At 34.7% G+C, this 229045-nt stretch overlaps 19 protein-coding genes and 1 non-coding gene across 48 annotated transcripts; 12 read left to right on the plus strand and 8 right to left on the minus strand.

Moving 5' to 3' along the window:
• The first annotated feature begins 39598 nt into the window (after positions 1-39598).
• Positions 39599-41629, plus strand: LOC105213008 (vanin-like protein 1). The gene is made up of 4 exons (XM_011185491.3): positions 39599-39759; positions 39882-40536; positions 40592-41306; positions 41366-41629. Exons 1-4 carry the CDS (start codon positions 39688-39690, stop codon positions 41556-41558), a joined length of 1635 nt encoding a protein of 544 aa, XP_011183793.2. The 5' UTR covers positions 39599-39687; the 3' UTR covers positions 41559-41629.
• Positions 41630-44098: 2469 nt separating this feature from the next.
• On the plus strand, positions 44099-45466 carry LOC105214952 (elongation of very long chain fatty acids protein 4). The gene is made up of 5 exons (XM_011188666.3): positions 44099-44388; positions 44462-44624; positions 44702-44873; positions 45005-45132; positions 45291-45466. Exons 1-5 carry the CDS (start codon positions 44222-44224, stop codon positions 45456-45458), a joined length of 798 nt encoding a protein of 265 aa, XP_011186968.3. The 5' UTR covers positions 44099-44221; the 3' UTR covers positions 45459-45466.
• A 2665-nt stretch (positions 45467-48131) lies between these two features.
• LOC105213013 (splicing factor C9orf78) lies at positions 48132-49491 on the minus strand. The gene is made up of 4 exons (XM_011185506.3): positions 49222-49491; positions 49052-49166; positions 48490-48988; positions 48132-48391 (listed from the first exon to the last, which is right to left on the minus strand). Exons 1-4 carry the CDS (start codon positions 49377-49379, stop codon positions 48225-48227), a joined length of 939 nt encoding a protein of 312 aa, XP_011183808.2. The 5' UTR covers positions 49380-49491; the 3' UTR covers positions 48132-48224.
• On the plus strand, positions 49479-50370 carry LOC105213017 (39S ribosomal protein L12, mitochondrial). Its single transcript, XM_054230271.1, has 2 exons — positions 49479-49629; positions 49692-50370. Exon 2 carries the CDS (start codon positions 49702-49704, stop codon positions 50251-50253), a length of 552 nt encoding a protein of 183 aa, XP_054086246.1. The 5' UTR covers positions 49479-49629; positions 49692-49701; the 3' UTR covers positions 50254-50370.
• A 123-nt stretch (positions 50371-50493) lies between these two features.
• On the plus strand, positions 50494-53876 carry LOC105213028 (uncharacterized). The gene is made up of 4 exons (XM_029039807.2): positions 50494-51581; positions 52605-52763; positions 52828-52915; positions 52986-53876. The coding sequence occupies exons 1-4, from the start codon at positions 51398-51400 to the stop codon at positions 53770-53772; spliced, it is 1218 nt and encodes a 405-aa protein (XP_028895640.2). The 5' UTR covers positions 50494-51397; the 3' UTR covers positions 53773-53876.
• Positions 53877-53908: 32 nt separating this feature from the next.
• Positions 53909-57459, minus strand: LOC105213001 (valine--tRNA ligase). Its single transcript, XM_011185478.3, has 7 exons — positions 57286-57459; positions 56788-57227; positions 55458-56723; positions 54948-55397; positions 54418-54874; positions 54173-54351; positions 53909-54117 (listed from the first exon to the last, which is right to left on the minus strand). Exons 1-7 carry the CDS (start codon positions 57389-57391, stop codon positions 54067-54069), a joined length of 2949 nt encoding a protein of 982 aa, XP_011183780.2. The 5' UTR covers positions 57392-57459; the 3' UTR covers positions 53909-54066.
• A 319-nt stretch (positions 57460-57778) lies between these two features.
• On the plus strand, positions 57779-91099 carry LOC105212972 (protein boule). Of its 17 annotated transcripts, none has more exons than XM_011185428.3 (9): positions 62141-62253; positions 63415-63552; positions 70452-71034; positions 71249-71402; positions 74945-75004; positions 75434-75536; positions 75619-75719; positions 75846-75879; positions 76366-81960. In XM_011185428.3, exons 3-9 carry the CDS (start codon positions 70919-70921, stop codon positions 76380-76382), a joined length of 585 nt encoding a protein of 194 aa, XP_011183730.1. In that variant the 5' UTR covers positions 62141-62253; positions 63415-63552; positions 70452-70918; the 3' UTR covers positions 76383-81960. The 17 variants fall into 17 exon arrangements, with proteins under 17 accessions (XP_011183740.1, XP_054086245.1, XP_011183730.1 ...); XM_011185418.3 differs by having other exon boundaries at positions 62158-62290; XM_029041418.2 differs by lacking the exon at positions 76366-81960 and adding an exon at positions 83622-91099 and having other exon boundaries at positions 62202-62357; positions 75637-75719.
• A 4703-nt stretch (positions 91100-95802) lies between these two features.
• Positions 95803-96288, minus strand: LOC105212965 (uncharacterized). The gene has a single exon (XM_011185387.3). The coding sequence runs from the start codon at positions 96160-96162 to the stop codon at positions 95938-95940; it is 225 nt and encodes a 74-aa protein (XP_011183689.1). The 5' UTR covers positions 96163-96288; the 3' UTR covers positions 95803-95937.
• A 5612-nt stretch (positions 96289-101900) lies between these two features.
• On the minus strand, positions 101901-106682 carry LOC105212958 (uncharacterized). The gene is made up of 4 exons (XM_011185371.3): positions 106354-106682; positions 103646-103756; positions 102287-102670; positions 101901-102203 (listed from the first exon to the last, which is right to left on the minus strand). The coding sequence occupies exons 1-4, from the start codon at positions 106528-106530 to the stop codon at positions 102048-102050; spliced, it is 828 nt and encodes a 275-aa protein (XP_011183673.2). The 5' UTR covers positions 106531-106682; the 3' UTR covers positions 101901-102047.
• A 2100-nt stretch (positions 106683-108782) lies between these two features.
• On the minus strand, positions 108783-120001 carry LOC105212916 (uncharacterized). 6 transcript variants are annotated; one of them, XM_054230321.1, is made up of 19 exons: positions 119478-120001; positions 117545-118475; positions 117103-117297; positions 116526-116807; positions 116228-116455; positions 115902-116165; positions 115173-115427; positions 114862-115113; positions 114811-114822; positions 114305-114751; positions 113717-114244; positions 113471-113656; positions 111166-113150; positions 110985-111105; positions 110488-110879; positions 110252-110407; positions 109400-110195; positions 109136-109312; positions 108783-109067 (listed from the first exon to the last, which is right to left on the minus strand). In XM_054230321.1, the coding sequence occupies exons 1-19, from the start codon at positions 119532-119534 to the stop codon at positions 108922-108924; spliced, it is 7410 nt and encodes a 2469-aa protein (XP_054086296.1). In that variant the 5' UTR covers positions 119535-120001; the 3' UTR covers positions 108783-108921. The 6 variants fall into 6 exon arrangements, with proteins under 6 accessions (XP_054086296.1, XP_011183617.1, XP_054086295.1 ...); XM_011185315.3 differs by having other exon boundaries at positions 111166-111605; positions 112743-113150; positions 114811-115113; XM_054230320.1 differs by having other exon boundaries at positions 114811-115113; positions 117133-117297.
• A 710-nt stretch (positions 120002-120711) lies between these two features.
• On the minus strand, positions 120712-122133 carry LOC105212936 (cytochrome c oxidase assembly protein COX18, mitochondrial). The gene is made up of 4 exons (XM_011185330.3): positions 121521-122133; positions 121191-121466; positions 121022-121132; positions 120712-120962 (listed from the first exon to the last, which is right to left on the minus strand). The coding sequence occupies exons 1-4, from the start codon at positions 122055-122057 to the stop codon at positions 120735-120737; spliced, it is 1152 nt and encodes a 383-aa protein (XP_011183632.1). The 5' UTR covers positions 122058-122133; the 3' UTR covers positions 120712-120734.
• A 279-nt stretch (positions 122134-122412) lies between these two features.
• On the plus strand, positions 122413-130677 carry LOC105212944 (F-box only protein 33). Of its 3 annotated transcripts, none has more exons than XM_029040185.2 (10): positions 122413-122516; positions 122906-123153; positions 123408-123563; positions 123636-123740; positions 123800-124031; positions 124107-124379; positions 124450-124524; positions 124595-124831; positions 124898-125078; positions 125146-130677. In XM_029040185.2, the coding sequence occupies exons 2-9, from the start codon at positions 123014-123016 to the stop codon at positions 125036-125038; spliced, it is 1359 nt and encodes a 452-aa protein (XP_028896018.1). In that variant the 5' UTR covers positions 122413-122516; positions 122906-123013; the 3' UTR covers positions 125039-125078; positions 125146-130677. The 3 variants fall into 3 exon arrangements, with proteins under 3 accessions (XP_028896018.1, XP_011183660.1, XP_011183645.1); XM_011185358.3 differs by having other exon boundaries at positions 122436-122592; XM_011185343.3 differs by having other exon boundaries at positions 122446-122607.
• A 2485-nt stretch (positions 130678-133162) lies between these two features.
• Positions 133163-159220, plus strand: LOC105212889 (arginine kinase 1). 3 transcript variants are annotated; one of them, XM_011185233.3, is made up of 4 exons: positions 133163-133298; positions 135528-135576; positions 140578-141042; positions 157766-159220. In XM_011185233.3, the coding sequence occupies exons 2-4, from the start codon at positions 135533-135535 to the stop codon at positions 158847-158849; spliced, it is 1593 nt and encodes a 530-aa protein (XP_011183535.1). In that variant the 5' UTR covers positions 133163-133298; positions 135528-135532; the 3' UTR covers positions 158850-159220. The 3 variants fall into 3 exon arrangements, with proteins under 3 accessions (XP_011183535.1, XP_011183553.1, XP_054086342.1); XM_011185251.3 differs by lacking the exons at positions 133163-133298; positions 135528-135576; positions 140578-141042 and adding an exon at positions 156110-156637; XM_054230367.1 differs by lacking the exons at positions 133163-133298; positions 135528-135576; positions 140578-141042 and adding an exon at positions 157593-157683.
• A 778-nt stretch (positions 159221-159998) lies between these two features.
• LOC105212874 (uncharacterized) lies at positions 159999-163667 on the plus strand. 2 transcript variants are annotated; one of them, XM_011185221.3, is made up of 5 exons: positions 159999-160207; positions 160281-160664; positions 160728-161825; positions 162060-162209; positions 163253-163667. In XM_011185221.3, exons 1-5 carry the CDS (start codon positions 160109-160111, stop codon positions 163403-163405), a joined length of 1884 nt encoding a protein of 627 aa, XP_011183523.2. In that variant the 5' UTR covers positions 159999-160108; the 3' UTR covers positions 163406-163667. The 2 variants fall into 2 exon arrangements, with proteins under 2 accessions (XP_011183523.2, XP_011183516.2); XM_011185214.3 differs by lacking the exon at positions 162060-162209 and having other exon boundaries at positions 162681-163327.
• A 4364-nt stretch (positions 163668-168031) lies between these two features.
• Positions 168032-183246, plus strand: LOC105212870 (uncharacterized). 2 transcript variants are annotated; one of them, XM_011185200.3, is made up of 5 exons: positions 168032-168562; positions 180815-180996; positions 181143-181300; positions 181372-181549; positions 181866-183246. In XM_011185200.3, the coding sequence occupies exons 1-5, from the start codon at positions 168527-168529 to the stop codon at positions 182047-182049; spliced, it is 738 nt and encodes a 245-aa protein (XP_011183502.2). In that variant the 5' UTR covers positions 168032-168526; the 3' UTR covers positions 182050-183246. The 2 variants fall into 2 exon arrangements, with proteins under 2 accessions (XP_011183502.2, XP_054085498.1); XM_054229523.1 differs by lacking the exon at positions 168032-168562 and adding an exon at positions 176256-176274.
• A 1840-nt stretch (positions 183247-185086) lies between these two features.
• LOC105212857 (serine/arginine repetitive matrix protein 1) lies at positions 185087-191222 on the plus strand. Its single transcript, XM_011185182.3, has 5 exons — positions 185087-185583; positions 186288-187669; positions 188115-188621; positions 188723-189360; positions 189422-191222. Exons 1-5 carry the CDS (start codon positions 185572-185574, stop codon positions 190654-190656), a joined length of 3774 nt encoding a protein of 1257 aa, XP_011183484.2. The 5' UTR covers positions 185087-185571; the 3' UTR covers positions 190657-191222.
• Positions 191223-192086: 864 nt separating this feature from the next.
• LOC105212850 (40S ribosomal protein S4) lies at positions 192087-193833 on the plus strand. The gene is made up of 5 exons (XM_011185171.3): positions 192087-192265; positions 192574-192832; positions 192903-193000; positions 193263-193434; positions 193496-193833. Exons 1-5 carry the CDS (start codon positions 192095-192097, stop codon positions 193747-193749), a joined length of 954 nt encoding a protein of 317 aa, XP_011183473.2. The 5' UTR covers positions 192087-192094; the 3' UTR covers positions 193750-193833.
• On the plus strand, positions 193038-193182 carry LOC114804324 (small nucleolar RNA psi28S-3327). The gene has a single exon (XR_003752542.2). It is a non-coding gene; the product is annotated as a small nucleolar RNA psi28S-3327 (small nucleolar RNA).
• Positions 193834-195108: 1275 nt separating the features above from the next.
• On the minus strand, positions 195109-203140 carry LOC105214942 (uncharacterized). Of its 2 annotated transcripts, none has more exons than XM_054229027.1 (4): positions 202860-203140; positions 197037-200964; positions 195664-196052; positions 195109-195593 (listed from the first exon to the last, which is right to left on the minus strand). In XM_054229027.1, exons 1-4 carry the CDS (start codon positions 202863-202865, stop codon positions 195351-195353), a joined length of 4566 nt encoding a protein of 1521 aa, XP_054085002.1. In that variant the 5' UTR covers positions 202866-203140; the 3' UTR covers positions 195109-195350. The 2 variants fall into 2 exon arrangements, with proteins under 2 accessions (XP_054085002.1, XP_054085001.1); XM_054229026.1 differs by having other exon boundaries at positions 196866-200964.
• Positions 203141-212821: 9681 nt separating this feature from the next.
• On the minus strand, positions 212822-216846 carry LOC105212841 (uncharacterized). The gene is made up of 3 exons (XM_011185157.2): positions 216602-216846; positions 215146-215271; positions 212822-214165 (listed from the first exon to the last, which is right to left on the minus strand). Exons 1-3 carry the CDS (start codon positions 216611-216613, stop codon positions 213035-213037), a joined length of 1269 nt encoding a protein of 422 aa, XP_011183459.2. The 5' UTR covers positions 216614-216846; the 3' UTR covers positions 212822-213034.
• Positions 216847-229045: the final 12199 nt, after the last annotated feature.

Here is a 229045-nt window from a genome sequence, read left to right on the forward strand (position 1 = left end):
CTAGCACTGCCAATGCAGGTAACCCTTTGACCGAGCTGAATTAATGTAGTGCATAACGAAGTCATTAGTGATAAAAAACAATGAATCATAAAGAATACAATAATCAAAGCATTGAGTTAAAGTAAAATCTGATGCATGCAGTAAAGAAAAAATTACACGAATTTAGTTGAAGAATTTCTATTATATTCATCCTTTCGAAGTTAAACAAGTAACTACATTGTTATAATATTATACAGTTGTTTGTTCGATTCGTTTCGTCCGAATAAATGTGTTATACACAAACAACGACCTTATCTTAAGCTCTTACCTACACATCTGCTTAAAAATTCATTATTAACGGAAGAAAGTAAATAATGTTCCAACTTAGCAGAGGTCAACGACCGACAAATGCTTGAAAAAAAGAAATTTACTCGTCAAGTAAGTGTGATTAAATGTTCCTCGACTATGAAAACGATAAACAAAATGGAAATATTCACAATCAACCACAACTGAAAGAGATATGAAAACAAACAAACAAAGCCATCACACCAAAAACAAAAGCTAAAAATGCATGACATACTTTTTGGATCCTTAAGACGTTATGTTGGCACATGTTGAGAACAATAGCCCGTATTTAGTATATATTGTTCATTACAAAGCAATACTCTAGGAATAAACGTATGCAGAATCATTTTGAAAAAATTGTTCTAACCCTCCCCTATATGTACGTCGTCGGAGTTTCCTTCAGAAAGACACAAGCCTTCATCTGGAAGAAATTTCAGAAGATAATGAGATAATATTTTGTAAATTAATTCCATTGTTCACTGAGTCGGTCCCAACACGGTAATATTCCCATTATCCAAAGGTTTGAGATATAGTTTCAATAGTGTGGAAGATTCAGGCTAACATCGAAGCTCTCAGACCTCAGCTCTACGAATCGACATCCTCCAGCAAATGCTTAAACAACTTTTTTCCTAACTGGGTACTCTTAAGTGCATTAAGTCTTCTTCGCAAATTTGTTGTATTTGTATACTTTTGACTCAATTGTCTCTACTTGTAAGCGAGTTGCAAGCATTTATTACACGCCTTGCACTCGCTTCTGTGTATTGTGCCACAACCAACGAATGTGCCGAGCAAAATGTAAAGGAGAATAAGTAGTATTTTACACACATAATAAAATGAAGAGGCTTTGCATTGTAAGCATGGAATTTCTTTACACGCAAACAACAAGCGTACAGCGTGTAGTATAGGCATGTAGTGAGTACACTTGCAACATATGGAAAAACTTTCAAAGTCAGTTTGTTTGAATTGCTTAGCTGGTGGAAGAGTATTGCTTTTGTTTTCTATTTTCGCTTTTATACTTGTTTTGTGGGCGGCAAAGTATCAAACAGCTCAAGCAGCTACGACAAGCTAAAAGCTAGAAGACTACTATCACAGCCTGCTAACAACCATATACAACTGATAACGGCACAAATTTGTTTTACTTGTGTTCCTTTGATTCCTTTTCTTTTTGCAAAAAACTTTATTCATTTTGCATTTCTTACCAAATTTCTATTTCTTCTATTCTTCTTGTTTAAGTAGCAGTTGCTCTAGTGGAAGAAGAAGAAGAAGAAGCCGATTGCGAGCCAAAACTTACACCTGTTACTAAAGAATACTACGGAAGAACAGTAAACAAAGCAGCATTGTGAGTTGAGTTTGTGCTTAAAGCAGATTATTGTGCAAACAGCAAACAATATAACGGGATTAAAGACAGCTCTAGTTGAAAGGAAAATCTAATATAACTATGTAATAGACTCTCTTGTTTGAAAGTTGTGTTTAAATTTCGAATTCAATTCGTAATACATATATATGTACTCCTCACACACACTTTTATTTAAACTTTATTGATCTCACTTGAAGGTAAACAAATATTACATTACTTTTTCTGACAACACATTAATCCAGAAAATGTAATTAAACCACACCTCTTTAAATGCAAATAAACCTTACCTCACAAGTCCCTCAAAAATCCATCAAACCTAAAATTAAACTACTCCTCAAAATATAAGACTGACTCCACACAACTCTTCAAAATGAAAACCAACCTAATCTCAGGTGACTCCCCAGAATATAAACAAACCTGACCTTACGTAATCGCATAAATGGTCAACAAACTTTATGTCAAAATGTTCAAAAGCTTGTTTCTTATGAGCCCATGAATTGTAGTTAAACCTTACCTCACGTAACCCTTCAGAATATAATCCAACCTGACATCACATTACCAAATGTGAACAAAATGTCAACAATCTCCGGTCAATGATCACTGTCAATGATCTCGACCAAAATGTAAACAAACCCCTGTCAGAGATCATTGACCTTGGCCAAAATGTAAACAAAACACTGTCAGAGGTCACTGACCTCGGTCAAAATGTTAACAAACCCCAGCCAAAGGTCACTGACCTCGTCTAAAATGTAAGCAAACCCCTATCAGAGGTTAGTGACCTTCACCGAAACGTAAACAGACCCCGACCAAAGGTCATTAAGGTCAGGAGTCAAATTTATTTATACTTAAAGACACCATCTTAGGTCGGTTTTGTATTTTAAGATCTATATAAATTGGTTGGGTTTGTTTATATTTCAAAAGTTCAGGTCCAAAAGGAAATCTCTTAAAGATTTGGTTGATTTACGCTGAAAGTCTATGGTTTGAAAACAAAAGTCAAAATTACAAAATGGAGTCAGTGTTTTAAAGTACAAAGAAACGGTTGGCAACGCCTGCTGTGGAACCTGTTTCTCCTCGGTTTCATATATAAACTATAAATTTTTTGAATTCCCTCACACCTGAAGGTCTAAACTACGCACTCAGAACTCACCACGCATTCCGCCGCTCCGAACTTTATAATGCTTTGCTAAGCAAATTTAAATGTTGCATTAACTGTAATTGCTGGTTGCAACTTATTTGCGTGCGCGAATTTTCTTACCAATTGCAATTTATCAGCGCAAAACTTTTCAAATGTTTGCACAACTGGCAGTGGCATGGCAGCGCCACTGGGCGTATGAGTAACTGCTAATTGCGTTAGTTAGCGGAATGCATGCCGAGGCATTGCACTCCTTGACACACATGCATAGACTTGCAACAAAGCTTAGTACATGTCTTGCAGCAAAAGTAACATCTTTGCTATGCGCAACGGACTGTTCTGCGTTGAAGTTTAAGAAAACGAACCTTTCGTAGCATACAATGCGCATCGTTGGCCGCCAATAACATATAGAAGTGTGCATTTGATGTGCAGAAGCAACCGGTGCCGCGAGCCTTTCACAAAACTGGTGTCATGGAACTAGTTAACCGCACATCCTCCCTGCGTAGAGCAATTGCAACATTCAATGTGGAAAAACATTTGCATTTAAAATCGCACGAGACTGCAGCAGTAATAAAATGAAGTTTAACTTAAGCAGCGCAGATATTGGTATGCAACATGTGTGAGTCTGTGTATGTGTGTCTGTGTGCAGTGTAAACTTTGATTATCGCCATGTGGCTAGACGCCTTAACTGGCAGAAAAGAGAATAAAAACAATACCCGACAGTGGCGATATTATAAAATTGCGAGTAAAATTGAAGATGCAACGCTTTATAAAATTTATATATTTACATGTATACATAGTAATACTTACATATATACATATGTATATATGTATATAGAACCAAGAATGCGCATATATTGGTATTTGCATTTAAAACTGAACTGAGCTTCGCTTGTATATGGTAAAAAGGTTGCTTTCAACTTTAAATATGTAGAAAAAAAAACACTTTGTATGCAAACGAGTGCATGCGTATACGAAGTGTTCAAAATAATGGGACTATTCGTTATTTGAAAAAAATATTTATTCATTCATCTTTAATATTGTCGTCTTCAAAATAGCCCCCATTCGATTTAAGGGGTTATATACAGTTAGGATTTTCAAAAAATCGATTTTTACGTTTTCTTAATATACATATATATATCTGAGTATATACACACAAAATTTCAAGTCGATCCGATTTTTTTCGAAGTTATAGACACATTAGTGAAGGCGCGTCGACTACATGTAAAGCGCTTTCAAAACTTTAAACTCGTTTATCGCGAAAATGTGTTTTCAAAGTCGATAAGCAAGATTTCTCAGAAACGGCTGAACCGATAGGTCTGAAATTTTTACACAGGATTTCCCCATCCGATGAAAATTTATTTTTTTTATAAACAATTAGAGACCCGAATTTTGGTCGAAAATCTAACCTTTTGCTTTGAGTAGCCGCCAATTTGTCAAAAAATTTTTTTTTTGCTAATTCCTTCGATCAATCACTAGATTATTTATTATATTAATGAAATTTATTTGGTTTTTGCATTTAAAAAAAAAAAGAAAATTCTTGAAAAATGCCTTTTTTCGACCTCCTAACTGTATATTACCCCTTAATATACTTAAGCCGGAGCTTTTTCTTATGGTCTAAACACTTCTCAATTTTTGAGATAGCTTTTGACTCTTTCAACGATTTCTCTTATGCTTGTAAAACGGTGACCCTTTCAGGTTCTCACTATTTTTGGAAATAGGAAAAAGTCACACAGAGTCTTGTCTGGCTTGAAGGCTGTGGCATTACTACAAATTCCCGTTATTATTTGAACACAACTGCTATAATTTATAATCGATTAAAAAGTCGGAGAGATCAACCCCATTCCTTCAAATATTATATATATGTATACCCACAACTAGGATTTTTTTTCATATACACCAGTGTGTATATACCTGAAACACATATTAAAATACATATTAAACACATCTACATATATGTATGTTGTACAAGAAATTTAAAAAACGATATACATATATACCCACACATATAAGGAAGTGTGTGCGTGGAAAAGGTGCGCCTTTTTCAAATTTAAATGCAAATTTGTAATCTTCTACCAAACGCCACACTCAATTTGCACTTCGTTATTGTTCTTTAGTTTTTTTTTTTTTGCTTTGCTTTGCGAGATGGTGAATGGTGAATAGTGGTGTGGAAAAGAACGAAATTTTGCTAAAAGTCAATGTCTCTTGCATAACGAAAATCCACTGCACCTGAGAATATTTATCGCCGCATAAGCAAACGATCAACGTATAATACATACATTCAAAGCTACAAAAGTGGTTGTGTGCAGTATATGTGCGTATGTATGTTCGTAAATGCAGCTAAGCAACCCCGAAGCCAGAGTCTTTCGCTTTGGTTGCCATGAAAGGCGCGCATAGCGTTTTTTGTTCGTGTAATGAGGCTTTTGTACCCACTGACGTTATACAATAGCTTTCACACACTGCACTGTTGCCTAAATACAAAAGGCACTAAGTTAATTTTATGCCGAGCACACACACACCTGCCAACCTACACCTACATAAATACTGTTAGTTAAGCTTGGTACCCTTTCGTAATGCCGTTGGAGGACTATACATATATGTCTATATATACATATTTTGACGTACGTGTGTGGGGTGGCCAACAATATTTTTTATTTAATATATAAAATATAAGATATTTATCAGTCTTCCCGTATTCGGTATATCTAACTTCGATAGCTTTTGGCAGGTTTGGTACCCAATAACATGGCAGCAATCGAAACCTTAGCCATCTTAGATTCGTAATTTCTCTGCACGCTTCTCTTGCCGAAAAAAATGTATAACTTAATATTTGACTTAAGGGGTTACATGGGTTTTGTTGCGTAAAAAATGTCATATTTTCATTTTTTTTATGTAAAAAATCATTTATTTAATTCAAACCTTTTTCTGTCTTATGGATACATATTTAAAGAATAATTTCAGAAATTTTCAAAAAAAAACATCAAATCAACCTCCTCCATTGTGACGTAATTTTCGGTGACCCCTCGAACAATGAAAAAAACAAAAATAAAAACAAAAATATAAGAATTTCGGTGAAATTTTCGAAATTTTTTTTTTTTAATACGAGGGCTGCTTTATATATTTCTGGCCTAATAATGAAAATAATAATATTTATCATCGAAAATGGTTTTATTGTTTTAAAAAATATTCTCCATCAAGATTTATACACTTTTGCATGCGCTCAAACCAATTTTCGAAGCACTTTTTTGAGCCTTTTTTTGAGCGATTGTCAAATTGTGCGGGATTCAACGAGAACAAACCTTTTTTACGGCCAGGTGTTCATGCAATATCGAATGTATGTTGGTGGGAGAAATGCATAGGCATGCCTCTATCTGAAGGTATGTTACATGACGGTCTTGCATTATCAGTTCACGTACGGCATCGATGTTTTCTGGCACAACGGCTGTTTTTGGACGACCTTCACGGAATTCGTCTTTGAGCGAGCGTCGGCCACGATTGAATTCGTTGTACCACTTTTTCACAGTGCTATAGGATGGTGCTTCACAGCCATACAAAGATTTTAGTTCATCGATGCACTCTTATCGCGATAATCCACGTCGAATGTTGTGAAAAATGATCGATGAGATGAATTTTTTAATTCCCTGTAAATAAAACAATTCACGATTAAATGACAAAACGTTCTGACTGATGTTATGCTAAAAAATGTCAAACTTTCCAATGGAAATGTCAGAATGCACCTGGCAACACTTAGTGTTGCCTAGGCCAGAAATATATATAGCAGCCCTCGTAGTTGTAATCGAAAAAAATCCTTCGTTCATGCACGAGTAAATTGTATCTCGAACACCTGTGCAGAATTTTATCAAGATCGGTTGAGTACTTTTCGAGAAAATTTGACAACAGACTTTGAAAACACGGTTCCGAGAAAAACGCGTTTAAAGTTTCGAATAACAATAGTACTTGACTGGGAGAGCACACCTTCCAAAGGCTGTTTCTCCGAAACTATTATTCGGATTGATATTTAGGATAATATTCTTGAGATGTTCTAGAAATTAATAAGCCAAAAAACAAAAAATCGATTTTTTAAACCCACGAAACCCATGGAGAATGTTTGAGTAGCTTTTCCGACTTTCGACGTTTGGTGAATCGAAGAAATATTTTCTATTACTACAATCTATTTAAACAACTCGCATCTTAACCAAAGCGCACGAGATACTGTTTACAAGAGTCCAACTTTTGAACCAGTCCATATAATTTTTCGTCTTCTCAAAACAATTAACGTTCCCAGAGAGCTATAGAATGTTTTACAAATGAGAAAAGTATCGTTCTATTATCTGCTATAACTATGAATCTTAATAACGCCAGGCTTCAACTGATTAAAGAAATTCAACTGGCTTTCCCTACTTTTAGACATTTTTTTCAACCGTTACTCATGCAACCGTACTTTTTGACCTCCCTTTCATGTTAGACACATATAAGATATTTGTTTCCAAAATTTCTTCCTTCCTGCACTTTCCCGTGTAGTACAAAGTTCTCTTCGTTCTTATGTACTTTAATCACGCGATAATATCGTCATACCTGACTCGTGTTCGTGCATTTATACGCTCATTCGTTTATGCTTGGCATGTGCACGTAAATCAAACTCATAATTCCGAAAATTCGCTCAAGTTGACTAAACTTTAGTGGTAAGTCTTTTCAGTTGAAGGTGTTTAATGCCAACTAATTTGCGTGTAAATCGATATACATATGCATTCGAAATTACAACAACACGAAAGCAACAACATGCATAAATATGTTGCGAGATTATGGAAATTTATTTGCATTTAAATAAAGTTTTAGTGTAGGTGTTTATTTATGGTAATAGTAAGGGGAAGGAAGGTATGTGATGGGCTGAAATGTTCCTCATTAAAATGAAATATGATTTAGGCAACCTACCAACAACTTTAATTTGACACATTCGAGAGTTTTTCTAATTGCGCCAAAATGTAGGCAACACTTTATTTTATGGCGTTTATCTCGCTTACGAAAGTAAGAAAAAATATAATATATATGGGCAAAGTAAAATAAAACTCTGCTTCATTAAATCAAAATAAATATTTAATAATTTTTTTTATAGCGGAACTTATTATTAAAATGCATTTGCTTATTTAAATAAATATAAAGTTTAGTGCATTAAAAGCCTTTTGAAAAGTATTTGGCAAGGATTTATGCCTTTTAACGAGTCTCACATAGTCCTTGGGTCAAAAGTGATCACTTATGTATGCAGTTATGTACAACCTTGGCCGCTTTGGCAAATAACTGTAAAAGTTTTTCGAATGGAATTTTTTGCGCCAATTACACTCGAAAAGTTGAACAAACCAAATCGAGATACGGATTTTCGGTAACAAACTGTTTGCTTTTACTGCGCGGAGAAGAGTATAGACAGGGTAAATATCATGCCAACTGCCATTTTTCGATAATGCCGGTATTTACTTATAAATATGTATGTATGTATGTAGACATGCATATTCAAATTGTGATTTTGTGCAAAACTATTAAAATATTATCATTACAATTTAACCTTCGAACCCCATTCCAGCGGCACAAAAGCCAAATGAACTTTTAAATAGCAACAAAAATGCCGCAAATTGCAAGACAACAACAAAATAACAGATCGTTACGAGCAAACGGGCACCAATAAATGTGAGCGCAGAACATCGTAGACCAACTGCTCACACAGATATTGCGAAGAGTAAAAAATAAATGGCACAAAATATAGAAAATGAATTGAAAGCAAATGTCGACAGTCGAAAAAACTTCCAAAAAAAGCAGTTCAATACTCCAACGCAGTGAGAAAGAGAGAGAGGGAGACACACCACATCGTGGGATAACACTGTCACATTTCACTTTGCATTCCGCTTGTTATGGACATAACGGCGCAAATTTGCACAAATATTGGCTCCTGCTGCGCGCTGCCACACATTTACACACGTGTGTACACATCTACTTGCCTGTAAATGGCGAAATTAGTTCATTTGTATGTACGTGTTGGTGCCGAATTTGCTTGTAATGTGCGGCATTTTGAGCAAAAAAGCCGATTGAAAATCACATAAAATGCATAACAACAACAACAGCAGCACCAGCAGTATGACATTAAAGTAGCCAGATGGTGTGAAGCAGCGGAGGCATTGAAAGAATTTGAATTCGTGCAATTTATGAAAGATGCTGGCAAATTGCGAATAACAGCAAGAAAGTAGCGCAAGCTTCGTGGTGGCAACAATAGAAGTATTATACGCCAAATTGGCTGCATACAAATATGCTACCTCTCTCTCTCAGGAACGAGTTTATTTGGAAGAGCGCGACGGGTGAAGAAGCATTCAATAATAGACTTAACGGTTTCGGCATGAAAGCGTGCAAATACAAATACAATCCAAATTTTCAGCGCGAGTGAGTGTGATTTTCGTAGACTGCAAAATGGCGGTCGGCAATTATTCGCGATTCAAACTGATTTTTGCGCTGAAAAAATATAATTTTTTTTTTTCAAAAGACGCCACAATAGGATCAGAATTTCTAGTATAGTTGATATTGGTCAGCATCATTTTAGATAGTCAAAAGTGTATTTCACTGTAGTAACGAATAATATTCAGAAATAAGAAAGAAGATACGACAGTCTTTATTACAACTTTAGTTGAGTTTAAAGTGATCAATTCCCTAAAAAACCTCGAACAGAAGATATTGAAGAAAAGTAAAAATGTTTGGAAGTTTGTTGCCACCTGTTTAAAAGATATAATTACATAATATTAATTAAATAAACGAATCATTTTAATAGGTTTATCAAACTGTGCATCACAAGGTTTACACTTTGAACTATTTACGAGTAGAGTTGCCATATGTTTATGATTTATGATATCTTCGTGAATTAAGAAACTGGAAGACATTTAATGTAATAAATAGTAATAAATAGCCATCAAACTAAAAAGGTTTAGGAGATATTTCTCCAAAGAAATTGCAAAAAGTTTTGCCACCTGCTAAATTAAAAAAAATCAAATTAATTATTTAATAAATTGATCAAGCTAAGGAAATTCTACAATATGAGTATCAAAGGAAGGAAGGTTAAAACAACGAGCAAATTGCTAAAAGGTGTTGCCACTTGCTAAAACTTCAACGTTAATTAAATTATTTAATAAATTGATCATGTTCATCTAAAGAGTTGACGATATTTATGAAACAGAGTTGCCAGTTAAAATACAATATTGATATTGAATAAAAGATATTTAAAACAAGTAAGGAAGGGCTAAGTTCGGGTGTAACCGAACATTTTATACTGTCGCAATTTATTTAATTAACTTTATTTATATTATATAATACACAATTTGACCCACATATTCGTCATATATATTGTATAAAGTCCACTGAAAGTTGGAAACCCTAATATTAGGTTTGAAGCACCGAGGTCCTCATGTTCGATATATGGGGCTTTGACAACCTATGGTTCGATTTCGGAGATCTTTAGAATGGGGCTGCCACACTATTAACATAGAATTTGTGCAAAGTTCTGCACCGACATCTTCACTAGTGCTTACTTTATATATTGTAAAGTAAACGATTCAGATCGTCTTCAAAGTTCTGGTATATAGGAAGTAGGCGTGGTTGAGAAGCAATTTGGCCTATTTTCACAACATATCATTTGGATGTAAGGAAACTATTACAAACCAAGTTTCATTGAAATCGGTCGAGTAGTTCCTGAGATATGGTTTTTGACCCATAAGTGGGCGACGTCACGCCCATTTTCCATTTTGTAAAAAAATCTGAGTGCAGCTTCCATCTGCATTTATTAAGTAAAATTTAGTGTTTTTGACGTTTTTCGTTAGTGAGTTAACCCACTTTTAGTAATTTTCAACCTTACCTTTGTATGGGAGGTGGGCGTGGTTATAATCCGATTTCTTTCATTTTTAGACTATATTAAGAAGTGGCTAAAAAAACGACTGCAGAAAGTTTGGTTTATATAGCTCTATTGGTTTGACAGATATGTACAAAAAACGTATTTGGGGGCGGGGCCACGCCCACTTCCCCAAAAGAATTACATCCAAATATGCCCCTTCATAGAGCGATCCTTCATACCATAGCTTTATTTATGGCGTAGTTATGGCACTTTATGTGTTTTCGGTTTTCGCCAAGAATTAAGTGTGCCAAGTTTCATCAAGATATCTTAATTTTTACTCAAGTTACAGCTTGCACAGACGGACGGACGGACGGACGGACAGACAGACATTCGGATTTTAACTCCACTCTTCACCCTTTGGTATATATAACCCTATATCTAACTCGTTTAGTTTTGGGTGTTACAAACAACCGTTATGTGTACAAAACTGTAATACTCTCTTTAGCAACTTTGTTGCGAGAGTATAAAAAAACGTTGAATTTAAATAGTTTTATACTCATCCACTAAAATTGAGATTTTCTTTTCAAATATTTATTGTATTCATAGTGCTTACTTATGTGTCACACAGCCGTACTTGTATATAAATGAATACCCTCAAGTAAATGAATGCGAATGAGGACATTTGAGGGCAACAGCTGCGAAATAGCATACCGTTTTGAATAACTTGTTTGTCACAACAAGACGACAAATACATGTAAGCCGCTTAAAATTGTAAGTGCTCGCATTTTGACACACACCCACACAGACACATACAACCGCATTTTGCCCGTTAACATTGATATTTGGTATTTTCTTGTAAACAAATTGTCGCCACAAAGTGTAACGGTTAATGCAACGAAAATATACAACTCATGGCATCAACATCTCATAAATCCTTAAATGCAACAACAAGAGGAAATGCAACAGGAAATTTGTGAATGCAAAACAGCGACGCAACATCTTCAAGTAGCGGTGCATCAAGTGGGTATACTGCCAGCAGCAGGAAGGAATGAAGAAAGCGGTGTAGGAAACTCATGTTGTTGCAAACACTGCACTGTAAGATCTTCATGCTGCACTTTGCTTTGGCTGTCATTTTGCGCTCCTTCTCGTTTTTCGGTTAGAAATTTGCATAGCACCACACCTACTGCCGTACATAAACATCACTAATGCTGATGATTTTGCGTAAATACACGAAAGATTGCGCGCCGCAGTGGCAAATGAGCGTGGGTTTCCGTGATTTGCATGCTCTCACAAGCAAACCCTGCTAAGCCACTCACATTTTTTGTTGTATTGTCAACATGACTCATTCTCATTGGAGCTCACATGCTGTGAGAACTATATATGTATATACATATAATATGTTCTGTATTATAATCGCGCACTTAATATGTCGTTTGCTCCTGCGCCAATAAATATGCTAAATATCAGTGTGACAAGAATTGTAATTAGGCGATGTTCTTCCACTTGATATTATATCATATCTACATATTTTGATTATACCTATGAGTATATGACGGAATACATCATAATGGTTGGGTTCTAATGCTCGCTTTACGGAAAATCTGTACTATTCGTTTGGGAAAATAGAGGGTGTTTTTTTTTGACGAGTGGTTTTCAATGTTTTCCATTCTTCGAATCATTTCGATACTGTACACTTTATTAGCTAAAAACTTATAGTAAATCGGTCTTCATCTATATAAAGATGTCAAGCCGAATTTTACCAGATTGTAAAACCCTTGAAGGAGCATAAGAACACACAGTGATGCATATTTCAGCCACCTTACCACAATTTCTTACATCTTGCACACACTCACAGTCATTCATGCATAAAACTGCTCATTGACAGAGTGCAAAAATATAGGCATCACATGTGACCGAAAAGGAGCACACATAAAAGTTTTTGCAATCTTCTGCTACACGCACGCATACACTCACGCACAAAGCGATTAAAGAAAGTTGCAGCGTGAATTCGCCAAGTGCAGCAATGAATATGAAAAACGCACTTCAATTTCATGGCATGCAAAACGCCAACGCGTCGAAGATAGCTGCTGCCTGCAGCTGCGACTTGTGACCCATGCTCACTGCACTCTGCGCTCGCACGCAAATGTGGCAATGACGCATGTACGGCATATGAGTTGCACGCTTGAGGAGATCGCCGTAAGCTACCGCTAATGGCAGCTGCAGCGGCTTGAAGACACTAATTAGCGCATGAAACTTCAACACAAAACACACACAAAAAGTCTTTGCCGTAAACTTCTCCACTTTTTGCACGTCTTTTGTACAACTTCTGTTGAGTTTTTAATTTCACTCAACCGCACACTGACTGGCTGTCGCCATAATTTGTTGGCAAATATGAAAATTGCAAATTTTTCAAACAACAGGAAGGTTGTTTTTTCGTGTTGAATTTTTGAAACTACAAAAAAGTTGTTAAAAACAAAAATTGTGTGAATAAGACAAACTGCGCTCATAACTCACTGCACCCACGCCCCCTGTACCTCCTCTACAATTCGCTCTCCTGACTTTTCCAACTCGTGACTTCTTTTTTTGTCGCATATTTGTTTGCGAATTTGTCATTCGCTGCTGCAGAGAGTTTTCAGCAATCTTTCACTCGCCTCCCCGTCCACCCACGCGCTTTCGCCAGCTTTAGCTACTTTCTGCGCTTGCAACATTTTGCGGTTCACATGCTGCCACTTCCCCCTCAGCTACTACTGGCACCCCCCGATCGCACTTCCCTCAACTCGTTCACTCGCAAGCGACGCTTTGGCTTCTGTCGCGCATGCGCATGACTGCTTTCATGCTTTTCACTGCACACATTCTCAGTAATAAGCAAATTACGCCTTGTATGTGTGTATGGCTGTGGGAGTATGTGCATATGTGGCGATGTATGTGGGTAGGTGTGCGTTGGCTTGTGCAGTTGCACATTCATCACTCGTGCTGCAACTGGTTGTTTTCCCATCTGTTTGCCGTTGTGCGCCACAACTTTGATCCTTTAAGTTGATGTGGTCCCGCGACCCCATCGCTCCGCCCGCCGAAAATTGCTGTGCTACTTAATGCGCTCATTTTGTAAGCATTTTTCTCCCGGATTTTTGTGGCGTTAGAAATTTATATTTGTAAATTTCACATTTGCCATTTGTAAAATTACAAAACTATTTCATTCTGTTTTTTGCTTTTTTTCATTTTTTCTTGTGTATTATTTGGGAACCACAGATGTGTAATGTGCACGATTCTATTTATTTCTCCTTTTTTTACGAAACTAAATTTGGTTTTAAAATTTTGCTAAAGTGATCACTTTGTGCAGCAAACCCTCGTAGTTTTCCCCACATACAAAATAAATAATGGTCTGAGTATAATTATGTATTGCTTGAAAATGTTGACTGGCGAGGTCAAGTTACATGTTGAATGCATTACGTGTCATGTGGATCAATGGGCAGAAAATCGGAGATGAAGGAACACAACTTGGATAAGGAAAATACTTTTCTTAGCTCATGATTATACTGTTAGAAAGAATTTCACCCCTCCTGGTCTCTCCAACGAAGTGGAGGACTTCCTGTTCCTATGATACCCCGGTGGGTACTACATCGTATACTCTCGGAACTGAAGTGTTCTCAACCATCAGAACAACATGATCTTGGCAGCATAGCCGCTGTTCCTAGATTCGCTTACTATGTCGATGTCGCTGTATATCTCGTACAGCCCCTCGTTTCATCGACTACGCTATACGTCGTCGTCGGTTGGCAAAGGACCATAACTCATCTGGAAAACCTTCCTCTTGAAAACTCCCAACGCGGACTCATGTGATGTCGTCATTATCCATATCACCCACTGCATAGCAGTACAGAAATCATGAGGGACTCGTAGAGTTTGGCCGTTGTTCGTCGAGAGAAGACTTTAATTAATGAATCCAAGATAGAAGAAATTATCTACAACTTCAAAGTTATAACTCTCAACAGGGAAGTGGGAGTCAAGTCTCGAATACACTGCTTGTTTGAATGACGAGATATTTCGCCCCGTCCTCGTTATCTTCTCCAGTTACGGACTGAAAGCAGAACTAACGTCGCCGGAGTCCAATGATGTCGGCGTACGCCAGCTGCTGTACACTCTTATAGAATATTGTACCTTCTTTATTTAGCTCTGCAGCTCGTCTTATTTTTTCCAGCATCATGTTAAAATCACACGATAGTGAGCCACCCTGTCTGAAACATCATTTGGTATCGAACAGCTCGGAAGAGCCCTTCCCAAACGATTACGCCTATATATGCAAATGATAAAAATCTATGGAAACCATTACGTAGCCCCATAACTACCCGCAGTTCCATGCCACACAAATTGTAAACCAACTCTTCAAAGGAATTCCACTTAAGTTCCTTGAATTAACGGTATTTTGAGAGAGGTTGTGAGTCCTTTGCATTAACCAAGTTTTCACAATCCGCTTCCCCTAAAGAGTTTATTTCATTGCAATTCATATCCTTTTGCATTTGTACACCAGCTCCTATTCATAATTTACTTTTGCAAAATATGGAAGTGGCAATAATACAATTAACTCATTTGCCCCAATGCGATGCTACAAACAAATTAAAACACAAATTACACAAGTGTGAAGCCAAAGTTTCGAGGCACATTGCTTGCTGAGCTCATTTTGTGGCATGCGGCATGGCTGCAAGCCATAGAAATAAAAACCTTTGTAGCTTTGTAAGGCGAGAAAAAAAGCAACACATTTGTTATGAAAATTTCAAAGGAGAATGTCTTTGCGACGACAAAGGCAGCTAAAGATGACAGAGCCAGTGGCAAACGCGCGGCGGCAAATGACGCGAACTTAATACGTACCATACTCGTATTTGTTAAGAGTGCTTTTGTTGTTGTTGTCGTTTTTCACGTTGTATCCTTACATAGATGTGGTGGATAATGGTGGTACTCACGCATAATACTCGAACACTCGCGTGCAAAGTTAATGCATAAGTGTATGTATTTTGTCATCAAATAAGGCTGGGGTCTAATAGTACTTTTAGAGCGGCTAAGGGAAGCATTTTTAACTTTAAAAATTAAATAAAAAAAAAATGATTTTTTTTTTTTGAGAAAATGAAGAAGAATAAGTTTGAAATCTCTGAGTTCTGAAAGTAAATGGTTTTGCTTTCAAATTTCTTTCAAATTGGCCATAAGAGAGTAGACAATTAAAAGAAGAGAATATGAGGTTTGAAAGGCCCTCAAAAATACCTCCAGAGATTTGTAGTCTTCAAAAGCAGTGTCTAAAAATATGTTTCTTTTTTCTCACTGGATGAATGGCATTTCAGAAATAATTGTATTCTTATCAATGCTACTATTTTGCACATGAGTGTATATGTATACAAGCACAAATTTACATAGTATGACTGCTTTGTTTGGAATTACTTTTTCGCGTGAATATTGCACACGACAGCAGACAAATATTTTTCTTGCTAAACCCCTGAAGATAAACACTTTCGCAAATGAATTTCGAATTAACTGCGGTGCGGATAGATGTGGTGAGAGCGAAGTACCGTTAAAGTGAATCTAAGAGAAAAAAACGCGTTTTAATACAGTTAAAAGGGCTGTGGGTTTTAATTATTGCATGTGTGCTTATGAAGCATACCTTAGAAAATATATACACACACACATTTATGAAAGTACAAAAATCGAAATTTCACTTTATTAACGGTATTTTCTACAGTTCACACCAGCAAAGCAATATTTTCAACTCGCACACCTTTATTGCCTGCGTGTAATTAAGAAGTATTGCCGCCCCATAAGTCTAATAACGGCACACAGTGTTCGTTGCCACTAATTTCCAAGCCGTGCCCCCACCGCACCCCTCGACAAAACGAAAAGCTACAAATCAAATTTATTACACAATCGTTATGAAAATATTAACTCGGGGAACTGAACTCAATGCAGAGACCATTGTTTTCGGCAGGCAAGTGTACAACAACAATCGACACAAGTACAACAATTGCTTTAACAAGAATAACGAGTAAATAGAAATGCGGCGGCAAGTTACTTAGCCGAGCAGGAAAAGCTTTGGTAGGCAAAAGTTTTGCGCTGCATTATACTTGTTATTGCATTGTCGGCGAATACGTGGGCTAAGTATTTGAGTTCTTACGTAAACACGACAACCGCCTGTAGCTGTGGCATTGTGGAAAGTACAGTGGTGGGCAAAAAAATGTGCGGAGGGATTCGAAAATATTGTGACAAAACAGAAACTTCATTTCAAACTTTTAGGTGACGAATATAAAAAAAATATGTTTTATATTATTATAAATTTTATGAAACGCTTCTCTTCTTTATTAAAATATTTTTAAAATATTATTTATAAAAAATATATAAAAAATTATATTTTTGAAACTACAAAAAATAAAATATTTAGTGGCGGAATATTAAAAATATATAATAATAATAGCAATTAAAAAAAAATATACAATATTTGCCTCATTACTGTACTTTCGAACGAAATTCTTACATTGCCTGTATGAGTACTCCCCTATCCAATTAGATTCAATATGTAGTTTGTGTGTACTTGCCACCACAGCAGATACAAAAGCGGCCACGGCAACCAAATGCGAACAGTAACAACAACAACAACAACAACAACAGCAACATAACAATAACAGTAACAATATCGCAAAAATAAATAGGCATTGCGTAGCAAAACTTTTCATTCAGAGAACAAAATACACCCGAACACTCGCAGGCAGCACCAGCACGAACAACAACAACAACAAATCACCGGCAGTGAAAAGCAACTCGGCAAAAATGAACTTTATTAAAAAGTACTCAAAGCGTCAAGTAATAAAGTGCATTGCTGTTGGCAGCAACAACAACAACAAATAACAGTCGTGTAAAAACAATAGCAACAGCAAGTCAGGGTGCGAGTATCGTAAGTAAGCAAAGTTTTATAAATTATAACACGGCAAATAATTTTGGAAAATAAATCGGAAATAAGTAAGTGTGGATGGCCATTGGTAGGCTGTGAGAGGACGCTTGGTTGTGAAATTTTTATTACATGGCTATAAGTGTTAATGAATATATATTTGTATCATGTGTAGGTATGCAAATAAGTAGTTGTTTTATATTTTCCTTAGACATATGGCAGCAACCACTAAATCTGAAAAGTTCTTGAAATAATACTTCCTGGTACTAAGCCTGTTTTAATATAGAAAATTAGTGTTTTGATATACGAAATCTGTTAGCTTTTAAATTAAAATTAATTTCTTTTCCCTATTCTAATCCAATACTAAAATTCGAACTCAATAAACATTAATTATATTTAATTAATTAAATATTAATTAATGTAAATTTCCTTTGATATTATGTTACTCATACGCCATGTACACCTCCATAGGTCATGCTATTACTGGGAATAATATTTTTAATATACGCCTATAACTTGTGAAATTAACTGTTTTTTTATATTCCTTGGTATTTCTGAATGATTTATATTACATAATCAGAACGTCTGAATGACTTTGATATCAAAATTTTTTTTGAAAAATCACGGTTTGAAAATTTTAGCATCACAACTCGTTCACTGTAGTAAAATATATGTATGTATTGATATCATATGTAGTCTTAATAGCTATGATTTTAAGAATACGCATTCCACTAAGTGAAATGCTAGTTGCAAGCATTTTACCTCAGCCTCTTACTTAGCACCAAGGAAAAGCATTAACAGCAGCAATGTTGAACTAACCTCAAGGACGAATCATGCAGTACGAGTATAAAAACGCATTACACAAATGACAAGTTCTAGTATTTCATTTAATTTCCTTTGAATAAGAAGTGAAAATGAAAGTTTAATGTAAGCTTTCAAGGAAAATATTTAACAAAAATGTACATACAAGCTTACATAGTACAGTGCTAAGAAAAGTACTTCATAAACGGAGTTAAGGTTAAAAATTTTAAAATTTACATTCCTTCAGATGTATGGTCCAATCGAGTCAAAAATTGTTATTAAACAGTCACTACCACTAATTGTACTCATATAACCGCATCTGAAGTACCCACTAAGGAACGCGCTCTGCCATTAAAAGTGCTATTAATTAATTAAAATGAAATAATAATAAAATAACACATAATGAAGTTATCTCATTTCACATTTAGAAACACTAAAATTAAGTGTAATTTTTCCATGAACAATTTAACCCATTTAAATGCCGCAGCACGTCTCCTTGGCTTCCTCAGACATAGCGCCACTTCTCTACGTTCTCTTGGGGAAACCCACTGCTAAGTATAAAAGTTAAATTGACACCGTTAATAGTCAATTAAAATATTTTGTCTTTTTAATTAAAACCGTTAAGTTTATTAAAAATTTTCATTTAATCTGAAATGACAGCGACGATAAAAATGCAGAAAAGTACTTAAGCAATCGCATTAAGAAAATCAATGTGTATGAACACGTTTAGCATACCAAGGCAGTGAGTATGTGCGCGGGGGTAAGCGGGCAACACCAACACATTTGCATAATTATACATAGATATTCACCTACTTGTGTGTGTGTGTGCGCATGCAGAAGCCTTGGAAGTGAACGTAGAACGTCATGTGTATAAACTTGGTATTCATACTATTATGGCGCACTGTGCATTACGTAAGCACTTTACTGGCGATATTGCAATAAACAACACGCGAAGATTAAAACACCGTTATAAGCGTAAAGCGTATTCGCTTACCTATACAGTATCATGTGTATGCACGTACACACAAACAGGTACTTATAGTTGTATACATCTGGTGTAGCTCTGCAGCCAGCCACATTGGTATTGGCATGTTTATCTAGTAGAAAAGCAAGTAACATGCGCCAACCAAAGCAACGTGGGTTGAGACAACTGCCCCGGCACATAATCCCATTAAAACCCAATTCAGCATGAAAATTTACTTAGCGCTTCAGTTTATGCGCCAACCGTGGATGAGAGCGGAATTTATTTTCGGACGTTGCAGAAATTGGTTTACTTTTTATTTTAAAAATTTTCTTTGGTTAAAAATTGTTCATATAACGGTGTTTATTCAATTTATTATTTATGCAAAAAAAATATATATATTTTGTGTGCATAAAGACGAGGCATGGCATGCCAAAATAGAGAAGCTCAGTTGCACTTGTTAAAAGCGATTTGAAAGAAACTGTTTTTTATAAGATTTTCAAATTTGCATTTTTTTTATGACCACATACATCAGAGTGTGGATTAAGGAAAGTTTTAGTAAAGGGTGTGCTTTTTTGAGCTATATAGCATTTATTTTGAGTATAATCAATGATTTATTGGACCAACTACCAGGTCCATTTCTTAATATGAATCGATTATTATTAAGAGTGCGGAGAATTTAAGGTAAAGGGTGAATTTTTAGAGCCACAGAAATCTTTCAAGATTATTGTCACTCAAATCGTGACTTAAATTTTCGTATTTACGCACCCGTTAAGAAAGAATGTGAGATTGGAAAATAAATTTTCATATTATTTTAAAAAAATTCTGGTGTAAGTTCTTCCACGAATAAATGTATGTTTATTTTGAAAGCTAGTTTGATATTAACATAAATTCTATACCACTAACTACACACCCTATATCGGAGCGTTACACAAATTTTTATGAGAATTCAACTGTTTAGTTGGAGAAATTACATTTACCGACTCATAGGAAGGGGATTAATTTTTCCAGTCAGAAATAATAAATTAATAAGAGTTACCTAATACAAAGCCGAAATAATTACGAAAGTGAAACTATTAATTTATTTGATTCATGAGCTCGCTAAAATTAGCACATTATAACTGCAGTAATTAATATGATTTATGTTGCATTTTCATATATTCGTGGCATAAATAGAAGCGATGTAGTGTTAAAGTCTATAAATACAATTTTCTAAGGAAAACCACGGCGTATACGTAACATAAATGGCAATGCAATTTATGAAAAAAATATTGAATATATATGTGAGCAGGTATGTGTAATATTAAATTCCTTTGATTAATTTTCATCAACTTGCAATGAGATTTAACAACACTGGTTAACATGCATGTATATCAAACAAATTTAAATGTCCGTATGTATGTACATATGTGTAACGGTTGCTTGTTGTTAATGCATTTTCAGCACTTGCAACTTTACACATGTCTCTGATCATTTATTAAAATATAAAAACACACACATGCACACGTGTAAGCTGTGAGAATTTAATAAATACCTGTGGTTATAAAGCTTGTAAGCTCTTTACCGCGTAGCACTGTATTTACAGGTGACGCAAATGCCATAAAATACATTGAATGCACATGCACACAAACGAAATTGCCAAATACGAATACATATGAGTGTGCGTGTGTGTGTTGTCGCATAAAATATACATTTCTATATTTGCATTTAAGCTGAAGAATATGTGTATTCATATGCATTTACGCCGCCGGCATGGACATGGAGTAGCAGCAACAAAGGCAGCAGCAGCAGCTATAAATTTTTGCATATAAAATATACGAAAATGCACGCACAAGCAAACACACATACATACATAAATACAAATGCATATATGTGTGAATAGCGCATGCATGCAAGCATATATATTGGCGTACGCAAAATGGTCGAGTCAGCCAATGGCAAAATATTTATTTCAATGTATTCCGAAAAATGCAAATAATAGTACCAGAATATGCGCAATGTCAAATGGCGCCGTTGGAAATACACACAATACAAACAACAGCAACAACAAAACACAACGGAGTCAGTCTACGAATTGCACAAATATATTTTCACATATATATGTATGTACGCTTGTATGCTTGTTGAGCTGCAAATGAATTCCATAAAAGCGCCAGAGTAAATGATTGAGTGACCAATAAGCATATTCATATTCTATATCCAGCTATGCAATAATGAAATTGTCAATATGCCAACATAATATTTAAATGGAAATAATTAAAATATCGATAACGCAAACACATGGCCCCACAGCGCGCAGCTAAATAACTAACATGAAGTCATGAAATTATGTTGGCATCTTTATTAGCTCAGCATGGATGCACACAGCATAATTTAATGGAAATTATTTTAATTTTATTGGAATTCATATATGAATGAGCAACATGGGTTCTAAATAAATTGAAATGTAGGAATCTTCAATAATTGAGTTGGGTTGAATTGACAAAGTACTTTTGACCTCTTTACCTACTAGTTTAGGTTATTCAGATTTATTTTAGTTATGTGCGTTGTCTAATCGACTTATAGCAAGGAAGAATGACTATTTTTTTGAGATCTCAACCTTAATTCTTAATTCACGGCTACAGTGTAGACACTATAGTTCGAACAGTTGCAAAACGATATTTGAACTTAACTTAGCCAATACCGGACTACCATCAGTGATCACAATAGCGACCTTTCTCGTATTGGAGAAGTTATAGGGTGCTTCTTGGTTTATCAATTGCGATAGGGGTTCTCACTGGTTTATGTTTAATCGATATCAACGCTAAGGACTCTCTGAATAGATGTTTCGGTCGTCCTACCTTTGCAAGTTTATGTCGTAGTTCTTACTTTTTCAAGCGACCAATTGGATGAACCGGTCTTAAATGAGTTGCCGTGAAAATAGGAATATTTATCAACGAAAATGGTTTTATTGTTTTTCAAAATATTCTCCATCAAGATTTATACACTTTTGCATGCGCCCAAACCAATTTTCGAAGCACTTTTTTTGAGCTTTTTTTGAGCGATTGTCAAATTGTGCGGGAGAACAACGAGAACAAACCTTTTTTACGGCCAGGTGTTCATGCAATACCGAATGTATGCTGGTGGGAGAAATGCATAGGCATGCCTCTATTTGAAGGTATGTTACATGACGGTCTTGCATTACCAGTTCACGTACGGCATCGATGTTTTCTGGCTCAACGGCTGTTTTTGGACGACCTTCACGGAATTCGTCTTTGAGCGAGCGTCGGCCACGATTGAATTCGTTGTACCAGTTTTTCACAGTGCTATAGGATGGTGCTTCACAGCCATACAAAGATTTTAGTTCATCGATGCACTCTTGTCGCGATAATCCACGTCGAAAGTTGTGAAAAATGATCGCACGAAAATGCTCACGAGTTAATTCCATTTTTTGGCCGAGATGAATTTTTTAATTCCTTGTAAATAGAACAATTCACGATTAAATGACAAAACGTTCTGAGTGATGTTATGCTAAAAAATGTCAAACTTTCCAATGGAAATGTCAGATTGCACCTGGCTACACTTAGTGTTGCCTAGGCCAGATATATATATAGCAGCCCTCATATAGTGGCTTCTTTCGATTTAGTCATAAGAGGTGTGTTCAAAAAATAACGGGAAATAAGCTACGTTGGAGAGTCGAGTTGTCATTTTTTGTAAGTACCGTAAAATTTTCAGATATATTCATTGTTTACTTTGTCTGTAGCAGCCGTAAAAGTTTGACATGTCTTTATCAGCTTCGCGATTTTCGGTTGTTTTAAGTGTGATCTTGTTCATGAATTCTTGGCCAAAAAGAAAACGATGTTATTCACCAGACATGACTCCGTGTGTCTTTTTCATATTTCCAAAAATAAAGAGAATCTTAAAGAGCCGTCGTTTACAAGCACACGAGAAATCGCTGAAAGAACCAAAGGGTGGCCCAAAAATCGAATTTGAAAAGAGTTTAGACGATTGGAAGAAGAGCATAACATCTAAAGCGGACTATTTTGAAGGCGACAGCATTATTGTAGATGAAATAATAAGTATTTTTCTTCTTTTTAAAATGAAAATTTCCGTTATATTGTTCGAACATTTCTCGTAATGCATCACATGGGTAAGTATTGGAACAGGCCAAATATGTTCCCCAATTGTTGGTCAGCTAGTCTTGGCTGAAGATAGTGATAAAATTAACCAAAATAAATTGACTAGGCTACGAGGTGCACTCAATAGTAATTGACGCTCTACTCTCTTTCGACGAGTTTAATCATTGATAAATCTCAGGATGGGCTGTCATCTGCCTGTCAGTTTTCCTAACTTTAATTGCGAATTTTCTGAGTGACCTGATATACGAATAAATAATAAATACCAAACAAGTTTACTTATTGTTTCTAAAATTTGGAACAAGACAATGACAACAACAAACAAGAGCTTGTGTCACAACAATTACCAAATACGCTTTCACCTTATCTACCATAGTTTTACAAAGATTTCAGCCGCAGATATGCTGGTGCACTCGCCACATGATCGCAGGCAACAAACTGACACGATGTCCTTTTAGCCCATAATACACACAAGACATAAGACACAAAGTAATAATGTGTCAAAGCTGCAATTCACCAAACGCTGGCATTGTGTACAAGGACCTCTGGCCTCGATTCAGTTGATGTGAACGGCAGCAGCGCCGCAAAACGGTGCTCAATTACATTGTACTCGGCTTGTTATCGCCGATTTGCGAACCTTACTGCTTATATTCGCACTTGACGCACACACACCAACTACTTGTCGTTGCTGCACTTTAGATGACAATGATGAAGATGTTATCCTCGGCGTGTCTAACAAAAGAGAGTGCAATGAAAAATTACACTTTAACAGCAAACAGCTTTCTTCTTAGCATGATGCATACTTTATTTATTTCACTATCCTTTCTCCTGTTTTTTTTTTCTACAGTAGATGAACTTAAGCATACAGGTGCTTGCTCTTTAGCCCCACAAGATGGCAACCGATGCGGGCAGAGCTTTGTGGCAGCTATTGGCACACCTGCATCATGTTGCAGTTTTTGTTATCTTCCATATTTTGCTTTGTTTCTGTGCTGTCTTATCTGCGCCAGTTGTTGTTGTTGTTGTTGTGGTTACTTGACTACACTACTTTATAAGCAAGTCATTGGGTCCGCTCGCTGCTGACATGTCCTTTTAGTGCAACATATTGACAGCTTTGTGCGATATTTGCTACAGCAGATGCTCTATTGCTACTTGGCCATGGGAGAGGGAGGGTGTAAGCATTTTTCAATCTGCATAAATTTATCACAGTCAGCACCTTTGATTTTTCGTTTTCCTTTTCGATGTGAAATAAAGAGATTTAGCGCAGCTAAGTCGATAGCTTCAGTTCGAAGCAGCATTCAATAAGTTATTTATTAGAGAAGTGAGACAGAAGGAGCACTAATTTAATTAGTTTGGAAGTTAATCTGATGAATAAAAGAAATGTGTTCTTATTAGTCAGAGGTACATGACTTAATGGCATTTGCAAACGCGAAACGAGAAATAATGGATGTCGAACTCAATCATTCGTGAGAACTAAGAGCATGCTATTACAAATATTATATAAGTAGGATAAAGATCTCCACGTTTATAACACACTGACAACATTTGAAAATTAAAAAAAAAAATACTGAAAATCACATGCAACCCAGTTTAGTTACTTTTCCAGTTCCATATATTCTGTATGTATGTATAAGCTTTTGCGCTAAATCTCTGAAACATGACATATGCATATGCATACGTTCTACTTGCTGCCTTTGAGTTAACAACTTGATTAATGATTGTGCGTTCAACATCATTAGTGAGCAACCATTAGACATGAAATGCTCCTTTTGTGAATTTCTCACTGCTCCGTAACATTTGTAACTAAACGTTTACATTCAAAAGTCAAAGCGAGATTTTTCACTTTGAAATGCCAACTGACATATAGTTGTGGTAGGTCGTTACGTGTAAGTGTAACATATATTTCCAACGCATATCAACAAAACTCGAAGAGCTTGGAGCATTATGCATTTTTATAATATAATATATTTGCATATAATCTGTATAAGGCATTTACGTATAGCTAAGTAGTTGGTGAGAGTCTCCGCAATAAATCACCTGCAATTGTTAAATCAATTTCCAGGAGAGAAATGGCGAAAGTAGCTGAAACCGTATACAAATTTTGTGCTTTTGAAAATGATAGTGAGGAAATGCAGTTAAGAGTACCGAAAGCATTTTTCTCTGGTGCCAAAAGGTATGCTTCATTTTCCTATCATCTATCAATTTAAAATTCCAGGTGAGAAATAATGAAAGTAGCTAAAACCGGGTAAAGACTGAGAGATTTTGAAAGGCATATTGTGGAAATGCAAGTAAAAGTAACCTTTGCGGAGCTCCTAAAGGTATGCTACATTGTTCAGCCATCTTCAGCACCATACTCAATTTATATATGTCTACTATCGGATCAAATCTGAGACTTCCAGGTAGAACATAGCACTTGAAAATTCCATAACCTTAATAATTTTGTGATACCGATCTAAGTTTTATCAATTTACCAGTAAATTCAAGGCTTCTATAATTACTTAATACAAAAATTAACTTTTCAGGAATACATTTAGTACAGAAAGAGAGTGAGATGCGTAAATAGAACGAATTAACTTATCAAGAGAGCACGTTAAATTGCGCAGCAGGTGAGCGAGTGAGTGGCTGCGATGCACCGCATGTACACTTAATAAAAAAGCGAGTTGAAAGTTGAAAGGTAAATATAAACTAATTTTAACTTTAGCAAACAATTTGTCGGCAAAAATCTACTTACTTACATACTTAATGCTGAGAATAAACTCAATGAATGTAATAAAAGTAAACTTGACAACGAATGCCGAACTGGCGACTGACGGAGGTGGCACTGGCGTTCGCGGTGTTGGAGGCTGATGGTGCAATTTGACATTTCCTACAAATAAGCACTCCCAGAGCTGCTTTGTTATATTCGTTAACTTTTAAGCTGTCAAGCAAACACGATAGCAGGCATACACTCGCAGGCAACAGAAAATTTAATATACACATTCATATATGCCTACATATTATATTTATACAAGTGTGACTGTGTGTGTAGCGCTACACATACCAAGGACTTGCACATTGTCAGCATATTTCTGTGTCAAAGTGTTTGCAAATTTTTCACCAAAATACCACTCACCAAATTGCCAACATTCCCCAGCGTCAACACTAAGCCATTCACCCCAGCCCCAACGAACCACTCAACTCGCTCATGCTGCTGGCCAAGTTCAAATGCAGACAATACCCGAAAAAAATACGGCAAGTAAACTTTGCTTCAAGTAAATTGCAGCTGGTAGCTTTAGGAAAGAAAATACTTACATTGCATTGAGACGCAAGTAGAAGACACTGAATGAATGAAGTTAACTAGCAAAGCGGACGGTCCACTGGTGAGTTGCATACCAGCTGGCAGCCGCACGGAGTCCGTCTGTATGTTGTTCGCAACTTTTAAGAATTTTCCGCTTACTTTACTTTCAGCTATTCGACAAAACTAACAATCTTTCTTCGTTTAAAGTGTCTGCTTGTTTAGCCGTCTCTGTCTTCGCAAGCCTTGCCGTCGAGCTGAGCGCGGTACCGCCGACGGTGTCGCATTCATGTCATACTTACTGTGTGTAGCTAGGCACCGCTTGACAAGCTTTCAACACTTTCACACCCCAGGGGTTCATACTTGCTGCTCCATCACTTGCCCGTTGTTGCTGTGGTCTGGGTCTCGGCTTCCCATCGTCGTTTGTCTTTTGTGGCCAAACAATGCTTGTTGAAAATGACACGCCAACATCTTACTTCCATTTCACTCCAAGTGATTTTGTGCGCTTCTTGCTTTTTCATGTCACAACTTTCATAAACTGTCTCCATTTCGTCTTCGTCATGAGGCGCGCGCATAGCTTCCGAAGCAACGTAATACTTCCCCCAACGGTGATATTTCTAAGAGAGCCAACGAAATGGCACATCAAGATATGATATCAGCGGGGCGCTCGCAACGAAGTTGAGTGCATGAAATGGAGTAGGAAGCCGGAAATATAAAGCGTGGATTGAAAGCTGCATTGCACATAAAGCATTTGCAGATTTTCTTATAGAAACATGGCGCGCTAGTGCACTCCTGGGGATTACTTCATTTCCAATACTAATAAAATAGAATGCAATCTAGAAATTCTAAACTAAAAACTAAATTTATTCAAAATCAATTTTTTATTGAAGCCATAAAAGTGACCATATATTATAGTTACAATCAGTTACAATTTTTATACTCTCGCAACAAAAGTTGCTAAAGACAGTATTATAGTTTTGTTCACATAACGGTTGTTTGTAACACCCAAAACTAAACGAGTTAGATATAGGGTTATATATACCAAAGGGTGAAGAGTGGAGTTAAAATCCGAATGTCTGTCTGTCCGTCCGTCCGTCCGTCGGTGCAAGCTGTAACTTGAGTAAAAATTAAGATATCTTGATGAAACTTGGCACACTTAATTCTTGGCGAAAACCGAAAACACATAAAGTGCCATAACTACGCCATAAATAAAGCTATGGTATGAAGGATCGCACTATGAAGGGGCATATTTGGATGTAATTCTTTTGGGAAAGTGGGCGTGGCCCCGCCCCTTACTAAGATTTTTGTACATATCTCGCAAACCAATAGAGCTATATAAACTAAACTTTCTGCAGTCGTTTTTTTTAGCCACTTCCTAATACAGTCCAAAAATGAAAGAAATCAGATCATAACCACGCCCACCTCCCATACAAAAGTTAGGTTGAAAATTACTAAAAGTGGGTTAACTCCCTAACGAAAAACGTCAGAAACACTAAATTTCACATAAGAAATGGCAGATGAAAGCTACACTCAGATTTTTTTACAAAATGGAAAATGGGCGTGGCGTCGTCCACTTATGGGTCAAAAACCATATCTCAGGAACTACTCGACCGATTTCAATGAAACTTGGTTTGTAATAGTTTCCTTACATCCCAATGATATGTTGTGAAAATAGCTTCACAACCACGCCTACTTCCTATATACCAGAACTTTGAAGACAATCTGAATCGTTTATATTACAATATATAAAGTAAGCACTAGTGACGATATGGGTGCAGAACTTTGCACAAATACTATGTTAATAGTGTGACAGCACCATTCTAAAAATCGCCGAAATCGGACCATAGGTTTTTAAGGTCCCATATATCGAACCTCGGTGCTTCTAACCTAATATTATGGTTTCCAACTTTCAATGGACTTTATACAATATATATGACGAATATGTGGGTCAAATTGTGTATTATATAATATTAATTAAGTTAAATAAATAAATTGCGAGAGTATAAAATGTTCGGTTACACCCGAACTTAGCCCTTCCTACTTGTTTACTCATAGTTTGTGTGGTCTGCTGTCATCAACACTATGGACCAGAAAAGATTTTTGAAGGCTATCAAGTTTCAATAAACCTCGCGGTGTTCCTAAGAGAGCTACACCCTGTGAGGAACTCGAGAAAAAGAGTAGTTTATAAAATGAGGTATATTGATGAAGATATTTGAGCCTTCTTTGTATAGTATACAAGGAATGATTTCATAATTTCAAAAACGTCTTACTACCTTGTATATCCGACACCTTGAGTATTGAATGAAGTTCTCAGAAATCTCAATGTAGTTTAGAGAAAAGTCACTGTTTTCTCATCCCATCCCATTACCCCATCCTTGTTTCTTCAACAGAATTTTAATTACATAGATGTTTATCCCAAGCCTTGGGAGCACCAATAGTTAATGACGTCACGTCAACATTAGTCCGCATTTAATCCACAATTAAATGCGATTTTTAGATTGAAAACCTCAAATTAAGAAAGAACATTTTGAAATGAAATCCGCAAAAGGTTCAAAATGCAACAAATAAATTCGGTACGCTCTCCCAGCCGAAGGCATGTCAAATTGTGTTTTGTAATTAAGTGCGTGTGGGTTTAAAGGAAACCGTAGCACACAGACACATAGTACAACGCTCCCCATTTGATAGGTGACAGTCAAAAATGATGACGGCAGCATTGAACGCCCACAATCAGCGCGAAGCTGTGGTCTTCGGCTAGATTACACTGCTGCAAAATATTAGCATAACTGTAGCATGCCACACGATGATGTGGCAGCCACAAATGGACTACCAAAAACGCACAAGTGCTAGTAAACTACACGAACACTAACAACAACAACATCATGCAGATTTAAGTAAATAGAACGATGGTAAACAAAGTGATATTGCGCCATATACTAGTTTAACAACTACAACTACAACAAAGTGCACATGATATGATACTCATTTGTTGTATAAAGTCTACGGCATCCACAAACACAAATAAACTGGAGCAAACACTCACATACACACACACACGCTAGTATTCGTTGTAGTAAAAAAGGTCAAAACTGCCTTATTATTGTTGGCATATGTACGAGTATGTATGTATGTCTGTGTCGAGTGTGTAAATAAATGGTGGAACATAGTTAAAACACAAATATATGCATATGGATAACCAAACATTCGAACAAGATGATGCAGCAAACACATATGTTGAGTGTAGCCGAACCGCAAATTCATTTAATTTGCAGTCCCGCCGTGTAGGCAATCTCCCACCCTACCAACATATACCATTCACCAATACAACAAGAGCCGAGCTCAACTGCTGAAGCTGATTATTATTATTATTACAAGCAGACCACTTTGTATTAAATGCCGTTACATGTGTACGAGTATATTTGTATATGTCTGTGTGTGTGAGTGCGCGTAGTTAGTCGTATCATCGTATCATCACGAGCTTAATGCCATCCCCACCGTGCACTTCTCGCGCCAATGCGCCGTCTATGCGTTGAGGCATGCCACATTGCCTGCTGCTATTTTACGCTTGATGATAAGCAAATCCATGCGGTTAACCACTAGCACGATGAGGCGACCGAACTATGAATACACACATACATACATATATTCTAACAGATATACAACTGTACAACTATACAAACGGAGAGCGTTGCTGGAGAGCTTATCAGCCAGTAAGCCAAACACTTCAATGATCGATATAATGTCCCTAAAATCTACTTATTGAGCGGGGTTATGGAAAAATACCGAAAAATTCCAGATATACTGCGAGCTTTCTTTAGAAAATGTACTAGGGAAAAATAGACTCGGGGAAAGCTTTCAAGAATAATAGGTAGTAAAGAAGAAAGTAATTAGAGTATTCAAGAGATCACGAAATTATAGATTACATTCTTAGAAAATATAACTTTCACTTAATAGGCACCGCATTTTTAATATTTGCCTTAGAACTTTGGAGCTTTCTAAAACCGTCCGTGCTTTAAGACACCGATGAGCTTTAGTAACGACAGCTCACAAAGATCTTCATCTATACTAAGACAAATCACAATTTCACTCAACTCAACCGTTTTGAGTAACACTCAGAAAACCGTTTTGAGTACGTTGAGGAATACCTATAGAGAAATCATTAATAAATATACTGTATTCTATAGGGTATTTCAGACACCTTAAACTTGAACGTTAACAACATTGTTTGTGGTTAGATTAAAGCTGGCAGGTTGTTTTCAATTCAATCATTGACAGCGAAAGCTTTAAAAGCTCTGATCGGACTGGGAGCTTTCAAAGCACTAGGAGTCATTGAATAATGTGGAACATATCCATACCCTTTTTACAAGAAATCTCGTCAGTAAAATTCAATTTTGACAGTTTCGGGAGTTTCACCTCATTCCCAGAAGAACTAGCAATTCTAATCAATCATAAGTTTTTCTACTCTTTTTAGCTGATATACGAAGTGAATTATTGGAATGGTTTATTGGGTAATCAAAATAGCAGTAACACCATCAGCATTAGTGAAAGGTTTGTCTACTAGTGCTTAGATACTCATATATATTTGTAATTGAGTAAAAGCGTATTTACATATTCCCTTTAATAATTGTAAGGAAGCATATTTGCTTTTACTGCATTCTAATGTCACCAACGCACAAACACACACACACACACCTATACACTGAGAAAGAAGCTCCATTAAAAGCAGACAAACTCAATTAGAGAAGGTTACGTTTTTAATTTTCAGTATGTAATTTGAATTTAATTTTATGTCACGGTCACACCAAAGAAATTGCGACATACAAATGCATACCAATGTACTTATGTAAATATGTTTTCATAAAAGACACCGACACATACACACACCTGTAACTATGTAAAGCGGTTAGCCACCCAATTCTAAAGGACCACAATGTATCCCCGCACCTAATGCCACACTTTCCTTAAGCTCTGGCAATCAGAATGCCTTTTTGACTTTCATTGTGGTTGGGAACTCATTTTATTTGCCATTCTTGGGTCTCTTTGGACGAGTGTGTTAAATCTGAGTTTTTATGAATTCGCCAGCTTGAATCGAGGAATTCGTTATGTAAAGCATATTTGAATGCGTGTGTGCAAATTGAGGTAGTAGCAATGAATGTTCATCTAAAGTCTATCGGAAGTCGCACGCAATGTTAATTCGTTGAAATTTTGTGGAAAGTTTCTTCGAAACTGGGTAACTGGTGTACGAACGCTTTTCGGTAATTTGTTTAATTATACAAAGTTTGCATACAAATGTCTGGCTTTCGGTAAAATATTTGAGTTGAAATGTGTTGTAGTGATTTTTATTGCTTCACTGTTGCTTGATTGATGCTGGACGTGGAGCTGAGGATTTTTAGGAAATAATTCTATTTTCAAAAATTCAATTGTAATATGTATAGATCGAACTAAATAAGCTTATCAATTTTACATTGAGGTTGCGTAACGATAGACAACTGCCTTTATACCAGTCCTGAACGGGACCACAGTTTATCGCGTAATGGTGTAAAGTTCCTGGACCTGAGTTTTTCGAACAATGTTAACCACCCCATCTGGAATCAATACCCACAATTTCGACCGACCATCCCGGTTTTAAAATAAAAGATTGAACTAAAAGTTTAGAAATTTGCTCTACGGGTTCTCATATTGGTTAAACCTACCGAGCTGTGATATTCGTTCCTTATTCTTCCCCCGCAGGAACATCGAAAGGTGTAAGCTATATGATAATTCTAACTTCCATTCCGAGATATTGAGAACTTCAAATCTACGGTCAGACAGTTTGGATCTTAGAAAGATTGCCCAAGTTTCTCGAGACAATTCAACATACTCTGGTACCTTAAATCTTCGAACATTTATGTCCTTCTTAGCCGGAACCCCAATAAAAATTTGGATGCTTTCATAGTTTTGTCCCGAAGCAGCCCTTCACGTCTATTTTCTGCGTCAGTGTCAGTCACTCAACGCTTAGTGAGTTTCTCCATTACATAACACACTCTGCCACAATAATCCGTATTAAGTGTAGTCGATGTAAAACAACGGGAAAACAAACCGAACTATTGCATATTTAATCCGTTATACGATTTTCCAACTCACCGACTCCAACTAAACTTACCGACCGCCAACTTTTGTCCTTTCGCGCTACCATATTGAAGCTATACTTGAAGCAACACCCTCAGACACGCACACATACAAACAAACACATGTATGTAGATTAGTGATTGTGTCAGTGAACGCTCTGTGGAATTACTAATGCATTGAATTAATTTGTATGCGGACAAAAACTTACTTACTTACCAAGAACTTTTCAACTGAATATTAAATAAAATAATTACAAAGTAAAATCTGCCACTAAACGATTTAAATGCGACAAAGCAAACAACAACAAGAGACAAGGAAGTGAGTTGTAGAAAGGGAGAAAAAAATAAATATGAAATGTGAAATCACTAGTTAAGAGCGCATGAAAGCTCACGAAAGCTTTAGTTTTCGGAGTGAAGAGCGTAAATGGAAAGAGAGAGAGCCTGTGGGAGCATAGCTTGTGTCTGGCCAATTTGCACAACTACCAAGAAAGGAAATGTGCTAATGGAAAAAGTTGTAGCTACGCATGCAAACAATAAAAGAATCAACAGTCAGACAGAGTTGGCGTACGCAAAGACTGGCGGAAGCCGCATACAAAGGCGGTAACAACGAATTACAAAGCACGGCAGCAAAAACAACAACAAACCGCATACATTGAAACAAACCAGCGAAAGGACGTGAAGGCAAACGCCCGGCTATAAGGCTATAAAGGGCAAAAGCCGAAAAATCCCTACATTTAGACAGGCTAATACCGGCTGACAACGTTTCTGATTGTTGCACGCTGTCGCTGTTGTCGCCGCCACTAAACCGTTGCACGCCGCTTGAATGGACGCCAATCGGCTTTGGCTTTTTGCTTTTCGCCCGCCAAGTGTTTCGTAGCTGCGTGTCGCTGCTTGGCCTGCACCTCAAACTCGATTCCCTCGCAAGGGTTTTGGCAGCGTGATGGCGGTTAACAGGGAGCCAGACGCGTTTGTTGGTCACACACACGCGCCGCCATTGTTTGGGCACACGCTTGTACTCACCACGCTGGTGTGTTTGAGTGCTGGCATTCGAGCGATTTGTAAACGTACACGATATTTGTTCCTTTGAGTGGCCATAGCGTACAATAAATAAATAAATTAACTGCAGCTACGTGATATGTTCTCCATCAGCTAACTGGAAGGCTTCGAAATGTGTAACAATGCACATATCTTCATACCTACATATGTAATTATAAATACAAATGGCAGCAAAAGGAAAAGGATATCTGTTCCAAACTTATAGCTGATGACAAGTGTCTAAACCCACATCCAGACACGGTTTCCATAGCAGATCGTAGTTTGAGATGTTGCCTATAAATAGGCTGAATCTTAAGTGGAATGGATTTTATGATTACATACATACACTACTCTACATTCTATTTTCAACACGTTTTCTACTTACAGAACGTTGAAGAGTTGCAACAGTCAGAGAGAGGCTCGTTATAGTTACATCCTTACGAATGTACTTATCTTGAGTATAAGCAATTTCTTTGAAGAGCCCACCTACTTTACTTCTTCAACGTTTCTGGAAAAACATTGTATTGCAGATTTTATCCCTCAATATCTTGCTCACAAAGGTTATTGTAAATTCTAATCGGTCTGGGGCTCCGCTAAAGTACTGTTTTGTTTAATGTGCCTAAATGTAGGCAACATTTTTCTTTTTTTAAACAATTAAATCAATAATTAAATAAATAGTAGTATTATTATTTATATTATAACTAAACATTAATTAGAGTGAAAACTCAGCCAAAATATAAGAAAATATATTTGATATCATTAAAAATATGTCTATCAATTACCCAAACCGACAACACTTTTAGAAATGTTCATCCTTAGAAAATAAAATAAATCAAATTGCTATTCTTAGAAGAGAATTTTCCTTGAATATACGGTCAACTGAGCGTCAGTCACAATTTATGCTATACTACTAGGCGTGTAAAAACACACTCACATACGCCTGCCCTCGCACATAAATTAAAAATTAAATCCCAATTCCATTACAATCACTCGCTCCGAAATTGTTTTGTTTACACAAAACTGGCCGACTTAATAGCTCTATGTGTTTTCAATTAAATTTTCTACATTTTCAGCCTTGATTTTGCTACACATTTTGGTACGAGCACAAAATAGCAGCCCATTTTTGTTTTTGTCTTTGCACGCATTAATATTTCGGCACTAAAAATTCAATTCAATTAACGCAATTAAGCCCAAAGTGAATTTGTGGGTTTGAATTTTTGGTATTCAGCAGTTTTTGTTGTTATTTTTAATTAAATGAATTTTAATTGACTTTGTTCACATTGAGGCTGTTTGGTGGTCATTTGCTGTGTTTACTTTTAGCATATCCTTGGCTACTTAGAGGATAATTATGTTAAATATATATGAGTATATAGGAATGTGTGTGTATTTAACGGAGTTGGAGAGTTTCTTGGAACATTAAAGCTAGTGTCCGACCGATACCAAAATTTTGTCCGATGCCGATGGCGATTAATCGGCCAGTTGACAAAGAATCGGCCGATGCCGATGCCGATTCTTTCATCAACAACATTATTTAGTAAATTAGTATAGTAACAAAATAAAAACAAAGACAAATAACATCACAAAATAGGTAAACAACTCAATTCATAAGTAAATATGAAGTTGTTTAGTGATTTAATTAATATTAAAAACTAAATAAATTATTATTATAAGATATGTGTTGATAGAACAAATAAGTTATTCGCGTTTTCTCAAAGCGAATCTGCAATCAGCAATATATATAGCTTTTTTCCTTTAAGGGGGTATACCGGGGTGACATTTTCAAAAAATCGATTTTTTATTTTTTGCTAATTCGATAGTTTATAATTTCAAAAATATCCTGTGAAAGCGGTAAGGTCGTATTTTGAATAGGTTTTGAATGGCAGCGTTCTAAAGAGCAATCCCTCACAGGTATAAGCCCCTATATTTGAAACTTTAAACGCGTTTTTCCCGAAACGACTTTTCACAAAATTACTGACATCATAACTCAACGAGATATTGACCGACCAACTTCAAATTTAAACTGAATGTTCTTGAATATACTTACTATACAATGACCTACGATCTTTTTTATTTGTTGAAAATTGTCAATTTGGCATTTAAAAAACGACCATTTTTTACATAAAAAATCGAAATTTTTTTCAGAACTACGCCATTTGGTTAATGTTTGATATCTTTCAATAATCGTAGGTCATTGTATAGGGATTATATTCAACTTTAATAACCTTTTTTTAACTTTTTGTGTTTCAGTTACTCATTCGGCCGGAATCATGTCAGCAGTTGGGTAACTTTTTTTTTTGGCACCTCCCAAGACAACCCATAACTCCTTTATTTTTCAAAATTTTTGTAAAATAAAAATTTTAAAATATAGTTGAAAGTTCACCTTAATATGTCCAAAAAACTTCGAAACATTCGACCGAGTACTTTCTTTAAAAAAATTCAATAAAATCGCCAAATTTTTCCTGGGTTACACTGGGTTACCCCTTAGGGACAAATATGAGTATTAAGGCCAATATTCGAAAATAGTAGGTCTAATAAAAAAAATCCGTTATTTTCAAAGAGATGACTTTTGTCATTTATATCTCACATTGTGAAAGACGGCAAATCGTGATAGTGACTCAATAGAAACTTCGGAAGCTTGTTTGGGAGGTTCTTTTCCATGCACGTTATTATAGTCCTGGCCAGCACCAAGTGATTATTAGGTGACCCTGTCTATGGCAAACTTTAAAAATAAATTAGCCTAGTTACGAATGCTTATATAATAGTGACTTTATGACATTATCTTCAAAATCTCAACAACTTTAAACAAAACTGTACATATTTGACATAAATCGAATGTTTCTAGCAGTGCTAAATAAAACCTTTCATTAATGCAAAATTGTTGAACTTCTTTATACCAGACTTAAATTATCACCATGATGAATTGTTAGTTTAGTCAACTGTGATTCAATGTATTTTATATGGTAAACAGAAGAATTCAAATTTTATGCTCTAAAGAAATCAAAAAAGAAAAAAAATGTATTTTAGTATAATCCGAAAAAAGTAGAAAGAATCGGCTAAGAATCGGCCAAATATGGCCGACGCCGATACCGATGCCGATGCTTAATTTTGTGGCCAATACTGGCCGATGCCGATACCAAAGCCAATCGGTCGGTCTCTAATTAAAGCCATTCATCGATGCTTCGATAAGAAATTTACTACTTTCTACTACTTCTTATTTATTTATTAAAGGCCACCTCCAAATTCACCAAATTAGGAAGTTATAGATTTCAAAATATCTATAAGCCCTGCGATCTGCTATGGTTCTTCAGTACGGAACTTCATCAACGACATCACGTAACAGGAGCGATAGTTATCGTCTATGGTTGACTGATAGGTAGTAGGTAGAAGTGGTTGTCGCACCTAGGCCTTTCTAGGTTGACTCATAAGGAGTGCAAATTATTGATTATTAGGTTTGTAGTTCTCTGGGGTCTTCTATTTTCGAAACACTTTCAAGAAGGCTTTTGATAGACAGAGCCCATCAGATATTACTTAAAAAAAAAATCAATATTTGAATTATAATTTTTATGGGAGAAGTCCGTAAGTTCTTGTAGATATTGAAATCTTAAATGGATTGGTGGTTTCGAAGGCAAATTGTATTTTTAAATAATTTTTCACTTTTAAAGAAAATCTGTAGAGTAGCAGTGCATACAATATTTCTCAACAAAATTCACAAAAATATATAGAAATATGATTAATAATGAAAGAGAGACTTCCACTACTATTTCCGCAAGGACTTTGATCAATTTTGTCACTCCTTCTTAAATCAGCGCCCTTTCTTTACACACGCACTTCAGATTTCCAATCTACATGCCATAACTATTGTGTAAATTTTTAACAACTACCAGCTACAACAATAACAACAGCTATCCGTGCCGCTGTTTCGTACATTTTTAAGACTTCTTCTTTACTGTTTTTGCTATTTCTTTTTCTTATTGCGAATTTCGCGTCTGACAGCTTTGCCAAATTGGCAAATATTTTTCTAATTTTCCAAAGGCGCATTCGTTTCCTACCATCCACCAGTCGGTACTTGCTGCTCGCACAAATACACGTCTTCAAATAGCACTCGGTATATAAAAGAGTTTATGGAAACATTGGTACTCGATGCCACGACGAGTACATCTTTTCGTCTGCATTTTTATTTTTACTTTATGGCGAATGGCAGACGCAGCTGTGCTTGCTGCAAAAGTAAATACTGCCTCGAAATGTAGCAATTTTGTATGGTGTTTCATGATTGCCTTTGGCAAACGTTGGAGCTGCACTCGCACACAGCTGACAGCCAGCAATGAAGATTTGGGCGAAAAAATCGGCAAATAAAAAAATTGTTGAAGGAACTCTTAAAGTCAAATGACAAAAAGCGAGGGAAAAATTGCTGAGAAGGTATTTCATGCAATAGCAGACATGCAATGTTGCCTTGGCAGTGTAACAGTAATTAGTGTCTATGAAAAAGCTTTTTCAGAGCTTTCAACAGTTAAAGGCAAATAATTGAAAATTCCAAACACTAAATAAGTTGGGTGCTACTCAGAAAGCCACTTCATAAAGTCACCATGTTCATACATTTTTGTTGGCAACTCTGCTGCAAGTAATAGTTGCTCAAATCCCAAGTGATCCTGCCTTCTTTCGGCGCGCTTTCCAATACTTTGTTTGCACTTTTAACTACTCAATACACGCTTGCCAAATTATCCTACAGGAATTGAGTTGCTCAACTCTGGCGTAGCTGTTGCTATTTATATTCCATTCGCCGATTTCGCAGCCTCTCTTCCCGCCTTCCTTCCCTCCTGGTTTATATACAGTTTATGTGTAAATGTATAGGTGTTCGCTTCATTTTTTGCCTGGTTTACTGATAGTTTCGAATTTCTTTTCAAGCGTAAAAACATTTTAACCGCATCATTGATTTACGAGCCACAAACAAAGTTACAAAAAATTCCGAAGCTGCGGTATGCATAAAAAATTATGTAAACTGCTGGCTATATGTACAGAAGAGTATGTGTTTAAGGTTACTAAATTAAACAAAAAGGCATATATAAACGACGAATTCTGAAATTGTATGAAAAGTTGTCCGATCACAAGCTTGTATGAAGAAATTTCTATGTCTATACCAGTCAAAAGATCATTGAGTACGCGTAATTAGGTTAGGTTAGTCTGGTAGGTCAGCAGGCCACTCATAGACCAGTTATGGTCCTTAGCGATACCAGATGGAGTGCCTTCACGTAGTCTCTGAGTAGTAGTCATCGTTTAGCATGCCAGCGCTTAACCAGAATTTTAAGAGATTATGAGGCCTCACTAACTATATCTCTTCCAACTTAGATATGTTCATCGATTTTCGTTTAATGTAGAGTGAAGAATACTCCTTGGCCACTTCGAGATGTCCTCATAAAGTAAAAATAAGCTAAATTCGGTGAAATGATCTCGACGGTTCTCAAACTGTTAAACGAAATTAATCGAATTTAAAATTAACTCTATACCGTTAGACTTAAATTTTTAAATAGTTAATATGTATGTGTATGTACTATCAGTTTAGCAATCAAGTACATCTGATTAAGCGCCTAATCACTATAATATCAATTACTATCGCATTGTAGTGAGTTGATAATTCAAGAGTAAAAGAGCACGAAAGAGAGTGGAAGAGAAAATAAATAAATAAAACGAATTAAATCAAGAAACTTCGCAGAGCAAACTAATGCTACGTAAGTAATGTGATGGGATTAGTAGTTTGACAGCCGGCATCGAGGCAATTGACTGTAAATTTCCACGAATTACTCAATTCAGTTAAAATGAAGCAAATTTACGTAAATATTTTCAACAGTATTTTGCTTGGCATTACGCTGCAAGCAGTTGGTAACCAGGTAATAAGAATGGCTTTCATCAATTTGTCTGACGGCGCTGTATCAAGCCATAAAGATAAGATTATTGCAAAGTCATATGCATAAATATTGAGCTTAACAAACAACTCTCTTCTGACCACCAGGCCTCTGACAGCAAATATTCGCACTTTGTTGCTGGTGTAGTTGAATTTCGACCCGACTTTATAGGTCTAACGACCGAGCAGCTGATTGCCAAACACACAGATGCATACATAGAGATATTGTCATCACCTGAGGCGCTGGAGACAGATATTGTAGTCTTTCCAGAGGGCACACTCAACAACGAGTTCAAGACGAGCTATGTACCAGCGCCTGAAGCAGCTATCATACCATGTTTGGAGGCAAATCAAAGCAGTCGATATGAGCACTTTTTGATCGCGCTTTCCTGTGCCGCACGTGACAATCGCAAATATGTGATCATCAATTTGACCGAGAAGGAAGATTGCGTGGCTAACGCAGCATTCGATCCACGGCCTTGTGCCACAAACGGATTGAATATATACAATACGAATGTGGTATTCGATCGGGAGGGACGCGTCATATCGCGCTATCGCAAGGTGAATATCTATATAGAGCGGAAAAATACAACTTATCAGCCCGAGTTCGCAATATTCGATACGGATTTCGACGTGCGCTTTGCGCACTTCATTTGCTTCGATTTGCTCTTTTACACGCCAGCCGAGGAGTTGGTGGTTAAGTATGGCATTAGGAATATCATATTCACCAGTATGTTCTACTCCGAAACGCCATTTCTAACAGGTGAGTACTGCTTACTATCTGCTATATAAAATTATTTATAACCGTTTGATTTTAGCCGTTCAGCTGCAGCAATCATGGGCTTGGGGCAACAATGTCACATTACTCGCCGCTGGCGCCAGTTATCCGCAATCAGGTGCCACCGGCTCAGGCATTTACGCCGGTAGTAGTGGCAGCTTAGTGTCTGCAATGATCGGCACCAAAGGTGAGCGTCAGATCTATGTGGCGAAAGTGCCGAAGTTTGTAGGAAAAAGCAGCCTACATGCCACCGCATCTGAGTCACCTGCGATAACATCCACGCAACCTCAAACCGGCCTCAAATTGCTGCGTGATCCACAGTTGGATAACTTCAACTCACAGCCCTTGCTGTTGAACTCTTCCGCCGCAATTTCAGTGCAACTCTGTGCCGAAGCGCTCTGCTGCAGTCTAACGGCCGAAACAATAACTACAGAAAACTCCTACGGCAATGGCACCATCACTGATGCCTATCAATACCGCTTTGGCGTCTTCACTGGTTGCCGTTCGTATGAGAAGGAGCAGTACAGCGATGTAGCCATTTGTGCCATTTATGCTTGTACCGATGACACAGTCTCGAGTTGTGGTCTCTTATTCCCTGCGAATACAACGATCAAACCAAAGTTTGCTTTTAAAAGCTTGACCATTGCGGGGAACTTTCAAAAGGCCGAACGTTTGCTGCTTATGCCAAATACACTTGACTTGAGTTTTTATTCCCTGCAGCCAGCGCAGGTCTCTTGGCACCTCGATGATAAAGGGTATATATCTCCATTTATTATTAAGCATTACTTTCTAAGAGACTCAATTAATTTTTCAGCAAATCATATGAGGCGACAATAGATTTAACAGTTAAAATGGATAATCTTTTAGCGTTTGGCATTTACGCTAATTACTATGACAGTTCATCGGCTGCACCTAAATATGGCAGTTCTGTGCTAATGCTGATATCAAGTATACTACTCGGGATTGGAAGCTATGTCATAGATCTTTTATATATACGATTTCTTTAATTATATTTAAAATTTTAAAATAAATGCGAGAATGCTGATAATAAAATAAAGTTGTCTATATTTATACTTAATACCTTTTGAAAGCTTCGAAGTTGAAGATAATTTCGTATACCTGGGAACCAGTATCAACAACACCAACAATGTCAGCCTCGAAATCCAGCGCAGAATCACTCTTGCCAACAGGTGCTACTTTGGACTAAGTAGATAATTGAACAGTAAAGTCCTCTCTCGACGAACCAAAATCACAATCTACAAGTCGTTTATCATTCCCGTCCTGCTTTATGGTGCAGAAGATTGGACGATGTCAACATCAGATGAGACGACACTAGGAGTTTTCGAGAGGAAAATTTTGCGCAAGATTTATGGTCCTCAGAACATTGGCAACGGCGAATACCGCAGACGATGGAACGATGAGCTGTACGAGTTATACGACGGCATTGACATAGTTCAGCGAATAAAAAGACAGCGGTTACGCTGGCTAGGTCATGTTGTCCGAATGGACGAAAACACTCCAGCCCTGAAAGTGTTCGATGCAGTTACCGCCGGAGGAAGCCGAGGAAGGGGAAGGCCTCCACTCCGTTGGAGGCACCAGGTGGAGAGCGACCTGGTTACACTTGGAATCTCCAACTGGCGCCGAACTGCGAAGGAAGAGTGGCGCGCTCTCATCAATTCGGCTATAAGCGGTTGAACGCCAATCACATACATACCTTTTGAAAGCTGTTTTTGTATCTGTTAAGCTTGGGAGTGTTTTCTTTTTAATTTCGTTTGCGGGTTATAGTCTTATGCTATAAAAATAGTTCTGGGACTTTGAAAATCAGGCAGAAGCTTCTGTACAACCAACCACAAAAGTAAGAGCCAGCGGTTTTCCGAAACATGTTCACACTCTTAAAAAAATATTCTTGTCTTTTGGTTTGAAAAATCCACCCGGTGTTGACAACTTATATTTTCTTTGGATCAACCTAAATTCTAAAGTTTCGAAAATGTTTTCCAATATTATCTACCATATAGAAGAACCCAACTCCCTCATATTTCGAAGAAGGGTTTGTGATTTCAAGAAATATTTGATGAAATATCATCTTGTAGACTCCGAATCACGTTAGATAAAGTCAGGAGCTGTTAGTAACACATCAGTAAAGTTTACTAAAGGTATCACGTAGCTTAAAGTTTGCCGTTCAGTTTAATATTACGTCACGTTTTCGAGTTATCGCATATATTAAGAAGCTGTCTAAAGAGTTGACTAACCGTCAATGTTTGTAAATATTACAATGGCCCTTATATCTTTAATTTACTTAAACTTTATAGGACTTATTGTAACGGGTGATTTTTTTGAGGTTAGGATTTTCATGCATTAGTATTTGACAGATCACGTGGGATCACGTGCTCAGTATGCTTTGACATTTCATCATGAATAGACTTACTAACGAGCAACGCTTGCAAATCATTGAATTTTATTACCAAAATCAGTGTTCGGTTCGAAATGTGTTTATCGACAAATTTTGTTCAGCGATGAGGCTCATTTCTGGTTGAATGGCTACGTAAATAAGCAAAATTGCCGCATTTGGGGTGAAGAGCAACCAGAAGCCGTTCAAGAACTGCCCATGCATCCCGAAAAATGCACTGTTTGGTGTGGTTTGTACGCTGGTGGAATCATTGGACCGTATTTTTTCAAAGATGCTGTTGGACGCAACGTTACGGTGAATGGCGATCGCTATCGTTCGATGCTAACAAACTTTTTGTTGCCAAAAATGGAAGAACTGAACTTGGTTGACATGTGGTTTCAACAAGATGGCGCTACATGCCACACAGCTCGCGATTCTATGGCCATTTTGAGGGAAAACTTCGGAGAACAATTAATCTCAAGAAATGGACCCGTAAGTTGGCCACCAAGATCATGCGATTTAACGCCTTTAGACTATTTTTTGTGGGGCTACGTCAAGTCTAAAGTCTACAGAAATAAGCCAGCAACTATTCCAGCTTTGGAAGACAACATTTCCGAAGAAATTCGGGCTATTCCGGCCGAAATGCTCGAAAAAGTTGCCCAAAATTGGACTTTCCGAATGGACCACCTAAGACGCAGCCGCGGTCAACATTTAAATGAAATTATCTTCAAAAAGTAAATGTCATGAACCAATCTAACGTTTCAAATAAAGAACCGATGAGATTTTGCAAATTTTATGCGTTTTTTTTTTTAAAAAAGTTATCAAGCTCTTAAAAAATCACCCTTTATGTAAACCTCAGTTTTGTGGTATTTTCATAATTTACGCATCGTTGCGCACACATACTGACCAAATGGAGTTTGGGTATCGACTATTGTATTTTCTTTTTATTATGGCAGTAATCACTTTATATTTGGGTGACGTTTTGGTCAAGGTCAAGGGCGTCGTTGTAACTTAAATGCTTTGTGATTTCGAAACCAAAGACGAACCAAGTATGACAATTTCATCCGAAATTGTTCAAAACGATACACAAGACTAAATGCGAGAGAGAAGAAATTGTTGACATTAGAGAAACGTGAGCGGTATAAAAGCACTTTGCAAATATTTACGGATAGTTAATACAAAACAGTTTCTCAACGCGTACGCTTCAAGTTAGAGTGGCAGCAAGGAACTAGAAAAATATATATTTTATAAATAATAAGACAAAAATAACATCAACTAAGCGAAATGCTATCACTCCAGCTCCTCCATTTGAATAACACCAATCTCCCGTACGCCCACTTGGCGGACAAGCGCACCCAAAAGTGGCTGTTGGTGGACTCCTACGCTGACGTCTTTGCGTTGGTGGCCTTGTACCTGTTGTTGGTGCGCTATCTGCCGCAATGGATGCAAAGGTGGCACAAATATTATCTTGAAACAACTACATATAACCAGTACACTACAACAACACTTTAATCATTTTCGCAGACGCAAACCCCTTCAACTCCGACCGCTGCTCTTGCTCTACAATTTTCTGTTGGCTCTGCTGAATGTGCACATTTTCAAGGAGCTGCTCATCAATGGCGTGCGCTTGAAATATAACTTCTGGTGTCAGCCGTGTCGCGAGCTATACTCCAAGGAGGAGTTGAGGGTTTGTTAAATGTGTTTGCGCGAAATTATTTTTGTTATTCTACTGTTCTTTCTTCGCCGCCATTGCGCCTGGCACAGATTGCTGCTGCTGTTTGGTGGTTCTATGTATCCAAGCTGCTGGAGTTCTGCGACACTATTTTCTTTATTCTACGCAAGAAGCATACGCAATTGACATTTCTTCATGTTTATCATCACTGCACCATGTTTCCACTCTGGTGGATCGCTATCAAGTGGGTGCCCACCGGTTCGAGTAAGTGCAAGTGTTTTCTGGTTGTCTGTAGTGGCGATGTGTTCTCATTAATGCAAATGTGCAAATGTTATAGTAATTGAATCTCAAGCAACAACAAATTTATATACATATTTTTGTGCAATTCCCCGCAGCAATCGTGCCGTCGATGATAAATTCCTTTATACATGTGATAATGTATAGTTATTATGGCTTAAGTGCGCTCGGTGCCAGCGTGCAAAAATTCTTATGGTGGAAAAAATATCTGACAACATTGCAATTGGTAAGTCCAAGAATTGTTTAATAGCTTTTATTCGTGAAATTAGGTCTAGCCCTATGTGTCGGTATCGGTATCTATAACCTCTAACATCCACACCGGAAAAGGCTTTCCTGTTCTAAAATAAAATTAAAATAATAAGCAAAGGACTTTTAACTTTCCAGGTGCAATTTGTTTTCGGTGCCGCTTGGTCCACACAAGCCATAGCCAGAGGTTGCGACTTTCCCGCATGGATTAATTACACAACCATCCTGTATATGGCCACCTTACTTTTCCTATTCGGACAATTTTATGTGAAAACATATCAAACAAAAAGAAATAAACATAATTAAATATCCAATGCATCACTTGTTCTCAATTTCCTTCAAGACAACAACACAACAAACGCACTTCCATACAAACATACTCACACACACACACAGACTGACGACTAACTTCGACACCGAAAAGTGTGAACGTGTTTTATTGCCAACGCGACGCCCCACAAGCGTGCACAATGTCCAGCATTGAATATATTGTCCGACATTGTTAAGGAGCCATCGAGGCAAGGAGCTGCGCAGCCAGCAGTGGAGGCGTTGAAAAATAATGGTGATGACGTTGGCGCAAATGAAGTTACAACAATGATTGCAGCTTAACAAAAATCTAATTAGCTGCGCTTTGACCTTCGTTGGCGCACGAAGAACTACAACGGCACAATCAAACATACATATACACAAGCTAAGGAGCTTGTCCGCTTCCATGTTGGCAAGCTAAGTAAGAAGAATTATAAGAAAATCAAATCAGCACAAATCAGCAGAAATTCGTACGCCACGCGCAGAGTTTTGCCAGCAGTGAAATGTGTAGTCGACTGTCTAGCCGCGTACTACATCGACAGACGATCGTTTAATTTTCTCGAGAAGCAATTTATTTTCATATTTCGACGCTGGTAATGTTCATTTTTATGTAGTAAGAAGTATAATTGGATGTTGATGGGTCTATGCATATCTAAGTTTATTTGTATATATGTAAGGAGTTCGAAAATTCAAAGCCGTTAGTCTTCGTAAGAACCACTTGAAGATTTCACTATCCAACTTCCGATGTCAAACGTTTTGTGATCTTTGAATGGTTGAGAAATATTGTTTGTACCAAAAGTAGACCAGTTCGTCATTGCAGAAACTCCACTTCGTTTGAACACACATTACTATATATGTGTATCACCTCAATTTACTGGTCGCCAAGAATTATGAGTAACCGAAAAGCCTCATTAAAGAGCGACTTAATTATAAGGATTGGAGAAATAACGGAATCTCGATCAGTTGATCACAATAGGTGGACTCAGAATAGAAATGTCGAACTCAGACTCGAACCAGTTGAGAGGGCTTATAGGACAAATTGATTCACGAATGGTTAAACTCCACTTTTTACTTAAGTTCTTATAACAAAAAAAAACTTTTCAACCCTACAACATTCTTCAGCTTTAGTTCAGAAAGGTAAATCATTGTGTAGTTTAGGTAGCAAGGTTCTTAATTGTAGTTTCTGTGGAACCTATACCAATTATAATATTATAATGTCTACTTCGAACTTAGACATATCAAAGGTGTTCGATATGTATTCATCAAAGAAAAGTCTATTCTAACGTTATTCTCCAAAAAAATCGATCTATCTAATTAAACGAAACAGACTACATTGATATCCATGTACAATGCTTTATCTTTTCATTAAAAAATACATTAAATTTTATAGATGATCCATTCCATCTTACTAAATTGATTCCAGTACTATTCCAGTAGAACTCGATTCCAGTAACTATTACTTATTACAAAGATGGCAAAAGATTTTTTTTATTTTTTGAAGATATTTATGTAAATGATCTGAATTTATTCAAGAATTGATAGAGAAAATTAATTTTTATTTTTATTTTCAAATCTTCCCATCTATTCTTGAGCTTAAAAACTCGTTCGTAGACTTTTTAGTCCAGTTACGAAAGGAGCCAAACCGAAATAAGCGGTGTCTTACTTAATAATATAACTGTTGTGGTCGGTACGTGCAAATATTCAGGCATCAAGTGCCTAATTTTGTGCCTGCTAAAATGGAACTGAAAGAAACATCGCGACCTCAAATGCATGATGTGGGGTATATAAGCTCCTGGATCCTTTTCTAAACCATAAATTAAAAATGTAATTTATTGGCAGCAAATTACATGCAAAAGCAGACAGGAAAGGCGCCACCACTACTAAATACAGCATGAGTGTGTATATGTATGTATGGCTGTATACAAGTACACAAGCAATTCGAATTTGAAATTCCAGCAAACCTTCGTTAATTAGTTGCCAAACTGTTACGAAATGTTGATGAGCGACGAGCAGCGCAATGACGGCCGTTTATTTGTGTGCCAAAGCAAGGACCTCAGTCGCGCCTTCTGCCATTTTCACTGAACATTAACGTTGATTTTATTCCTGTTTTTTTTATTTTTACTTCCTTCTTGTAGTTGTTGTTGTTTTATTTGTATTTACATTAGTTGGTGTTTATTGGCTGTGGCGAGCGTTGCATTTGAGTCACGTACTTAATTCGATTTGTGGCACGAATTGGTAATGCTTGAATAACTTATTAAGCCGCATCGTTTGAACACAATGAACTGGGTAAATGCACTGCAAGTGGCGGAGGTGTGGGAAGCGGACGAAATTGCGTACACTAAAGTGTTTGTTTGTGTGTGTGTGACAGTGACTGTTGTGAGATATATTTAAATATAAAGCAAATTATATTGCCCAAACGTCGCGAGTGTTTTGATGGTCCGACAATGATTTGTCGTTAACATAAAATTATATGTGTGTTTGGAAGTATATGTGTGTGTAGAGGTACTTAGTTTGTAAATAGATGGATTGCAGAGTACATCTATAAAAATTTTGGTTGGATTAAAAAGTGTAAATATTTGAAAGTACTTGAGGAAATAAATCGCATCGAAATTAGCTTTGGTCATCTTTACTTTAAAATAATATTGCGAACGAAATTAATATCCAAACTGTATGTCAATAGCAATAATTATATATTTTATTTCTTATATTTAAGAATTATATATTATTTTATTAATTCTCGTTTAATATTTTTCCCTACAATTAAATCTAATAACGACGAAATTGTTTCTTAAATTTATCATAATGATAATCATCTGTGGCACGTTTGACACCGTTCGCAGTGCCGGCCTGAGGATGTGATTGCTGTTGTTGTTGTGCATTTTGGGCTATGTAATCACGTTTGCGACGTTTTTGTTCATTGTCGTCTATGTTAACTGCAAGAAATATAATAATTAGATGATAAATTAAACATTTCAGCATTATATAATACTAAACATTTGTAAAAAATAATAAGAATAAATAATACACTTACATCGATTATGTTGCATAAAGTTAACTGCCATATTTGTCGGTACGAACTGCGAAGGGCCATCTTTTTTATTCTTTTGATCTTGCAGTAGTTTTTGTTTGGCCTCCTCAGTCGCTTCAATGTTTTTAATTTTCGCATCAATGCCCAAATCTACTTCAGGTATACCATTTAGCATTTGATTGGATAACATCTCCTCGGAGCGATTGGAGGAGGAGTGACGCAAGTGATCGGGTAATGCGAGTAGGGCTGCCTCTTCGGGTGTTAAATATTTATTTGGATCACCGTCTTCGTTTTCAGCATTTGTTTTGGCTAAACCTTTTCTTTTTTGCAATTCTTGTTCAATGTATTTCATCATTTCTTCGTCTTCATCACGTTTATTTGTTTCTGCCGAAAATTGTGTTCCAATGCCTACATCATAGGCATCTTCAGGTTCTTTCAGCTTTCCAGATTTCAGAGCCTGCATATTCACCAACCCACCAGTTTTTACACTAAACGGGTCTTTCTGCAAAATATAGAAATAGTTGTTGTTTAATAACATTTTTACAAAATTACAGAGAAAACTTACTATGGTGATTTCTTCTTCGGGTGCTAATTTTTTGCCCAACGCCAAGCCAATGACACTTACACCGTGGGGACGTTGTCGCAACTTTTGACGCTCCTTTATTTCTTCCAAGACAGCGCTATAAATAAAAGTATTCATTATTTTAGATTCGTACTACTGAATTTTCTACATACATATCTTCATCAGGTTTATCTTCCTCGTCAGAATGTGAAGGCTTCCTCTGTCGTAGATTCTTCCGTGGTTTCTTTTTAAAAACAATCTTCCCACTCTCTGCTTCAACATCCGATTTTTGTTCCACATTTTCTAACTTTACCGCAACCTCTTCGGACATGTTTTATTTACAATTGTAATTTTTAATACCAATTTACGAAATATTTACTTGATTATTTTTGTTATTGTACTTTCCACGATAATTTATGTTAAAATCTTCAGCTTTTGTTTTGTTACTTCGTTCGTATCATGCCCAATTCACAATTGCAAAGTTATATCTATTGTGAACAATTAGTACGAAACAGGTATATATTTGACAGCTGAAACACCGACGATCATATAACAGGCACGTTGTGATAACAAAAATTTGTGTGAGCTCCAAAAATCATTTAATTAAAAACATAACTTAATTACAAATATTTACGTTTTTCAGAATTAGCAATATGAACTTCACACGCCTCGCTTTGCGTCAATTCACTCGTCACAGCAGCCGTGTACGTATGTACTCGGCAGAAGCAGCGCCTGCTGCCGCTGGTGCCCCCGACAAATTGGTACCCCCACCTCCAGAGGGTGCTGCCAAACCACCAAACCCTAAATTGGACAGTCTAGTCAACAGTATTGCGGCACTCAACTTACTTGAGGTTTCTGAGCTTAGCGCGTTGCTTAAAAAGAAATTAAATTTGCCTGAGACATCATTCGTACCACAATTTGCTGCCGGGCCAGCGCGTTCAGCTTCTGCTGAAGAAGAAGAGGAAGAAGCCGCTCCAAAGAAGGTGCAGACTGCATTCAAAGTCAAGTTACTGAAATTCGATGAAAAGCAAAAGGTTGCGCTAATCAAGGAGGTAAAGAATCTCTTGGAAGGCATGAATTTGGTGCAAGCTAAGAAATTCGTTGAAAGTGCACCAACAATTGTTAAAGAAGACATACCCAAAGATGAAGCCGAAAAGCTCAAAGAAGCTCTTAGCAAAGCTGGCGCTGTTATTGAAATTGAATAGAATGGATGCATTGCTTGAGTTTTAAATGTGCTGTTAGAGCTGCTGTATTATATGTAGCGCTCGTTATTCTTAAATACAAACATAGTTTTACACACATTGATTTGTGCTTACCAAAAATCAGCAATTGTTTTATTTTCAACTAAATACGGTAATTAATTGTAACAAAACGCTCAACGAGGAATACACGTATGTATGAATATTCATTACTTCGATTTATAAATTCAGTAATCAGAAAGTTAAGAAACAGAAGTACGATTTGTTTATAAATAGAAGCTAAACAAGCCTCTAAAGCAATCTAATCACATACTCGATTTCAATAGGTGGTTTCTTCCAAATTTCTTTCCACGTGCCTTGCGATTAACGGTTCATATTTCCTTCATTTATTTAATTTAACTTTCTTTTTTAAGCAAGATGTCTTCCAATGCCTCAGTAAAAGAATATTTACTTTCTCGTTACTGAAGAGTAAATGTTATAATAAGCTTGTCATACCTTTCTGATAAAGCAAGTGAATTTAAAACCGTTACGCAAATAACAGTTTAGCATAGCATACATTGTAGCGAACACCATTCTAGACATAACCTAACAGATAAATGATTATAATTGCTTTAAAGCGTTTTGAGGCAACAACAAAGTAAGTGAATATTTCGTCACGATCGTGTTAAAAGCAAAATATCAACAAACATTCGTGTTGAACTATATTCATATGTTGACCGATCAATCGCGGTCATTTCTACTAGCAACCAAGCAATGGAGTAACTGATCTTCCCATAACCACACTCATGCACACAAACACCCAGGCTATCGAGCGTGATCAATTGTAATTAGCACCTTTGCAACAGCAACAAAAGAAGTTTGGATGCTATTACTCAGTGCAGCGCCAAATTCTTGCAGACACTTCATTACGGCTACATCAATGCTAGCGTGGACATTTGCTTTTGAGAACTCTTGCAGAACACACATTTGGTTTAAATGTTTGCGCGGTGAATTCGTGATTGAGAAAGAACAAGTGCGCAGGAGAATAAGTCATTGAAAAAAATTGTATCTGTGGAAAGTGTGTGTTTGCATATATTTAAGAGAAATAAATATTAAAACGAGAAGAATTAACGTTTATTTATAATAAGTAATTGAAAATATATTTGCGAAAATGACATTCCTCTCCATAATCGCCGGAGTGATAACGCTGAGCATTATCGGTTATGTTACGTGTAAGGATATTGATGAGTATCCTAGAGTATTATCATTGCAAAATTCATTAGAGACACCTGTTGAAACATTGATAACCACCAATGAAATGCTCCAAAGTCATTCACATTCGAGATCTCCTAGATGTGAGTATGTGTACGCGAGTGCTAACAAAAACTATTCGATTTCAATTCAGCTCACCTAAATACATTCCATTCACAAATTCATTTGTATAAATGTATAATCTATATATTATATAATTTATAAATCATTTATCATCATCAAGTGTACCATTAAAAAAAGACATTTACATTATTAATCTACAAGAAAACTACTTTTTGTGTAATTTTAAAAATTTCCTATAAAAACTGTTGTTGTCATTAGCTTTTTTTTTCATTTCCGGTCTTTGCATGTGTCGTGTGTGAGTTATAAGTACATATAAGTGTGTGTGTGTCAATTGTGCGCAATCCATCCAGAAGTGCTAACTGCATACCATAAGTTTGACCCAATTTACATTTTTCATAGATCAAGTTGTATTTGTGCCAATTATCATCTCATGAAATTACGTTTTCTACTTAAATAAACAAACAAATGCATAAGCACTTGTGCGTGTAAAGATAACAGTTTTATTCTGTGGCGCGTTATTTAGAACAGAAAAGTGAAATCTTCCCGCCGCATTCCATCGAAACGGATTCAATGATTAGACCCAATGTATTATTTACCAGGAAATAGTTTTCTATTTGTGTTTTAGTAATTTTGGCAAGTAACGTTGTTATAGCATACTTTTAGGAACTTTAAACCTTTTAAACAAATTGAAATGATGGCAATTTCATGTACTACGTAATTGGAACTCTTACAACATCGTATATAATAGTTACCATACTGCCTAACGGTCCAGAAAAGGAAAAAAATAATTTTAAAGAATTTATGAGAACGGTAATTACTGTAATTGAAATTGCTAGCCCAGCAGTTGCCACGCCTCGTGTGGTATCTCAACATTCTAAAATTAAAATGGAAATTCAACTACCATTTCTTCCATTTGTGCCTTTTCTTTGACATGTAATTGATTTAGTGGCATCTGGTTTACATAACTATGCTTTCACTCACCCACAATAACCTCTTAAAGAAATCCCTTTAAACTCATTTCGACCAAAATCTTTTAAATTTAGGGTTTCCCTTCTACACAATTGGACGCTTTCCCAATGATGTCTGCACGGGCGCGAATCGACTGTCTGGCACTTGTATGGTACGCGGCGAATGCAGTGACAATGGCGGTGTGGCGGCTGGCACCTGCAGCAGCATTACACAACAAGCTGTGTGCTGCATATGTAAGTAACTTACAAAGTAAAATTCAATAAAGTTATGATTAACAAGTTCAAATGCTATCTGCAGATCAAATGGGTTGCGGCTCCAAGACAAGTTACAACAATACATATTTCTATAACTCCGGCTATCCAGGCACTTACGCCGGTGGCGGACGGTAAGGCTTTTAATGTTTTCAAAAAAGAATTGTTCTCATATAAAATTCACTTTTTCCCGTTCTTTCACAGCTGCACAATTGTTGTCTCGAAATGCGATTCGAATATCTGCCAGTTGCGCATTGACTTCCTGTCGCTGTCGATAGCGCCACCGAACGGCGATGGCTTCTGTGTCACCGATACATTAACCATAACGGGCGGTGCATCGCAGGTGCCCACAATTTGTGGTGAGAATAGTGGCCAACATGTGTATGTGGATTTCAATGGCGACAGTCCAATCACAATTTCCGTCGCCACATCCGCCGGCTACACCTTCAATCGCCAATGGCAATTTCAAATATCACAACTCGGCTGCGCGTCGGCCACTCAAGCGCCGTCTGGCTGTTTGCAATACTACATGGACACTAGTGGCACAGTGTCCAGCTTCAATTACGACTCGGCGGCCAACTCACTCGCCAATTCAATTGGTGTGCCGGGCACGCGACAAATCGCCAATCAGCGGTATGGCATTTGTGTGCGCATGGGCGCAGGCATGTGCTCCATTACGTGGAGTCAGGTGAGCTCTGACGCATATTCGTTTACGTTAACCAATGATGTGGCCGTGATCGATCCATCGCTGCTTGGCACAGCTACAGTGCAAAGTCAGGAGTGCACAACCGATTTCATTATCATACCGAATCCGACACAGGGTGGGCAGTCACTGCCCAGCGATCGTTTCTGTGGACTGGGGTTGGTGAGCACAACGAGCGCGACGAAACCGTTTGTGCTTTACACGGTGACGAACGGTAACGAGGATATGGACATGTCGAATCGGGGCTTTCATTTGTCGTACTCGCAGAATGGGTGTCCGGTAGTTTAGCGTTAAAGTGGACTAAACTTGAGAAACTTAGGGAGTACAATTAAGTGAATGACACCGTTATATGAGTACGTTAAAATTACCTAGGATTATCTATGAGAATAAAAGTGTGATTTATAATTCAGTGTTTTTTCACTCGATTCTTTTTATTATTTTTTTTTTTTGGTTACATTCGTTTTAATACATAGTTTCTGTACAATTCCGATTTTTATTAAAGCTCAGTACATTGTAAGGCAACAACAAAAAGGTTTAACTTAACAAAGCCTTATACATTTTACTAACTTTTTTTAACACATTTTAACTGGTCAAATTTCGAATATTTTTTATTTCTAATTCTAGTTGTTGAATCTGTAAAGAAGAAACAGTTATACTAGACATACATATATAGGATAATGATAAATACCTTTTGATTGTGCCGTTTTTGCACCTGTTCACTAGCCGAGCGCAGGAAGCCTTCGTCATTGATGCGCATGCGATAGCGCTCCAATTCTGACTGTAGACGATCGAGTTTCTTTTGGTTCAATTCACTGACGGGTCTAACTTGCTTTCGCATTTCTTCATAGACCCCGTTCACTTGTAAACCTGAAAGCAATGCAGTAAGTGATTACAATGAGAGAAGTGAAGAAAAATTCTTTCGAAATTGACTACCGAAAGAGCAGTGATGTCCCGCAGTTGAGAAGAACTGAAACGCCTGTCTGCGCAGCTTCAGCTCGTGCGGAGTTAGCAATTCCACAAACACCTCTGTGGTTAATGTCAATGCACTTATTGGCTTCAAGTGCAATTCAAGCTCATTAAAAACCTCGGGCTCCGGTGCGAATAAGTATAGACACGGTTCATGCTTTTTCGATATTTTGTTTTGGCTCTTCAGCTGTCGCACGGCTTGACAAATTGCTAATATCACCTCGATTTCTGCCTCGATTTCAGCATTGAAATATCTACTCAACTGCAGGTGTATACCTCGTGGCAAATACTTTAGCAACTCTTCGGCGATGAATGGCGTAAACACTGACATCGCTTGGAGACCCCAACTTAGACAAGTCGCCAACGTTGCACAGCTAATATAGCCATTTGCGGTGCCTTCATTAATCGCTGGTTTCGTAGTTTCCTGGAAAGCAAAAGCGTAATATGTATTAGAACGGGTAGATTTGTACCCTCATTGAAATGAGACGCATGCGTACCAGATAAACATCACAAAGGTTATTGTAAAAGAATGTTTTCAGCGCTGCTGTTGCCAAGTGGAAGTCGTGTTTTTCGATACTTTGACCAACTGTGGTTAAAGTGTCCGCCAAACGGCTGAGTATCCAACGATCCCATTTGCTTAGTGGGCAATTTCCCATAGTCTCGATGTCCGTGAGCGACAAATTCAGCTTCTCAGCAGCACCAATAGTGTATCTGGTTGCCTGCCAGATTTTATTGAGAAACAGTTTATTGGTGTAGCACTCGGCCACGTCGAAGTTGACAAAATGATTCTTTATATTGTGACTGCATAGACTGAAACGTAGTGCGTCTGTGCCGCATTGTTGTATGCCTTGTGGAAACATTTTTTTCAGGCCGCTTATGGATTTCTTTAATTCAACTGGACTTAGTATGCCCGCATCAAAAGAAACCTGTAACTCCTTTTGCAGCTCCTTTAGTAAAAAAAGAATACAAATAAAATAGGAATATTAAATGTGTTTAATTGCAAATACCTCGAGACTGGCGCCTTGTACAACTTGTTTTGGCGTTACTACATTACCCAGACTTTTCGACATTTTGCGACCATGTGCATCGCACACAATACCATTTAATAGCACTTTCTTAAATGGCGCCTCACCTGTTAGCTTTACGCCCATCATCACCATTCGGGCCACCCAGAAGAACAGAATATCGTGTCCCGTTGCCATTAAATCCAATGGGTATCGACTTTTATACTCTGACGACGGCCAACTGAATACAGAGAAGGGCAGCAGTGAGGAGGAAAACCATGTGTCCAACACATCCGGATCTCGTTCCACACTGCTAATTTCTGCATTCAATTTCGTTTGAGCAAGTTTGGTGGCTTCTTCAGTGTTCAATGCGGCGACCCAGCAAGTGTTGCCCTCAATATCCGTAGCCAAGTAAGCAGGAATTTGATGTCCCCACCACAATTGACGAGAAATACACCAGTCATGGCATGCTTCAAGCCATCGATACCAATCCACCTCGAAGTTTTCAGGTTGAATTTTCATGCGCCCACTACGCACTTCCGATATGGCGGCCTCTGCCAATGGTTTGCAATGCAAGAACCACTGTGGTCGCAACATGTACTCGATTACATCTTTTGAACGTGAGCAGATGGGCAATACCATGGCATGTGGTTTGGCAGCCCCGAGCAGCTGCAGATTGGAAAGCTCATCCAGAACGCGCTCGCGTGCTACGAATCTAGGCAAACCCCTAAACTCGTCAAATGTATCTGTAATTGTCCCTTGTTCTGTGAATACTTGTATGGGTTCCAATAGATGCAGTTTAGCTATTTCGTAATCGTTAAGATCATGAGCGGGCGTGATTTTCACAGCACCAGTGCCAAAGTTCTGGTCTACTTTGACATCGAAAATCAAAGGTATTGGTTCGTTGCGGAAGGGATGCTTGAGAAAAACTTGTTCTTGATTGCGATATTTTTCATATCTCGTATCTTGTGGGTGTACAGCCACTGCAACGTCGCCCAGCAAAGTTTCTGGTCGCGTTGTCGAAACTGTTATTTCATCATTTGAATTGCATACGCGGTATTTAATGTCATATATTCTTCCGAATTCTACACTGGTTTTATGGCCCGGCACAGTTAGTGCAGTAGGTCCACTTAACTCTAACAAGTCCACTTCAATGTCAGAGATAGCTGATTCTAATGCGCAAGACCAATTGACCAATGAATTGCGTCGCTGAATAAGACCTTCATCGAACAGACGGATGAACGCTGTATTGACAGCGCGTGATTGTTTCTATAAATGGTGGCAATGATAATTAAAAACTTTAGATCTATATTTTGTTAATAAATATATGTACCTCATCCATTGTAAAGTATTCGCTATTCCATTCGAGCGAGCATCCCAGTTTACGTAGATCTTCTATGATCTTATCACCTTTTTTTCGCTTCCACTTCCACACCTCCAACAAAAATGGTGTGCGTCCGAGTTGTTGCCGCGTAATACCACGTGCCTTAAACAAATTCTTTTCCACAATCACTTGTGTAGCAATTCCCGCGTGATCTGTTCCCGGGATCCATTCAACATCATATCCCAACTGTCGCTGCTGACGACATATAACATCTTGTAAGGTGGCATTCAATGCATGTCCCAAATGTAGATTTCCTGTGACATTCGGTGGGGGAAGTATCATTCGAAATGGACCGTGTTTACTACTACTATGTTTTTGTGTTTTTTTAAATACATATTTGTCTTTTTCCACAGATGCAGGATTATAGCCTGGTGCTAAAGGCGGAAGCGCTAGAAATAATCACTATTTTAAAGCTTAAATTGTCAATGAAAACTAATAAGACAGTACCTGCAAGTGTGTGTTTCTGATAAAATGAAAACTTATTTTCATATCTGCTGCTTAAAAAATGCAATCCTTTATTTGTAACACGTGAAATTTTTATTTTTGATTGCATTTTATATTTGTAAATGTATAATATGAAAAAATAAGAAAAAAGTCTTAAATTCCAAATGTCTTAAAGCAGCTGTTTGATAGGGTGATGCATATTTTCTTAAATCGTTGTGAAGTTAAAATGAAATCTACATATCGATTAGGTCAGTCAATTTTAACAAAATATTAATTTAATTATATAATAAATTTCCAATTAGAAAAGCAATTATTTTTGTAACAAAACAGTAAATAAGTACGCTAATACATTACATACATTGAAAATGTAAAAATTAAGAACAATTCACAATGAATAACACAATTGACAAAATCGTTGCATAACTTGTTCGCAAAAGTGGCAGCACAATTTTTGTTAAATGTCTATAGCAAAGAAAGAAAAAGAAATTGGGAAGAGGTAAAGCATAAAGCAAAAGTGTACAATACGAGATCATAACATAACTTGCTGCTCCAATTATAATTGTGCTTTCGGAAAAAAGTTAAGCATCCTAGGATTTATTGAAGATATTTTCTAATAAAAGCTTGACAACCATTGAGTGTAGTAAATTTTCCAGCAAAAGCAGGAAGAAACTATTAACATTTATACATTCAGAATTCCATGGTAAGTGGTCACATGTAGCAAATTATAAGATTTACTTCGCGTTTTTCTAGTTCTGTTTGGAATTTATTAATGAAATAAACTTAAAATGAACGCATTTGCAAAACGGGAGTAAAATTTTTCATGTCTATAGGCAGAACTTGTGTTGCCGTGAAGAAAATGTTGTCCGAGAAAACCAGTAATCGAATCTCGAATTAGGTCACTATGTCAAGCTGGTGGCGTAAGTCGGCGTGATTGTTGTTTTTGCTAACGTTCTTCTTTACCTTGTTTCGCCTACCATCTACGTAGAAGTTATTGTTGTTTTCTTGGTAAAATGTGTAAAAGTTGCATTTCGCTAGTTCTGTGTGCGCTTCCAGGATCTGTATAAGTTAATATCTATATCAAAGAATTGAATATACATATTTAAAGGTACATCACGAAATTAGTATTTGGTTCGAATGGTTTTTATAACAAATGTGTAAAAGAGAAATTGATTCTTGGTAATCACAGTTCGGTTCCGGTTGCTTTAATCAATTGAGTTTTAATGCAATTGCGTTCTTATCGTTGCAATTTTCAAGCTAATTTACCGGCATATCAATTTATTTTTAGAACATTTTAATGTGAATTAGTGGTATACATTTCTTTTTGTTCCGGCACCGCAAAGATCTATTTGTTTTATAGAGTATCCTTCAAAACTAATCAAATCGATCACATGTGAAATGCGATAATGTTTATTATTCGAGCAAACCTCTACGGCAATGCAATCGTTTAGATGCCCATTGGAACTTTGATAAAGTTTTGTTTTTTAATGTATGAATGTATCTTGTGTTATCTTGATTGATGGAGTTGAGTGGAAAACATACACATATAAATAATTTAGGTGTGCGTCCATATAAAAAGTCGTTTAGTGCAGCTTTTGAATTGAAAAAAAAAATATTAATACTATATCAATATTAACAATTGAAAAATAACTGATGTGAATGAATTCAAATATCTGTTTTTAATTATAAACTTTTTAAATAACTAATCTGTTCATGTTAAACTAGACAGCGTGCTGGATATTCTCAGATGAAAGCTTCCTGGATAAACTAAAAGTGTCGCTGACAATTTGTACACACATATACGTACATACATATGTATAGTACTTGAAAGTAATAGAAATGTTCCTTTGAAAAACTGATGGAGCAAGTTAAATACACATGATACAGGTTTATACAAAGTTAGTTGGTAATCAGCACACGAACATCCAAGTAAATTGTCAACCAAACACGCGAACTCTGCAATCTCTATTCCGTGTCATTAGGTTGGTAGTTTACTGGATTACTGTGCTAAGAGATCCAAGAGAGGCAGTAAACAGCAGCAGTAAAAGTGGGAGGATGGGATATTAGTGATGCAATGAAAGGAATATACAAAAGAGAGCAAACAAAGAGAAAACTTGTAACCGGGAGTACGGACTAGTTACATGGATGCGGTTTTTTTGTTAGTTGTAATTTTCATACTTTTTTCAATAAAGATCTATATTCATATGTATGTGTATCCATACGACATATTGGTAGAGCTTTGAAGATGTTAGGAAAAGCTTGTATATATTGGCGGAAACTGTGCAAAATATATACATATGTACATTCATGGTATGTATAAGTGTACTAAGTACATGCATGTAAAGTATGAGAAAGTGAGCGAAAGGGAAATTTTTACTTTTAGCTACGAAAGCTATTAAAAAGAAAGAAATCCGATATGCACTTGAGCATAAGAACTTTGGCTTAAAGGAATTTCTTAACTAGCAATTTATGTATATAATTATTCAATAAATAATTAAAAGTAAGGTCAAATTTTTTAGTTTTTGTATTAGAGTGATGTGTCCTATTCAAAAATATTTTAATAATCAAATTGTCTAAAAAGCAAAAGTAATCGTTCTAATTTTGCAAATTTATCTTTTGTTATAAATATGTATGTACACATAACTTACAAATCTATTATTATTTTCTTAGAAAACTATGTTGACTCCGTGTCGAAATTAGACAGTCAGTTACAATAATATTTTGTAAGTGCAATTGGACGCATTTCAAATAAACCGTTCATGGTTTATTAACGAAGCTAATTAAATAAACTAAAGTTATAAAAACATTTATGATAAGAATAGATTTTTTTATTAGTTTTGTATGCGTATTAAAAGCCATGTATTATATGTATGTGTGTATATATTTTGCTAGGTATTATTAAATATTAAATGCCACTATAACAGCTTTTATTACAGTTTCTTACGGAGCTTTGAAACCGGCTACATTAAAATTTCCGTCTCATGGTTACCAGTTAAACTTGTGTTGTAAATATTTTGTATGGATATCCGAACTTGTCCTAAATTTTCATGAAAATAGTTGTATATATGTACAAACACATGCATATGTATCTACTTATATAAATGTACATACGTAAATATTTGGAGCTTTTTCAGATTTGCAGTTTTCACTCTATTTAATGGCTTTAATGAAGTAAATGTAAAAGTGTTCATGTGTTTGTATGTTTATATATTATGTCTTAGACTTTTTTCGTGTGGGAATGTTGGATTATCTCGATTACACTTAAGTTCATGTATGTATGTATGTGCCCATTTTATAATTCGACCAAAAATCTAGCTTAGGTGTAAACGCCAATTATATATGTAAAAGCGCAGATAGAAATCTATAGGCATAAGCAAATGTGCATCTATAGATATAAGCTTATATACAACTCGCTGGCTATTATTGCACATGCTTTAAGTAAAAAGATAATAAAACCTTTAGTTTATTAAGTCAATTCTCAGCTCACATCATGCCTATGCACTATTTACATATATATAAATGTATATATGCATATATGCACGTGTGTATGCAACGCTTGGCAGCCACACTCATTTACAACTCTCTCATGATTATTCAATGTTTTCCTGCCGGTGAGATTGGTGAGCAACAACGCATTTGATATTAGGTTAACAAAGCGTCTACGTAGCGCTACTGTAGAAGCTAACTAATGTCAAACACATGTTTTCACCTCCATACATATGTATGTATGCATGGACATGTATACTTGAAGCCGTGTATTAGTAAATTTACACAAAAATATATACGCACGTGTGCACGCTCTTTTGTAATACGCGCTAACCGAGTTTTGAAAAGCCAGTAAAAGAGCATTCGTATGGAGCAAAGTGGCTGCATGCAACGTACTACACTTGACTTGTATTGTTTTCGTGCACATCAACCCATTGGGTACTCCAGTTGGGACGACTACATGCACACAGACTCACACACATACATACATGTCTACTCCGTTGTTTTTTTTTATTATTCATATTCTAGCTCATTTGCATTGTCATCTCCGTATCACAATGAAAAGTGAATTTATACTGCTATCACTGGGTCAGGGGTTGCTCATACATACACACAGACGCACATAGATATTTGGCTATTTACTTAGATGTAAGCATGGATGTATGTATGTAGGCGTATTGTCATACCCACAAGGCCAGTTGAAAATCATTTTTTGTATATTTTCATATTGTTAACATATGTATGTATATATGTATGTATGTGTATGCATTTATGGCAATATTCATTTATACATACATACATATATACATACAATACTGCCAATGATTTCAATTATTATTTTCATGCAAAAACAAAACTTTGGCATTTTGGTTTGCGCCTCCCACACTGATAGGTATTTTATCCCAGCTTTTGGCTTGCGGAAAAGCGTACACACATCAAACCCATACATACCTACATTCTTTCAGACATTGCGACACCCATATATTATAGCTAACAATGCCGCCTTTACGACCATAGGTCTGCCGAGATTGTGAGATACTCGTAATATATGCGTTTGCTCTCCCGCTATGTGTAGTGGCCGCCAGAAAATTGTCGTGAAAATGAGTACGACTGCTCCAATGTACAAATATATGTATGTACGCATGTATGTGCGAGTTGGATTTTCAACGAGAGCAAACCACAAAAAATTGTGTTCTTTACCGTGAGCAATATTGTTTGAGAATTGTCGTTCTTACTTGAATTGACGCTCTGCACCGCTATTCGCCATGGGAGCAGTAAGCCAAACAGGCATACACACACGCACACACACACACACACAAGTGTACATGTGAAAGCTAGAAATAGAAATTTTCACTGTCTGTTAACTGCCTCAACGCCGTCAGAGCTCTCATGGCAGGTTAGTTCGTTTGGTTGCTGGCTGCGTGTATTCTCTCACCCGATTGAGTCGTTGTTCTACTGTCGATTGCAACACTTCTGTGCCAGTTTGTTGTTAGTTATTATTTTGCCTTAGCTTTAGTAGCCAAAAGTAATATATACAAAATATATTTAAAAAAATATATACAAAATACAAAATAAAAAGTGAAATAAGAAAAGTACGGAAATACAGAATGTGGCAAAGAAAATCACATTTATTACATTGATTATTATTATGTTTTGCAATTCAACAGTCAAACAGTCAAATTGTGACCGTTAAACATAACAATAACAACAAGCAACTAATAATCAGAAAGAAATTAATTGAATTGTTGTAAGAATTGCCTGATTTTTGCGCAAATTGTGTCAAATTTCCAAAAAAAAAAAAATCAAAAATTCGTTTCTCGTATATTGTGTATGTGACAGCACAGTGTGCTAATGGGATTTTGTGTATACTGATTAGTAGTGTATATCAAGAGGACAAGAGCGTGCATACATATACATATATACTAGTAGTGCCTGTGAGGGAGGAGTTTTGGCAGGATGAACGACGTACACACATACATATGTACATACATTGCGTGCAAAAGGAGGATGTATCCTTCTGTACTGTTTTTGATACGAACGAACTAAGCAAAACTGCTACCAATTCTACTACCAATTCTGCAAAAGCCCAATGATCTGATATAATAATATCATAATGATAATTTATATACATTTTTTAGACAGTTTTCGCTGAAGGCGTAAGTAAAGTTATGAAATTCATGTGACGAACTTTCGCACGCCATGCAAATTCAAAACCTCGTTTTTTTTCTCTGCTTCCTTTTTGCATACTCATACACAAGTAGATACAAATTCTGTTGGGCGTCTGCGCCAAGGCGTACTTGATTGTCAATACTTGGCAATTCCCATAGATGAGCTTAGTATATGGCTCTTACATACATACATACGTACACACATATAAAGCGGTGCTCATATTAGGGCAAATGTATCTGCAATTGCAACTGCAACTGCACCTTTTTATGGCCGTCGCAAGCACCTGGAGCAAGTGCATCCCCATATTCTTGCCTACATTCAAATTGAAATTACTACGCTGTTGTTATTGTTATTGTTACACTATCTAAAAGACAAATACTTGAAATAATCATATCATGAAAATAATTAAATATTTCTCTTCCATACACTAAAAACCAACAATAAATAAATGAACGAACTAAACAATTTGAATTGAAGCAGCAAGAGCACTCTGCTTTATAACGAAACAAAGTGAGATTCAGTGGTTTCGTCCGTTTCGCGTGTGTGACACCGTGTGCTTTCAGCCAAGTTTTTGGTCACCAGGCGATCGACGCATATCTTACGGATACATTTCACAAGGTACCTACTATAGATTGCATTTAATTTTGGGCCACACGGCATTACATACATACATACTGTATGCACAAGTGTATGTATGTATGTGCATTTAATTTCCATTTCACATAAATATCTAACATTTTTCGCTGCACTTTTAAGGAAGAACCTTGCTTGTACATACATACATACACAAATCTCAATGCATGATACACATGTCTGTATAGTATAGTTGTAATAAAGTACAAAAAGGTAACAAAATGAAATGCATTAAATACGTGTACTAAAATACATTTCTACATACAGCCATGCATATGAAAAAAAATGCTCGGCCAACGATCGCTCGAACCCCATCGATCGTCACATGTGTGAAATGCGCTCGACTTCTAAGCATGTGTCGTGTCGCATACATATATGTGTGTGAGTGTGTTTGTGTTTTTTTTTTGTGCATTTAAATGCACATCGTGAGTCTTGAAGATCTGTCCGTGGGGTGTAAGTGTAAAGTATGCAGTAGTGTTTTATAAATAAATTGCCATTTTCGAGATAATTCATTTTTTATGTTCGTCGCATTTAAAAAAGCAAAAAAAAAAAAAAAAAAAATAATCTACTGTGTAAGTTAGCGTGTTCGCACAGCGATTGTGGTGACAAATAGGAAGCAACAAATGCACACATGCACATGCACTTTTACAATCATTTATAAAGGTATTGCAAACACTAGGGCTGACCGTTGGAACTACTCAATGAGGAATTGCTTCTTACTAAGTAAATTCGAGTCAACATGAAATTTTTCGTTTGCTCACTAAGTATTAGCATTAAAGTGCTTGTTTATTGTCAAGGTTCAATACTTATCCTATCATATCCCTCTAAAATTCGATCAAATCAATTAATTAAAATTGCTGAAAAATGACTTTGTTTAACTAGGCCAGTTTCTTATTCTAAGATGTTTACTTAGGCTCAAACCACACCGGATTAGTCAAAAACGTATTTGACTAATGAACATGAAGCTCGTCTTGTTCGGTGTGAATTGGCACATATGAAGCTATGAGACAAGAAAAGACATACTTAGACAGACCTAGCATTGCCTTAATGGAGCTGGACTTTATTTCTAGTCTACAATTTTAGGCACCTTAATTGAATTGTTGGTATCAAATTTGTTGCTTTAATGTTGACGGTAAACAGTATAAATCATATTAGAACTAAATAAAAATTGCCTGAGGATTCCAATAAGAGTACATTGAAGTCTCAATGTGAACCAAATCGGACTATCGATGGACGTTGTCAAGTGTATTTTTCTTACATTTAAAAGTATATACTCAAATAAAAGCCAAATTGGACTATAAACCCTTCCTGTCCGAAATTACATAAAGAGCTACAACTTCGTTACCAAAACGGTCTTAATCTTCCTCTAACCCCCACAGCAGAATGTATGTACTTAACTGTATTAAAAAGAGTAAAAGCAATGCTTTATATTTATATGTAAGTACATATTTACTTTCATTCATACATATATAAAAAAATGTTTATGTAAACTTTAATATGTACTTTTCTCATGTCACTTTGAGCAACTCCACGCCAGTTCGTATAAATTACAATTTCCCTAACCAATTTTAGGTCGGTTTATATAAAGTACTTCTTAAAATATTATGGAAGTACTGATAACAATACAAATGCGCTCATTTTGATGAGAGCATGCGATTGCTGTGCTCTTGACAAAAGCAAAGAGAAGTTTTCGCTTTATAAACTGACTAGTCCTTGTACCGTGTTATCATGGCCAAACGGCCATGCAAACGACACACGCTCTTTATCACATGCGAGTACTGTTTGTCCTTCGTGGTCCTTGTGGACGCTAAAGTGGCTGAGCACATGCGAAAGAGAATTAAATTCAATACAATTTGTTACATTTTAACACGGCAAACTCTTTCATTTTCTTCATATTCAATTGCTCTTATCATTACTAAGAGCAGTTCTAAGAGCGCTTAATGTTGAGTTGAGTTTATGTTTTTTATATTTATCCAGGAAGCGTGCGGTATATAGGAATAAGTGTGGCCTTTGTGTGCGTGAGTTTGTGTGTTGCATTACCTAATCGAATAAAGGGTGTATGCACAGGCAGGGCAGGCCATAAAATTTAAGCAAACAGCTATTAAGTCTCGTGATTTTTTCATTATTAATTTATTCGGAGGTTTGACATTGCCTGCTAAAGGGCCGCCGCCAATGTTGAAAATACACTTTTTACCGCGATTTGCATTTGAATCCTCAACTTCACTTGCCTGCCGCCTGATTGTAGGCAACGTTTTACGCTTAATGTGTGTTTGTGTCTTTCAAGAGCATGTTAGAGTGTAAACTAAAAGCAAAAGTTGCCCACACTAAGGTTAATGTTGCATATGAGGTTGGCTTAAAGTCTAAGTTATAAAACTCAATTTAAATAATATTCATTTGAAAGTGGCTTAAAAGAAAATTCAAAATATATATAACTATTTAAACATATATTGAAAGGTTTTAAAGGCGTCTGTTAAACGTTTAAAATAAATGAAAAAAAGTGCCCGCAGTGATGTAGTTGTATGTATTTTTTTTATAACGTTCTCCACTCGAAAGCACTTGGAGGAGGCCTAACATTTATGTAAGCCTTCATTTGTCGGATAATTTCATATCAGAAGTAGAAGGATGAGAGGGATGTAGATAATATGCACAATACCAACGGATTACAGTTCCTAACGCTGGACAGTCACTGGCACTTGTTCTTTCGCAAGATCCATCTGACTCAAGGTCAAACGCAATAGGTATGGGGAACTCTTCCCCAGTCATAGGAGTTCTAACTCGGTACTGTTCCGGACGCTAACTGCAGAAGTTACTTGGAGGAGAATGAGGTAGAATCTTCCTTTTCCATTTCCTTTTGGAATGACCTGCCTGTGCGAGATCTAGGCACAAGTTTTTGGATCTCACTTTTTTGTGCATCTTCGCGTACTAACAGAAATACAAGTAAAAAACAACTATGCAGATTTGTGGTAGGTTCTAGGCGCTTTGTCAATTCTAAAATTTAAGTGAGGGGTACATCACAAAGGACTGTCCTTAATAATCTAAGCGTGTTTCCTCCGGTGGGGAACAGCCATTGAACCTAACCTAACGGATTATATGGGTTCAGAGAAGAGGAACTTTCCCCATTCTGTGACAATTATTTCCTTTGGAGATAGTTTTGATTCTCATTCCATTCATTAAAGTACAATACTTTCAACTGTCTTTAATATGAGGATGATGTACAAAGTTGGCATTTCACCGCTCTACAGAACTCTAGAATGCTTTCTGAACTGCTTTAATTGCTTTTATTCATGTTGAATGGAGTTAAAGAACATAGACAACAGCTCTACTAACGAATATATTGACCGTTTCCGTTATTGAGCTCCTTACCGGACTATACCCGGGTATTAAAAAGGGGGTAGAAATATTTTCGAAAGATACAAATTGTTTAGACATTCATCTATACTGTAAAAAACAAAAAGATGTGTTTTTATTTTAGAATTTGTTATTTTTGAAGCATAATCCGAACTTTTATATATTACCATATAAGACACTTACCGAAATATCGATATATATGGTAAGTGCGTACATATGTACGTATGCAACAGTAATTAACGGCAATAATATACATATGAACTAACTAACCTTATTTGGTTCGATGCGGCTATTTCTAAAGAATGGAGTGCAATTATTGTTCAGAGCATTTTTCCATGGTTCAATGGTTCTGCTATATGCGAGTTTTGTTTTCGGTTTATTTTCATTTCGATTGGAGTTACGGCTATTTAGTTTCAAAAACGCACATACAATAATGATATTTTCATTCTACACACTACTCATACAAATGCTGGTGTATATATTCCGATCGTTAAATATAATATCTAGCGCTGCATACCGATACATAAGTTGCGCACATAAATTCATTCGTACATTTGTTTATGATCATTATGGCCGCTGAAGTTTCACGATTTTCACTTTCGTACAGAAATTTACAAGCCCAATCGGCGACACGCATGAAAGGAGCTCGTTAAAAAATATACAGCGAAGCCCAGAATTCAATGCTTTTGTGTTATGTACCTATATATACTATAATACCTAAAAGCTTATATATATTATATGTATGTATGTATGTATGTTGTATAGAAGAAAGAGACATCTATGTTTTGTTATTGTGCAATACTAGAATGTTTTGGTTTTCAGTTTTTATAGAATCGCTAAAGGTGAATTTTTAGATTTTAGAATGCAGACAGTCTCATGCGAGATTTGTCCGTGTATTGGTCATGTTTCGAGCAACACATACTAAAAATCGCTCGCAAAAGTACATATATGAAACTCTTAAATACAGTACGTACATACATAAATAAAATACACAATCTTACGTAGTTGTGTAGAAGCAATGTCTTGCGACGTATTTTCTTCCGACCATATGTCGCAGCAAGCCAAAAATAGCCCATTGGAATATACCTATATACTCGTGTGCACCGAATTTTCCTTCCAAATAATGGTAATGGTGAGAAGTGCGGAGTGCGGAGTGATGCACTAGAATAATTTCATCGAATGATTGTGATTAGCACGATTGTCCTTAGGTAGTATTCTTTCGCCGAGTATGTTTTTATAAATATATGTATGTATATACTGTTCGTAGTACGTTTCGTGGTTGTGATCACATTTGCAGTAAAGATCTATAGATGGTGTTGACAAAACAACAGCCACGCTGCACTTAAATAAATATATTGTCGAGTGTATTATTTTTTAATAATTTCCTTTGTTGTTATTTTTGTTGATATTTTGCATTTGTTGAAATTCGCTAAATTATTTTGGGCAATGCTGCTGTAGTGACAGTCAGGTGAATTTTTCTTTGTTTAAATATCCCTTGCAATAAATGGGAACGAATAGCATTCATAACATCATTCTATAAATAAACAAAGAATCAGTTTTTTCTAAAATTTAGGCCACGTTTGTTAGCAGTGGTTTAGTGCTCTTATGGGGCAAATTATTTCCACGTGGAAATCGTTTTTCGTATTGTTAAAGATCCAGACTCTCGAAGGTCGCTTATCGCTTGTGATTTTACTAATGTTTGGCTTATAAGAAGTAGATTTCAGCCGTGGATCTTCAATTAACTGCGCTTCTAATTATTTTCTCTTCACTGAAATTTGTCACTTCAATTGTTCCATGGCGACACCGCTAATATGACGTCACACTCACATTAATTTGTAAACAATGAAAATCTTTAAGGCTTAAAGTAAGATCCTACAGGTTCTGTGAGGAGGTTGATTCTGTTCTGAATAAGATTAGTTGAAATTATATGATGCATACACTTATGTGCCAAACAATACATCTCATACGACAAGCTTTGCTATGCTTAAAGCATTTGGGAAATCTTGAAAATTTTACTTAAAAAATCAGAAAAATTGATTTTAGTACCTCTCAAACGGAATCTTTTGTTTTTCAAAATCCATATATGATACTGTTGCGTGTACTCTAAATGCTCATATACCTATAAGTATGTAAATGGGAATGGTACCCAGACCGGCACATCATTAGTGTTTTCTGTCACTCTGTCCCCTGTTGTTGGCGTGTGTGAATACTGTTCGTGCATACATTTTTTCCGTTTATTTATAGGCTAAAAATGGTTTTCAAAAACAACCAAAAAATACAAAAAAATAACATGAAGCAGCAGATAAATCCACATTTTCATGCATACATATGCAGATGTATCTGCTTATAACAGAAATCAAATCAGCTAGCTACGTTTTAGATCTTTTGTATTGAAGATTCTTCTTAATACGTGCAGCAGAGGTATTTTCTACAATAGAACGTAGTCTTAGATATTTTGTGTAATAATTTATTTTTATATACTGTACTCCTACTTTATGCGTTGTATTTGTTGTAAATAATTATGTGCTCAAATGTGACACGAGTATAGAAAGCGCTCTTCACTTGTTTCAGATGATTCGCAATAATATATAAGTATATACATATAATTTGGTGATATTTGTTAATTTTAAAATTTGTGGGCCCATTGGAGAGTATTTGTTTCGATTACTATACTGTTATTTGTGTAGTTTTCTTTTAGATCCTTTCTCAACCATACAAAATTATCTCATTTCTTCGTCGGATAATTTCTACAAAATTTATGATATTTCCTTTAAATCCATCTATTTTCACTACCGAGGTTTCTCTGAAATATTAGGTCTACAACTTTGGTTCCGCCGTTTTTTTTTTTGTATAAAAACGGTTACAAGTGTCGATGAGCCCCAGCCGCACTTTTCTTGGAATTAAAAAAGAAAAGCAAAATTTCCCGCAAATGTCAAGAATTCGCTCAAAAAGTGGCATTTTCAGTTGAGAATATGTTTGGATGCAAACAGATCTCTACAAATATTTTGTTGGGTTAATGTTGACACAAATGTCCAAGATCGACATAAAAAAAATCGATTTAATCGACCAGTGCTTGACCCTAGAGACATCTATTGGAAAACGGCGGAAGCAAAGTTGTAGACCTAATACATTATAACCTCCAAATTCGAAAGGTATACATTTGGATTATAAATACTTTATAATGAGTATGATGAATTTCATACATTTAATCGACATGATCTAATTTTTCTCCATCGTATTGAGGCTTTAGGGTCGCAGTATATATTTTCCACGTTCAAAATAATTCCGATAAAGGACTCAATACACTTTCCTCGCTGTTAATTCTGATCTTTCGGGTACATACTATTTTGTACGCTTTGTACTAAAAAATGTATGTGGTTTTTGTAATAATACGAAGTACATATTTGAAACCCTTGTCGAAGCGTAAATTTTCTGACACCAACAAAATACAATAAACGAGCATATTGACTTGTGAAAAATCAAATTTTTTCTGACATACAACATACAATTGCTAATTTTTTATTTGTGTATTTCAGAATTTGTAATAAAGGAGATCATTGATCCAATTTGGTGTTAATTGAGAAAAAAGCTGGCTTTCCATTAACACAGGACAAATATAAAAAAACATATTTCAAAGAAAGCGTCAACCGCACACTCCAGCGCCAAAAAAAGCTTACAGCAGCCATAATACGTGGCCTACGTACTTAAAAGCGAATATAGTCGTATAGTCAAATAGTCAAATAGAGCGGACACATTTAATAACAAAAAAAAAGCAATTTATAGCGAATAAACTGCGAGTGATTATACTGGTTGTCGCACTCTAGATATTAGTGTATACTAAAACAAAAACAATAAGAGAGAAAAACCAAAAAATAAAACAAAACAAAAAACAAGATACCACAAGCCATACGCATAAATCCAAAGGATATTCTGAGCCCAGTGGTAGCGATTAAAAAGCGTCAAAATTCTTCCCTTTGCAAATTTTAAAATACAACCACAGCCAATGCACAAGATGGCAGCACCGACCGGAGCAGCGCCGACGGCGGCACTTGAGGCCCCACTATCCGCCCCAAAGTATGGCACGCTTATACCAAACAGAATTTTCGTTGGCGGCATAAGGTGAGTCTAACGCCAACGCGCGCGCACATACACTCATCCACAAAGACACTCATATAATATTTATTTATATGCATTTTTACTCATAAAATTCATTTTATTATGGCTTTCTCACATATTTCACTTATATTATGCACTTAATTTGGACCATCGCCCAACAACAACATGCTTTAATAAAAGAAAATAATAATATTAATTAAAATTTTCCCAAAAACAGTGGCGACACTACAGAGTCGGATTTGTGCCGTGTATTTTCCGCCTATGGCAATGTGAAGTCTACCAAGATCATCGTCGATCGTGCCGGCGTTAGCAAGGGCTATGGTTTCGTCACCTTCGAGACAGAACAAGAGGCTCAAAGGCTGCAAACGGATGTAAGTAGTTTTCGCTTGCAATCTGCATTTATATATTAACATAAAATATAAAAAAAAAATTATAAAACTTGTTTCGTATTTACGGCACATTTACTGCTTTAACATCTTAGTTTTGGTTTTTTTGTCATACAGATAAAGAGAAACACTTGCAAAACAAAGTAAAATTTTTAAATTAAAAATTAACTATCAAATTTAAACGACATTGTGCTGTATTAAAGTATTAAGGGTACATATGTACATACTAATTGTCAACATAATTATGATTTAGGTTTAATCGTTAGGGTTTATTCTGTTGTTCCTTTGTCGATAGCAAAATTGTCCAAACGTTTTGAAATGATTTACCTATATTAATTGCGTATTTATTTTTTATGGTTATATACTTTCATCTTATATAGGCATATTCATGATGAAATGATAATAAGGCGGTGCAACTTTGCGTTCGATTGTGGTGATCTAACTTGCCCAATTGTGCAAATCCATTTGACAGTTTGACAGTGCACAAAATGTGTGTGCACAAGGTAAACAAAACACGAATGGCACGAATGAAATGTTAAATTAAAGCCTCACTTCGAACAAGTGCGTTTGCGTGTTTGCACTATTTATGCGTTGAGCTGCAAAAACGTTGAGTGTGAGGCATTTGATAGACATACATACATACATACAAAAGTTGCACTGAAACGAGAGAAATTCGTAGACGCAAACGAACAAACAATAATAAATAGGGTGCTGATGCTGCTGCGGCTCCTTGGCGTTCGTAACGTTGCCTGTCGTAGGCGTCTCTTTCGTAATTTGTTACAACGTGATTTGTGAATGAGTTTTATTAAAAAACAAAAACGTAACGACTTAATAATATGCATTACAAATGTGCATATGTGCGTGCATTCGTATATGTGCATGTAATATGCAACGATATTGACAACACCATTCTGCCTACTAGCGCCACTACTACCTACTACCACAACACTACTATTTAATCATTAAACTACTACTGCTACTGCTCCTCTATGTGCTGAACTGTGTTCAATGCTCAGGGAAGAATCAAAAATATATCTAGATAATTTTGTTTGTTGAGTTTGTTTTTTGGAATTGACAGTTTTTCTTATTCAATAATTACTGTACTCAAGTTTAAGCTACTATTTTGAATAAATAATCACCAACGCTGCAGCAGTTTGTTCTATTTACAATTTAAAAAAAAAAAAAAAACAAATTAAATAATAAATAAATAAATTTTTAAACATAAAACCTTTTAACTCACAATTTATAAATTTAGTTTGCAAATAAAACTTTGTTCAACATTTTCACATTATAAATAAAATTGTTCATGCACATATAGCAATCCAGTTCTGCATTTGCCTGGATATAAATTCAAATTAATATACATACTCGTACATACATATATATGAAGCGATTTTACGTACTAAGTAAATTTTAGCAATCCTTAGAGGCATTTTTTATATAGTCAGATTTTGCAAAATACTTACTACATACATACTTTGTTTATGATGGCCAAACAATTAGATAGTGCTTCGTTTTTGTTCACTTCTCGTTCTTATTGACGATTGTATTTCTTTAGCAAAAGCAGTTCCCGCTAACAGTTTATTGTACAGTTGTTAATATTATTATTGTTATATTTCATTTGATTTAGTAATTCGATAAATTATGCATTGTGTGTATTATGTATTTCAAGTGGCAAGTTGATTTTGTACAAATTTGTATTGAATTTAAATTATTGCAATTTGGTTTTGTAATTTGAAATGTGCATAATATTGTACGTACATACATACGTTCTCGACATTGAGTGCAGGGGTGTAAACCATAAACAGAAGTTTTGCGAATAATTTGTTTTTGCTTTGAAACAATATAATTAATATGCAATTTGTTTTTTTTTTTTTTGTTTTTTGTTTCCATAATTATCGGTGTGACCAAAAAGTTGACAACAAATTATAAACGGGCAATGTGAATAAAATTTTTACAGTCATTTTGAATGTAGTCGCATTTTCAAAGTGGCATCTTCTGCCTCCTACTGTTTTTTATTTATGAATAGACTTTTAAATGCCGCAATTAAACAAAAAAGTTTAACTTCAATCAGTGATCAGTGCAAATTTCACAATGACTTGGATTCGTATAATCAATTGAGGTTCGAAACAAACGTTATTCGAGGTTTTCTAGAAGACAAAAAGTTTTTCACAATTTCTTAGTAAAGTATACTTACTTTTAAAGGTCAAGATATATAATGGATCCAGAAATATGATTCATTTGAAATGAAAATATATATGTGTCGATTACTAACAATAACAAAAACAAATTTGCATATTAACTATAAATCCTCTTCAATAAAGTTCAAAATCTGTACATATATCTACTTACAAGAAACACACAATTATGTAATTAAAAAAAAATTGAAAAAGTTCAGCAAAGTTTTTATTTTTATTAACACGAAATTGAAATTTGGCAGGCACTAGACGCTAGCAAACAGTTTTTGCTTTTCTTTGAAAACGAACAACAAGATTTTTTCTACAAAATACAATGGAAATCAGAAAAAATATGCTCAACTCAATATTAAAGCATAACTTTTGCTGAGGTCTATTGCAAGCGTTTTTCGATTTATTATCTATAATTTACTTCAGTAAAAGTTTGCCGTTTGTTTTTTTTTGGTTAAGTCGCACCAAATGTGTGTGTGTGCGTGTATAGCATAAATTAGCAGGAACTGTCTTTTACAACTGCAGTGTCTCCTTCAGCGTTTTTACCGCCTAGTAGTGTGTCTTTAAAGAGTTTATTGTTTCTACTGCTAATTTGTTAAAATTTCATTTGTTTTTTTTTCTATTAAATTGTTTTACGTTTATTATTTCGTTAATTTTATATACATTTATATATGTTTTAACATACATATATAACTGTATTTGATTTCATTAACCATTCAATTACTGTTGTCGGTTATTTAATTAATACTCGTTGTACATTTGCCGAGTTTTTTTAAGTGCGTTTATAGATTTATTTTATTTGAGTTACATATTGTTACGTTTGATTTCATTTTGCAGCCAATTGTGCTTGTGCGTTACATAATTTTATTGAATTACTTAAAAAAAAACAATAAAATTGAATATATTGGTGCTAAATGAGTATTTATTTAAAAATAAAAAAACATGTAAACAATTTGAATTTGGAAAATTTCGTTTTGTTACTTCACATAATCGACGTTCAAAAGTCTGCTGTGTTTTTTAAACCAATATTCGTATGTTCGTATATTTTTCAACATTGTATTAGTTGTTATATTTTTAAGAGCTTTTCCTATTAATATTTTAGTGATACAAGTTTTTTTTTCAAGTTTTTCGTTATTAAAGTCATAAACATTCAAAAAAAAAAAAATTAAACTGTTTCAGAGTTTGTTTGTTAAAGAAGCTAAAGCATTTTTTTCTAAAACGTTTTGTATTGAGCTGCCTTGAAATGTTATCACGTTTAGAAATGCAATTGAATTTTATTTTTTCGTTTTTTCTCTCCTTCTTGTTTCGTTTTTTGCTTTCACCACGTTTTCATATCTACAGGGTGAATGTGTCGTGCTAAGGGATCGAAAACTGAATATAGCTCCAGCTATCAAGAAACAAGTGAGTATGCCCAATGTTGTTATATTTATAGTAATTAGGTTTAGTTTATTGTCGTAAAATTCAATTTAAAACTACTTATGAAATTAAAAAATTATATATAATATTTTGCCTAAATGAATACTTCACTTAACTTTACATAGTATATTGGACAACTAATCCGTACACATGTTATAACAAAACATAACCTTGATTATATCTAAGGTTTTAAGTAGTTAACTTATAAGCTTCTAAGTTACTATAAAGGGCTAAAAATTGCCTTAGCTGTTCTTATATTCATATTAATGTTTTTAACATAAATCAGGACAAAGCTTCACAATAAATATTACTTATTTACAAAAAATAATTTAGTTGCATTTAGTGTAGTATTAAGTTACCCTTTTATGTATTAAAACATTTATTTTTATGCGTATTTTTGTTGTAAAATTCCAGTCGATCGTTGCAACGAATGGTGCTGTCTATTATACAACAACACCACCGGCCCCAATTAGCAATATGCCCATTGATCAATTCGCCGCCACGGTTTATCCGCCAGGTAACTCGCAATTTATTATATTTAACCTCTATAAACTGTAACGAACAATTCAGCATAATTAGCATAACCTCTTAACAAAAAGTTACTGATTTTACAGCAGCCGGCGTGCCAACAATTTACCCACCTTCGATGCAATATCAACCATTTTATCAGTACTATAGCGTGCCAATGGTCAGTGCGGCGGTAAGTTAATTAACAATTGCACATTCTTTGAACTGTATTTAACTAATATCGTTTGCTTATTTCCATGTCATCAATCAATATGCCGACTCTGATCTACATAAAAATGCTTCGAACTTGAAACAACAGAATGTACCCACCATTTGGCCACAGAATTATCAAGGTAATTAAAAAAGGAACCGTTTGCTTTACATGCTTACTTAGATACAATAAATGTATGTGTCCAACTATATGAACCAACAACACTACTTGTCACACCTCTACATTTGCTATTTATACAAGTATATAAGTTGATTTAAGTATAATACAATAACAAAAGTATATTTGGTTGCTGTTAAGAAAATGTTGTTTGCAGTCGCTTAACAGTCACATTATCTTATTATGTTAGTAGCAATTATTTTCGCAAAAAAAACAAAAAACAAAAAAATATTTTTCGTTTTTATTGTTGTGCGTATGACTTATAATTTATGTAAAATGTATGCCTTATATTTATATACTCATACTATACATACATACGTACATATGTAACACATATTTTGTACATTGGTAGCTTATTGTAATTCACTGTTAAACTGTCTAACTGTAAATATATGTAATATGTATCTATATATAAGAGTGACCAACTTCCAACTGCTATCTACTTTTTTAGGTATTTACCCATGTTAATTTTGAGGGTACTAACGACAGCATCCATAACCACAACTATGATCACACGACTACAATAAACAACAACAACAACAACAAGAACAACAGCAACATTGATGCTACTACATTTTATGCGTATAAATACAAATATTTGTAATTTGATGAATATTTAATGTTTCTTGGTGACAACCAAACCCATTCACAAATTGTAAGAGACACAACAACAAAGACACAACTTTATAACAATAGCTTCCTTTAACTACTACTACAACTACAACTACAACAATATCTACGAGTTCGAAAACCGAGAAATGATGTGAAAAAAGAAAAACAAAACAAAAAAAGCGACATAAAACAATAATTTATTTGCGGCAAGAAGAAATTGTTCGCTTTTTAAAACACAAAAACAAAAAACATTAAGACGGTGGTGCAGGATGTCACACCGTTACACCGATCAATGCATAGATGGTAGGACACTAAAAAGTGCACTAGCAGCAGCAATGAGTCGAAGCGAGTCAAAAATAGTCGATGGGATCAGGTCCAGGCGAGGATATTTTCTAACCATAGTTAAAGGCTGCTTTAGTCATTAAAAAAAAAAAAACTCAACAAAAAGAAAAACATGGACTGAATTCGGGGCCGCCGTTTATTTAGAGAATGATTTATAAATACGCGCACATACACACACACATAACAAAATACATACCTACATACCTTGAAAACACGACACATACCCCAATTTGTGTACATTAACATGAAAACGTACAGTTTAATTATAGACAAGTAATGATAATTGAAAATTATTGAGAGTTGTAAGAGAAGATGGAAAATGGAAAATGGAAAAAAATACTAAATTTTAAACCCAGTGAAACTATAAGTAGTCTTGCGAATTGCTACAAATCGTATGTATGTAGATGTGAAGATGATATTTAACTGCTACGTATAGCGCCAGTAATTGTTTATTGTTGTCGAAAACAATGTACGTATATGTTAATATTTTCGAATTTCGAAAGTATACAAATACCAAAACGGTTTTGCCGTACCATAACGAATCGTAGTTAGTTATAGAAAGCGGAGAAAGACAAGTTGGCATGTTTGTAGTTTGTAGTGGAAATATGAAGGAATGATGAATATATGAATTATTAAAGCAAACAAAGAAAACGAAAAACTTGTTATAATGCGAAGCAACAACATAAACCTAAATAAGAAACAAATATATATTATTTATTGATTTCAATTATTACTATAATAAATATTATACACAACTCTATATATTGATAATGACAAGAAGTATATATTATTACTATTATATACTTATATAAAATATATATCTATATATATATATATATATATATATACATTAGACAAATTATATTTAAAGAATTTAAAATAAGATACGACGAATTAAAAACACCGGCTGGACCTGTGAACCGGCAAAACCAAAAGCTGAACATTAAATAAAAATAAAATACAGACACAAAAAATTCAAAAAAACACAAACGTATATATATATATATTAGTATAAACTTTTATTGGTATAAGACATGAATTATATTGTAGAAGAGTCAGTCTTTGAACACAAATAACAACACAAAAAATATTGAACTTAAAACAGGATTCGAAACTGTAACAAAAAAAAAAAAAACAAAAATAACTTAGAACATCATAAACTAGTATTTAATAAAAACAATAAACGAACAAATATTAAACAACTAAAATAAAAAGAAAAGATTAATTTTTCTCAAAAATCTTACATTGACTTAAGTAATAAATTTTAGAATGAGAAAAACAATAAATTCGAAGCAGCAAACTAAGTTATATCGTATTCATACGTATAAGCATATAGGCAAAGAATCTGAGTAGAATTATACACACAATATTACAAAGTGAAAAATAAAGAACAAAACAAAACAAAACAAATAAATATTAAAGAAAAGCAAAAGTACATACATATACATAAATATACATATACAATACATATTTTAAGTGAGCAAAATACACGTATATAAATAAATAAATAAAATATATTGATATTGATAATTATTAAAGTAATATACAACGCATATTCAAATATTGATAGACGATAATCCATGAATGTAGAATGATAAACAAATAAATACTAAAAACATTTTGAAAAAAATAATAACAATTAAATTGAAAACAAATATAGGTATAATAAATGCTACAACCAACCAACAAAATAAGCAATATAAGCATATTGGATGTGAAATAATAAGAAAAAAAAAACAAAAAAAAGCTAATTGCAAATGCAATAATCGATTAAAATTCTATTGTTAAGCATTTAATAAATATAAAATTAATAACAGGACTGTGAACCAACTAATTGAATAGTTCGGTCGCCGATAACTCGTTAACCAAACCATGCAATATGATTTCTAAAATTCTATGAAATAAAATTTATTAAAAAAAAAGACAATATAGGCAAATAAATGCTCACTAATATTTGAACGAGAAGTCAACAGACCACCTAAAAGAGAAAAGCCCTTCCGAAAAGAGCGCTTAATTGTTTGCAAACCAAAAAAATGTCATACGAAAGTGAAATAATAGCAAAATGGAAAACAAAATGCAATTGAAACTTAGAGTAATGATTTAAAACTTCCTACGGCAATAATTTGCAAACTAATTTATTTTTATCAAGCCGTAAAAGCTTTTGCTTTTAATATTAACATACAATTTTCGAAATGTATTGTGTGAGCGAAACACACACACTGACACACAGAGGCATTGATATTGTAATAATTTGAATTCTAGGAATTGATATGTCGTAAACATAAAGTCATTTAGTTTATAAGAATATTTTTGTCTCTTTTTTGTAATATTAATTTTCATACAATCATGCAAATAATGAATGAAAAGAAATATTCACTCAAGTAAAAAAGACTCGGGCGTGTTTATGTTACAGCTGCATAGAAAAATCTGTGAGGAAATTTTTTTTTATGTTTTATTATTGCAGTGAAATTTTTTACATTTTTTTTTTTTTCAAATTACAATTTACATTAATTAGTCTACTTATTTCTCAAAGATTATTTTGCAAAATTGTATTTCATTGATGGTTGAAAAATCATTGTTTTCCTCATTTTTTTATATTAGTTGACAACGGATCATGCTGAATTTCAGATTGTTATCCATATTGGAAGAGGACATTTATTATTATTTCGAAAATTTAATAATATTTAATAATATTTCAAAATAATAATATTACATAAAAATCGAATGATATGCATAGCTGTAACGTAGACAATTCCTCAAAAAATGCATAATAAAATGTCCTAAGTGCCAGAACTGCAACTGAACAGAGAACAAATTTCATAAATTCCCCTCGAACTTCAAATAAATACTCCTTTTACGAGTTGCTACCACTGTCAAAGATACTAAGCGAACGAGTTTCCATTATTGGTTTTCACTCGTTTACGGTTTCCTAAATTCATCAATGGAAAATGAAATTGTGCTCTAATCTTAGATTTTTCATATATAGTTGTTTAAAAACTGTGTTCGGAAGTAACTAAAAAAACAAGTTTTCAGAATTAGTACTGCATTGAAAGCAAACTTTATACGACTGAAAAGTCGTTGCACAATGAAACGAACGAAAATTCTGCAAATTTGCACAATTCATAACGAGAATTTGACACTTGATCTTCTGTGGTGGTCGAAAATGCCTTTCATAGGGCTCTAAGAGAGACAATACGTACTTAAATAAAGTTGAAAAGCCAAGCATTAAAGCTGAGCTTAATAGTATTTATGCTACTCGATACAGTATCAAATGTCGAGACCTGTACCTCTTTTTTAAATTTAGATACATAAATTCTTAGCAGTTCTGGCACATTTACCACTTATATCATTTCATTTTGTTAATTTTTTGGTAACCATGCATGAAATAATTTAATTTTTTTCTGTTAGGTATTATAGTTTGTTGTTTTTTATTTTTATTTTAATTTTATTATTTATTATTCTTGCATTGGGGTGTAAGAGGCCATTGCTCATTGTCATTATTGCAATATACCACAAACACATACACACATACATTTACATTTACGCGCATGCCTTCATATGCAAATTATTAATTTGTAAGTAAGATTTTTCATCTCGTGAAACGTTTTTTAAACGCTGAAACTTACGTAGAAACTTAACTAGCGAAGTTTTCAAAGTGCAATTGTGGTAGGTAAGCAATAATGCGGCTACATAATATCAAATGCTTAATGATTAAATAAATCAGAGGTTTCAAAATACCTGTGGCGTACCTAAAATGCGTTTAAATAAAATCAAAATCATGCTTCACAAAAGATCATCGAACGTTCATTGACGAAAACTTGAAAACTCGAAAATCCGAAATCGTGCTGGTGTTAAACACTCCAATGTTATATGTATGTCTTTGAATATTTGAATATATGTTTACCCATTGAAGGAGAATATGTGAAATTGCAATGAATGACATTTTAAGCAATTTAGTTGTTGGAAAGTCTATTGTTAAATTATGCTTGTTATATGCATATACATACGTACATACGTACATACATAATGTATCTATATAAAATAAGATGTGGCAATTAAATGTGAACCCAAAAACAGAAACAAAAAAACAAAACAAATATTTTGTGAAAAAATGCGTGATCATCATCATATAGAAGAAATTTATAACGAAATAATTTATAAAAATTACAAAACAAAAATAAAACTAAATTAAATAAATTGAAAAGCAAAACTATGTAATAAACGAATAAGTAAATCAAAGCAATAAGTAAAGAAAGTCTTAGTCTTAGTTTACACTTTAGCAGAAAAGGTTGTAGTGAAAAGTGCAAAACGAAGCAAAGCGTGTATGTAGAGAGCGGTGACGAAGAAATTGTAAGCTGAAGTTCAAATGGCTTCAAATTGATATTGATTTGATATGTTTGTAGTTGTTGATTAAGCAATTGACATATTTGTAGAAATTCTCTTAAACTGACACACACACACACACACACACTTTGTCAAAATATGCGCCTGCGCATTTTTCTGCAACGAAAAGTCATTGAAAATCGAATTGAATATTTAGTTAGAGCAGGAGAGAGAGATCGAGAGCAATAAAAATAGAATTGTGTAAGCATCACATTACAGTTAATTATATACATACAGACATATGTAGCTCCATAATTGGAGCGTCGGCATATAAATAAACGGTTTTGAATGTAATAAAAACTGGCGATGCGAAAATTATAGAAAATTCGTGATATTTTTAAAAGCAAAAATAATTTAGACTAAATAAAAAAAAAAACCGTAAACACAAATATTGCTGAGAAAACTATTTGCAAAGCAGGTTTAGATAAACTCATTATTGTCGCAGCTGTGCATTTTTCGTAAGCTATTTAAAGTAAAGATGAAAAACACAAACAAAGAAATGCAAAAATAAACGAACAACCGAGCATTTGCCTACTTATAGTACTCGTACACACACACAAACAAACACACGAATATAAGTTGCAAGGCGGCGCAGCCGTTTGCTTTTGTAAGTCAAATTTGTAATTCATGCCAATTAGCAGGCAAACGCTGAAGCTATTTTCACATGCAACAAAAACGTTTACACACAAACATGCAAGGCAAATTCGCAATTCGCAGAAAAAAAGTACGAAGAAATTTAGCCCAACGCGCCAAATTTTCCTTTTTTGCTTCTCTGTTTTTTTTTTTTTTTTTTTTTTCGTTTGATCGGGAGTAAATTCCTCGTGCAACAAAATAATTTATATTATATACAAATGCGCTCATACAACTTACATAAGTATAATTGCACACCACTGTACTCGTACATGCAAATGCAAGCATGAAGAACATAGTGCATAGAACGTAGCGAGAGAATATATAAAAATAATGAATGAAATATTGAATAAAAACGAAATTGAAAATAAAGAAAATTAAAAACCATAAATATTATTATTAAATTGTATAAATATACATATATATTTATATGATTATGTGTACACGTACATACATACATATATTATATATATTATACATGCATATGCATTAGTTCGTATCTATGGTATTGCAACAACAAAAAAATATAAAAAACTAAATAAACAAAGCCAAACAAAAGAGATGAAATTAGATAAATCTAACCAAGGCAAAAAGCTAAACAAAAACTCCTATCTTATCCTTCCTGTTGACTTTAGCAGTATAACAAACATACAAACATACATACATGCATACAATATGAAATGAAAAAAAAACGTAATTCTCAAAAAGTAAAGAAATGAAATATGAAATTTATAAATTATAACCCTACTGAAATTATCTACTGTTACCTAGACTACTCTGTACTATGTAGCTAATAATTGATAATTTATTAATACCATAGACTAATATTATTTATAATAGCATTAGCAAAGAAGCGACTAAGAAAGAAGACTTCTAAGTGACTTAACACACAAAACTCATAAGCGAAAATGCACGTTAGTAAAAGCAGTAAAAGAAAAATAAAAATAAAAAATCTTAAGATTAAATAAAAAACAATAAAAAATACTGAATGGAGAGAGAGACATTCAAGCGAATAACAAAGATTTCTCTTTATGTGTATGTGGTACATAAATACATGGATTTCGCTATAGATGTGGCATAGAATTGATTTGGTAAAACAATATATAGTGAAAAGAAAACATCACAACTCGGCTATTGTTTGTTAGGCCAAAGCGTTTTTGAAAGCAAATATTCTATGCAAAAGCTGTTTTTAATTTCGGTCTGGTACTTTTTATTTTGTTGCCACAGCGTGAAATAGGTGCCAATATTGATTTCCCAAAACTCTATCTGGCTTTTATATTGTATATATCGAGCTTCTCTAATATTACCTAATTTGTGGCTCAAATGACTCTGCTACACTTCAAACACTCGGAATTAAGGCCGATATGTCAACATAAAAATATCAAAGCTTGCATTTGACTGCATATAAAGTAAATTCAAAAACTCACAGCTCAATTCAACCGATATGGTAGCACTGCTAGCAGCGCGTGACTATTGTGTTGCATACTTATGGGCAGTGTGTTTTAGCGAGAGGAAATGCAATTATATGCGGTCAATTTCTTTATCAGCCAGTAGAACAGAGTGACCAAACGCTCGGCAGGGTTGCATTTAGTTCCACACTGCGCACACCAAATAAACACACACACACGTAGCTTAATAGTGGTAATGCCTATGTGAGTAAGTAGTAGAGTGGTTTGCTTTTATTTTTGAAAATTTTTTGATATTTTCGATATTTCAAAAATGCATTCAATTTCTTCGTAGATATTTAAAGTAAATGGCAAACTATCAAACGAACAAAATGTGTGGAACTGTGTGTGCTAGCTGATGAGATGGAAAAGAATTCGGAGCGGTATTAATAAATTATGAAACAACTGAACCAGAATAAGGATAGTGTTAATGAATTACAACGTAATGTGATCTCTGAAAAGTAGAGCCAGAGCTCGTGGGGGCAAACAACGAAAATTGTTTTTTGGTTCGTATGTATAAAACCGAAGATGCTTCTATAAATTGTGTGCGGCAGAACTGCACGTACATAAGAGACATAGGGCCTTTAATATTTTTTTTTTTTTTAATTTGAATTTTTTTTATTATGTTAGGATTGTAAAAGCAATATTTTCTAAGCAAGCATTTAAACCAACCGCGGTCGAATGCATAATTCTTCTTTTAATTAAATATTTTTCACTTTCCGATTTTCCGACGGTACTCCTCCGAACATTTCCCCTGCCATTCAACACTCATTACGTTTGTGTATAATTACAAAGCTTAGCTAAAATATCTATAAGTCCCAGTCTAGCCTAACCAATCTAGCGACACATCATCACTTACTAGCTGAAATCTCTATAATACCTATTTCTTACATTATCTTCGTTTGATATTGATTTTTTATTATATTTTTCTTATTTTCAATTAGACTCTTTACATGTGTAGTATGATAAATGAAAATTGCATTTAAATTTCGATTTGAAGTAATCAACACTTTTTAAATTATGAACAAGAAACGTCTTCAAATTTTTTGTTTCTAATTTAATTATGCATTCACTACTTTATTCCTTAATTTCCTTGCATTATATAAATTCGATTTTCGTCAAGTAAAATTAACATTCTCCTTAACCTTACAATCGGCATTGCAAACAAATTGTATTATGTACTAGTACGTTTTGTGATCACACCACCACCACCACCACCACGATGAGTATTGGTTAATTGAAATTTCTTTTAACATTTGAATTTATGTCATTATTTCTGTATCGGAAAATGTATGATGATTTAAAACAAACACGAAAACCAAATAATAATACATATAAATAAAAAAAATACTAAACAAATGCAAAAATAACTGTTACCAACGCTGAATAAATGGAATAAATAATGTAACTGCTTGGAGTTCTCATTTCACATTTGTACAAAAGAAGTGAATCTGGTGTCAATTCGCTAAATTACTGCAGCGCACTTTGTTGGTAACTTGTAGCTGGATAATATTATAGTTGCATAGACATTCAATACTGGCATTTTTGTGGAAAAATTCAATAAATTTATGTCGATATCGCACGCTGATGGCCGAACGTTCTGGCATATAGAGTATTGTTGATGTATTCAAGAGAGGGTTTCAATGTCAATGGTGTCACAGCTCAACATCAAATCAATAATATCAGAATTATTGAATTGTTTTCTGTTCAAATATTGATTTCGACAACTATCAATAAGCTCAAAAACGCTGATATTTTTATGTAAGATACCACTTCCACAGCTCTAAACGATCAAGCGTGGTTGAAATCTATTTAAAATGTGTAGAATTCTACGAATCCAACATATTATATGTATACAGCGGAGTTAGTTGGTTTTCACTATTTTGCTCAGCTCTCAACTATGCACCTATCCTTAGGCGTAACTTCATTTCACTGGAAATTATCCAATTTCGCAAAAAATCTAGGATTGTAGATAAAATAATATAATAAAAATTCTATATGCTAAAGCAGAGACTGCAATAAATTGTGTATAGATGGCATCTGTACGAGTGTTTTTCCGTGTTCACCAGTATATGAGTGACTCGGTTTCTATTAGCCTGATTTTAGGCGTTGAGAGTGTGTTAACCATGTGCGACTAATAATAATGATTTTTAAAAGGGTATGAAATTACACTTTTTTACAAAAATTTTGCAAACATCTGAAAAGGTATTTGAACAACTTATCCAGACTTGCTTAAGTCGTTTATATACACAAATATAAACAATTTTAGTGTCACAGTCACCAGCACTGAATGATTTAGCTGTAGCATATAAGAATTTGAAGATTTTCGCTCGATGAAATATCAATTATGCAACTAAAACTTGAGTACCGAGTACCCGTACATAGGCAGAGGTTAGGTTAGGGTGAAATTATAGTGAATTGCACAAAACGGCATTTTTAGGTTTGGAAAAGAAGCAAACGATATTTTTCCTGGAACTGCTAAATACACGTACACTAATAAATATATACATATACATGTATTATATATAGTATATATACATATATATATAAATAAATGCAAATAACTAAAACTAAACTAAATGTAATTACACGAAAGCGTAGAAAATTCATGAAATACTGAATTATATACATACATATACGGTTGTGTCAAATTATATTAATAATTACTGTATACAGACTACATGTATAAGCATACATACACACATAGATTCATAAATACTCGTATGTAGGAGGCTAACTTAACAAGTCTAGGATATTATTATATATTATACATATGTATATTGTATATTTTTTAAATAAGTGGTATATTGAACAAAAAACAAAAACAAAACAAAAAAGCAGAAAACACAAAACAAACTCTATACAAATCTCGATGTGGTCTATTTATCCTAAAATAAAACATTGTTTGACGCCCTCAATATACTTACATATGTATAGAAACGCGTGTAAGTATACGAATTCGTTAAAGTTGTAAAGCAAATATGCAATATTAAGTAATATCTAATATTCTAGTAATACAATAAAATAGTTTAACTTAATTATACAAATTGAATATAATAACTTTTGGCCTAGTAAATAAACATACAGCAAATATTAGCTGCAACTGAGTAATATTATTTTTCAAAAAATTACAAAAAAATTACACAAAAAAATTAAAATTTATAGAAACTATTTAGCAAATTGATTAGGACTCCAAACAAATGGAAAAATACTCGTAAATGTGAATGAAAAAACCTTTCGAGGTACGTGCAGCTAGCACTCGTTAAGTAATCGCATGCTTATATAACCTTACCATACTCACTTTCAAAATATTTAAATCTTTAAACTTGAAAAAAAAAACCATTGGGACAATGGGACTACAAAACGACACGGAGACAAAAAGCACTGTGATATTCCAGTAATAATTCAATGATAATACTAACTTACCCATAAAAAAGGTTGAGGCCACCGAAAAGACCGGCTAAAATCCGGAACAGTTCCGTTACCGCAGAACCGGCTGTAGTGGTAATTGTAATAATTCAATGATGCTTCGGAGTTCTAACGAAATTTAGATGATTCTATGCATTCTTACTGTTTATAGAAAGCTGCTTCGCTGACCATTGTTTTTTGAAGTGTTATCAGATATGTGAGATGCTATATCGAACATTCTAAATGGCTCTTCATTTTTCGCACAATTGAGGGCACAGTTATTAGATGATGTTGTCTCCCAACCCAAACTAACCTAACTTTTTCTCTAACCGTAACATATCGTGCATTTGGTAATAACCAATCTGTATGTTTTTAAAATTATGACCAGAGTTTGGAATGGTTTTTTACGAGATATTCATTAGCGGTACTTTAAAAATCAGTCAAACAATCTTCCAAGGCATTTGAATATTACATTCAATTTGTATGTATGGTATGCTTGTATGTAAGCATGCGTTTACTAATTATTATTTAAGCTGTTTTATTTGAAAATTGCTCCATACTCTATACGCAAAATGAACGTTAAATCTAGAAAAAAATATCTAAATTAAAATGAAATAGAACAAACACTTGTTGGCGACACTAATCGAAACTCTTTGTGAAATTATGATTTGCGTAAATGAATTATTTATGAATATACTTGAACCATTAAAAAGTAAGAATTATATTTAATAAAATACTAAAGTACATGAATACAATAATTATATGCAACGAAGATTTATGTAAAATTATTGTGTAGATAGATTAAGCGTGCAAGGGCTGTTTAAATATGAATTTAATTTTCCATACCACAATCATACAAACTAAAGTATTAAAACTCACATTTGCTGTTGATAGTCAGAATTTTATTCAGTTTTGTTATTGTTTCTTTTTTTTTTGCTATTTTATAATTTAAATTATATGTTATAACTCATTATTATATATTTCAAAGTTATATTACTCAGCGAGAGTGACTACCAATTATAGCATAGATAAGGCACAGAATCTGCATTGAGATTACTCTTATGGGCCTTCTGGTATGTGATTTCTTTGATCAACGATGTAGCCGTAGCACTGACCTCTCTGAAGGTGTTGTGCAATACTACTTACTCTCTATATTAAAACATGAAAACGATCGATATGAGAGCAAATTACGAATTTCCAGTGCTTTCGAGAAAGCTAGTTGGGAGAAAAGTTGGCAGACTATTTCACTTATAGAAAGTTGAACTTTAAAAAGCACACTGTAAACATGGAACTTCAACTCTTACAAATTCTTCTTTCAATTCTTACAAAATTAACATATCGGAATGGTGTATGGGTTCTCAAACAACAAGAGGCTTTTCTTCGTGTAATTACTGATTTCCGGAAGCATTTCCAAGTTTACAGTTGATGTCAAATTGACAGATTCCAAAATAGGCAAATGTTGATGAAATCCTAATCACAACATGGGTTGATATGGTAACAGGAAGATGAAAGCCAAGCTAATTTCTGTAGAAATTATGAAATACCTTCGGGGGTTTGAATTTTCTTTTAGAGCAATGTAATATATAGTGTGTTAAGGAAAGTTCTGAGGCTATTTGTTATCACTCTGTGAGTATTATGTATATTTTTAATTGTTGTATTATTAAATATAATAAAATTTTTATTTACTCTATCTTTACTTTGTTCTTGGTAAAAATAGTATATTCGACTCATTATTTGTTGATATCAATAATATACATAATAAATATATAGTATATATTTGACTTTGATATCATAGCAAATGCATCAAGCGCTCTCTTTTATAAAAGTGTACAAATTGTATGTATGTAATTGTTTAAAGACATACGTATACCCCACACCTGTAAGATATTTACGAGAAAATGATCATCATATACAATGAACTCTATTTTGATGTGTTTTATTATAGTGAACAAATGTAAGATTTGATTTTTGAAATACATACATACATACATATATAAACCTGAATGCAATATACAGAAATATCCATTGACTATATTATAAAATAAAATTATTTCCAAAAAAAAATTATTTTCCAAATACACAATTTTATTAAGAGTAGTGAATATATTCCGGCAAAAAATATTCGTATCGTATTCAATGTAAAAGAGATATTCTCGTATGTAAGTAAGCCACCGATTTTCGCCAACGAGATTTGATTACCAAAGTCATTAAGAAAATCTACTGAAACAATATGATATGTTGTTGTTGCATTATGCTCGTATATGTAAATGAAATCCATAAATATGTAAATTATTAAAAAAAAGTATTTATTTTCATAGCAGTTAACAGCAGAAATCAAAATTAAACACCTACACGAATACACGCATACATACAAACAAACAGACAGACAGACAGACATACATACATGTGTGAATATATGAATTACATATGTATGAGAAACAATATTTAAACAAATATATCATTTGGAAATTGGTATTCAAAATTGTTAAAAATTCGTATGAAATTGTAGCGCCAAATGGTTTCACCGAAATTGTTGAGTATTTTTTACTACATGTGTACGATATTTACTTAGTACATATGTATGTTTGTACATATGTGTTTACATATGGCAAAAACGATTTATTATTATTCGTGCATCCGCATTGTAGATGTGCTTATATTGATATATACAAATACCCGTTTATATACTAATTGCAATTAGATGCCAATCAAAGCATCACCTCGTTGAAACGAAAAAATATGTTATTACCTGATGGCATGTATACGTACATATTCCAGATTTCCTCTTCTTCTTATTATGCTTTATTTATTCCCTCTACCTTTTACAGTTAATTAGCGCTCATTTTTTTTTTAATTAACTGAGCTTAATACAAACTTCTAAATGAATGAATTGGTGATCGAAAGGAAAATGTTTCTCTTCACTATGTGCTTGGCCTAATATGGCTACTATCTGATTGTAATTTCGCATCTCATATGCTGCTTCATAGTTTATTCAAATTATTGTTTTAATTAATACTTTCTGTAGCAGACACCTAACCTAGTACCTAGAAATATTTTAAATTTTATAAAATAATTATTATTTTGAATATCTGAAAAATTTATATTTTATAATCTAATTTTTAATAATTTAAAAATATCGATCCAAAATATTTGACTATATGATTGTGTTACAATATCTTAGAGTGGACTTTGTGTATTTAACTCTTCAATCAGGAATAGTTTGTGATCAATTTTCGAATTTATTAACCACATTTTCAACACCATAAGAACATATGAGGAGTTTGTACTTAAATCAATCTGATAACGACATATATAAATTTTTGTCACTTCCTTGTCAGCCAGATTTTGAGTAAACTCCCAATTTCATGACGGTCAAGTTAGTCGCTCATCAAAAATGACAAAATATTATATGAATTGTGTTAAAAAAATTACGGGAATTTTCGTTTTTCGAAAAAAATATTTATTAATTCGTCTACATTAAAGTTGTCGCGTTTAAAATAGTTCTCATTCGATATATTGCAGTTATGCGTCTTCCAATCGTCGAAACACTTCATAAACCTGATTTTTGGGATAGTTTTTGGATCTTTCAGCTATTAGGTCTACAACTTTGCTTCCGCCGTTTTTTGGTAAATTTTTGTTTTTTTTTTTTATAAAAACGGTTACAAATGTCGATGAGCCGCAGCCGCACTTTCCTTGGAATTAAAAAAGAAAAGCAAAATTTCATTCGGATTCGGCTCAAAAAGTGACATTTTCAATTGAGAATAAGTTTGGGATGCAAACAGATCTCTACAAATATTTTGTTGGGTTAATGCTGACACAAATGTCCAAGATCGATATAAAACGATTTAATCGATTAAGAATTTTACAATTGCACTATCTGAATCCGTGAAATTTTAAATTCTACAATTACCGTTATTTTTTGAACACACCACGCAAATGAGGTTAATATATCCGCAAATAACTAGCAAGAACAAACAATCTGAATTAATTGGTATTTTGGTCACACCAATTTCATACTGAAAACGCCGCTGTTTGATAAAGCGCCTGGTTAATGTGACACACCCTGTATTTAAATTTAATTGCGAATTATGTTTTAATTCCCTTGTAGAATGTGAATGAATTTCTAAGAATTTAACAGTTTTTCTCCTATTCGAAATTCATTCGAAATGAAGTTAAAATTCATAAAGTGCATTCAAACTCTTTGCGAATTGATTTCATGCATTTCGATCACGTCTTCATTGATTATTTATAGTTACAATCTATTGTTATTCTACTACATATACACACAAATATATACTACATGCGAACTTATCGAAAACTACAAAAAGTAATTAATTTATTATATTGAAATGTGTAAATGCTGATCTCTACTGTGTTCTATCTGATTAACGATAAAAAAAATAAGTGAGAAAAAAATTATCGAATCAAAAAATTACAAATATGGCATAAAATAAAGTTCAACTCATAAAAAACAAACACGATTATTGCAAATAAATTATAAAAGTGTAATAAAACAAATATATATACATGCAAATATATAAATATATACATAGCCATAAATATAGAGGTACATATATATTTTCTCTTTTGAGACGAGATAGTTTTAAAATTGAGACAATGAATATTAAAATTGTATAATATGAAGCAGCAAACCAAATATTGTATTGTATTGTATTATACGAATATACCATTATTAAAATGATTGTTGAAATGTGAGAAATTAAACTAAACTAAATAAATAAAATATACTAAATACATACATATATAAATCTATAGTAAAATAACAAAAATGAAATGTGTCTTCATAGCATGCATACATACATACTCGTACATATGAACTTACAATATAAAATATAAAATATGTTAAATGTACTTGTCGCATTTTTTTTTTTCAAAAGAACAGCAATTGAATTTTTGAAAAATCAAACACGTTTATTTACGAGCGTACTAATTGTACAGTGCTGCACATGTTCATATACTCGTGCATGTACATATGTAGTAATATGTATGCATTATAGTGGTACAACCAAACTGTGCAGACTTCACTTGCAACGAACCCGATATTCACACTCCACACGCACTTACACACACACACACACACACACAAACTCACATGCCTATAGCCGTACCAAGGAGCATACACAATGAGATTACATAGCTCAACTCGTCTATACCCACTTGAACTAAGTAACAAACGATGAAAATCGAAAGCAAAAACAAAAAAATACAAAAATAAAAAAAAAACAGTTGCAAATAAATATGAAATTTATTGAGATAGAGTATACAGTGCATGCAAATATTTCCAGCAAATATGGTAAATGTGTCAGAAATTAAAAAGAATATATCAAATTAACTAAAACTCACACAAGTGACAAAAACTAGCAGAAATATTTCACATTCACAGTCATACATACACAGTTATAGCAAAGGTAAAACAAACACACTTCAAACGGTATAAGCAAAATCAGTTATAAATACATATTTATGTATGCGCGATATTTGAAAGCAAAAAAAAAAGAACAAGAGAATAGCAAGGATATGCACGAAATACAAGTACGCGAATTAATTTCCGACGCATGGAATACGGTAAATGAGAACACGAATACGAAGTGTAGTATACATATGTATATGCAAATGTAGGCGTGCTGCTGAAGCGATAAAGAAATACATAGAAATATAGTATATATAAAGTGTAATTATAAAGGCTGTAATTTTAAGTAAATACAATTAAATGCATACAACACAAGAAGAAGTAATATGTTAAACGTAAAAAGTAAAAAGTAAATAAATAAATATAAATATATACTGAACACGTAAATTATTGAAAAGAGATACATTTCACCCACTCAATGAAATTACCTAAAATTAATCTTACAATAAAATATACATATACTAAATATTTATGACAACTCTATGTATGTAATAATAAAATATAAAACAAAAAGATAATAAACTAACACTAAATAAATATTCGTAAAATCATCTGAAATGTCTGTGTTTTTTTATTATAAATGTAGGCGACATGCAAAAGAATTCGAAATATAAAGGATTTGATTTTGTAGTAATAATAGAAGTTGAGGTACGATATAGACACGAGTGACAACATGGAGTGTTCAAAAATTAACGGGAATTTTTAAAAATTTTACACATTTTTATACCCTGAACAGGGTATATTACGTGTGTCACGAAGTTTGTAACACCTAGAAGGAAGCGTCGGAGGCCCTATAAAGTATATATATAAATGATCAGTATGTTGAACTGAGTCGATTTAGCCATGCCCGTCTGTCTGTCTGTATATATACGAACTATTCCTTCAGTTTTTAAGATATCGTTTTGAAATTTTGCAGATGTTATGTTCTCTTCAAGAAGCTGCTCATTTGTCGGAATTGCCGATATCGAACCTCTATACCATATAGCTGTCATACAAACCGAACGATCGGAATCAATGGCTTGTATGGAAAACTTACGTATTTTATTACATATCTTCACGAAATTTGGTGTGAGTTATTGTTCATAGAAATAATTTAATCTCCGTAAAAATTGTTCAGATCGGTTCACTATAGCATATAGCTGTCATACAAACCGAACGATCGGAATCAATGGCTTGTATGAAAAATTTTCGCATTTGACGTGGTATCTTCACGAAATTTGACATGGATTACTGCTTAAGGTAATAATATAATCTCCGAAGAAATTGTTCAGATCAGTTAACTATAGCATATAGCTGCCGTACATACTGAAAGATCGAAATCAAATGCTTGTTTTTACTTACTTTTTCTTACGTCTTTAGATTTGCTTAAACACATAGTTACTAAAAGAAATGCACCTGTGAAGGGTATAATAGCTTCGGTACAGCCAAAGTTAACGTTTTTTTTCTTGTTTTATTTTAAGTATGATGGCATTTTCAGCTGTTTTCAGTTCTTACTTTGTGTTAACAGTATCTGTTACCTAAAATAACATGCGATTTATTTGATGAAACGGAAACAATTTTTTACGAAATATATTTTTCCTTCAATCGGTAATACTTGGAGACCAGGAATGATATGTTTGGATAGATAAAGTAGAAATACTTTCTAACCTTTACATTGTTTACAATTGAAGAAAGTTCCCAACTCAGACAACACTAACTGCTCTGGGTAGGCGTGTGTTGACAAAACTAATGTCCAGTGATCTTCGAATATTTTGTGTCGCATTACTTACTGTTTTTTTTTTATTTGCGACTCGGTTATATGTTATACAAATTTTCCTCACGTTTCCTTAATAAGCTTATATAAAGATTGAATTAGCATTCCATTCCAATGAATTAGCATTCGATTCCACATATGTTACTTTCATCCATAATAATCGATCATGACAATAATAAATAAATATTCGCACACTTTGTTTATTTGAATATTATATTAGATGTACGATATGATAGCAAAATGCGATTTTGTAATTATTTCCATTTTTGAAATGGCAAACACGTCAGCGAATTGGCTCATTTCCAAAAAGCGCATCAAGCGCCACGAATAATTTTTTTTTTATTTTTATGTAAATTGTAATTGACTGATAATATATTTATACCATTTTATTATTTTCAATGAGGTTGAATATTCAAGCAGCAGGAAATTTAGCTGAAACAAGTACACCTTTTGTCTAACTCTACTTCAACAATTTTATTGATGCCTTTCTTATTAGCAAGTTCAATGATATCTAAATGATTGCAATATATATTATATTTTACTTAAAGAAATGTAATCCTGAGTAATTGCACTCCATGATTTGAAGAAGACCAAAAGATTGCTAAGGAGGGTTAGTTAGGTACATGAGCAATTAAAGAATACTTAATAATAACACTGTACAACACTCAGCTGAGGATTGAATCAAACCTATTTTTTCCGGGAGTTTTTCCAAAGTTAGCCCCCAAATTCGAAGTCCAATACTCAGGAAAAAAGTCGATTTTGTCCTATAGCGAGTCGTATAATATAGTTTTGAAGACTTTTCGGATCACCACTAGAACATTAGAACTGCACGAACTCTTAACATCCCAATGAAAAAGCTCAGAAGAACCATCACAAACTTACGTCGCTAGAGGAGTTTAGTACTTTGAGGATCGGTATAAGGTATCATAGAAGAATCGGAGAGTATTTACTTTTAGGATGACAACATTAATATTCCTGAAAGTGTTTGAAGGGAAATAAAAGCTGCGCTATATTTTATCATACTTTATATAACTCTACAAAGGCTCCGATATTCAAAATGTGTTGCCAATCCACATATATTTAATGTATCAAACATTTATACAAAGGAAGAGGACGGAACCTTTTTTGACTACTTGACGTTTTTTATAAAATATATTAACTAATTGTTTGATTTCTTATACATTTAATGGAAAAGTCGAAACAAGAATTAAGAATTTAAATTAGATTGCTTCCATATGGATCAATGGAACTCATTGGTACATCGCGTCTCACAACATCGAATTAATATACATATGTGTGAATACTATAGCTCTGAAGCACTTGTACTGTTTTCGGGACAAGGCGCAAATTTGTCTGGAGACTAGAAATCTCGAGCCAGAAGTGGTATTACTACATATAAAATTGATGAGACTTAAGCGAATTGATCCGGCTGTAAAGTGACTATTCCTGAATTTTTCATGTTGACGTCACATAATATTCTGCATAGACATAGCGGCATATGTATCAGCCATAGATTATTGCTTCACTATGTATTTGTATTTATACAAATGTGTATCAATTGACATTCGAGTTAATATGTACTTGAGTACTTTGGACGTGGTGACTTTCATTGGCCTACAATCCTAGTCACACCATGAGCGTGTGCAAGGTGTACGCACACACAGTCGGCAGTCGGCGTTATCGCTGCTCATTAGTTGGTGATTAAATTAGTTTAACTGTTTACTATTGGCATTTACACAAAGCGTGCAAGTACTTTAGCACACACACAAGCGCACTTCGTACATATCGGACTACAGCTGAGTGATAGCGATAGAGTTGCGCATGCTGTCGTTTTGACTGTACCACAACAAAAGAAAAATAACTAACAATAAATACGAAAATATATCAAGTTTAATAATTTAATAATTCACTAAACAACTAATTGAGTTGCGACATTAATAACTAATACAATAAACACAAGCACACACATCTTATACAAAAAAATTCACTAGTCTAAAAATCCGCTTTGCAGGCTCGAGATCAATGTGTCTGCTCCATTGGCGTCCAGTAGTTTTTATTGTAACATTGCAAACGAATTTTGGCGGGCAGGTTCTGTACTTTATCGAATTCGCAATTTTTGTGTATCTTCACCATGCGTCCATCGCTTCCGGGCAGTGTGCGCCAATAGACTGTCTGCATTGCATTTCGGCCAGCGATGTAGCGGGTGGTGGCGCCGACCAATGAATTCACATTTTTCGCAGACATTTTCGGAAAATTTGTATTATACTTTTTGTTATTAAATATTTATTTTAAATAAAATTTTGTATTAGTAACTTGAGTGCTTATATTCTTGCTTTCAGTGTTCACGACAATCTGTTGAATACTCGAGCTGAAACAATCTTTATATAGTCAGTCGCTTAAGCGCCAAAGTCATAGTTCTCAATTGTCGCATTGCTTTTATTATTGGTTTATACTAGCGATTGGAGTAGCAATCAGCTGGTGGCCTGTTGACTCTTATCAATCTTCAATTTGTTCGTTTGTATGAGTGTATGGGTGTATGGGTGTCTGTGTGTTTTTGTCGTTTTTTGTTGTGCTTCCAATTAAACAAATAAACGTTTATGATGTTATTGAATTATGATGTTAGTTTGTAGTTTCTAGTGATATCACTTGTTTGTAGTACAAGGGATTTCATCAAGAGGTTTCACTTAAAAGATTTTTATTTTGAAATACCACTTGTTTTGAAAATAGCACTAACTGAAATTACGCTTCAGTTTTCGTATTTTTATTATTTACAGAAGAGTCTAATGTATTAAAAGTAACTACTGACTTACTCACCGTCAGCCAGGCACTAGGAACAATATATGTACTTCAGGCTCGACTGGTTCTTGAAGTTAGAAGGGATTTATTTTTGTTCTCGTTGGCCACATATGTAAATACACCCATTATATTAAATCTAGTGAATTCTAATGAAATATTCTTTCAAAACTTCGCTTTGAAATACATTTTTATTGAGATATTCAAACATGAAAAATTTATTATAAAAATGATAACCCTAATGAAGATTTTAAATAGCAAGCATTTAAAGGAATAGCCTATATTTTTATAAATTACCACAAATTGTGTGTTAATATACGATTGCAAAACTATATTACTGCAAAGATAATTATCTTATGCCACACTTTATAAATATTCCATTTCTAAATATCACCAACAGGTACAATTATTTTTCAATACAGAAACACTTATTTACAACGACCAGGATGTAGACGTCGATGTAGTATGTGAAAGCTTGCGTCATCCTGTACTTTGTTGTTAACTAATTTAATGCAATCCATTATCTAGTAAACAATGAGCTGAAATTATAAGCACACACATACATACATAGGTGCAAAGTACATTTTCTGTGTGTATATGTAGAGCAATGTGCATTTACACAAATTCACAATAAATGATTTGCTGCGCTTAAATACGCATCGAACCGCCAATTCATGCTCAAACGTAAGCCAAGATTTGCTTAATCGCAATAATCGATTACGTCAAAGGTTTCTTGGACGCGTGTTCCATTGATTTACCGTTGAAAAATATTTACGACAAAATATACGTTATATTCCTTAAAAAATCGGTGAACAGTATAAATAAGGGAGAAGTAAATAAATAAATAAATGTACCGCTGTAATCAGCACTTAAACTAATTGCTTATAAGTATTAGCGTATGCGTAGTTATATTATTTAATAATATATATGTATTACTTGTAATGTATGTAACCACATCTGACACATAGTTTTTTTTCACACATAGTAATTTGAGAGATAACAGTATTGTTCGGCAAGTCCATTGATGATACTCGTATGATGTTACATATGATTTGTTAAGCCTGTACTTAAAATCTTTCTATTGATTGCGTCGTTGTCAAAGTGGTATGATTAGTAAGCCGTCATATTGCGTGACAGTTCTTATTTTTTATGCAATGCTGATGTAACTGTATTTAGACTGAAAACAGCATACATTTTTTATAAGAAAACATATTTGTCTTAGATCGTTTCTTCCTGCAAAGAAGAATATGAACTTATTCTGATCACTTTAGAATCGTCAACTCAGTGCCTGCAGATTTCGTAAAAAGCATTGGAATTCTAAACATTCTGATAAAAAGCAAAAAAGATCTATAATTTTGCAACTCATAACCTATAAACTAAGAGCACACATCAAAAAATATTTTTGAAATTCAAATCAAAGTAACATGTATATACGAATATCTTGCATTGCTAGCCCAACAATTTCATGGAACCTCGAATTCGAAAAGCGGTATACAAGAATTTTGAGGTTCGAAAACGGATTCTCTTACACTGAAACTAGCAGCGGAGTGGATTGGCTACCGGGCGAATGTTCGTGACTACAAATCTCAGTTGAAGCCAAATTTAAAATATCAGGAGGAGGTTTCTAAAGTAAAAAAAGCTTCTAATCAAATCCTCATTCAAAAGTGACATAAAAACTAGTATAACAACAAGGGAATTACATTATTTCAACATCGTTTAACTGTTCGGCATGACACAATATAGAAAATAGTTCTAGCCTTTATCTCAAGCAGAAAGCTTTTCAACTTTTATTGTGATTATTTACTACTACTACTGCTAGACACTTAACAAAACACCTAAGTGCTGAGGTATTAATTTTCCAATCCTCCAAAAACTCATACCAAAACATTGTCTAATGCATTGACCATCATATTTCATTTTACAATTGCAAGTATATTTTATATGTAAACAAATAATAAAACCAAGTTCAAGGGTTTATTATACATGGACTTGCACGCCCATCTCGCATGCTTATCGCCGCGCAATTAGAATGTCTACGAGCTTATCAGATAATTAATTGTGACTTCTATTGGGAACACCTCATATTTATTTATTTTTTGTTGTTACTAATTTCACTTAAGGATGTCAATACGTCAAATTCTTTCTCTTTGCCAATCAAAACTGATAAATATATATATACGAGTATTATCAAATGTTATATTATAAGTATAAAAATCAAATTATACCCAATATACGACTATTTCGAAATAATAAAGTATACGTTATGTGATCATATGGAAGAATATCGGATTAAGGAAGAAATTAGCTGCTGCAATAGTAAGTTTCTACATTATAAAGCGCTTAAATAAATAATTTCAAAATCAAAAATAAAAAAAGACAATTTTTCTTTAAGCACATCACGCGTTGGGTATAAAATATTAGCCATGAAAATACAATTTATATTTTATTACCAAAAATCATCATGGTGCCGCATGGGCTACCCCTATAAACAAGGTACTTGAATATATTTATATGGACTTACAGCTTAAATGATAATACATTTCGTCAACAAACTCGTAAATTTCGATCAAAAATGTTATGTAAATCTAACAAGACAAGCGTCAGTAATTACTATCGTACAAAATAATATATTTTAGAAATATCAATAAAATAGAGACTACGACGGTTTCTTCCACTTACAGTTTTTGAAGTGCCTTTGACAGAAAGTACATTGGTTCGTGACGTCATTAACGAAAGAAGTGATAGGTTTCGTTTGCAATTACTATAAATTTTTGTGATTTTGTGTATCAAGTGGTATATTGAATACGTGTCTCTATCATTCTATATATAAGCGTATCCTATTCCAGATATTAGAAAAGTGAACAAAGTTTATAGTGAAGCACTACTAAATCGGTAAAAGCCGTATAATGGTAACTTCCTAATTTGGATTCTGTAATAATTTAAAAGCATTCGTCTAAAAGAATTATTTCCTTTCTCGTACAAAACTTTCAATTGAATTTTAAATATATATTAGGTCTACAACTTTGCTTCCTCCGTATTTTTTTGTAAATTTTAGTTTTTTTTGTGTAAAAACGGTTACAAACGTCGATGTTACAAATGTCAATAAGCCTCAGCCGCACTTTTCTTGGAATTAAAAAAGAAAAGCAAAATTTCCCGCAAATGTCGATAATTCGGCTCAAAAAGTGACATTTTCAGTTGAGAATAAGTTTGGTATGCAAACAGATCTCTACAAATATTTTGTTGGGTTAATGTTGACACAAATGTCCAAGATCGATATAAAACGATTTAATCGATTTAATCGACCAGTGCTTGAGACATCTAGACCTAGAGACATCTATTGGAAAACGCCGAAAGCAAAGTTGTAGACATAATAATTTCATAGTTTAAATTATTTTGTTCGATTTGTTTCAGGTGTATATGAGTATTATAGATTCTGAAGCTAAATTTATTTTGGTGCGAACTCGCAATGAGCGCACACTACTTAATTGCTTGTTGTGCACAATTTTTCGTATTTTTACGACAAATACACTAGACTTCCGCGGAATATTTTTAAAATAACTTATCATAAAATGATTCAGACGCTTAGATTGTGGCAATATATAAACAAAATTTTGTAGGAGTATAGGAATAAAAATAGTTGCCAAGCAGTCTACGCAGTGCATCGAACTTTTTCGGCATTTTTTTCTAGTTAACTAAATTTGCAGTTACAGATTGTAAAAGTGCGATTTCCTAAATTACATATATTATTTTTATTTATGAATATATGTATATTTTCTTTCAACTAAGTTTCATAACGAACTAATTTAATTTGTATAAATCACTTACGCAAATGTCATTTATAAATATTCGCTTATTATGACAAAAAAATATCTTACCTTGACCAAAAAATAAATTTAAAACGTAATTGTTCTAATTTTTGGCTAATTAACATATAAATGTGTAATTTCAATATTATTTAAAAATTCTTCGTTTAAGATTTGTAGATAAGCAAAAATTTGCTTTTGACGTCAATAAACCTAGGCCACTCAAAGAGTATACTGAAATTATTTCTAATTCCGCTGAAAAATAATAAAAATTGTTGCTCTTAGCTAAGAGAAGCCAATAACACTAATTTATAATAAAATATCCGACATGAGATTTATGTTTCCGATTTGAATTAAATTGGCTTTCGAAAATTGAGTTTGATGAGAATAGCTTTGATGACGTCATGTATTTTCGTCCATTGATTAATCAAGCAAGATTGCGAAAACAGTTATTAAGTGTGGGAGTATACCACAAAAACATGTATTTATTGCTTTTTGTATTAAGCTGCATGACCCACATAAAAGCCCTAGCCCCTTCTCACCCCAAGTTGCTTACTGCTGCTTTATTCATGGCTGTACTGCATAGTCCATAGGCTTAAACGAGTGATGACCGTTTCAGCACATTAAATTGTTAAGTTTATCTATTTACGATTTTAACATTTGACACTATGTAGTTGCATATCATTATTCGCTAAGCAACGCTATTGACTTCATGCCTTTGAGAATTATGGGTTAGTTACAACTCAACTCATACATATGGGTCAGTGGATAACATAAAGTTGAACTTTTTTTTTTAAATTTTTGAACTTTGTTCTGCAGAATTAAAATGTTATAAATTACACAATACCATCTCGCCAGACTTTCTGCAGTCACACAGTTATGCTCCACAGTGCACGCACACACACACACTGGTTACGTAAGAGGGAATTATTGTTTGTTTTACTTAATGGGCCGCGGTCTGTACGTTTATCCAATCTTAGATGTACAGATATGCGGTATAATGTAGTTGTTGTTGTTATTGTTGTAATCTTAACTTAATTAGTTGCACAAATAATTTAATTAGACGCAAAATGCGCCTACACATATTTTTGATGTTCACATATGTATGTATACAAAAGCATGTTCCGACATATATGTGCTAATGTTTGTATGTATGTATGTATGTATGTGCTTGCGTTGTTTTCTCAGCAAGGCTTACACAGTCTGACACTGGAGTTTGTGATGACTAATTTAATTGAATTGGCCACAATTCGAAAATGCTTTGTCTGCTGTCAAAAATGAATGTAATCGTCGTCAGTGTGTGTGTGTGTGTATGAGCATAAATAAATGTACATGTATGTCGGCAATTGACTACTATTTTGTAACAGAAATAATTAAAAACAAATATTTAATGGATTTTTGGAAATGTATTTCAAATCAATTAGCTGTACAAATATCGAAAATTATTGCATGAATTTAGGCGTTAAGAATGGGAAAAATGTCAAAGATTCGAAAATACTTAGAAAGCAGCGATGAATTGAAGAATTTGCGCCATTAGTAATACGACTTGAGCATAGCAAATAATCCAAATAATGTGAGCAAGAAGATATTCATTAGCGCCGGACTCGCAGCCGCTGAACTGCACACCTTACGAATAGTTTCCGTGTCTAGGCCTCGTCGCGTCAGCAGATTTCGAATACTACGCAACTCCTGTAAGCATACAAATCATTTACAATAAAATATATAACGAATTAATATTTTCAAATACATATTATTCATTCTGGCATACACACCTCTATACTCAGCCCCCTTTCCGTTCGACTGAGAACCAGCGTGTAAATGGAAGTAGACATATCATTGCCACAAAATGTCAATACCAAATGATCATTAACCGCTTTCACCACCTGCACGGTGCCGGTAAATTGTTTGTACGAATTGAGCGCCACCAATGAACCACGCTGTTCACCGATATTGGTCCATAGTCCAGGAGTTCTTTCGGTGTAATTGAACATGTATTCCAGATCGTTATCACTTTCACTCCAAACTAATCGGAGGTAACGCGCTGAATTGCGATCATTATTTGTGTTTTGTATATGTTGTTGTTGTTGTTGTTCGTTTTGTGTACGTCGTTGATTGTATTGTTGTGTGTATTGGTGATTATTATAATGATTGCGCATCTGTAAAGCAATAGCATGTTATTGCATATCTCTATTTGTTGCTTTTGAACAATAATAATATTGATAACATTAAAATAATAATATAATGAAGTGTTTACAGCCGAGCAGTTATTTGAAAGGTGTGTCGTCTAGATTTTGTCCCACATATGTATGCCTGCGATAAGTGATTAAATATTATTATAGAATTGAAATCGTCTGGTCCCTCCAAATTCTGCAAATAATTGTATTTCAAGTCTCTAATTCAGTATTCCTAAGTTTTTTTTTTAAACCCATTTAAGCAGACCCATTATGTGAGACATGGCTTGCTGTAAATTCCTGTTGTTGTTGTTGTTGAAGCGGCATAAAATATTCCCCAAATAATTTTGAAGAATGCTGCTGTTTGACAGTCCTTGGCTGGATAAAAATCCGTGTCCATTCCTGTTACATAGAACCGACTGTCGTGAGAACGGCTTGTAAAATTCGTCATACGCCCCGGTGGACGTATTAAACAAGTTTTGGTATTAGGTCTACAACTTTGCTTCCGCCGTTTTTTTGTAAATGTCGAGAATTCGGCTCAAAATGTGACATTTTCAGTTGAGAATAAGTTTGGGATGCAAACAGATCTCTACAAAAATTTGTTGGGTTAATGTTGACACAAATGTCCAAGATCGATATAAAAAAACTCGATTTAATCGACCAGACCCTAGAGACATCTATTGGAAAACGGCGGAAGCAAAGTTGTAGACCAATATTTTAGAAACAAAAGGTTAAAAGAGAATATCTTTTCCTATGGAACAAAACAAACAAAAACAAAAAGTCAGTTTTGATATATTTTTCTTAAAAAATCACTCGTTTTAAAGCTATTTCTACTAATTTTCTAAAGGTAGAAAACTTTAGTAGCTGCATTGTGTATTTGAGCAACACCAAATGCTCATATTTCCATCTTCAATTATCACTAAAAGTGCAAAATACTCATAAAATCTTTCGGTTACTCACTTGTTCTGTTATATCATTCAGATGAATTATTACGCAACTGTCATACTCGTATACACCGGGTATATCATGTGTGTGAATAATGATTTCCTGGCCAAACCACCTGCCAGTGATCTGAAAAAAAGAACAAATAAAACACAAAACATAAAATGAAAACATTCAAATGTAATTTATGTATGCGCGAGTATTTGTGTTGCAGTAAAAGAAAAGTGCTTCAATCACATACACAAGTACTCACTTCCACTCATTCATTTTACTAGATACATATGTACGAGTATGTTAAATGGAGTCTTCGCTAATTGTATTATTGAATTTGTGTAACCTTTTGTTGACTTCCATCAGAGTATTTCAATAAATGGGCGCCAGCAAAGTATTCAAAAGTGAAGCATGTGCATATGTACGCCAAAATGTTTCGTACGAGTACATTGTTATGTATTTAATATAAAAAATTTTTGAAGTTACATATTAGTAATAGTAATTATGCCTCACAATAGCAGGAATACCCTCAAAAGTGTAGTAATATGAATCTATATGAGATATTGTTGTGAAACTTTACATAAACGGAAGTTAAATGCATTTAAAAGGGCATTATTTGCTAAAACTTTTAAAATTTTTATTCGACTATACGGCCGGAAGCCCACTTTTCAAAACGAAAGCCTTAGTTTAGTCAAACAACTCTGACAATTCATTACTTTCCCTATTTCTTCTAAATTTTTTGGCATTTTAAGTTCATAATTCGAAAATATATACATATATTTACTCAAGACGTTTTCCAGTACTCTTTGGCCAGTCAACATATCATATTAACGATATAATTACACATAATAAATTTTTTAATATAGGATAATTTATTTTTTAAGATTTCTGGCTGCTTACAACCTACCCCAACATTTGATAATTGAATCTTTCTTTCTTTCTTTATATAGCGCCATCGAAAGTGTGTTTACCGTAATCACAGTAGCTCTATGTACTCGCGTGTTTCGCAAAATATAATAAATTCTTATCTACAAAACTTCAGTAAGCCTGGCAGTTCATAATGACTATGTAGAATACGTCCCTAGTAGAAAAGCGATTCGCAAGCTTCAAATCGCTAATTATAAATAAAGAGAAAAGTTTACTTTTCTGATTACACCGGTCAACAAAAAAATATTTTAAGGTTTCTGTTCTCATGCTTGAATTCTGATTCTAGACATTGAAAATTTATTTCATAAATCAAAGATGGCAGCACTTTGATTAACCCGAGAGTAAACAGTATTATTATTTGTAAGAGGCACAGTAGTGAATGTTAACCTGTTTATTATAGCTGTACCAACAATATTAGTGTATTACTCAGTTAAAAAATGACATCAAGTCAGTGTAAAAATGATGTCGATTCATTCTGTTTTATTTGCGGTGAATTTATTAAAGTTAGAAGTAAAAAATTTGCTTTATCAACAAATTTGAAACTTTGCGAAGCCTATGAAGCCTATTTTAACTTAAAAATCCGTAATCAAAATAATCTATAGTGAAATTGTAGAAAAAATATAAAAATCAATCATTTCGAAAAAGCTTAAAAATCGAACAATTGCTCTAATTTCTACGAAAGCTAAAGTTTGCCGGAATAAAAAATATCCCTATTTTTGTTATAGGAGAAACTAAAATTTAACATGTAGATGTCAGACTTAAAAATCGTGTTAACCGGTGTTATCACCTCATATAGCTCAGTTAGCCGATTTATTTTGATTTACAAATAAATCATCTCATACGAGGTGTGTTCAAATAATAATGGGAAATTCTAATACAATACAATACACGACCCTGAAGTACGATACAATTTTCGGATGTATTCAGTGTTGCATTTTGTCTGTAGTAGCCGCTAATGTTAAACGGGTTTTTATGAGCTTGGGGATTTTTGTTTGTTAAAGACTCACACTTCGTTTCTTGTTCGTGAATTCTTGGCCAAAAAGAATACTGAAACGAAATAAAGAGGATCTTAAAGGGCCGTCGTTTTGCAAGCATACGAGAAATCGCTGAAAGCGCTGAAGGATATCCCCAAGATCGAGTTTGAGAAGTGTTTCGGCAATTGAAAGAAAGCACTGCCATAAATGCTTAATATCATAAGAGGAACTATTTTGAAGACGAAAACATTAATGTAGACGAACGATTCTCTTGAAATAATATTACTTTCAAATATATATATATATTTTTTTTTTGATTTTTTAAATTATAATGTACAAAAGATCGGAAATTCGTTTTCTATCATTAACCATTTATAAAAATTGTCTTGAAGTGATAATATTTTTGTACAAATCACAGCCTTAGATTAGTGTGTTTACTGTCTCTGTATAATTGTAAAACTGCGTGCATAAATATAGCATAATTATATAGAATACTCAGCACTAACTGAGTACTTCAAGAATATTTTCCTTCTAACTATGTATGTGATATGGTAGCATTACTACTGTCAGCCACTGTAGATGTTATCATTTTCATTTTCAAATTTGTTTAATGCAAAATCTAATATTATAAATAAATATGTATATTGCATATGTATTGTGTGATTGTTTTATTTTAAATATTTCTACACGTTATCAAACCGTATCAAAATTAGTAATAAATTGTTGTCGTTGAACTTTTTAGCTCTCACACAAGCTTCAAATTTATAGAATATATTATGCATGAACATATAAATCAAGAATTAAAGGGTTAATCCTTTTTGCACTTTATCCTACCTGTCCTATATCCACCGAGTGTTGAGGTTTAATATCCATGCACAGCAGTGAACTCTTGTACAAATTGCGATCTGTACTGGATGGCACATCATCGTAGTTTTGGTATTGATTTATGGCAAAACAGCAAAGTATGCCGAATTGAAATACGAAAAAACGCACAAAAACTTGCAATTGCATTTTAAAAATTCATATATATTTTTTAGCAAAAATAAATTCAATGTAAACTTTCTTAGCGGAATATTTCGTATTTCAACCGAAGGGCGAACACAACACAGCGCACACAACGTGAAAGCTCGCAGCACAGTTTTCAACTGGAGCGGGCGACTCGTCACTATTAAGCAGATCAGGAGCGATAAGCGATGTTTTCTCCAGTAGCATTCAACATTATTGCCGATTTGTTGCTATTCATTGTTGTTGCAATGCTCATTCTTCTTAATTTTACAAGCTATTGACATTAATAAAGCGGATGGGATGGGAGCTACTGTTATTCCATTCCAACAGCGGTACGTGCATGCGCTCTCGCATCTCGATTTTGGAAAACATGGATCAATTTAGAATCACAATTTGTTTTTCATAGATACATATGCTTATTTGCACACGCACACACACATAGCCATGTGTTTTAGTAGATCGTAGCATGAATGGTATAAGAATATTTATATGTAGTTGTGTATGTCAAACACATCCGTAGATGCTGTGCGTGTGTGTTTGTTTTGAGTGGGTCGAAATGTTATGAAAATTGCATACCAATATAGTAAATTGGCAACGCCGCAAATGGTGAGCGCAGAGAGCATTCTTGAACGCCTCCACTGAATTGAAAATTATCAATTAATGCTGTGAGTTCGCCAAAGGGGCCTGATGTTTGCCCTTTATACCGCTATAAATGGCGTTGACCGTAAGTGCTCTACTCTTATGGTCCAATTTGTTGAACGCTATGCTATGAATCATGCCGCGACAATCACTTTTGTACCCAATGCACTTTTGTGAGAACACGATATTACTTTGTCTTCATTGTCAATCACTATAATGAATTTTACTAATTTAATTATTATTTTATTATCAAACCCTGAAGTGTCGATTTGAACCCTATTTCTGTTGGATCATTATGCAATACTCCAAATAATTAAATGTTCCGAAGAGTCAATTACACTATTGTAGTTTCAGATTTCTGTGATCTTGAAATGTACTGAGCTTTAAAGCTCATACATAAACCATAAGTGAAGTTGGCGATTCGGAACCCTATTTCTTTTGGCTCTATCGTTGTTGTAGTTTCAAATTTCTGAAATCTTGAAGTAAAGCTCTTAATAATGGCAGCCTTGAAATCCAACGCAGAATCACTCTTGCCAACAGGTGCTACTATGGACTAAGTAGACAATTGAAAAATAAAGTCCTCTCTCGACGAACAAAAACTAAACTCTACCCTAAGTCCCTCATCATTCCCGTCCTACTTTATGGTGAAGAAGCGTGGACGGTGTCAACATCCGATGAGACGGCACTAGGAGTTTTCGAGAGAAAGATTTTGCGGAAGATTTATGGTCCCATAAACATTGGCAACGGCGAATACCGCAGACGATGGAGTGATGAGCTGTATGTGTTATTCGACGACATAGACATAGTCCAGCGAATAAAAAGACAGCAGCTACGCTGGCTAGGTCATGTTGTTCGAATGGACGAAAGTGCCCCAGCTCTGAAATTTTTCGATGCAGTACCCGCTGGTGGAAGTCGAGGAAGAGGGAGACCTCCACGCCGATGGAAGGACCAGGTGGAGAGGGACCTGACTTCGCTTGGTATAACCAGACGGCCAAAAGGAGAGATGCGTTGGCGCGCTGTTGTGGACTCGGCTATAACCGCGTAAGCGGTGTCTACGCCAGTCAAGAAGAAGAAGAAGAAAACTCTTATTCTATAAGAAAATTGGACAACTTAATACCTAATATATAAGTGTACACCTAAAAATGAAATATATTTAACGAGAGATAAAGAAAGAGTGGAATACATTATTATATACATAAGTTTTTATGGATCTTTCAAGATTGCTCTGGTATAATATAATATTCCAATTAGTCGCTGAAAGGAAGGTGGTGAAATGAGATGTGATACTGGAAACATTTCTTCCGCTAAAAGGTTACTTTCCGTTGTAGTGCTGGCACTCTACGAATTTAAAAACGAACAGCTGATAGATTTCCCGCAAAGCATTCTCAGTGTTAAAGGTTCTAGTGAGGGACGAGGGGCAGTTGAAGATACTTGGACGACTTTGTTCGAAGACTTGAATTCAACCTAGAATCACAGACCGGTTGTGTGCCAGTCCAACCTCTGCATTACGGCAGGAATTAATAATAAATGAGAAACAAAGCCAAGATTTAAAACATCTTGAAATGTTTACCTAAAAAATTTCAAACAAAATCTCCAAAACTAAAGGATGACTTCATAAATATTTTTTTTGTAATTTCACTTTGCATTTCCCTTTATTTTGTCTATATACATTTTGTTACATACATTTTTCATGCAAGCATTTCTAAACTAATAAGTATATAAGAGTATAAAAATTTTAGAATATCTTAACTGAGTTTTTTATAATTTATTATTCTTTTGCATGGAAAAATTGATTTTTTCCAATATCCAATCGACATATTTCTCGACGCGCACATAAACGCCCGGCTTATTTGCATAACCGCAGTGTTGGCCCCATGAAATTATACCATACAAGGTTTCACCATCTAGAGGTAAGCAAACATTTAACATTTGGATTGAATAGATTTAGTAAATATTACAATGTACAACATACCTTCATCATGACAGATCAGCGGGCCACCGGAATCCCCATCGCAGGCATCGACGCTCTCATCCATATAACCGGCACAGAACATGCCCTCAGTGAGAGATGAGCCATAGACATGTTTTTGTTTACACACTTCATCGGACAAAATTGGCAATTCAGCTGCGCGAAGAATATTTGAGGGTGCTGTATTTATATGAGGTTTAAAAAGAAATAAAAGATAGTGTTTAGATTTTTCTATAAAACTATGTTTTTATAGAAATCGCAACCTACTCGAAACACCGGACTTTATGGAGCCCCAGCCGGATATTGTGCATTTGCGATTCTCTTCCAGCGCTGCACCCTTGTTCGGTAGGCACACCGGTTGAATGTAATCGTTGAATTTCACCGGCGTTTTCAACACAACCACAGCAATATCATTATTCATATGGGTGGCATCACGGAACTTTTCGTGTACATACCAGTTCTCAATGAACGAATCAACTTCCGAGGATTCTGCTATGTTCGCATAGTGATCACCCAGGCGCACAAGGTAGGCTCCTTTTGGATAACCGGCGAGGCAATGCGCAGCAGTTAGCAGATGTCTGGAGGAAATCAGTACGGCGCCACACCAATGGCTCGATATGCCACCTCTGCCACGTGTGCGTATTGTAGCTTGCCAGGGATGATGGCCACGCTTCGCAATGCTACCGTTCACAACACGCTCTTCGGGATGTGAATATTCGTCGAGAATATCGTTTTTGAACTGACCACAGCGTCTTTGCTCGCCCACCGCCTTGCTCTTACGCTCCCATTGCTCAGAAAATAAGCCAATATCTTCTAATTGTTGTTGTGTTTCATCCAATTCTCTTTGTGTGTTCTCATAATCGTTCACCTGTGGCGGTGTGACGATCTTTTGAGGTGGTACACCCAGTGTACACTTTAAGCCAACATCCTCGGTGTGATTACAATTATGTTCGCCCCATGTAAAATGATTACACTGATCCAGTGTGGTTTCATTGCCATAGCAAGAGACTTGATCCAACCAAATGGGTCCGCTCCCAGGCCCATATTTATTCTTAACTATGGTCTATAAAATGTTTATATGTCATTTCAATGTGCGCAACAACAAAATATTACACATACCGTTGTTCCATAGAAGCCCATTGAGTTGCACATAACTTGTGCCTCCTTCAGGCCGAAATCATCGTCGCATACAGTTCCCCACTCACCACGATACCGTACTTCGAGACGTCCCTCGTTGGGACTGGGGCCGCCTTGCAGTCGATATTTGATGGGAGACTACAAAAAATACCATACCAATTAACGTACAAACATAGAGGGTTTTTAAAAGAGAATCGGATTTTCCACTCAATTCGTACATTGCAAACATTCTCACTCTCATCCGATTTATCAGCACAATCTGGTGTATTGTCACATAGAAACGCTGGTGGTATGCATTCTTGTGAGGTGCTGCATAGCCAATAGTTGTTGGGGCATTTAAGTTGTGGCACCTTACAAACCACACCGACCACTTCGTCGGGTCCACAGTTGCTAACACCCCAACCTTTAAAGTTGCACTCTTTTAGTGACGCTTCATCGCCACGACATTCCACTTCGTCCATCGCAAATGATACGTCCGCCGTTGTTGGTGGATAATATGAGAAGCCGCGTACTTCGCTGGCTCCCAATTTGAAGCCCAATTCTCGACACACCACTTCAGCATCACTTAGACCGAATTTGTCGTCACACACGTAGCCCCATTTACCAAGTACTGTCAAAAGATAAACAAATAACAATAATTGTTATCCGGTTTAACAAAAGTAGGGTCTCACAATAAAAAAAACAGCGGCAAGTAATTTAGAAATTCAATACGTACATTTAACCTCAATACGTCCCATGTTCGAAGTTTCACCTCCAGTCAGACGTACTTCATAACCCAAGTGTTTGCAGTTCTCTTCATCCTTACGATTGCCACAATTATTGATACCGTTACAAACCTATGAGGAATCTTGTTAAATTATAATGAACATTATGATGGTGAATTTACTTATACTCACGTCATGAGTTTTTACACAATTGCCATTTCCACAATCAAACTGACAATCAGTATCTCCTACCCTCACATCTGTGCCGGGTCTCACACTGAATGGAGTCGTGGACTCTGCATGTGGATTTGGTACATTTGTATTACTCAATTCAAAATTGGTGGTGCTCTGTGGTGCTTCGGGTGTTGCAAACGGATTTGGTAGTTCAGGATGTCTCTGATGATACGCCCTATTATGACTGTGGCGATGATGTGTATGAGTAGTTGTTTGTTCGTCCTCATTAAAGGGATTGAGTAAATTTGGATGTTTACGATGAAATTCGCGACTATGTTCGTGATTGTGCCAATTGGAATTAGTCTTCGATTCTTGTCTTGTATTTTTAGAATAAAACTCAGTACGTGTATCGTGTGTGCTGTTCTGGGTTGGGATTGTGGTCAAACTGTGTTGCTCACCTGCAAGTATAAGTTCAACCTCCTTTTCATTTTCCGCACCAACTGGTGAGTTTTTGCTAGTCCTATCTGTTGATGCAGTTATGACGGATGTGTGTGAAGTTAGTGTGGGCGAGAGCTTCATTATATGAGACTCGGCTATGTCGGCATTTTCTTCTGAAATAGTACCACTACGATTAAAGTAGGGACGCAGAAGTAGACGCAAAGCATCAGCCATAACCAAATCTTCCGAATTCTGCACGTCTTGAAAATCAACAGACCTAGGGGGACTTGCATGCACAACATTTGAATATGAACCACTATAGTGGGGGTCTTTGGGAAACATTGCTATAGTTGTATTTTGTAGCAAATTGTGTACAGGGACAGGCTTTAAACGTGTTGAAGCCGTCGAATAAGGTTTGGTTGCAGTGGCAGCAGCAGGTGTGGGTAATGCAGGTGGTTGAAGGTAAGTTGCAGGTGTACTCGTGGAAATATCTGTTTTATAAACATTCGAGCTAGAAGGAGAAGAAAGTAAATGTGGTTTACCCTGAGCATTCGTGCTGAAAGCTCTGATAGGTTCGATTTCGTCTATGGATCTACCGGAGGGTCGACCTTTGGTTGGATTCGATGGTTCCAATTTGTGAATAGGGTTTGAAATATGGGGTAATGGAGTTTGAGCGATTGTGGGAGCTGGTGGTGGCGGGGGTTGCAAACCGCCATATAGGTTAGAAGAATCAAAATTGTTTTGCGGTACAAATGTCGGACCATCCACCGGAGAACTACGGGTATCTCCGGGTGGGGGCGTAATATAAGATCCTGGTGTAAAGATATTTTGTGACGGAAAATCTTGTGATTCCGTTTGCGGTTCAGTAGTGCGCTTCGGTGGCAAAAGCACTTGATTAGGTATTGCAATCCATTTGTTAGGGTTTTGTTCGAAATTGTTGTTATTTGGAACAAATGGCGAACGATTTGAGGATTGTGTAGTTATTTTAGGATCGTCAAATACTTCCTCAGTATTTTCTCCAGAGCCAACGGGTTGTGCATAGTAAATGTTCGTTTCCTCATTTGCAACTAAATTAGTATTAACTGATGAAGTAGGTATGGGCTCGGGTTTGAAAGGTGCTAGAGGAGTGGTATATGTGCTGAAAGTATTATAATTACGATTTGGTTGCAGTGAGCCTTCTTCGTAGATAACGCTTTGTGTAGGCGTTTGACGATCAATTGCAGAGCCAGCAGCGATCCAATCACTTGAACCACTGCTTTGTTGTAATTCTCTGCCGTATGTAGGTAGACGCTCTTGTCGATCGTAATCCGCACTATATGTACCACTGTAAGTTGCGTCACCAGGTATAGGGCGCTGCACGTCCATGTTGGACCAACGATCTCCATGGTTGCCCGCTGATGAACCACTACCATAAGCTCGTCTATCGTTTGCAGTTCCTCGCTGAGAAGAACTACTATGCTCATCGTATTGCTGTCTCCAGCCGATTTGTGTTGAACCCCGGTAGTTTGATTGTGCTGGCGGAGATTGGTAATTAGTATTGGGATTATGTCCATAAACGTTGTGAGCTGAAACGAAATGGTGAGATGTTTTTTTAGTACCAATGGTATTGATTATTATATTTAGAATCCGTGGAACTATGACAAATTTTGAATAAAAAAATCAATATGTCGAAACGGCCAACATTTTCTGAATATATTTAGGATTTAATGAATTCTGACAAATTTAGAGGAAAAATAACAACATGACCAAACACACAACATTTTCACTTTTTGTTTTTGCAAATATTCTATATATTTCAAATTCAATTAATTGATTGCACAGTTAAATATAATACAACTTAATAATACTATATAATTTATAGGGGAACCTTGGCCGTGCCACTTACTATCTGAACAATCGACGTTCTTTATAAAGTCGCAAGTTTCCAGTTTTGCATTCCAGGCAGTGCCGGGACCGCAATCTTGTATATTTGTTATGCCATTAGCGCAATTAAGAAACTTTCTACAATCCAGAGGATGAGGATATAAACCAGTGGCGCCTTCAGGACATGCAATGGTCTGACTGATAGGATCTATATGAGGATTTTTTTATTATATAACAAAGGCATCAAACTCATAACACAAAAATTCACCTCTGCTATGGCCCAAAGCTACATTATTAAACTCCACACTATGTGGACAGTCAACTTTCTCTTTAAAATCACACACCTCGAGTGCAGCATTGAAAGCTGTACCAGGACCACAATCCATTATATAAGTGATGCCATTGGCACATCGTAAATATTTTGTGCAGTCAGTTGGATGAGGGTAAAGACCTGTGGCATCAGCTGGACATGCTGCGGTCTGAACGGTGTGTTCAATGTTGAGAGTGTGTGCACCCGAACCCGTCGTATCTACTGCACCCCAATCTCGACTATGGTCATAAGCAGCAAAACCATTATAAGCACTCTGTCCGACTGAACTTAACCACATATGATCCGTGTCTTTTGCTTCGGCTGAGGGTATACAAATCATATTTGATAAGCTAAATAACATATTCGGTCCACAGTTCTGTATGATTGTATGACCGGCCTTGCATTCAATAAATAGTAATCCGTCAAAAGGATAAATGAAGTAGCCAAGTGCGTTCGCCGGACAGATGACGTAATTATAATGCAGAGCTGCAAGATCAACAAAACTGTAGCTCAAGTATAGTAATAATTTTCTTTATAAGTACTCACTAATATCCGTTATATATTCTTGTATACACATTACATGATCCAAGTTAGTGACTTGTTCTTCTACGAGGCACAACCTCCTCGAAATACTGAACACACTTCCTGGTGGACACTTTCGTAGACTAGTTTCACCATTTGTACACTCAATGTATTGATAAGCATTAAATGGATGTAAGAATAAACCATTTGCATTAAATGGACATGACACCTTGTTCTCTGTTAATACACTGTCATCCGCTGTATATGGTTTCGTGCGTCCCGTACAATTTACATTTTTCTCAAAGTCACAGACTTCCATCTCTACACTCCACGCAGTACCCGGACTACAGTCCTTGATATGTGCTATACCATTGGCACATGAAAAGAATTTCCTGCAATCATTTGGATGCGGATACATCCCCACCGAATTAGGTGGGCAAACAATGTGCACGTCTATACCATCGTCCGCAGCTAAGAATATGTTTCCAGTGAGTAGTTGGAAGATATTTCAAGGAAAGAAGCTTACTTACTTTTGCCCTCACTTAATGTATTTGTGTTATCTTGAACCCAGTGATCCTTAGTTAATGTATTTGTGTTATCTTGAACCCAGTGATCCTTAGTTAATGTATTATAGCCATCATTTCCACTATCATATTCGTAAACATTCCGTGCATAATCGCAATATTTTCTGGATTTACTAAAAATCATTCCGTTGTTGCAAACCTCAACGGTTGCCTGTCCAGCTACACATTTTATAAACTTCGTATTATCGTAGGCATGTGGATATAGTCCGTCAGCACCCAAACCCAAACAGTTGGGCTCATACAATTGATCTAGGAAGATCAACATTTATTTATATGTGTATTTATCTGAACCCAAATTGTGAACTCACTTTTAGTTCCCTTCAATTCTGTTGAGAATTCATGCGAAACTTCACTTAAATATTCGACGCGATCATATGCATCAACATGATTACGATTAATACATTCCCTACGCGATATACTGAAGACTTTATCAGCAACACAGTTTTCTACTTGTCCTTGACCATCGCGACACCCCAAGTATTTAGTGCAATCGAAAGGATATAGGAAGAGTCCTCTTACATGCTGGGGGCACAGCAAGTATATGCCTCCCGGATTATTACTAACTGTATATGGAGTGACATGTGTAAGTTAAAACTTCTCCAATATCATATCTTGATATATGTGTTTGTATATATGAACCCCGAATTTTAGTTACATTTCTATTTTTATTTCTTCACCACTAAGTTTTTTTGATTCACATCAGACAATTTGTAGTGAACTATCTACCAATCCAGAGGCTTAGTATGGTTTCAAAGCCCAAAAAACATAACCTTAATTTTCATAATATAAAAACGGATACTTTAATAATAAAGAGTTTTGCGGAATTGAAAAGTTTGAACCAGTTTGACCATAGATATAAACCCTCATATAGCATAAACAAATCAGTACAATTTCAAAATTTGATCCCTCAGTTAATATGAAAAGTGAATTGATCTAAAAACTGGTGGTGGTGGGTCACATGACAAACGTGATTTAACTAAATTCGGGAATCATACATGCAGACACAAATGTCCAACCGCAAACTCCTTCACACTCACAGTAGTCATTCTCCTCTGCAGATTCAGTAATCTGTCCAATATCATGTGTTAGTTGTACCAGTTCATTGCTGCTAACCAAATCTTTTGGATCACAGTGTTTTGAAGACAAACTGAAAACATAGCCCGAAGCGCAACTTTCGATGGTCAACCTACCGTCAAGACATTGCAGATATTTTTTGTAATCAAAAGGATGCGGGTACAAGCCAGTTTGGCCTTGGGGGCACTCAAGCAACTCATTCAAGTGATTTAATGCGGCACTCTTGGCTATAAGTCGAATTTGAGGTGCATTTTAAAGAAAGCCTAAATTTTCATGAACCCAAACTTACAAACAGTGTGCTCGACGTTATATTGAAGTTCCCAAGCACTTCGTACGCGATCGCCGATATTCACTTGATGCTCAGGCAGACATCTCCTCTCAGAGAAACTGTATACATTTTGCGCTGCACAAGCGATTATGCTCATATGTCCTTGTCGGCAGCTTACATATTTGGTGAAATCATATGGATATAAGTGTCGGCCATCGGTGGATGGTGGGCAACTGACAATCGTCAAAGCTGTGTAAATTACGAGAATAATGAATTTAAGCAGAGCACTCGAAGAGCAGACTTCTACGGCGACACTTACAATATTCATAACTCACTTCGGACACTATATACGCGACGTGATCGGTGCGAGGCATATTCTCTTTGGATTCACAGTAATTCCTCGATATGCTGTACGCAGTGCCAGACACGCAGTTTTGTATCGCCGTATTGCCATTTTTGCAGTTTATGAATTTGGTGTAATCAAAAGGATATGGAAAGTGTCCGGACACACCGGGTGGACAGAATATATCACCTTCTTCCTTGGCCACTTCTCCTTCCAACGCATTCTGCTTGACACTCGTGTCCACATAGTTTAAATTGGCTTAAAATACAATCGATTGTATTTCGTGATAAATATACAGTATTAGGTAATAAACATATCTATATGTATAATAAATATTTCTTTTTATTTCTAAGAGAAAGCAAAAGCCAGCGTAATGCGATAAGCAATGGTTGTTTTTTTTTTTTCATTTCATTAAAAGAAATTAGGTGATTCATATGGAAATTGATTTTGATGCATGCGTTCGAAACGTTTTTGTTTTTGTTGTTAGTAATGCGCCGGCCTAATGCGTTCAGTTGCAACAATGGACAAGCGAGCACCATTCATTTACACTCATATTTACGCTTGATTGTTGTTGTACTCGTACAGTTAACTTTATGCAGGAAATCACATATCAACTTGGCTGGATCAAAGGCTGTACCAGGTCCACAGGATTGTATCGCCATCTGGCCGTGTGCGCAATTGAGAAAACGCGTGCAGTCGTAAGGATGTGGGTATAAACCACTCGCGCCGGCAGGACAAAACACTTCATCTACATGTGTTCATACATTTATTTGTTAGCAGTCACTTGTATAGCCCTTCCTAACCCTTAATGATTTTATTTTGAAATACTACACAATCTTCTAAATTTTCTTTTAAATTGGGGTCTTGGTTTTATAGCAAAACAAATTTAGAAAAAAGCCCTATATTTACTTAGAATTTTGCTAAACAGTGAAATAACTTCTTCGATACTCGAAACCCGGAAAACCCGAAACCCCGAAATGCATGCAAGTACATACCATACTGACGGCTATCCCGGTTGTTCGATGCTCCATATGCCGCATTCGCACGATCGCTGCAATCAACTTTGTCCTTGAAATCGCACACCTTCTTCGAAGCACTGAAAGCAGTACCGGGTCCACAGTTTTGAACGTGTGTATTGCCATTCGCGCAATTCAGAAACTTCGTGCAATCAGTTGGATGCGGCGCCAAACCACTGAAGCCATTCGGACAAAGTGATTGCACGCTGTCTGTGCTCCCGTCTATTAAACGCCCGGCGCGATATTTGTTTTGCTGCGTTGCGCTTTGCAGTGTGGTTTGTTGCTCTCTGCGCTCGCCATTCGTATGCGAACCACCGCAAACAACTTTGTCCGGCCGATCGCATTCGAGAGTTTCCGGATTGAAGACCGTACCGGGACCACAGCTCTGTATGTGACCACGTCCATGCCAGCAGTTGACAAAACGCCGACAATCATAAGCATACGGCACCGGTCCTGTGTGTTGTGGCGGGCAACCGGTACCGTAGTCTGGTATAGTGTTGGCTACGCCGCTCAAAACGTTCTCTCTGCGCTCGGAGCGTTGTGTTGGCGATGGTGAGTGACGCACGTGTGCATTGCGATTATATAGCGGTAATTCGCGTTGCTGATAAGCGTCAACTTGTTGCGAGGTTTGTTGTTGTTGTTGATGTTGCTGTTGTTGTTGCTGACTTGGCTGTTGGTGGTGGTGGTGGTTGTATGACGGCTGCTGGTGAGTGTGTGCTCCATCATGGTGTTGGTATGTATTTGATAACCTCACTGAACTGACACCGTAATTTCTATTGCCATAATTGGTAGTCGGTCCAGATTCATACGGCGGCTGCTGCTGCGTATTTGTATATGGCTCCTGCTCAACAGTTGAATAAGCGCGATGGTGGTGTCTGGTCTTTATACCCGTAAAAGCTGGGTCATAGTTCTGTAATGTGAATTTCAACGTATATTTATAATATCCGACTTGTTCAAAAAATGGCTTTTAAATATGGATTGCAATGAAATGAGGTTTTCTATATATTACAATAAATAATAATCAGCAGTTCCGTACCGGCGAAGAAATCTGACGATATCACAGCCAGCCTCAGCTACGAATTGCCGCTTATTGTATGAGTCAAGTACTTGGTAAACAGCATAAAAACCGATAATAACGCGTGCAAACCCTATGGTCTGAGTAAGCGGTTGAAAAGTAATACAAACGCCTGATGAATGAAACTCCCACGCTATTCGTTTTTCTTATTCATCATACTCGCTTTACAACTCAGACTCAGACGATAGAAGCCTTTGAAAGGAAGTTTTTATGAGATCCCTAGTCATTGAGTAGTGCCAATGTTTAATATCTGTACAATGCGCTTGCAAGAAAATTGGCAACAAAAATCAAAGCATACATTAAGGCTTCGATTAAGTGAGTGTGACAAACGCAAGCGTTCGTAAGAGCTTTAACAGGAATTTTACAAAATTTATTATATTTCTCATGCATTCAACAAATCTTACTGTTCAGTGTAGATTCTAGACGAACAAAATCGAATCGCATAGAATGATGATAAGAGAATTCGTTTGACCCAAAACTAACCTTCTAGACGTAAACATGTTGATCAATGTGATCAATATAACTGAGATCAACGCTCAGATGCAGTCCAAAATAGTAATGTTTAAATAATATACATACATACATATATTTAAAGAAATTATCACAGCATATCCATTGCATTTCAATGCAGTGAAATATGCCGCTCTTGCAGATACATATAAGCATAAGTAAATATGTATATACTTATATACATATGTGTGTATGTGCTTGAAGAAATCAATGTTTAAATATTTTTGTTCACTCTGATAATGTTCACCGCATATTTATTTAACAAAAAAAAATCCTATCACAAATTTATGTACGTACATATGTAAATATATACAAACAAGTGCTTACACCATTAATGATAACAAGTTGAGTCGCGCAAATAAGAATCCACAGCTTCGAAATCATTTTCACTACAATCTTAAAAGATTTACTTTCACAAATTGGTTGACTTTTTAACTTATGTGCACCTCTACATATTATTTTTACAATTTTTCACAAATATTTTCTTGGATTGTATTAATTCACTAATTTTTCAAAAGTATGCACAAAAGCACATATATAAGATTTTTAAAAAGGCACTTATTTGCAACAAGTTGCTATACTAGTCCTTTTAATTAAATGAAGCCAATAAACACACACTTTTGCATATTACTATATGCGATATTGGGATATAGTATATTTTCTAAGAAACTCTTGATCAAAGCGCAAAATATTTTTGAAAACAGAAACACACAAGTGCCCGTGTACTTTTAGGCAATCGAGTTCGTGTTTTCCCAGCCGACAGTATTTGCGTTTTAAAAGCAAACAAACGGTTTTAATTTCAATTAAGCGTCCGTGGCTCAGTATCTCATGCTAGAGACAATTAAGACTGTGCCAGTGAAATGAGAGCAGAATTTGAATCTTATGGATGTACAATGGATTCGTTGAGCATGTACAATATGAATATATATGTGTGTGTATGTATACACCCATACAAGAACATTTAATTCGTGAGTGCATGTATGAGTGTGCATATGATTATGCGTATGGGAAAGCAAGTTAGGAGCGCATAAAGCATGATGCTCCGCCTATAAAGAATTATAAGTCATTTTGAGTGTAATATTATTGATATGCGAAATTTCTATAGTCTTATATGTACAAATAAACAAAAACATTTCGTACAAGCTATAATGTTTTGACTTCAGCTAATCAGCATCGATTATCAACAGTGGCAATCTCTAGACCTTTCTACTATACATATGTATCTACTAACGTATATAAGTGTGCTTATCAGAGACATTGAAGATTTATGTGAATGCATTGAGCACAAAAATGCGCTTCTTTCAATTGATAGCAAAATTTGTGCATACATATGTATGTATATGCGGAGATTTGTTTGAGTGTGAGAGCAGTAAATCAATTTTAAATTTATAAAATATACGTATTTACAAGCAAAAATATGTGTACATACACACGCATATGCGTATGTTGCTATAATTTATATTCAATAATTTAATTATCTTTGAGATGATACCTTTAATAATTTATATTTTCATGAATTTCACAATTTTCGTACACATATAAATAAAATAAAATAATAAAATTTCGGTTTTATGAACCAATATTCTATTTAGACTTTGTTTCATTTTCTGTTACATTTGTACTTTTGACCACAGCTTTTTGTTCGCTTGTAGCGGTCACTGCTTTCATGCGTAACCATATTCTTTCATAAGGATTCTCAATTTCGGAATTCGTGTGTGGAATACCAACTGCACGTCGTACAACAGGTGCAGTAAGCAAGAGATTTTGCGCTAAACTATAACTGCTTGAAGCAACCCAGTAAACGCAAAGAGCCTAAAATAAAATCAACTCAGTTGACATTTAAATTCATTTCATAAATCTCAACATTTTACCGATGGTACAGAACAAGCCACAGGAACCATTGCTACGGTCAATACTCGAAACACATTGGTCGCATATTTTTGCAAACGTGTAGTGGGACGGTTTCGTAGTATAGTTTGCATCTAAAATAATGTGTAATATTTTATACTTTTATTTATAGTAAAGCAACGAGTTGCTTACCTGTATTATGCCCAAATTTATTAGACCTAAGCTAACGGGCAATATATATGAGCTGTCAACTTCTGTTAAATTCGGTATCCAACCAAAACCACCGATTGTCATTTCCGTATAGATAATTTGTGCCTGTAATGTTGTTGGATCAGGCATCATATGAACAAGATTTCTCAATGCTACTGATTGGCATATCCACAGTGGTATTTGTCCCCATAATACAATAAATGTTTTTGCCGGATGACAATTTTCACGCACCACCAATGCATTCCACTGTTTCTTCAGCTAAAATATAAGAATTCATATTAATAATTCAAGCACACCATTTAATTTACCCACCGACCGGTTATATACTAGTCTTGTTTGTTTCTCAGTCCAATTGAATTTCTTCATTGCTATGGCTGCCTCCTTTTTTAGCTCGGCCACAATTGCCGACATTTCCAAAGCCAACAACTCCAATCGCGCCATAATTTTATGTTGATATATTGCCAATGGTAACGTTATAAGAGTACGAAATAGTATTGTGGTTGCAACAATAGAGGCCCACCAGGGCAACCCGCTGTAGTCATGTATCGTTGTCAGTGCATCCTGTATATAAGCTACTGGTGTACTTTGTGAAAGTGTAAGCCAAAATCCTGTGAACGGTGACTGCACTTGCGTCCCTGCAATTGTAGTCGCAGTTGCAGCTTCCGAGAAGCTGCGGTGTTGTAAACGCATCAAACATGTTGGTTTGTTGTTATTTGTGTCCGCAGACAATTTTTTTGAAAGACTACTACTAGATCCAAAAGACGACAATGTTCGCCCATATATGAGAAAGGGATGGTTTTGGCGAATATGTGGAACAATTTTACTTTGTAAACTTCTAAAATGTAACATATTTAATTACTATTAAAACAGAATAAAATATTTGGCTATACGAAAACAAAACCAAAACAAAAAACAGCTGATAGCTTCTTACCAATTGGTTAAGATGTCATTCAAGTAAGTGTTGGAAAACGACATTTTTATGTGAAATATAATTCAAGCAAAAGTAATCAAAAAAACAAAAACCATTACGAGAAATATTTAAGTTCGAAAAGCCTAAGAAACACCTAAGTTCACAGATGACCTCCGTGCTACTTCTTAGCAAAATAAATAAAAACTATTATAATAAATATTACATAAAATATACAATTTTTCCATAAAGTCTGTTCAAATTTTCAAATATTTTTCATACGTGTAGACGTCTTATTATTTTATAAATAGTCTGGCAATGTTGTGTTTATTTTGTCGAATATGAGTTGATATAAAATGAAAAAATAGCTTATAAGCAAATCTAATGCACAAAAATAAAAGGTATTTCGCAAAAGACGCATTAGGAAAGTCGTTTCAGTACAAATTAAATAAAGAAAATTACTAAAGGGCGAAAAAGGTAGAAATACAAACGGTATGCTAACTTTCATAAATTTTACACAATTGTAAGGAAGTAAAAGAAGGGTGAAACTCGAAATTTTTATTGATTATCAAAATTTTTAGTTTTCAATTTTTGAGCAATTCATTTTTGCGTCGTTATTTATGTGTCGTTTTGCAAAAAAAAAAAAAATACAAAAACAATTGAAAATTAGAATACACAAAAAACAATTAAAATCCGTTTGATAGAAACATAACGTTTGAAAATATCTATTTCATTTAACGGTAGTTAGGTGGCAGATGTGACGAAATATTGAACCATTTTTTTGTTGTAGTTGGAGCTGTGAAAACAGACGTGTAGAAATTGAAGCGACAGCACGCACTTGAAAGGCAAAAAGTGACAATACAGCCTGATCCGGTTAGTGCTGAATTTGGGCCTAGTCATGAACCGCTGTGTCTTACCAGCATGGGATCAAATACCCTCTCTCGTGTTGGGTAAAATATACAATTACCTGGAGCCGCAGGATCGATTAAACGCTTCACAGACGTGCCGTCACTGGCGTGGGGTGCTTTTCCAAAAAAGGTGTGTATCGCAAATACATTTTACATACATGTATAGATATAACATATTTGTAAAACATGTTTACGTAGTTGGAAAACAGACAACAAATAAGATAGATACAAGACTAACTAACTAAAACCAATTTGTATTTAACTTTATACACATTATACATACGATATATATTTGAAACTTGGTTTACATTTTGGTTAAAGCCGTTATTATAATTTGTCCAGAAATCAATATTTATTTTGAACGCTGTATTATCTGTATTTCAGATTTTTCAACAATTTTAAGTTCAGATTGCACATAAACAATGAGCGACAATACACGTTTTTTCGCCAAACCCTTTGTAATTTGGCAACTGAAGTTACCATTAATTTTGACTTTATGAACGTTTTCCATATCGAGAAAGTAAGAAAAATCCTATACAGGTACGTGTCTATATAAAAATTTGATGTTTAAATATTATTTCGCCATATAACGAGTATTTTCTTCAATTATAGGATTGCACGTTGTAATAATATGCAAGGATTACATTTTTCCACAAGCAATGTGGGCATCATCGCTCCTGGCATTAAAAATAAGGAGAAACTTATCGATATTGAACAGTAAGATAAACTCTTTTCATTCATCGAATCTGATTACATTATCGTATTTCCTTTTGCAGATGTTTCTTGGAGCCTCTGAAAATGTTCTTAAATCGCAAGAATTTTCCATGTCAAATATTGGATTTGGGTGCGATTGAAGCTTTAACTTTCTATGGCATAGATATACTAAAATCTTTAGGCAAACCTGACGCATTGTTGCAGTTAACACTGGCTTCAATTAAATTCGACCCTTGTAATTATACTATACCTACCATAGAGCCTACATTGTTGCAAAAATGCTCATCACTGCAGGTGCATTTTTCACTTAAATTATTTAAATTGATTTGTATATTTACAACTGAAATGTTTTTTCTATCAACCATTTAGGCTTTATCGCTCGATTACGATTGTTTAAACGAGGATCTGTTGCATGCCATGGAATTACTTCCACTGAATAAGTTCTTAATCTGTATTCACAGTTTGAATCGTCAACATCCTGGCATATCCGATACATCTTGGGCTAGATTCGGAGCCGCCTTTCCCAATATAGATTTGATTGTGTCATTGGTATACGCTTTTGAAGCGGTTGAAGTTCTGCAAGTGCGCATACTGCGCCGTAATATGCCAATAACACATTTGCGAGTGCTATTTTGTGACTTTGTAAGAGAATGTTGATGATTTCAAATCTTTTATTATGCGTATTAATTGTTACATCCAAATATTGTTTCAGATGAACGTAGATGCCTTAGATTGGATGTCTATCAATAATAGCAACACGCTGAAGAGTATTCAGTGGATAGATTCAGTTAGTATATTTTAAAAAAATCTATAAAAAATATTTTCTTTATTATATAAAAAATGTATTTTATTTCCAGGCATACAAACATTCCGATAAGAAAGTGATGGACTTGTTTATACGCTCCGGGCAAGACCCCTTCGTTATGATGGCTTGGCGTTGTAAAAATTTAGAGGAAATCGTAATACATGGCTATGTTATAGACCCTCATAACATCGTTGGTATTTCACGTCTACGCGGCCCTACACTTAAGCGCCTAGAAATTTCTATGATTGATGAAACTCCAACAGAAGCAAGCATGGACTCATTCATTGAGGTAAACTCGTATGCTTTGATTTTATAGAATAAGTTGTGCATTATAAATTTGGAATGTTATTTAAAGGAAATCAATACTTTGATTGGCCAAAAATGGGAACCCGTACCCCCTAGTAGTCTACATCCAGCACTTGGTTATATACCAGTGACAGATGATGTACGTGATAAATACGTCTTCGATCTCATGCGCCGTGATATGGGCTATTAAAATTAATTGCAACAACTTAAACAATTTTTAAGCGAATTAGGTGAGTTTCAAATTTTGCTTTGGTCTATACGAGCGCATAGCAAGTAAAAGCGTAATCATTATTTTAGGTTAACTATAGAATTATAACGAACAGAAAAAGTATGTAAAATAGTACATATGTATTAAAAACAACTTGCAACAACAACAAAACAACATATATGCGAGCAAAAACGACGTTCATAGCGAAAATACCTTAGCAATGTAGCTTCACAGAAACAACAGCAACAACAACCAAAGTAAAACTAAAAGTTGAAATTTTAAAAGCATTGCAGTGATAATTTTTTTCAATATCTTTAAATCACTATACGTGTTAAAGCGAAAGCGAAAGCGAGAATATTGGTAAATTCAAGCAACTATCATTTGAAAAACCATATTTGAAAGTACGAGATTTAGCATAAAAATCACAAAAAACGAAAAATGTAGAAGCATCAAAACTCAATTACCTACATATTCATTACTATATAAATATATATATATATATTTAGGCGATTATAGTTTAAGAAAAAACAATAACAACCACTCTTGTGATAAAAAGGGGGACAAATTAATTTGTATTTAAATATATGACATTAACATTGACTCAAATGAAACACAAACCATACAAAGATAAAGATAAGGATATACATCCTTAAATCACAAATCGCTCCCGAAGAAAATATTTCGGCAAACAATTAATTTGCAATGGAAACCATAAGAAAACCACATCGAACAATAACGGTGACGGAATGCCACAACATTTAAGAAGAGCTATGGAAGTCTAACTATTGTACAAGCCGGACTTATCCAGAGATTTTATTATCCCATATTATTCAAAGCATTCGAATTGTTTATTTATTGTAACGAATATCACACCGAAATATTGTAACAACAAGAACAATGTAGATTTCACTAAAACAGCGAACGTAATTATTTCATAATTTTTATATAAGCCCACATATACACATACAACAATAAGCATTGTGTTATATATGAAAAGCTCACATATATTCCATATTATTTTATTCCTTTTGTTTTATAAAAAAAAATAACTATAAAGAAAATAATTTTACTTGACTTATACGTTTATATAATTGGATCACTAAAGAGCCGAAAAGAAAAACAGTTACACATAACATAAAGTGGACGTTAAATTAATTTATTGCCATTAACCAAATTGTTTAATACTTATATTTATGTTCATAAACACGATTTCAATGTTATTAACTGCGTGAATAGTTACAATTACATCCTAAAATCATTATTTCAAAACTCAACAATTGTTATACCAGAAGCTATGTATGCTAGTTAATCTTAGTTATTTCGAAAAAATGTATTAACATGCGTACGAAAAAGAGAACACCATAAAGGCTAGTATGTAAATATATAAATAACATCGAATATCAAACAAATTAAGAAATTAGCAACAGTTTAGGCCACGGTGCCGTCTAACAACAACGGCCAAAGGCACCAATAGAAAATTAAAATTTGTAATATGTATTATATTTAAATTTTATATAATTGATGCAATTATCAAGCATACAATTTTATAGTCGCATTTTTGTTCACAATACACATACTATACACTACTACTGCTACAATTATTATACACATAATTTAATAAACTACTGCACATTATGAAACTGTAAACAAAAACCAAAAGGCATGTGCATTTGTTAAATACTGAACGCATTCAAAAGTATATATTTTACACAACAAAACTTTTGTTCAAACTGAAACGCTTATTTGTATGTAATTTGGTCAATGAGTCAAATGGGTGTTAAAATTTTGGTTTAATAATGCTATCTATTTATGTAACTGTGTGTAAACATTCTACAAATGTAAACGAGATTCAAAAGACTTAAGACCATTATGAATATGTGAATGTGATGATGATGATGATGATGATGATGAAGTAGAACGCGCGAAAGTTAATTTAAATGACGTAATTCATGGAGTTCGAATTGAAATGTATAGAAATCTCTAAGAAAAGCAAAAGCTGAACAAATATGGAGAAGCAAAAACAAAAAGAAAAAACAACATTAATATTTTGTTTAATGTGAACCAAAGCTGTGATTTTATGCAAGCCAGCATACGTTAAGAATGCAATAACAACAAAAAAACGACAACAACAACAACAAAATCCATTGTAAAATGAAGAACAAATATTATAATTAAAATGTTTAGATTAGTTAAGTAAAAATCTGTTGACAGCAATTAACAAACGAAACAAATATCGATACGATATGTATGTGCATTCTAAGAGCAGAGAGCTAAATTTTACACCAACATATGTTGAAGCAATTCTAAGCAGGCTTAAAAGAACGACAGTCTCGTATTAGGCACTTTTACAAATAAACCGTTGATATGGTCGTGAATAATGTTTGTATAAACCAAAACATATCTTTAGAACGAAAATACAGTTAATTAAAAATTAGACAACTTTAGACTCAGTACTTTACATGTATTCCGAACAACTTTTAAGTACATATAATGTGTCTGATAAATTTTCAAATTATCTTTATTTAACTTATATGTTAATTATATAGCATTCCAAATCTTTTTATAAGCCTAAGAGCATTTTACAAAAGTGATATACACATTTTATAACAGCCTGAATGTAAAAGAAAAATCGCAATGCTACAATTTTGTATGATTATAAATACCGGTCATACCATGTCATTACCAATATATACAACACTTGTTTTTTTTTTTTTTGAATATAAAATATATGCTTAATATTAAAAGTATCTTTGAAAGGCACAACAAAGTAAAAAATGTGTAATTTTATATGTAACTTTACAAATGTCACCTTTACCTGTGTAAAGCTAAGTAATTATGATTACAAACATCTATTATTTACTGTATTACAATTACAATTACAATTTAAGGCCATCTAAATTAGTATTATTATAATTATATTTATTTTAACAGAAGCTCTCTGCTCAATCGTGCAGCAAATGTGTTAGTTACCTTTACATATAATAAGCTCAAATGTCAACAATGCTCAAATGATGCTGGTAAAGTGGTAAAGTGTGCATATTTGTTTGAAAGTATACCACACAACGTGTTAGAAGTGTATATAAGATGAAATTGAACAGCATAAACCTGTTTTTATTAAGAACCTTAAGCGGTGGTACAAACTTAGAAAAAATTCCAACTACTCAGTACCAAAATGCACGAAAAAAAAATGAAAACGAAAACAAAAACAACACACACACAAGCAGAATATGCATTATGAAAACAACAACAACAAATTGTGATGAAAGTATAATTATGAATATATCAATACCAAGTAATTTAGAGAGGAGAGAATTGAAAGACAAACAACAAACAAAAACAACAAATTTATTAACAGCTTCTGTATGTCAATAAAGTAAGAACAAATGCAGTCAGGGCAAATGGTAATTTAAATATGTATGTACATATATAGTACGTACACAATGCAATTGTACCAATGTACTCGTATATGTATGTATGTATGTATGTGCATAAGTACATGCATATGTATATATTATGCAATTTAATTGATATGTGATATGCGTCCGCCATAACAGCAAACAGTTAGCGGCAAGCAACAACCTACTACATAAACAAGCAAACGCAACATCTAAACAAAGAGTGTTTAAAGTGATATTAACTATTTAATTAAAAAAAAAAAGAAACAACAACATGAACAACAACAACAACAGCAATTATAGTAATAACATTTGTGAATTGTAAATTGGCAATTGGAGCTTTTAAAGTAGCTTTTAAAGAAGAACAATATTAAAAAAAAAAACAAACAGCAAAAGAGAATGAGAAGTTTGCCAAATTGTTAAATAAACAACATTGTGCTATAGGAAATGTTAAGAAAATCAGCAATCAATAAATCAATGTGATCCTTAATGATTATAACTTGAAATCAAACGACTTAACACATAAGGAAGGAGGGAGCATTTCGTTTACTAGTGTTACACAAACAAAAACTGAAACTGAGCAATCCAAAAAAATTGTGAATCTGTATTCTTAAACATTTTCCAGTTTATGCCTTGTCTCCGGTAAACAATATGAATTTCACATATTCTCAACAAATGATATTTATTCTTGCAACACTTTTGTCATATTGTGCCATAGCAAATTGTTAAAAATATACATACGAACTTGTCATTAGATAAGAATGATAGACAATGTTGGTATAGTTGCGCTACGCATTTAAAACTTTAAATGTTAAAAAAAAATTAATAGAAATTAAAAGATTACAGATTCGCAATATTTTTGGTTTTCATAGTTGAAAGAGCTGCACAAATATTTTGTGAAATTTTTATATATACTTATGTATTCAATATTTTTGTCATCGTTTGATTTCAATGTTTAGGTTTAATATTTTTGGTATTATTAGAAAACTGTTCAAGACTATATAAATGTGTGTTAAAACGATATCTTTCATTAGAAAGCAAGAACATCAAATAAAAAAAACTTAATAAAATTCCAAAAAATTCAATAAAAATATTATTTTGTCAATATTATTGTATTCAAGATGAATAACAATTTTGTAATATGAAAATTAAACAAAGATATACCATTTCAATATTATTTTATACGTAAAATGTGTTAAATAAATTTCTAAATTATTTATATTTTAACAAGAAATTCGGTATTTTATTTTTTAATTTATTTATTATTTTACTTTCTTTTTATTAAGTTAAGTCAGTATGGTTGAAAGAATGTTGAGTTAGGTTAGCATAGGTCAGCATGTCTGAGCAAACAAAAAATACCTTGTTGGACATTGCGAAACCTTGAGACTTTAAACTATTTACGGTCTCCTATAAAACCCAGTTTCTACACTTGATTCTTGATTTTTACTGAAATGTATCGTTTGCGAACATACTTTAAATGGATATGATTATGCAATTAGAGAGCTATGTACTTCTGAAATTGAATGTGAATAGTGGTAACAAAGGTCGTCAAGACATACTGCATACGCTTATAAGAAAATCAATTTAAGCAAATAAAAAATATTAACAACAAATATTACCGACACCGATATACTATGTATGTATATATACACAAACACTTACATCCTTATATATACATAGATATATATATATATACAAAATGTAGATACATATATAATTGTTATAACAACAACATGAATGATAAGAAATGATAAAATCATTAAGTGGAGCTGTGATAATCAAATTAAACGGAGAAATGATAAACAACACATCCGAAAAATTAAGATTTGAAGTAAAAATAAGTAAAACACCCCAGAAAAAAAAACTGAATTATACGAGAGTAACGGCATGAATTATTCAAGCTCGAATTTCCGAATAAACCGTCTTTACTGTTAATCGCAATTACATACATACTACATATATAAAATGGCGATAGTTGAGTGTTAGCAAGTGAAAAAATCACATTACGTGCAATTTAAAGCAAGAAAATAATAAAGACAAAATCTCAATTGAATTATAATAGCATTCAGCGTTATTTATTATTTATAACTATTATTGCATAAGTAACAAAAATTGTCAAAAATCGTAGTGGTAAAATAATCAAATTATGATGAAAAAGAAATATATAAAAAAATTTAGTCAAATGGAAATTTTAAGCAAATATTTGCCTACTAGCGACAGTAAAGATGTGTTTCGACAAGCTACCAACGTGTGGAAAAAATGCTCATACATTTACCTTTGTATGTATGAAATCATTCTAAAAGTCGTTCTCTATCCTTCACAACGTTCTAAACTTGCCTTAAAGGAGTTGTTTCCTTTTCAATCATTCACTAAACCTTCTTTACTGTTTCTTTAAAACTGTAACTAATTTTAAATCATGTGTGATTATTTTAAAAACAAGACTTACAATTATGAAATAAATGTATTTTTTTTTTAATTTTATAATAGCTGTTGTAACAGTTACTTTCACCTTTACGGTCGCCAGTGCTTAGGTTTAAACGACGCCGCCATTTTTATAACAATGCTTTACTGTAAATGTTTTCAAAAAATCTAAAAGTCTTAATGACTCGAAAAATCAAAATTTTGTATTATTTACTTTACATTTTTATGAATTAATTTTAAATAGCTTTTATTTAATTCTACAATCAGAGCAGCTTATGCCAATATGTGATCTGTGTTCTGCGCATTGTCCATATGAATTTAAATAAAATGTATTTTGCGATGATAATTATTAAGTATTTGTTTTAATTATGTAAAATAAACTAAATAAAAACCAATCATTTTAATTTCCATTGAAAAAAAATAATGTTTTCTTAATTAATTGGAGTTTGTTGTAATAACAGTATGTACGGGAGTAAACAAAAATGTCGCATAAGACACCATATTATTAAAGATCAGTTAAAACAAGAAGTAAAATCAGTTAGAACCTAAAGTCCTCGTCTGCAAATTACTTCTTATTTAAGGGGTTATATACAGTTAGGATTTTCAAAAAATAGATATTTTCGAAGTTATAGACACATTAGTGAAGGCGCGCCGACTACATGTAAAGTGCTTTCAAAACTTTTAACTCGTTTTTCTCGAAACGGTATTTTCAAAGTCGGCGAGCAAGATTTCTCACAAACGGCTGAACCGATCGGTCTGAAATTTTTACACAAGCTTCTTAACTATATTTTTTAGTAATTAATCGAAGGATTTCCCCATCCGATGAAAATTTCTTATTTTTATAAACAATTAAAGACCCGAATTTTGGTCGAAAATCTAACCTTTTGCTTTGAGTAGCCGCTGTTTTGTCAAAAAAAATGTTTGCTAATTCCTTCGATCAATCACTAGATTATTTATTATATTAATGAAATTTATTTGGGTTTTACATTTTAGATGATTCAGTCTAGAGATATCGTTCTCACTGAAAGAGGCCGTTTTTTTGCGGACCTATGCAAAATTGGCAATATCAACGTTCCCGATATTTGGTCTAGAGATATCGTTCTCACTGAAAGAGGCCGTTTTTTTGCGGACCTATGCAAAATTGGCAATATCAACGTTCCCGATATTTGGCAATAAAAAATATGTGAATATAGTTTAAGGTTGTCATAATATACCTGCCAAGTTTCAAATCAATTAACCAAATAGTTTGTTTAGAAAAATTCTTGAAAAATGCCTTTTTTCGACCTCCTAACTGTATATAACCCCTTAATGAGCGCCAAATTATTTTTTTTTTTTTTCGTTTACTTTCTATTGAATATTTTATTTTTATATTAAAACAAGCGAGAAAATTATAAATTTCTATATAAAAAGTGTGTTTTACTGTATGAAATCACCACAGTTTACAAGCAATAACTCCGACTCTGAATTGCTAGAAACAAAGAAATCGAAAGAGAGTCGACTAAAATCTAAAACTTTCTAAGAAATCCATCATCTAATGAAAGTTAGCAAGTTTTTAGTATTTTCTAAAAATGTTTCCAAGTATTAAAGATATTTTTCAAGCTTGTCCATCATTATGTTAGAATAAATGTGCAGCTTGACCGTCTGTGTATTTACCATACCTAAGTAACATTGTGCATATCCAAAAATTCTAATTCGCCCGTGGTCACTCGTATCAAAACTGTAACAATGACCTTCCATTTGACACCTCACCCTCTAAAATCGATCTGATAACAAGAAAGTAAGCAGAAAATATACGAGTATTGATTTGGAGTAAGAAAATACTCTCACGCTTGCTCTCTCTCGCCTAAAGGTATGCTTTCTCGCACCGTTGTTTACTTGTTTTTTTTGCGCTCTCACCAATAAATGTCAGTTACTCATACGCACCCCGCACTCGCAATGACAGCTTAAATTAAAACGCCAATGTTTACAATACCGAAAAGCGCAAAGAGCATTTTAACAAAAAAATACTTTGGATAGCACTTAAGTGAATACATACACTTACATATTCGCATTGACAGTTTATTCGTCATTCATGCTCAATTCTTCAGCAATTGTTGCAAAGAGAACTAATTTCTTCATTGAGCTCATTTTGTTTTGGTTATGTCATCCCAAATGTGAACGAATTCACGGGTTCACAAATGCTGCTGCACATTCTTCTTGAGCACGATATTTGCCGATATACATATGTATGTGCGTATGTATGTAGTGAGTGTGTGTCCTCAGAGCAGTGAAACGGCGAGTCAGTGAGTTTCGTGAGCTCTTAAGTAACCGGTGAATAATTGAAACTGAAAATCTGTACGTCTCATTTGGCTGCCGTTGAGCGAAGAAAACGCGAGCACGAAATTTGTGATAAATTGAAATTGAATTTTGTTGGTCAAGTGAAGCAGGTAAATTATTCGTAATAATTTTAACGCTAATATTCTAACTATTTTCAAACGACAATAAGGACAGAAAACGAAAATAAGCGGTGTGTAATGTAAAATGTTGCCAAGCCTTCCCCTTGAACAAATAATTGTGGTTAGTGCTAATATCTAAAGTATTACTGATATACATACATACATACAAATATATATACATATGTATATTTATGGGAATACCCATGCATTTAAGTGATCAATAGAAATTGTCAAGACAAATAGTTAAATATTGCACTCGAATGCTATATATGCAATATATATACATATGTATGTATGTATGTATGTATATAGGTTCAGTAAAGTGAACGAAATATCTATCGTGTTATATCAATTAACGCCTTAAAAACTAAAAGTTACAAAAGCAAGACGCAACGATAAAACAACATTTCGACAAAAACTTTATTTCTTTAAACACACTAAATGTTATATCTAATGACAAAAGCCAATATAGGACCCAAATAAGCAAATAGAAAAACAATAATAATAATAAAGAGCACAAAATCGCAAAATTTTAAGAGTTCTACTAAATATTTGATTGTCGTAAAATTTGTTGAGAGAAAACAGGTGAGTGCAAGTTGGATACACATGGCATTTTGTGCTCTATACATAACTACATACATACATATGTATGCACAGCTGTAACCATTATGAATTCGACAGAATTACTCACGCTTTTTCTCATGCTTTGATGACGTAACAGAACACAATGTTTTTTGATAACAAACGCCGACAAATTGTTTAACTAATGTGACAAGCATACTCGTTTTGGCAATAAATTAATGAAATACTAAAGTGTGTATGTCGATAAAATTCATAAAATTCACATGATTGACATTTGTTAATGAAATAGTTGAAAATCCATAAAATATATGTATGTACATATGTATGTACACACTCATATCTCCGCATTTGGATATGTCTAAGCTATGATAAAAATGTGGTTGAAGCAAAATGTGAAGTTCTAAATTATTTTCGACAAACCCTGTAAGAAATGTGTAGCAGTGATATCCAAAATTACTAAAGTCATTAAATGACTCATGGAATTGCGAACATTTCCAAATCCAAAAGTAATGACAATACTGCGAGTGTATCAATTATATGCGACTTTCAGAAATATACTTAATAATTATTTAAGTACTGACATATCTATGCGTCTTTAAGCATCAGTGACTGTTACACGATCTTCTACTATCCAGTCATAACATTCAATATCGCCGGTTAAATACTGTTCTGTTCTCTATTAGATTATTTTGACAAAGAGAGTAGAGAAATTATAACAAATATTTTCAAATCATTATAGAAAGTAACAAAAGCAAAGTCAAGGAAGGGAGTGAAGATGGCAATAGGAAAATGACATGGACTTCAGTCTCTAATCATGAATTTAACTCGACTTGAATAACCAATGTAAAGTTTGTTAGTTCAATAAAGAACCAATAATTGCAACAATATTACAGCGGAAATGTATAATAAGTTTGCCATATTAATAATAGATAACTATATAAATATTTATTCAAGGTTTAAAAGATATCTGGAATAAAATATGACCAGATTACACATTTTTTTCTGTTTTTTTTTTTTGCGTTTTTTAGTTCATTCTACATGCATTTATATCTAATTAAATATAAAATATATGTATGTATGTAAGTATATGTGAGTTCGCTCATGCAATTTCGTGCATTCACCTGTCTATTTCGCCGATAGACTTTCTACACAACCGCTCAACAAATATTTGCTTTCGGCGGCTTTATTTCAAATTTTATCAGAGAAATGTGCTTATATACATATGTATGTTCTCATGTGTATGTGACTGTTGCTGAGTTAGTCAACCTGTCGCATTGCTAACTTTAAACCGAAATCTTTTAGATTTCCTGTACTCGTGCATGGGCTATAAATACACAGTATGAGCAAATTCAAAGTGTCCGCATGACTACACTACTTGTATGCGCAGTATGGAATAGTCACATACGGGCAATGGAGGTATTCATTTTCCATTGTGAAGGCCCATATTTCTGGTAAAATTTAGCGAACCAAATTTTCGGAGAAAAGAAGTAGATGATCTGCAGTTTACTACTACACCCTCTGCCCTATTGTTCTGACCTAAAATACTATAGATAAAAAAGCAAAAAGCGTCGACATATAATATTTTGCACTCTGTAATTGGGATTGTTTAAAACAATTTTATAATTTTTTTTTTTCCAGAAAAAATGTTTGCTTTGTGGTACTTATCGTTTGCAATCGATGAAATAAGGTGAGTAAGGAAAATGAAATGCATTTAAATAAATTATAATAATGATTTGACTCTAAACATGTGCAATATGCACATGAAAGAGCGTATAAAAGTTTTATAGTACGAAAAATTTCAATTGCACAACTGTTTATTGTCAACTAAAATGTACTGCGCATTCAAAAATGTTTTGGCGTCAATTTTATTTTATTAAAAAAAAAACAATATTCTTGCTTATGTGTGTATATAGAAATAGATTTTACAGCTTTAAATATTAATTGCATACTTTTAGGCAGTGTCTAATAAGGTTTTCGTTCACACACAAACACATATTATTCAAAAAGTTTGTGCTGCGCTTTTTTGTCTGAGCATTAGAGCTTTTGAAACAGGTGTGTTGCCATATTTTTTCAATCGAATTTGGTTTGTTTAAAAGCACACAATCGATAATATTTTTTATACCCTGAGCAGGGTATATTAAGTTTGTCACAAAGTTTGTAACACCCAGAAGGAAGCGTCGGAGGCCCTATAAAGTATATATATAAATGATCAGTATGTTGAACTGAGTCGATTTAGCCATGTCCGTCTGTCTGTCTGTATATATACGAACTAGTCCTTCAGTTTTTAAGATATCGTTTTGAAATTTTGCGGATGTTATTTTCTCTTCAAGAAGCTGCTCATTTGTCGGAACTGCCGATATCGGACCACTATATCATATAGCTGCCATATAAACTGAACGATTGGAATCAAGGGCTTGTATGGAAAACTTCCGCATTTTACTACATATCTTCATGAAACTTGGTGTGAGTTATTGCTCATAGAAATAATTTAATCTCCGAAAAAATTGTTCAGATCGGTTCACTATATCATATAGCTGCCATACAAACTGAACGATCGGAATCAAGGGCTTGTATGGAAAACTTCTGCATTTTACTACATATCTTCACGAAATTTGGTGTGAGTTATTGCTCATTGAAATAATTTAATCTCCGAAAAAATTGTTCAGATCGGTTCACTATATCATATAGCTGCCATACAAACTGAACGATCGGAATCAATGGCTTGTATGGAAAACTTACGTATTTTATTACATATCTTCACGAAATTTAGTGTGAGTTATTGTTCATAGAAATAATTTAATCTCCGTAAAAATTGTTCAGATCGGTTCACTATAGCATATAGCTGTCATACAAACCGAACGATCGGAATCAATGGCTTGTATGGAAAAATTTCGCATTTGACGTGGTATCTTCATGAAATTTGACATGGATTACTGCTTAAGGTAATAATATAATCTCGGAGAAATTGTTCAGATCGGTTAACTATAGCATATAGCTGCCGTACAAACTGAAAGATCGAAATCAAATGCTTGTTTTTACTTACTTTTTCTTACGTTTTTAGATTTGCTTAAACACATACAAGTTACTAAAAGAAATGCTCCTGTGAAGGGTATATTATCTTCGGTATATCCGAAGTTAACGTTTTTTCTTGTTTTAAATTGTTATATGTACATTTAAGAAGTATTTGGTGTATGCCGCTCTTAGGAAGAAAAGGACCGATTTCTATAATTCTCACCTATTTCGATATATGGACTTAAGTTTTTTTTATATCTTTATTGCTGTTTCTGTTATCTAGTGTAAAATCAAATAAGTTATTTTTATAGTTTTTCCGTCATCTATGTAGTGAAAGACTGTTTCCATCCGATTAGCTCCTTTCAAAAATTATGTATGCATGAGAGTGAAGGAGATATCACAAAGAAACAATCTAGAAACGAAATTACCAAAGATTGGTTCAATCTGTTTAAATCGTTGGCGATATCCCAACCAGCACGAATATTATGTGATTTCTGTCACTTATGGCTTATTGTAAATTTCCCACAAACATCGACAGTACTTTACTTGTCATAAAGAGTTAATATAAAAATCTAGATATGCCCATTCATTTGTATGTACATATGTAGGTACACACACCTGAGTAAGCGATAATTATGTATGTGTGTATATTAATCACAACAAATCCAATCTAATCAATTTATACTGAATTTTATACAAATCGTTAAACAAGAACACCTACTCTGCGATGTAAGAATTTGCACTTTTATTCATAGAACCATTCAACTGTTATGCAACCTGCCCCAATGACTTAACCGGCACAATTGTGTACAATTTTTACATTTGTATGTGTTTGTGTTTCTAAATTTTTGTGTATTTAAATCCATAAAGCTAGACAAACATAAAGGCAAACGTTCGCGATTTTTTATTTACACATTTACACACTCATACATATACATTCTTGTTGTTTATGCAATCTACATACATACATATGTATCACACGTTTGCAACCGCCTACACTGATCGTCGATTTGCAGAATCGGGATCGTTGATAGACCCAAGCTTGCACTGGGAAATTTTCCCCTGTACACCACCGTTGTCACGTACGCGCTTCTTTGCTAGGCCTTTGCTAGGAGAAGAAGCAGAAAAAAACGAAAACAAAAAAAACTTTTTTGCAAATTTCCAGAAGTACCTTTATGACGTGAAATCTCTTCCATTCGATATTCCCTTGTCAGCGCCGTTATCTGCAATTCAATTAACACTTTTATTAATGGCAAACGATTGCTATAAAAAAGCATTCTAAACAAATTTTGTTACTGCGCTAATTTGTTATAGTCAACAATCGCTTTAAAATTATTGTTTGTTGTGTATGTATGTGTTCGAATAAATAACACTATATACAATACGCCTAGTGTAACCCAACTAACAAAACACTGATCAATCGGTTGAAAGAGTTCAGATCTTTGAAAGTGCTTCGGCATTACCTCTCTTCGTTTCGAACCGAATTGAATGAATTTTTGGTTCCACGCAAAAAAAATGTTTTGTATTCGATAGATGGCGCTGTTTCATTGATTTTCTTACTTAGTTCTTCGATGAAAGAAATGCTGATAATTTTTCCTCTAAAATAGTCCTATCGATTTAAATTGGCTGTTGGGCACAATACAAAGTAAGTTTTTCATCTCTAGCTCCAGAATATCTTTCGAACAAGTTAGGTTTTATAATATGTTTTATGCTTCTGTTAGTAATATTCGACTTATGCGTGTGATTTATTTTACATTTCTGATTTCAAGCAAATCACTGCAGCGGCACATCTCTGAAATGAGATTCTTGCAGAGGAAGAGTGTAAAAATCACAAGGCAACATGCGTTCAGTTATTTTTGTAAAACTTATATCCGTTATGGATATACAGTTGAACTACCCTAACTCGAATCACCATAATCCACATAAAAACTTCGAGTTAGAGAGACCTCCGAATTATGGAAGGTAATTTGTATGAAATTTCACTTCTATGGAGAACTTCCTGTTATAGAAGTTCGAGTTATGGAAGTTCAACTGTATTATTATAGAAACGAAACGGATATTGTAATTTACACGTAATAGATTGATTGTACCTATATTTGAGTCATTACTGGTCTTTAGGATTTTCGGTCAAAGATTTCGGATTTCCAATGATGGGTGGAGTGTAAGATCATTAAAACAAATCTAATTTGAACAGTTAAACGTCACTTTGTTCGTGGCTAATGGGCTCTCGAAACTTCTTGGATCTCATGCGAAAGTTCGAGTGTTTACCGGGTGCTTGTTATTAATCATCAAACCGGCATAATATGGTGGGCACATGATGTATTCATATCAAACAGCGTTTATCTTCAATTGTTGTGTGGCTTTTATGTGTGTGTGTGTGCGAGTGCGCGCAATCTGACTGATTAACTGTCATAGTGAGTGATTGCAATTTCGTCTATTGCTAGTCCATCAACACAGCAAATGTACACACACACACGCATGCATATAGTTATTTGCATTTTCGTATTGTGATCATGAGTGTAGATCATACTTACCGTAATTATGCACGTTGATTGTACTATTGTAGACTGTGCAGTATGTATATACAAAAATGTAGATCGCCAACAAGTGGTTAATTGCCCAGCGGTGAAAAATAATGTACCTATGCCGGTATGTAAGTGGAAAGAATCGGTTTGCTATATCATGTGACGAAATGAGCTTTGCACGACATATCAACAGGTTGGAAACAAAGTCAACCGAATAGCACTTTCTGTAAACTAATGTCAGTCTACTCGATTTGAATGCATTTTTTATTTTCTTTATTCGTGTATTCAACTAATTTTGCGAGAAAGCAACAGGAAAAAGGTGCGACTGCGGCAGATGTTTGCGCTAATTCACTTTTCCATTCCATTCACTTTTACATAATCGCCTGCTGAAAGCGAAAATGCAATTGTATTATCTATGTTTGTGTGTATTTTATATCGTCATGAAGAAATCGATTAATTTCCGTTGTTTTCAAAAAGGCGGATTAATTACCGATTTATGAATTAACAACCGTTTAAGCTTTCAGCCCGATATTATTTCAATTTTTTTTTGTATAAATATAAGATTGCACATAAGTGCATATATACATGAATGAATATTTCAATAAATTCAGTGGAATTAGCCTATATACGATAGTCTCCAATGTATTTATTTATTTTTTGGTTATGTAAAGTCTTCTATTATTTTCGAAAGCTTCTGCCTCTTATTTTTACTATTTAATATATGTATTTTTCTTAATTTATGCGCCATTTGTTATTTTTTAGAATAAAAATAGCAATATTCTAGAATTAATAGTTTGCAAATTTGTTTACATTTTGTGAAAAAAAATTGTGGAAATAAGCGTTTTACGAGCGACTACAGTTAATTCGTATATTAGCACACTTCTCCACATGTGCTGCTGCTCTGAATAACAGCAATAAACAACAACTAAGCACTATTAATTATTAGGAGGCACTCAAAACAAATTCTAATTTGTTTAGAAACATCAGTAAATTTACATTATATTTGTATCATGCATTATTACGGCTTGAATTTTAGATTTTTTTAGTTATTACTACATTTTAGTATTTCAATTTCCTTTCTTTAATTTATTATTCATTTTTTATATCATTACATTTTTATTTTCTCTTTCTTTTCCACATTAATTTTGTAGAAAACACTTTGGTTGGTTTTTCGGCAATATAAAAATAAAGGGTGCTAATAAAGCTATAGAGAATAAGCAGCCACCGGCATCTCAGCCTCAGGCTCAGCCGCAACCACAGCCTCTACCAACCGCAACTGTAACGCCAAAAGTTGCCGAAAGTAAGCCGGTGCCTGCTCCAAAACCAGCACAGCCGGAACCAAAACCGGTCGTGAAACCAGCACCCGCACCAAGTCCACCAAAGCCCATTGAAAAACCAGCACCAGCGACACCCCCAACGACACCAACAACAAGTCCATCCATAAAGCCTACACCAAGTCCTACTGCATTCAAAAGAGAAGCAGTAGCTGATGCCTTAGATAAAAAATTAAAAGAAGCCAGTAAACCTTTCGAAAATGGAAATGAACAACTCAAGGCTAATCTGAAGGATGCCACAACTGGATTCTTACAAAACGAGTCACAAAAAGCACCTGAAAGGTATACCAATAGACATTTAAGAGATAAAAAATATCAATTCAATGACAATTGAGGTGCAATTGACTGTTTTAACAAAAGTTTTGGATTCTTTTTAATGTTCAGCGTTATTCACTGGACATTTATGTTGAACAGATCTTTCTCATTAGAGATATTATAATTTATATTCAAAACTCAGTGATCTACTTTCAACGGTAGCAGATCCCTTTGTTTATAAAGACTTTGCTTTTCAAAATGAATGCTCGTCTTAAGATCTTAAATTAGTAACATCCATAACTACATACATACATAACAATTAAGCCGATCAGAGGCATGAGTCCATTTAAAATCTATTATTTATCAGTGTAAACAAATAACTACATGAACTGAAGAAACAATTTTTCATAATCTCACAAAAGTGGTTTTTGCGGCTTCCAAGAATATTTTATATTATGCTACTGTACATAACGCTTATCAATACTTGTACTTTCTGAGAAGGTGACGCCATAATATTTTATAATTATTAGTTGAGAAATTCTCAAACTTCAGTCTTCACTTTAAAACAGAACTTACGGATATTACAAAATATTTTTTAAAAGTTGATGATTTAATACATTTATGTTCTATATATATTTTTTGTTGAAATTTTTTTCATAGATTTTTTACGGTGTGCAAATGGTAATGAGTTTTAATATTTTGTTGCTTCTCAATTATAAACAAATTATTATCTAATTTTCGGAAACCATATTTTTCAAATGCATACATCTATATGTATATTATATAGCTTTAAAAAACTTCAAATTACAGTCATCAAATAATCTCATAATTTTCAAATAATTAATTTTACTAATATAAAATAAATAATTTACTATAATTCGACAGCGTAACAAAGAAATGATTATGCTAAAAAATATAATATCTGTTTGCCTGACATGTATTTTCGGCGTTTCCTGTGCAATATTACGTAAAATTTCTGTGTGAATATTGCCAAAAACTGGCCACTTGTTTGTTCAACAATAATTTGGCAACAAGTCAAAAATTTTAAGCAAAAGGCCCGATCTGCAGTTGCACCTACATAAATTTGCGTACGTACATACTACGTAAGACTGTATGTGTTCAGCGAGTTTGTGCCATAATATTTAATTTATTTCAAAAGAAGAAAATGATAGAATAAAATTCATTTTGAAACGTAAATGACGTGGTTAATGTAAGAAAATCTGGGAACTTTTACACAATCTTTATCCCAAACACCTTACAGACGACCGGGCAGCCTACATAATACTAACACACACACTCGTACACTTATGCTCACATAGTGTAGAAACACAAGTGGGTCTAAGACTCATAGTTGTCTTGCTTTATGTGTTGTCAGGCGAAGAATTTAAAGCGAATTTATTAAGAAATCGTTGGATTTCCTAATGATATGTGCAAAAGTTTTATTATTATACTTTTCGAAAATACCATACAGCAACACTTTTATTTATTTAATTGGGCCGAAATAAATAATTCTCACAACAAAAATGTTGATTTTCTATTGCTTCGCTAAGAATTTCATGTTATGTGATATAATCGATGGAACCTTTTGATAGGGACCTTGAACACAACATACACATACCTGTCCTATGTAGGTGAGTTTAAAGTAAGCTTTATGAATCAAGGTAGGGTAGGTCATGAAAAACGTAATCAAGTGGCAACTGTGCCATGCTGGTAAGAACATGACTTAAATGTGTTTCGAAAAGGTACATATTTTGGCGCGCAGTTTTATGAGAAATCTGAATGTTGTATTTTTCCTAGAACTTTTTCGTTAAAACACTGATCGAAACTTGTCCACTTATTTATAATTATAATTTAGGGCCTTTTTCTGGCTTTGGTTCTTGTATTTCCATATTTTTCTATCAATTTTAGCCATTATACACTATTTAGAGGGATAAAGATAACATTGCTGTTAGATCTCAAACGTTTTTACCCCATTGGGGATTATGGGGCAATAGTTGGACCTCTTCAAACTAAACCCTTTGCATGGAATATTAAAAAGACAATATTGGGTACTTTAGATATGAAAAAAGCAAAAATTAATCACCAACTAATTGACAAATTCATTGCAAATGCCTTTGCGAAGAATAGGTAACGGTGAAGTACGGTTAACTGTATAACACGTGCTTAACAAGTCAAATAATCGAAGTGTGTAAAGTTTTTCTTGACACTAAAAAAATTGAATGATTTTTGTTTTTTGTTGTTCTTGGTTGGTTTTTGCATTACTTTCGCAGCTTTTTTTGCATTACATCTCTTTAAATACTGTAAGTAATCATCCCTGATTCAAAAAATATGTTGAACTGAAGTAAAAAGGAAAAAATTTTGCTGCGGAATGTGAAAAAGTGTATTTATTTTCAATGTGTAAACTGTTTCTTGACATACTGTAACTAGTCGATTTTAGGTACGGATTGTGATGTAGATATTTTGTTCGTGTAGTTTTGACATATCTTCAACACTTTTTAGTGATTGTTCCAACTCTCTAATTCCTGCACCTGCCAAAGAAACGTATGTAGGGGAGCTTAAATCATAACTCATTAGAGAATTTATACATGCCATAATATTATATATTCGTACTTCGTACATATGTATTTCCAAATGTCGTTCTAACCGGAAACTAATTTACTCAACAAAAACAAAAAATAAAAATAAAATGTCAATTGTTGATTGCGATTAAAAATCAATTACCAACAATAATTAAGTAGTTCATAAACAGATATTTGGAAATTTTCCAATCATATACTATATATAATAATTTACTTAAATTTTTGTTGTTTGTACTATAAATATTATTATTTAATAAACACAAGTCAAGATGCTTTTAGTTATTTGTTCTACTTAAAGGATTAACTAACTAAGAACTAATATTAATATTCTTAAACAAATAGAATATGTTAAAATAACAAAAGAAGAACTAACACAACAGAAACACTCTTAAAATAATAGAACTAACTTGGTAGAATTAATTCTATTTAGTACATAGAATTGTGAGACCAACGCAATATCTTCCACAGTGTATACTAGTTTCGTTCATCTAACAACATAATGAATAACAACACATATCGGCCGGAGTCTGAGTATATCTCAAAATGATTAAGAGAGAATGTTTCGTTAAAAGAATTTCAAGAATACCAAGATTGGGGGCCTCCACTAGTACTACTATAGTAATGAAAGTTTTTTTGAGCGTTGGAGGTTCGGTTATGTCCAAACTTAGCCCCTTCTTACTTGTTTTTAATTTATTTTATATTTTTTTATGATAATTTGCGATGACTATTCCATCTTTACATAAGCCACAAATCTACATTTAATTTGTATTGAAATACATATCACTATTGTAGAAGAATTCAAAAAGAATCAACTGACAATTTTTGACACATGTCACACCATATTATACATGTATTTATGTATGTATATATAATATGTACATATGTATGAATATACGAGTTCCCTTATATCAGATCTATCTACATCATACTCAATATATTCCCATCTATTTGTATGTATGAATATGCATTTTGAACACACAGTGACAGCAGCAAAAACAAGACAGTTAACAAAAAAAAAATACGGGAAAAATTTATCTGAAAACGAAAGCCCGAAACAACAATAAAAATAGCTCAGCACCGTTTTGTTTAGATGAAAATGAAATGAAAATACATGCAGACTCTTACACTACAGTCGCCGTTAAGATACAAGCATTCATATAATCATATATATTATACACATACGTGCGCTGGATCCAAATATAAACTTTGTGGGGGAGATCATGTGACTTGACTCCGGACAGGCTGGCTGGCTAGCTGGTGCGCTTCTGTAAGAAGTTACTGTGGGTAAATGAACGAAAAACGACTAATGCGAAGATACAAATTTGTTACAAGGAAAGAGTTCACACAGCCAGCGAATATACATACATATACTATTTTAAATATAGTATTCACCAAGTTGGAGTGGAATTCTACTGTAGGGTGAAAATTTCGATTTCTTACGCATACGAACTCACACGTAGTGATACATCCTGGTCACTATCCGCCGGTTTATTGGCGACACACAGGCGTGAAGATGCGGCAAGCAATTTTTTAAGCGTTCGGTGCTAACAGAAATAGTGATCCACTAGAGAGGATATTCTTGGCTCGCAATTCCTTCAGACTATCACCGATTTAAAAAAAAAAACTAAACATAGCTTAGTGCTTAATTTTGAGAAAGCGAATAAAAAGGGCCCAAAAACAGAAGATTTAAGTATATGTATGTATGTAGGTTCAACTCCAATATTTATTGAACTTTCCTGAATCGATATAACCGTCTTTAAAAATATATATAATTAGTAGGTTGTATTTTTAGCACGTGAAACTTGAATAAGATTTTATACATATGTACATATGTATATCAGTTGAATAATTCATAGTAAGCACATATGCCAGTTATTTATTTTTCTCATACGAACAAATTTATGATACTAATTTATAAATGCATACATATGTACATAAGTATAAGAAACTGTTATTGATTAATTCACGAAACATCTGTTACTATTTCATAAAGAAAGAGTTATGTAATATAAGCTCTGACCTATCCGCATATACAACATACTTACATATGTACCCATATTAAGATAAATTATATACATAAATACAGTGGAACTTCTCTAACTCGAATCACCATAATCCCAAAAAAAAACTTCGAGTTATAGAATTTTCATTAAAAAATATCATTTTTCAAAAAGCTGTAAAATATAGAATTACCCACAGATTTAGTTATTTACTTCGCAAAAAGTTTTATTTAAATACATTATACCATGTATTCTGGAATTTTGATTGTTGCACTTTGCTATCGTTAGGCTCTTGACGTCTGTATCTCATGCCTTTGTTACACGATTTATAAAATCTATAAGTGTAATATCATATTTTTTAGTCGCCTCCATACGAATGAGTCCGCATCATTTAAAATTGTCCCTTGAAAGTAAAATTTTAAATTTCGCATTATGCCCTTGTCGAAAAGTTCGATTTATGGAAGTAAATTTGACTTCTATTGCCCATTCAAGAGTTCGAATTATGGAGATCTTCGAGTTATAGAAGTTTGAGCTATGGAAGCAAATTTGTATGAAATTTGATTTCTAAACGCTATTTCCAATTCAAAAGTTGGAGTTATGGAGATCTTCGACTTATAGAAGTTCGAGTTATGGAACTTCCACTGTATTCATATTTACATACATATGAACATGTTACAAACAGTTATCATAAAGGATTTGTTAGGTTATGTTCCTTAAGGTTTTCCAACAAGAAAGGTTGTAGTACGATTGGAAACCGATTAGTTTGAAGAAGTTGTAGAAGCTACTATGGCGAAAAACAGAGAAGAACTAATTTCAACTACTCCCTGGAAAATTTTTACATACATACACACATACATATGTATGTACAAATTGTATGTATATAAAATTAAAAAATAAGACTTTCACTCAAAATGTATGCATGTACTTATGTATGTATTTCATTTCCCTCATTTCCAATAACGATTTCGCTAAACACGAATGTTCTACAAAAACATATACTTATATATTATATAGATATTTAATAAATATGTATATTATTATGTTCAAATATAAATACATACATACATACATACATATGTACATAAATTGTATCTGTATTGCCTTATTGGCAACGTTTCAAGTTTTTTAGGGACAAATAAAAACAAAGAAACGACTTCAAGTTCAAGATTTTCGGATGTCAACTAGAAAGTGAAATATTTATGTTTGTATGTACATACAGACACATACGGTTGTTTTCCACAATTTTAGTAAATAAACAAATTTAGGTATGTCTGTATGTACATAATTACGTACATATGTATGTATGTATGTATTTGAGCTCGTTTCTTGGAAAAGAGTAAATAATAATTTCAAGTTCAAGATTATACTACTTTGTACATAAATATAATATTAATTATTTATTAAACGATGTAATACTAATGTGCATATGTATGTACATATTTCATTTGTGTCAATTGCAAACTTTTTTAATTATACATACAATTATTAAAACCCTTAAATTGAACAATAAGAGTAAAATTATCGTCTTCGTTAAAACAAAAACGTTTGCTAAGTGTAGTCTATGGAGAATAATTCTTTTTTTATATTTTTTTATTATATTTATATTTATAAATATAGTATTTATTAAAAAATATTATAAATATTGAAAAATTAGGCTTAATAAATATTAAAAAAATATTTAAATATTTACTAAGAGAATTTTAATCCCTAATACCTGTCAAATGAACAGCTGCAAGTTCTCTAGAATTTATAACAGTTCTGTACTCATATTGCAGACATATTACCGTCATAAAAAATACCCTTACACATTCGCATGCATATGTATGATACGGTGAAATTTTAACAGGAGTCGTGCTTTATACAATGTATATGCACCTGCATTCATATATGTATGTATATTAACTGCATGTCAAAGAAAGCTTTTAGGCTCTTTACTACACATACATACATACACTTCAATACACATAAATATATGCAATCGCAAGCAAGTGCACACATACATATATACATATTTACATAGAAGCATATATTAATCTAACTAATCCAAGCGAAGATTTTTATGTGGGAGGATAAGTATTTACATACATACATACATACATGTGTATGAGGTGCATTCGCGCTCGTCAGTACCATACGTAGGACCCATTTCTTGGCAGGCGCATAGTGCAAGGCGTATCCAATGTGATGAACATGTATGTAGATCACATCCCAACAAGCCAAATCGACGGGGTCTTGAGATTCCTAGAACCGGCACGATTTTAGTTGTTGGGGCGCCAAGATTTCAGGCCATTTTTATGTTAATTAGCCCAAAATAAACATTCTTTAACAAATACAAAAAACTGATCTCGCACCGTTTACGAGATATCGATCGTTGAAGTTATGTGTTAACAGGAGCCGATGCGCGCACTTATGCATTGAGGCATGTGTTATGTGATTGATTTATGTGATTCATTGACAAGTTCTTTCGCGTAGAGTTACTTTCTGCATTGGGGGCCTACGGCCGCGCTTCAAAAAAATAACCGCTATAATCCGATATTCATGTGCGATTTTTTATTTGTTAAAAAGTGTTTATTTTGGGCTAATTAATATAAAAGTGGCGCCACCGTAACCAAAATCTTCCCCTAGAACCAAAAGCTGAGATATCTACATATGTATAATATACTACATAATTTATCAAAAATGATTGAAGATAAGAAAGATAATAAGTTTTCTATCAATCATGATAATTTATTATTATTAAATCTCGTATATGGCATTTTAACTTCTAAATTTTTGCTTGCTGGGTTAATAAAAAGAGTACTGTATATACCCAAGATAAATATATAATAGATATATGGCTGTATATAATACATTTGTATGTACTTTAATTACTGTGCCGCCTCTCTTTGAACCAACTAAACGTAACAGCTCACGCAATGTACCCTTGTGGCGAGTACGAGCCCCCAACAATAGTTGCATTGCATGGATACATATATATATCACAGTATATATACATATACATATATCCCTGTATATACAGTTGTTCTCTGGTTGATCACCGTCGCTTGGCGCTGACTCGTCTGTATGTATGAATGTGTATGGAGTTTCTTTTAACTGCACCGTTATATGTGAACGAAGCCGTAAAAATGTGTGAGTGCAATCGTTTCGTTTCCCGACGTTTCAACGTTAATTCGAAAGCATGTACGAATGTGTTTGCCGGTGGCAATTGTTGTTGTTCTTGCAAATTCTCTGGTAACACGATGTGAATAGACAGAGACACGAAGTCAACGTTAGCGGGGATATTGTGGGAAAGTGCGCGTTTTCAATTGAACAAAAACGAATTGAATAAAAAGCTGAAGAAGTGGCTACAGTTGAGGATAGCAAAATAATTTTGATCATTGTTAAGTTGGTCGTTGGATACTACGGTTGAAAAAGGTGAGCGTTCTTCCCAATTCGTTAAAATTAGTGAAAATATAGGAAATAAATTCAAGTGCCTTGATAAATAATAAAATATAAAGCTTTCATGCATTTCATATGCCCAAAGAAAAAATGAAGAATTTTGGTAGTGTGAATTTCGGAAAAGTGAAAATTTGCTTAACGTTTCTGCGTTACGCAATACTTCAGAAATTTTCCCTTGATTTCTGTGATATAAATTCTTGTGTTTGGGTGGACAAATGTGTTGAAATATTTGGTTAGAATTTGCCAAACAGATCGGCAAAGGGGTGTGAGTCAGCATTTAATTGTTTTGTGTTTTTATTTTATTTCTATCAAACCGGTTACCGGCATTTTGGCGATTTTTTTTTATCATACATACATGGTGTTCGCAGAAGCATTCGTGGTAAATTTGCTTTATTTCTTATTTCTTTCGTTGAACGAATACAACAAAGTGAAGTGCGCTAAGTTAACTACGCTTTGCTTGCAGTTAAATTCGAAAGTATGACATGAAAATGATCGTTAAATTTTGTTTTATTTTCACTTTTTGTTTTAATAAATTACTGATTGTTGGTCACGTAGGCGAATTGTGCCGTAGGGTTGTCAGAATAATTTTAGTATGCAAATTTATTTCCGAAATGATCGTACCACTAAATATGGGTAGTTGATTATTTAATTTATTGCATTTTAAAAACATTTAGTATACAATTGAATATTTAAATATTTTTGACATATGCATAATAAAGTATTTTGGACTTGCTTATAAAACCTTACATTGACTCAACGTTTTTGGATACCATCAATCTTTCTTTTTAATTTTTTAAACTCACTGACAGTGCTCATTTTCCAATAATTGCTGAAAGCTGATAACTTGTTTATTATTCATATCATATTGCGCGAAATTTGTATGAGTTATACACTGAGACGATATTTGTGTTTGTATTTTACTCTCGCTTCATTCCTGATTTGTAAAATATATTCCTCTTTGAAGGCATATTGCTCGAAGAAACATAAATATTTCGATTTGAATCGATTTTGAATAAATGAATATGACAAAATGTCATAAATAAAGAAAAATAATTAAATTTTGTTTTATATTTTTATTTGTATTAAAGAGATCAAATAAACACGTGATTTTTGTTCTTAATTCTTCCATAGTACACTATTTTCATTTTATTAAAAGTGTCCCATGTTAGACGATATACAGTCATAAGAAAGCTGTAAGCGAAAGATAACCCCATTAATCGAGCTGGTTGTCTGTAATCCTAAAATATATATTTTATTACAAGAAATTATTTATAAAATTTTTTATTGCAGGAGCTTAAAATAGTTGGATATAAAAATATGAGTGTCCAGAATAGTACTTTTAATTAAACAGGAAATGTATTTTTGAGACTACATACATATGTATGTATGTATATGCTCAACTAAAATTTGCTTAGAATTTAAGATAGCTCAGAGTGATCCAAGTTCAACCGCTTAATTGTATATACTAAGTAACGCTGTGTGTTCATACAAAGTATGTGTACTTAAATGGGCGTTTGTTGACGTTCATATTTCAGTATTTTAAGTACAAACACACATTTATATATGCAGATAGCAACCGGCATTCTGGTAAATGTTTATTTGTTCATTTTCATATGAATAATTCTCATTATGAGTAACTACGATGTTTATATATGTACATACATACATATTTATTATATCCATACGTTTGTAGCTAGCATATACAAAGTTTCATATTTTAGAGATTACTCACGAGTGAAAATATTGCAAAGTTTGATAATTGTCCAATTAAGTCTATTAAAATTTGTGTGAATGGTCTATCTAGCAGCATGATCACTAGCACTGCCCTCACTTCCAACTTTTCAATTATTGTGGATGTTCGTTAATGATGTTGTTCATTCAATTGTGACCAACTAAAACTCACACAAGCTGAAAATTATCTGGTACATTTTTTTTTTATTGGTTACTAGATTAATAAGTCAAACTCGCATTTTTCTCTCAATATGTGTTATATATTTATGTATTTTTTAGAAATCATGGAAATCGAGCACTTTTTACCTACGTTATATCACTAGATACTTATTTAAGCTTTCATTTACTAAATCTATTTTTCTTTCGTAAATATGTCGAGTAGAAGAAAGTCGAAACACCTTTAGCATTTAAATGCATAGTAGATCTATTTAAATGTTTATTTAATAAAAGGCTATGTATTTTGTGTGGTATGGTACAATTGAATCCAACAAAGCCATACAAGTTCCTATTAAAAAGTTGCTCCTTTAATTATACTAAACAATACAAAAAGATTCTCATTGAATCCAATCAGAACCAAAACAATGTAACTATTACATACACATATACATCTACATACATAAACCGTTGAAAGTAGTGGGTGTTTACGTAATCAACATTTAACCCGAATAGTAGATAGAAATTGAGGCGGGATAACCGCTAGCGTCGTACAGCTTTTTAACTGTATGTACATATTGTTGTTGCAAAAATGCAGTTACTGTAAATAAAAAGTGATATGTGTGTGTGCGGATTGTGCATATTATATAACCTCACTTAGATTATGCAATGTTGACCTAGTTGTCGTTAGTCAAAAGCACGAAAGTTGAGCTTTCGTTACAGGGGGAAATCAGGCTGAAAGCTTTAAACAGCAGAGCTACAGTTAACAGTAGAAAGGCTGTTAGGCTGTTAATTTCTCAATTTAACAGATGTAAATTTTTTTTAACAGTAATGTAATTATAACAGTTACTTTCCTTATACCCTCTATATGTGATATACAAGTATCTTTTATACCTATTTGTACATATGTATAAAAAAGTTTTTAATTTTATGCTATCTTTGAAACAATACTATTTAATTACAGTAGGACTTCCATAACTCGAGCTCTTGAGTTGGCAATAGAAGTAAAATTTCGTAGAAATTACCTTCCGTAACTCAGATTGATTCGAGTTAGAGAAGTTCAACTGTGTATTAGTTCTTATTTTGATCAATTCACAATTCCTTCTATTTCGAAAAAATATTTAGCTTTTTAATTCATTATTCCTTAATTGGTTAATTATGATTGTTGGTCATAAAATGCTGAGATATTTGACAATAGGAAATACTATTAAAATGACAGTACAAATATATAATACACGTGTTTGTGTGTATACATATGTATGTATGCGGATGATAGTGTAATTGTTCAATCTTTATTCCTTCATTTCTGCGCTCTTTGAATTTTCTTGTACCCTAACATATACAAATGTAGATATAACCCCTTTTTAAATTGGGAACTTAATATGAGATAATGACGAGCTTTATTGCTGCTCCAGACAATCTTAAATTGTCAGCATCCGTTTTAGTTTTTTTTTATTAGTTAAATAATTTTATATTTTTAAATAAGATGCATGAAGCAGATTTTGCAAATGGAATTTACTTAATCACATCTCTTGCTTCTAAAGCATGAAGAGATCTTACACTCATTACTTGAATCAGTGACGAATACACTACACATTTATATTGACTCAACCCTTATTTGCACTTGAGTAATATGTATTGGATCTGCTAAAAAAAAAATAAACTTATAAAAAACTATTTGATTTGCAGTTGAACAAAATTAAATTTCCTCACGTTTTCCATGAGTGTATTTTCCATTATAGCTTTCAACTACTGTTGCCTTATTATTAAAAACAACTACACTAACCTTTTGAGATCTATCAATTAGTTTCCACCAAACCATTTCACTAAATTCAATGGCATAGCTACAATTCGATTGTTGCCTTAACTTTTATTTGACATATTTATTTCGCTAATTATACACTTCGTAATCGTGTATATTTGAATACATACATATGTATATCTTGGCGACATTTTTAAGTGCACTCTTGAAAGTTACTTATCAAATAACAGAGGAATAAATGAGCCGGTGCTTTCAGATGGCAAGCAAAAATTCATATCTACTCTGATAACTTTTACGACTGAGTTTATGATTAAATCTGTGCAATTTGAATTCAGTAAACACTCCTTTACCTTTTCACAGTCAGTCGTTGTTAATAAAGCAGTCGTGTAACAACGTTTATTATAATCGGCGGTTAATTAATTTAGTACATATGTACCTGTTTTTCAATGTAATAGGAAAATTGTTGAAACATTTGTGGGTTAATGTTACATATCACTGAACTGTTAAGTGCTTTTTGTTTTGCATACAAACGTGTGTGTGTATAAAATAAACCTGCTTAACGTAAATTCGAACGAACAGTTGTGAAATAAAGAAGAAAACAGTTTTTAATGAATATTTAAATCGGTTGTTAATAAAAAATTAGTCAAACGTGATTTCGATCAATATACATTTACATACACTTATAAATATAGTCATATACTGACTTGTTCTATGTGTGTATGAACACATGATAAATAACCTTGGCTGGTTCGAACTTGGCCCCTTATTTTAATTTTTGATGTGCGTTTTCAATTTTATTTCCCGAAGTTGGGGCACTCGTAGTTTAGGAAAGAAAGTACTTATAGGACAATGTACAATTTAGGAAGACAATTAGAATTAGATCACAGTGAATAAGAAAAAACTTTTAACCACTAACTTGACAGCTATCCCTACAGAAACATGTCTACCTTAAATATAATATATATTGCGATATTATATTATATATCGTATATTCACTGAATAAGTGGTTGTCTCTCAACAAAAGCGGGGTCTTACTCCATGAGCTGTTATCGCTTTTGTAAATTTTCCGACAATCAAGATGTTGGACACTAATTAAGCACAAGTGAAAATGCGTACATATGTGCTTACGTGAATGTAAATATATCTCATATATCTCTTCTATTACTATCACAGAAACATTTCCTATTACTTGTGAAGACAGACAATGCAATAATTTTCGTACCTTATCAGCTTTATCATTTCCATTGCCGTTGATAGTAATTATATTTATTTATCAAGTTCCATTAAATCACTTTATTTCAATTATTTATGGGACTTATTTAGATAGCCAAATTAGCAAATTCAATGCATGCCAATTTATGCTTAATATGCGCCAAAAGCGCGAATGTTCACAAGCAGAGAAATACATTTTAAGTCAACACGCCCACGCGAGTCTATAGCAAAAATATTAACAATAATGTCCTTTGATGAGATGAGGATGAAATTAATTATTACTTTTACTGGATATTTGGTAAAAAATTAAAAAAATAGAGGTTTAAAAATTTATTGACCAGAAATATAATAGGATCTAAATATAACTTTGTGAGATATTAGTTACATAGAAAGGGATTTTCTAAAAATATTTTCATTAATATTCATGTTTTCGCAGGTACAATTTATCTATTGCATTAATTTATGAAGTCACAAATGACTATATTAGCATTTTATTTATTTTATTTGTCAAAATAATTAATGGTATTTTATGAGACTATCGAACTTTTATTACAAGTCTGCTTGAAGCATTTTTATATGAGACGCTATAATATATACATTTGTATGTGGTGTCATAGAACATATGTGAACATTTTCACGGTATGGCAATACAAACCATAATAATCGGTCTGTTGAGAGCACGAAATCTTAGATTGAGCATATTCTGTCCCACCTTTTAAACGCGCAAGCGTCAAACAGAGCTCCAGGTTTGCAGCACGGATGTTAAACTGCATGATTATAATGGAAATATTATTAAAAATATTAATTTTTAATATATTCTATATGTGTTGTCACAAAATATTGCTATATTATCCAATTGATTTTAGAGAAGCACGATTTTATGCATTCAATTACCATTATTTGAACATCAATAATGTCCTTTTCCATCCCCGGCGAAAAATTATTCCTGTAAACAAACACACACACACACTAATACACTTTGCTCTCAATTTCTCTGGTTACTCTTCATTCAGCCTATAGTCCAATAGCTGACATTCATGCATTGTCCGCTTTTATTGGACAACAACAGTAGCATAGCATGCATTGGGTGCCGTTAACCACAAAATATCCACCATTCACCGGGTAGACAGGCGTGCTGTTTAAAAAGTCGCCTCAGCATAGCTGATTCCTGAATCTAAAATTTAGTTCCTTTAAAATTTCCGATTGCGTTCGTTTGTCGTCGGCAAATCACTAGCTAGCAGTCAGCTTCTCGCGTACGCTTGCAAAGCAACCAAATCAAATTTAGTTCCTTTAAAATTTCCGATTGCGTTCGTTTGTCGTCGGCAAATCACTAGCTAGCAGTCAGCTTCTCGCGTACGCTTGCAAAGCAACCAAATCAAATTACCAAAATCATAGCTGTACACAGGATAACTGAAGTATACTTTTGGGCGCGGCGGCCACAAATAAACGAATTTTTCATTAAGCGACGACGTTTAACTTAGTACGAACGCGAACGTGTAGTTTTTTGTAATAAAAATAGTTTTGTCTAAAAATATTTGTATTTTTCAAATCACAAATGCATTTGGAAAAAAGTTTCCAACAGAAATATTGAAAATAGATTAGCTTGCATTGTGCGGCGTGATAAACGTGTGCAAACTTAAAAATAAAATCTATTGAGACAAAAAAGAAACAACTGTGGTAAAAATATCAAAATCCATTATTAACAGCCAACAGAAAAAATCAACAAAATAAATACGCACAAACTTTGTGAAATCTCAAACATTGTGAAATAAGTTTTGGAGAATTTTAGAAATTTTACAACAGTTAATAGATTTTTAATGAAATATCTAAGACAGACGTCCTTTTTGCCAATAAGCAACGAAATCAAAGACACTTAAAATAATTAAATTTTACACAATATAATATGTACTAAAACTCCACAACTAACCCACCATCAACTCACAAGCAAGTAACTACAAGAAGAGGACAAGTGGACAGTGGAAAATCAGCCATAGAAATCTCAATCAACAACGACAATTGCGAAAAAAAAATAAAAATTTGTGTACACACACATACGCACACATTTATTTCAAAAGGGGTTACGCCTATTTTTGCTCTAATGAAATTAAGTATTGAAATTAGTATGCATACTTAAGCAATAGTTAAAGTAAAACGAATTCTCTTAACAAATTTTTATGTACAAAATATACATACATACACATATACGAAGTATATCAAAACTACATAAAGTAGATATCTAAGTATAATCAAACGCCCACTTTTTAAGTCTTTGAGCAAATTACTAACCTCAAAATAACGCTGACATACCAACATTTTGCATTTGGACCAAAGTGAATCATATTGAAACAAACGAAAACCGTGTGATTTAACATTAAGATAAACGCCCTTAAAAAGTAGGAGTGGCAAAACCAAAAAGTACCCAGTATTGTAGGATATTTATTGAATTCTGCACGTCAAAAATTAAGGATTATCAATACGCATTATAGTTAAAGTAGAGCAGATTAAGAAAAAAATAGACGAAAAATCCCACTGCTGTACAAAGTAAAGTATTAATAAATCACAAATAAAAAGACAGTCTGCGATATGGGTGGTTGTGCTTCAAAAGATAAAAAGGACACAGTGGTCGACGGGGATGCGGCTGCCGCAGACAAGGCGGGCACCGCCGAAAATGTAGAGGACGGTGCAACTAACACAACTGCAGACCCTTCGGCCACTACTGCGAATGGCGACGCGATCAACAACGAAGGGTGTGTATAATTTCATATTTGCAAATATGTGTGATTTTAGCAAATCGAACGAAAGCTAAAAGTTGAAAATAATATGAGTGAATAGTTTGTACTTCAAATAATTTAGTTTCACTATTTTTCAAAAATTTGTTTATAAGTTTATTTTTGAAACATATTTAAATCGGTTGGGGACATGTATTTTTGACTACAAAGAGTTTATTTATTTAAACATATGAAATATTAAATTTTATTAAAAACTCTTCCTTGAAAATATATGTGTGTACGCGGTTAAATGTGTGCACATCTTTACATACATCTGTATATGTATACATACAGATGCGTAGATGCGCTGTCATTGCGGAAACAACGCCCGCTAAAAAGGATCTATTAAATTATTACATTTGTTGGATGCAACAGTGAATGAGTCACGAGTCACACATTTCAGGTCTAGAAAATTTTGAAGTCTCATTTTGGGTGGAGACAATGTGAATTCCGGAACTATCATACATACATACATATGTATGCGTGTATATTTGTGTGTATGTGCGAATATACTGAATTGGGGTAACTTAAAATAAAATAGGAGAGAAAATAGATACACATCGCATTTTCCTCTTAACCGCCCTTTATTTGGATCGCATGCGTGACAACTATTCATGTCATTAAGTCGGTTTGAGGCAGGACAAAAGCCGGTCTCGTTTTATGTTTTTTTTTCACTTTTCTGTGTATTTGCGCAAACAAAGTTCTTCTTCTATGCATAGTTCAATCGAAACACTTATTGTTAAATGTATGGTGTAGTTTAGTAATTTTCAAACACTATACTTGACAAAATACCTGTAACAAATTCATTGTGAAAGTGAATAACACTATTTTGACAATTTTCTTACAAAATTCTCTTCTTTTTTTCAATAAATGTTTCATTTAAAATATTTATTTTTGATCATAACTTTAACAAAATTTCATGTAGAAGCTGAGAAAATGCGCTTGCTACTCAATCTTCGACCCTTAATACTCCGAGGAGCGCATGTTGAGCAAGTTTCTCATGCCTGCTATACTAGTTGGTGCAAGTAATTGACGCATTTTTATTTTACTTAAAACGTGACTTAACAAAAATATTAATAATTTTTGTATTTTTGTGTCTAATTTCAGAAAATTAAACATCATGGTTGACGCTGCTGTTATTGCTAAATTGGATGAGGGTTTCGCCAAGTTGGCTGCCTCTGACTCCAAGTCATTGCTGAAGAAGTACTTGACCAAGGAAGTGTTCGAAAGCTTGAAGAACAAGAAGACCCCAACTTTCGGCTCATCCTTGTTGGATGTCATTCAATCTGGTTTGGCCAACCACGATTCTGGTGTTGGTATTTACGCTCCCGATGCTGAGGCCTACACCGTCTTCTCTGACTTGTTCGACCCCATCATTGAGGATTACCATGGTGGTTTCAAGAAGACCGATAAGCATCCACCAAAGGACTTTGGTGATGTAAGCACCTTTGGAAATTTGGACCCCAACAATGAATTCGTTATTTCCACCCGTGTTCGTTGCGGTCGCTCCCTTGAAGGCTACCCATTCAACCCATGTCTCACCGAGGCCCAGTACAAGGAAATGGAAGAGAAGGTTTCATCCACTTTGTCTGGTTTGGAGGGAGAGTTGAAGGGCAAATTCTACCCATTGACTGGCATGGAGAAATCAGTTCAACAACAATTGATTGATGATCACTTCTTGTTCAAGGAAGGTGATCGTTTCTTGCAAGCCGCCAACGCTTGCCGTTACTGGCCATCTGGACGTGGTATCTACCACAACGACAACAAGACTTTCCTGGTGTGGTGCAATGAGGAAGATCATTTGCGTATCATTTCCATGCAAATGGGTGGTGATTTGGGTGAAGTATTCCGTCGTCTAACAAACGCCGTGAATGAAATTGAGAAGCGTATTCCATTCAGCCATGATGATCGTTTGGGCTTCTTGACATTCTGCCCCACCAACTTGGGTACCACCATCCGTGCGTCCGTGCACATTAAATTGCCAAAATTGGCTGCCAATCTAGCTAAATTGGAAGAAGTTGCCGGCAAATACAACTTGCAAGTGCGCGGTACTCGTGGTGAACACACTGAAGCTGAGGGTGGCATCTATGATATCTCCAACAAACGCCGCATGGGTCTGACCGAATACCAGGCCGTCAAGGAAATGTACGATGGCATCACTGAACTCATCAAGATCGAAAAGAGCATGTAAATTGCTACACATTGAAATGTAGCGACCGTTTATTTGTAGTCAAGCAAAGCAGGTGTTGTGAAGTTTAGTATGTACTAAGTGAAAGAGGGTGCAACAGTGACAGGTCCCGGCATTTTCAATAGATCCTATTGGGAAGCTGTCTTTGCTGCGTTCATAAGAAATGCCTTCCTGGAGAAGAACAACAACACCATCTACAACACTGCAACCACCAGAATAAAACTAACAATGAAAATACTTATCCTTAAAAAAGAAGACGTCAAATGTTTGGACTTTTTTGTGAAACTGAAAATAAAACACAAATAATTTATAATTTTAAGTCTTAAGTTTATAAAAAAAAAACATTAAAAATAAAACTTAAAACAAAACCAAAATTTTGAATGATTTTTATGTAATATTGATACTTAAGAAAGGAAAACCGGAATTATATCAAAATAACTGCTATTAAATCATAATGTGTTGGTACGAGCAGTAAATTAAATTATTTTCGTATATAAAAGGTCAAGGGGAAGTTTGATGAGATACTGCCATAGCTCAGGAGTTATTGGAGTTATTTCGTATGGTGTGATATATTACATACGCTTACGATGTATTAATACAAATCAAACTAACGACAAAATTCAGAAAGACATTTCGTACCAAAATATCCACTTGGAACTGTCAGCTAATGAATCTTCAGTGAAAAGTGTTTTCTTGGAGACATAAATAAATTTCGAAAATACAGCAATTTAAAATTTATCATCTTGCGTGAATCTCTTTAACAACATATTCCGGGCAATATAAAATTTTACAGGCAACACTCTTTATTGCGAGTGCTGCCAAATTTTAAATTTCCACAAAACTACGAAAGTGTATACACTGTTAAACCCTGTACTGTACGATATATGCTTATGGGAACATTCTCTTTTATTAAAAACATCGAGTTTATTTTGTAAATATAGTATATAGATATTAAAAAGTTACAACAATGTTAGCAAATGGTAATTTGCTATTGTATTGTAGAATAATAATTATCTCTCAACCACATAATTTCCTTTATCACTTGAAAGATTTTATGCTTCTTTTTATTATGTGGCACCGCTATGAACCACATTTTATTAAAATGCAACTCTGCGATTATAATTGTATATCACGATATATTCGATATACGTTCTGTTCTTTCACTTTTGCTATTTCAACTGTGCTAGCACGTGTTAGTTGTGGTTCCACGTTTATTTTCGTATAGATTTTTATAATTAATTGAAATAGAAGTGATTTAAATAATGGCTACAAATGAGCAATTAATATCAGCACTCGTGCTAGAGTATTTAAAGAAAAGAGATAAGAATTTGGCTAAAGTATTTCAACAGAAAACAAATGCGGTATGTATATATGGTACAGTACTTTTTATTGTAGTGTGGTTTTTTATGTAAAATCTGAATTATTTGTTTGCAGGGTGTCGTCGGTAAAGGCTTTCCTAAGTTGGAACAAATTATAGAAACCTACCAACAAAGTAATAAGAAGAAGGTACCTGTGATCAAAGCAGTTGCAGGTAATTCTAGTGATGAGGATAGTTCTTCAGACGAAGAGGAAACAACAGCACCACAGGCTAAAAAACCTAATGTAGGTTTAACCAATGGTAAGGCTGTTGCATCGAAAGCTAAGGCTCAAGAATCCAGCTCCGAAGACAGTAGTTCCGAAGAGGAAACTGCACCGGTTGCTAAAAAACCAGAACCCAAAGCTAAGAAAGATGAATCTTCAAGCGAAGATAGTTCTGAAGATGAGAAACCCGCACCAAAAAATAATGTAAACAAGTCTGTGCCACAAAAAGCGAAAGAGGTAAAATGGAACAGGTTTGAGTTTGAAATATGTATATTATATTTATCGTTATTATTTTTACAGAGCTCTTCTAGCGAAGATAGTTCTGATGACGAACCACAAGTAAAAGCACCTGCCAAACCTGTTGTTGCAAACAAAGTGCCACAGAAACAAAAGCAGGAGTCAAGCAGTGAAGACTCTGATAGTGAAGAAGAAACTAAACCATCAAAAGCTCCAGTGACTAAACAAGTGGTAAAGAAAGATGATACTGAAGACAGTTCCGAAGATAGTGACAGTGATGAAGAAGAGGCAAACCCCGCACAGAAACCGGCACCGGCCAAAGTTGCTCCCGTACAGAAAAAAGCCGATTCCGACAGCTCCTCTGAAGAAAGTGAAGAAGATGAAAAACCCACCAAGGTTGCCCCAGCTAAAACCAACGCAGCTGTAAAAGCAGCAAGTTCTTCGGATTCAGATTCTGACAGTGAAGACGAAAAACCCAATGTAGCCGCTGCAAAGAAACCCGTAGTTAAAACAGCTACTGTTGCAAAGAAAGCTGACTCATCTAGTGAGGAAGACAGCTCAGAAGAAGAGGCAAAACCAGCGGCCAAAAAGGTAGCAGCAAAGAAGGAATCCAGTTCTGATGACAGCTCTAGTGATGAAGAAACTCCCGCAGTATTACCAGCTGTGAAAAAGAGTGCAGCCCCTGTCAAAACCAAGAAAGATTCAAGTTCCGAAGACAGCTCATCCGAGGATGAAGAGCCTCCGGCTAAGAAAGCAGCACCCGCTAAAGCTGTTGCACCACCAAAAAAGAAAGATTCCAGCTCTGAGGATTCATCCTCTGATGATGAACCACCAGCAAAGAAGCAAGCCGTAGGAGCTGTTAAGGCCGTTGCTGTAAGCAAGAAAGCTGAATCCTCAAGTGATGACAGTGATTCAGATGACAGCGAAAATGAAAAGGCTAAACCTAAGCCCAAAGTTGTGGCACCAGCAAAGGCACAAAAGAAAGACGAAAGCAGCTCAGATGATGACGATGACGATGATGATGATGATGACGAAGAGGAGACAGTCCAAGAAACGCCCAAACCAAAAGTTGGAGAAAAGCGAAAATTCGACGACTCTGCTGCTGGAAAAAATCAACCTAAAAATAATTACAGTAATTTTGTAAAAAGTGGCGAAGGCAAGGTACGTAAAAAATAATAATCCAAAGAACGCTAGATATGTACAGATAATTAGAGAGCTGATGTCATTACTCAAACAAGATTGTGGTTATTAGGTTTAAAAAGCTCATCTTTAAAATAATTCACTTATATCCACCATAAATAATATATTCTATTTTGTTGCAAAGTCATTTAAATTATATCAGATAGTTTGTAACTGTTTTATAATACATATTTATACTATTTAAATTTTCTAAAGTCACAGCAAAAAGGGTTTGCATCCACACCAAATTTTAATGAGCAAAGAAAATCAAATGGTGAAGTGAGGAAAAATACGCCCTTTAGAAGAGTGCGTGAAGAGGAGGTAGAAATAGATGCACGTGTAAAAGATATGTCATTCGAAGCCAAGGTAAGTGCCTCAAATGGTGTTTGTTATGTGGGTGAAATGTACGACGAAATTGTTATTGTCGGTCACAATACACAGCTGAAAATGGAATTCACAAATTATGAAATTTATGTTTGAGGCACTTACTTGTTTTTGAGGGATTTATGCCTTGGACATAAAACCTAAAATTGTTTTTCGTAACTATTTACTTTTTTTTTAATGGTTTTGTCGCTAACTCCATGCAATTTTCATAAATTACAAAACAAAAGCAAAACCTAAGTATTTTTTGTATTGCAATTTATGAAAAAAATTTTTTCACAAAGAGGGTGCGACAAAGCCAAGTATTATTTCGAACAAACTATATCCAGTCTGTTCTACTATAAGTGATTTTGATTTGGAAATATTCAAAAATTAAATAATTTGTGTTTCCTTTTTCATGTGCTGTTACCGTAACTATTGCCAACCGATTCGCAAACATTTATGTGATCAAAATAGAGTGAAGGTGGAGACTTTAAATTTAGACGAGGCGGCGGCGGTGGCTTTGGTGGTCGTGGAGGCGGCAGAGGTGGAAGAGGTGGTGGTGCAGGTGGTGATGGAAATGACGGTTTCAAAAAGTTTGGAGATAGAAAATCATTTGGAGGTTTTGAAAATGGCGGTGGCGGTCGTGGTGGACGTGGTCGTGGCGGTTTTGGAGGTGGCGATCGTGGTCGTGGCGGTTTTGGTGGTGGTGATCGTGGTCGTGGTGGATTTGGAGGTGGTGAACGTGGTCGCGGTGGATTTGGTGGCGGTGATCGCGGCCGTGGTGGATTTGGTGGACGTGGTCGTGGTTCAGGACGTGGAAACTTTGGTGGAGCGAATAAACCCTTCAACAAATCATTCGATTCATCAGCGTCACATAATAAAAAGATCACATTCGACGATTAGACTAAGATAAATCAGTGCAAAATATTTCAAAAACTAAAACCAACAACATAACAATTTCGTTAACATTTCACCGACTATTTTAAATACGCTTGTGTTATTTGTGTTGTGATGATTTCGAAAACCTTAATTTTATTGCTTTACAGAGAAATGCATCAGGTTCGTGGGGTGAACGAGCGAACAAAGATTTGAAATATACACGTGGAAAGTCATTTAAACATGAGAAAACAAAGAAGAAGCGTGGAAGCTATCGTGGGGGTCAAATTGACATGGGTGTTAACTCAATTAAATTTGAATAACAAATTTATAATTCGCTCTATATACAAGTTGCATTAATATAAATGCTAATTAATAGAAAAGATTAAGATACATAGTTATAGTTTAGTTTAAGTAAACTGAATACATCTATACATTGTACATAATTTTATAATATGTATGTATGTTTCCGATGTGAGAACTAAATATTCTTGAAACAATATGAAAAAAGAAATAAAGAGCATAAACGTCTTTTTTTCACCAATGTGAACGAATGATATTTATACAACTACTAGTAAACTATAATCCAAACAATAGATTTTATAAAATAATTTTAGCGCTTTGGGGTGTTAAAATTATTTTTAATATTAATTTTAAAGATTTTTTATGTCCGATTGCATCCTATACAAATAAAAGAGGATACATGAACTTGGAAGGTAAAATATTTTATTTATTTTTAACAAAAACGATGAAATGCTAGTTTTGTGTAGGGTTAGGAAACGCAGTCGCCAACAAAAATTGCTATTTTATTTAACGAAGGAAAATGCTACCTTCACTTGGCTAGCACAATAGGATGCCGATTAAAATATGTATGCCGTTAGAAAATCATTAGTTCACCCTTTTATGGTTGACTACCCTACAACAAATACATCTCTCCATATGTGATAGCGTTAAATAAAAAATTGTAATTTGTACGGTAATTTTTGGTCATTTGCCAAAGATAAAACCGTTGGAACTTGCTCAGTTACTTTCGCTGAATGACTTGGCTACGCATGCGCATTGCTGTTGTTGCTGCAAAATGTAATTTAGTTGTTTGTGCAAATGGTCAGTTTGGCTTATTGTCGTAGACGGTTTTCAAACTTTGATTTATTTTTATTGCCTTTTTTAATTTGTCTAGATAATAGCACATGTGTGTGTGTGTGTGTGTGTGTGGTTTTTCTTCAGCATTTGTAAATCGTAATAATTTCTATGTAGCGGATTTCTTGATGGCAATCACACACTGCTTAATGACGCCAATTGCTGTCGCATCCATCAAAGTACGAGCTGGTATGTATAATGTACAAGTGGTATCTACAAGTGCATGTCTCTATATATAATGTATGTAGCTATGTACACATGTATTCACCGGTCTAAGCCAAATTTGTAACAGTGATTTGAGCTGTTAACTTTTAGCGAGGGAAACTAAACGCTCGTAATGCTATCAACAAAATACATATGTGCAGCATAACAAAAGAAAAGTTGTAAAACGTGTTGAAATCACAGTTAATGTGCATAGAAACATACATACATACATACATGCATACATATATACACGTTCAACACATAAATATCATATCGTTTGCGTTAATTTGCTGTACTAATAAGTATTTTATTCAATTTGCTTGCAAATAAAATATAAAAAAAAAATGTGTGAAGTATAATTATATTGGAGCAACAGCAACTTTCTCATCATTCATTCAGCTGGTTAACAATTGTAGCACAAATCATTTCAAATGTTTTATATGTCTTGCATGCGCACTTGGGTATACTCATACATACATACACAGTATATCAATTTTTGTATTTATAACGGTAAATATACGAGCTTGCAATTGTAATATTTGCGCAAAATATTTAAATAAAGGGATTTAGAATTGACAGGTTAACTAAACGAAAAAGCGCAAAATATTTAAATAAAGGGATTTAGAATTGACAGGTTAACTAAACGAAAAAGCGTTTCGAATATACTTCCGGTATAAAAATGCACTCGCCACTATCAATTTAAACATGTTTCCGGAATTTTTTACATGTTGAAAATAAAATCTCGAGTTAACTTTTGGAAATTATTTGGAAAATGTTGGCGCTAACTCAGTTGGGTTATGCATGTATCGTATAAGAAACACAAAAACTTAAATGCCATAAATCCATATTTATACATCATAAACTATATACAATATTTAAGATTATATATAACTACATTCCTTTGAATATATTGAAATTTTGAAATCGTTAACTTACAATGGTCGCATAGCGTATACTTAACAGCGTGTGCATGTGTCAACTATAATGATCAGTCCAAACATTTTCTGTCTGTTAATTTGTATACAGTTATGTAACAACCCACACTATTGTTAATCATCTTCACTTTCCATTCCCAGCATCGGCCAACAAAATGATGTGTAAAATTAACAAATTACGTCTAAATCGAAATCGATATGAATTATATTGCTCGCCAACGTACACAAATCATTTCGCCAGGCATTGTGTTTACACCTCTTTCACACGCTCCTTACCCGCCGGCGGTGCAGCAGCATTATTAATAATAAGTAAATTTTCTGTTTTTCACAATTAATTCAATTAGCAATAATATGGTTAGCATAAAAAAATCACGCAGTGCTTTTATTATTAGGAACTCTACGTGTTTGATTTTGACTTACAGCTGTCCAATTCCCAATTGTCAAATGAGAAACGCTTTCCGTTTCAATGCGCTGCTTCATTATGTCTTTGTTAACTGAAAAATTGTTAAAAATGTCGCGTACAAGGTGAAATTTTTTGAATGAAAACGCATGAGCGCAGTACATTAGATGCAACCCAGCAAACCATTTGAACGACGAAGAATTGTGAAAACTTTCTTTCAAGTTTCAAACGAAATGTAAGCACTGAGTAGAAACACAGAATTACAATAAAAAGTAAGATGTAAATAATAATTAAGATAAGATAGCAGTAGGCCTTATGTTGGACACATAAAAGACACTGTCCAATCAAAAGAACACGAACTTGAAAAATAAATGGGTAATACAGTTGCTATAAGGGCACTTGGTCATTATAGTTTAGAAAGAAGTTAACAATGTTGCTGGGAAGGTAATTTATTAATTTCTCACTGTCTATGAACTACAAACAAACAAAATCAAATAAATGGCGATCAAGCCACGCTGAAATGGAAACATTAACGTTTCTGTGATTAATTGGCAAATGCTTCTACAATATCAAGTAATGGTGGTATCTGTGCCACAACAATACCGGAAATGAAATGAAATTAAGTTGGGTTTCAGATTGTATGAGTGATTTCAAAAAGTTAATCGCTTGATTGGAGCTAGTTTTGGAATTAGTTGCATTATCTATATTATTAACGAGCTTAATCAAAACTTTTATATCCAATATGAAGTCTGTGTAGTTTAAATTCTTCGTCTTTAACTTATTTGTTGTCAATTCGGGTTTGTTTAAGCAGCACATGGTCTAAGAAAACAGCATTAGCATCTTCAAAAGACATCTTCTAATACGGAAATATGGAAAAAACCTCTGTAAAGCGACTGCGTAAAGACCGACCATAGGTTAGGTTAGGTCAACGGATAGATCTCCACAACGACAGAGCTTACTTAGACAGCTTCGACGGTCCTTTGAGGCACCCAAATACTCCTAACGGATCGCCAAGACCCGCATGATTCGACAAAGCGCTTTGACTCTATTACAAAGTTCTTAAGTCGGCTAATGTCGATAGCAGTCACTTCGCTGGGTTCGCCGAAGGTGTTTTAACCTTAGTATAAATGTTGAAAAATTAAGGAGGGAGTACTTGGATGATTGTTCTTTGTCTTCCTCCAAGCAAGACAGTCCATAGTATCTTCAAAATGTTTATGTTAAAGCGCTGATCAAAAGATACCCTTAAAAGTATACTGAGCTACTTCTTGAGCCCTATGCGATATTAATCATTCAACTTTACTTGGAAATAACAATAATGACTATATATACTATATAAGAACCGAGTAATTCATATTGAGTTGCATTTAATCTGGTTAATTGTGTAGTTTGATAGATGGAAGAAAAGATTCAAAGGATGTCGGTTCAACATTAAATTCATTATGTTTCAACTAAAGCATATTATATAAATCTAAATTTTCTTAGAATTCAATTTAATATAATTTCACCTTTTGTAGTATAGCGTGGCAACCATTAGCTACCTAATAATTGACTAAATTTTTAAGGTGATTAATATGCAATTAAAGAAATTAATTTCGGCAACTGCAAACACTTTATAATGGCTAAAAGTATGATATTTTTGGTTTTTGTCTGAGATACATAATAAGTCAACTTGGGCTTGTAAGTAGTAAAATGAAGGGTTTAAAATTCACACATTTCGACGGCATTATTATGCGTTGTAAGGGAGTAGTGGCATTTGGTGCTTTTACTCAGACACTTAAACGCAATAAGTTGTCACATTATTAAGCTACTTAAATAAAATGTTTCATTATACTTATTATTAAGCGATTACGCATGTAAGACTTGCCTTTTGATAAATTCAATAATTGTTAGTTGGAAAAACATTAACAAAAATTCATTTAAAGCCATAATCGCGCTATCAGTGCAAACAGAATGGGAAAATGAGGCGCGAGAAATTTTCAGCTTCATCACACACACACTTACATACAATATACACCTGTATACAACCATATATATGTATTTGTGTGTGTGGTTATGACTGCGAAGAAATTCGTATAGAGTGAGATGCAGAGGTGTGTAGCCAAACGAAGAAAACATGGTTCCTGTGGAAGAGAAAGAGCGCAAACACAAAAACCTGCTGAGCCAAGCAGCAAGCGGCCAAATCATTGGGGCTGGGGGACTGTTCGCTGGCAACGCCAAGCAGCTGTTGGGACAAGAACTGGCTCCAAATCACAGACGAACGCTTAAGAAATCGTAAAAGATATTTTAACCGTCAGTCTAAGGTGAGCGCTCGACTAGTTCGGTACGTGTATTGTAAAGCAAACGCTCCGTCACTCTGCCATTCGCTGATCGCTGCTGTCGTTCCTTACGCGTTTGAAACGGAATTCCGCCTAATATTAGCCATTACCATTAGCCCAAACCTTGGCTCAAAGAAGAGAAACGTTATATGCATACAAACAAAAAAAAAAAACATACAAATAAGAATTGAAAAAAGAAAACACACACACACGCATACGCACGTACACATGCTTTAAGTGTTCGATAGTGAAAAGTGAATTGAGATTTCTTTTTATGTAAATGTGCACATTTTTTGAATTTTTTAAATTGTTTATATTTTTATAATATATTGTAATATAAAAGCGATTTGGGAAAAGCATTCGTTGAGAGCTGCCACTTCGGTTGTTGTGACGTTGCGTCTCTGTTCTTGGAAATAACTAACTGCTGTACAACAAATACGCGCATTACCCAAAATGGCATACCGGTGCTTTTGGAGAAGCATAACCAATGTAAGTGACCTCATTAAAAAACGAACAGGGAGAAAATTGTGTAGAAAATGGATGATGTTGAGCTCACTGCTCAGCAGCTCAGCAGCGCATTGCTCATTGCAACAACATGTTGGTGTTGTATTGGTGCATGGCTATTATGGCCATGAACGTCTTGAATTCTGTTACTGCTGCTGCTGTTCTTGACTTTGGCCGCTTCTTCTTCGCTGGCAAACCAGTATTGCCTTGTAAAATTTTGTCTGCTTACTGTTTTATTTATGTATTATGCAGCTCTACATATGTACTTAGACAGTTATACATACATATGTAGATAAATACATATTTAGACAAAATGGAAAGATCAAAAGTTAGCCACTTCAAAATATTTTCAAAGGATACACATACATAGTCTTTATGTGTAAGAAAAATCGCAGAAAATATGAGACCAAGTATATGTATTGTGCAGAAATCAGTTTTGTATATATAATGTATACTTATATATAGTCAGCTAGCATCATCACAGGTACTTATGTATTTAACGCTTTCATTAAATGCAGGTGAAGTTGCTTTTTGATCTTTTCTTTTCGTTGGCTAGACACTTAACTTCCTAACAATTGTGTGAGTAATTTGCGGTTGGCGCATAAAAATATTAATTAAGAAATCCAAACATATTTAAACACCTCTTTTTTAATTAACCAAGTCCGAATTTGTGTGGTTTGCGGCGAAATATTAATATACAGGGTGGGTGTTCATTGGTTTAGAAGTGTTCCGAAAGTGCCAAGGAGATCATATTCCGTATTTTGAGAAATTTGAAAAGGAAAAATACGAAATAAATTTGATAGAAAGTTTAGGAAATCCCTATTCCACATTGGGACTTTATAGCCAATCACTCAAACGGATATCATTATATTTATCTCTCTGGTCTGAGAAACCACTTTTGGGTACTTTTGTCGAGTAGAATCATTTCTATGGTTTAAATTATGACTTCGAACAGAAATTAAAATTAAAATTTTTGTTCAAAAAGGTAGTTAGGAAGTCTTGGTGGGATAAGAGGAATTTGAAATTTATTTTTTTTTTTAATTTCAATAAGTTTATTTAATTTGAAACTATAATATTAATGAAATTATAACTTAAGGGGTAAGGTTTGTTTCGTCGAAAAAATACCTTTTTTTCATGATTTTTTTTAGAAAAAATTATTGCTGTAGGTTTATTTTACTTATTATTATATGAAAGTACAACATTTGAAGGATACTTAAAAAAAAGTTTTATCTAAAAATAGCGAGGAATAACGGATTTATCGTCGATCTCTGCAGGCACCTCGAAAAAAAGTTTTTTTTTTAATTTTTCAATTTTTGGTACCATTTTCAAGCCAAAATAACGATTTTAGACGAAAAAATCGACTTATTTGTTATTGTAAAATTTGTTAGTAATTAAAATTTTTAGAGAGAGCTATATACATGTAGAATATTTGTTCAAAATTTCAAAACGATCGATGCAGTCGTTTTTTCTTTAGGCTGGTCACCGACTTTAAAAATGACATATTTGGGAAAATCGATTCAAAGTTTTGTACACTCAGCGCAGGTAGCTGGAAGTACCGTTATTCAACCTGCTGTAACTTCGTTAGTTTTTCTCCGAATGACCTAAAACTTTAACACAATATTCTTGAGATGTTGATGGTTCAGAAAAAAAAAAATGAAAAACAAAAGTTGTCAAACCTTACCCCCCTCCTTAAAGGCTGAGCAAAAATTTCATACGCTGTTGTTTCCAATGAGAATATGTTCGTATTCACTTATATATTTATCAAATAAACATCTTCACGCAAATAATTATGCGTACACACATGCGATAGGTAAGTACATACCCGCGAGATAATTTTTCGAATGATTCATTTCGAATAAATCGGATTGCGAACGGAGCGTAAAAAAACTAGGTTAAGCGTATGCACGGAGAAAGAACAATGTAAACCCGCAAGCGAATTAACATATTTGCAAACACACACACATACATACATACGGCTCTGCACTGTGCGTACATGAGATTTTATAAAAAAACAAAATATTAAAATATTCAAGCGTACTGGCGTGAAGCCCAACCCATTAACAGCGTCTTTCGAGTGATTTTTTGGCTAAAAACAAAAACACCGAATTTTGGGTCAAACGCTTCTTGACGTTGAAGCGCCTGCAGAGATTTCAGCAAAGTCGGTGTCAAATGGCAGTAATTACTGGCGTAATGCCAATGTCGGGTACCGCTTTGAAACTTTCGTTTCGTGATACGAACGCACAAGTTGGTGTATTGCTGTCACTGTTGTTGTTGTTGTGAAAATGTGTTGGAAAATGAACATTAGCCTCGTCCGTCATCACATCATACAATACACACATAACAAACAGCACAGCACTTCAACATCAATCTTAACTGTTTAATGTACATAATACTTGTACGAGCATATGCTTAGAGAACACTCTCGTATAAGCTTGAGTGTGTGTGTGTGTGTGTGTGCGGCTTTGGGAGTATAACTATTATGCACAAAGTGAAATTCCTGCTTAAGGCGTTTGTAAAAGTAACTGGTTACTGGTTGGCCACTGGTTCCCACGACCATAAGAGCCAAACGGTAAATGGAAGCATCCAAATATTTGAACATTTCGTCGACAAAGCGCTGTAATAATGTGCATATTTAAAATATCTTGTCTGTAATCGTTAATAATGCATAGTAAACGGTACAAGACACATCTTCAGATCGGTCAAAAAACAGCTAATTTAGAGATTTTATCAGTTTGTGAACAGTTATGCAGAATATTTGTGCATTCGAAGAGCAGAAATCCTGCTTTTGACTTCATGTTAGCTTCTATTTAAAGTCTCCTACTATTTTTAAAACACTAATGACACAAGACTATCGTCAGCCGTCATATTTTTTCTATATAATAACGACTTGACCACCAACGGTCATTGAAAAATTACTCCATTTATGAAGTTGTAAATTTTGTAAATTTTTCCTTTCAGAATTTTCCCGTTTGTAAAGTAATCCGTTTCAGTAGCGAAATCCCACATTTCTTTTGAGTGGTTTTTACAAATCACTTAAGTGTTATGCAGTCATCTTCGATGCCATCACGTTAAACGTTAGGTGACACAAACCGGTACTGTGATGAATTTCAAGCGTAAAGAGAACCACTAAATGTCTTGAATATGTACGAATATGTATGTGAGTGCAGACGTGCTGAAGTGTCTGGTAGTAGAGACTGGAATGAAGTTTGTGGGTTGTTTATTTAGCCGGAAGCTATTACAGAAGATGGGACAACTCAAACGGTATTAAAACAAACAGCTAGAGAGTATTCTAAATGGAAGTGGACTGAACGTTTGGTAGCCAGCAACGTTGAACCGTTAGTTTTAATAATTATTGCATGGCATACTTTATATTTCAATTTTAATAAAATCACTTAACGACAGTTTGTTGGCTGTTTTCACATGATATGCCTTTATCTTGTCCACATTTGCTTGCTATAGTTTATTTTTGCGCTGTGGTGGCCGCTTCAAATATTCGCAATAGGCTTAAAGGTTGGCTCACGCATTAATTCAAAAGACTTAAGCAACAAACTTGAATTACTTAATTCTCATTTGACTGCCTTAAGCATTACAATTTATCAGTATAAAGCGTGGGATTACAACTGTTTTAGTGTCTGTAGTTAGGATATGAATATTATTATTAATAATACACTACTGGAAAAAATTCCAAAATTTTGTGCAAATTTCAACAGGCCGTAACTTCGAAAGAAATGGTCGTACAAGATATCGATACAGAAAGAAATTATAGCACCAAGTGTTTAGTTTTTGGATTAGAACTTTAAAAAATTTTAACCTCTGCAGTGTTTGAGTAATCGTAGAAAAACCAGCAACAAAAAGTTTTCAAAATTTTTTTAGTTTTTTTTTGGTCTACGTGCGTGGAAAAAACTTTTTAGCTTAACCACTATAAGGATCGGATACTCCACTTCTCACCGAGATATCGGTCTTCAAATCGAAAAGGATCCTTTTGTCTTTGATTATCGATATCTCAGCAACCAATGATCGCACAGAAAGTTAAAGGTGGGTTTCAAGAACTTGAATGAATTCTCCTTAACGACTAGCCATTGCTTTTCCGAAAAAAAAATTGTTTCTTCTTGTCACAAGAATTTGAAAATGCAACAAAAATGGGTTTTTGGTGGTTTTTTGGAAAATCGAGCGCTAGATCGAAAATATTGAGGAAACCCTTTTATAGTTCGATATGTCCACGAAAACCCTTAAAAAAATCAAATTAATCCAGCCAGACGTTTTTTTGTTTCACTCGATCGAATTTTTGAAAAAATTAAAGGACCACGTTTTTTGCTCTGAAAAGCTCATTATTTTAAAAAATGAGAAAAAAAAATCGTTTTTCCTTGCTTTTTCCACATTTTTGCTTCAGAAAAAGCTTAAATTTAAAACAAAAAAGAAAGTTAATTTTTTGCTGTAGTGTAGAAGAGCTTCGATATTGTTGAAATATTGTTGCTTCAATTTCTTATTTGAGTGATTAGTTTCGAGAATAAATTAAGTTACCAAAATCTATATATTTAATATATATAAATAATGTATTCTATTAAAAACATGAAACTATAGTTCAATTGAAACTTAAAACTCCTCATATTATCAATCACTAAGTGAGAACTCTCTTATTCTATACAAATATGTGTCACTAAGTCAACAGACAAACAATTTTCTTTATTGCAATAATAATCAAATACAATGTCACAGTCACTAATTATAATATTAGCGAAAAAAAAACGAAGAGGAAATCCTTTATCAGTAGTCCACTTTCAATGCGATTTATATATTCCAACTGAAATGTGTGCCGGAAATACTCAAGTATATAATCACATGCATACATACGCTTGCAGAGACTCACTGGAACATTGTCTTTTATTTAACCGGGTTCAAACAGATCAAAGTGTTCACTTCAATAACTAAATATAATCACAAAGAGGTTGTGTATTAATTTTCGCCATTTAATACAATACTAATGCCAGATAATGAATTGAACAGCAAAACAAACACCTTCATTATTGTCCACACACATACACACACACACACACACACACACACACACACACACACACACACACACACACACAAACACAAACACGTGGGTATGTTCGTGGATGTAGAACAGCGCATACTGTGTTCTTCCGTTGTCCACCGTAAGCTTTGAGCGCTACTCTTAATATAACTACATACGTACGTATATATTTGTTATCGTTATTTGGTATTTAGTATTTAGTATTTGTTAGCGAACGGTAGTGCTGAGTGTTTAGTTTTGATTGCCAATACAATTTTTACTTCCACTTGACCATAAATGGGTCATCGACCTCAATCTAACGGTATTTGTCATTTTCTATATACCACATTGTGCGAGAATCTTTGCTGTGCATAAGTATTGGAGTCTTTCACATAGCTCTGTGTGTGTGTGTGTATGTAGATTTGTAAATACACTGCAAGCGGTCACCCATTGGTGTCTGCAATCCCGAGAGCATTAATGATGGTACATAAAGCTTATTGCTCATAAGTATTTACTCATTTAAGTCTGATTTTTATACTCTCACAACAAAAGTTGCTAAAGAGAGTATTATAGTTTTGTTCACATAACGGTTGGTTGTAAGTTCTAAATGAAAACGAGTTAGATATAAGGTTATATATGCCAAAGTGATCAGGGTGACGAGTAAAGTTCAAATCCGGATGTCTGTCAGTCCGTATGTCCGTCCGTCCGTGCTAGCTGTAACTTGAGTAAAAATTGAGATATCTTGATGAAACTTGGAAGACGTATTTCTTGTCACCTTAAGAAGGTTAAGTTCGAAAATGGGCATAATCAGACCACTGCCACGCCCAAAATTGCGAAAACTGAAAACACATAAAGTGCAATAACTAAGCCATAAATTAAGCTATTGAAGTAAAATTTAGTATGAAGTATCGCACTATGAAGGGGCATATGTGGATGTAATATTTTTTGGGGAAGTGGGCGTGGCCCCGCCACCTACTAAGTTTTTTGTACATATCTCGCAAACTACTAAAGGTATATCAAGGAAACTTTCTAGAGTCGTTTCTTTTAGTACCTTATACAGTCCAAAAATGGAGGAAATTGGATTGTAACTAAATTTCATTATAAAGATGGTACAGAAGAGCTGCACTCAAAATGGTATACAAAATTTTAAATGGGCGTGGTTACGCCCACTTATGGGTCGAAAACCATATCTCAGGAACTACTCGACCAATTTCATTGAAATTCGGTTTATAATATCTTCCTAGCTTCCTTCAATGATATGTTGTGAAAATAGCCCAAATTGGATCACAACCACGCCTACTTTCCTCATACCAGAACTTTAAAGTCGATCTGAATAGTTTACTTCACAATATGTAAAGTAAGCACTAGTGAAGATATCGGAACAGAACTTTGCATAAATACTACATTTAAAGTGTGGCAACCCCTTTCTAAAAATCGCCGAAATCGAACATGAGGACCTCGGTGCTTCTAACAACTTTTTTTATCGAAAATATAGGTAAGTCTCTCATATATTGAGAAGAAATTCAAAGTGAATATGTTTCTTCTAATAATATGTTTCCGTGCCAAATATGAGGGAAATCGGGTCATAACTTCCCCTATCTCCCATCTATTTAATATTAGCGTTTTCAAACTTTCAATTGACTTTATACCATATAAATGCCGAATATGTGAGTCAAATTATGTATTATATTAATAAAATTAAATTGCGAGAGTTCGGTTACACCCGAACTTAGCACTTCCTTACTTGTTTTTAATATTACTGAGATTTTTCGTAAATCCTTTAAGTTCTTTACGATACGATAAATACGATAAATCTTGGTTATCTATTAGAGTTGACATTAATGTGACAAATCTATAAAATACTCAAAATAGATTCTCAGTTAACTGTCAGCGATTGTCGAATTAGAATTGAATTGAAATGTGATAACTGAATTATTGTATCAGTTGAAAAAAGATTTTCAAATAATTCTGACGAAAGTCTTAATTTTAATTTTATTAATTAATAAACAGATTACTTTAGCTAAAAGAGATTTATGAGACTGTAAATAGATGATCAGCTTATCGTTGCGCTAGATAGTAATCCCGAACAATATACATATTTCGCAGTTCTCGGGTTTTACACACATACTCGTGGTTTAAGCCGTCTCTTTGTATTGTCTGTATTTGTTTTGTTTGTTATTATACGCTGAAGTGTTAGTTGGTTCAATTCTGTTGTGTTTTCTATGAAATGATAGATGTGTGTGACCAGCAAAGAGCTTAGCAGTACAACAATGTCTCTGCACTTTTCTACGACAACAATAGATAGCCCGAATAGAACAGAGTGATTGTTAATAGACGCACACGCGTGTTGACTTTTACACATATGGTTATGTGTATATGTGTGTGTATATATGTATAGGTATATTTATACAATGTGACACCGTGTTGACGGAAAAGCCTTTTATGGATTAGTGTAGATGTCTTTCATTTGTTGCTTTACAAAAACCGAGCGAAAGAAAGCCAATGACAAAATTAAAATCCATTTGCGGTTCACTATTAATATGCAATACGAAATTATTAAAAAGTGTAAAGTAAATAAATGGCCGCAGCAATTTGTGTGCTTGTGTAATGGTAATAAGGAAGGAAGCTACAAATGAATTAATTAGACTGCGGCTTAACCGATTTCGTTGTATGATACCAGGTCAGTGTGTAAAATCGAAAGTGACTGTTTGATGTTGCTGCGGGTATTCTTATTTAAATGTCGATTTTTATTAATTTGCCTTGGAAAGCGAAATTATATAATTTCACAGAAGTGAAAAATACCACGTGTAGTTTAGCGGAGTTGAGGACACAGAATTTGTCTTCCACGAATTTTAGATTATTTCATAGAAAATTTTTTTTTTTTTTAAAACATTTTATTTTATTAACGGAACTTTCATCAAATCATTGTTCACGTTGTAATTAATCAAACACAGGAACGTTCCAAAGTACAATATATATTACTCAGTTGATTTCAAGTGACAGGCTCTACACAATACTGGAGGAGTACTACATTCATCGATCTTCTTCTTCTTGACTGGCGTAGAAACCGCTTACGCGGTTATAGCCGAGTCCACAAAAGCGCGCCACTCATCCCTCCCTTTGGCAGTTTGGCGCCAATTGGTAATACCAAGTGAAGACAGGTCCATCTCCACCTGGTCCTTCCATCGGAGTGGAGGTCTCCCTCTTCCTCGGCTTCCACCACCGGGTACTGCATCGAAATCTTTCAGAGCTGGGGCACTTTTATCCATTCGAACAACAAGACCTAGCCAGCGTAGCCGCTGTCTTTTTATTCGCTGGACTATGTCTATGTCGTCGAATAACACATACAGCTCATCGTTCCATCGTCTGCGGTATTCGCCGTTGCCAATGTTTAAGGGACCATAAATCTTCCGCAAAACCTCTTTCTTGAAAACTCCTAGTGCCGTCTTATCGCATGTTGACACTGCCCACGCTTCTGCACCATAAAGTAGGACGGGAATGATGAGGGACTTGTAGAGTTTAGTTTTTGTTCGTCGAGAGAGGACTTTACTTTTCAATTGCCTACTCAGTCCAAAGTAGCACCTGTTGGCAAGAGTGATTCTGCATTGGATTTCAAGGCTGACATTATTATCGGTGTTGATGGTATACGAAATTATCTACAACTTCAAAGTTATGACTGTTAACAGTGACGTGGGAGCCAAGACGCGAATGCGCTGACTGTTTGTTTGATGACAGGAGATATTTCGTCTTGTCCTCGCTCATCGATCGATGTCATGAATATACCAAATAAGGGACACCACGGCCTTTGGAAGATTCGTTACGGGGGAGCTAGCCAAGGAATCAACGCTTTGTATCAGAATTTTTTCTCTAGATTTTATTAACCCAACTAGGCACTTCCTTAGCTATTACAATGATGATAATATAAATTCCGGAAAACTTCTTCTACAGCTCATGCAGTCCGCTTATTCAACTTTGGTATTCAAAATATGATTGCCAAGCCATTAAAATATGCATATGCAATAACATTCAGCTCGCTTCGTACAACTTTTCGCCAAGAAATTCGCATTGTAAAGCAAAGAAACAAAAAAACTTTTGGCGATTTATGATTTTCGAAAGTTGTTCAATAAACAAACGTGGAATTTGGTGATACACGGTTTTTGTTATTGCCTTTTCTTTAATTAAATGGCGAAATGTGGCTTTTCTTTTTAACTTTACCGCTAGTGTGGGGCATTAACGGCTTTTCATTGTGTAACTTTAATACCTTTAAACCATGTAATAGCCGAGGCGAAAAAGGTTTTGCCTTCGTAACTGATAATTATGACGATGACGATTAACTAAAGTAGAAAGTCTCAATAGTTGGAGACTCGGGCAATAATAACTTACGGTAATATACGTTGGTCATTTTCATGCACATATATCTACTTACATTAAAAAAACACCAACAAAAAACAACAAAGCAAAGAATAAAAAATTTTGCTTGACAAGCAATTAATTCAATGACATCAAAATGTCATTGCCCTTCATTGCAGGCAGCGGCGTAACTAGTTGTACTTACAGCTCCGCATAAATACGAGTATATTCAAATATACAATCGTACATATGAAAACTACTACGATGAAAGAGTGTTTACATTTTAATCGAGTTGAAAAACTTGTACATTTGAAGTAAAAAGCTGAAGAAGAGGAAGCAGAGAATCGTTGAAAAAACGTGCCGTTATAAGTCGCACCGTGGGCAGTGAGATGAAAGTGCCGGGTGTTGGCGAGAGTGATTCACACGGTAGGCCATTAAGTCATACAAATATACATATATGAAATGCCGTCGCTACTGAATCATATAGACAAGCCACGGACAGACTAACGACTTTGCATGCCGCACTTACACATTTGCATGTGTGTGTGTGTGTGCACACAGGCGGCAGTTTGATGGGCGAATGTAATAGCTAACTTGATTGTCTTCTTCATTAAGGCGTTGTGGCTCGACCATATAAAGAATTGAATAATAGAATTTCGCTTTCGTTTTCTCGTGGCAAATGAAACTCAACAAACTACATTGGACGAGAAAAGGAAAAAGTGTAAATACAAATTCAAGCAAATTTAGCAATTAATATGATTTTCCCTTCATTATTTCACTAAGCAGGTACAGTTGAGAGAAAATGTAACAGTTGCAAGAAATAAATTTCAGAAATAAAATCAAAAGTAATGAATGGTGGCTATTTGCCATCGCTGCTGCTGCTGCGTACGTTTTTGAGAAGAGGAAAAGAAAGTTTGTCACTTGAGTCTTTCGTTGTATGCATACGCATGCCCAAGCCGCCTTCCTACATGCCGATCACTTGTCCGTGCACAGAGTGTGTGTTTTCACTGTACACAACAAATAATTTCGTATCATTTGCATTCTATAAACACTGTGCGCTTATGGAGGTTAGTGGGGCGGCATGCAGCAAATATTTACTGCCGCTGATTGAATTCTGGGTTCATAAAAACCGATTATTTTGCGCTGCACGTATGCATCGGCTAGCTTTGCAAAATCTTCGAAATATATTGCAAACAATAAAAATATAATTTAAGAGAAAATAACGAAGGAAATTAATAATAAATGCATTTCACCTGATTTCCAAACCAAAAGGTAGTGTAATCATTGGACACACATCAGTTGCACGTCAGGCAAATCAAAAAGAAAAAAAAAATAGATGAGTAAACACGCGTACATGTCTTGCTTTTCGCATAAAATCGTAATTAACAACTTCTAAAAGTGGAAGTGTGCAGTGAAAGTGAATAAGCTTATACTTACTTACTTACTAACTTGTCTTGACCTATAAAGTTTAAAGAAGTTTCAAATTGATCGCCATATATAATCAGAAAATCGCAAAACAAGTCCGCTCTCTTCATTTATACATACATATGTCTCTCTATATGCGGTGTGTTTGTATGTATGGCAACAAAAAAATTTCGCGTTTTAACTTTCACACCAACTATTTTTTAGACAATGAAATCACTAACGAAAAATAAAATAAAACTAAATTGAATGTTAATAAAACGAGCTACAATAAATAAATATACACACATACATATTTACATTTGATATATGCATAATGCGGAGTGTTTGCATGGTAAAGTGTTAGCTACATATTTATACATGTCTATAGCAGAACAAAGCGTTGTAAGCAAACGAAAGTGAATTCATGAGTCGACTGTGTTTCGTTTTCGGCCACAAGTCAAAAGACTCATTACAATTTTGTATTATTTAATTGGCATTTAGCTATGCTTATAAGTAAAATTTGAAAACTTCATATTTATAATGCTCGATTTTGCAAAAAAAGTGGCGAGAAGTAGCTGAAATTTGTATTTTTTGCAGTTATTTAACCGTTAAATTAGTAAAGAATTTAACTGATCGCTTTTAACTCGAACTGCGCCAGCTCAGATAAAAACATTAAGGCAATAAAAAAAAAGGAATAAAATATGTTTTAAAAAATTCACTTTTTTTTTAAATTGATTATACATATATAAATTTAACCGTTTCTGTAATCTAACCTCAAACTCATTCGTCGAAATGTTTGCATTTCGTCATATGGCGGATGTATAAAAATTTCTTAAAGTTTGTTAATTTTGTATTTTGAAAATTTACCTTTAATTTCGAAATCAGTTACCTCGAAAATCTCTTGATACAAAATTTTATAAAAATTGAAGAATTTCTTAAAAATTTTAGAATTTTTTGAAAATTCAAGAATTTTTTGAAAACTTTGACGGCCATATTGTATCCGCCATTTTGTATTTTTGTAAAATTTGTCTTTAATTTCGTAATCAGGGACACCTCAAAACCCCTCTATCCCAAAATTAAGCTAAATCCGTTAATATTTTTCAACTTTTTTCTGTCTAGTAAAATCCGACATTTATTTTGAGGTTAGGAAAAATCCTGACGTGATGGAGCAAAACGAGCAAGACTTCAGATTCGGTTTCAGCGGCCCAAAATACATGTAATATACCATGTTTGGTCAAAGGAACATTTCATCGATTTTTTTTGTGGACCTGTGTTATTGGCTATTTTTTTAAACAATAGAACTGATAGGAAGCAACAAAAACTGTCTAACGAAAATATAATATCTAATATGACTTTACGATTCATAAAATTAAAAAAAATCCAGCATCATCCTTATTTCAACACTTTATAATGAGTTTGTGTTCTCGGCTAGTATAACAAATGCAATTAATTTCTATTTTTTTCAGCTAAAATTGGCCATTGTTATAGTCGCTTTAACCATGCAAATTGCGAGTGCGGCACTTTGGTCAAATTTTGATAATGAAAAGGCGGAGAAATGTAGTGGAGGTGCGGGTTTGAAATATTTGTCCGGCGACGCGTTAATCGATTCACCCGATTGTCTAGGACCGAACAACTCACCGTATCCTAGGTAAAATTCAACTTTCACTTTTTAGGCACTTCTATAATGCAATTTTAAAACTTGACTTTGTGCAACAACATTTTTGAACTATGTATATCCCCAAAAGTCTATATTTATAAAATAATAATAATAATTATTTTTTTTTAACTCAACAGTGCGGCTGTGGCACGAACCTTCTCGAATTGGAACGGTAACTCGAGGCGTGGACGTCAAAGTAAGTTCCCCTCAACTCTAGATCCTGCGATAACAACAAGTGCTCTGCTACGAGCGTATGATGAAGTCAATAATGATTTGCCTGCCAATCATCGTTTTGGTGAGTTAATTCACTTCGTTTGATATCTGACAATTTTTTGATAATTCTGTGTTATTTTTTTCTGGTAAAAGGTCGTTCATTGTCAAATGCTCCGGTCAGCCAATGCAGAGAAACACCATCTCGTCTGTGCAAAACTCGTTACAATACTACAGCGCCTATGTATGGAGTGAGTTTGACATCAGGACAGCCGGTTACCATTGTACAAAAGTTCCCTGATCTGTTACAGCAAGTTGTTTTCGAAGTTTGCGAGTAAGTCGATTTGTTGAGAAAAGAAGGGGGTTGAAAAGAGAAAAGCATTGTGAAACGTTGCTCTGGTTTATATTTGATTTTGTATCGCTTTGACTGAGAAAAACCGCTGAGACTTAAATTGAGAAATAACTTGATCACTTATGAAGTAAAAAGTAGGGCAGTACTCGGCAGAGGATTTCGTTACAAATTTTAGTACCGCATTTCAATATCGGTTAATCGCAGTGAATTTATTGTTTTAAGCTTTGAAACAAAATTTTTCGATTGCCTCTCATTAAATGACATATTTTTCATAACATATATTTTATCATTTCCCCAGATCGGGTGAATGTGATGTTGTACGTGGTGAATGCACTCAGACATATGTGCCGTATCTGTTTCTGGTAATTCCATTGGGTCCCGTCACACTGACTGGTCAGGACTACGTGTTGGTTGAAAGCGGGTGTGTTTGCAAACCCAAATACTCAACGGGGGCCGCGCAGGAGCCAAATATGATACCTTAGTTTATTTCCACAACCAAATAAAAATTTAATTTGTTAATATCTGATATACTGCTACATATCTACATAGAAACTAAAGTGTTTAAAATGGACATTTGTATGCATAAATGATGTGCAATGCTTTCACTATATTATATTTGCAACGAATGCCCATTTTTACTACCAAATAGGATGGATTCAACAAGTTTTTTCTGTTGAATATTACACTTATTAATATACATACATACATATTTAGTTGTAAAATATTTATTAATAAAAATACACAATATTTATGAATTACATATAAATATTTCTCTAGAATAGTTTAAGTTTCATTTCAATAATTGATTAGGTAAACATTTGGGTAAATGATTATTTGCAATATGAACAATTAATTTAAACAATTTTAGAGCAAATTTAGAGTATCTGATATTAATTAAAAATTAAAATTAAATGAATTTAATTATAATACAATTGAATGTAAAAGCAAAGTCAATTCGATAATTGCTCGTCGTTTATCTTAATTCAGTAATCACAATTTTTTAAATTAAAGCATTACAAATATATTAAAGCATAAAAGCAGTATTTGGTTCCAAAAATAAGCTTTAACAATTTAAAATTTCATATTTGCAAATGTAAATGTATTTTGTTACAATACAAATAAAAGTAAAAATCAAATAACCATTTAAACAGCAATAAACACACATAAAATGATACTAGATACGCTATAATAAATATATTTTAAATATATAAATGTGTAATTAAGGGTTTCATCGTAAGTTAAGCGTTTGTACATCCTGTAACAGTATATCAGAAATAATTAAATATATAAAAAAGGTTATGTTTAAGATTGGCTATTTATTGATTGCTTAAAAAATTTCTTATTTAATTATGTATGTATATTTAATAATGTTAATCGCATATTTACAAATGTATACAAATAGATACAAATCTCTACGATGAGTTAACAACAAAATATTATAAAAAAAACAATATGTTAAATATTAAGCTAGCGTTAGTTCACTTACATATTCTTGTATGTACACTCGTACTACACGTACTGGCAAGTGCGTGTTTGTTTTATGCAAATGAAATAAATAATTATGAATGTATGTAGTATAAGAATTAAGTAGAAAAACAAGAATTTGCATTTACGTATGTATGTATCTGAACACTGTAACAGTAAATTATTTTAATAAACGAGAATTTCATCAAATCTAATAGCGACAATTTTTAATGAATCTTACATATTTGGGAAGACGCAGGCGAGTGTATAACATGGTCACTGGATGCCTTTTCATCTATCTCAAAACAACAGCACCTGTATGAAGAGCAGGGAATGTGCCTAATTAAGGAGCAAACGCTCATTTATAAATGCTCTTTTTAATGTAACAGTTTCACTAATCGTAATATACACACATATAACGGGTGATTTTTTTGAGGTTAGGATTTTCATGCATTAGTATTTGACAGATCACGTGGGATTTCAGACATGGTGTCAAAGAGAAAGATGCTCAGTATGCTTTGACATTTCATCATGAATAGACTTACTAACGAGCAACGCTTGCAAATCATTGAATTTTATTACCAAAATCAGTGTTCGGTGTTCCGCTTTTTTATCGACAAATTTTGTTCAGCGATGAGGCTCATTTCTGGTTGAATGGCTACGTAAATAAGCAAAATTGCCGCATTTGGGGTGAAGAGCAACCAGAAGCCGTTCAAGAACTGCCCATGCATCCCGAAAAATGCACTGTTTGGTGTGGTTTGTACGCTGGTGGAATCATTGGACCGTATTTTTTCAAAGATGCTGTTGGACGCAACGTTACGGTGAATGGCGATCGCTATCGTTCGATGCTAACAAACTTTTTGTTGCCAAAAATGGAAGAACTGAACTTGGTTGACATGTGGTTTCAACAAGATGGCGCTACATGCCACACAGCTCGCGATTCTATGGCCATTTTGAGGGAAAACTTCGGAGAACAATTCATCTCAAGAAATGGACCCGTAAGTTGGCCACCAAGATCATGCGATTTAACGCCTTTAGACTATTTTTTGTGGGGCTACGTCAAGTCTAAAGTCTACAGAAATAAGCCAGCAACTATTCCAGCTTTGGAAGACAACATTTCCGAAGAAATTCGGGCTATTCCGGCCGAAATGCTCGAAAAAGTTGCCCAAAATTGGACTTTCCGAATGGACCACCTAAGACGCAGCCGCGGTCAACATTTAAATGAAATTATCTTCAAAAAGTAAATGTCATGAACCAATCTAACGTTTCAAATAAAGAACCGATGAGATTTTTTTTATTTTATTTTATCAAATTTTATGCGTTTTTTTTTTTTAAAAAGTTATCAAGCTCTTAAAAAATCACCCTTTATATGTATATAAAGCAAACCTAAGAAGTCCAACCATTTAATATTTCATTAAAGCATTCTTACTTTTTATAAAAAATATATGAAGTATATAATATTTAAACAATACATGTTTGATAATGTTTAATAACTTGAACCCGTATTTTAATTCTGTAATTGTATTTATTAACATGACTTACTGTGACAGAGCAAAACGTTTCTTGAGTATATTGTTTTTGCACTCCTTTAATGAGTTTTGATAAGATAAACACAGTTTTACTCTCACCATGTGGCAATAAGAAGATTTCCCACTCAATTTGTCAGTTAAAGTTGTATTTTAAACAAATTTATATTTAATATGTAATTGAACTAGAATTGCGCTAAAACTTCCTGTTCCTGTATCTTATTGTATGACGTTCCTCAGAACGATTGATTGACAAAAAAAAAACAGGGAAGCTTGGGGCTTTCAAAAGATTTCTTTTTAATTTTGCATTATTTATAAAACGCATACACAATTAAACACTATTAAAAAACTGTACTGCATTATTTTAAACGTATTTCAAAAAATGAATAGTAATTTTATTAAAAAAGAACTTTATTATTTGAATTTATTTAACACTGGATTTATTTTTAGTCATTGTCTATTGTGAATGCTCTGTTTTGTAATTACTTTTGTGTTAGTTTTCCTTGATGAACTTGGCAACTCTAATTTCGTTGAATTTTTCGTTGCGTCGTCTCCATTTTGCAGTGCAGCAGGCCGCATTGAAAATTTTTTAATGTGCGAAAAACTTTTATTGCTGATATAATAGAGTAAAAATATGTGGAGTTTTAGAATAAACGCGGTGAAAATATATTAAATAAGTTTATTATATTGAGTTTGTAGCGTTTGAGGTTAGATTGTGTGCTAAAATAACGAATGTGGTTACTTACCCCGCCTCCTGTTTTTTTCTGTTCAAACGCTGAATTTTACGCTTGCCGCCGTGTGCGTATCTGAAGCCCCAGTTGCCGGGCGCAACTATTTCCGTGAGGCAGAAACAACTAATTGAGAGTAATTAAGAACAAGGTATCTAACTGCAATAAGTGAACCAAATCCATTAAAGGAAGGTATTGAAAAATTGTCATGACGTGAAGGTGCTTATTTGTGGACATTTAAGAAAAATTATAAGACACCCGCAACTGTTGGAAGAACTGCTTCAAAATGATGTTCACGGTAAGTAGTGATTACTTGTTAATAGATAATGGTATGGCAAATCAACATTACATCACCTTTTCTACATAAATTAATTTAATATAGACTATTTCTAGAAAATTGTTTTTTTGTCACCTAGTATTTTATCTATTTCATATTTAAAAAATTGAAACATTGAAAATATAAAAGAACTTATGTTAACAAACAAGAAGCGTTTCAGGGGTTTGTTGTCATTTTGTATTGAAAATATATAAATATAATAATATTAAAAAAAAGTACTTAAATATATCCAGAAATGTAATTCCCCAATATTAAAGAATATGTGAGAACTATAAACATTTGTAGAAATTAGGTTATGTGTTCAAATGCATGTTTAGACATTGATATGTGAATTCAAATTATTCAATAGTAAATGCTAAGCGGACTCGCGATATTTGTTTACAACGATTTTGGAATTTTTTAATGTGGGTTAAATTTAATAGTTTGGTTATTTTTGTATCAGCAGAAAACAATGCCGAAAAATCCGGATAGGTAGGCTTTAATGTTATGAGAACGTTTTCCATAATTCTGTTACTTCTTAATAATTTATTAAAGTAATCTTAAGCCAATAAAGTAATCTTAAAATAATAAATTTAGCGAAAATTTTAAATGGATCTATAGTAAAAATGTATGTTCGCTTTGTCCATTTTATAATTAACTTATTTGGTAACAATGAATATTTCCAGGGCACCACTCAACAGCAGGACACTCGCTTCAGCGACAAGGAGAAGAAGTTAATGAAGCAAATGAAGTTCGGCGATTGTTTAAATAAACGTGTGGATATGTCAAAGGTGAAGCTAGATGTGTTGCGACCATGGATCAGCAAAAAAATTACGGATATCTTACACATCGAAGACGATGTCGTCGTTGAATTTGTTTACAATCAGTTGGAGGAAGAAAAATTCCCTTGCCCAAAGAAAATGCAAATAAATATGACAGGATTTTTAAATGGGAAAAATGCACGACAATTTATGGGTGAATTATGGTCTTTATTACTATCAGCACAAGAAAGCGAAAGTGGAATCCCTGCCGAGTTCATTCAACAAAAGAAAGATGAGATAATTAAGAGGGAAGAGCAACAGCGTCAAAATGATCGTTCGCGATCACGTGATAGGGATAGGGACAGAGATCGTGATAGGGATAATGAACGCGATCGGGATCGCGATCGTGACAGACGCACCGGAAGAGATCGCTCCAATGATGGGCAACGTGATGAAATGAGTCAACGTGAGCAGCAGTTACCACCAAGTACTTTGAGCGCGATCGAGCAGGTTAGGTCACAATTATCAGCTAAATCTAGATCGAATTCGGCTGAAGAAACTAATTTAGGTAATGTTTCCCAAAGCAAGCAATTTGAGGGGGGTAATTCAGCCGTTATGAATGCTGCGGCAGCAGCTGCAGCTGCAGCTATACTGCGCGATCGTTCCAGGTCACCGAATGCGAGTGCTAGATCTGCAGCAGCCGAAGCGGCAGCATCGAAAATACGCAATCGATCACCACGAAAACGCTCCAGGGATAGATCAGTGACGCGAAAATCATCTCGTGAACGCAATTCGTCACCTCAGAGACGTCGCAATTCACCACGTGATAGAAGACGACCGTCTCGTTCACCAAGACGAAGATCATCTGGCGGCGATCGCCGTCGTCGTCGTAGCACTCGTAGTCGTTCAAGGGATCGTAGTGTTAGACGGCCGCCAAGCAAGAAACGTCAGGTATCACGTTCTAATTCGCCGCAAAAACGTCAAAGTCCGAAATCAAAAAGTCGTCGTTCAAAAGATAGACGATCGAGATCCAGATCACGTTCAAAATCACCGGTAAAACGAAAGCCATCCCCAGCGGCAGCAAAAAATTCCAAAAACGCAACTTCATCTCCCTATCGAAAGCGTTCCAACTCGCGACACTCAAACCCACACACCCCCGTCAACGGTCATGAAGACGGTGGGTCCGCTAAAAAGCGCGACGCAAGAAAACGTACCCCATCCCCGAACCATAGTGAAAGCTCTCGCGTATCAGATGGTGCCAAAAGGGTCACCGCACGCAAATCATCTAAGGGCCGTTCTCGTTCAAGGTAATATATACAAAATCTTTGTTATTCGAGTAATTACCCATATTTATTTGAAAACTATTAGAAACATATTTTATTGTTACTATGTTTTTAGTTTTACATTGATACAGAAACACAAAATGGTTTGGTATATCCTGAACTTCATGTGTATAAAATACGTTTTGACAACAAACATTTTTGGGATACACCTGGTCATTTGAACCTTTCATATATATACATAAATTGTTCTTTTATTTCCAATGATAAGGGAAAACAATTTTGCAAAATATAACAATTTATAAATAATGTTAAAAAGTAAGTATATTATGTAGATGTGAATAGGAAATGAGCCTTAAGGGTCATGTTCTAAACTTACATAGCCTAATTCAATGTAAATTCGATTTTTTATATAAACCTTCTACCTCTACCTGTGTCAAAGCTAATTAATTGTAATTTATAATTTGAACAGATCCGCTAGTAAAAGATCAGCAAGAGCTGCTGTTTCTTCACGCTCGCGTTCAAGATCGTCATCCCGTTCGTCAAGAGCTTCTGAACGTGTAAATAAAAAAGGCGTACGTCGATCTAGCTCACGAAACACCAGTCTTTCGCCATCGCCTGAACGTAAAGAGGACTTTGAAATACGACGTAACAAGAACAGTGTACAAAAGAAGCGACACTATCGCCATAATCGCGATTCTTCGGCGAGCTCCATGGATAGAGAACGTGATCGCGATCGAGAGCGAGATGGTGGAAGAAGAATGATGGCGGACAATAGAGGCAGACGAGGAGACATGCCTGGCAGACGATTTTCGCCGCATAATCGAAGTCCTCGAAATGATGGGGGTGGTGGTGGTGGTGTTGCCGGTGGCGGACGCAATCAACGTTCTCGATCTCGTCGTCGTTCAAAATCACGTAATCGTTCTAGATCACGCAATCGATCTCGTTCTCCTATGCGTCGTTCCCGTTCTCCCCGACGGTAAGTAATATTCAGATATGAAAATATGTATATTTGGCTTGTCAATATATCCATTTTCGATTGAAATATCATTATTAATTGGATTTTTTTAATATTTACAGTTTTAATCGGCGCCGCTCCCCAATGATGCACTTTCGTGGACGCGGTGGAGGAAATAATCGCGGTCGTATGAACTTCTGGCGCCGCAGTCCCAGTAGAGGTCGTGGTGGCGGAGGAGGTGGTGGAGCTGGTCCTGGTCCTGGTGGACGCTTTGACCGTCGCTTCTCGCCTCAGCGCAGATACTCACGTGAACGTGAGCGCGATCGCCGTATGTCACCGATGCAAAATCAATTCCGTAAGTTTTCACCACAACGGCGATTCTCTCCACCCCAAAATATGCAGTACCAAAGACGGTCAAGAGAACGAAGATTTAGTCCAGGACCACGTGATCGCCGACCATCCTCCCCAATGCGCGACAATTCTCGCGACCGAGGTGGTGGAAACAATTTCGGTCGCTGGGATCAAAATAACCGCAATGTTCAAAAGCCAAAAGCTAGAGCCTCATCAGAAAGTTCGAATTGGGAGTTAGACGATGAACCTGCTAAAGAAGCGGCCAAACGTCAGCCCAGCACAACTAAACAAACTAGTCCAATTAAAAACAACGGAAACCGTTCAAGAAGTCTTAGACGTTCCCGCGAAAGAAGCGGTCGGGATTCTAGCCAGTCTTCGGAAAAAATGCCCAGAGCTCGTGAAAGTTCAGGTAATTATGGCAATTCAAAAAAAAAAGAACTCATATTAATCTAAATTAAATATATTTTCAGGACGACGTTCGTCTGTTGAATATGCAGGTCCCTCAGTCAAAACCATTGACTTGTCCAAAGAAGAACGTGGTGAAAATCGCAAAGCAAAAGGAGAAGCAGTTCAAACTGAATCTCACCAAGTAAAGAAGCAAGCGTTGGCTGTATCCGCTGCAGCTGCCACTGCTCCAATTTCACGCAACGAGAAATTACGTGACCGATACAGTTCGAGTTTGTCTCGCACCCCGTCGCCATTTTTAAAGCCCCATGAACGTGAAAAGCTTCAGAAGAATGCGCTAAAGAAATCACAAGAGAAGAAACCACAAAAGAGTCGTAAAGAAAGTTATTCCTCCTCTTCAGATAGTTCCGGAGATAGTGATGACAGTGAAGACGAGGAGGAGCGTAACACAATTGACAAGACAAAAGCGTCGAAAATGAAGAATTCTGAATTGCGCACCAAATCGAAAAGACGAAAGTCAGTAACAAGTGAAGACGAGTCTGACGATGATAGCGATGACGAACAAGCTAAGAAAAAGTCGAATTCTAAAGGACCAGGCAAAGGCCAGGCAGCGGTAGAATTATCTTCAAGCGGCAAGACTGGACGCAAAGAAAAGAATGTACACACGGAAGAAAACCGTGAAGAGCGAAATGCAGTTGAGGTGCAAAGTAGCCGTGGTAAAGGCAAATACCAAAACGATGTACCAGAAATAACTGTACAAAGTAGTTCAAAGGGGCATAAAAAAATATTGGTCGAGAAACACGTTCCAAGGGATAATGATTCATCCAATTCCAGCGATGATTCCGATAAGGAACAGTCAGAAAGTAAATTAGCTGGATCGAAATCGAAACAACTGGCTTCGCGCAAACGCGCAGCTTCTGTGACTGGATTAAAGAAATCCAAGCGTGAATCATCCGATTCGGATGATGAACAAGTCTCAAAGAAAAAACGAAAGAAGGCAAAGAAAACATCAAAACGTAATTCAGACGATGATAGCTCTTCGGACTCCGAAGCTGAGGCATTGTCAAAAAAGAAAAAGCATAAGAAGCATAAAAAACACGGCAAGAAGAGTAAGAAACACAAAAAACACAAGAAGAAGAACAAAAAGGCTGACAGCTCGTCAAGCAGTGACGAGGAAGAGGAAGTTCGTGAACGTACCGGCAAGTCAACATCGGCGTCTTTACTTCTAGGAGGAGTAAATGAAGATTTAGAAAAACAACTGCGCGAACGGGCTTTAAAATCAATGAAGAAGAATGAGTAAAAAGTAACAACCTGAATTAACAATGGAAGACAGACATGTGCAAACGACTGGATAATGTGTATGCGCCACATTTTATCATTTTGCCTGATTCAATTTTTTATGTACTCCACAAAATAATTTAGTTTATAACCCACACAATTATTAATACTTAAAGTAATTAGTAGGACTTTTCGAGACTCCCTCCCCCCTCCTTAATATGTTCTAATTTTCAAAGCAATTCATATCTGCATGAAACATCTAGAAATTTGTTTCCAAAATATATTTATCATCGCATGCTAAGAAAGTTGTAACATAAATACATAAATACATGCCTACTTTAATATAGCTACAGAATGAGCAGTTGAAACACATGTATTTGAGTATCCTTGCTGAGCAGAAACAGCATAACATTACAACAACAATATTTAATTGCTAAATACAAGATTCAACATTCTGTTGAGAGTTGTCAACATTTAATTGATTGATTTGAAGTTTAGGTTCTATTATTTAAGTAGATATATATTATATTATGCATTCACGTTTGTCAACTCAAAGAAACAAACAAATAAACATAACTACTACGGAAACACGTTTATATATTTACCTTAATGAATGGGGCGGGCGGGCAAATCAGATACTAATTGCAATAAATAATTTATGAAAATTTTAATTATTCATTAGATTGACCGGGTGTGAGGGATATTGCTAGCCACAATATCTTTAATATCGTATACCTACAGCGGTAATTAATAGATATTTTAGCAACTTGGACTAAAGACTCGACTCGAGACTTGAATTCGGTTTTGGTATATATGTAGCTACATCAACTCCTGAAAACGTTTTTTCTTCAGATGAGAACTTATTGGTTACCACTAAACTGGTACAGCAAACTGTACTAACATTCCAAGATTAAGCAATACTGACAATTGAAATAATAAGGAAACATATTTCATAAGATCATTATCCAAAGTTAAATCGAAAGGTAAAATTAATTTGTATTTATGACAAATAAAAGTTTCTGATAAGATTAATATATAACAATTTCAACTTAAACCAACAAACCTTGGAGCGCCATCTATTGTGTTATAGCAAAATGTTACAAACACCAGTTTCATTTAATTACTAATTTTTATATTTTTTTAGGATTTTCTTTATTTTTGACCGAGTCAATAGATATTAATTTTAAATTCCGCATCAATTACTCTTTTATTGGCAATACATTGATATATATAAATTTATTATTTTGTATATTTTGTAAATGTAAGATTTTCAAGGGTGTAAAGACGCAAAGAACAAAATATCATGGTTTAATAGTTATACTTGAATTATCATTTAACAGAATGCAAGTAGCTGTAAAATATTCATAATGGCAGAATAATTAAGTTATTAAATATATATTTCAACAAAGAAAACTAATTAAATATAGTATAAATAAATATAATAAAATAATAGTTAATTCATGGCACCCTGTGGGAAACTCGACAGCCAGGCGTCGCCGTTAGTGGAGAAAATACTCTCCGTTCCACTGAACTGTCATGGCGCAATCACAACAAAGCGAACTGTCAAAAAGTCGATTAACATCCGGCTGCGTTGCCGTCTTCCTTTCCTTTTCACGTATTTTGACAAGATGGTAGGTGGTGTAAAAGTTGCCGGGGAAATTCACTGCCATCGTACGTTTTTTATTTAAGAATTTATTGAATAATTCACAAAGTGTTGCTGAATATCCAGCTTCGATGTATACGTTAATATTTCACGGTTTAATTGACGCGTTCGTGAAGATAATCAATAGTTTGTTGTCGCTATTTGTTGTTTGGTAGTTGTGTGAAATGGCAAACTATTGGTGCTTTGGTAGTGAAGTTCACGGCTGGCTAACTAGCTAATCCTTGTATTGCAAAGGATAGTGAGATGTGACAATGTATCAGTGTGTTTTGATTACAGGCGCGAGGTCCCAAGAAGCATTTGAAGCGTTTAGCAGCACCCAAGGCATGGATGTTGGACAAATTGGGAGGAGTCTTTGCTCCTCGTCCCTCCAGTGGCCCACACAAATTGCGGGAGTCATTGCCCCTGATGATTTTCTTGAGAAATCGTCTAAAGTATGCGCTGAATGGTGCTGAGGTGACCAAGATTGTTATGCAGCGTCTGATTAAGGTCGATGGCAAAGTCCGTACCGACCCCACATACCCAGCTGGTTTCATGGGTAATGCATACATCATATTCATTAGAATAAAATATCAAATATGATTACATTGACTTTTCTTTTATTACAGATGTCATCACCATTGAAAAAACTGGTGAATTCTTCCGTTTGGTGTACGACGTTAAGGGCCGTTTCACCATTCACCGTATTTCAGCCGAGGAGGCCAAGGTATGTGTCAAGCTCTATGCTTTAATGAGTTTCAACAAAATTGGCTTGATCGAAGACCACATAATTATGATTCCACACATATATGTGGTTCAAAAGAAAGCCAAAAGCAATTTTTGTTACGACGGTCACCGAATGTCTTGATTTTTGTGATACTTTGGTAACATTTACGTGCAATTACAAACTTTTCAAAAAAATTATCAATTAAGAAGAAAAATTATTGTAAAGTAAATACGAAATAATTGCTATTTTCTTATCCTCACAGTACAAATTGTGCAAGGTCAGGAAGACACAGCTCGGTGCCAAAGGTGTACCATTCGTGGTTACACACGACGGCCGTACCATCCGTTACCCCGATCCTCTTATCAAGGCTAACGATACTGTGCAAGTAGACATTGCCACCGGTAAAATCACCGACTACATCAAGTTCGACTCAGGTAAATAACATGGTCTATGTCAAACACAAACGCATTAATTCATGTGTTGTTGATATTACAGGAAACCTCTGCATGATCACTGGAGGTAGAAATTTGGGTCGTGTCGGTACCGTTGTTAACCGCGAGAGACATCCTGGTTCCTTCGATATCGTTCACGTAAAGGACTCGCAAGGACATGTGTTTGCCACCAGATTGACAAATGTTTTCATCATTGGCAAGGGCAACAAACCCTACATTTCTCTGCCCAAGGGCAAGGGTGTGAAATTGAGCATTGCTGAGGAACGCGACAAGCGTTTGGCTGCTAAGACTCATTAAGTAGTTATTTAAGAAAGGTTTCTTATTTTGCAAAAGATGGTAAATACATAATAAATAGAAATCACTAGAATAACTCGGGAAAAACTGTAATATTTTATATAGACATTTGACTAAGTGAACTTCCAGGTATGTATGCTTCTGTATCTCTTCTCGCAGTAGTGGTATATGCTAACAAAGTGAGTGTATTTAATAAGGAACACAAGTTTGGCGAAACGTTGTTATTGAGCAAATGTAAATGCGAGCATACATGTATAATTACTCAAGCCGGAAACAGGGTGTTTCAACTTTTTATAATTCAATGTTTTTGGTTTAATTATAAAATTCAGATTAGGGGCGCGAGATTCCTCATTCTCAACACATTCTTCTTAGTATGTCGCTCATAAGGTCGCTTGTCTAATAACACTCTTCTAATTTGTAGTCATTGTTACTTTTTACACTTACTTGTTTTGGTTAAATAAGTAAACTTCACTTCCTTTCTGAAATTGCTAAAACAGTTGCTTTTCTTTTTCTCTGTAAGCAACTTATAGTTTTTAGTAAATTAAAATACTTGCCCGAACTAGACGCTAACATTTCCTGGATGCAGAGATTTTCCTGTGGTCCGACCGCGTTGATCTTGTAGCGGCAAATTTCCAAAAAAAAAAAAATTTAGGAATGAAGCCAATTTTACAGTCCTTATTCGAATACAAATTCGAGTTCGTCCCGGTTACGTAGACCGAGCGTCTTGTGAACGGAACCTCGTCGAAATAGCTTGTTTCCTTCGGCTACTTCTATGTTAAACAAAGAATATTTTTGTAAATTATTTAACAGTTCAAATTCGCGATTTCCTGTCCTTTCTAATATAATTAAGACAGATGTAGATGCGTGGGTGTGTAACTTCAAATCATAACTCATAAGTTAGAAAAGCTTGACCGACCATGTATTAAAGCTGTATATGTATGTACAACAGCGGCCACATAATTGGAAACGATTTTATAATGAAATTTCGCAAAATGTATTTTTTTTTTAATTTTCACTCGGCATAAGAATATAAAAATAATCGATATAAGAAAAAACATTCCATTATACACTTATACGTATTTATTTTATTATTTACAACGTTCTTTATCAGCTGAAAAATGGGAGGTCTTGATTTATTTGTGAAATGTCACGATTCGTCGGTATAAAAATAATTATTTTAAAATATTTACATACATATGTAACATTAGAGTAGATCTATAATTGCTGGGATGATGCATAACTAATATAGAAACTCTTTAATGGAAGACATTTTCGATTCCTCATTTGTTTTTTAAGTACACAAAAAATCCAAAAAAAATGGTGCCAAGTTATGCCATACAGTCTTGGACCAAATGTAAGATGTCTCGATTTTATTTGTGTGGGTTTATGGGATTACATAACAAGACACGAAGAAAAAATATGGCGATAAATATCTGGTTTTATATACTATATGTACATACATACATAAGTTATGAATATGTAAATGATATGCGCTGTAAAGTCCTTTCATATCTCCTTTAAACTAACTACAAATACGTAAAAGATGATACAAGTGATGATGAGTGTATTTAACTAAAATTTCATTCATTTATCTTAACAATTATTCACGATTTCGGTGAACTCCGTTTTGTGACTAATTTTCCGGAATCTCGACTATTAATGACTTCAGCATGGAATCCAGTCTCCCAATCGGCATAGTATTTGACTGTGCGAACATTACCATCGGGTTCCACCAGAGAGTATTCACCTTTTACAACATCACCATCGCGCTCCTCCTTTTGATGTTTTATATCGCCAGTATAAGGATCGTTTACACCATATTCAAAGGCGTATCTGGCATTATCACTCTGAAAATTTTTTTTTCAGAAAAGTTTTAAACAACATTACAAATTAAAAAAATATATAAATTTTACATACATAATGTTCGTAGTGTTTTTCTGGAATCGTTTTAATAACAGCTGGCTGTATTTTGAGTCTAGGTTGAGCTCTTAAATACGCAGTAGGACTTGCGCTCTGCGTCAGCAAAGGTGACACTGCTGGTGCATATCTGTAGAGTCCGCCGCCTAACGGTCCAATGCCTCCGATTCCATGCGCATAGCCATTAAGTAATTCACCTTGGCCCCTCAAGAGTGGTAAAGCTGGTTGGGTGTCCAATTTTAACGTTGAAATACCCAAATTGCCACCGAGCCCATGCAAAGCAGTTTGTCCCGAACCACCTAGTTTCAAAATCGGTGACAGACCGGTGTGTCCTAAAGCGATCGCTCCGTAATATGAACCGTGCGCTAAGGGAGCGGTGGAATAGCCAGCTGGTGAATAGAAATACTCATTATTTATACTATATTTCTTAACTCTAAAACCCTATATACATATAGCTATCGTTGGCACGATGGATTATGAAAATATTCCGAAAACTATTTGAAAACCATTTCGCCTTGTTTCACAGATTGTACTCTTGAAACACATTCTGAACTCAGCCGTTGATTGTTCCAAAAAAGTAGTTTTATAAATAAGGAGGTGAGGTCAAGGAGCTCGCAGGACCTATATTATCTAAGTCGTCTTATAATTTTAACTTCACAGTTTTAAAATAGCTAAAATCTTCAGTTTAAAAAATGCAACTTTGTTTTATAAATACTTTAAGGTATTCATTTTCGGCTATGTGATATAGACCGAAATTGTCAAAAAAAAGCACTGCGTAGCAATTATCGTATATAGTTTAAATTGGTTGAATGCACAATCTCAAGCAATCCGAAAGCTGATCAATAATAAGCTTGGTCATACGCGGGAACGGTTATTTTGCAGGGTATACTATAGATTGTAAAATGTATAAAAAGCACAGCTACAAATACTTGAAAGAAACTCGAAAATGTGGTTCACATCCCTCAGAGTTATTTGGATAAATAATAAAGCATTTGGATTATGTTTGGAAATATTACAAAGATTATCATATGCATTACCCTTTTATTTATCAAATAGGACTTATTAAATAAATTAGTAGGATCATAAAGGACTACAGGTGGTAGGTTAGGTTTGAGGTTTTCATATTTAGGTCACGGTCACCGGTTAAACAAATATAAGCAAGGATAATCGTCAGGATAATCAAATACAGTTTATTTTATTACTTGATATAAGCGGTGCTGAAGCGGAATAACTGTAGCTAGATTTGCCAGAAAGTGAATTTGCCAAACCGGTTGCGATTGGAATTGACTGCTGTTGAAGGATCGCGCCATTGGATATGTATTTACCCAAACCTATACTGCCCGGTGAAGTTAGTGCTGAATATGCAGCTATACCTGATTTAGAGGATACACCGGAGTATTGATGCGATATCGCACCGCTTGTGGATAATCCACCTAGGCCAGTACTTGTATGAATCGATGATGATAAGGCTGGTGCGGCATATGTTGCAACTTTTGCTATCGCAGGACTAGTTACCACAGTCGCGGCGGCTGGTGCGGCGTTTAAGTTGCTTATCGTGACGCTAGACCCAGATTGTAGTACGGGTTTCCTGGAGACATATTGGTGTGAAACTGAGCCACTGGAACCATATTGTGCATAACCAGTGCTTGACTGGATAGAGGTTAAGCCGGGAGCTGGATATGTTGACGATTTTGCTATACCCAGTGCAGGCGCTAGATAACCTTTAGCGGGGGTTGTCAGCGTTGCAGCTTGTGTAGCGAAGAGGAGCGATTGTGCGGGCTTTGAAACTTGTTGGTGTGAAATAGCGCCTCCACTAGCATAGTTGATAGATTGCGAACCCGCCTGAATCGATTTAATAGACGGATTTGCAAATTGTATGGTTGCAGCAGCCGGAGCTGTAGCGTAGTTGTAGCCACCTTTTGAAATTCCCAGTCCGGAAGAATATTGTGTAATTGTAGGTGCAGCGTAGACACCCACCTTAGCAACGGAGGGCACAGCAACTGCTGCTACTTTGGCTATCGGATTCGATACATACTGGTGTGACACTGCGCCACCACCAGCATATTTCACTGACTGTGATCCAGAATGTATAGCACTTAATCCTGAGCCTGAAGTGTATTGGGTGAGAGCAGGCGTTACAACAGGTGCCACTGCGGCGACTTTAGATATTACAGGGGTCGCATAAGGCAGCGGTTGTAAGGGCTTGGAAACATGTTGATGTGAAATAGCTCCACTTGAGATTCCAAGACCTGAAGAATATTGAGTGGTGACCGCTGGTGTAGCGTAGACTCCTACCTTTGAAATAGCGGGAACAGCAATGGCAGGAGCAGCGACTGTGGCTACTTTGGCTACAGGTGCGGAAGCATAACTTACAGTTTGTACAGGCTTGGATACATACTGATGAGATACTGCACCAGCACTAGCATATTTCACTGACTGTGATCCCGACTGTATAGAACTTAATCCTGAGCCCGAAGTGTATTGGGTGAGAGCCGGCGTTAAAACAGGTGCGACGGCGGCGACTTTCGTTATGGCAGGGGCCGCATAAGTCAGCGGCTGCAAAGGCTTGGAAACATGCTGATGAGAAATAGCTCCACTTGAGATTCCGAGGCCTGAAGAATATTGTGTGACCGTAGGTGCAGCGTAAACGCCCACTTTTGAAATAGCGGGAATAGCAATGGCAGGAGCAGCGACTGTGGCTACTTTTGCTACAGGTGCGGAAGCATAACTTACAGTTTGTACAGGCTTGGATACATACTGATGTGATACTGCACCACCACTAGCATATTTCACTGACTGTGATCCCGACTGTATAGAACTTAATCCTGAGCCCAAAGTGTATTGGGTGAGAGCCGGCGATGCAATAGGTGTAACGCTAGCAACTTTAGTTATTGCGGGAGCTGCATATGTCAAGGGTGTCGACACATGCTGCTGTGATACAGCTCCACCTGAGTAAATGGCGGAAGCGGCTGGAACCGTAGCGTAGGTACCATGCTGGGAAATCGAACCACTGCTTCCATATTTAATAGACTGCAATCCGGAATGTATCGATGATAGGCCAGAGCCTGAAGGATATTGGGTTACAATAGGGGTAACAGATGCTGTCACAGCAGCAACCTTCCCAGTAACCGGAGCTGAATAGGTTAAAGGTTGGATGGGTTTCGAAACGTACTGATGCGAAATTGCTCCGCTTGATATGCCATGTCCGGATGAATATTGCGTAACTGCCGGAGTCGCGTAAGTGGCCACTTTAGCTACTGTTGGAATTGCGAGGGTAGGTACTTTTGCAATCGGAGCAGTTGCATAGCTCACTGCTTGCAATGGTTTGGATACATACTGATGCGAAATGGCACCTCCACTATCGTATTTGACCGACTGCGTACCTGCATGAATTGAAGTTAATCCAGAGCCCGAAGTGTATTGCGTCAAAGCAGGTGTTACTACTGGTGCTGGTGCTGCGATTTTAGTTATAGAAGGCGCTGAATAAGTCACTGATTGTATAGGCTTAGAAACGTGCTGGTGCGATATAGCACCAGATGCGCCATAGGAAGCATAATTGCCACCGCTAATAGATGTCACAGCTGGAGTTGCATAACTTATAGATTTAGATAACCCTTGACCGGTTGGATATTGAGTGAGAGTGGGGACTGCAATGGCTGGAACAGCAACGGGTGACACCTTAGCCACTGGTGATGTGGCGTAATTTACAATATTTAAGGGTTTCGACACGTATTGATGGGAAACCGCACCACTGCCTCCATATTTGATAGATTGAGCACCCGTAGGAATTGCTGGTAGAGCTGGTTGTAAAATCGGTTTAATGACAGCAATTTTGGGTGTTGCCGGTGCACGATATGTCAATGTTTGCGCCGGTCTAACGACTTGTTGATGGGAAATAGCGCCGCTGGAAATTCCTTGACCCGAAGTATACTGCGTAATGGTGGGTGCTGCATAGCTGCCATATTTAGAAACTCCCAAGCCAGAGGAATATTGCGTAATAGCGGGCGTGGCATAAGTTTCAACTTTACTAAGAACCGGAATGTTAACAGGCGCGATTTTAGCTACTGATGCAGCAGGATAACTTACAGTCTGTACTGGCTTCGAGACATACTGATGCGAAACGGCACCGCCAGCAGAATATTTTACAGATTGAGATCCCGCATGAATAGATGAAATGGATGGGGTTGCGTAACCTACCGGAGTCACTGCCGGCGTTACTAATGGTGTTGCTATAGAGGCCACCTTCTGTACACCAGGACTAATATAGCCAACAGATTGTAGAGGTCTTGAGGCAATACTGCTGCCAACACTTAGAGTAGCACCAGCGGTGGGATATTGTGCAATAGTTGGTGCGCCTATTCCAGTTACATAGGATGTAGATTGCACTGGCTGTGAGACCTGTTGATGCGAATAGCCGCCACTCGTTCCGTACTTTGAGAAACCTGCACTGGATGTCAGATATTGGGATTGATATCCTCCTGATTTCAGACCCGACCCATATCCTGTGTACTGTGAAGCAGGAGCGCTTGAAATATATGTGCTTGCTAGATTCGGTGCATACGAATAAGAGCCAAGTGGAGTGGGCGCTCTATCGGCCAATAAATTACCCTCCAATTTCGTTAATGACACCGAGGATAAGGTATTTCCTAACTTTTGTGTGTATGGAGCGCTGTATGATATTGCGGGTGCATATGCTTGTAGTGGATTAACATATGCGGTCGTTTTCGAAATCGTTGGGCTGGATTGATAGTAAGAGTAGCCGGATGACTCATATTGAGCACCTTTTGAGAAAGTTGGCCTTGGTAAACTTTGTAAATTTATATTGGGTATTGCGGGATATGATTTTAATAGACCCGGTGAAGTAAATGCTAGTTTTGACTCGACATTAGCGACTGGCGGCGGTAAGTATGCATTCGAAGTTCTTTCCACCTTTGGCGGTAGAAGAACGGTTTTGGAAATAGCAAGTTGTGGTTGTAAAATACTCGGCGTTTTGAGTGGTTGATCTGCATATGTAATACCACCCTCATTCGTTGCAGCATTTGTGGATATTTGGAGCAGTTTTTCACCAACTTCACTTTCGTAATATGATTGGGATGATTTTACCGTATCAACGTTGAGACCGTAGCCGCCATCTGACTGACTCGACAATTTATATGCAGTTCTAGCTGGAGTCACTGAAAGCTGTACTTTTGGCGGTGGATAAGCATAACCGCCTGACGCAGCTAGTATGCAGTCTGGAATGGAGATTGGTTGTGTGCTAGCCCATACTGTGCTACAAAGGCACAATAATGCTAATGGTATCTGAAATTGTAAACAAAAAAAAAAATTTCATTGTGTTTGTGCGTACTTCTGCGTTATCCAAAATACAAATATAAACTATGTATATGAATTCGTCTGAGTTATTAAAAGGACTGTCCTTAATAGTATAAGTGGGTTTCCTCTGGTGGGGAACAGCCATTGAACCTAACCTAACCTACTAAAAGGGAAATTTAGCATGATATTGAATGGCTCAAAAATATCATAAATTTTCGTATGTCTGTCTGTCTGTTCGTACAAGAGGCAACTTGAGTAAAAACAAAGATATCTTGATAAAATACATGATATTGACATACGAAGTGCTAAGGAATACTTCGTATTGCCGATGGTCGAAAGCGGGCAATTACCACGCTCGCAAAATGCCGTTAAGATACACAAGCTTCAATCTCGATAGTAGGGGACATTTGAGGTTCAAAAATGTTTGAATAGTGGGTGTGATCCCGTACCTCGAATAGATTTAATGGTCATATCATGATACATGCGTGCAAAGAATATTTTTAGACCTTCTATAAGTGCAACTAAGAATGCAATTTGAACCAAATTTTGTGCACATAATTCAATCGCCTAATTTGATAGATATGAAAGACACAAAAATATTAAAAAACGTTTCAATACTTTCCTTAGCCCCATAAATAGGATATATTAACACAATTAAATGAAATATGCTGCCGGAAATAGATGAACTCGATCATTGAATTACCTCAGACCTCATATACTGAGTATAATGATTTATTCTAGCATGGATTTTACGCTAGTTGGAAATATTTCCTCGAGCATAATTCAGTTGCACGTCAAAAGTAAATGGAATCAGTCCAACCTATTTTTAATGGTTCCATATACTCTATATAGAGGTTTTCGACCTTTTGGATGATTTTATACTTTTTATTTCGATACACTTAATTGACAGATTTTCGTCGGTCTTTTGAATTAACGAATATATAGATTAACGAAATTATAGATTTAGTTTAGTGGCAATAACATAATATGATGTATGGGGTAGTGAGGTCCTTTTAAAATAAATCTCTCGGATATAAAATATTCCGATCAACCCCGTGGCTTAGGTTTCTTGCACTTCTGTATTTTTTTTGAGCTTCTATTTCTTTCTGGAGAACTCCTTGTACCAGCAGAACGCCTGAGGGGTTGTGTTTCCTTCAATTGTTATTTAAAATTACTACACCCTTGGTCGATATTTAACCGAATTTCCTCTTCTTAATGTGTTGTCGTAAAAAATATATGAGGGTCCTTTTCAAGAGACAGAAATGTAGAATAATTTTAACGGCAGTTAAAGAATAATCTGTTTTATATTCTCTAATTCAAATCTAATTAGGATTGCAGAGCTGCATATGCTTTGGAATAAAATTTGGCTTATCTCTCTTAGTGGCAAATTTAAAAAACCTCAAAAGGCAATATTTTCTGTGGATCTCAGATTTGACTTCATAATTTAATACTGCCAACGGGAGCTCTACCGAGATGTTGGAGTACCAACAAAAAAGGATTTTATTAATTTCTAATATTTTTGAATTAGGTTATGTGAAATTAATTGATGTAAATATGACAGCAAGCCGATTTATGGCTATCTTTTTTATGTTGCAATATGTCCACAGAGTATATGTAAATGATATTATTTAAGAATTTAAATTAGAGTGTAAACTGCACAAAAATTTTAAATATTAAATTCAATAATTTTCTGACACAGTTTTGATCACGCTCTATAAATGGTTCCTAGCTAAATTAGAACATCGCATATCCTTCAGTTTCAATTAATTGGATTCAGTTGATCGATTGTTCGTAATTGCATAGAAATGTATGGAATTTACACTTCCATTTATGGCTATAAATCACAACTTCATAGTTCATATTTTTTTCATGAGCCCACTCACCTTCATGCCTTGTTCTCTTGATATTTTCTTAATAAGAAACTTTTTAATATTCTATATATTTTTTAGAGTCTTCGATTTCACTACATATTAATAAGGTCCTTATCGCATTGGACAGACACTGACACTAGATCACTTAGTTTAATCCTTTATACATCTACACACATATCCAATTATATGGAGTTGTTTGATTCAATCACGTGCGCGCGTATCCTTTTAATGGGCGTTAACGGTATGATTTGAGCTCCAACGAACTGAAGCGTCGCGAAACACTACCAGCTAGCTAGGCCCTATTGTCGTTTATATACGGTCAATGTGGACCACAAACGCTCACAGCATCGGCGGCGGCCGCAGCGGAGGCTGTAGCAGCGGCGACAGCGGCGGTGATGGCTGCGACAGTGGCAACAAAAATTGGCTACACATCCAAAAAGGCTGTGACAACCAGTGCGAGATTGTGCGCACACTCACACACACACGGCTATGCACTCACATAGTGGCATGAATCAAAATTATGAATTCGCAAAAAGGCGAAGCATGCGCCAAAACGCTTTTCGTACAAAACAAACAACAGCAAGTACAATTTGGTGCGTCTATGTCTATTACTATTGGTTGCGCCGACGCAATGCACTTTGCAGCTTTTAGTTTGTTTATTGGCGTTGCCGTTTGCTACACTTTGGTTTATGTTCTCTGCGTAGACAGGTATGTTTATATGTATGTATGTATGTATGTATGAAAATAACGAGTGCACGATTTTCGGCAACCGAGCATGCGTAGCTGCTGCGCCGATACGGGTGCGTTAAGTTGCGTAGCTTTTTATTATTTTTATCTAATATTGTTGGTTTTGGTGGCAAGTTTCAGCTTTTCGCATGCCCCACCTTCACCAATACTGACTTACTGGGGCACATTATGAACATGTACCAGTATGTACATATACTGTAATATACATAATATCTCTATATATGCACTTCTCTTATACAAGTCTGCGGTTGTTTGTACATACATATGTGTGCATTCGACTACATGTGTTCTTTAATAATTTCTAGGAGCGTACAAAGCTAATTAGAAAATTGTCAATAACACAAATTATGCATAATAAAGTTGCATTAAATATATGTTGGCATGCGAAAAGATGCCAAGTCTTCATTTACAGAGGTTAGCATAAATTTAGTCAGTATCCGTCTTGAAATAAATCTTAACAGCTTACTTAACTTAACTTAAACATCCAGTTGTCAAATAAAATATAAACTATTTTTTTATTTATTTATTTATATATGAAGAAAAGAGGAAAAACAGTTGATCTTATTTCTTTCATACGGTTGTATCTTCATTGCTTCATTTCACCGAATTTCACTTGTAGAAGGTTTTGGAAACCGACTACTCGCTCTGATACTCGTGGCATTGGTATTGTCCTGATATTGCTGCCACTTAATTTACCAAGCAACTTCTCAAACAATCGGGAAATTTATAAAATGATGAGAACCGTAAAGAACCGTGGTTTTACAAACATTCAGGAAAATGCTGAAAAACTTAAAGGCTATCCCCAAAATCGTGTTTGAGAAATGTTTCCGACAAATGGAAGAAGCGTTGGCATTACGTGCAAGATACCGAATGGAGACTATTTTTCAGGCGACAGCTTTAATGTAGACAAATCAAGAAATATAAAAACAAGTAAGAAAGACTAAGTTCGGGTGCAACCGAACATTTTATATTCTCGCAATTTATTGATATATTTTTATTAAGATAACAAACAATTTGACCCAATTTGAAAATCCTATAATTAGGTATATGAGAGCTAGGGGAAGTTACACTATTAGAAGAAAAATATTTCCTCTAAATTAAATTAAGATACCTGAGAGATTTACCGTAATTTTCGGTGAAAAATTACCATGGGGCACTGAATTCTTCATATTCGATATTCGGGGCTTTGAAAAGTTATAGTCCAATTTCGACAATTTTTTCACAAGTGATGCCACAGATCATATACAGTATTTGTGTAACGTTTTTTTCGCTATCTTTATTGGTTCCTTATGTATATATTATAAAGTGAAGGAATAAGATGGAGTTCAAAATTGAGTTACATGGGAAGATTTCATCCATTTTCCACACGTGTCATCAGGTTGCCAAGAAAATATTATATACCGAATTTCATTGAAATCTGTCGAGTAGTTCCTGAGATATGGTTTTTGACCCATAAGTGGGCGATGCCACGCCCATTTTCCATTTTTTTGGGGTTCTTGGTTTTACGCCCACTTCCCAAAAAAATTACATTACAAATATGCCCCTTCCTAGTGCGACCCTTTGTTCCAAATTTTACTTTTATAACTTTATTTATGGCTTAGTTATGACACTTTATGTGTTTTCGGTTTTCGCCATTTTGTGGGCGTGGCAGTGGTTCGATTTTGCCCATTTTCGAAAACCCTCTCACGGTCCCAAGGAACATGTGTTCCAAGTTTCATGAAGATATCTCAATTTTTACTCAAGTTATCCGTTGCACGGACGGACGGACGTTCGGATTTTGACTCGTCTCGTCACCCTGATTATTTTGATATACATAACCCTATATCTAACTCGTTCAGTTTTATGTCTTACAAACAACCGTTATGTGAATAAAACTATATTACTCTCTTAGCAACTTTTGTTGCGAGAAACGAAAATTACCGTTATTTTTTGAACACCCCTTGTATATATATACTTAATATATACTCATAAGTACTGGAGATCAAATTAGTTTCGAATGACGTCATAGTAGAACAGATTCTTAGTGAAGAAATCTGCAGCAGCTGTACTTATTTTCCAAAAACATGCCAACGGCCAAAATGCGATACTGTAATATGAAATTGTCAGTGTCTCCGTCCAACTCTTGTAATGTTCTTAGTCGCATATCATCTACACTCCGGTTGTCAACTGCAAGCTGTTATTTATTCCTATGCAGTCTGGGCGAGTTGTATAAAAATGTTCGTATTTGTTGTAGTTTGTCTTGTCATTATGTGTTAATTGAAATTTACCTAAAGCCAGGCAATTTATTTAAGTGCGAAAGCTGGAATATTTTCACTTATACTGAAGCTGTTGTGTGTTATCGCTTTGGGATAATAAAATTTATATATGCAAGTTTAAATATTGCCTCAAATAAATCTACGTACATATGAACTTATGATCTCATGGCTTAATTACACACACACACGCATACGCCGATAGGCACAAATTCACGCCTGCTTTTTATTGGATATGTGCGAAAGTGTGTTAGCGTTACGAATTTACTGCTATAAATTTCAATGAACAAAAAACATTAAACTAATCCGAAATTTCGTCATGCAAATCGATATGAATATGTAATTTGGCGTTGGTCTGCTTTTTACACGCGCATTTGTCTGCGCTCAGTTTGGATGTGTGCGTGTGTGAATGCATGTAGCTATAAAGTACGGTACCGCAGGCAGTTCATAGTCTTACATAATGAGAGATGCAGTTTTTCTCCTATGGCGCAGGCGCACTGTCGAAGGCGCAGGCGCAGGCGCGTATGCGTGCCTTTGTCAACTAAACCACGCCAAGGCATGTTAGACTGCGTGCTAAAGCCAGACCAGCAGCAGCAATAAGCCAAATGGCATGTAAATCGCATTTGAGTCGAAATGTACTGAACTGAATTGAACCGAACTGAACTAAACTTGTTCAAATTTAGGTTACACACGCACTTATTTTAGTTTATTTCGAGTCGAATGCAGAAATTAAAATTCAATCAAATTGCAAAACAACGCATTGCAGGACACTGAACTGCGCTCCCAGGCGAAGCCCGCATACAGTGCCGTCGTCATATCGTCATTTGTCGTAGTAGGTAACGCCGAAATGTTTGACGGCGAAAAATTGTTGTATAAATCTGTCGTATTTGCATGACCGCATGAGCTTAAGCTCTGGGGTGCTAACTATGCAATACACACGCACATACACACATAACATGCGTGGACATATGCGTGTACATATGTATGTATATGTGTGAGTTTCGTTGTATGTATGTATGCCTATGCGTTACGTTACGTTACGTAGCATATGCGTTTTTAATCTAAAGGAGCTGATCGCATTGGTCAACTGGGGCGGCAGCGGTGAATTATAAAACGTGTTTCAATATTCAATTAACGTCCAAAATGTATAAGCAAATGAAATCGATATTCAGTTCGTATTCAAACGAAAAACTCATTTTTCTTTAGACAATTTCTTAATATGTGTATCAGCAGTCGGCTGCGACGCGACGTGTGTTACGAGATCTGTTTCTAGGCGAAATATACTCACATTTACATATACACATCTGTATATATGTATTTACTTACATATATTTGTTTTTTTTTTTATATTTTTTGTCAATTATATTCAAGAAACCCGAACATATTTGCATTCACATTTAGCGCGATAAATATACTTGACCACGACATACCACAGATGCCACATCGTCTTTCCTTTCACTTGCTCCATATATTGTAAATAACAACGTACATATTTAACTTATCTCTTTATGCAAATTGTTGGAAAAATCTCCAATATACCTAAATACATATCTGTAAAATTGTCAAACTGGTGTCAGGTGACAAATGTTCATGACTCCACTTCTTATATGGCAGTACATATATAGTTAGAGTTTTTTCTGACATTAAGGTTTTCAAGTAGGACTAAACCACTCCTTGCCACTGCAGATTGGATTATCAAATTGCGTTATTTGATTAGAGTTAATAAGCTTTAAGCTTTAGCTTCGTTCTGCTTTTTCCCGCATGGATAAGGAGGCGAAGCGAATGGGTCTGGAGGTGAATGAGGACAAGACGAAATATCTCTTGTCATCAAGCAAACAGTCGGCGCATTCGCGTCTGGGCTCCCACGTCACTGTTGACAGTCATAACTTCGAAGTCGTAGATAATTTCGTATACCTGGGAACCAGTATCAACAACACCAACAATGTCAGCCTCGAAATCCAGCGCAGAATCACTCTTGCCAACAGGTGCTACTTTGGACTGAGTAGGCAATTGAACAGTAAAGTCCTCTCTCGACGAACCAAAATCAAACTCTACAAGTCGCTTATCATTCCCGTCCTGCTTTATGGTGCAGAAGCTTGGACGATGTCAACATCAGATGAGACGACACTAGGAGGAGAGGAAAATTTTGCGCAAGATGTATGGTCCTCAGAACATTGGCAGCGAATACCGCAGACGATGGAACGATGAGCTGTACGAGGTATACGTCGACATTGACATAGTTCAGCGAATAAAAAGACAGCGGCTACGCTGGCTAGGTCATGTTGTCCGAATGGACGAAAATACTCCAGCTCTGAAAGTGTTCGATACAGTACCCGCCGGAGGAAGCCGAGGAGGGGGAAGGTCTCCACTCCGTTGGAGGGACCAGGTGGAGAGCGACCTGGTTACACTTGGATTCTCCAACTGGCGCCGAACTGCGAAGGAAAGAGAATAGTGGCGCACTCTCTTCGATTCGGCTATAACCGGCTAAACCCTGTATTTTACTCATCTAGTTCGTTCTGGCTAAATAGTAGAGCTTCAGCATGAAGAACCCCGACTGACATTCATGGACCGAATAACCACCTCCCAATAGTCGAGGAACCGTAACAAAATCTATACATTTCTGAAGCCGATGGATACTGGTGTTGAAAAGTGTATAATAGCAACAATGTCAAGTAAAATGGTAGTGGTCGAATCACGGTGAGCCAACGTAAACGGTGTACAAGCCAGGATTGAGGATCAGCTAGGTTTTGCCATTTGTTTGGTGGGATTGGAATGAAATCATCTACTATGAGTTGCTATCATACGGCCAAACTCTTAATTAAGACCTGTACTCTCAACAATTAGAGTGTTTGAAGGAAGCAATTGCCCGGAAGCCACCATCTTGCAACTTACCAGATGCTCAGGGAGCTTGCACCTATCTTATAGTTCGGATTACGCAACAAATGATCACTCGCCGTTCCTGTCTGTGGTGAATGAATCCGTCTGAAGAGTGGCTTGTAATAAGTGACTGTTCCAAGTGACATTATGAAAATATCTTCAAACGGTCAAAAAGTTATGAACAAACAGTACATGTTTGATCATTCTAACTGTGCTAAGTAAACCTTCAAGTTGGTGCAAAAATAATGGTCCACTTTTACCAGACTTTTCTTACCCAACCATATGTTTTGTTAGAAAATTATATTAGAGGAAAAATATACGAGTATGCCATTCAACATTCCTTTTGGGAAGATTTAAAACGTGTAGGACCAACTACAAATATAAGGACGCTCTGGAATCAGTGTCTAGTAAAAGTGTGGGTAAAAATTATATGTACATATGTATATATACTTATTGGTCTACAACTTTGCTTCCGCCGTTTTCCAATAGATGTCTCCAGGGTCAAGCACTGGTCGATTAAATCGATTAAATCGTTTTATATCGATCTTGGACATTTGTGTCAACATTAACCCAACAAAATTTTGTCGAGATCTGTTTGCATCCCAAACTTATTCTCAACCGAAAATGTCACTTTTTGAGCCGAATTCTCGACATTTGCGGGAAATTTTGCTTTTATTTTTTAATTCCAAGAAAAGTGCGGTTGAGGCTCATCGAATGAGTGAAAAAAGCCTTAAATTTACAAAAAAAAGGAAACAAAGTTGTAGACGTAATATATATTCTGGAATACACATTTATATACTATTATATATTATACTATTACTTTAAATTAAAACACGCATGAACATTAAAAATGCATTGAGAAATGTGCGTACAAGATTTTAACTGGTAAGCAATATATTCCAAAAATTCGAAACTTCAAGTATAATTAATTTTTTAATTTGTCAATAACAAGTAAATATCTATAACAGCACAACTATGCGTTCTCGTTCTTATAGCATACACATACAAATGTATGTATTAATAATCGCAATTACAGAAATAATTATAATCAATTTGAAATCCTTTAAAACATCTGAATATCGCCAGCATTTAGAACCGGACCTGATATTTTAGGCGTATTTAGCCATTTAATTCAATGGTAACTAGCAATCAAGTGACACTGTTTCATTTTGTTGGCTTATATATGCACTTTTATTGGCAAAATGTTAAATTTATTTGCATTTGTTGTTGGCTGCGTTACAGTGAAACTTAATGGAATGCAATTGAAATGCGGGTTTTTGGATTGATTGCTTTGACGATTTTTGCAATAATCGAGTAAATTTTTTCTCTGAATTAATTGGATATTAAAATTGGCAATCATTCAGAACCGATTACGTTTTATAGCTATACTAAATATAATATATATTTATTCATTAATTTCTTAGAATCATACTTTGATATACTAAGTATTTATTATTACCTTCAAGAGGGGTTAATTTTGAGTCATCCGAACAATTTATCCAATCTGCTCTGCAATTGTTATATGTAGCTCTTTGCCGCCCATGGCTTATTTCGTGAAATGTATACATATTTATGCTCTAAGTCGCTTTCGGCATTCCACAAAGCGGATATTTGAGCTTCGGGTGTCAAATTTGGAAAACAAAGAGCCGTAATGATGTCTTGCCTTTGCTTGAAAACATCTCTGATCGATATTGTTTGTTAAAATTGTATTGTAATAGATGACTTGTGTGGCGAAGCTCACTAACTGGTTTTATACCCCTATTTATTAGTTCTCTCAGCTAACTGCACTCAGATAAAAAAAAAAAATAGTAGAATTTATAAATAATAATTTTTAACTAAATAAAATGTAATTAAATTGTGGCTTTGCCTGTAAACAGCTGGCCAAGGCATGTAATTAGAAGTGTGGCGACACGTCGTATGAGTAACATTTCATACACTTTGGTAACTATGAATTTAGGCAATTATTTCTAAACATAGTTGTGAACAATTTACTTACCACTTATTAAATGCTTGGCTAACGTTGTCAAGGCATGATTGCGTTACGTCGTGTTACTGTGCACAGCTTGATATCCATACGACCAGTCTGCAAATACAACAACAGCAACAACAAGCAAGCACGATATGCATCAAAGCTTTATGCAAGCCATTTGCTGCGCATTTTATTTGGTTTTGCTATGGTTTTCTGCCGATTTGCTTTCAATTTAAGCTGCGTGTGATTGTGCGTGTGCTATATTTATTTACACTAAATGCAAAAAATATGCAGCCACACACATACACTACAAATATGGAAATATACAAACAGTCAATATTAAAAAGGTGTGTATGACAGGCTTAGAACTTTGCTGTTTGCTGTTAATTTTTGCTTTGCTCGAGTTATTGGACGTGGGAGCATTTTACGCAGATTGTGGGCTACACACAAAAACTAAAATCAAATATTTATTCGCGCGCGTTTGTGTGTCTGTTCGCGTATAATGTGTCACATTGAAGCACAAATATCTGTTTTTCTTTTTTTTTTTGTTCTATTAATATTTTTTCATGATTGTGGCATAAGTATGAATATATGCGATAATTTGCTGCAATTCACGCTTCAAAAGTTGCCTAGTCTTGTTGTCGATTTCTTGACTAGAATGCTGCAAACACACACACACACACACAGACTTGTAGATAAAGGTAAGTATATGTGCGTGTGAATGTGTATGCACTCCTATGTATGTCAAACTTATTTGCATTTATTTTAAAAGGAGTTGAGCGGATTACCTAAATTAGCTGCTGATATGTGTATGCATATTTGTACATTGTACAATTTCATGATTGATAAATAGAGTTGGTTGTTCGAATCGTACAAGTAGCAAACGACAGTACCATGAATGATTGAAGTTAATTAGATTAAATCAGTTTGAACAGACAACTGCACATATGCTTGGGTGTGCTAATATATATATATATATATATAAGCATGGGTGTACATATCTATCTATATATAGTCGTATTTATGTAAGTATTTAATAAGCGTGTGAGTGGTTAATATTACGCTTAAAGTGTACGTATGTACAATTTCGGCTTTGATATATTTTAATTAGGCAAAACTTGTATTTTGCTGTCGAAAGTGTAAAAGATAAATGCTCCCTGGTATTGGCGCATTTGAAAGACGAAAATATTGTGGTAATTCATCCAAGCACCGCTGATGCTAATGTATTGGGTACAGCAATTAGCTAATCTTGTGCTACTATGCAAAATTTTTTTTTATATATAAATGCATTATTGAAAAGAATTATGAATTTTTCCCACACAACACTTGACAAGAGCCGATTATTCTTAGTTCTTAGTATTTTTTTACTAACATACATATATACTCAGACTTATATCTGACTGCATGTGCAATTAGCCAGAGAGGTTGGTGATCTATTAAAGTGACCTTGAAATTTAGAAACAACGCGTAAAACTAATGTATTTCACTTATTTATATATACACAAGTAATTGCAGTTGCACCAGGCAGGCGCTTATGCAAGCGTAGACCAGCATACAATCGTACTCGTGTTTTGGTGCGTTTCAAATCTCTTGTGTATGCACACACGTAGGTGCGTGTGTACGTGGACCGGTAAGTCGTTGTTAAAAAATAGGTTTTGTTTTTTAATTTTGTTGCTTGTAAAAGTGGTTGTATTTAAGTTTGTAAGTTTGTGCAAAAGTAGTGCAAACAAATTGTTCCAAATTGTGGCATTTAGTGCGAAATAAAAAAGCCGACCAACTCTTGGTGCCATGAGTGAGTGAGACTATCAAATGTTAGATGCCGAGTTGATCACATTCAAATCTTATAACTATTAATAATATTTAAAGCAAAGATTGTAGCACAAACTTCATTTAGTTTATTACCTACCAACCTACGTTAGCAAGTACCGGAGGTTTGATGAAATTTCGAACATCCAGTCAAACTAGCTGTGATCTCAACTAGTATCTTTCGAGAACTCAAAACTGTTAGTGATTATATCAAGGACCTAGAATCTTTCGACTAGGCTTTAGAAACTCTTACGAACTCAAAACGATTGCTGAGCTTTTATCTCAGTATCTATGAGCGGTTTTCTTATCCACAACTCAACATGTTTTTGTTTTTATTAGTTGTATTAACTGTTTATTGTTATTGTAGTATGGAAAATACTTAATTTTAGAAAATAAATAAATAAATATACAGCCACATACGTATACATTTTCATCTATATAGTACTAACTATTGCACAACACGTATCTTCATATTTTCAATTTCCGTTTGAAACGAGTGCAGCTACGTAGCCGAATTAATTACCTACCGAAATGCTCTAGATCGTACGATAACGTTGATGACGATAGTCCGAGCTATAGCGATTAGCATACATGGGCATTATATGTTTTCGGTCTTGTCGTACCATCGATTGTACCATTTGTGCCGAGGCTGCATTTTGCTCGTCGCCAATATGATTGGGGAAGACTACGGGACCCGCTGATTCTTTATGATTGAATTTCTTTGTTTTGCGTTGAAAGTAGTTCACGTAGTCGGGGCGATGTTGTGTTGGAGGCGATTTGTAATTCGGCTGATATTTGTATGGCGAAGTAGCCGAGTTATGTTTGTAGTTGGGTGTAGTTAAGCCGAACTTTTTGCCATGCGATATGTTGTTTATATTAGGATCAGCGTAAGAGGCGTGTTGACGTTGATGTAGCGGCACGGATGCGATGAAATCGTTGCGCAAGCCACTACCAATACCACCAATATTACTGCCACCGACACCAATGTTCTGTGCGTTTTGCGCTATATTAGCAATAGATTGTTTTGTGGCAATATAAGTTTCAGCGTTGTGATAACTATTTGTATTGCGTTGTGGTGTGTACAGCGGTTTATATTCGGAATTTTCATTCAGCACTAAAGCGCGCCATTCATTCTCTTCATTGCTATATGAATCTTTCGTTGGTGTGAGCATTTGTTGTGGTTGTTGTTTGTGATAATACTCATCTCGTGCGATTTGTAATCGCTCGCGCATTCCCGGTTCTAATTCCATAGGCACTTGCTTGATGCGTGCATGCGGTTTGAACTCAATCAAACTTGGTACCCTCGGATGTGCATGCGAGAGATCTTCAATTGGTTTCTTTAAAGGTTTGATATCTGAACTTAACACTATATGTTCTTGATCTTTACTATAGTGATTTATTTTCGATTGTGATGTGTCGTCATTGATGCTATTTTCACCATGCGGTGAGTCGGTCACGGGATGAGAGTTTGCGCCTACGGTCTTTACGACAGCATTGAAACCATTCTTCGAATCAGCTGTGTAATGTACTGTACGTATAGAACCATCTGGCTCGAGTATACTGTAGTGGCCCTTAATCGAATCACCCTCTCTCGATTCCCATTGCGATTTGACATCGCCTGTGTGCAGATCCTTCACGCCATAACTAAAAGCATATTCAGGATGTTCCTGAAAAGATAATTATACAATAAATCATGACTAAACCGAAATAAATTGTGTGATTTTTAATTAATACACAGGTGAGAATTTTTTCAATTTATTAACCTACAGTTTGGTAATCCGAGTTCTCAGTTTGATAACTAAACGCTCTAAATATTTTCAGTCTTCATTTATTATTAACATAATTTTGATATATCCCGTTAAAATTCAATAACAAAATGATAAATATTAAAATCACCAAAGTCAATTTGCTTTGAAATCTATAAAAGTTGCCACCACCTTAATCCAAATTTCGAATAAATGTTTGAATAATTAATTCAGCTTAGTATATAGTATGCATAAAAAAGTAAAAAGTTCAAATGTTGCCTTCACTCCTAACTGTTTTACATATTTTTTAAAAATATCTTCAAGTTTTATTAATTCATTTTACTTACATTTATCTCTCTATACATATATTTATTTAATTTAATGCCAACATATTTTCTCACCATTAATTTTATTTAGACATGTGGACTTGTCAGTTACCACGGAGGCTTTGCATAATTTACCAACATACATACACACACACACACATTTGCTTGTTCGTATATTGTAATCGTAAATCACTCGGGGCCCACAGTGTGCGACAAATAAAAGAAATACAAGTATTACTTAGTCATACAATATTTCATCATAATAAAAGATTGACATTCTAGAGTTATTGTCACTAAATTTTGACAGCCGCGCACGCCCATTTTGTACATAGTACACTCACTTATGACATTTAACGAGATATATTGGAGCATTTTACAAGTGTTTGCATACGATTCCCGTAATTTATTGGGACCGTTTTTCTTTTCTTGCTGCACACATACAATTCTTTGTGTAACTGGTACGCTAATAAATATTTTAATTTATTTGTTTAACATAATTGCATCATTGTTATTTATTTATTATGTAATAATAAATTTTTTTGAATTTAGTTTCATTAATTATCATTTAAAACTTACGAATTCTGGCGCATATTTCATCATTTCATCATCGGTCGCATTATTTTCAGCTTTAGTTTTCGAATCAGCGTTAATCGCAGGCAAATTACATAATAACGGTATTAGTATTACGCAAAATGTTCGCACCTACAGGAGAAATAGAATAGATATAGATATTAATAGTTCCTATTAAGGCTTTCTATATTTTCTAACTTTGAATACTACTTTGATTAGTATATAACTATACTCATTTTAAACTTGGTTAGCTTAAGTGAGTTACTTTGAAAATTTGAAAAGTTTATCCGATAATCATTTTTCGAGTTATTCGACAAATAACAAAGATCGCTCGGACACTCCAGTGCGCAAGTGAGAAACTTTAAATGCTTTTTTCTCAAAACTAAGTTTTTTTTAACTGGTGACAACTGTAACTCGCAAACCGCTCGGTAGATTTTAATGAAATTTCTACAGCTTTTAGAATGCATATTAAACTCAGGACTGAACCTAAGATTTTTTTTTTCAAAAATTTTCTTTTTTAAGATTTAAGATTTTAAATTTTTTTCCCCCGAAAGTCTAGAAAAAAATTTCCTGAGGCCGCCATTTTGTTAATTTTTGAAAAAAAGTAGGGTTCAGGCCCAGGATTATCTATTTATAAAACTATTTTTCTTTTATCCGATTGATTTTAGATGAATCTCCAAGGACTTATGATTGTCACCGCAAGGACCTTTTTTTGAAACTGGGTCAACACAGACAGCTATAACTTTGGAAGTTATAATTTTTTTTTTTCAAATTTTGTTGACTTTAAGTCAAAACATTGTATAACACATTGTATTAACTTTTGTAAAATGACATGATACGAACATGAACAAATAGAAAAAAGAAATACCGAAAATTCTCATTTTTTCGTGTCTCTGACTACCCCTAACCCTTTAACTATTAACCATTAACAATTAAAACTTTAAGAGGGCTCTGAGAAGCTCGGCAACAATATTAAAGTCTGTGTAAACATGTTTCTTTTCCAAGTAAAGTGTTTCTCATAATAAAGACGAAGGTTTTCCAGGCGATTCTTTCAAAAATCGATTTCCATGCCACAGATGGGAGGGAAGCTTGGCTAAACAACTTTTGAAATAATTATATATATTTTTTGTGGAAGTTATTTTTTTTTTAATCTAACATGTTCACGTTAATAAATCACTAAATAACTTTCACACTGTATTAGAAATATATAAATATTATTAATTTGACATTTAAATGATTCACTATTATTTATAGATATGTATATCAAATGAATACTGAACACATAAGGACCTCAGGCGATTGTCTATTATTACTGTTTTTCATTCATTAAATAAACTAGTTTAGGCTTTCACTTTCGTTGGAGAAAGTTTGGATTTTCATAAGCACACTCCAAACACTTTCTATTTTATATATGCACATATGCACTTCTATTTTGACACTCATACAAACACAAAACACTCACAACAATCTTCATTATCGGTTAGGCACGGTGTGAATTATTTCGAAACACTTCGATTCTGTAATGAATTGAACTCGAACGCACTCCAATGTTTATATGCATTAACGCTTTTAATTTAATGTCAGTCTTAATCCACGTTTAATTTAGGTGTGTATGTTCCGTAATCCAATTGCTGTTAGTTGCGAATATTTTCAGGCTTGTGATGTGCGTAAGTCAAGGACAGATTTGCACTAAAGTTGCAATCAACGATGCATTCGCTATTTATATTTCGCATACTCGTTTATAAATATAACTATGTATATTGCCAAACCACATATACTCGTATGTACCGTAAGTAGCGTTTGATGACGTCGTTGTTGTGTGGGCAGCTTTGGTAACGCATCACATCAGTTTCATCTTCACAGCCGGCCAAACAACTTTCGGTTGCTTTGTGTTTTGCTACAAATTTTCACTGGATTGACGGGATTTTCTTCTGTGCACATCACACACTGGTTTAATCTACTAATTTTTTTGGATAAAACTTTTAACTTGTTTGCACGATTTATGACACGATATATGTATGTGTACATAAACTTAAGTTATTGGAGCACATTTAAATAATATGCAATTCAATTCAATTAACGAAGTTTTGTGCGACGCCATATCAAATATGACTACGCTATGCGAAAGTTGCTATCACAGTCATATGAATATTTTTGGTCTTTCACATTGAATGTTGGATTAAAAATTATTTTAAAAAATTCATATTAAATTGTAAAAAGGCTTTTCCACGTCCCAAAAACGTTTCACTTATTAACCACTTCTTTCAATCCTCAATTCACTTTTAATATAATTTTTACCATATGCTATGGATGAGATGGTTCTTGGGTTCAAAATTAATCTGTTTGAAGGCAAATTTTGCTGTCATCTGTCCCATGCCTGAAAAATCTGAAGAAATTGCAATACACTCGAGAGCTTTCTCGGTTTACATTTAATAAACATATCTGAACAATTTTGAAGGGGCTCTATACTTATAAAAGCTTTACATATAAGAAAGTATAGTGATATGCTCGAAAAATAACCTTTTTAATGTTGTAGTTAATGTGATTACAACTCAGTCTTATGGAGGAACATGAGGTAAGACCCACCAGGACCATGTTCACTCTTCTTTTTTATGAACTTTCCAAACAGTAACGGTAGAGTAAAAAATATTTGTAAATCTGAGAAATTCATCTCCTGTACTGAGCTGATTGACGAATCTATGCGGATGGGCGCTTTTAGTTGGCAATAAAAATGTGATTCATATTAAATTGTAACATAAACACTTCAAAAGCAGCAAATGCCAATAAAAATTTTAACTTATCTGTTTTCAACTAGTTCTAAATGGCATTTCGCAGTGAAAAACTCAAATATTTAATGAGATGCTATAAATAAGCCGATTTTGCCCATATAAGATTAAATAGAAGCAGCGCAACCAAAAAAAGAAACAGAGGAAGAATAGCTACTAGCTATTGGCATTGCAACTAAAATGAAAAAGTTCGTTACAAAAGAGACTTGCCGAAACAACGATACCCACCCATGTTGCCATGCCGCACAGATACATACCTGCGTACATATGTCTGTCTGTAAGTGATTGCCTATGATCTCTCGAAATTACTGTAATCTACTCATTGCAATGCATTCAGACGAAACAAAGCATTTAGTGCAGTGCAGATAGCATTGTTTTTGGTTTATTTTTTGTGATCATGAAAATCACAACTTTGGTGATGAATGTTAGATTGTGGCACATACTTACAATCAACCTCATTGCCAAGCAAAGAAAACGTGTTTTATTGCATTTAGGTGCAATCAAAGTGATCGTGGCTGTCAATGCGGCAACTTTTTCTCAGAAAATTTCTGCTTACAAAGCACTGAGTAACTCGAAAGTCATTCAATATCAGTATACTACTATTGGTAACAAATCACAGGTTTAATGTTGTTGTTAGTTATAGTAAATAGTATTACTACTAAAGTATTTTACATCGGAAATTTTTAATTTATTTTTTTTCACTTTTGAGCAGTTTGAAATCGATTCTTATGCTCTTATACAAAAGCTCGCCGTCTAAGGGTTAAAAAAGCTCAGAATATTTGCTGTCTGAGAAAATAGTTAATGTCCAATTACCATTAAAAATAAAATTCTATTTATTCTTAGATAAATTTATTGATAAACAAATTCAAACACTAAATTTCGATTCACAAGGAAACTTTTTCGACTGGTAATTTTTGTATGGCCTGCACTGTATCTTTGAGCTTTAAGCTTTGTATTTCAATGTTGGTGAGTAAAAATATCGGGAGCAAGTTATGCGCAAAACTTTTCTTGTCTTTTTCTATTATGCTGTATGGACTGTACATAAAAGCAACTTTGTATTTGAGTTTCAGAAATCACTGAGATATTTAAGATCTTTTAATTTTGCTTCCAGTATAATAAAAAAATAATTAGGTTAAAAGATATTTTCGAATGATTCAATTTCCGAAGTAGATAAAAGATAAACTTATTGAGCGAGCCTTCGAATGTGAGAAGTAGTAATATATTATTAAATTTGTACCTGCGATCGATTTCCTGCTTCCAATTATCCCTTTCAAAATTTATAAATTTACAGATGTATAAACATACGAACTGGGTAACTGAAAGTGGAGCACTAGTCCTTTTTTTAATGTAATTGTGTTAAACGGGATGTAACCACAAGCCTGCATAGCATGGCGCGACTTTAAATAGGCTTACATGTTGTTGTACATCATATATGTACATATGTATATAAATACTGTGCGCAAACTGCAGACAAATGTTGAGCTATTTAAAGCATATAACTGCATATATGCATGTAAGAATTTGTAATAAAAAGTGCTTGTAATTACACAGGGTTGTATTCAGAACAAGTTATAAAGCATTTTGTTCCTACACAACACATGGATATACACACGAGTGTTACGTGTATTTCAAAGTCGCGACATGAGAGCACATAAAAAGATGTTTACATCGCAGATAAACAAGTATGCTATGTGTTCATGTACATGTGTTTACATACATAGAACCTTGAAAAGTTGAGCGCTAAAACACAAAGATTTAATACTAATTGTGGTTGGTAAAATAAAATTTGTTAAGAAAGTATATGAGTTAATAAATATGAACACCATCCTCGCGTTCTCCGTGTAATATAGTTATGCAGAAAAACGCTAGATATACTCACAGTATGTTGATACTCAATTGATTAAAAAAAACTTACTTAGTTAACGGTGTTTAATAATATTTTCAGTAAGCTTTGCTCAACTTTTATCAGGCATTGCTAGTGTTGCTAATATGGATTGCTTCTCTTTGCATGAATTATGAATATTTCTAAGAATATATTAATTTCAATCAAAACATGAATATTAATAGGTGCAAATAAATAAAATCAAAATAAGTATGTTCCGAACAGTTTTTTGACACCTTGCAACACACATTTACAAACCTACAGTTCCATTTGTAAATTGAGTTCCAAACGTAAAGAAAGCTTTCCAACTACAATGTATTCTCTTTTCTGCGAACAACAGCCCATAAGTATTTGCCATCTCACATATGTATATATGTGCATTGCTATAGCCATAAATATTCCATGTGCATTGTGAGTTATGTGAGGGCCGAGTTACATTTACCACTTGCCAAAAGAGGCGGTTAGGCAACAAACAATAAAGTGTGAAAGTAAAAACAAATAAACAATAAGAACGAGTATGAAATTAATGAGGGCATCGTTCGGATTTCGAAACATTTTGCGAAATTGCTAACCAAGCGTTATTGCAGTTGGAAAATAATCAGTGGCTATATGCTGAAAACAATTGTAAAGTTAAGTTTTGGGGAATTTTAAAAGAGTAAAAAAATTATAAGGAGTATACTTAATAACAGACAAATAGTCTCATTTTTAATATATTTACTATAGGCTTTCTTTAGGGAAGGTCTTTACTTACTTAAAAAAGCTGTTTCGTCCCTAATCAAGGAGTCGAATTTGTATATTTGTTTCTTGTATGTTAAATGACAACAGCCCCATAGTACTATGTTTAGAAATTCCATGATCTCTCGATGAATCACTAAGTTACCGAGAGCCTCCTGGTTTCTCAAATCCTTAAAGCAGACTAATATGCTTAAAAAGAACTACTTCATTACCTAAACTACAAAGCAATTTCCATTTTTGCTTGTGTCTTTTATTAATTCCAAGTAAGGTCAACTTAATTTTGAGAAATAATATGACAGCACTATCCACTTAAACGGATATTTCGAAATGCGTGTCTGTCAAGCTTTTGAGTATGTTATTATCTATATACTTGTATGAATGTATTTATACGAGTATACACACATACGATACAAATATTGCGATCAAATCCACATAATGAAATTTATGTAAATGCGTGAATATATCTAACGGTATAATTTTGCAGAAACACCCAATAGGGAATGTATCGTATGTGTAGATAACTTAAAATGACCAAAAATAAACTGAAAGTTTTACGAGCTTTGGGGTCTTCGTTATATTAGTATATACATATGTATAGTAACAGAACATGAATTACGTATCTGACGAATGTTCTTTAGAAACTGAAATTATCTCGCTTAAATCGAATTATTCTTATACTGTTACTAACGCCGTTTATCTGATTTTTTTTTTACAATTTGCTGTCTACTGGGCATTTAGCTACATGTGCATAATTCCGCATCTATTTCCTCACGGTTCACGATATACAGCCGTAATAATATTTATTGTGTGTCAAAATAAATGTTAAGTCGATTCAAAAATGGCCTAGTCAATTACGCGAAATGAGGGTTTCCTAATACGCCGCTATTTGGCCATAATATCTATACATTGACCATCTCTTTTGTTAAAGCGCTATATCGAATAATGCATACCGATGTGTTATATCTTGAAATACAAGTAGAAATGTGCATATGAGTCTGTACATGTTCATGTAACAGAGGGGTGCTTCGCGTGTTGAAATCAAAAAAGGGAAGAAAAGCACAGAACATACCCTAATCAAAGCAGTGACCGAAAAAGCTCAACGAACAATTTTTTCATATTTGATTTCACGCATCGCCTACTTATGAATTGTTTCCTCTCTCATTTATGTGTCTTATTTGACATGTATATGGAAATGTTTATACATTTTTAAACGGAACATAATGGCAGCTAGCACATACATACTTATAAAATTAACATACAAATTATGCATTATAGTTTGAGGAAACAAATTTGATTTTACAATGAATATGAATCACTGAAGAAGGCTCTTATACCAACCAACTAACTCACATCTCTGGCATAAGCACAAATGGTAGATTGAAGAAATATTTAAGCAAATGAGTTTCGAAATAATTTGAAAATCCGGCATTTTAATGAAAATTACTTTACAATTTCTTCTGGTGACTTATGATTATCTCCTACTTAGAATGCGATTTATGAATATGTGAGGCGTTTGAGGTATTGGGCAGCGGACAACTTCAGCCTAAATGGGGCTAAAACGCCAGCGGAAGGTTTCATCACGTCGGAATTTAAATTTTGATTTCCATATAATTATTCCCCACATTTTTGCCCAATCGGGAGAAATGAGTTATTTGCAAGGCTATACTCCTCCAATACTTTTTCGTCCCCTCGCGAAAGCTGTGCAAGGGAGTAACCCTTATGCGAACCATGTGAAGTCACTTTGACAAATTCGGATTAAGGGTGCATTGAAGCCAACATTGTCCGTCCTCAGCAGGGCATATATTATAGAGCAGGCGATTTTTATGATGCCGCTGAGAAGACCGGTAATTTTTGATCTGCAAATAGCCGAAAAAAACTGAATCGAGGGTATACAACTGAATGAAGAAAGGCTGAGCTTGGTTCCACTTTTTGAATTTTTTCTCATTGTATCTAGCATAAATAACAAAAACGATATCAGCATTATTAAGAAGTATTATTTTGAACTGATTGTGATTTAAAATGAAAAGTGTCTCACGGCCGTGTTAATTTTTAGTCGAGAAATGTGGGTGATAACAACGTCCGATTATGCTCGATAAGAAAAGTCAGAGATAAAATATGGCTTAGTTTTCAGTTTCCATAAAGCACTATCTTATGAGTCATAGAAGCAATTGACGCATGTGGAAAGCAAAAGAAGATATATGTAAATGAAGAAAGATATATACATATATACATACATACCCCGTACTTTTAAATTAAATTTTCCCCTCAGTTTAATTTTGTTTCAACTTGAGCATTGTCATGTAGCTATTTCCTTACAAATTTGCATTAAGTACTGTCGCCTACGTCTGCTGTTACAACAACTTACTTCAGAGTTACTAAGTCACCTTTCTTATCCTTACTAAGTAATGAAGTAATTTTCCACACCTTTATTAAGCAATACACCAAAGATATGCGGTAGGTCTCTCGCTCTGCCCGTACGTGCGTCTCTACGACCTCGAGATGGCAGCGGCATATTTGTTTAGTGGGGAATATGCTGCATAATGAAAACATTAGGCGTTATGCTCGTGAAATTAGCCCAGAATGTGAATAATTCATAAAGATGTAATTGATGTTGGCGTTGTTGTTGGTGACTTTAAGCTTATCCTCCTGTCATTGTATTCACCTGTCAAGCAACTCAAGATTTCGACAATACGCGCGAGCTACAACAACAACTTCCTTTGTTTGTAACTGAGCAGTACTCGAGCAATCCTTTCACACATGGCTCGGTTGAGGTCCTTCAGGCCTTCAGGACAGTTGACTATTGTTGTTGTGACTTAATTTGCTGCATTTTAAGAGCTTTTGGGTTAGAATGGCGCGTTGCGGCCCCCAATACATTGGCTTTACCGTTACCGTTACTGTTACTGTTACGGTTTCTGTTTCGGTGTTCTCGTTGAGTAAACACAACACAATTTAAATTTTAAACAAAACCAACAACACACACACACACCCACTAACTCTCTGTGAATATTACGAGTGTTACACCAACAGACAAATCCCTGTGAGAGTTTAGTTATTTTCGTATAACATTTATAGCTGTATTCATATACATATACATATATCCAACGGTTATTATATGTGTATATATATTTGTTTAGGCTTGCATATGTGTTTGTAAGATGTTTCATTATTATTATTTTTATTTTAATTACTCATTTTGTTGTTTTGGCCTTACCGCTGGCGGTTCAACAAGGTAAGACACTTTATTTTGGGGTAGATTCTACTTAGGGCATTAAAGTTAACCCTGTGTTAGTGTTGGTATGTGGGTGTATGTGTGAAAAAATATTGTGCAAATAATTATTTTGGCTTATTAACAAAGCTCACAGCCCTAATGATGATGATCTTGAAGCAATTTGAACCTGTAAAATAACGGTTACAGATGACTACATATACATATCTTTTAAACGTAGGGGATGCTGGATATCAAATAAATATTATTGGTATTATTTTTATTAAGTAAGGAAAATTGTCGCACAGTCTAAATCTTCGTTTCGGTACTCCATTAACCTTTAGGTGCTCTACCTCAGTGAAATTGTTTGGGTTTAAAGTTATATTGGATACTCAACAATCGATTGGATTCGTTTTATAAAATGAAAAAAAAAGTTTAAACTGTCTTGAAATCCACATCAATTAGTCGGAACACCCATCAAAGAGTTTTAAGCTCCAACAGTGCGGAGAGCTCTATATACCTACATACAAACATAGTATATATAATACATAGAAGTATTTATCTTCGCTCATTTGCAAATGTGCACATCACAAGGGGACTGTATTTAATTGACTTCCTACACGAGTTTTCACTTAATGTTGACATTGGTAAGTCACGCATTTCGTACCAAAAACCAAAAACAGCAATGATGGCACGCAAATGGAGTTCGCCGCTCGTCAGCAGGGCGAATTAGAATTAAAATTTGTGTGCTTTTGTGGACATGGCCCAAATATTATGTGCAACGTACATACTCGTACATATACCTACACATAAATACATCCAACGTGGGCCGTCAAAAGGGAGTGGATTATTAAAAAAAGCTAGTGATAATGATACAAGACCATCAAGTGCAGTGATTTTTTTTTCAAACATTTTTTGTTCGGTAATTGAATTTTATTTATTTGAGAGTTGGACGAAATTCTCATTAAATTTAGTGTTTTTAAAGTTAGACGAACCTTCTGATTTACACATATTTATTACGTTCTAACTGAGGGAAGAAATTTTCAAACTTGAATGTCATAAAGGTCAGCAAAACTGAGAGAGAGACCAACTACAATTTATAAATACTGTTTTTTTAATATGAATATCAATCCGACGTTTTGGGTTACAAAACACGCTAAAATTTCACTTACTTTTTCGATCAGCTGAGACGGTCTAGTGATGATTTTGCTTCGAATGTTTTAGCTCAGATCGTAAATGATTCTCAAATAACCATACAAAAAGAAATCAGGGGACTAAAGCTTGAAAATCTCGAAGGTAATGTAAAGGAATGTTTTCATTAAGGATCATAACTCGCTCCCTTTTACTTTCCCTGACTCTCTCTCCTTCTGAAATATAAACCACCGCCATAAGATTCTGATTAAGTTTTTTTGAGCCAGCAATTTTATTCAGAGATTTGGATCGCAAATAGGTGGAGTGGCGCTGATTTTTGAGTAAATAGTTTTCCGCTATTAAGTCTTAAATTTGTATTTTTTTGTAACTGCAGCTAAAAAGTGAAACTAGTATAACAACAGTTAGCTTGTTTACACCCAAATATTTTGTATATTAGTTTTTTGCTTTTAGTTGCTTTGGCTTAAAGTTAAAAAATGCATTTTTCTTAATAACAAACTTTGCAGGTACACTAAATAATTAGTAGGAAACACGAAACTTTTAATGCTTTGACTTAAAAATGCTTTTAACGGAAAATTGGCAAAGGTTTCGGTTGAGTTCACAAAAGCGTATCACAAAGACCCATTTGCCACTAGACAAACTACAAGACCCAGTGTCATTGTGTTATTTTCGAAACCGTGACATACGAACTGTTGCCATTGTTATTGGCTAAAGTAAGTACACAAACAACAATTGAAAAGGAAAATAGTTTCGTTGCGCAGTTTTGGATATTATCCAAAAATGTATAACCTGCAGAGGACCTAACTCCGTGCACTCATAAAAATTTACTCCACGAAAAAGAGTGAATATAAGGCAGTACATGTATGGTTGGAGATGACTACATAACTTAACATACCCAGTAGGGTATATTTGAGATTCACATGACACATGACACATGACATGACATTCTTTGAACGAAATTTTGTTTTAGAGTCTACAGAAGGTGTTGTGAAAATAGGAACTGTATAAAAGTATTTAGCTTTTTATTTGCTAAAAAAATGAAATTATACTTTATAAATTAAGATTATTTTTAAGAAAATTTGTATTGAATACCAAATGGACCAAAAATAACTTGTAGTAAAGTTTTTGAAGCCTTTTATCTTCCATCGCAACATATTTTTCCTACTGGGTATATGCGAACGCATGCACGCAAAATCATATTCACAATTAACTAAACCGAAGAACGTTGAACAAATAGTACATACATATATTTGTAGGTTTGTATGTGCACTGATCTGGTTGCTAGTGTATTTGTCATGATTTTAAAGCCACTTAAGCCTTGGATGGTAAAGTGACTATGTAAATAAATCTTTTTCTTTGCCTTTTATGGACTGTGTCCATTTTGTCAAAGTGATTATGTGCATACAAACATACATAAATATTTCTTTTAAATGGAGCATAATATCTGTAACTGGATATTTTATAGAAAACGCCAAGCATTTGCTATAAGGTTGTCTTTTGTCTGTTAATTGTTTATAGTAGAATGTGTTTTAAGTGATTTATGCAGTACGGCGGCCGTCTTAGTCGTTGGGGTGATGCCTGAATGGAGGTCGAGTGTTGAAATCGTGACTGGCACAGAAGCTACAAATATACAATTATCTCAAAGTAGAGTACATTTTTGGTTCTCCCAGTAAATTTATGGTATAAAGAAGAGCTTTATAGGCGATTTTCAACTTGCAGAGAAGAATTCTATGATGACGGATATCTTATCATCGAATACTTTTCTTTATCAAGAAGAGAAATATTAACTACATATAATTTTTGTTTCACGGACAGACATACACCTCTCAGAAACTTGAGTACAGATACGAAATATGAATAATTTATTAATTTCTCATTTTCCATAACTATGTACCACAATCTCTCGTAAACAAGTGCGTGTGTGTGTCTAAGCGACACAATCTCATGCACAAATTCGTATGTCTGTCGTCTAATTGCCACCTCCCTTGAGGCACATTTCATTTACCTTGTGCATTTATTCGTCTAAACTGGCAATCAATAAACTACCCAACTGTTAAAACTTCACTAAAAATATTTTATTAATTCTCAGAGACGTGCATACATACATACATACGTGTATATACACATGCATAGACCCGTAGATTTGTATGACGGCGCATCTTCTATTTACCACACGCAAACGAGCAGGAAAATTGCCGATTAATTTGCATTTTATTTACTTTGTCACTTTGGCAGCAAAGCTACAAAGTGATTGAAAAATTTGCATCGCAAAGACAAACCCAAAAGGACTGTTGGATGAAGCGTTCCCTTATTGCTCGCATTTTCACACCCCCTCTGCGTTTCGTGCCGGTTATTCCTTGGTGGTCACATTTGAAGTGTAATCGTTCGTTCATTTCATTTTTTGTCTTTGTTTTTGTATTTTGGTAAATTTTGACTCATCTTCGAACAAAGTAAAGCCAAATTCAAATGTGCATACTCATAGTTAAAGCCAACGGTTGGCCCTGATGTGAAATGTATGAGGGTTCGTAGAGCTTCTATTTAGAGGAATGTCAAGAAAAACATGAAACATTAAACATTATGGATAAATCCTTTATGCTCTTGTAAGAAACATGTTCGGTCCATTGTTAAGAAGATAACCAGTTTAATCTGATTTATCTAGTATTTTATTGTAAAAAGACGTAGCTTGAGTCTTAATCTGGAAATAGTCTGGAAGACATCCGCATTTCAAAAGCAGACAACGTCCCTACTAATAAGTTAAAACACCCATAGATATGTAAAAATATGTTCGTCTTTTTTTAGTTCTCCTCACGATCAAATAGAGGATCTAAAAACTTTTAGAATAACTTCAAACGTCTTTTTAAAAAAATTATCGTCGTCTCTTAGCGATCTATAAAGACTGCTAGAATTCAAACTCAGAACACACCAGTTGGCAGACACGCACGGTACGCACCCAGTGCCGTTAGACGGAGATCAATCATTTAATGTTGATATTTTCAAACGTTCTTACCTATCAGCTAAGCCATGAATACTCATTACTTATGTAAACATATGTATACGTGCTATGTACGATTATGTATGCGTACACCCCGAAATTTTCACTAATGTACGTTCTTTAACGATTTGCATACACATAAATACATACAGATACATGTTGAACTTTTACTGCTGGAGTACATTCGTAGATACGGTAGTGCCATACGTGGCAGCAAAGCAACAAATTGAGGGGGTCTAGAGAATTTTCACAAGTACGCTACAAATTTACGGAGTTTCAACGAGTACCTGAAGCACAAATGTTAAATCACAAAAAGTGCTAGTCAATAAGGCGTATCTAATGTTGCCCAACTTTACAATTCAACGGCAACGTAGATGCGCACCAACCAACCAACAAAACTCGAATGAAGTTTAAGTTCAACCAAAAATGTTAATGCTGCTGTTCCGATTTGTTGCAGGTGGTTGGCGTGTGTTTGGGGTCTGTGTGTGGAGGACGTACAAAGACCAAATACATACCTTCATACGTGTAGTGTTTAAAGTATTTGGCGGGGTCTTGCGCTGAGGGCAGCAGTGAGGGCAAGGGGCAGTGAATGAAGTGATGTTTCAGTTTTGCAAAAATTGCAACTAATGCTGAGCGGCTCTTGAAAAAACATAATGGGAACTTTAAATTGCATTTCCCTTTCGAAGCCGAGTAGAGTAGTTTTTCGTTGCATTGAGATTGTTGCTGTGTGTGTGTTCCATAGGTTTTACGTATTTTCAGTAAACAAAGCATTTTTTATCGTTTGCTTTCAATGGGTGAACTGGTCTGCTTTTTTCCCTTCGTTAATTGTGCGCCTTGGAGTTATTCGCATTTTTATTAGAATAACTTTAAATTTATTTGATGTTCATTGTGATTCCTTTTAAATTTGTGGATGGTGATGAGGATAATAATTCAATATTTTGGGACGTCTGTAAAAAATTAAATGAACTTCGAGAAAATGTGAGGAACGGCATTATTCTGATTAAACAGATATTGGTAGTATCTTAGGTATTACTGCTGAGAATATGCACTCTTACTTGGCGCTGGTATTAAGGCTTAGGTAAGGTTAGGTTGTATGGCTGCTGTCCAGAGGGAAGCACACTTAAACTATGAGAGACAGTATTTTGCAGAAATTATAC

The sequence above is a fragment of the Zeugodacus cucurbitae genome, chromosome 4 (assembly GCF_028554725.1).
Source record: "Zeugodacus cucurbitae isolate PBARC_wt_2022May chromosome 4, idZeuCucr1.2, whole genome shotgun sequence".
Taxonomy (NCBI): Eukaryota; Metazoa; Arthropoda; class Insecta; order Diptera; family Tephritidae; genus Zeugodacus; species Zeugodacus cucurbitae.

Coding starts and splice junctions, on each gene's coding strand:
- LOC105213008 (XM_011185491.3), top strand. CDS start 39,688: ATGAAGCAAATTTACGTAAATATTTTCAACAGTATTTTGCTTGGCATT. Junction 39,760..39,881: donor TGCAAGCAGTTGGTAACCAG/GTAATAAGAATG, acceptor TCTGACCACCAG/GCCTCTGACAGCAAATATTC. Junction 41,307..41,365: donor TGGCACCTCGATGATAAAGG/GTATATATCTCC, acceptor TTAATTTTTCAG/CAAATCATATGAGGCGACAA.
- LOC105214952 (XM_011188666.3), top strand. CDS start 44,222: ATGCTATCACTCCAGCTCCTCCATTTGAATAACACCAATCTCCCGTAC. Junction 44,625..44,701: donor ACTCCAAGGAGGAGTTGAGG/GTTTGTTAAATG, acceptor CGCCTGGCACAG/ATTGCTGCTGCTGTTTGGTG. Junction 45,133..45,290: donor ATCTGACAACATTGCAATTG/GTAAGTCCAAGA, acceptor TTAACTTTCCAG/GTGCAATTTGTTTTCGGTGC.
- LOC105213013 (XM_011185506.3), bottom strand. CDS start 49,379: ATGTCCGAAGAGGTTGCGGTAAAGTTAGAAAATGTGGAACAAAAATCG. Junction 48,989..49,051: donor CCGAAGAAGAAATCACCATA/GTAAGTTTTCTC, acceptor TATATTTTGCAG/AAAGACCCGTTTAGTGTAAA. Junction 48,392..48,489: donor CTTTATGCAACATAATCGAT/GTAAGTGTATTA, acceptor TATTTCTTGCAG/TTAACATAGACGACAATGAA.
- LOC105213017 (XM_054230271.1), top strand. CDS start 49,702: ATGAACTTCACACGCCTCGCTTTGCGTCAATTCACTCGTCACAGCAGC.
- LOC105213028 (XM_029039807.2), top strand. CDS start 51,398: ATGACATTCCTCTCCATAATCGCCGGAGTGATAACGCTGAGCATTATC. Junction 52,764..52,827: donor ACAAGCTGTGTGCTGCATAT/GTAAGTAACTTA, acceptor TGCTATCTGCAG/ATCAAATGGGTTGCGGCTCC. Junction 52,916..52,985: donor ACTTACGCCGGTGGCGGACG/GTAAGGCTTTTA, acceptor GTTCTTTCACAG/CTGCACAATTGTTGTCTCGA.
- LOC105213001 (XM_011185478.3), bottom strand. CDS start 57,391: ATGCAATCAAAAATAAAAATTTCACGTGTTACAAATAAAGGATTGCAT. Junction 54,352..54,417: donor GGGACATCACTGCTCTTTCG/GTAGTCAATTTC, acceptor CATTGCTTTCAG/GTTTACAAGTGAACGGGGTC. Junction 54,118..54,172: donor AAAAACGGCACAATCAAAAG/GTATTTATCATT, acceptor TCTTCTTTACAG/ATTCAACAACTAGAATTAGA.
- LOC105212972 (XM_011185438.3), top strand. CDS start 70,919: ATGCACAAGATGGCAGCACCGACCGGAGCAGCGCCGACGGCGGCACTT. Junction 75,005..75,433: donor CTCCAGCTATCAAGAAACAA/GTGAGTATGCCC, acceptor GTAAAATTCCAG/TCGATCGTTGCAACGAATGG. Junction 75,720..75,845: donor TGCCAATGGTCAGTGCGGCG/GTAAGTTAATTA, acceptor TTGAAACAACAG/AATGTACCCACCATTTGGCC.
- LOC105212965 (XM_011185387.3), bottom strand. CDS start 96,162: ATGTCTGCGAAAAATGTGAATTCATTGGTCGGCGCCACCACCCGCTAC.
- LOC105212958 (XM_011185371.3), bottom strand. CDS start 106,530: ATGCAATTGCAAGTTTTTGTGCGTTTTTTCGTATTTCAATTCGGCATA. Junction 103,757..106,353: donor ACTCGGTGGATATAGGACAG/GTAGGATAAAGT, acceptor TCTTTTTTTCAG/ATCACTGGCAGGTGGTTTGG. Junction 102,204..102,286: donor AAAGGGGGCTGAGTATAGAG/GTGTGTATGCCA, acceptor GTATGCTTACAG/GAGTTGCGTAGTATTCGAAA.
- LOC105212916 (XM_011185279.3), bottom strand. CDS start 119,534: ATGATTTCGAAGCTGTGGATTCTTATTTGCGCGACTCAACTTGTTATC. Junction 114,752..114,810: donor TACATTAAGTGAGGGCAAAA/GTAAGTAAGCTT, acceptor ACATATTCTTAG/CTGCGGACGATGGTATAGAC. Junction 109,313..109,399: donor CATAAAGTCCGGTGTTTCGA/GTAGGTTGCGAT, acceptor ATATAAATACAG/CACCCTCAAATATTCTTCGC.
- LOC105212936 (XM_011185330.3), bottom strand. CDS start 122,057: ATGTTACATTTTAGAAGTTTACAAAGTAAAATTGTTCCACATATTCGC. Junction 121,133..121,190: donor TAAATTTGGGCATAATACAG/GTAAGCAACTCG, acceptor ACATTATTTTAG/ATGCAAACTATACTACGAAA. Junction 120,963..121,021: donor TGGCTTGTTCTGTACCATCG/GTAAAATGTTGA, acceptor ATTTTATTTTAG/GCTCTTTGCGTTTACTGGGT.
- LOC105212944 (XM_029040185.2), top strand. CDS start 123,014: ATGAACCGCTGTGTCTTACCAGCATGGGATCAAATACCCTCTCTCGTG. Junction 123,154..123,407: donor GGGGTGCTTTTCCAAAAAAG/GTGTGTATCGCA, acceptor TCTGTATTTCAG/ATTTTTCAACAATTTTAAGT. Junction 124,525..124,594: donor GTATTCAGTGGATAGATTCA/GTTAGTATATTT, acceptor TTTTATTTCCAG/GCATACAAACATTCCGATAA.
- LOC105212889 (XM_011185233.3), top strand. CDS start 135,533: ATGTTTGCTTTGTGGTACTTATCGTTTGCAATCGATGAAATAAG. Junction 135,577..140,577: donor TTTGCAATCGATGAAATAAG/GTGAGTAAGGAA, acceptor TTAATTTTGTAG/AAAACACTTTGGTTGGTTTT. Junction 141,043..157,765: donor TCACAAAAAGCACCTGAAAG/GTATACCAATAG, acceptor GTCTAATTTCAG/AAAATTAAACATCATGGTTG.
- LOC105212874 (XM_011185214.3), top strand. CDS start 160,109: ATGGCTACAAATGAGCAATTAATATCAGCACTCGTGCTAGAGTATTTA. Junction 160,665..160,727: donor TGCCACAAAAAGCGAAAGAG/GTAAAATGGAAC, acceptor TTATTTTTACAG/AGCTCTTCTAGCGAAGATAG. Junction 161,826..162,680: donor TAAAAAGTGGCGAAGGCAAG/GTACGTAAAAAA, acceptor TGATCAAAATAG/AGTGAAGGTGGAGACTTTAA.
- LOC105212870 (XM_011185200.3), top strand. CDS start 168,527: ATGGCATACCGGTGCTTTTGGAGAAGCATAACCAAT. Junction 180,997..181,142: donor AACAACTCACCGTATCCTAG/GTAAAATTCAAC, acceptor TTAACTCAACAG/TGCGGCTGTGGCACGAACCT. Junction 181,550..181,865: donor GTTGTTTTCGAAGTTTGCGA/GTAAGTCGATTT, acceptor TCATTTCCCCAG/ATCGGGTGAATGTGATGTTG.
- LOC105212857 (XM_011185182.3), top strand. Junction 188,622..188,722: donor CGTTCCCGTTCTCCCCGACG/GTAAGTAATATT, acceptor TAATATTTACAG/TTTTAATCGGCGCCGCTCCC. Junction 189,361..189,421: donor CAGAGCTCGTGAAAGTTCAG/GTAATTATGGCA, acceptor ATATATTTTCAG/GACGACGTTCGTCTGTTGAA.
- LOC105212850 (XM_011185171.3), top strand. CDS start 192,095: ATGGCACCCTGTGGGAAACTCGACAGCCAGGCGTCGCCGTTAGTGGAG. Junction 192,266..192,573: donor TCACGTATTTTGACAAGATG/GTAGGTGGTGTA, acceptor TTTTGATTACAG/GCGCGAGGTCCCAAGAAGCA. Junction 192,833..192,902: donor ATACCCAGCTGGTTTCATGG/GTAATGCATACA, acceptor CTTTTATTACAG/ATGTCATCACCATTGAAAAA.
- LOC105214942 (XM_054229026.1), bottom strand. Junction 196,053..196,865: donor TTCAGCACCGCTTATATCAA/GTAATAAAATAA, acceptor TCTATTCACCAG/CTGGCTATTCCACCGCTCCC. Junction 195,594..195,663: donor AAAAACACTACGAACATTAT/GTATGTAAAATT, acceptor AAAAATTTTCAG/AGTGATAATGCCAGATACGC.
- LOC105212841 (XM_011185157.2), bottom strand. Junction 214,166..215,145: donor TGAAATATGCGCCAGAATTC/GTAAGTTTTAAA, acceptor TTATCTTTTCAG/GAACATCCTGAATATGCTTT.